Consider the following 288358-nt stretch of genomic DNA (forward strand, 5'->3'; position numbering starts at 1 on the left):
TCCTTTTACCTGCCCTGGCCCACAAGTCCCCATCAGGTGTGCCAGTAATCAACTTGCTTTTCCATCTGTTCATCCCCTACAGCCAGCTCCTCAGAATGTCACTGTCACCTGACACTAGTGGGAGAAACTGATTCAATCTAAGCCAGAGCTTTTCAACTTAACACTACCAACATTTGAGGCTGGATAGTTCCATGCTGGGTAGGGTTAGCCTGTGCATCCCAGGATATTTGGCAGCATCCTTGTCGTTTACCCATAAGATGCCAGTAGCAGCACTTCCCAGTGGTGACAAACAAAAAAGTGTTCAAATATTCCCTGCGAGGCAAACTTGGCCTTGATTGAGAATCAATGACTAAACTATTAGAACTGAACTCTGAAATGTATATAGAGATGTCTCATGCTTCCTACAAAAGAGGCAGTCAATTATATTTTGAGACAAGAAGGATTTCAGTATGAATCAATTATTTAATTTAGTAGCCTGTTTCTTCAATTGTCATTTGAGCTTTCATCCACTAGATGATTTCTAGGTAAGCAGAGGGTTGTGATCTATTTTCTCAAAAGCACAAATATTTGAAAGAACCAGAACAAGATGGAAAAGGAAATAAAGGCAACTAGAATGAGAATAAAGGTAATAGAAAAAGTAAACTTTTCATATTAAAATTATCTTGGAATATCTAGTCAATGTTGTTTTTTTTTAAGTTAATGCCATATTGATTGATAACCACACACTAGTCAGTTCTCTAAACATTTTCTCAAAATATTACCTCATTTAATTTTTGTGACAACCTTGTGCAGTAAATATTATTACACTCAGTTTGACACATGAAGGAGCTGGGACAGTGATTTATTGCTAATAGTTATTTGTGCTTCTTTCTTCTGCTCTATATTCCCTTGGGATTTTGTTTTTGTTTCACTAGTGCTTCTCGTTGTCTCCTAGAGTGTTTTGTGCTATGTATTGAAACTTTAGAATAATCACAAAATTTCTCAGGTCCATCTAGGTCACCACTATCTGGAGAAAAACAACAGAACCCAGAATCAGGCAGGAAATAACAGTGACCCAGTAGAGATGTCAGTCCTCAAGTGATTAGGAAAGTGGTCCTGCTTTCAAGAGGTTTGTGAGGAATCAGGTTGAGGGAGGCTAACTGAAGGTCAAAGTTGGAGGAGATCACAGGGACAGACAGTGTAAAAAGAGGTATTTTTACAAAGATGAGAACAGACATTTTTAAAACACAACTTGGATTCCACAGAAAGTTGGCCCATGACATTGAATGGAAATAGGGACTTACCTAATGACACTACTATCAGCATTAAAATGTACCTAAAATAATGTAACACATTCCCTACTCCATGAAGAATTGTTGAATGTCTACTTTTTGTGTCTACAGCCATCCTCTGTGCCACCCTCCTCATTCCTTCTTTCTCAAATATCTTCAGCAGCTCTCTACTGCTTTCTAAGCCAATAATAGAGGTCTTCTATCATCTGACCTCACTCTACCTTCTTAGTCCAATCTTTGCCCTTAACACACAAAATTGAGTTACTTGCATTTTCTCTGAAATGCTTTTCCCAACTTGCAACTCACAGTTCCTCTTGCTTAAAATAACCTTTTCTCAGTTTCTGATCTATTAAAATTTTACCATTCTTCAAGGCAAAGATTGAAGTCTGTCTCTGTGACTCAAACTCTAATGTCGACATCCCACAGTACCCAGTTTGTACCTTTTTGAGAAACTTTTGGAGTTTACCCTGAATTATATTGAGCCATGAATCTATCCAGTTACTAAACAGTAGACTCCTTAAAGAGAAGGAACATATTTTATTCTTCTTTGTATCAAAACTTTGAAAATCTGATGTGCTCAATAGACATGTGCTAAGTTGGAATTTGAGTAGTTGATACCTCCTTTTAAAAAATTAAGCAAACCCAAAGGCAGCATAAAAATGTCCACTTTATGATATATGCTTCCAAATATCTTAATAACTTTGGCATTTGTAGAACTTTTTTTCCTGTATGAAGTGCTTTATAAATGTGCATATCCTGTAATTAACCCTTCAATGGCCCCGGACTTGCTGTATCAGAAAATAAAGTGATGATTTTGTATCTTTAGGTATGACACTACAGAGGTTTGCCATGAAAGAGTGAAGCTGGGTGCTTTCCAGAGCGCAGGGAAAAGCAGGAAGCCAGCAGGAGCCAAATGAAATGGACTGCCAGTCACCACAGAGGGGCTGAGGCAGAAGAAATAAACATGGAATGCAAAGACTTTCCTTTCTGTTTTACTATTTCCTTGTGATTATTAATTACATTATATGCCTACTTATAAGTGCTAACTTTCACAAATCCTAGAAAAGAATTCAAGTACTCTGTAGTCTAATAATCTATTTCTGTATGAATTAAATGTCCTGAATTCAATAATATAAATTAATGTATATCATTGTGTTACAGAGGTAAAAATCAATTTTTAAAATGCATTGAAGACCATAATATTACAGATTTAGCCAAATTAAAACATCTGGATTTGGGGGACAAACATATTTAAAACCTAATTCTTCGTTTTAACCTAAGGAATCTTGAAACTTGCTTTCTCTATGTTATCTATAGTATTTAATTCACACACAAAAAAACCCACAAGGCTCCACATGGTGTTTGTCAGGAATATATTTGCTAAGTAATTAGGACACATCTGTGAGTAGGTTCTAAGAAACAGTGCACCTGCCTGAACAGGAACCTTCAAGTGTTCACTCTATGCTTCAAGGCTTGTACTTGTGCATAGTATACAACTGCAGCAGATCCTTTGCCTTGGGAGCAATCAGGATGACTCATTTGCTTCTCTGGAATATTATAGAATTGTGTTGAATATAATTTATTTAGAAATATTACTTGAGTATGTGCAACGTGTTAACCACCATAATCCATTAAATATCATTAGCACTCCATCTTATATTGTAGATAAAAATGGGCAATAGCAGTCCTAAGAAATTGTAAGTATCTTGAGCAGATATAATATTGTCAACTCTTTTTTTAAGATTTATTTATTTATTTGAGAAGTAGAGTTACAGACAGTGAGAGGGAGAGACAGAGAGAAAGGTCTTCCTTCCATTGGCTCACTCTCCAGATGGCTGCAATGACCAGAGCTATGCCAATCTGAAGCCAGGAGCCAGGAGCCAGGAGCTTCTCTGATGTGGGTGCAGGGGCCCAAGCACTTGGGCCATCTTCCACTGCTTTCCCAGGCCATAGCAGAGAGCTGGATTGGAAGAGGGGCAGCCAGGACTAGAACCAGCGCCCATATAGGATGCCGGTGCCACAGGAGGAGGATTAACCTACTGCGCCAAGGAGCCAACCCCATCAACTCTATCCTGAGGAATTTCATGTATACTAAAACATATTATTCATTGAGATAATACTCAAACACATTTTTCCAATTAAGCAATGTTAAGCCCAGTTGATATCTGCCCAGGTCAGAACATAAAAGTTTACAAGAGAAGGCAGGCATTGTGGAGCAGTGAGTTAAGCTAACACTTGGGACACCTCTATTACATATTGGGGTGCTAGTTTGAGTTCCAGATCTACTGCTTCCCATCCAGCTACCTGCTAATGCACTTGGGAAACATCTGGGTCCCTTGCCACCCATCTGTGAGACTCAGATGAAGTTCTGGGCTCCTGGATTCAGCTTGGCTATTGTGAGCATTTGCAAAGTGAACCAGTAGGTGAAAGATTCTCTCTCTCTCTCTCTCTCTCATTCTCTCTCTCTCTCTTTCTCTCTCTCTGCCTTCGAAATAAATAAAACTTTAAAAATGTGTACAATGGATCCCTCTTAATCTAAAAGGAATATGCTTCAAATCCACAGTATAATCCTTTATACAAGTACCTACTTAGAAAATGAATGATTTTACTATTTTTTTCCTGCACATACAAACAGTGCAGCATGGATTTGTTGTATGATAGGATAATGCATGTCCCAGGGAGGATGCAGTGCTACAGAGTGACATTTCATCCTAATAGAGTGATGTAATGTAATAGTCAGTTATTTGTTACTCTAACTAAATACCTGAAATAAGCTACTTATGAAGAAAGGTAGTCTATTTTAGCTCACACTTTTGGAGCTTCACAGTCAAAGATCAGGCAGCCCCATTGGTTTGGCATCTGAGGATGGCCTTCTTAATGCACTAGGGAACATCACATGGTAAGAAGGGTACATGTGTCTGTGTGTCTCTCCCTCTGAAACCACCATGGCTGGATCATGGAGGATTCACCCCAACAGCCCAATCCAATTTCAACACTTCCCAAACACCTCCACCTCTGAACACCATAATTGGATTAAAATTCTGCCCTTCTGGTACTATAAACATAAAGACTTTAGGGACAAAGTTTTTAATATATGACCTTTGGGTGACACTCAAGCTAATTTCTAAATCATTGCTCACACAATTTAACACTTCAGATTATTTCTTGAATTTCCACTTAATATTTTCAGACCACAGCTGCCTGTGAGTAATAGATATCAAGGAAACTAAAACCATGGATAAGTGAATAAAACTCTCCATTCAAAATTTCTGAGTATTTCTAAAATAATTTTAAAAAATTGGGGCTGGCACTGTGGCATAGTGGGTAAAGCCTCCGCCTGCCTTGCTGGCATCCTTTATGGGTGTTAGTTCGAGTCCCGGTTGCACCACTTCCAATCCAGCTCTCTGTTATGGCCTGGGAAAGCAGTGGAAGATGGCCCAAGTCCTTGGGCCCCTGCACCCATGTGGGAGACCTGGAAGATGATCCTGGCTCCTGGTTTTGGATAGGCACAGCTCCAAGCTGTTGCGGCTATCTGGGGAGTGAACCAGCAGATGGAAGACCTCTCTCTCTGTCTCTCCCTTTCTCTGTCTGTAACTCTGCCTCTCAAATAAATAAAATAGATCTTTTAAAAACAAAAAGATCAGCTCAGGGTACATGTTAGATTATGTGTTTGTGTTTGTGTGTGTGAGTATAGAGTGGTAAAAATATCAGTGCTTGGTCTAAGAATTCATTCACTGTGGTCCTGATAATATACAAAATTTTCTTTGTAAACTTAAGAAGAAACTAAACAATGAAAAAGGAAATCATAGAGACAGACAGAAAGACCCACCAGTTAAAGGAAGAACTTGAAAAAGAAAAAGAAAAAACCCTGAAATACACAAAATGTAAAAAAAAAAAAAAAAAAAAAAACAAGGAATTTTAATCTAAAAGTAGGTTTTGAGAAAACTAACAAAATTGATAAACCCCTGGTGAAATTGATCAAAACTGAAAGGAGAGAAAGTATAAATTACCAATTTAGGGATTGAAAAGACTTCACTACAGATCCTCCAGATATTGAAAGAGAATGCTGTTAAATGAATAAATTACTTTAAAATTCATTTTGCCAAAACAGACACAGTAAAAAATAGAATATCTAAATACTCTGATATCTGTTAAAGGACTGTAGCCTGTAATTGAAAGTGTTTTCACAAAGAACACTCCATGAACAGAAGACTTGATAGTTTAGACTTCATTCACAAGCACATCAATACAACAAACAACATCATTAAGAATGTAAAAGGATCATAGAAAGTGGAGCCAGCCCCTCCCCTTGTTGGAGTAGGAGGCTACTGATAAGCAAGTATAAATGATCAGCATGATCAATGTGGTAAGGGATTAGTGTCTGAACAAGAATTCATTTATCTAAGTAGGAACTCAAAAGTAGGAACTCTCCCATGCAAATGTTCACACATAGAACTATTTACAGATATTGTGTACATCCATATCTATAAGTACATGATCCTTGCCTAACCAACTGAGAAAGCCTAGAAGAATGTCATCCCAGTAGCAACAAGCACATGTGTGCCCTTATATTGGTCTCTAATACTGTTCTTTGACAAAAGAAATTTGAGATCCCTGGAGAAAGGATTGATTCTAGAACTTGAACAGAAAATACTTAAGATGAGGCTAGAGATCTTTGTAATGGCAGAAAGTAAGGAATGGCAAAACAAACAAACAGAACAAAATGCCCAGTAATTTGCATACAACATAGGGGTATAGGAGATAGTTGAAAGAGTTCCTAATGGCCAAAACTAGAACAGTTTGAGTGATAAAATAAAAGTACTATTGAATTATACCCTGAAGTATAAAATATTTTTGATTCTATGTTGATATAAATTGTTTGAAAAAATTAATAAATTGAGAAGAGATAATTCTTCAGGGTAGAAGAATCTTAAGTAGCATATATAGATCATTTGCCTTCAAAGGTGGGGAACGTAAGTCTCCATTCCTTAAGAGTGGGTTGTGTCAGGTCATCAAAGAAAGAGGTACCTTTCTCTGAAGGGAGGAGAGAACTTCCACTTTGACTATGACCTTGTCTAAATATGATCAGAGTCGGTGAACTCAAAAGGCTTCCATAGCCTAGGCAACTCATGACAAGAGCCTATGGTGATTACTGACGCCATAAACAAGAGTGTCAATTTGTTAAGTCAACAACAGGAGTCACTGTGCACTTACTCCTCATGTAGGATCTCCGTCCTTAATGTGCTGTACATTGTGATTTAGTGCTACAACTAGTACTCAAACAGTATTTTTCACTTTGTGTTTCTATGTGGGTGCAAACTGTTGAAATCTTTACTTAATATATACTAAACTGATCTTCTGTATATAAAGAGAATTGCAAATGAATCTTGATGTGAATGGAAGGGGAGAGGGAGCAGGAGAAGGGAGGGTTGCAGGTGGGAGGGAAGTTATGGGGGGGAAAGCCATTGTAAATCATAAGCTGTACTTTGAAAATTTATATTCATTAAATAAAATTTTAAAAAATAAAAGAAAAAAAAGTGTGGGTTGTGTATAGTGACTCCCTTCCAAAGGGCGCAGTAGGAGGGAAGAACCTGGTGTTATCAAACAATACCTCAACCAGGTGATCAAGGTTAGTATCAATAGCAATAAGTCATGTGTTCTTGATATGATGTGATGAAAATATAACCGTGCCTTAGACTTGTGGTCTTCCTCCTGAAAACACGTTACTCTGGTCTAATTATGAGAAAAGCACTAAACAATTGCAGTAGAGGGACATTCTACAACACACTTGACTAGTGCGCTTCAAAATCCCCAAGGTCATCAAAAGCAGTTCTGTCACAAGGAAGAGGAGCCCAGGGAGACTTGACATTTAAATGTTATGTGCTAACTTTGATGGAATTCTGGAACAGGACAAGAACATTAGGTAAAAACTAGAGAAACATGAATAAAATATGGTCTTTAGTTAATATTAATAGATCAATATTGGTTCATTAATAAGAACAAATGTACCATACTAATGTAGGAAGTTAATAATAGAGGGAGCTGGGTATGAGATATATGGGGACTCTCTGCACTATCTTTGCAATTTTTCTGGAAACTTAAACTCATTTTAAAATAGAAATTCATTTCTAAAACAATTTACAACACAGAATAGGGGAAATATTTATAATACCTATATCTAGGAAAGGACTTACACATAGACTATGTAAAAAACAGATCTGTATGAGAATGTATGAAGAAAAAGACTACCTGCTAAGGAAAAATGATTTAATTGAGTAGGCATTTCGCAAAAAAATATACAAATGATAATGAGCAGGTAAAAGGTGTCTAACATCATTATTTATCAAGATAAAGAAACTTAAGACTATAATAACAAACCATCTCACATTCCCCCAAATGGTTACTATTTGTAAAACTAACAGTGTTAATGTTGGTGGGGATGTGTATCAATTCCAAGTCCTAATCACTGCTGTTTTTGAAGGTATATTGATACAACTGCTTTGGAAAACCAATTGCTATCTATCAAAGCTAAATATAATTATAACCTATGATCAGCATTCTTCATAATAATCCCAAAATAGAAATAACCTAAACCCCATCAACAAATAAAATGTATAAATAATGGTTTGTAATTTTACATAATGGAATGCTATTATATAACAAGAGAAATTCTCCTGTTATATGAGCAATATAAGTGATTTTTACAGAAATGGATAAAATGAGCCAGACACAGAAGAGTGCCTACCATATGATGTTATTTATATGAAATTCACAAAATTGGTAAAAAAAGAACCTATAGTGATAGAGGTCACACAGATGAGTGTCAACTTAAAGGGGAAGTAAATGAGAGCGGTCATAACAGGTATTTCTGAGATAACGGCAATAGTCTATATAGTTCTGGGAGGTCAGTACCGGTATCTATGCTCACTTTGGAAACATTCCTGAAGATGTGACCATTTGTATAATTTTCTGCAAGTTATACCTCAGTAAAAGTACAGAAACAACTACACTGTAGCCAGGGATCATTTCTCACGTACCAGCTTGTCCAATATGCAAAAGTTTGACAGCATGCTCTATTGGTGAAGCTGTGGAGAAAGGGGAATACAGTAGGTTACAACTCCTATGCAGAATGTGATGCCACTGTTTAATGTGCAAATCTCCAACCTGAGTACCTCACACTGTGACTTGATTTGCAGATAGGGCCCTTAAAGGAAAGATTAAGTTAAAATGAGGTCATTAGAGTTGCCTTAATCTAATCTGACTGGTGGCCTCTTAAGGGGACACTTGTATCCAGAGAGACATTGGGGGTACATTCTCACAATGGAAAGACCGTGAGAGAAGAGAGAAGGCAGCCATCTGTAAGCCAAGGAGAGAGACCCCAGAAGATGCCAAACTTGCCAATCTCTTGACTTGTAGCCTCCAGAACTATGAGAAAACAAATTATCAAATACACACAGTTTTAGTATTTTATTAGGCTAGCCTTAGCAAACTAATTCACTAACAAAGTCTAACAGTGAATCAGAAGTCTAGAACAGTTATAAGCATTACTGATTTCAGAATTACACATGCAACCAGCTTACAAAAATAATTTACATGTTTATATTTTATGTTTCTATTACGTTTTCTATTGTGAAATTTAAATAATTTTATTTACTTTTTAGGCCTTCTGACTAAATAAAGCAAATACCAAGTTTTTTAAAGATTTGTTTATTTATTTGAAAATCCAAGTTACAGAGAGAGAGAGAGAGAGAGAGAGCAATCTTCTACCTGCTGGTTCACTTGCCACATGACCACAACTGGGGCTGGGACAGGCCAAAGAAGCCAAGAAGCTTCTTCTGAGTCTCTTTTGTGGTGCAGGAGCCCAAGCACTTGGGCCATTCTCTACTGCTTTTCCAGGTCCATTATCAGGGGGCTGGATCGGAAGTGGAGCAGCTGGGACTCTAGCTGGCTCCCCTATAGCATGCTGGTATTGCATACCTGCTATACCCCAGCACTGGCCCAACAAACAGTGATATTAACATTAAGATTTAAAAATAACTTTTACAAACCCAGCCTAGCCAAAGTGAGAGAATATAGTATTTTTCTGCTTTCCTCTCTGTAGTATTCTTCAACATAAACAAGTGGTTAATAATGGAAAGTTTCTCTTTACAGAACTCTTCCAGCTGTTAAATAAATTTTTATATCACAACTTTTCAGAATTATTTTCAGCTAATATGATACAAACATAAACAATAAGACTTAGGTACCTCCTGATATACATACACAACACCATCTATAAAGTAATATTGAAAAACTAATTAAAACTAACTTTGATGAAGTCTCCATTATTGGAAATAGAGGAGAGAAGAACATGGCAAATGATACCCAGTGTGTACTCAGTAAATTTTACTGGATAAATATTTTGTTTGTGTATAATAAACAGCCAAAAATAGTAAGTTGAAAAAAAGAAAGTAAAGGATGGGACACCTATAGATTAAGTAAGACCTTGTCTTGATACCAATTTGAGCAAACTACAAAAGCAAAATTGATATTTATAAAATAGAGGAAATATGACTAGATATTTGATATTAAATAATTATTATTTACTGAATAGAAGATGTGATGATACTATAAAAGCTATGTTTTAAAATGGAACTTCTTGTTATTCAAATACATCTAAAATATATAGAGAAGAAAATGATGTCTTGGAGTTTTCTACATAATCCCACATTGAGAAAGGAAGTAAAAGCAGCAAATATTGTGATAAGGATGTGTTTATTATAAGATTCCCTACTTTTGTGGTTATTTTTAAACATGGGAATATATCCTTAAAGAGTTTTTAGACATAGCAGTAACTTATTTTAATGAAAGTAATGATGGTTGAAATAACCAGCAGAAACTAAATCCTAAAGGAAAATACAAACTGAAGTACGGATTTAGCAATTGAGTGTTCAATTCTGCCATCCTACCAAAGAAAAACCTTTCCTGTTTTAGGTAATGCAGAATATGGCACACTGAAGTGAATTAGTCTCTTTAATAGTTTGCTTGCAGCATTTAATTTATCAGAAAAAAAATAAAACCTGCTGATGCGAAACATTACTCCGGCATAATTCACTTTACAATTACCCAGGAGCACTTCTTAGCCCAAGATAGTCTAAATTCATACGAATAAGTTACCCAAGGAATTAATTACCATCCAATTTATTACTTATATCTTCTAAGCTGTTGAAGAAACTGGTTACCTGGAAAATTATGTATTTTTGGAATACTTGTCAATTTAATTTGGTTGAGTTTTATGGCAGAATTAATCAGCCTTTTCCTATTTCTTATGCCCAAGAAGCCACAGATGTGTCTTCTACAGGACTGTTGGTTGTAATATGAGGGAGTAATCCTGCTCTCTGCAGCTGTGCAGTCAAGGCTACTAGAATTTACTATCTCAAAGGACATAGCTGCAGAAATCGTTCCTGAATTTAGCAGCTGTCAACAGCTAATTGCCTGGTGCATACCTGGTTGTCTAACATCACAGCAATTGATTTGAGATTTGGACTGATGCTTGATGTACTACATCAAGGGTATATGCATTCTGAAAAGTAAAACCCATACTAATGCAATATCAAAGTCTTTTTTATTTGCTTTCTTCACCAATTTAGTAAGAATAAATTTGGCTCTCTCAACACCTAAAAAATTATCTCAGGAATCTCAAAAGAAGCCTTTATGTTTTATGTCAAAATCTAAATATAAAGATTAATAGTCAAATGTTGTTTTATGATTTCCCATTAATTTACCTCATTTAATATTTTATTGAATAATATTTTTAAGAATATTAAATAATACTTTTAAGTATGCTCCATGGATCTCTAGTATGTCTCACATAATATTAAAGAGACACACACATTGAAAACATTTTATGTATTCAAATTTAATGTGGTGTTTTGTAATTTGTCTGGCAACCACAGCCCTGCCAAATGTCAACATTACAAGCAAAGCTCCTGTGGCTTACCAAGGGGTGAACCTTTTAACATCATTTCCGTTATTTCTATTCTTGCTGAATAGGAAAGTACAAAATTCTAGTGCAATGTCTCAAGAGGGCTATTGCTAAGCAATGGCCAGCTATATACATTCTTCCAAAGTCAATCCCAAGAACCAGTTTTTACCTGGAAAGCAAAATCATTAGAACAACTCAGTTGATTTTTCAGTTGGAACTAGAGTTAAATTCATTGTTGGGAAACTTGGCGTTATGTACAAAGAATGTCACTGACTTTGCTCTGTGACTTGGGGCAACTACAGTCTTGCTGAGGAAATCAAAGTAAACTTAACTACAGAATTGTTTCTCAAACTTTAAAAGTATGCAAATCACCCTCAGATCTTGTTAAAATGCAGATTCTGATTCAGTAAGGAATGAAGTCTATGTTTCAAACAAGCTCCCAGGTGATTCCAAAGCTACTGGTCCATACACCACTCTGAGAAGCAAGGAACCAGGGTAAAGCAATTTACATAAGCAATTCTGTGCAAGGCTTGATACCATGAAAGCTGCTGAATGTCAAGGAGTTAAGTCTCAGAAGAGAATCAGGATAAGTGAATTATGCTTAACAATGGGAATATAGCCAAATTTTGATTAAATAGTGATTGAGAACAAACTGAAGCCAGTTCTAATAGTGTACAACCTTTGCCTGAGATAAGTAACAAATAATATACACATGAGTCAAAAAATTGAGGTTTATGGAAAAATGGCTTGAAACAAAAGGAGTCCACATCTACTTCAGCCTCTAAATGAGGGGCTTGTATCTTAAAGCTCATGGTGCTGAGTATTCCAGGAACAGATTTGGAGGAGCTCAAGAACATCCCGATTATACAAAGTTAAGTGCTAACAATGCAGGGCTGATTAAAAAGAGTTAACTAGTATGGCTCAGGCACTATCCAATCAGAGTGTTTATCTGACCAGTCCCAACAGTTGTTAACACGAATCATTGTGGGTCCCAACTGAATATCAGGAACCCGTTTTCCTCAGGATTTCTTTAGTGTTCATGAGAGTCACAAAGTCTGTGATCCAGAAAAGCTACCAAACCAGTTTTCAGTGGATCATATCAGACAGTGGAAAGCAATACGATTCAACTGGCCATCTTATATAATTATGAATTTTAATATTTCATATATTAGTATTTTTTTCAAAATTGCTTCACATCAGGACCAGAGTTGTGGCATGGTGGGGAAAAGCTGCCACCTGTGATGCCAGCATCCAGTATGGTTGCAGGTTTGAGTATTGACTCCTCTACTTCCAATCCAGCTCCCTGCTAATTAGCCTGGGAAAGTAATGGAAGATGGACCAAGTACTTGGGCCCCTGCACTCACATGGGAGATCCAGAAGAAGCTCCTAGTTCCTGACTTTGACCTCACCCAGCCCTAGCCATTGCAGCCATTTGGGGAGTGAACCAGTAGATAGAAGATCTCTCCCTGTCTTTTCCTCTCTCTGTGTAACTCTACCTTTCAAATAAATAATTTTTTTTTGTTAAAAATTTCTTCCACTGAGTTAAATTTAAGAGTTAAATTACCAAGTTTTACTGAGGATTAATAAGAAATCAAGAAATCAGTTTTCGTATTTTCCTAAAGACTGTACCTACTACATTTCATGGTTTATACTACGTGAAACAGTTGCAGATTAATTCACTGGATATCAATTCAAGAAATATCTAGTTTGCAAGTGTGTTTGGTATTTTTTAATTCTTTAGTTTCAATTTACTAGTTTTCATTTTTTAATAAAGTTATTATAAGTAATGTTTTGTCTCCAACTTAGTTTCCACTGTCATAAAGGTTTAAAAGGTTAGAATGGGAACACTTATCAGAGAGTAAGACTGAGGGACAAGGGGAAGGGAGAGTTCAGGGCATAACAATACTGTAAAATAAAGTTAGAAATATAACTAAAATATAGTTAGAAAACACAATTAAAAATTGGGTGAAGCACTTAAGTAGACATTTGTCCAAAGAAGACATACAAATGTCCAACAGGTGTTTTTAAAAATGCTAAAACATCACAACACTACAAAACTGCAAATTAAAACCACAATGAAATATCACTTCATACTTTTAAAAGGCTGTCATAAAAAAGATGGACAATATAAAGTGCTGAATGTGGAGAAAAGGGAAGCCTTGCATGCCATTGCTAGGAATGTAAATTAGTATATCCATTATGGAAAATAGTATGAAGGTTTCTTTAAAAAATTCTATCACATGACTCAGCAATCCCACCACTGGGTATATGGTTAAAGGAAGTACAATTATTATGTTAAAGAGCTATCTCTGTTATTCACAAAAGCCTTGAGACAGAATCAATCTAAGTGTTCATCAACAAACAAGTACAGAAAAATTGATACACATACGTAGTGAAATAATATTTAGCCTTAAAAGAGAAGGAAATCCTGTCTTATGTAACAACATGAATGAACCTGGAGGACATTATACTAAGTGAAATAAGCCAGGCACAGGCCGGCGCCGTGGCTCAACAGGCTAATACTCCGCCTTGCGGCGCCGGCACACCGGGTTCTAGTCCCAGTCGGGGCACCGATCCTGTCCCGGTTGCCCCTCTTCCAGGCCAGCTCTCTGCTGTGGCCAGGGAGTGCAGTGGAGGATGGCCCAAGTGTTTGGGCTCTGCACCCCATGGGAGACCAGGAGAAGCACCTGGCTCCTGCCATCGGATCAGCGTGGTGCGCCGGCCGCAGCGCGCTACCGCGGCGGCCATTAGAGGGTGAACCAACGGCAAAGGAAGACCTTTCTCTCTGTCTCTCTCTCTCTCACTGTCCACTCTGCCTGTCAAAAAGAAAAAAAAAAAATTAAATAAAAAAAAAATAAAAATAAAAAAAATAAAAATAAAAAAAAAAAGAAATAAGCCAGGCACAGAAAAAAAAACTACCACATGATTTCACCTAATGTAGAATCTAAAAGAGTTGAATTCAATAGAAGCAAAAAACAGGAGGGTTGTCACCAGGGATTAGCATATTGGGGAGAGACTGGGGAGATATTGGTCAAAAGATATGAAATTTCAGTTATACAGAAAGAATGAGTCCAAAGAGATCTTTTGTACATTTGGTAATTATAGTTAAGCATAATATATTTTATTCTTGAAAATTGCCAAGGGAGTAGATTTTAAGTGTTTTCACCATAAATAAACAGGTGAGTTAATACATATGTTAATTAGCATCATTTATCCATTTCAAAACTTCATCTTGTTCACCATAATTATATATAATTCTTATCAATTCATATTATTTTTACAGTCTTGTATGTACTGAATATCTATAAGTATACTATGTATTTATTCATAAGACTGCCTCATAGTAAAAACACATTCAATACTATACTCAATATATTGGCCAACTGGCAAATCTACTTTCAATAAACTAGCTTCCTATCTATGAAAGCCTGTAAGAGATTTCTCTCACGGTTAAACTATAGTAACATTATAGTAACATGTATATTAGCTTCTAATGGGAAGCAAAATCCTCTATAAAGATTATATTTATCTCTGGTAGAGAGAAGGCAAACTGGCTAGGGGCTTTGATTTGAGAAATGACATGATGGTGATTTGATTCCCAGTATTTTCTTTTTGCCTTGTAAGCCCCAGACTTGGTCCTGAGGAGACCGGAAGCCCAGAAATGCAGAAAGTCAGAGACCAAAACAAACAAACAGAAACACGCTGAAACAAAAGTCCACTCTATAGGAAAAGGACCTGGAAAGGGACAGCCTAGGAAGACAGAAACCTTTAAGACAATAACTTCCTTATTCCAGATAAACAGTAGAGGAAAAAATATGGCCCTACCTCTACCCACCAGCAATAAATAAATGAGAGCCTGAATTTCTACATCACAAGGCTATAATAAAGCATCTCAACGTCCTTACTAGAATTCTGTTAGAGAAGGCCAAGAAGGGAGTCAGCATTTTCATTCCCATTTTCTGGATCCCCACCCCTGGTATCATTTGTATATTCCGTAGCAGCTGGGTCTCCCACACAACATAATGGAATGCCCTTCCCCCTCCCTACTGGCATGATATCAGGGGAGGTTATTGAAGAGTTAGGACTTTCAACATTGCTCGCTGACATCATAACCAACCCCAAAATGGTGTTAGGAACCACATAGGAATCTGGATCTCTCACTCTTGTAAGAGTAATAAGGAACTCCCACTTGATAAGTCAACAGAGAATGAGCAGGACACTTGAACTTATCATTCTATCACTACCCACTTCCGCCACAGCAGTCACAGAGAAAGTCAGTTACAATAAGATTGAGTCTCAACAATATTATAACATACAAGTTTTAATAAAAAATCACTTATAATGACAACCAGAAAAATCTCAAACAGAATAACAACAACAACAAAAAAAAATACAATGAGATGTGAACACCAAGATGACAAAATGTTAGCATTTTTAGACAAGGATTTTGAACAGCCAGGATAAAAATGGTTCAGTAACCATCATAAACATATTGAAACAATGAAAAAAATAAAATGTTTTTGTAAGAAATAAAAGATGTAAATAATAACCAAAAGGAGACTTTAGAACTAAAAAATACAGCGCTCAGCCCTCTGCATCTGCTGAGCCGCCTGCCTGGTCTGGCCAGGTGTACTCTCTCCACTCAACCATGTAACCTCGCTCCTCCCCCTCCGCCAGTCCGAGTGACTGGGCACTCTCTCAGTCTCAGGCTCTGTCTGGAGAGGTGTCCATCCGTCCTTACGGATGTCCCTTCCCTAATAAACCTTGCTATTTTACCTCCCACTACTTTCTGTCTCACGCCTGAATTCTTTCTTGTGCGAAGACAAGAACCCTACAATTTATCCGGTAACATTTTGGCGACCATGGAGGGACTTTGAGAAGACATCGGAGGTCAGTATTCCTTCCCTCAAGTGGGACCGGATCTGTGGAAGTGACCATTGAGTGTCCAGCACTACACAGCTCTCCGAGAACGCAGAGTCCCCCTGGCCACGGCTTAGCTACAGCTGAAACTCCAGAGGGATTGTAAGGAACGGGAGGGAAATTAGGAAGGGCAGTTGGCTGAGAGCCTGGAGACCCCCTGAGCTCGCTTTGGCTTCCCAGCAGCCAGACTGCTACCCAAGGACCAGGTCTCTCTCTTGGAGGGACGCCTGGTCACGCTGCCTACTGCTATGAGAGCAGGGCTTAGCTTCGGTTGAGGCTAATATTGGCCCTCCAGGTAAACTTGGACAACTAGGTAGTGGGCAATCTTGAGCGATAGGAGATGTCAAACCCCACTCAGCCCCCAGGCATCAGGGCCTTTCCCTATGCTCTCCTCCAGCTGAGATTCGTAGGGGAAGGTGAGCGCACATCTTGTCCTCTGTTGCTTTCTGCCTTCCTCCTCCTCCAGGGGCTCCCTTCCCCCACTCTTTTGCTCTCCTCATCTCCATTCCTATACCACTGGCCTGGAGAAAGGGAGAGGGAAATTCCACAGATCTCTCCACCTAGGGAAAAGCTGTTACCAGTTAACCCTTTCCAACCTGGTAGAAAGTTTTCTGTCTTTGCAAATATGGTAGCTCTGGTGCGTCTTAAAGTTTTTGTGTGCTGTTACTGTTGCTAAGCTTTGATTGTCTGAGGATTGAATATGAAAAGGAGCTAAAGTTAACTATCTGTTTTAATTGACTGAGTGATTGTAGTAGCCCCAATTGGATCTGGTTTTGGTTGAAGTATTAAGATCTCACCTTGATGGCTATTTTGATTAGACTAGACAGTAAAAAGAGTGCTCTAGTATAGTCCAAGCAGTTTTGCAGGCCCAGATTCTGTTGATTCAGAAGAAGGGCTGACTGGCTTAGCCAAATTAACATTAAAATAGCCAGAGGCCATCAGGCCAAGTCTGACTAAGGGATAGTACTGAGAACAGGATCCCAAAAGGGAGAGATTTAGAGACATTTTGAGGCGGTTATGCGGCAGATACCAGATTACTGGGTTCCAGGAACCCCAAGAGTGTTTGCAGGTTTCATGGTAATACTAGTTAAGCCCGGCAACCCAGGCCCATAACCCACTGGCTACATAGCGAGCCAAGGAGTGATTTGGAGGTTTGCGGGGACGCCCGCTCCCTCCCTAGCGAGGCAGAAACCTCTGCCACGATTTCTCCTCTATTCTCTTTCAGATGGGAAACCAGCTCTCCTTACCACCATTAGGATGCATTCTCAGAAATTGCTCTGGGTTAGACCCAAAGGTCTTAAAGAAGAAGAAATTGCTAGTTTCTCTCTGTAACAACGTCTGGCCACAATACAAACTAAATGATCAGAGAGTGTGGCCAGGAAACAGGACTTTAGATTCTAATACCATTTCTTGTTTATACCTATACTGCCATGAGCATGGTAAATGGACAGAAATCCCTTATGTACAGGTCTCTATGGCACTCAGGAAAGATCATGAGCTCTGTCAAAGTTGCAGACTGGACTCAGCAATGCTAACTTCATTTGCGTTATTATCAGGAGTCCACTGTAAAGCTAAGCCAAAGGAGCCGCCATCTAGCGCTCCCCTAGATGCCCCAGAGCCATCATGTCCTCAGCCTCCTATGGAGCCAACAGCCCCACCTTGCCCAGGGGTTCCGTGGAGTCCCAGCCCCAGCCCAAGGCCAAGGCCGAGCCAGAGCCCTAGCACAGCTGTGAGCTCGGGCGCTAGGGCAGAGGGTGCAGGAATGTTTCCCTTACAGGAAGTGATAGGACTCAATGGCCCCACCAAAATACGGTCCCCTTTAAAATGCAGGATTTAAATGAGAGGAAAGCAGAAATGGGAAGCTTCACTGAGGACCCCAACAGGTGGCTAGAGGGATGGTATAAGATTACCGGCATGTTTGAGCTTACTTGGAAGGAGGTACTATTCCTTCTAAACACTACCCTAACTCATGGGGAAAAGCAAAAGGTGTTGCAGCATGCCAATGATTATGCAAACGCCTTGCATAGGCAGGATGAGGGACACGCAATCGCGGAGGCAGCGATCCCAATTAAGGAATCTTCATGGAACTATAATACCCCTGAGGGAAGAAAATGTAGGGACCACATGCTGGCTTGTCTTTTAGCAGGTCTAAGGGCAGCCAGTAAGGCAAGACCAAAGAACTTTAATAAGCTATCAATGATAGAACAGGGACCACAGGAAAATCCAGCTGCCTTTCTAGAAAGGCTCAAAGAGGGTCTTGATAAGTATACTGATTTAGATCCTGACTCTGCTGTAGGAAATGCCATATTAGGGGATAGGTTCCTAACTCAAGCCACCCCTGATATTAGAAGAAAGCTTCAGAAATCAGGGTTGGGTTGAGCACCCCCTTGACTGACATCATAGAGGCTGCCTCCTTGGTCTACTTTATTAGAGACCAGGAGAACGAGGAGCAAGCTAGCAGCAGAGGATAGGCAACAGGCCAATCAATGGCTGCTTTACACGGTGATCTGCCGTCAAGGAGACCCAGCAAGGCCAGTGCACCCCAACCTTGCTGATATAAGCAGCCAGGGCATTGGGCAAGCAGCTGTCGTGACAGCAACTGCCTTCTGTCAGCTCTGCCAAGAGCAAGGCCACTGGACACGGAACTGCCCTGGGTGTCGAAGGACTCCTGGTTCAGAACCACAGACCGTGTGGCCCTGAGCTAAAAGGTCTTTGGCTCTGCCCAGACTCTGCCCGGCTTCCAGCTCCAGCCACTGCTATTGAGGGGATGGCCTAGGGTCAGTGAAACGCAAGTTGCCTATTTCTATCAGCCTCCTATTCAGCTCTCCTCCTAGTCCAGCCATATAATGCAAGTCAACAGGGTGCCTCCCTTAAAGGAGATTTGCATCTCTTTCAATTCTCTTCCAGCACCCCATGGATAGATCTGGGCCTCACACACGCAGCCAGCCCTTAAAAGTCTATCCAATAGTATTAAGCTTAGAAAGCCTTCCCTGCCAGTTCCTAAAAACAGGGCTTTCAGTAACAGCTGACTCAGATAGTCCTGCACTTATTTGGACAGGCCCTCACTGAGGACTTAAAGGGCCTATCTCTTGAGGGGGGTGCACAATAATCCATAATGTAGATGGTTAAATGTGAATGATTTATTAGTCTGTCTCCTTTCCCAGCCTGAGACTCTAGTCTTGTACATTGGCTTAACTTCCTAGCAAAACTAGCTACTAGGTTTCCAGAGGAAAACAAAGCATAGCTAGTCCATCAGAGTGTTAATTATTTAACCCTTATCCTCACCCCTGGGGAGAGAAAACCAGCCCCAGAGAGTATATGGGCCATGCAGCAAATTCCTACTTCTATAAACTTCAAGCAGTCCCAGCTTTTCTCTATCAGGTTACAGGTTCCTAGATACAGGGAAATAGCACAGTTCCTAAACCAGGCTCTCAACAGGCAGCCAAAGCAGAGCCCCCTCCTTTGGGAGAAAGAGCAAACCACAGCCTTTGCTCAGCTAAAGGATGTTATGACTAAAGCCCCTGTGCTAGGACTGCCAAGCCCAGAGAAACCCTCCCAGCTGTATATCACTGGGAGGCAGGGAGTCGCCCTAGGAATGTCAACTCAGGATCTGGGACCTGTTAAGCAACCAGTGGGCAACCTTTCTAAGACCTTAGACATGGTTGCACAAGGATGGCCTCACTGCCTAAGGATGATAGCAGCAGCTGCCTTGCTGACAGAGGAGGTATCTAGAATTATACTGGGGCAAAATATCACCCTTTATACTTCACATCAAATAAATACTCTATTAGAGCAAAAGGGCTCTCACTGGCTCACAGATAGCAGGATACTAATGTATCAGGTCCTCCTTCTAGAAAACCTTCAGGTAAAAATAAGGCACTGCTCTACTCTAAACCCAGCTACTTTAATGCCAGTTCCAGGGGAAAGTGGTCCCCTCCACTCCTGTACTGAGACTATAGACTTGACCTATGCCAGCAGAAGGGACCTAAAAGACAGCCCCCTGACTAACGCAGATGAGGTTTGGTTCACAGACAGAAACAGTTTTGTCAGACAGGACCTGCTTCTCAGGGTATGCAACAGTTACAGCATGGCACGTTATTGAAGTGTGCTCTGCCCCCAGGAACTTTTGCTCAGTTAGCAGAACTGATTGCCTTAACCAGAGCTCTAGATCACACAAGGGATTTGTAAGACATCTTCACTCTGCATGGAGACCTCAGTCTTCTGTTAAGGTAGAAAGAGCAAACCAGGCTCTATGGAAAACATCACAAGTATAGAAATGTGTGCTTGGTAAGAAAGGTTTAGAAGGAAAGAGTGTTGTTGGTAAGAAGGGTTAAAAAGAAAAGAGCTTTTTAAATAAGGAAAGGACATGGTTTGTAAGAATCCTGATGGATAGCTTACTCTAGACTGGAATGGAAATGATGGAATATTTCAAGTAAGTTGAAGAAGGTATGCGGAAGTCACAAAAGGTTATGAAAGAAAGAAATATTGGACATGCTCACTGCTGCTCCAGGAGGTATCTGTGCCATGTTCAAGGAAGAATGTTGTCTCTGGGTCAATCAGACTAGACAGGTACAAATCCAAATTCATACTTTTCCTGGACAAAGCCAAACAGCTCCAGGACCAGGCTAAGCAGGGCTGGGATTTCTGGCCTAACATCTGGTCATGGAAATCCTGGCTATTTCCTCTCCTTGACCCAATAACTTCTGTAATCTTGATGCTTCTCTTTGCATTGAGTGTTTTTAATGCCCTTGTTCATTTTATCTCTAACAGACTAAAAGCTGTTGAACTCCAAATGGTAGTCAGACAAGGCTTCCAGCCCATTCCATTGGATGACCTGAGCAGCCCTCTGGACTGAGCAGCACAGTCTTTCCAAGGCCACTGTTGCACACCATAAGACAGATAGCAAGAGGAAATACCAAAATCCACCTCAACGCCCATATGCCAGCTTTGAAGAAGTTACAGAAAACGGAACTCCATCCATAATCCCAAAGAAGAATTTTGGGTATTGCCTCTTGAGGGGGGAATGTTAGGTAGGAAGTCAGTTATGAGCTTATGTGTGTGTGACATAAAGGCCTAAAGAGAAGACATCTATGTCCAGCATATGCTGCATCTCAAGGTCACCCCGATGGTGTTTCAGGGCAGCCTGGTATTCACATCCTGCCCTGCCCTGCCCCCTTCTACCTGATAACCTGCCAGGTGGAGGTCCCCACCCCTTCTGCCTGACAATCTTCCACAATCTCCCAAGTGCAGCCCAGTATCTGCATCTCAAACACCCTGCTCCCTTCTTCCTGTCTGATAACATTTGCATCCATAAAGTCCTTTGTTTCAGACCTTCAAGAGAGAAGTTTTTCTATTTACATCCAAAAAGCCCTTTGTTCCAAGAGGAGCAGAGGTGGGGAAGCAAGACCTAACTCCTTAAAAAACCCCAGCCTCAACCAGACTGCACACTCAGCCCTCTGCCTCTGCTGAGCCGCCCGCCTGGTCTGGCCAGGTGTACTCTCTCCACTCAACCATGTAACCTCGCTCCTCTCCTCCTGCCAGTCCGAGTGACTGGGCACTCTCTCAGTCTCAGGCTCTGTCTGGAGAGGTGCCCATCCGTCCTTACAGATGTTCCTTCCCTAATAAACCTTGCTATTTTACCTCCCACTTAAAAAAAAAAAAAACTAAACTAAAAAATACAATAGCCAAGATAAAAAGTCCAGAGGATGGGCTCAGCAACAGAATGGAGTGAACAGAGAAAAGAATTAACTGACTAGGGGAGAAAGCAATTGAAATTACTGAATCTGGGCCAGTCCCGTGGCGCAGTAGGTTAATTCTCTGCCTGCAGCGCCGGCATCCCATATGAGTGCCAGTTCTAGACTCGGCTGTTCCTCTTCCCATCCAGCTCTCTGATATGGCCTGGGAAAGCAGTGGAAGATGGCCCAAGTGCTTGGGTCCCTGCACCGGCATGGGAGACCCGGAAGAAGCTCCTGGCTCCTGGCTTCAGATAGGCGCAGCTCCTGCTATTGTGGCCATTTGGGGAGTGAACCAATGGAAGGAAGACCTTTCTCTCTGTCTCTCCCTCTCACTGTCTGTAACTCTACCTCTCAAATGAATAAATAAAAAATTAAAAAAAAAGAAATTATCCAATCTGAACAACAAAGAGAAGACAAACTGAAAAAAAAATTCTGTTCTCAAGGGGTCTGTGGACTATAACAAAAGATTAACTATTTGTGTCATCAGAGTTCTGGATATAGTAGAAAACTGTTGAGACTGAAAAACTATTCAAAGAAATAATGGTGAAAATCTTAACCAGAATAAGCCCAAAGAAATCAACACTAAGATACATCAAAATTAAACTTCTAAAAAGAGGAAGACAAAGTCTTCAAAGCAACCAGAGAAAAATTATAGCTTACATATAGGGGGAGAACAACTTGACTGTATGTCAACGATTTCTCATCAGAAACCATGGAGACAACCCAGAATTCTATACAATGAAAATGTCTATTTAGAAACAGACTCCTGTTTACTGCCCTAGAAAAAGTAATGATGACATATACACATCTGTATTAACATAGCTCCTAGCACATAAGAGGATACATCTTGAAATCTGTTAATAAACTATCTTCCCTAGGGCATCACAAATTTCTGCCATTTTATCTTAAAGATGACGTTAGTAAGATCTATAAATCATCAGTCTATTGTTAACCTATGTATATCTTGCTAGAGGCAGAGGTCATACAGGGCGAGTGTTGTGGTGCAACAAGTTAAGCCACCACCGGCAACATCAGCATCCCAATTGGATGCCAGTTCAAGTCCCAACTGCTTCACTTCCAATGCAGTTCCCTGCTAATGTGTACGGAAAAATAGCAGAAGCTGACCCAAATTCTGGGGCTATATTCACATGGGAGACCTGGCTGTAGTTCCAAGCTCCTGGATTTCGCCTGGCCCAGCCCTGACTGTTGCAGCCATTTGAAGGGTGAACCACCAGATGGAAGACAGATCATTCTTTCTCTCTCTGTAACTCTGCCTTTCAAATAAATAAATAAATGTTTTTAACAAAAACAACAAAAATTTCATCAAAGAGGTTTATGTGGTAGGGTTCACCTTAAAAGGGAACTATTCTAAAAAGCCACTGTTACTCACAATTAAACAGAGTGATTGGCCCTATTCATAAAGAACATAGGCAAGTATCAATATAATAAACTCAGGTCCTTGTTTCTACATCATTCTGATGGCCACAGTTGGAGCTAGTACACCTTGCAGAAGTCATTCAGGTGATGAAAAGACAGTGATAGCGACACATACAATCCCATGTTTCTTCGTATTTTATTCAATTTTTCAATAGTTCTTTAATTCCAGTAGTATGACAACCCTAAACAATATATTTGTATTTTGTAACTATATCCAGGGTTTGTTTCCCTTGCGCAAAATTGAATTGGTAAAGTTAAACTAACTAGTTGCTCATCTTTTCATCTTCTTGGACGTTCAGCTAAACTACATTTTCCAGCTTCCCAAATCATTGGTCAGGCCACATGACTGAGTTACAACCAACAGAGAGTAAAATAAATAACTAACATGTGACATTTCCAGGCCCAAATCATAAAAGCCCTCACACTTGATCTACCAGGTTCTTATTTCTCCCTCTGGTTTGATGTGAAGCTTAGAAGCCACATGTGAAGAAATGCAGATCTGGGGCCTTTGTCGTGATGTAGTGAGTTAAGACACCACCCGCAACAACAGCATCCTCTGTAGGCACTTGTTCAAGTCCTGGCTGCTCCACTGCCAATCCAGCTCCCTGCTAATGTGCCTGGGAAAGTACTGGGGGATGACCTAAGGGGTTGGGCTCCTGCACCCATGTGGGAGACCCAGAAGAAACTCCTGGCTCCTTGCTTAGGTCTGGCCTAATGCCAGCCATTGCAGCCTTTTGGGCAGTGACGAAATGCATGGAAGATCTCCCTGTCACTTCCTCTCTCTCTAACTCTGCCTTTCAAATAAATAAAATTATTCTTGTAAAAACAATGGAAGGAATCTGTGTTCTTGAATCATAGCTGGGAAAACAGCTGCTTGCCAATCAGAAACACTGGTTTTGAACTTCATGTGAGCAAGAAATAAATTTGTCTTGGATTAAGCAACTTAAATTTGTGGATTTCTCTGTTATAGCAACTAGTAGTATGATAATTAATGCAGTAGGTTTGTGTTCCACCCCATTCACCACTTTTTAATTACTTCCCCTCTCCAGTGCCCTTTCTCTTCCCTTTTCTCTCCTAATGTTAGAGTTTCCTACGTTAGAGTCTCTTGCACCTCAGGCAGGCTTGAGGGCAGTGACCGTTCAGGCCCTACAAAAGGCTCTCCTTTTCCAATTCTGCACATGAGGCACCATTTAGGAGGGAAGGATGAGTCCTTACAAGGGAGAATATAAGCCCAGCCCAAGCTTCTGGGAAGCAGAAAGCAGAAAATGGAAAGGGTGGCAACCGATGTTCTCATATGCTCCAGAGAGCTGAAGCTGATCTGCAGATATTTGCGGCTGCCATACAAGCGCTGCAGGGAGAAGTTGGCCAAATCATCCAAGAAAGAGAAAATCCAACTCCTGTGGCTTAAGTTCAGTCTGTTCTCAAGGCAAAGTTTTGTTATTATCTGTATCCAGGGCTTTAAGTACTGCAATTTCCTATTCTTTTCTTTCCAGAAACCACCTGGCCCGTCTCCTTTTTGTGAGTCTTTGAAAAGAAAAACCAGAAAACAAACACACACACACACACCTCACAACTCTCTGCTGCAGGGTAACCTAGTCAACCTTTAAATTAAAAAGTCACACACTTCCAAAAGTCTGCTTCGGACTATTTTGCATGCAACCTGACTCCCTGCTGATAGGAGTGATTCTGGAACTTGATCTTATGAAAGAAGGGTGTGGAAGAAAAAGCAGCAAGGATACTGACAAACCACGGTAGACCATGAAAAGAAGAAGGGATGAAAAAAGAAGAGCAATGCAAGCTCACTTGTGTCACCTGAGGCAGCACAGGAAGAGAAACCAGCTTTGAAGTGACAGGACTATTTTCACTTGTTTGTCAGGAAGTAACAGACATCAGCTTGAATACAGTTTTTCAGTAACAGTTCTGAGGACAACGATGACGGATATTTCTTTAAAGAGCAGCATAGTAGGTGTTCAATAAATTATAAATGAAAGGATATAAAAGAGAAACCAGGGCAATTTTTTTTAGTAAACAAAAAAAGTGGAAGATGGCTACTGATCTTATGACATCAAGACATTATTTAAATTCTTGTTAAGTGTGAGACCAATAATATCTTTTTATATAAGGGAATCTCATTAAGCCATGTTTGATACAGGCAAATTTATTTTAGTCCCATTTAGTTCATAAATCAGAGTTGGGCTGGCATAGAAGGTGATTCAACATTCATAATTAAAGCAGAACTTGCCAGTTACCAGGCACATGGAATTTTGTTCATTTTCCCATACAGCTAAAATAAAACTCATTAGTTCCAGTTTCTCTAGTTTCTCTGCGATACACTGCCTGGAACCTAGTATTGTTTATTCTGTCCCATAATAGTTTCTTAGCTGCCCTCAACTCCTTGGAGTATAAAACAATTACAATCTAAAAGGAAAAAAAAAAAGGAATACATTTTTTTCCTAAAGGACAAAAAATTTACCTTTAAAGAAACATTACATGAGGCTGGCGCCGTGGCTCGCTAAGCTAATCCTCTGCCTTGCGGCACCGGCACACCGGGTTCTAGTCCCGGTCAGGGCACCGATCCTGTCCCGGTTGCCCCTCTTCCAGGCCAGCTCTCTGCTGTGGTCAGGGAGTGCAGTGGAGGATGGCCCACGTCCTTGGGCCCTGCACCCCATGGGAGACCAGGAGAAGCACCTGGTTCCTGCCATCGGATCAGCACGGTGCGCCGGCTGCAGCACGCTACCACGGCGGCCATTGGAGGGTGAACCAATGGCAAAAGGAAGACCTTTCTCTCTATCTCTCTCTCACTGTCCACTCTGCCTGTCAAAAATAAAAAAATAAAAATAAAAATAAAAAAAAGAAAGAAACATTACATGATCCAGCACACGTTGAATAGTATATCTCTGCTGGTGCACCAGTATCAGAATGGGTACCAAAAACAAAAGACAGGCCTGCACCAATCCAACACTGAAAGTTTCTGCCACACTCATGCATGGAGAAGGGCCACTGAAATATGAATGATCAGTGCTGCGTACTAGTCTTAAATATTGTGATAATTATACAGCTACTGGTCCCACACTTAGGTCTCTGGGCTTCAATTACTCTTCTGAGAAATGAGGAGGTTTCCGGCTATAAATTCCCCTCCAGCAAAGAGAGCTGACTCAACTCAATTTAGAGCTTTGGAATCTTGGCCTCAAACAGAAATATTGATTTAAGGATGGACATAGGCAGCATTTTTTAATTTCTTGCTCAAGATACTTACAACAAGACTTGTAGTTTCCAAAATATAAGGAATCATTAAAAATAAGTCTGTGAAAAAGAATATAATGGAAGAAGGAAGGATGCACATTTTCGTTGCATTGTGACTCTCTAAACTGACAATATTGAAAGTTATGTTAGGGTTGGGTGTTGTGACTCAGTGGTAAAGTTGGCATATGAGAGTGCCAGTTTGAACACTGGCTACTGTGCCTCTGACCCAGCTCCCTGCTAATATGCTTGAGGAAAGCAACTGAGGTGGATTCGTTCTGAGAGGAGGAGTGTGGTGGGGGCAAGAGGCGTGGAGTCACCACACAGACCCTGGGATCCGGATGAAAGCAGGCCAGAGACGAGCAGCCTGCAGACTCATTTATTTCAGTCAGTACAGCAGCTTAAATAGCCAAGGCAGCCAATCCAGTCAAGGGGCAGTCTATGCCCTAACCAATCACAGCCTGTTGCCAGGCAGTTTCCAAAGCCATCCAATCACAACTTGTTGCCAGGCAGGCTCTGTTGCCATGTGGTTTCTGAAGCCATCAATCACAGCCTATTGCCCGTCAGGCTCTGTTTTCATGTGGTTTCCGAAGCCATCTAATCACAGCCCGTTGCCAGGCAGTTTCTGTTGCCAGTGGCCATCTTGGCATGGCCTTCTCATTCCACCACACTTACCCTTTTCATTTATTTTTGAGCAACGGGAGGCATGATTCTTGGCCATACCATTGTTGACCCCATTTCCATGTGCTCGCCATACGTAGCTGTGCCTGTCTTAGGTTGTCCCCCAGAGGATTATACCCATCGTTGACTAGCCCTCAAAATGGGAGACCACAGGAGTGCTTGCTCAGATGGGGGTAGGAATAAGGAACAATTGTAATCAGGAATGGCATGACTGCACACAGGCTGTGAGGCATTCGAGTGGCTGACCAGAGCTAGTGGGGTATAAAACACTAATGGATGTGGCTATGGGCAGTTTCTCAGGGTAGGATGATAGGGCAGGTGTGTCTGCTAACAAGGCGGACTCTCAGTCTTGATCAGCTGGTTCTGGTTGACTGTCAGTTGCAGGCTTGATGTTTCTGGCTGGTACCCAAATGGGCTGTCCCGCATTCTCTGGAAAGACACAAGCATATCCTCGGCTCTTGGTTAGCAGAAGCCTTTCTATGGGCGTTGGAATCCAAGGCCTGAATTCTGTGTCCACTTTGAGGTTAACGACAAACATGTGGGTGGGGTGAGGTCTAGTGATTGCCCTGAGATCCTGGGGTGCCAGGATCCTCACTGGGTGCGGATGGGATGACCTCACATGTGTTATTGCCTCGAGGTTATCTAAGTTCATCTCAAGGATATTTGCGGGGTGGCTGACTAGGCATTGCTACCTTGTCTGCTGTCATGTCATTTTCACTGTCGGAGCTCTCTCTCCCTCAGTCATCAGCTGTTGCCTGTGAGGCAGTAACCTGGAGTGATAGGCTCTTATCACTCACAGATTCATTATGTTTGATAATCTGTGTGGGCTTCTGAGAGGGGGGTATTTTTTTTTAAATTTATTTTATTTATTTGAAAGACAGAATCACAGAGAGAGGAAGAGACACAGAGAGAGGTCTTCCATCTGATGGTTCACTCTCCAGATGGCTGCAACAGCCGGAACTGCGCCGATCCGAAGCCAGGAGCTTCTTCCAGGTCTCCCACATGGGTGCAGGAGCCCAAGGACTTGGGCCATCTTCCACTGCTATCCCAGACCATAGCAGAGGCTGGATCAGAAGAGGAGCAGCCGGGATTAGAACCAGTGCCCATATGGGATGCCAGTGCTTCAGGCAAGGGCTTTAACCCGCTGCACCACAGCGCCAGCCCCGAGGGGGTGGGGTATCTTTCCCATGTTTGAGAGCTTAAGAGCGGCACATACCAACTCTAGCCAAAGGAAAGACACACATAGCTGCTGCCATAACAAAGCAAATTCCTAGCACCTCAGCAGCTGATGGCATTATGCAGGGGGTTCCCTACCTACATTAGATGAACAGACAGTGGTGTATCAGATCGTAAGTATGTCCTGTGCATAGTGGGGACTTTCCTGATTCATTAGGTCAAGGCCATATGCCCACATGGTGTCTCCAGAGTGTCACCTCTCTCGAGTCAGGGAAGATGACTTGGTTCCGAATTCTGAGATGATCAGTCCCTTATGTGAATTCGCTGGGCGAACCAAAAGTAAATGGAGGAGCCAAGAAACGACATATGCTTTTGGGCGGTGTGTGCCTAACCTGGGGTCACTTCAACCGAGGACAAGGACAAGGAAAGGGGCGTAGGAGGGGGTTCTGTGCTCACCCTCACAGAACCGAACAGCACACAAAACACCAAGGGGCCTACTTGCTGAAATCAAGGGGGGACCTGGCCGAGTCTGACACACTGTCTGTCAGTCACGCTGGGCGCCAAATGTCGAGGTGGATTCATTCTGAGAGGAGGAGCGTGGTGGGGGCAAGAGGCGTGGAATCACCACACAGACCTGGGAGCCAGGTGAAAGCAGGCCAGAGGTGAGCAGCCTGCAGACTTGTTTATTTCAGTCGGTACAGCAGCTTAAATAGCCGAGGCAGCCAATCTGGTCAAGGGGCAGACTATGCCCTAACCAATAACAGCCTGTTGCCAGGCAGTTTCTGTTGCCAGTGGCCATCTTGGCATGGCCTTCTCATTCCACCACAGATGATGGCTCAAATATTTGAGTTCCTGCCACCCATGTAGGAGACGCAGAGGAGTTCCTGGTTCCTGCCTTCAGCTTGGCCCAGCCCTTGCTGTTGCAACCATTTGAGGAAGGATCCAGCAGATGGAAGATCTCTTTTTCTCTCTCTCTGCCTTTCCAATAAATAAATAAATAAATAAATCCTTTAAAAAGTAAAAGTTACATTCATATTTCATGTTCACTTCTTTAATCAGCAGATAGGATACTCTATTTTGTTCAACCCTTATACAATTACTTGTAATCACATTCTCTATTACACACTGTGGAGGAGAATGGTTCAAAGGGTCACCCTTAAGGTGCTTATAATTGAGCAAATTTATCTATAAACACATGTGTGAATAAGTACAAATATATCCTCATAGATACTATATGTGTGTATATATTAAATTTGTACACACACATACACATATATGTGCATGTATTTGTTTAACTGATAAACATATTTATATATTTATCTAGTTCATTCTGGATATAGGCGTATATAAATACATATAAATATATGTGATACATATGTACATACACATGCATTTTATATATGTAACTTTACATATTTATATACCTGGTATGTATGTGTGTATATCTATGTATTATAAGTATGCAAACAAATCTCTAGGCAAAGATTAAGTGCTTATGGCAGAAGAAAAGGAATTAGAGTACTTTCATGGAAGAAATGGCTTTTATTGGGATTTTGGGTGTGAATGTCTTCCAATGTGTGGAGACATGTGAGAGTGATAATTTATGATGAACTAACATTGATTTCATACAGGTCTTATTTAATGGTTAGAAGGGGGCTGTAGATATTTTTAAGAAGGGCACTTGGCCAGCGCCGTGGCTCAACAGGCTAATCCTCCGCCTAGCGGTGCCGGCACACCGGGTTCTAGTCCCGGTCAGGGTGCCGGATTCTGTCCAGGTTGCCCCTCTTTCAGGCCAGCTCTCTGCTATGGCCAGGGAGTGCAGTGGAGGATGGCCCAAGTGCTTGGGCCCTGCACCCACATGGGAGACCAGGAGAAGCACCTGGCTCCTGGCTTCAGATCAGCGCGGTGCGCCAGCTGCAGCGCACCGGCCGCGGCGGCCATTGGAGGGTGAACCAACAGCAAAGGAAGACCTTTCTCTCTGTCTCTCTGTCTCTCACTGTCCACTCTGCCTGTCCAAAAAAAAAAAAAAAAAAAAAAAGGGCACTTAACCAGGTCAAGGTCATGTTTCCAATCTTATTCTGGAAACACTATTAATAGTAAAAATAGGAAGAGATTAGAGATAAGAAAAGCAAGTAGGAAGCTATTGCCAGGGAAGGGTTGTAAAAAAGATTTTGAATTAGCTTGGTGACTGGAGCAATGGAGATTGAAGGGCAGGTACAAGGGCAGACTCCACAGCACGTGGACACTGATGTACTCCTGGGGAATAAAGTAAATAGAGCTAGCTGGTGCCGCGGCTCACTAGGCTAATCCTCCGCCTTGTGGTGCCGGCACACCGGGTTCTAGTCCCAGTCGGGGCACCCATCCTGTCCCAGTTGCCCCTCTTCCAGGCCAGCTCTCTGCTGTGGCCAGGGAGTGCAGTGGAGGATGGCCCAGGTGCTTGGGCCCTGCACCCCATGGGAGACCAGGATAAGCACCTGGCTCCTGCCATTGGATCAGCGCGGTGCGCCGGCCGCAGCACGCTACCGCGGCGGCCATTGGAGGGTGAACCAATGGCAAAAGGAAGACCTTTCTCTCTGTCTCTCTCTCTCACTGTCCACTCTGCCTTAAAAAAAACAAAACAAAACAAAACAAAACAAAAAAAAAAAACCACACACACAAAAAAACGAGCTATTTGAGCTCCCAGCACGCTACAGGATGATGAAGTTCCCATTAACCCTGAGGAGGCGGAAACATGTTGAGGTCAAGGTGTACATAACATACTTCAGGGGCCTGCATAATCTAGGGTGTAGAGTAATTAAGTATACAGCCACTCACAGGTAGAGACCTAACCACCTCCACTCTTCCTTCCCCATCTTCTTCTATATTGGAAAGTGGAAAAATATTAAAATAGAACACATTCAAAAAGTGTTAAGTGACAAAAAATGCATTTAATAATATAAAATCATAGTGACTATATGATCTTGAAGATAACATTAAAAAAAAAAGCCTAGATTGGGAGTAAGTTTAAGAGAAGTGACATTTCTATCAGAATTTTTATTACTTGTTTATAAGTTGATTTATGTTTTTATTTTATTTATGTGAGATTTCTTTTATAATACATATTTATAATGCTGTATATAGAATATTATCCCTTAGAAGTGTTTTCTAAAGATTGTTTCCACAAAATGATAATCCCATGGATACATGATTTAAAGATATAAAGGCTATTGTATGATGTAATAGATAAATACTTCAAATTATATATCACCCTATTGAAACTGCACAGTACACAAGGGAAAACAAAGGATCCTGAGAATTCTACCTTCTATCCAGCTTACACTGTGCGAGGCCCCTGCTAATCCTCTTATCTTATCTCACCTGATCCCCAGAATAATCCAGTGCCACACAGGATATGCTTATCATCATTTTTTTGGATCAGGAAAATGAGGCTAACAGAAGCCAAGCCAATCACCCAAGTCTCACTGTCATTAAGCTGACATGAAATCATATATTTTTTTTTTTTAACGCCAATGAACTCAAGAAGCAACTACAATTTGGGAAATACTGCATGGGGCAGGTTGGCTTTTCAACCCAAGCCACCCACTGCTACTTCTCCATGCAGATTCCTCAACCCAAATAGGAAGTGGTGGTTTTTTCCCTTTGTTTGTTTTTCTCCCTCTGGCAGGCATTAGGAAGGTCATCATGCAAGAAAGATACTACCATCTCAAATCTCAAACGTCCAAATCCCTAAACCCCCAGAAGCTGATCTAAATGTCAAATAGAATTTCTCCTTCTCTAGTAACACATTCTGGGCTTACCCTATTTCTAATTTTATAGAGGCCTACCACTTTGTATGCACCCCAGTTTAGCAATTTAGAATAATAAGATACGTTAAATGGGCCCATGCTTGCATTTTTCTAGCAAACTGAACACATAAAAATAATTGTCCCTGCTGGAAATGACCAGACCCTATATTCAAAGAGGAAAACTAATGAATTCTGTCTTTATAGGCAAAGTATGGGAAGTCCAACCCAAACTACCCAAATCTACACTTTAATTTGCAGCCAAGTAATTAGATAACAATAAAATATGTCCTAAGTCACTACTTCAGAGCCCAGCTGAAACCACTAGGTACCAAATGACTCTAATTATGCCAGAGGAAAGAGTGGATGTTTTGTATATGTGTTAATAGCACAGTACAAAATAAACCCCTTATCAAAAATTTTTTCTAACAACTCAGAAAACAGGATAGATTCCTATGATGAAAAGATATAAGAAAAATATAGTTTTCTCAAAACTATTGTCAGCATCTTTGAGCAGCTGCTCAGCAAACAGTAAAACCTGGGGATAGAGAATATTCAGCTTTTAATCTCTGTCTTCTTTTTTCAAAAATCTATCAAAATAATACTTTGCTTTTCATCGTGGAGGAGTAGCTTCTTGAAGCTTTTAGAATATTAAACCTTGGTTGTCAAACATCTCATTAAACTGGAAACTTTTACTTGCTTCCAGAAAACAGAATAACGTTTAAAATTGGAACCTGATATTGTTGTTAAGAAACTGTGGTCTACATTTTAAATCCAAAGTAATAAATATGTCCCATATAATAAAAATGAATTTTATATTTTTTCTGAAAGTATTTTTGCACTGTAATTATATAGAATTAAATGTACTTACTGTTTGCATTATTGTGAATTTTAAAAAGAAAATTGAGTAAAATTGTAGGCTGACATTTTAAAATATGTATTATACACAAACTGCAAGTAGAGTAACATGTACTTTCATATTTACTGAGCTATGGTCTTTTGTATTTGGGGCAGGAAATGTATTCACATGTCCTTAGAAAAATACCATGCACACTGTCAGTTCTGTAGATATAATAAATACTGAGCACATTTATATCAAAGTTTCATTTGTATTGCAAATTTTTAGGTTTCTTAAGATTTTCTGTGCTATTTGCTTTAATTTATGTTTAATACCTTGACTAGATCAACATTTAATATTTTTTGGAACTCCATGGGTTTTAAATTTTGATAATTCCATTTTAGGATCATTAATTATATTGGGCTTTCCACTTACTCTGACATCAAAACATGTTTAATTATCTTTCCCTCTATCCTACCTCCCACTATCATCTCATGTGATACTAAATCTTAAAGAATATATGATTCTTGGCATTTGTGGATATTGTCTATAGCTATCGGTTACTAAGGGTGGCTTCTATTTTTAAAGTTATGTAGGGGCCTGTGCTGTGGTACAGTGGGTGAAAGCCCCAGCCTGCAGTGCCAGCATCCCATATGGGCACCAGTTCGAGTCCCGGCTGCTCCTCTTCTGATCCAGTTCTCTGCTGTAGCCTGGGAAGGCAGTAGAAGGTGGCCTAAGTCCTTGGGCCCCTGCATTCATGTGGGAGACCTAGAAGAAGCTTCTGACTCCTGGCTTCAGATCAGCTCAGCTCTGGCTGTTTCGGTCATTTGGGGAGTGAACCAGCAGAATGGAAGACCTTTCTCTCTCTCTCTGGCTCTTCCTCTCTCTGTAACTGTTTCAAATAAATAAAATGAATCTTAAGAAAAGTTTTATGTATTTACTTATTTGAAAGGCAGAGTTACAGAGAGAAGGAGAAACAGAGAGAAAGAGAAAAAAGAGAAAGAGATCTTTCAACCAGAATCAGTCCTCAAATGGCAGCATCAGCTGGAATTGGGCCAAGCAAAAGCCAGGAGCCAGGAGCTTCGTCTGGGTCTCCCACATGTGTGTAGGGAGCCATCTTCTGCTGCTTTCCCAGGTGCATTAGCAGGGAGCTGCTTTGGAAGTCAAGCATTTGGGACTTGAATCTGCATCAATATGGGATGCCTGTGCTGCAGGCAGCAGTGTAACTCACTAAACCACAGAGCCAGCCCCTGGTCTTTTGTGTTTTTCCAATGAGGAAATGAATAAATTCCTGCAGACCTAGAAATTAGAAGATAGAGAAGTCTGAGGTGTCAGAGTTAAGGAGATGGATGTTGAAAATGAAATCAAGAAAGCCTATAAATATTTACATTTACTAAAAAGGCAAACTGTGCCCTTTATAAAAATTAATAATAATTCTGTATAACTGATATCCAACTTGTCATTTATTGTTGGACTTACATCTTTTTTCAATGAGTTATAAAAGTGGTTCTGTTGATTGCTTCAATGTAGACATACACATTTCTTTCTTTTTTTTTTTTTATTTGACAGGTAGAGTTAAGGACAGTGAGTGAGACAGACAGAGAGAAAGGTTTTCCTTCCATTGGTTCACTCCTCAAATGGCCACTATGGCCAGCGCAGCACCGATCTGAAGCCAGGAGCCAGGTGTTTATTCCTGGTCTCTCACACAGGTGTAGGGGCCCAAGCACATGGGCCATCCTCCACTGCCCTCCTGGGCCACAGCAGAGAGCTGGACTGTAAGAGGAGCAGCCAGGACTAGAACCTGGCGCCGCAGCCGGAGGATTAACCAAGTGAGCCACAGTGCCGGCCCCCTAACAGCTACACATTTCAAAATCTGTTGTCCTTTTTAAAATAGACATATACAGACAGAGGCTTTTATAATTAAGAAAGAATTTGTATAAAAATCCAGGTATGTGTGCATCAATGAGCTTTGGAATGGCATCCTACAATGTTCCCTAGAACACTAGAAAATTTGTGGATTTAGTGCTAGATTTGATTAGTGGATATTAGAAAATGCTAGAGCAGAAAAAATAAAGAACAGATTTCACATCCCTGTGAGGAATATGAAGAACACTCCAATGAGTCTTTGATGACCTTGACACCTTCCAGCTGTTGATGGACAAGAGACCTTAGATATAAGTTCTGGGATAATTAATTTATATGACATCATTGTCCTTATGAGGACCCTGAAAGAGCCAGACCATCCTCTCTCCAGGGCATTGTGCTTTCTGGGATTTGTCCTTTGACAAATGTCCACTCTGTTGGGACTCAAGCAAAATATCTACAGGGCTCTAGGAAGTTACAATAAGAAATGAGCTTCAACTCTGAACAGATGAAACCCAACCCTTTCATTATGAATAAAGGTGGCATTGGAGCAAATGCTTCAGAGGAGGCTTGAAAACATTCCAAGAGAGTCAGTTACTCCTGTGATTTAGCCTGGGGTTAAATCTGTGCAGGACAGGGACATTAGTGAGAAAGAGGAAGCCAAAAACCAAGACCGAATCTCAAGGATTTGACAACTGTTCTGGTTAAGGTCCTGTAACTAAGCTGCTGACTCAAACAATTTATCATACACGTTGATGCCAGTTTTAAGAATTTAGGAACTAGAGCATAATCAAGACATGGAAGCCAGGAAGAAGCTAACGCTTTCTGAGGACCTACTATTGCCAGGCATTCTTTTTAAGCATTTGGTGCATATCAGCTTAAATCGTTTAATGCACACAACACATCTCTCTGGTCCTATTTTATCTGTGGAGCAGTTGATACTATTCAGTTGCACAACTGGTATGTGAAGGAACTGGTGTTCAACAGTTGTTCAGCTCCATTGCCCATGCTTTTATTCAATAGCCCGTGCTTCTTTAGACTTTGCCAGCAACATCATAGTTCCTGGCTTTTGCTGACAATTTGAATGAAGGTGCTGTGCTGGGTCTTCCATTAGCTCCTTGATTCAAAAATATTTTCTGAGCACTGATGATATGTCAGGCATAGTGCCACATACTGGGAATACAGTCATAAGCAGGATAAATTAAAGCTTTGATTCCATGAAACTTACAGTTTAGCACTAGAGACAAAAAGTAATCAAAACACCCAATACTTTTGACAAATGCTATGAAGAAAATAAGCCAGGGTAGTAAAAGTAACTGATGGCTGAGAGGATGCTAGTATTGAAAAAGTAGTCCTAGAAGCCTTCTTTTTTCTTTAAATTCAGCATGATCAGAAGGGTCAGTCATGTCAAGAGCTGCAGTCAGCATTCCAAGCAAAAGGGATAGCCAGGACAAAGACTGTGAAGAAATGCATTATCTTTGAGGGAAGCAAAGAAGGCTAAGAGAGAGGCTAGACAAAATCATGGCAGGATTTCCAGTTCTCTGTTGAATATTAAGTCTTTGGCTGTAGGAAAAATTTGAGGTCCTCCACCATCAACTTTAGACAGGAGGCATGTGAAAAAATCCTGCTGGAAGAAACCTAGTGAAGAGAAGTGATAACCCAAAAGAAAGAAGAATCAATCTTTTTTTTCCCCAGACACAAGAAAGATTTTTGCTTCTTCCTTGTTGTAGACCAGAATGAATGATGGGGATCTAGGAAGACCAGAGCAAGTATTTTCTCCAAGAGAATCAGCCCATGGTCTGGAGAATTTTATATTTGCCTCTGGCCATCTAGGTGTTAGAGAGAACCATACAACATATGTGTTTCCCCTCTAATTTTTCATTTACATGTTGGATTTTGGGTGGGATCCAAATTTAAGATAAAATGCACTCTAAGGGATATTTTTTTCTTTGCTGGTCCTATACAGAAATTTTCAATTCCTTTCTGATTTGATGTGTTAACTATGAACTCCTATTTCCTAGCATCAAAGTTGCAGAAATAGAGTAACCTACATATGAAGAATCTTGAAAAAGATCATGGAAAATGTGCATTATGAAAAAACTATGGGGGCTGGCACTGTGGTGTAGTAGGTTAAGCCTCCACCTGTGGAGCCAGCAGCCCATATGGTCGCTGACTCAAGTCCCAGCTGCTCTACTTCCAATCCATCTCCCTGCTGATGGCCTGGGAAAGCAATGGACAATGGCCCAAGTGCTTGGACCCCTGCATCCATGTAGGAGGTCCAGAGGAGGCTCCTGACTCCTGGCTTCAGGTCAGCCCAGTTCCAGCCATTGTGGCCATTTGCAGAATAAACCAGTGGATGGTTTACTCTGTCTCTCTCTCTCTCTCTTTGTTATTCTGCCTCTCAGAAAAATAAATAAATCTTTTTTTAAAAGCCTATACATTAACATTAGTTTATGTTGTAATAAAATAAACTTATACTTTGATTCCATTTTCCATGAACTTTTTGAAATTTCCTTGTACTGACTAGAAAGAGGGAGGATTTCTGGCTGAAGTTCTACTGGAAAGAAATAATGATGTTGCCCAAACTGAACATGGATAACCAAATCCTTAATGAACTAGAAAGGGAAATTAGAAAGCAAAAGTGGGCAAAAGCTAAAGGGGCCTGTAGGAATTGCATACCCACATCTATAATTTTTCGATTTTACTTGCTTATTTGAGATGCAGAAAAGGAAGAGAAAGAAACAGAGATAGAGGGAGCTCCTATCTGTTGGTTCACTTCTCCAATGCCCACAACCGCCAAGTATGCCGGGGAAAAGCTGGCAGCTGTGAATGCATCCAGGTCTCTCTCATGAGTGGCAAGAAACCATTTTTTAAGCCATCTTTGCCACCTCCCTTGGTGTGCACCAGTCAGAAGTTAGAGTCAGGAGCCAAACCTGAGAACCAAGCTCAGGTATTTCAATAGGGAGGTAGGTATCTTAACTGCTAGACTAAATGCTTGCTCCCTGAACCTACTTTTGTTCATTTGCTGAATCTTTACAGAAGAAGAGGCTTATTCCAGTGTTCAAATGTAGATAACTCTAAGGATTGGACAGACAATTAGGGTAAAATTTAAATATTTTGGATATTTTAAGAGTCTTTCTCAAGGCTCCTTTCCAAGTCTCATGGATATGTAGTTTATCTGTCTTCCTACAAATGTCCTAACAGTATAGCTAAATCTCAATACAGTTCCAAGTCTTCAGTCTCCTTTAGCTTGCTAAGACTGTATTACAAAAATAGCTTTTCCTCTTTGCCATTTTCTTTATAATCATTTCCTACTCACAAATTTTAATTCCTCTTTTTGTTTTATTTATACCCAAAGAGTGATGAGCAATAGCCCATACTGCTGAAGAAAGGGCATAATTTAGTGAAGCTGTACTACTGGAATTTTTCATGGAAACTAACAGGTGTGTGAAAGGTGGTTTTTAACTCCTTATAAGTAATAAACTCAAACTTCCTGAAACAAATCTTCCTAATTAATTCTATGTTTAAAAATTCCTCAGTTCCCAATAGTCTTCCCATTCCACCTATGCCTCCTTCCCCAAAATATGTGAAGATGAGAAGTCTCCTAACAAGTTATTAATACTTCATGTCTTTGATGCCGTATACCCATTTGCTTGGGTTTGGTGCAAGCTCAGATGTTGAAATCATTATGAATGAGCACATTATCAGTCATTTCCTTCCCATTCTGAGATCTGTCACTCTGTCTTGACTCTTCATACTTTTTGTCTATTTTGCCTTTACTTCTCATCACTTCTTTAAATAGATCAAGATCCCTGTCATGCCTACCCAACCAGTTGATATTTTTCGGTGACCTGCTTCATGGATTTAGCAGGTAATATAGCTCAGTAGATTTGGTAAGCCTGTATCTCACTGCATATATCCTTGGAAGGGAAGGCAGAGGAATCTAGGTACCAAAATTGAATCGTAGTTAAAAGCTTACTTAAATGAACAGTTGGGATAGTGTTTGAAGGCAAAAAAATAATCAGAAAGGGCTTGATAAGCTTTGATTTATAAAATTGACACCCCATTGGCCCAACTAACTAAAAAAAAAGAAAAGACCTAAATCAATAAAATCAGAGATGAAAAAGGAAACATAACAACAGACACCACAGAAATAAAAAGAATCATCAGAAATTACTATAAGGACTTGTATGCCAGCAAACAGGGAAATCTATCAGAAATGGATAGATTCCTGGACACATGCAACCTACCTAAATTGAACCAGGAAGACATAGAAAACCTAAACAGACCCATAACTGAGACAGAAATTGAAACAGTAATAAAGCCCCTCCCAACAAAGAAAAGCCCACGACCAGATGGATTCACTGATGAATTCTACAAGACATTTAAAGAAGAACTAACTCCAATTCTTCTCAAACTACTCAGAGCAATTGAAAAAGAGGGAATCTTCCCAAATTCTTTCTATGAAGCTAGCATCATCCTAATTCCTAAGCCGGAAAAAGATGCAGCATTGAAAGAGAATTACAGACCAATATCCCTGATGAACATAGATGCAAAAATCCTCAATAAAATTCTGGCGAATAGAATGCAACAACACATCAGAAAGATCATCCACCCAGGCCAAGTGGGATTTATTCCTGGTATGCAGGGATGGTTCAACGTTCGCAAAACAATCATTGTGATACACCACATTAACAGACCGCAGAAGAAAAACCATATGATTCTCTCAATAGATGCAGAGAAAGCATTCGATAAAATACAACACCCTTTCATGATGAAAACTCTAAGCAAACTGGGTATGGAAGGAACATTCCTCAATACAATCAAAGCAATTTATGAAAAGGAAAGAAAGAAAAGAAGAACAAGGGGTAGAATGTGGTCTCAACCTCAGGTATCGTGAAAAAACAGGAGACTAAGAAGTTGGCCAATCTACTATTTGAAAGAATGCCAGAGTATCTTGGCCTGTATATTACATCTGGCCCCTAAGGAACATGAATCATGTTGTCAAATGGCCCCACTGCTTCTGGTTGCAGTGGCAAAGGGCTATCCCTTAGAAGTGGTGAAAAGTGCTTCCAATGATTAATCAGTTCACTCACACCTTGGACTCCCCAACAACTACTCAACTGGTTAAGTTCACCTGAAAGTGCAGACCAGAGGGCAAAGCAGGAGAAGGAGCAGAGCCTGTTGGCCTGCCTGGGAAAGGAAGCAAGTTGCTGACAAAAGGAATGTTCCCAATAGTAGATCACCTATCCTTTAGGTAGGGGACAATAATGTCACTATCTTGGTAGCCAGCATGAAGACTCAGCTGGTGGTGATTAAACGTGGCATGGAACCCAGTGAGCTGGCTGCTTTCCTGCCTGCACTGTGTACTAAAGTAGAGGTTCCCTAGGGGTCATGGAGGTGAAGGCCAGACTGGAACATCTCGACCACAGAAGCCTTACAACACCATTACCTTCAGACAGGTGAACTCTGAAGACAAAGGTGCTGTGGCTAGGCAGATAGAAGCTATCAGAACCATATTCAGTGATAGACACAATGAGATTTGCCATCCCTGGGGAGGCAAAACCCTGGGGACAAAGTCTGTGGCTTACACTGCCAATCTGAAAAAGGCAAGGGATGGAGAACTCACTAATAAACTAGAACAAATGTACACTGCTGAGATTTTTGTACATAAAAAATAAAAATTCTCTACCACCAAGGAAAGGAAATAATTCAACCTGAAGCTTTAATCCCTTTAATCATCGGTAAAGGACATCTAATAGATTTTAAATGGATACAATACAGATGTCATTTGGAATTATTCTAATGATTTTTAGCCAGAATAGTTTGATAGCAGAAATAAGGTAGAAGAAAAGACACCATAATACCCAAACTGGGTTTGGGAACGATAGATACATGTTTTCCTTTCCTTACATATTTGGTTGAAGTGGATTTTTTTATGCAGAGCTTATTTCAATAGCAAGGACCACCTGACTAACATAAGTAAAGGCCATCAGTTGCCTTTTATATAAGTCATTGGACATGAACATGCAACCCTGGTTAATTCAGTTTCTTTTGTGCTGCAGGCTAAATGCTTCCAAACAAAGTGGTTTGAATAAAAAAATGGAATATTCCTCTGGTATTATCAGACAGGCAGGAAACTTAATAAAATAAGCTCATATCCATTTTGAATAGATGTCAGGTAACTGAATATTTTGCAGGTACTGAGCAATTTTTATTCATAGTAACTTCAGAACATCTACTGAGAATATAGTTTCAAAAATAAGTCAACTCCCATTATTTAAAAAGGATTTTTAGCATGCAGAATTCAAAAATAATAATAGAAATAATTTTTTAGAAGTCATGGGATGCTAGTAGTCATGACGGAAAGTAGCCCTATGTCATATATGGAGTTGGGCAATTTGAGGGATAGGTAACAAAAGGAATTTTATTTCTCAAAAGGGCAATGATCCTTTTCAAAAACATTGGAAGATTAACATAATCTAGGCAAATTTTTATATTACCCAGATGTAGATCTCTTAAAACTCAAGTAAACAACAAACACATTTCATTTTTGTCTTAAACAATTTAAAGGACGATCTAATAGTTGACATAATAACCTTCTCAGAAGAAAAGCAGAGTTCCATAGGTTACATTCAAGGTAGTATGAATCAATAGAAAAAAAAGTCATCTGGATCATTGAAAAACTTTTGTTTTCCACTAATGTTTTGTCTACACTAAAATAGAACAAAATTGTGGGATCTCAGAGATAATCATAACCCCGAAATAGATTTGCTGCAAGAAGATTTTAGAAAAGGGACAAAATCTATTTCAAAGATACAAAAATGGACAGGACATCTATTAAACAAGAGAAGTCCAGGATAAAATAAAAACAAAATGAAATCTACAACAGATCCAATAAAATTGCTGTTGGAAGCAGCGAAGAACTTGGTATTATGGGAAGCTGCTGTATGATGGATTACAGAGAGGGTAAAAGTTGGAGTCTGAAGTACTTGGATTAAAACTGGTTTGGTTTTTTATTCGCTATGTGGTCATTCAACGTCTTTGAGTATAAGTTTCTTCATATATAAAAACAGGGTAATGGCATGTTCTAGTTTGATCAGAAGCATAAATAAAATATAAATATAAAGTTGATGAGAACCTTAAGTTGAGTAATGCAATAGGCTAAAACTCTACCATGAAAAATGTTATTGAACATATTCCCAGCACATAGTAGATCCTTTAAACATGGTTAATTTCACCTGACCATAAAATGCAGGACTGATGACAACATTTTGAATCAGCTGAATAGACAAGTGATCACCATATCCTGGCACTGAAGATATAATTACAAATATTAGAAATTTGCAAAAAACTGACAGCTGTACAGAGTTAAGTCCAAAAATCTAATCTAGAAATGGCAACATTTTCCAAGGAACGCAGAGTGAATGCATGTTAGTGTTAGGGATAAAAACGTAAATTAAAAAAAGTTCCAAACATAAGTAAAATCACAACTAAGATTAGAAATAGGCATTGCCATATACCAGCTTGTTTTAAAAATAGGTGACAAGTAAACATGGGTTTGTTAATTTACAATTTGAAAAGAACATTATGTTGAAAGGGATAGAAAATGAAAAATCAGAGACATTTTTCTCCTCTGAGCTAATCAAGGCCAGAACAAAGGAGTTATAGATGGAGCAATCTCCCATATAAACAGTCAAAAGAATGATTCCAGGTGTTGCTTGTGTGGAAAGTTACCAAAATGAAACTCCCAGATTTCTAAAATATCTGAATGTATTAGCCTTCTCTTGAGGGCCCAGTGAAGAAATGGAATACTAGATCTGAAGATGATTTTTGAATAAAGATGACATCACTGAGAATACACTGTTTATAAGTTAAACTTAATAGGAAAAAGTGGTACAAAATAAAAACAAAATTAAAAGATCAAAAAAAGACCCTTGGGACAAGCATTTGGCTTAGCGACTGGAACAATGGTTGAGACGCTTACATCCTGTATCAGAGTGCCTGAGTTCAATAACTGATTCTGGCTCCTGATTCCAGCTTCCTGCTGGTTTAGACTCTTGGGGGCAGAGGTGATGGCTCAAGAGGTTGAGTTCTTACCATCCATGTGGGAGACCTGGATTAAATTCCTGAGTTCTAGCTTCAAGGCTTTTAGCTCGCTGCCCATTGCAGGCATTTGGAGAGTGAACCAGAGACTGGGGTTCCCTCTGTCTCTCAAGGAAACAGAATTGAAAGACAGGCTTATAATAAGTATATCCTGAACTCTGAGGTTCTAGCACTAATGACAGGAATCTAAGACCCTTCTTCTCTACCACTAATTCTAATCATTCTGCCCCACTTGATTCAAATGGCTGCCAAATCTAATAGGCAACCAAATCCACGTGAAGTCTGGTGTTCAGTGGACATCCATGTGAAAGTGCTATGAGGCTAACCCAGAGACTGGATTCGCACCTGGAGACTAGCATAAAAAGCCTCAGGAGGGGGTGGAGGATAGGAATCCAGGTGGAAAGGTTGAGAGTACCCTTGAGTGAGTTTGTAAGGATCTTTTCTAGCCTGAAGGAGACCAAGGAGGTGCTGAAACGGTGGGTGGGGTCATCCTTGCCTGGGATCCTAGAGAGTATAAAGTGACCATACAGCAAGGGAGCTTCCTAACTGCTTCTACACAGGTGACAACGGCCAGGTTCTCCCCCACAATAAGTGGACTGCCCAGTGGGCTAATAAAGAAAAAGTGGCACCACATCTCCTGGCGTCCAGGTACAAAGAAAAGTATCAGCAGGACAGAGTACCCAACAAAGGAGGCAGACGGAAACATGAATGAAACAATTAGAAGTACACTTAAGGAGACGGAAACATACGCAGAAGAGTTTCAGAGTTCTGAAAATTGGTTTCCACTAATTGTTTTAGTAGAAGTGAATGAGGCTGGCCCCGTGGTTCAACAGGCTAATCCTCCGCCTAGCGGCGCCAGCACACCAGGTTCTAGTCCCGGTCGGGGCGCCAGATTCTGTCCCGGTTGCCCCTCTTCCAGGCCAGCTCTCTGCTGTGGCCCGGGAGTGCAGTGGAGGATGGCCCAAGTGCTTGGGCCCTGCACCCCATGGGAGACCAGGAGAAGCACCTGGCTCCTGGCTTCGGATCAGCGCGGTGCACCAGCCACAGTGGCCATTGAAGGGTGAACCAACGGCAAAGGAAGACCTTTCTCTCTGTCTCTCTCTCACTGTCCACTCTGCCTGTCTCCAAAAAAAAAAAAAAGAAGTGAAGGAAAGGTGAACGCTTTGACACTTGAGTTAGAGGCAAGGGAAACCACTACAAGGAATATCTCAAACTGCAGCTTAAAAATATAAAAAGATGGTTTATTGATTTCCTATCGCTGCTGTAACAAATGCCCACAAGCAGAGTGTCCTAAAACCAAACAAATTTATTACCTTATGGTTCTGGCAGTCCAGAGCCCAACATGATCTACAAGGCTGCATTCTTCTAGAGGCTCTCGGAGGGAATGTGCTTCCTTGCCATTTCCAGCTTCTAGAGGTGCCACACGCCTTAGTTCACAGTCCCTGCTGTCCTCTTCAAAGCTAGCAGCTGAGGATCACCGCCTCTCTCTGCCATGCTGCTTCTCCCATACAAGAGAAAGGGCACCTGTGTTACCTCCGCCCACCTAGATCACACAGAGTAATCTCCCACATAGTTACACCTGCAAGGTAATGTATTCACAGGTGGCAGGGATTGGAAACACACATTTTTTGGCAAGACAGCATCATTTAGACAGCCATGGTTAGAACGAAGGAAAGATAAGCAAAGGTGGATGACAGAGTTGAGAGATACAACAGAAGTTTCCAGTAGGAGAAAAAAAAGAACACAAGGAGGATAAGAAATTGATTCAACACGTACTAGGAAAATAAAATGATCTAAACTGAAAAAAGCTTGAACCTGAATATTCAAAGGACTTAATGAGTTCAGGCAGGATGATAGGAGTAGGCATATTCTGATATAATTTTTAAGTTGTTAAGACTAAGAAAAAATTAAACTTTTAACAAAATAATAAGGTACATAGAAGAAAAAAGGATTCATGTTAGCATCAGACTTCTCATATTCATCATTGTTGAGAAAATGCAATAAAATAAATCTAGACCCTGGTACTCACATCTTTCCTGTCACCAGTTTTGCTTATGAAAACCTAGAGGTAAACTGAGTTCTAATAGCTTTTGGGAGAAAGTTTTGCAACCCAAAGTCCCATGCCAGCCCCCCAACAGAGCCTGAAAAGTATCCGTATATATGCAAGAATTTGGAAAGCAGGGGCTTTCTTGGCTCACTTGGCTAATCCTCCGCCTGTGGTGTCGGCATCCCATATAGGCGCTGGGTTCTAGTCCCGGCTGCTGCTCTTCCAGTCCAGCTGTGGCTTGGGAGTGCAGTGGAGGGTGGCCCAAGTGCTTGGGCGCCTGCACCCGCGTGGGAGACAAGGAGGAAGCACCCGGCTCCTGGCTTCGAATGGCGCAGCACCGGCAGTAGCGGCCATTTGTGGGGTGAACCAATGGAAGGAAGACCTTTCTCTCTGTCTCTCTCTCTCACTGTCTAACTCTGCCTGTCAAGTAAATAAATAAATAAAAAATAATTTGGAAAGCAGATCACACACTCCAACTGAAAAGAATAGTTTAGAAAGGACTTTACTCAAGCAAAAATGCAGCAGAGACCTCAAAGAGGGCATCTGTGAGAGAGAAAAAAATAAAGAGAAAGGAAGGGAGGTGTGGGGCATGAGTGCGGCCAGGCCAGGCCAGGCCAGGCCAGGCCCGGGCGCTCCGCATGCGCAGCTGCTCCCGGGTGCCCCCGCCGAGCTGCGCGGAGCCAAATAAGATGGCGCCCAGAGGAAGTAAGATGGGCGGAATCCAAAGTTGTTTACCACTAAAACTAATTGGCTGCGCAACATCAGGGGAGGTAACAAAACTAGTAACAAGTGTATAGACATAGGGCTAGTCCTACAGAAATCCCCCCATAAGGTGATTTTTTAAGTGGCTGGTTGGCCCTTAGCCCTGCCCCAATGACTCTGCAGTTTTGTGTTATAAAAGGTACAATTATGCAAAAGGTAAATGAGTCCTTGCTAGACTTGGCTCCCCGCTGAGTCTGATTGTCTCCAGGACCAGGAGGCTGGGGAACGGGGCGAGCGGCGCACTTACCTTTCCTCGGACCCAGTCCATCCTGTACGGGTGGACTAAGACCCTGCAGGGAGGAAGGAAGGAAAAAAGAAAGAAAGCTCAGTCTGAATGGGTTTAGTTCTTAGACTTGCTGAGAAAGTGTTATTTAAATATATGTAATAATATTATACTGTCCATATTTTATTAAATGACATTATTATTAATGTTGATGGTACTTAAATGTAAATATAAAATGTAAGTTATTTAAATGTTGATGTTATTTAAATGCCTGAAGTAATTTCTGCAAGGAAATTCAATGGAAATTCTAATAATTATTACAAATAAAAATATTAATTAACAAATTCAAAGAATTGACACAGTGAAATGGGGACAAGGAAAGTAAAATTTTTCCAAATGTCGGGAAAAGTTGGGAGTGAGGTAGACACTCTGTAGAATGAGGTAGACAGAAATTAGCTTTCTTAATTTAGAAATTAAGATATTCTAAAGGTCTCATCTAGTAAGTGTTAGGAACAGGGGAAAATAGAACACCTGGGAGAAATATGCATAGAACATCTTAATACACAAAACAGTGGCAATGTATTTTTAAATAATAGCAGAGCAATGGGTGACAGATTGAGTACAGAGACAAGTAAGATGACCATTAATAGTATACAGAAGTATAGTTGATATTTCAAATTAACAAGGTAAAAAAATAAATAGCAAATTAGTCCAAAGTGCAAATGTATAGAAGGGAATAATGAGGGGAAAGCAATATAAAGCAAATCATCAAATAAAATATATAATTGCTCAGAGAAAAAAGGAATCAAAGTTTACCTTTAAAAACAATGATTTTTGGTGGGCCAGGATTGTGACACAAGCTGCTGCCTATGACACCATTTTCCCATTCCCATCTCAGAGTGCTGGTTCAGGTCCCAGCTGCTCCACTTCCCATCCAGCTCCCTGCTAATGTGCCAGGGAAAGCAGCAGAAGATGGCCCAAATCCTTAAGTCCTGCCCCCTATGTGGGAGACCAGGATGCAGTTCTGAGCTCCTGGCTTCAGCCCTGGTTGCAGTCACTTGAGCAGTGGTCCAGTGGATGAAATACCTCTTTCTCTACGTCACTTCCTCTCACTCTCTCTCTGTAACTCTGCCTTTCAAATAAATAAATCTTAAAAAGACACAACAAAACAGTAATTGTCAGATTCATTTGAAAAACTAACCCATGATGATATTAATAAAAAACATAGCTAAAAGTGAAATTATAGGATATTTTATAAATCAAGAGATAACTGAGTTAAATGCAGCAAAAATTAAAAAGTTAAACACTAATTTCTGATTAAGTAGAACTAATTATGTACTGTATTGAGAGTTATACTCTTTTTTTTTTAAAAGGTTTATTTTATTTATTTGAAAGGCAGAGTCAAGAGAGAGGTAGAGGCCAGCGCTCCAGCTCACTTGGCTAATCCTCTGCCTGCGGCGTCGGCACCCCAGGTTCTAGTCCCGGTTGGAGCGCCGGATTCCATCCCGGTTGCCCCTCTTCCAGTCCAGCTCTCTGCTGTGGCTCGGGAGGGCAGTGGAGGATGGCCCAGGTCCTTGGGCCCTGCACCTATGTGGGAGACCAGGAGGAAGCACCTGGCTCCTGGCTCCGGATCGGCGCAGCACACACCGGCCGTAGCGGCCATTTGGGGGGTGAACCAATGGAAGGAAGACCTTTCTCTCTGTCTCTCTCTCTCACTGTCTAACTCTGCCTGTCAAAAAAGTTTTTAAAGAGAGAGAGAGAGAGAGAAAGAGAAAGGTCTTCCATTTGCTGGTTCACTCCCCAGATGACCACAATGGATGGAACTGAGCTGATCTGAAGCCAGGAGCCAGGAGCTTGTTCCAGGTTTCCTACACGGGTGCAGGAGCACAAGGACTTGGGTTGTCTTCCACTGCTTTCCCAGGTATGTTAGCAGGGAGCTGGATCAGAAGTGGAACAGCTGGGGCTAGAACCAGCACCCATATGGGATTTCGGCACTGCAGGTCTAGGCTTTAACCCGCCGCACCACGGCGTCAGCCCCAAGAGTTATATTCTTGATTCTTATTATTTTACTTCATACTCTTGTCAATTTACAATCTAGATTTATACTTCCCTTAAACCAGAAATTGGGAAACTTGTTCTATAAAGATACGGACAGTAAATATTTTACTTTTCAGGCCATAAACAAGTAAATAAATACATGTAGCAGTGTTCCAATAAAACATTGAGCCTAGAAAATAGTTCTTTCACCATTGCTGAGGGCCTGAAGGGTGAAACACAGAACCATTGACTCTCATGAATAGAACTATGAGCTACAAAGGAGGTATTGGAGTCCTGAGTTCCAGACAATCCTAAGTTCCTCCTGGTGAATGTAACTTGATTTGGAAATAGGGGCTTTGCAAATATAATTAAGTTAAGATGAGGCAACTGTGCACTGGGGAGGGCCCTAAGTCTAATGACCAGTGTCTTTATTAAAAAGGCCATATAGAGACACAGACAGGCACTCAGGGAGACGATGGTCACGTGAGGATGGAGGCAGAAACTGGAGTAATGCAGCTGTATGGTAAGTAACAGCAGAACCAGTGGCAACCACTGGGGATCCAAGCGTAAGAAAGGATTACTTCCTAGAAACTAGAGGGAGCCTCTGACCCTACATGAAGCCATGTGCAATGGAGAAAAGTAGTTTACAGAATCTCAGCTCTAGCACAGAGTGACTGAGGACTTTGGAGCCTAAAAAAAAATTAATAACCACCACAGAGAGAATCTAATCGATTACATAAAATTTTAACATGCCTTTACAGCAAAATAGATGTCACACATAATAAACAAACAGAATTAGAACAAGGACAAAATCATTATAGTCCTGAATCTCTAAGTAATTAGACCAGAACGCATGAGGACAGAAAGGTTTTTTGAAACTGTATATTTATTGCTGTATTGTTTGTAGTGGCAGAGCGACAGAGAGAGAAAAAGCAATTAGAAACTCAACAGTATGGAATGATTGAATAAACTATATTTGCACATCATGGGATAGCATATGTTGTTCATAATAATAAAACTGTTTCCATTCTAGCAATCACAATAGTGGAGTAACAGACACAGGACCAGCACTCTGCCAAGGGCTGTGGAGGATCTGAGCTTACCATTCTTGTGAGGGAGCAAGTTTGCCTGCTGTAGTTTCAAAGGTGCTGGCAGGAGAAACAAAACTCTGAGATCAAAAATAAAGGATTTTATTATTCATAAAACAATGGAGTCTCTGTACTTTCCGAGATATTTTCTATTCTAACGTCCTTGTAAAGATTTTTTGGACAAAAGCTGTCATAAGATGTCCAGGAGTATCATGGGAGACTTGCCCTCCAACTCCCTCCTTCATTAGAACATTTACCAATCCCAAACAAAATAAAAAATTCAAAATACTTGAATGAGTGAAGAATGCCCAAAAGTTACCAAAAATGGGGAGGAATTCAAGATCTGAAAGAGTGCATGGGGTAATGCCCATTTTTAGGTAGCTTATTCTATGAGGCTCCTCTTCAACCCACAAGGAGCAGAACTACTAGAACACAGGCAGAAAACAGCTTATTGCTTGAGGTGTCAGAGACAGAACTTATGGATGTCAAAAAGGCTGGAAACTGCCAGAGAAAATTCTGAAATGAGGAAGATATTCATTAAGTGAGGCCTCAAATTTATGAGGAATAAAAAAAGAGAACTCTTTTCCAATAATTGGCAGACCTCTAAATTGTACTTCAAAGGGATGACTCTAAAAGTAATAAAAGCAAATTAAAGGCATCCAGACTGGAAGAGAAAAATAAAATAAAACTGTCTTTGCAGAGGGATTCATTTTAAAAATTTCTTGGAACAATTCATCAGGTAAAATAAGACTGAACAATTCAAGGTCAATATAATACACTAGTTTATTTCTATGTACTAGAAACAAACATCAGAAATTCAATACTACCACTCAAAAAAGCATTAACATATTAACTATCGTGGGATATGTGTGACAAATATGTAGAAGAATCAATGAGAAAACTACAAAACGCTGCAGAGAAAAATAAAAGACCCAAATAAGTGGAAAGATAGCATTATATTAGGTGAGAAGGCTCAATATGTCAACTGAAGCACTCAATTCAGTGACTCCATGTGCACTGTCCTCAAAAGAATCTATAGAGGTAATGTGATCTCCTCAAAAGCCCAGTACATGTTTTTAGAGACATTGATAAGATGATTCTAAAATATTTATGGGGATAAAAAGGGCCTAAAGCTTTTGGATAAAAGCTGTAGAACCTATAACAGCTTACTTCAAGATGTTATAAAGGAATCAATAATTGTGTAATATTGGTGTAAACACAGAGTGATAGCTAAATAGAAGAGATACATACATCCAACCACATATGACCTGCTAAATCTTTATAAAGGAGCAAAAGTAATTCAGTGACTAAAGAATAGTCAATTCAACAAGTGATGCTGGTAAAACTAAATATACATATGAAAAATAATGGAACTCAATCCATACTGTGGATCATACACACACATGCAAAAAATTAACTTGAAATAGATCATGGATTTGATTGTAAAATCTAAATTTATAAAACTTTAAGAAGAAAACTTACAGAAAATATTTTTTAAAATTATTTAGGCAAAGTTTTCTTAGCTAAGACACTTCACAAAAGAACAGATTTATCAGATTTCATAACAATTAAGAAGTATTGATATTTAAAATATATAGATAAGAAAACGAAAGGTCAGGTCACAGACTGAGGGAAAATATTTGCCAACCACATAAAGGACTTGTATGCAGAGTGTGCATATTTAACTTAAAGACCTCACAAAGGGCAGATAAACATATGAAAGGTTGCTCACCATCAGTCCTCTCCCAGCAGATCAGCAGAAGTGAGTGACTGGCCAGTTCCTTCATGGTTGATGCATGAGAACAGACACTCATTGCAGATGGAGATGGAGGATGCAAAGCAATCTGATTGTTAAAGGACCTATTTTCTTGGACAAGCAAAGCAAAACCAGAACACACCCAGAGAAACTGCATAATTCAAAAAAAAGGTAATACCATACAGAAAAAGGAATTCCCTTAGAGGAGGAAGACACAAAGAAATTAAAAATAAATCTTTAATAAATTAGAGCATAAAATAACTATGAAAAAAGTGTATGTAATTTAAATAAGTGATGTTAATATACTTGCCATATAGCCATTTAATTAAAAATGCTATGAGTATAATCATTTGATAAAAAATTAATTAAATATACAATTACATAATGCGGGTATCATAAGTAATTTAAAATTTCAACAGACAAACAAAGAGAAGATGGTAATAGTAGGAAACAGTATTATTAGTTAGCAAAATTAAAAAGTAGCCCAGGGGTGGGCATCTGGCCTAGCAGGTAAGATGTCCACATTCCACATCAGAGTGCCTGGTCTGGATTCCCAGCTCTGGATTCCAACTTCCTGCTAATGTGGACCCTAGGAGGCAGCAGTGATGACTCAGATAACTGGGTTCCTGACACATCCAACTCACACTGGGAGACCTGGATTGTTTTCCCAGTTCCTGGCTTTGGTCTTGGCCCAACCTCGGGCAGTGAACCAATGATGGGAGTTCTCTTCCCCCTGCCCCCACCCCTATCTCCTCACTTTATGTTCCACACTTTGTCTCTTAAACAAATGATGAAAAAAAAAAACATTTTTTAAAAGCCCAAAACAAAAAGTAAGAAAATACTGAAAATGGTAAAAAGGACAAAGTCAAAGCTACTCTGAAAACCTGTCAAGTATGGAAGCTTTCTTTTCAGGGAGCTATCTGGATCAATCATCTCCATGAATTTAATTTCTTCCTTTCATCACTTTTCTTATGTTTCTGGTCCAGAGTCCAACTTTGAACATTATGATGCCACAGAAGTCATAGTATCAAAAAAGTTAGCTACAAAAACTTCACTCTTTGCCTGGTAAATGTCACTTTGTTTTCAATAACAGAAACTTCACCCAAAAATCTCCCGTATGAAAAGTAAAAACATTTGAACGGATTTAGTGAGAACGAGCATAGAAATATTAAATTTTACTGTATCAATCAATTTTTACTTCCTTTCCAAAAATAAGGACATAGTACAAGAAGTTTGACATGAAAGTATCCCAGTTTGTAAGACTTTTTTAAAAGTCAAAAAAGCATAAACCAGATTCTAATATATGACCCGGCTGCTAATACATTCCTCAGAGGCCAATATAGACCCCAGATACATCTTGCTGATCAGTTTAAAATACATTTCCAAAAAGTGGTTTCCATAGCAAATTTCTGAAAACTAAGTCACATTTTCCCCTTTTAACTGACCCTTTTAACAGGAGATGATGATTTTCTGTTTAAAATGTTGATTCCAAATCTCACTAAAAATGGAGATGTTAAGATTGAATATTTAGATAAATAGTATTTTTTTGAAAGGTGAGTTTGGTTAAGTGTTTTAGCATTGCATATAATAAAGTGCAAATTACATAGTACCCAAACTGCAGAGTCCTAGGACATGAGGAGCAGGGGTCGGGAGCCAGAAGTCAAAGAGCTATTGGTGGAGCAGCACTGTGGTGCAGCCAGTTAAGCCTCCAGCTGCGACACCAGCATGCAATATTAATGCTGGCTTGAGTCCTAGCTCCTCCACTACTGATCTAGCCCCCTGCTAATGCTCCTGGGAAATCAGTGGAAGTTGGTCCTAGTGTCTGGCTCTCTGCCACCCATGTGGGAGACCTGGATGGAGTTCTAGGCTCCTGAATTTGACCTGTCCCAGCCTGACCTTTGCAGCCATTTGAGCAGTGAACCAGTGGATGGAATCTCTCTCTCTCTCTCTCTCTCTCTCTCTCTGTGTGTGTGTGTGTGTGTGTCTCCCTCTCTGTCTTTGTCATTCTACCTTTCAAATAAATAATTCTGGTTTTTTTATGTGTTGCTTATGCCCTGTACAGGCAAGCCAATGGAGCACCACCCTTTTTTCTGGTGTGAAATAATTCATTTATTGTCTATAAAACACTTATTTCTAAAATGTTAGCATCCTAAGTCAAAGCCCAATGTTAATATTTCCTAATCTTTTAATTTTTAGCAGTTTACCTTTTATTTAAAAGTTTGCTTGCTTTTAATTTATATGCAAAAATCCTGACTTCTTTTATGCTTGATTATCAGTGAGATGAAATAAACAGACCTAGTTGGCATTCTGGTCAGAAAAAAGTTACTAGAGAGGCAGGCATTTAGCTTAGCAGTTAAACTGCCAGTTGGGGAACCATCACACCATTTTGGAGCCTGGGCTCAAGTCCCAACTCCACTCCCCATTCCAGCTTCTTGCTAATGGAGTCCTTGGGAGGACAGCAGGTGATGGCTCAAGTAGTTGGGTCCCTGCCACTCACATGGAACACCTGGATTGCATTCCCAGTTCCCAGATTTGGCCTGGTTCAGCCCCAGATGTGTGGCCATTTTGGAGAATGAATCACCGAATTGGAATTCTCCCTCTCTTTCACTCTCTTTTTCCCTTGGTCTTTCTGCTCTCAAGTAAATAAATAGATAATTATTTTTAAGGGTGGGCATTTTGGCTTAGCAGGCTAAGCCACCTGTGTCCTGTCCTGTATTGGAATGCCAGTTCGAGTCCCAGCTTAGACCCCTGCCACCCTACTGAAAGACCCAGATGGATGTCCAAGCTTCCAGCTACAGCTTGGCCCCACTCTGACTTTTGTAGACATTTAGGGAGTGAACCAACATGTGTAAGAACTCTCTCTCCTTTTTTCTCTGACTCTGACTCTCTGAGTGTCCTCTCTCTCTTGCGCTCACTTTGTTTTTTAAGTAGAAAAAATAAACTTTTTTTTTTTTAAAGTAAGTGATCAGGAACACTGATTACCAGCTTGTTGGGTACAGCTATGAGTTTGAAGAGAGGGATACACATGCTTCACAAAGTGGGTCCCAGGATACCTGCTGATCGCTTAGAAACATCATCACACACCAAGTGGCTCTCGGGCACATGAAGAGCTTCTTTGGACAAAGCTTAGGAACAATTTGCAGTGAAAGTGCTGAGGGTTTCCGGAAGTGACGCCTTTGAAGCCAAAAGTGGACAGGAGACTTGGCAATGAAGACTGCTGACATTAAGGGCCTCATACTCTGCCAACAGAGTCATCATACCTGCATTCTTTGAGAACAAAAGAGGGACCCTGTTTATGAAATACGCTTTTTAAAAAAATGTATTTGAAATCTAGAGAGAGAGAAAGAGATGCTTCCATCCACTAGTTCACTCTCCAAATCCCAGCGCAGCCAGGATTGGGCCAGGCCAAAATCAGGAGCCAGGAACTCCATCCAGGTTTCCCACATGGGTGGCAGGGAACCAAGTATTCAGTCCAGGGTGTGCACAATAGGATGCGTCAATGGAGAGCAGTGCTGGGACTCAACCCAAGCACTCCAATATGGGATGTGGGCATCCCAAGCAGTGTTTAAAACACTGTACCAAATGCTTGCTCTGAAATGTGACTTTGTTGAGGGAAGATACTTCCTTGAAGGTATATAGGGATTCTGTCTTACACTTTTTATGTCTTGGTAATCTCAGCATCACCCAGACTCTGGCGCACAGTAAAATTCACCACATGTTTCTGAGTGGAGACTTTGCTTTTGGTAAGTAACTATAATTTCCTAGAATTATACTGCTCTCACTCAATAATATCACAGCAACACTGCTGAAAATATAGATTTATCCTGAAATGTTCATATAGCCATAACTAGTTTACCCCCTCAGTATATGTTAGTTGAAGACTGAACAAGGCTACCTAAGTAAGGATTCTACACTCCCTAAAATTAAACGACTCTTGAAACAGTTGCAAATGTTTCTTTTCACAGCAGTCTGCTGTGTCTAAATATTCCCAACAGAGATCATTTTTATCCAAGGATGGTGGTGGTGGTGATGGATGTAATCAATTAGCAAGCCACTCTTCCACCTACTAAGACAAAGAGATGGTGGGGTAGAATCAGTTGTGTTTGCAGAAATGCCCAAGTGTAAAATAATGGCAACTAGCTTTTATTGAAACCCTACTAAAAACCAAGGCATCACACTAGGTATTTTCCATGCATTTTGCCACTTCTTATAGCAAGCTGCCCCAGATCACACAGTCAATCAGCTAACTGATCCGAATAACTGGCTAGGGTCTGCCTCATGGGTTGGTGGGCTTACCTAGGGGCTCTTAAGGTAAAGCCAAAATTGAGGAGGATCAAGCAAGGCTGCTGAGCACCAGCAAACCAAAGAGAAGTGTAATAAGGTGCTGAGCAGGGAAAGACGATGAGAAAGATGGAAACTCAGGTGGAAGGCTAAGCAAAATCTGGAGCTGAGAAGGACAAGGGCAAGGGTCTTCATGCTACTTGTTAAACATCAGCTGAACTCCTGGGAGAGCTGTGTGAATGGCCACTGCAGAACTGGAAAGTTCTCTAGTGAGGCTCTTGAGGCCACAGCCACGACATACAGAAATTTTATAAAAGCTTCTGGAAATTTTTAGGGATTCTAATTATTTTTCTTTTCTTTGATGATCCTAAAAGTGGTTAATGTTATAAATATATAATATTTGTGTGTTTTTTTAAAGAAGGACAAAGAAGAGTGTTATTGTGAAGTTGCTGTGATTTTTACCTAGTGAAGGCACACTGTGTTTTCTGTTTGTTTAGTTTTTTATTATTTTACTTAAAACTTTATGGCAAGGAACCAAATTCGTGTATAGGTTTATATGTATCGAGTTGGGATCGGCACTGTGGGGAAGCGGGTAAAGCCCCAGCCTGCAGAGCCAGCATGCCATATGGGCACTGGTTCATGTCCTGGCTCCTCCACTTCCGATCCAGCTCTCTGCCATGGCCTGTAATCAGTTAGATTCTATCTGTGGTGGTTATTAAGTGGATTTTTTTTTTGGATCCAAAGTCCTCAGTCACTCTCTGTGATAGAGCTGAAACCTGTAAACTGCTTTTCTCCATTGCACATGGCTTCAAGTAGGGTCTGAGGTTCCCTCTGTAGTTTCTAGGAAGTAATCCTTCCTTACGCTTGTGTGTGTGTATGTGTGTGTGTTTGGTTTGTATTATGAAATTTCACAGTATGGCTTTAGCCTAACTACTAGTTTGGGAAACTCATCCATTTGAACTCTAGGGACAGAATCCAGGGCCTGAGATCCAGTTAAAAATCCTTCTTGGAACATGTATTTTCAAATGTATGATGCCATTAGGTGGAGTAATATATCCACCACATGGAAGGATTCAAATTCATTTTAGGTTTAAAACCATGTGTGTTCCCAAGGCTGTATATATGCAGAGTGTTTCTTGGTAATACTGGCTGGGTATGTACTATATTGAGTCTTGAGAATTCTTTTCACAATGAAATGAGGTAAAAAGTGTTAGTTCACTTTGAGGCAAAGAAATAGTCATATACAAGTAAAAAAGTTGCCTATAATTCTCACTTAGCAACCCCCAGGTTGGATTTTGATCGAGGCACATCCTCTCTTTCTGCTTTCACCACACTATAGATGGCAGCAAGCTTGTTGCAGGTGTACAGAGAAACAGAAACTTATGTACTGAATTACAAATTCTAACCTCTAAAGTGACAGACAGTGTTTCATTGAATTTTACTTTGTTTTTGTACTTTGCAATGGTGGTGTGTATTCACCTTTTACTCATTCTTAAAGGGGGAAAAAGCTTTACAAATGTAATTTTTTGAATTTACAATGTTCCCATGAGGAACTGAAGAGAAATTCTTCAGGCTGTACATTAAAGTAAGCAGAAAAACAAAAACTGGAGACAAAGACTATACTATAGTCTTTTCAAAATGATCAAGCAAGAGAGCACCGTGAAGAACGTAGAACACAATGGCTTCTTAATTAAGGGCTCTGACTGCTTCTGTGCTTGAAATAATTGGGAGGTTTTAGTCTTACATTTCACTAGAGTTTTGAGAAAGAGTTTGAAGGAATTAAGATCTTTCAACAGAAAAAAACTGGCTATGTTGATAGCAATAATTTACGTTACAATTTTTTTTTAGTCTAAAAACATTTACTCTTTAGGTTTTCTTACACTTGATACTCTCCTTATAGAACTGAATACTTGTTTTTTCACTAAATCCTTAATCTAGAGGTTAAAGTACAAAGCTATTTCTTAAATGCAATGAGGTGTCCGGAGCCCTAATGATTAAAGAGCATTCTGAGAGCCAGGTTTTGGCACATCAGGTTAAGCCGTCACTTGTGATGCCAGCATTCCATATCAGAGTGGCTGCTCCACTTCCAATTCAGCTTCCTGCTAATGTATCTGAGAAGGCAGCAGAAAATGGCCCCAGTACTTCGGCCCCTCCCACCCATGTGAGAGACCAGGATGGAGTTCCTTGCTCCTGGCTTTGGCTTGGCCCTACCCTGGCTGCTGCTGTCATTGGGCAATGAACCAGTGGAAAGAATCTCTCTCTCTCCCTCCCTCCCCTCCTGATGCTTTGCCTTTCAAATAAACAAATAACAGTAAATAAAAAAGCAGCATCATGAAATAAAGCATCTTAGGGATGATAATAATAGCTAATAAATATTAATGAGCTTAGCACCTGACAGCTGCTATACTAACCACTTTATACTAAACCAGTGCTCCCAGTAGTCCCATCAAGAGGAGAGTAGGAGTATCCTAATTTTACAAATGAGCAAACTGTGGCAGAGAGGAAAATTGACTAGACTCATAATTTTGAATCCTGAAGAGTCACTAATAATTCTTTGTAGCCACAAGAGAAATAGGACACAAATATTAGAGGTGGAAGGTAACAAATAATTTTGTTCTTCACTTCTTGATAGGAAAAGATGTGGGAGAAATGGATCCCTGGTCAAATAATTGTGGAGACCCCCCCTGCAAATTCTATATTCACTATCTTATTTAGTCACAATTTCTGAATTGATTTCTTTTACAAATTCCTATTGCTTTAAACTCAATAAAAGTTTTGTTATTAAAAACTAAGAAACACACTAAAAAGCATTTGAAACTACTTCTTCCATTAACAGTCCTCTTCCAATTTTATATTTGTCTTTAGCCAACTTGTCCTGGTTTTGTCAAACTAGCCTAAGCAAAATAATTAAGGAACAATTCAAGGATAGGCATACTATAAAGCGTAGACCAAACCCAAACTTCATATGCTTTTAAAAATTTTAAGGGTTGTAAAAGGCTGGTGGGGGGAGGTGGAGGGAGAACGGAGACTATGTGACAAGAGCCCTTACATGGCTCTATAAAGCCTGAAGTATTTATTATCTTGTCCTCTATAGAAAATTTTCTCTGAAGATTTATTTATTTGAAAAGCAGACTGAAACACACAGAAAGAGAGGGAGGAAAAGAGGAAGGGAGGGAGGGAGGGAGGGAGGGAGGAGAGAGAGAGAGAGAGAGAGAGAGAGAGAGAAATTTCCTCCACACACATTGGATCAGGGCAAAGCCAGGAGCTCAGAACTCCATCTGGGTTGCACACATGGGTAGCAAGTGGCCTAAACACTTGAGCCACCATATGCTACTTTACTACACACACCAGCAGGGAGCTGGAGGGGAAATGGAGCAGCCAAGACTCCAACTAGCACTCCAACATGCGATACCAGCATAGCAAGCGACGGTTCATCCTGGATGTACCACAATGCTAGCCCCCCCCCCCCCCACCCCTTCCCTTACAGAAAGTTTGAAACACCTGGAATAATCAAACAGTCTGAAATAATGCATTTAATATAATTAAGTACGTTTTACTTTCACAATAGAAATATGAAATTGTCTCCTTTTCACTCTCAGAGTAACTAATTTACAGAACCAAGTGACAAGTTGAATCAGAATGTTTTCTGGTATTGTAACTAACCATACTCAAATTTGGCATGTACAACTACTTATTTGCCAACTTAAGCATGTAAGAAATCATATTTCTATAATGACAATTTCTGTTTTTCATTCCAAGTTAATGTCAGTCAACTTAGGGTTCCCATTTTCCCAAAGGTGAGTCCAACATTGAAGGGGACAACCGGGTACCCAGTACCAGGACTTTGTGCTGCTGATCCAGGCACTACTGTCACTCCTGGGGTTCCTGAGTCTGCCTGACCTCTGACACAGCAGCCCTGCTTCCTATTGGCACAGCCTTTTCAAGACTGTCTCCACTGTCCAAGGCCATTATAAAAGCACTAAAGAGAAGTCAGTTTCTATTTGGACAATTTATTGCCTGTAACTGGTTTAGCATTTGCTTATTTCAAGAATCTTAGGGCTTCCCTAAGTTCAAGAAGATACCACTCTCAGCCTTATTGCATTCTTTAATATCTCTTTTATAGCATTTGTTACTTTATAATTTTCTATTTTTTGAACCTATTTGTGCTCTGGAGTCTGAACAGCTGTTGAAAATGGACACTGGAGCCTGTGTTGTGGCATAGCAGGTTAAGCCACAACCAGCTGGTTCAAGTTCCAGCTGCTTCACTTCCGATCCAGCTCCCTGGTAATGTGCCTGGAAATGATGTGGAAGATGGCCCAAGTGCTTGGGCCCCTGCACCCATGTGGGAATCCTGGAAGAAGCTCCTGGCTCTGCAGAATTTCAGAGCGATGAGGAAAGAGACACAGAGAGAGAGAGAGATCTTTCATCTGCTGGTTCACTCCTCAAAGGGCCACAGTGGCTGGGAGCAGGGCCAGGCTGAAGCCAGGAGCAAGGAGCTTCTTCTGGGTCACTCACTTCAGTGGCAGGTGCACAAATAGTTGGACCATCTTTCCTTTGCTTTTCCAGGCACATTAGCAGAGAGCTGGACTGGAAGTGGAGCAGCTGGGATACGAACCAGCACCCACATGGGACACCAGTGTCGCATCCAGTAGCTTTATCTGCTACGCCACAAGTCTTCTTCCTCCCATAAATATATCTTTCTTAAAAAAGAAAATGAATACCATTTTATTATTTTTTTGATTTGTGGGTCTCCAGATTATAGCAGTTTCTGATATGTACTAGGCATTCAAATATTGGTTCAAAAAAATGAACACAAAATAACAGAAGGCCTTCAAACTTGATTAATTTGGTTAGCATTTGAGTTATTGTATACATCAGGAAAAATATTACATTTTCATTAAGTTCTCTTTTCCTGGAAAAAATGAGATTTTTGTGTGCACATATTTATAAATGTGCACATATGTTTATGTATGCATATATATTATATGTATAAATGTGTCTTAAGTCACACACATACTTGAAGATTTCAAAAAGCTTCAGGTAAATATAGAAAGTATTATTTTAAAAATAAAATAGAAGCTCGAGCAGGTGAGGACAGTACCTGTTATCAAGTTTGATCATGCTTTTCATAAATCCTAAGATAAGTTCCAGAACAGAGTCTGGTACACAATAGACACAAGTTGGGTAATCACTTAATTACCTCAGTGCAAAAAAAAAAATCATTTCTTTTGGGTACAAATTTTATCTTGGTCTACAGACCTCTCTCCTCTTGATGTGGAAACAAGGTGGCTCTGAGTGTCTCCTATCTCATCTAAACTTTGTTGCTTCAAAAGTAATGAGCGCACTTTAAAAAGGTTGTATATAAATGAAATGAAAAAATATATTTGGTACAGAAATTTTTGAAATTCACATTTTCAATTAACTTTTTGAAGTTGCTTTGTATATATTCTCTACAAACACCTGAAGATTGGTTTACACACCCACTTATCAGAGAACTCAACCTTGAGAACTGTCCACGGCTTCAGTGTGAAGCTCAGATAAGTATGAGTCCATGGGAGAATCACATAAAAACAAAGCTGTACACCTGACCATACTAGCTTAGTTTTTAACACAAAGTCCATCCCAAAATTATTATTATTTTGATCTAAGAGAAAAGTCTTCACATTCTTTGTGAAATTACAGTGGAAGATTATGGTAGTTATAGAATAACTACCTAATAACTAGCAATAACTTGCTAATGAAGGGAATAAGGTAGTCCTCTATAAAATTTACTAATATTCTGAAATGGTGATACAGAATTTTGTAGAAACAGGGTGTAGCTAATCTTTATGTACAACTCTAATAAAAAGTGTTAGTTGGGATTTCAACAGCTGGTTGTGTCTAGAAGGCTGGGGCAGCGCAGCTCAATCGAGGTAACTTGGAAATGTTGGTTGTCTTGGAGGTGGTCTCTGCTGAAGAAGCATCATGACGAAATGCCTGAAATGCTCCTCACAACTTCCTGTGGCACATCACTTCAACCAACGTCATACTTAACAACATTCAGGTCATGATACTAGTAGAGATGTGCTGTGGTTTGCAGAGGTAAGCATTCCAGTTACCAGAATCTTTTCTATTGTAACTCAAACTTGATAAAGTGATTTCTGATGTATATTTATTCATGCCTTCAGACACAGTCTTAGAAGATATTAATAAAATTTAATTACTGCCAGGGGCCATTGGGCCACAAATTTCTAGACCAAGTTTAGAAACAATGGGCACTAGAAACTCAGTAGTCTGGAGTATGTAGGAGCTTGGATATATGCTGAGTGGAATAAATGATGTACATACAAAAGTAATTCATATTGAGACTTTTGAGAGTCCATCAGATTTTCCCTGGAGATCCCAAATTCGGTCTCCTTGCATATGCCTTCCTATTTAAACTTTAGCGAAGACATTTGCTCATTAACATTCTTCACATAAGAATTCACAATGTAACTTTCTTTTAAATCTTACTGCCAGAAAAATTATCTACAGGCAATTTGAATGCTTCCTATTATCAAATGTAAAACTTCATCATTCATCATCTTTTTTTGTCTTAGCTGCCAGGAAATTCAATGACATATTTATGTATAACTGCAAGAACTATTTTATCTTCTGATAAAATTTCTCCTTTAAATAATCTGGTTTTTAAAATCTTTAATATATTTTATAGATTTCCATATACTGTTATTTCTCAATTTATCTATTTTAAATATTATCTACTGACTTCCTATGTTAAACAAATTTTTGCTTACTTGAGACATTTTCCCATTGCTTCCTCTTTTTTTGCCCATCTCCTAATATCATTATATTACCATTTTAGATGATCGATTTAACCAATTTAAGTTCTTTTCACAACTTTAGTAAACTGTTGGAGAGCAAGGAATGCTTTTCTCTATCCATTTTAGGATTTTGGCTGGGATTCTGTAACAAAAGACAGATTAACAGGAGAAAAGCATATAAATTTATTTAAAGTAAGTTTTACACGACATGGGAGCCCTCATAAAGAAATGAAGATTCAATGAAGCAGTTCAAGTTGAAAGGTTATCTACTGAACTAGACAAAGTATATAAACTATGAAAACGTGACGAGGTAAAGAAGCTTGGGCAAAGGTAGTTAATGGTGGAAAGGAAGTGGGGGATTAGTTTAGCAAAGTTTGTACAGATTGGGCTCTGCTGGTAAGAATATTGCTTTCCAGTAGAAAATGGCCCAAGTGCTTGGGCCCCTGCACCCATGTGGGAGACCAGGAGGAAGCTCCTGGCTCCTGGCTTCGGACTGGCGCAGCTCCAGCCGTTGCAGCCACTTGGGGAGTGAACCAATGGAAGGAAGACCTTTCTGTCTCTCTGTCTGTAACTCTGCCTGTCAAATAAAGAAATAAAATATTAAAAAAAAGAATATTGCTTTCCTTCTGGCATAGGGAGGGCATCTTTCAAATGGGAGATTTCCTGCTTTTAGAATAAAAAGGGGATGTCACAGTACTTTTCTCGCACCTGTTGCTTCTTATTACATGTTTTTACACAAAAATAACCCTTATGCTAAAAGGCATGTTTTGGAGTGGCGTGCCACCTTTCAATAGCCAAACTCCCTCTTCCAGAGATAGCATCTTTGGATTCCCTCCATGTCCCTCCCTCCCTCATAGACCTTTTCCTCTTCAGTCTCCCTCCAGCCCTCACCTTCAATCTTCCAATTTTTATCAACCATCTTTTAATTTGGTCAAAGTTAATACTTAAATTTGCTGCTAATTATCAGTGTCTACTCTTTGCCTATGGATTGATTCTAAGGCAACACATAACTAAAACTGAGTATACAGCATTCTTTGATGAGCTCATCAAGAAAACATTTTCTTGTATTGCTTTTTGTTATGTTGGAGCTCCTAACTGTGTTTATTTTCCTTTCTTTCCTTATGCTTTTTTTTTTCCTTTGATACTGTCACCTGAGCTAGAATTTGGTTCCAGGGTCCTCATTATTGCTGCATGGTTGAATAAATTAATCAGTTGTTTGAAGTTTGCATGGAACATGAGGGCTCTAGTCTTCTGGAAAGTTATTACTCTACATGATCTCTTATTTAGTCATATTCAAAGGAAATATGCTCACCATTAGTAGAAGTCATAACACATCAGCTTCATGAAAATATAAAATTAAAGGCATTCCATATGATCAGGAAGGAAAAAGAAAACCTTCCATGTTAGAATAAAAGTAAACATCTAAATATGTAGGAAGTAAATTTTTAAAATCTAAGAAGAAAAAAATAAAATCAAAATAAAAAGCTAATAAATCGATCTGACAAAAACAAAATATTCATTACAAATAATAAAAAGTATATGCAGTATTCAAGTAAAGATGACCGTGCTTTTAAATTTTTAAAAAATTATTATTTACTTGAGAAGCAGAGAAAGAGAAAAAGAGCTCCCACCTGCTGGCTCATTCACTAAATACCTTCAAGGGCAGGGAGCAAAACCAGGAGCCCAGAACTCAATCCAGGTCTCCCACAGGGTTGTTAGGAATCCAGCTACATCAGCCACTGCCATTGCCTCCCAGAGTCTGCAACAGCAGGAAGCTGGGATCAGAAACCAGTGCCCAGGATGAAACCCAGGCACTCTCATATGAGATGCAAGCATCCTAAGCAGTCAGCATCTATCTAATCTGTTAGGTCAAGTACCCACCCTTGATGAGACTTCTAAAACTCTAGGTAGCAAAATCAATCTCAAAACAGGCTATATATTAAAATACAGCTCATTAAGTCCTAAACCATGTAGACAGGCTTAAAAGCTTCTGGTGAACAAATTCATCTATCATTGGAGTGTCTTCCATGGAAAAGGCGCTACTCTAGGTTTAACTAGAAGTTCTGTTCAAGAACTTGCTGTCCAAAGAAGGCAGAAATGAAGGTGATCCATCATACACACTGTAGAATGTGCCAAGTGAGTAGAGATCAGGAACTTCAGGGAGGAAGAATCTAATGAGATAATACTAAGGCTGAGATTTGATGAGTAAGGATTTTCATAGGAGATAAAAGGAAGGAAAGAAAATCAGAAGCAGGACCAATAGTTCAACAGATTGGGTATGTGGTACCATAGTCATGCAGACAACAGTGAGACATGTATTCATTTGGCTCATATAAATACAGTAGGAATGGCAGACAAAACTAGAGAGAGTTAAGAGATACACCAAAAAAGCCTTATACATCACAAAAGGTTTAGGGTTTTTGTCCCAAAATAAAAGGTTTTCACACATAGAAAAGAAATGAAATAAACAGATTTATACTTTAAATGTTGAGAAAAAGCTGAAAGAAGTCAGGACTTGGCTGTAAGTCCAGTGAGGAAGTTCAAGAACCAGTGTGTCTTGGTCTCCTTGGGCTGCCATAATTTAGAACCCACACATACACACACACAGACACAACCCACAGACCAGATGACTTAGCCAACAGCAATTTATTTTCTCACAAATCTGGAGGATGGGAGTCCAAGATTGAAGTGTTGTCAGGGTCAGACCCTCAAGGCCTCTTTTGTTGACTTGTAGACCACCAGGTCCTCCAGTGGTCTCGTCTCTGAGCATGCACATTCCAGATGTCCCTTTCTCTTCTTATAAGGACAGCAGTCATACGGATTAGGCTCTACCCAACAGCTTTGTTTTACCTTAATTCCTTTTTTAAAGGCTGAATCTGCAAATATACCCATATTCTAAAGTACTGAGGGTCTGGACTTCAACATATGAATCATGAGGAACACAACTGAGTCCCTAGCACAGCAAGCGGCAATAGGAATGGAGAAGAGGGGATAAATGGAAGTATGGTTAGAATGTAGAAGTCAGGGGTTGGTGTGGTGGTGTAGTGGGTAAAGCCACCACCTGCAATGCCCATATCGCATGGGTTGTGGTTCACATCCCAGATGCTCTGCTTCAGACTCAGATCCCTCCTAATGGCCTGGGAAAAGCAGCTGGAAAATGGCTAAGTGTTTGGGCCCCGCCACCCACAAGAGACCTGGAAGAAGCTCCTGGTTTGCGGCCATCTGGTGAGTGAACCAGCAGGTGTAAGAGCTCTCTCTCTCTCTCTTTCAAATGAATAAATACCTTTTTTTTTTTTTTTAAATGTAGAAATCAACATGACTTGACTGGTTGATGAGTCAGGAAGGGATAAGGAGGTCTGTCTCATGTTTGGTTTGGCAATCGTTTGGGCCATATTTTGGTAAATTGCACCATTTGTCAAAAAAATACAAAATGGGACTTAGTATGCTCAAAAACAATGAGGAGTCTTATTTTTCAATATGCTGTGACTGAAGCAATAATTTCCAGTTAACAGATATGAACAAGTTTGGAACTAACAGATGGAAACGGAGAGTATATGAGATGGTTCAGAAAGTAAGAACAGGGAGGAATGAAATTCTGATGGAAAACATTAAAGGATAGATGAAGAGGTAGAAGCCAAAAATGAGAGCTGTGAAGGCGTATCAAGAGAGTGTCAGGGAACGGCCGGCGCCGTGGCTTAACAGGCTAATCCTCCGCCTTGTGGCCCTGGCACACCGGGTTCTAGTCCCGGTCGGGGCACTGGATTCTGTCCCAGTTGCCCCTCTTCCAGGCCAGCTCTCTGCTATGGCCCGGGAAGGCAGTGGAGGATGGCCCAAGTGCTTGGGCCCTGCACCCGCATGGGAGACCAGGAAAAAGCACCTGGCTCCTGGCTTCAGATCAGCGAGATGCGCCGGCTGCAGTGGCCATTGGAGGGTGAACCAGTGGCAAAAAGGAAGACCTTTCTCTCTGTCTCTCTCTCTCACTATCCACTCTGCCTGTCAAAAAATAAATAAATAAATAAATAAAAATAAATTAAAAAAAAAGAGAGAGTGTCAGGGAATGAGAACAAGAAAATAACACAAAAAATTAAGGGAGAGAACAATTCAGTTCAAGACAGCTGTTAATTCCTACATGTTTTTTTTTTAGAAACTTAATGATATTTTACTTTGGGGTCATGATATTTACTTTCTTATGAGTTCTAATTTGCTTAATGTTTCTGATTATTTCTCATACCTAGAATGTGTTCAAAATACTCTACTGACGTCTATAGCTTGCATTGCACCTTTTGCAAATTTCAAATTTTTAGAAAGAGAAAGTGTCTCTAAAGTCAAAATATTATGTCATTGTTTTAAACTGATCAGTAAACTGATTTTTTTTCAGGATTATTTTTGAAAATATCCTCATTTTTGCTGGGATACAAATTTTGAGGTCAGTCATAAAACAAAACTATCAAAATATACATGTTTTGAATACTGAATAAGTTTTTTTAATATTTGGGGTAATAAGATATCTAATGGATTACTATTTGAAAAATATAAGGATACTTCAAGTTTATGGAAAAGTGGAATTAACAGGTAAACTTGGGAGAATCAGTATGGTAGAGCAAGTCAAGTTGCCACTTGGGGTGCCTGCATTCTACATTGGAGTGCTTGGAATTGAGTGTAAACTCTGCTTTTGATCTAGTTGCAAGCTAATGTGCCCAGGAAGTAGCAGACGATGGTCCAAGTACTTAGGCTCCTGCCAATCATGTGGAAGACTCAGATGGGATTTCAGGCTGCTGGCTACAGTCTAGGCCAGAGTTGCACGCATTTGGGGGAGTGTACCAGCAGACATAAGATCTTTCTCTCTTTTCTCCTCTGTTCTTCACCCCTGCATTTCAAATAAATAAATACATCTTCAAAAAGAGAGATGAGTTTATTTTGTTATAAAAACATTTTGACATCCATGCACAGTTTTCTAATAATGTGCATTTTTCATGAACTATTTGAAGACCTATAATACATCTTAGAATGTGAGCTTTATTCATCAGCTATACTGCAAATATTATTTTTAGATAATCAAGTACAGATGCTTTAAAACTCCACTTTACTCTGGAGACCCTAAGGCACACATACAAGAGACTTGTTATGTTTTTAAAAAGTGACAAAAGGGAATATTGATTCTGGAAGATTTTTAATCAATTTACCACTATTATACATTAAAGAAAAAATTTTTCCACAAGCATTCCCTCACAAAGCTGGCAGTTTTATATTTACATAGTATTATTATAGCAATTTAAAATGTTCATCTATGATATAATGTTATTTCAGAAAACATAAAAATATAGTTTTTTAATGGCCATGCTTCCATTTTTGATGAAAGCTACTTAGTTCATCCTAATGTTAGTTTAACACTTTAAAAATGCATAACAGATATTCAGTCAGCTTTATAAAATCTTTAAGACAGAAGGCTGTCAAACAGAATAGACGGAGGGCTCATCATCACTTAGGTCTGAATCTTCATCTACTCCTTCAATGACTGATTTCTTCCCTTTGCAACAGGATACAATTAGTCCAATCAAGAACACCTGTAAATTTAAATAAGCTATGTGTTATATCTTAAATTTATAATCATTCAGACAGAAAAACAATTAAAATTCAAAGGCAGTAGTGTGACACAAATGGACACTTTATAAGAAGGTTGCATCATGCCTGGGATGTCTGTACTTACCCCAAGAAAGGCCCAGTTACCAAAATAGTATGCAGCACTGAAGAACCAGAACTTGTGAAGGAACAGGTACGTCCGGGTAACAGTACACTGATCTGTAAAAGCAAATAAAGGACATCGTAAGGGAGTTTCTTATTTAAAATTGGTCATTAATATTGTATCTAGAAGGTTCTCAGCCAAAGCTAATGATCAAGATCATTCAGAAGCAAATGTTATAAATGGGTCTGAAATCTAGGTATCTCTCCAAAGATCCCTCTTTGGACCATCTTAATATATTGTTAAATTGCCACAAATTTTTAAATGAATGCCACTCTTAGACAGATCTTAAGTATAAAAAGATTATACTGGATGGAATAGGATAATCATTTTAACCTGGAGTGCCAGAAATGTTCTAAAACAAGAACAAAGATAAAGTCTTCTCAAGAAGTATAAAAAAATTAATGATGTGATGAGATGTGGTTAAGAATAATTGTACTTTTCGGAGAAGCCAATTCTCAGTACAGCTTAAACGAAGTTTTTTGAGCTTTTTTTTTTTTTTTTTTTTTTAAAGAATGCTACTGAGAAGACAGCTGTTTCTTCTAAAGAAATACAGAAGTCATTATTTACTGATATGCCTCCTGTTTTAGCTTCTGGATAGCATGAAAGCTGGAGTTTAAAATTAAATCATGTGGTCTCTGTTTCAAAGAAAATGTAACTCTTAAAAGACAAAGTCGCCGGCGCCCCGGCTCACTAGGCTAATCCTCCGCCTTGTGGCGCCGGCACACTGGGTTCTAGTCCCGGTTGGGGCACCGATCCTGTCCCGGTTGCCCCTCTTCCAGGCCAGCTCTCTTGCTGTGGCCCGGGAGTGCAGTGGAGGATGGCCCAAGTGCTTGGACCCTGCACCCCATGGGAGACCAGGAGAAGCACCTGGCTCCTGCCTTCAGATCAGCGCGGTGCGCCGGCCGCAGCGCACCTACGCGGCGGCCATTGGAGGGTGAACCAACGGCAAAAGGAAGACCTTTCTCTCTGTCTCTCTCTCTCACTGTCCACTCTGCCTGTCAAAAAAAAAAAAAAAAAAAAAAAAAAAAGACAAAGTCACATACTAGTTATCTGCCGTTTTCTTCAGCCTCCCAAACTATTTTTACCCAAATCCATTATTTCATAATGTTACAAAGTCATCTAAATGTACTGACAGGTATCTGGTAGAAGATGTCTAAAGAAATATTTCTTTATTTGAGTCATCCAGGAGGACCTAGGCAGCACAATACATTGTAACTGAGCAAAAAAAATGCATTTGCAGCAGCTGATAAAGGATAACATCACAAATTTCAGTCATCTACTCTTTCTAGAAAAAAATCCTGATCTTGCAAGGCAACTTCTACTTCCTCTATTTTTTTTTTGACAGGCAGAGTTAGACAGTGAGAGAGAGAGACAGCGAAAGGTCTTCTTTCCGTTGGTTCACCCCCAAAATGGCCACTACGGCTGGCGCACTTGCGCCAATCTGAAGCCAGGAGCCAGGACCCTCCTCCTGGTCTCCCATGGGGGTGCAGGGCCCAAGGACCTGGGCCATCCTCCACTGCACTCCCGGGCCACAGCAGAGAGCTGGCCTGGAAGGGGAGCAACCAGGACAGAATCTGGCGCCCCAACCGAGACTAGAACCCGGGGTGCTGGCGCCACAGGCGGAGGATTAGCCTAGTGAGCTGAGGCGCCAGCCCTTCCTCTATTAATTACAAAAGAGATTATGATTTCAGAATACTTTTATTCAAAAAGGATAATGGAAAACTCCTTCATACAATCAGGAGACCAATACTGCATCCTATTGCTGGTTAAGAATATACCTTTTATTTCTATTTTTATGAACTTTGTTCTCAGTTTCTCTTTTTTTTTTTTTTTTTTTTTTTTACAGAAGATCAATTTAGTATATATTAGGTAAAGGTTTCAACATTTTGCCCATATAGCAACATCGAGTGAAAAAACTACCATTGGATTACTAATTATAGCATTAAATAGCAATGTACAGCACATTAAAGACAGAGATCCTACATAATTTTTTTTTTTCAAAATAATTAATTTTCTATGCCATTTCCATTTTAACACCAGGTTGTTTTTTTTTTTTTTTTTTTTTTTTCATTTCCAATTCTCTTTATATACAGAAGATCACTTCAGGAGAGAACCTCCACTTTGACTATGACCCTATCGGAATAAGACCAAAGTCAGCGAACTCTAAAGGCTTCCATAGCCCTGGCAACTCATGACTAGAGCCTAGGGAGATTACTGACGCCATGAACAGGAGTGTCAAATTGTTAAATCAGCAACAGGAGTCACTGTGTACTTACACCCCATGCGGGATCTGTCCCTAATGTGTCGTCTAAAGCCAAGTGATGCTATCACTGGTACTGAAACAGTATTTTTATACTTTGCGTTTCTGTGTGGGCGCAGACTGATGAGGTCTTTGCTAATTATATACTGAAGTGATCTCAGTTTCTCTTAAAACATAATATTGAGCTGGGAGCTTTGTAGTCCAAATTATTACATAAGGATTTTTTTGTGAGTTGTCACATGGTTTCTCTGAAAAGTTGAGTTTAGGTTTACATTTTACCAAAATGTAAGACTTCTTATAAAAAGCTTTAGATAAGTTATGTAAAGATTTAGAAAATCTAAATCTCATCTACTAATCTCTTCCACTGTACTTCAATATTTACTTCCGAATTTCTCAGTACCAAAATGGACAGACACCTCCTCTTCTGGCATGAAAACATGTGGTTGAACAAAAATGCAACCACTCTAATTTCTGTCTACTGAGCCCCCACTCTAATTTCTGTCTACTGAGCCCCCACTCTAATTTCTGTCTACTGAGCCCCCACGGGCCTCTTTCATACTCCTGCTCTCTGTGTCAACTAGATCAGCAGTATTCTTTAGGAAAACCAAACACCTTCGACAGCAGTGGCTGAACACAGGCTTCTCTCCCCTCCTGGAGTTAGCATCCAAGATTATGGCTTGGAACTAGCTGCCAGAGAGAAAATTCCTTCATCACTGACTGTGCTTTCAGCACATGTTAGTTTCACTTCTATGACAGAACTTATTTTGTGGTAATATCATTATTCAATTTGCCATATTTTTCCAATTAGATAAACCTGAGTATTCTAGAGTACCCACCAGAGTATTCATAGGCATTCATATTCAATATAACTCTGTGGAGGTAAAATAGATTTTAAAGGAGAGGCTATCTTATTTAAATTTTATATTGCTATGTAGTGCATTTTCCAGTTTTTTAAAATTAAAATTTGGCAAGACTAAGGATAGCAAAACAAGACACTTGAATACATCGTGAGAATCAAAGTAAGCCTAAAACATCCAGGATTGTAAAGGCTTTGGATTTTCACTTGGAGGTGAGTATCATTTGGCTCGTTCTTTGCCAGGTGAACGATAATTTGAACAGGGGAGTCTGCACTTATAAAGGTGTCATTAGGATCCAGCACTGTGGCACAGTGGTTTAAGCCACCACTTGTGATACCACTATCCCATGCCGGAATGCCAGTTTGAGTCCCAGCCACTGTGCTTCTGATTCAGCTCCTAGCTAATGTGCCTGGGAAGCCAGCACATCATGGCTCAAGCATTTGAGCTCCTGCCACCCACATGAGACCCGGATCAAGTTCCTGGCTCCTGGCATTTATCTGGCCCTCACTGGACTGTAGTGAACATTTGAGAAATAAGCTAGTGGGTGGAAGGTCTCTCTTTCTCTCCCTCCTTTCCTCTCTCTCTCTCTCTTGCTCCTTGCTTCCTCTCTTCTACCTCTCTCTCTCTTCTACTGCTCCTACAAATAAATAAATAAATCTTTCTTAAAAAGGGGGGGAGATATCACCATCTTTTCTCATAGGATCATAGAAAGACCAAATTAGGTATATCAAAGATCCCATGCAAAATTTCCTTCGTTTATCCTCTTATTTTTTTATTTTTTTAACTTTTATTTAATAAATATAAATTTCCAAAGTACAACTTTTGGATTCCAGCAGCTTTTTCCCCCTCATAACTTCCCTCCCACCTGCAACTCTCCTATCTCCTGCTTCCTTTCCCATTCCATTCACATCAAGATTCATTTTAAATTATCTTTATATACAGAAGATCAATTTAGTATATACTAAGTAAAGAGTTCAACAGTTTGCACCCACACAGAAACACAAAGTGTAAAGTACCATTTGAGTACTAGTTATAGCATTAATTCACATAGTACAACACATTAAGGACAGAGATCCGACATGGGGAGTAAGTGCACAGTGGCTACTGTTGTTGATTTAATAATTGACACTCTTTGTTTATGGTGTCAATAATCACCCAAGCTCTTGTCATGAGTTGCCAAGGCTATGGAAGCCTTTTGAGTTCGCGGACATCAATTTTATTTAGACAAGGCCATAGTCAAAGTGGAAGTTCTCTCCTCCCTTCAGAGAAAGGTACCTCCTTCTTTAATGACCTGTTCTTTCCACTGGGATCTCACTCGCAGAGATCTTTCATTTAGGCTTTTTTTTTTTTCCCCCCCAGAGTGTCTTGGCATTCCATGCCTAAAATACTCTCATGGGCTCTTCAGCCAGATCCGAATGCCTTAAGGGCTGATTCTGAGGCCAGAGTGCTGTTTAGGACATCTGCCATTCTATGAGTCTAATGTGTATACCACTTCCCATGTTGGATCGTTCTCTCCTTTTTAATTCTTTCAGTTAGTATTAGCAGACATTAGTCTTGTTTATGTGATCCCTTTGACTCTTAATCCTTTCTTTTTTTTTTTTTTTTGACAGGCAGAGTGGATAGTGAGAGAGAGACAGAGAGAAAGGTCTTCCTTTTTGCCTTTAGTTCACCCTCCAATGGCTGCTGCGGCCGGCGCATCTTGCTGATCCGAAGCCAGGAGCCAGGTGCTTCCTCCTGTTCTCCTATGCAGGTGCAGAGCCCAAGCACTTAGGTCATCCTCCACTGCACTCCCGGGCCACAGCAGAGAGCTGAACTGGAAGAGGAGCAACCGGGACAGAATCCAGCGCCCCAACAGGGACTAGAACCCGGGCTGCCGGTGCCACAGGCAGAGGATTAGCCAAGTGAGCTGCGGCGCCGACCCAGACAGCTTTCTTGTTTGCCAATTTAATTTCCTCTGGGTAAATTCCAAGGAGTAGGATGGCTGGGTTGTATGGTAGGGTTATATTCAGGTTTCCGAGGAAACTTCAAACTGACTTTCATAGTGGCTTTACCAGTTTGCATTCCAACAGTGGGTTAGTGTCCCTTTTTCCCCACATCCTAGCCAGCATCTGTTGTTGGTAGATTTCTGTATGTGAGCCATTTTAACCGGTGTGAGCTGAAACATTGTGGTTTTGAATTGCATTTTCCTGATTGCTAGTGATCCTGAACATATTTTCATGTGTCTGTTGGCCATTTGGATTTCCCATTAACAAACTCCAGAAGAAAAACTATATGATTATCTCAATAGATGCAGAGAAAGCATTTGATAAAATACAACATCCTTTCATGATGAAAACACTAAGCAAATTGGGTATAGAAGGAACATTCCTCAATATAATCAAAGCAGTTTATGAAAAACCCACGCCCAGCATCCTATTGAATGGGAAAAAGTTGGAAGCATTTCCACTGAGATCTGGTACCAGACAGGGATGCCCACTCTCACCACTGCTATTCAACATAGTTCTGGAAGTTTTAGCCAGAACCATTAGGCAAGAAAAAGAAATTAAAGGGATACAAATTGGGAAGGAAGAACTCAAACTATCCCTCTTTGCAGATATGATTCTTTATTTAGGAGATCCAAAGAACTCTACTAAGAGACTATTGGAACTCATAGAAGAGTTTGGCAAAGTAGCAGGATATAAAATCAATGCACAAAAATCAACAGCCTTTGTATACACAGGCAATGCCATGGCTGAGGAAGAAAATCTAAGATCAATCCCATTCACAATAGCTAAAATACCTTGGAATAAACTTAACCAAGGACGTTAAAGATCTCTATGATGAGAATTACAAAACCTTAAAGAAAGAAATAGAAGAGGATACCAAGAAATGGAAAAATCTTCCATGCTCATGGATTGGAAGAATCAATATCATCAAAATGTCCATTCTCCCAAAAGCAATTTATAGATTCAATGCAATACCAATCAAAATACCAAAGACATTCTTCGCAGATCTGGAAAAAATGATGATGAAATTCATATGGAGGCACAGGAGACCTCGAATAGCTAAAGCAATCTTGTACAGCAAAAACAAAGCCGGAGGCATCACAATACCAGATTTCAGGATATACTATAGGGCAGTTGTAATGAAAACAGCATGGTACTCATATAGAGACAGATGGATAGACCAATGGAACAGAATAGAAACACCAGAAATCAACCCAAACATCTACAATTCCTGGAGCAAGGACAGTCTATTCAATAAATGGTGCTGGGAAAACTGGATTTCCATGTGCAGAAGCATGAAGCAAGACCCCTACCTTACACCTTACACAAAAATACACTCAACATGGATTAAAGATCTAAATCTATGACATGACACCATCACATTATTAGAGAACACTGGAGAAACCCTGCAAGATTAGGCACAGGCAAAGACTTCTTGGAAAAGACGCCGGAGGCACAGGCAGGCAAAGCCAAAATTAACAATTGGGATTGCATCAAATTGAGAAGTTTCTGTACTGCAAAAGAAACAGTCAGGAAAGTGAAGAGGCAACCGACAGAATGGGAAAAAATATTTGCAAACTATGCAACAGATAAAGGATTAATAACCGGAATCTACAAAGAGATCAAGAAACTCCACAACAACAAAACAAACAACCCACTTAAGAGATGGGCCAAGGTCCTCAATAGACATTTTTCAAAAGAGTAAATCCAAATGGCCAACGTTTTTGCTCTTAAATGTATATCTAAACCCATGATAAAGAATGCAGTTCTGAAGAGTTGCTCAAATAGTTGCAAGAAACGCTAATGTTTAGGTTTCAGAAAGTTATGTCTGATAGCAGTAGGAAAAAATAATTGCTGACATTGGTATCATGACTACTGTGTGTATTTCATTACATTTTTGTATTTATGGCTAAAACAGATACAAATGGATATGGCAAAATTCAAAGCACGTAGGAAATACTGCTAAATAATAACACACTTTCGAATAAAAATAACCAATTTGAATGTTTCAAAACACGGACAGAGGGATAGCTTGGGACCAATGCCAGCAATGTTTGTCACTATTAAAAAAATACGAGCAGCACTGTCCGTGGCACAAGTATTATATGAGCTTCATTTTATAAGGTATTTGATAAAAGCCACTCACTCAATCTTCTCAGTATCATCATGCTCTAAACTTAAGAAATAGAAGTTTTACTACTCATTTCCATATTTAAAGATATTTTTAGAGTAAGAACTTCACTGAATTAGAAATTTCAGGGCCAGAGTAGAGATTACAGAAGAGACAGAGCTGGAGAAGCAAGGAAAATCAAATCATTCTCTCCCAGAGATTTAATAATCCACTCAGTGACATTTTTAATGGGCTTATGTTCTACTTTAATTGCCTACAACCAAAACAATATCTTAAATGCTTTTTATCATAGTACTCTATGTTTATTATTTTTAAAGATTGTAGACTTTGATATAAGCCTTCCAAAATAACAAAGAAATACAAAATCACTCTTAGCATTATGCTTTGTGGAAAAGTAACACAACTAAAATTTCATGCACATTAGTATAGAACTCTTTATAGTTATTTTTATAAGTATATTATAAATTTATATTCCTATAAAAGTGGCACATAACCACAAATTTTTGTTAAGAAGGTCCATGTATTTATTTCATATTCAAGTGATAATTCCACACTGAATAAGTGGAGGGGAGCTTCTTTCTTCACCATCTGCCCTCATTCAGCTGCTAACCTGAATCACAGATATCTAGGGTATCTACAGAGTTCTTTTAAAAAATCCCCAAGAGAATTACAATAAATGCTTTAATTTGACTTCAAACTAAATATAAATTATTGCTTTCTTCATTAAGGGACTGTGTTCTAAAATCAAATGTTCAAGAGATTTCTTCCTGCTGTTCTTCACAAGGACATTAAAAATTTTCAATTAAACTAAAGATTAAAGTTAACAATGAAAAGTAAAAATAGGGGACTCACATAATTTTTTTATTCTCTGCTGATAGAGTGACTATAGCAAAGATCAAAATTAAAGGGGCCAAGGAGGGGCATCTTGGGTACCTGAATTCAATCCTGGTCTCACTACCTTTCCTCTGTCTCTCCTTGTATATCATCAAGCAGAGAAATAATAACATAAAACAATATCAAATCATTGTTTTTCATACAACAGCAACTTTTATCAATTTACCTTATAACTTTTATATTATATTATTTCTTTTTTCCTTTTTGGCTACTCATGCTATTTTTAATGTATTTAGATTGCCACTAAGATAACTGAAGTTATTAACTAACAAAATAGCACTCTCTCTTTAAATATATTTTTAAAAAAAGTGTTTATTTAAGCTACGAGTCATCATGTTAGACCTTTACATGAAATCAATTTATGATTTATTATACCCTTTATATTTATTTATTAACTAAATCCTTATGTTACATATATATAGCTAGAGAGAGCATATGTGAAAACTCTATTTAGAATAAAGCAAGCATTTTGTTTGACCAATGACAAAAAAATTGTCAGAAGACTGCACTGTTTAGAATGCTACTTCGTTTCCCATGGTTGCCTGATTATGCTAACTTTGGTTTGATTAGGATCTTGCTATCATTGAATATAAATTTTAACTGCGTATACTCTGAGAGGCTTAGATTTTACTGTGATATGATTGGCAGTTACTTCTCCTGTGGCTTTGAGACCATAACATGAATAGAGTACAGGCTGGAAGGTACTGACAGTAGAAGGAGGTTCACCAAGTCAGGAGACTATTCAAGTGGAAAAAAAAAAAAATGAGTCCTACGGTTAGAAAGGAAAGTTAAATATGAGAGACTTTCAGGAAGTAACATCCCTATTTTATAGTCAAATGCACTTGAAGCCTATGAAACATATTTGCATGGAAAGATCTGAGAAATTAGCAAAATACATCCATATAAACAGGAGGGCAGAAACAAATAAAAACATGTAACAAAAACTGAAGTTATATATCTTAAATTTAACAGATGGTAAATAGCTAATGCTTTGTTAAATCTTACTGGGAAAATTGGGTAATGGGGTAAGAGAACTGATACATAACAAAAACCATAGAAATTCTAAAGGAAACAGTATTATTATATCTTGAGAAAATTCAAATGATTATCAGCCTTTTAAAGTTAGCACTGTCCAGCTTTTTAAAGAAAGAATGCTCCTAACTTCATTTGCATTACCAACTGGCTATATAAAACATATTAAAAGGGATGAAAAGCTAAGCACTAATATATTACTTGTAGAAACGGCATAATCATAAACTATACTAATTAATTTTAAATTATTGAGATTTACTACTTGATAGTATTATTTGTCCAACAGTCAAATATAAAGCAATTTGCTTCCACTACTTTTTCTTAAACAAAAATAGCTTAAGGAGCATATTAGAAAACATCAAAGTCAGAAACAGAAGATCAAGATTTACTTGTTGAATTTGCCACTAATATTCGAGTACTGTGAGACTCCATGGTGAGTTATTTAACCTCTAACCATCAATTTCTTTGTGAATGACAAGCAGAAAATATATGCCTACTGTGGGTGTAATGGGATAGGAACAATCTTCTGATTCAAGTTTAGAGAAAAAGTTACATTTGGTTTGTTTAAAAATGGAAAATATGGATGTTTTAGGAGTCAGCAACCTTAATCAACAATGTGTTAATGAGCAGGTGAGAAATTTCACAGATACTTAAGTTGGCTTTGATATAGAGAACTTGGAAAGTTCATATCTAATTGACTTCATTATACCGTCTTGGCTGAACTTTTGTAGGCACAACAAAAATATCACCTAGAAAGAGAACTTCAACATCAGGAAACTTTATAGCTCACTAGCAAAATAAAAAAAAAAAATGATGTTCTAATCAACACTCAACTTTCTGGTTCACATGGTCATAATAATGCAGGCTATAACAGCTATATGATACCTGCCAGTAAGATCAATAGAGCTCTCTTACTTTATGTTTACTTAAGACACTGTGTGACTACAGAGTTGGTTTTCCATGCAGATTATTTATCTCTGGTGAGAATTCATTAACCCTGAGCCTCTGGTTTCCTTAATATTTATGCTTCTTATGGAAAACTAAAAGCAACTATCTGGCTGATATATTAGTTTCTTCTCTAGTTATATGAAACTAAATATAGATGCTATATACCAAGGTATGGCAGTTCTTAGATACTACTTTTATCTCATTACCGTAACTTCAATACTGCACAAAATATGAATTTGCTGTAATCAAATAAAACGAAGTTATCAAATTAAATTTTCATTTGTCAAATAAAATACTATATATGTATGAACCATGAAGAACCATTTAAACTGCTGAAAACTAAGCTTTCTAGTTCAAGATGACACACAAAGCATAGTCATTTGTTTCTTGTCCTTCCAAAGACCTCACGGATATTAGAGTACAGAATTAAAGCCAGAAGCAATCTTTTAACAGCAAAGAGAATGGAAGTAGGGCCATCAGCTGATGAGAAGTTCCAACAATAATCTTGAAGATGGAAAGCCACATTTAAATGGACTCCAGTAAAGTAGCTGATTTCTCTCCCATATATTTTAAAAATATAATCTGAGGATCAAGAAGCCCCTGGCTACATGCACAGAGTTCCCAGCAATGAGACTTCTAGTTTCTGATACTTAAATATGAACTGATATAAATCAGAAGGGATCATGAGATATATTCAGAAAACTAACCAGCTAGAAGAAGAAAGAAGAGAAACAGAACTGTTCTAAGATAACCAGAAGAGTAATTTTACTTAAAGAAAATCATTAGGAAAATTTTTTAGTATCTTCAAATATTGAGGCTATTACCATAAAACAAGGATGCTTTAAAAAAAAATCAGAATAACAGGGCTGACATTGTGGCACAGTGGATTAAGCTGCTGCCTACAACAGCATTCCCTACAAGCACTGGTTGGATTCCCAGCTGCTCCATTTCCAATATAGTTCCCTACTAATGCACCAGGGAAAGAAATGAAAATGTCCAAAATGCTGAGCCTCTGCCACCCATGTGAGAGACTCCGATGGAATTCCAGGCCCCTGGCTTCAGCCTGACCTCGCCCTGACTGATGTGGCCATTTGGGGAGTAAACCAGCATATGAAATCTCTCTCTCTGTAACTCTACCTTTCAAATAAATCTTTAAAAAAGCAAAAGTAAAATAAAGTAATCAGAATAATAAAAGTTTTATGGAAAATAAAGTATTCTACAAAATAAAAATTCAGAATTGATAAAGTAGACTATATACTTCAGAATCTAGAACAAAACAGTAGGTAGAAAATATGAACTATGCGGTGACACAATTGATCAACTGGAGATATTTAGTAGCTAATGAACAATAGCACCCAAAAGGGAAAACAGAAAACATAAAGTTAGCACCAAAAGAAGAAATGGACCGGCATTAGACTTCTCATCAGTTAAAATCAAAGTAAAAAATCATGCAATGTGCCTTTAAAGTTCTAAAAGAGAACAGTATTTCATGTATGTATAGAATTCTAAGCACAACTGAAATATCAATTAATTTTGAGGACAAAATGTTTTATAGACACACATGTAGTTTTTACACATGTAGGAGAGTACTTCAAAAAGTTTGTGGAAAATAGAATTAAAAGGTAAGTTTATTTGAGAGCAAAAAAGTTGAAATCAATGCAAAAGGAATCTTCAAAAAGTTCATGGAAAGGGTATTATCAAAAAATTATGTGTGGATTTCAAGAATTCTGTGCACCAAAATAAATTTACCTTATAATTCCATTTGGCATGCACATTTTGAAGTACTGTCACATTTCATACATACACTTAAAAAACAAAAAGATTTACTTGTTAATTTGTTTGAAAGAGTGCCAGAAAAGAGAAATCTGTCTCCTGTTTCATTCATTAAATGGTTGCAACAGCCAAGTTCTGGGCCAGGCTGAAGCCAGGAGCTAGGAGCCAGGAACTCCACCCTGGTCTCTGAAGGGGTGATAGGGGTCCAAGCTCTTGGGCCATCTCCCACTGCCTTCCCAGGTGCATTAGCAGGGAGCTAGGTCAGAAGTGGAGCAGAAGGGACAGGAACCAGTGCCCACATGGGATGTGGGTGTCACAGGTGGTGGCTTAACCCGCTACACCACAACACCAGCCACTTCTATTACTTTAATAACATTATTCAAAGAGAAAAAATGAACAAATGGAAAAAAATGTGGCTCAATTTTATGTTATTGGAGAGAGACAAATAACATAGATGTTTATTCTCAAGGAGCTTATGTTCCTATAAAAGAGCAAGCTAGAGAAAAGATATATAAATGACTACAAATTAAGAGAGAATAAGGTAATGTTTTAAGAAGTGTAAGTGCTATAGGAATTCAAAGGAATAAAGGGAATTCACAGCTGTTTGAGAGATTCAAAAAAGAAATGTCAGGTTTGAAATAAGCCCTGAAAGATGAGATCTGGATTGAGAAAAATGGGATGGGTGAGGTGAATAATCGTTGTTAAGTTCCAAAATCAAATAGGTGAAAAGTAAAAGTGAAAAATGGCTATATTTAGAAAGTTTTTTGGGGAAAAAAAAGTGGAAATATGTAGCATGGGTTAAATAGTAATATGTCTTCAATCCTGAGTATCAGCTGATGACTGGGGAGCTCTTAATGATTTCTGCTGGAGAAACAGTATTATCAGAGTACTTTGGGACAGTGGTTTCCACAGTGTGGTTCTCAAACCAGAAAATTCTAGGGCCCTTCCTCAGAACCACTAAATTCAAGAACTCTACAATCTGGTTTAAGAAACCTTCAAGTAATTCTGATGCATGTAAAAAGTTGGTAACTGTTTAGAACAGTTAAGCTAACATCACTGTGTTGTGTGGATCAGAACAGAGGGATAATCAGAATGAATAGTAATTTAAATGTGATGTAATGAAGGAGAGATTTGAAGGTTATTATGGCAACAGTCTCTGTAGCCTTAGTAACAACTGACTAGGCTCGGATAAAGAGTGAAGGAAGATAGCTGTGTTTTTTTTTTTAGTGGCTGTATGACAGTAAAGTCCAAAGTCCTTATCTAAGAATTATTCATTTTAAATATCCTAATGAATATATTAGTCAATTAAGGCAAGGATTGGTATATCAATTTCATATTTTCTAAGTCTCATTTAGAACTGCTTATAAATAGGTAAAAGGTTAATATCTTATTTTACTTCCTTCCTTGACCATAAACTAACATCCTAACCTATATATCAAATTACAACTATACACAAGCTTTCTTTCAGTCAAAAGAGAAATCTAATGAGATAATGTGCAATGCTGAACTATGGCACTGGGAAGTTATTAGGTTATCCTATTAGTTCTCTATTTATGAAGTAATATCCAGAACAAAACAAAATCAAGCAGGCTCAAAGGAAAAGAGAAATGTATCACTTTAATAGGTACAAACAGGCTTAAAGACAATTATTCCAGGTTTTATCAAAACAAGAACGTGAAACACTAAGCAAATCAACAAGCAAAAACATGGGCATCACCCCTGACTCCTTTCTCTGTCTCTTTTTAAGTCCCTCTAGTATACTCATCAGTAGGTCATGTTGACTCTACCTTTAAACCATGTCCAAGGGGCAGGTATTGTGGCACAGTGGGTTAAACTGCTGCTTGTGACAATGGGATTTCATATCAGGTTTAAGTCCTGGTTACTCTGTTTCCCACCCAGATTCCTGCCGATGCACCTGGGAAGGCACTAGAACCTAGCCCAAGTACTTGGACCCCAGCCACACATGAAGGAGAGCAGGATGAAGTTCCTGGCCCAAAACTCTGAGGGTCATTGGGCGAATGAGCTAGCAGATGGAAGACCTCTCTCCATCTCTCTCTCTCTCTCTCTCTGTCACCCTGCCTTTCAAATAAGTAAATAAATACATAAATCTTAGAAACATTTATCTGACTATGATGTAGATTAAAAATGTTATCTCAGCCGGCGCCGCGACCCACTAGGCTTATCCTCCGCCTGCAGTGCCGGCATCCCAGGTTCTAGTCCCGGTTGGAGCGCCGGATTCTGTCCTGATTGCTCCTCTTCCAGTCCAGCTCTCTGCTGTGGCCCGGGAGGGCAGTGGAGGATGGCCCAAGTGCTTGGGCCCTGCACCTGCACGGGAGATCAGGAGGAAGCACCTGGCTCCTGGCTTCGGATCGGCGCAGCATGCTGGCCGTAGCATGGCCATTTAGGGGGTGAACCAATGGAAGGAAGACCTTTCTCTCTGTCTCTTTCTCTGTCTAACTCTGCCTGTCAAAAAAAAAGTTATCTCAAAAATAATAAACATAATATTAAGTTAAAAAATTCCTTAAAATACAACACATACTTAGATTCTGACCATTTGTTGCCAATACCAGCACCACCATAAACTCTCCTTTGGATTACTGCAACCCTTCTGTGAAACTGGTTTTGCCTTTTGTACTTTATGGTCTACTTCAGGCAAAATGTAACAAATATGGCATGGCCCACAGGGCAAATCAGACTCGCCATGTGTTTTTATGTTTTCTGGAAACAAAGCCACAGCCATCATTGTGTCTTATCTATGGTAGCATTCATGCAGCAATGGCAGAGCTGAATGGTTGTGACAGACTACTTTATGTTCTACAAAGCCTAAAATATTTATTATCTGGTCCTTTAGAGAGAAAGCTTGCTATGCTCCACTCTATATGCAACACAGTAGTCAGAATGATCCCTCAAGACCTAAGTCACATCATGTCATTGCTCCATCACAATCTTCCAGGCACTTTCCACTTGAAAATAGGAACTGAAGTCCTCAAACTTATCTACCTGCTGTTCCTCTACCTCTCAAACATACACTTACACTACAATTGCTGTTGTCCAAATCTGGAATGCACTTCCCCAGACACATGTGTTTGTTTCTCATTTAAGGTCTCTATGTAAAAATGTCATCTTCTCAGTAAGAATTTCCTTCCTACTGTACTTTAAATTTCAAACCAGCCCTACTTTGGGTCTATCATCCTTTGACACTTAATTTTTCTTCATAATAACTATCACCTAATATACTTAACTTGTCTGTCTCCTACTACAGGGAGAATGTTTGCTTTGTTTTCTGTTGCATCCCTAGCACCTAGAATGGTAGCTGGCATACAGCAGACATCAACAAATATTTGCTACATGAATAAGTCGAGGAATATTAGGTAAGGATAAACTAGGAGATGGAATACTCAAACTTAACACATTTATAAATTATCATAAGGTTCAAGATTATTCAGATTGTGGTTCTAAGTATTCATGAAGATTTGTCACTATCTTGCATCACAACACAAACATTATTTCATGTCATATTTTTCAAATAGAGTAACTTTGTAAATAAGGCTATTAAAATTATAATCCTGGTAGAGTTGACATATCCTCACATTATTAGCAAAATCTAACTACCTTAACTTTCCATCCCACCCTCAAATTTAGACTATAATGGGCCTGGTTCTGTGGCTCAGTGGGTTAAAGACCCAGCCTGCAGCACCAGCACCCAATATGGTTTGAGTCCTGGCTGCTCCACTTCTGATCCAGCTCCCTGCTAATGTGCCTGAGAAAGTGGAAGACCAGGAAGAAGCTCCTGGTCCCTGGTTTCCTCCTGGTTCAGTCCTGGCTGTGGGGGCCATTTGGCAAGTGAACCAGTAGATGTAAGATCTCTCTGTCTCTCCTTTTCTCGCTTTGTAATTCTGCCTTTCAAATAAATAAATAAATCTTTGAAAACGAAGTTTAAAGACTATAGAACAAAAAGGCCATCTAGCTTTCTAAGGCAATTGTCCCATGGTCTTGTATCTGAGGGTCCAGATGACTTCTGTTCTCTTGAAGGGGGTTATCTTATTAGTTACAAAATTTAGGGAAGATGAGTAAATTAGCTTCACTCAATAAGGAGTAAACTGTAAGTCCGTATTCGAAGTTGCCTTTTGAATCTAGATATAACAACCTGGCACCGTTTTCATTGCAAATTGTAACCATGGCCCACCACTAAGCACACAGCGCCACAGAAGACATTAATAAGTACTATCATCACAAAGCATCCATGTCACTTTTTTTTACCCCAGCCCTTAAGGCTATTCTCAGAATATCCCTTTACCAGCTTCTTTTCAGCCTATTAATACTGGCTTTCCTTAAAATGAACATTTTATCTCTAACTTTATAAATCAATGCCAAGCAATCAGCTAGTGCAGTAATTCTTTTAATAACATTGATTTTAAGTGGAATTAAAACTCTCTGGCAGAACACATTTTTTTTTTTTTCTTACCAAATTAGGGGGTAGAAGATTAAAAAAAAAATCACCTAAATCCAGTGTTAGTGTTTACATAAGTACTTAAACAGTACTGCTTAGGCATCTAGACTCTGAAACAGAATTCCAGGAACTTCAGAAGTTCAAGGAAAAATAAATATTCTATATTCTGAGAAAAGATGGTACTGAGAACTTAAAAACCAAATTTAATAAAGAGTCTCAGTAACTATGCTCCCCACCTAATTTTTCAAAAGAGAGGAAAGAAAAGCAGCCTTCTCTAAAATTAATATCTACTTGGCAGATGCATGTCACTATCTTGTCTCATTTCCCTTCACTGTTAAAAGTGTTTCACAGAGTTTTTAATCATAGAAGAAATAGGTTATTTATTTTGAAAAGCACAGAATGGATATCTACTTCTCAGCTGAGGTACAGTCAGAATTTTGGACTTTGTTTATAAACAAAATTATTAAAAATGAGATAATACACATTTTCCATGAAATTTTTCAATATCCCTCCCATTTATTCTCTTCCATCTACCACCATATGTTTAATTTTCTATGTTAAAACATACAAAGCTATACACCACATTGGATGCATTATTATTTAAAATTCTCATTAAAGAATAAATATCCAGTCATTTCTTTTTGGTTTGTTATTTATCTTAATTTATTATTATTTTTTAAAGATATGAGTATAGAAAGACATTGCTAACAACCCACTTATTTGAAATTCAGTGTTCACCTAGAATTTTCTCTCAGGATTCTTTTGTCTTTTTTTTTTTTTTTAAAGATTTATTTATTTATTTGAAAGGCAGGGGACAAAGAGAGAGAGAGAGAGAGAGAGAGAGAGAGAGAGAGATCTTCCATCTGCTGGTTCAATGCCTGGGTCTGGGTCAGGCTGAAGCCCGGAGCTCAAGGGGCTCTGTTGCTTTCCCAGGCGCATTAGCAGGGAGCTGGATCAGAAGTGGAGCAACTGGGACTCAAAACAGCACTGATATAGGCTGTCAGCACTGCAGGCAGAGGCTTAACCTTCTATGTGACAGCGCCAGCCCTATTTGTTACTTCTTATCCAGCCTTAGAAACTGGTTGGTTATTGGTTGTGAGGAAAACAATATGAATATAATTCCAAAACATTTTTTTTATTAGAATTAACAGTAGGGAACAGAAAAGGAATGGCACAATTCTCCCCAGTCCACAATTAGAACAGGAGTAAGAAAGGTAAGAAAATGAGAGAAGAGAAGAGTTCTATCTTGTATTTGAGTTTTCAGGGTTTGCCAGGACATGCGTGTCCATTCAAATAAACCAGCAGTCTGTTAGAAAACAGAACAGAAATCTAACATTCTGGATTCTTGATTCCTTGCCTTTAAAATCCTCAGCATGGCTAGCTAATATATTGTCAACCCTCAACTCTCCAGACACCTAGAAAACCTCATTGATCCAGTAAAATTAAGTTTATTAGATTTAACTGCAGTGAGGGAGAACAGTAGACAAAAGACATAGAAGAATATTTACAAGGTTTTATGGGATCAGGCAAATTGGACCAATTTAATCAAGGTCTTGTAAAAATGGGGAACTGCTTAGCATTGGGCTAAGTTATGATAAAACAGCTTTGGATTGGTAGGCACAATGAAATGAAGTCCCGAAGCAAGAATCATTGAGCCATGAATCTTGATAAATAAGACGTTTTAGTTGTTTCACAGCCAGTAGTATTTCGCAGAGCAAGTAAACTATGTGTGTTTTTAATATTCTTTCTCACAGTGGCAGGGAAATAGGTCTGAACTCAGAATTGTTTAACACAGAAACATTCTGTGGGTGTCAGGCACCCAAACTTCATAAGGTTAAAAGGCTTTTCATATTTATTTATTAGCATTTTAGGAATGGTTTAAATTTTTTATGAATTATTAAAATCAAATGTGGTATTCTGAAATGGGCAATATGCTGCAGTTGTAAAAGTAAATTTGGAAAATAACCAGAAACAAGGTTAGTTTGCTGGTGCTATCATATGAAACAACATTTATTGTAAAATCCACCTTTCAAAGCAAAAGATTCATGTAAGAAAATATAGAAATTGCCCTATCATAAAATATAGGTGAGAAATTTATAGAAAAATCTTAAATTGCTTAAGAATTTTAGATTATATGGCCAAACACAAAATATCATTGTTTTACTTAAATTGTTGAGTTATTAAAAAAAATGATTTTTTCCAGTAGGTTTTAAAGAACTATGTGTATTTAGAGAAGAGGTTCAATTTTTGAAGAGTTTTTAATATGTTCTGTGTGGATTAAACTGTTCTGCATAATGTCTCAGAAGGAATGTGCCCTGTAAACCTGGTCAAAGAAAGACTAATTTACATGAAATGATCTAATTATATACCTATGATTAAATAAAAGACTATTTGATGCTAGAGACTTATAACTGAAATGACAGGAAAACAGATGAATTATTTTTGTAGCTGGTTCAAAATTAAAAGTAAACAAGAACAATTAATTCACTTTCATAAAGTTTTATCTTTTAATCTAAATTGCCTTGAGAATTATCAGGTAGCACTGTACTAACCAATTTTTATATTAAATATAAATTCTGTAATTTTGTAGAATAAAATAGATCACATTGACCCACTGGGTATATAAAAAATTTATGGGGCTGGCACTGTGATGTAGTGGTTAAAGCTGCTGTCTGCAGTGCCGGCAGTCCATATGGGTGCCAGTTCGAGTTCCAGCTGCTCCACTTCCGATCCAGCTCTCTGCTATGGCCTGGGAAAGCAGTAGAGGATGGCCCAACTCCTTGGGCCCCAGAACCTGCGTGGGAGACCTGGAGGAAGCTCCAGGCTCCTAGCTTCAGATTGGCACAGCTCTGGACGTTGCGGCCATTCTGGGGAGTGAACCAGTGGATGGAAGACCTCTTTTTATCTCTCTGTAACTCTGCCTTTCAAACAAACAAATAAATAAATCTTTAAAACAAACATTAAATTTATAGAATCAAAGCAAAATAATGTATTTAAATGTAAATATTTTAAATAATGTGTAAATATGTACATATAGTGTATAATACCCCAAAGATGGCATTTAGAGATGGTTATCTTTGGTAGTTCCCTATCTTGCTATTCATAATGCTATTCTAAATTTTTTAAAATAGCAGCTTCTTTGGTGGTTCCCACTGTGTTTTTTCTGCCTTTTTGTCATTATTTTTATTTATTTACTTATTTTTAATTTGTGTGTATCTCATAAATACATTATATACATAGTAATTCTTCCCACTATACCCGCTCTCACACCTATTCGTCTCTGCTTCCTGCTCTCTCTCCTGTTTTATCAAGAAAGAGAAATAAAGAAAAAGAAAAAAGTACAAATGGAGTAAAAAAAAACTGAGAGCTTTTCCTCAACAGTCTATACAAGGGCTGATGTATGTTATTGCTTCTCAAAGGTGATTTCACTTTTATTTTTCTTTCGCCCTCTGCCTTCCTCTTTTCCCTTCCTTCCTCCCCCTTCTTTCCATTTAGAAACTTAATTGTCTTTAAAGTAGAACCCCAAGGATGCTACATCTTTTGTGGGCTCTTAGATGTAACTATAACTTATGAGACATACTAATATCCTCCTTTTAATATAATAACAGGAATTGAGTCTTGAGAACAAGTTTTACTATTAAGTTTCACAGTACAACTCTTTGGGAACAGGGGTCCTGAGTGGTTAGTTAGTGCACAGTGGCTCTTGTTTACTTAACAAATAACACTTTAAAAAAAAAAAACTTTATTTAGTAAATATAAATTTCCAAAGTACAGCTTATGGATTACAGTGGCTCCCCCCCCCCATAACTTCCCTCCCACCCGCAACCCTCCCAACTCCTGCTACCTCTCCCATTCCATTCACATCAAGATTCATTTTCAATTATCTTTATATACAGAAGATCAATTTAGTATATACTAAGTAAAGATTTCAACTGTTTGCACCCACACAGAAACATAAAGTGTAAAATACTGTTTGAATCTTGTTATAGCATTAATTCACATTGAACAACACATTAAGGACACAGATCCTACATAGAGAATAAGTGCACAGTGACTCCTGTTGTTGACTTAACAATTTGACACTCTTGTTTATGGAGTCAGTAATCACCCGAGGCTCTTGTCATGAGTTGCCAAGGCTATGGAAGCCTTTTGAGTTCGCGGACATCAATTTTATTTAGACAAGGCCATAGTCAAAGTGGAAGTTCTCTCCTCCCTTCAGAGAAAGGTACCTCCTTCTTTGATGGCCCGTTCTTTCTACTGGAATCTCACTCGCAGAGATCTTTCATTTAGGTTTTTCTTTTAATTTTTTTTTTTTTTTTCCAGAGTGTCTTGGCTTTTCCATGCCTAAAATACTCATGGGCTCTTCAGCCAAATCCGAATGCCTTAAGGGCTGATTCTGAGGTCAGAGTACTGTTTAGGACATCTGCCATTCTATGAGTCTGCTGTGTATCCTGCTTCTCGTGTTGGATCGTTCTCTCCCTTTTACTCTATCAGTTAGTATTAGCAGACACCAGTCTTGTTTATGTGATCTCTTTGACTCTCAGACCTAACAGTATGATCAATTGTGAACTGCAATTGATCATTTTGACTATTGAGATGGCATTGGAACATGCCACCTTGATGGGATTGAACTGGAATCCCCTGGCACATTTCTAACTCTTGTTTACTTAACAAATAACACTTATGACATCAGTAATCACCCAAGCCCCTTGGCATGATCTGCTTCAGCTATGGAAGCCATTTGGGTCCCCTAGCTTGACAAGGCCATATGCAAAGTGGAAGTTCTCTACTCCCTTCAGAGAAAATTTCATCCTTAATCTACCCAAGGGAAATGAAATCAGCATATGAAAGAGCTGTAGGTACTTCCATGTTTACTGCAACTCAATTTACAATAAGGAAGGCATGGAATCAACCCAAATGCCCATCAACTGAAGACTGGATAAAGAAATGTATACCATGGAATACTTCACAGCAGTAAAAAAACAAACAAAAACAAAAACAAACAAAAAACAATGTCGGTGCATTTGCAACCAAATGGACAAAACTGGAAAACGTCATACTTAGTGAAACAAGCTATTCTCAATATGTTCTCCCTGATATCTGATAACTAATAGACCACCTAAAAGGCAACATACAGAAATGGAATTTACACTATGAGAAGCAATGATTTTGAAGAGCCTTTCTCTTGACTGTTGAGGAACAGCTTTTTATTCTATATTTTTGGTTATCTTTCCCCTTCTTTTCCTTGATAATAGTCTCCTTATCTTTTTTTTCCATTAAAATTATTGAACTCTATACTTAACATAGAGTTAATCATATATGTATAAAGTTAATTGAAAATAGATCGTAGCAAAGAATAAGAGTGACAATAAGAAAGGGAAGAGAAAGCAGGGATGTGGGCATGGTGGGAAGAATTACCAAGATCCTAAAACTGTAATTTTGAAATGCATGAAGGGTGTAACTGCAAAGCAGTATCATCATACATACTCCCCTACAAACTCACTTCTAAGGGTACAGCTAAACAAATCGCCATAGGACCCCAAAACCCCTTAAGCTGGCTGATAAAAATAGCAGCTTAAGTGTTATCATTATTTTAACATATACATACTCCCTTTTTATGAATTGTATATAATGAGGCTTGATCTCTTAACCTTTCAGTACTTTTGAGGCAGAAGAATATTCTCTTAAATAGCCATAGTACAGCTATTAAATGTAGGAAAGCTAACATTGATACTATATTTTTATTTACTATATAGTACATTTTCTTACTATTTCATTTCTCAGTGATCCTTCTTATAATATTTTCATTCTCCAGTAAAGGATACAACCCAGGATCAAGTACTAAATTTGATCAACATGCCTCTTTTTTATTTTTAAAGATTTGTTTATTTGAAAGGGATATTTTACAGAAAGGCAGAGGAAGAGAGAGAGCAAGAGGTCTTTCATCCATTGGTTCACTCCTCAAATGGCTGCAAAGTCCAAAGCTGTGCCAATCTGAAGCCAGGAGCCAGGAGCTTCTTTCAGGTTTTCCACACAGGTGCAGGCGATAGCAGAGAGCTGGATTGGAAGTGGAGCAGCTGGGACTCCAACAAATACCATATGAGATACTGGCACTGCAGGCAGTGGCTTTACCCGCTATAGCACAGTGCCATCCCCTCAACATATATTTTTAATATTTAATCAGTAACAGTTCCTCAGTTCCTTTATCTCATATAACATTGACATTTTTTAACTATACAAGCTAATTACTTTATATCATGTTTCCCAGTTTATTTTTATCTGATATTTTCTCATTATTTGATTCATGTCATCCATTCTTTTCAACTTAGTATATCATGAGAAACATAATGTATATCCAGTCCCCAATGATAATAATTTTGATCAACTGGTGGAGATGTTATCCAGTTTCTTTGAGGTATAGTTACTATTTTTTCCTCTTACAATTAATAAAATAAAACCTATGGAGAAACTCCATTGTGGTTTTAATCTGTAGCAGCTTATAATAAGTTTAATTTCAATTACTATAGCATTTTCGCTTCTAAATATTTTATATGGTTATTTACAAATATGCTAGGATTTCATTTGTTCTTTCATCCCTTCACTATTCATACACACAGACACATTTCTTTGTTTCTTGCCAAAATTTAGCTCAGTCTAACTCCAATGCCAGGTCTTTCCAAGTCTCCATTTATATGCATTCTGTTGATGATTTCTCAACCAGTCTCTCAGCAATAGTTCCAATTATCCCTGGCTAATGTGGCATAAGCTTCTTTTCCAGAAGTGCAGATACAACCCAACTGGCAACTAAAGATCTCTACTTGGGGCTAGTGTTGCAGCACAGGATTTAAGCTGCTGCTTTACAATATCAGTGCACCAGTTTGAGTCCCAGCTACTTTACTTCTGACCTAGCTTCCTACTAAGGTGTCTGGGAAAGCAGTGGATGGTTGTCCAAGTACTTGGGTCCCTGCTACCCATGTGGGAGACCAGGATGGAGTTCCTAATCTCTGGGTTTCTACCTAGCCCAAACCTCATTGTTGGGGCCATTTGGGGAGTGAACCAATAGATGGTTCTCCCTCTATTTCACTCTGCTTGTCAAAGAAAAAGACAAGAAAGACACCTTTATAAATTTTCACTTTGAAAAAAGTTTGAAGAGAAATTATATAAATAATAATAATAAAATAATAATAATAAAATAATAACCTCCTGAATGCCTTTTGGTATCATTTCATATTAAAAAAATATGGTTAAAATCGACAAAGTGAAGAGGCAGATGACATAACAGGAGAAAATATAAAGGATTAATATCCAGAATCTATGAAGAACTCAAGAAACTCAACAAAACAAACAATCCAGCAAGAAATGGGCAAAGGAATTGAATAGGCATTTTTCAAGAGAAAATCCAAGTGGCCAACAGACACATGAAAAAATGCTGAGGATCACTAGCCACTAGGGAAATGCAAATCAAAACCACAATGATGTATCACTTCACCCCAGTTGTAAAGGCTTTCATTCAGAAATCAACAAATAACAAATGCTGGCAAAGATGTGGTGAAAAAGGTACCTTAAACTACTGTTGGTAAGAATGTAAACTGGTATAGCCACTGTGGAAGATAGTATGGAGATACCTCAGAAATCTGAATATAGACCTACCATATGATGCAGCCATCCCACTTTTGGGAATTTACCCAATGGAAATGCAATCAGCAAGGTGAAAGAGTAATCTGTACTCCCACGTTTACTGCAACTCAGTTCATAATAGCTAAGATATGAAATCAACACTGATGCCCATCAAATGAAGACTGGATAAAGAAATTATGGTATATGTACACCATTGAATAATACAAAGTGGTATCAACAAAAGAAATCCTGTCATTTGCAACAAAATGGATGCAACTGGAAAACATTATACTTAGTGAAATAAGCCAGTCCCAAAAAAACAAATACCATACGTTATCCGTGATCTGTGGCAACTAATAGAGCACCTAAAAGGTAATCTACAGAAGTGAAATTGACACTTTGCAATGCAATGACTTTGAACAGCCCTTCTCTCCAGTTGAGGCACAAGGTTTTTTTTTCTTGTTATTTGTTGAACTCTTAGTGTAGGATTACTCTTATGTGTATAAAGTTAATTGACAATAGATCTTAGTGAAAAATAAGAATGTGGGGGTGGTGTTGTGGCAGAGTAGGTTAATCCTCTGCCTGCAGCCACAGCATCCCATATGGGCACCGGTTCAAGTCTGGCTACTCCTCTTCTGATCCAGCTCTTTGCTATAGCCTCAGCAAGCAATACAAGATGGCTCAAGTGCTTGGGCCCCTGCACCCGAATGGGAGACCTGGAAGAAGCTCCTATCTCCTGGCTTCAGACTGGCACAGCTTCAGTTGTTGCAGCCATTTGGGAAGTGAACCAGCAGATGGAAGACCTTTCTCTCTGTCTCTCCCTCTCACTGTCTGTAATTCTACCTCTCAAATAAATAAAACATTAAAAAAAATAAGAGTGGATATAGGAAAGGGTAGAGGAGGAAGGGCAGGGATTTGGGTGGGAGGATGGGAATGGTGGGAAGAATAACTATGTTCCTAAATTTGTATGTATGAAATACATAAAGTTTGTATACCTTAAATAAAAGGTTTCTAGGTTAAAAAATAAGGTTTATGTATTTAGTTCATATAGCATTCAGTATGGGGGATTTTTTCAAAAGCTTTTATGACAAACCCACAGCCAAAAAACTGAAGGAATGAAAACTGAAAGCATTTCCCCTCACATCTGGACCAACAAGGATTCCATTTTCACCATTTTTATGTAATAATATTGAAAGTATTAGCAAGAGCAATCAGGGAAGAGAAAGAAATAAAGGGCATCAAAATTGGAAAGGAGGAAGTAAAAATATCCACGTTTCCAGATGACATGATTTTGTACAGGAAAAACCTATATATTCCATCAAAAAAAAAAAAAAAAACCACATTAGAACTGATAATTTAAATCAGTGAGATTACTGATATAAAATTAACATACAATAAATGGTGGCAGTTTTATACTCAATAATGATCTTGCCAAAGGAGAAATCAAGAAAGCAATTCCATTCACAATAACATCAAAAATTTAAATATTTGGCCGGCGCCGCGGCTCACTAGGCTAATCCTCCGCCTTGCGGCGCCAGCACACCAGGTTCTAGTCCCAGTCGGGGCACCGATCCTGTCCCGGTTGCCCCTCTTCCAGGCCAGCTCTCTGCTGTGGCCAGGGAGTGCAGTGGAGGATGGCCCAAGTGCTTGGGCCCTGCACCCCATGGGAGACCAGGAGAAGCACCTGGCTCCTGCCATCGGATCAGCGTGGTGCGCCGGCCGCAGCGCGCCTACCGTGGCGGCCATTGGAGGGTGAACCAATGGCAAAAGGAAGACCTTTCTCTCTGTCTCTCTCTCACTGTCCACTCTGCCTGTCAAAAAAAAAAAAAAAAATTAAACATTTAGGAAGAAATTAGACCAAAGAAGTAAATGATCCCTCCACTGAAAATATGAATCACTGATGAGAGAAATTACCAAGGATACAAAAGAACAGAGAAGATGTTCCTTGTTTATGAATTAGAAGAATTAATACCATTAAAATATTCATAATGGGGCTGGTGCCGTGGCATAGCCGGTAAAGCCTCCGCCTGCAGTGCCGGCATCCCATGTGGGTGCTGGTTCGAGTCCTGGTTGCTCCACTTCCTATCTGGCTCTCTGCTATGGCCTGGGAGAGCAGTGGACGATGGCCCGAGTCCTTAGGCTCCTGCATCCATGTTTCGGCGCAACTCCAGCCATTGCAGCCATCTGGGGGGTGAACCAAATCTCTCTCCCTCTCTGCCTCTGCCTCTGCCTCTCTGTAACTCGCCTTTCAAATAAATAAATACATAAATCTTTTTTTTTAAAAAGTCCATAATATCTAAATTAATCTGCAGATTTAATGCAATCTCTATCATAATACCAAGGAGATTTTCTATAAAATTAGAAGAAATAATCCTAAATTTCAAATGGAGCCACCAAAGACCCAGAATAGCCAAAGCAATCCTGAGGAGGCCACAAGATACCTGATTTCAAAGCTATAATAATTAAAACAGCATGGTATTGGCCAGAAAACTAACACACAGATCAATGGAACAGAATAGAAAGCCCAGAAATTAATCTATATACATATAGCCAACTGAATTTCTGACAAAGAATACACACTGGGGAAAGGACAATAGTCTTTTCAATAAATGGTGCTGGCAAAATGGATATGTATAAGTAGAATGACACCAGATCCCTACCTCTCACCATATAAAAAAATCAACTCAAGATGGATCAAAGGCCTAAAAGTTAAGACCTGAAAGTATGAAATTCCTAGAAGAAAACATAAGGGAAAATCTTCAAGATGTTGATGTAGGCAGTGATTTTTTTACATAAGACCCCCAAACCATAAGCAACAAAAATACCACTAGACAAATAGGACCATATTGCACTCTTCACAGCGAAGGAAACAATCCACAGAATAACATGACATCTGACAGAGTAGGAGAAAATATTTGCAAGCTTCTTACCCAAAAGAGGACTGATGTCCAGAATATATCAGGAACTCAAAAAACTCAACAAACAAAAAACCAATCAATCCAGTCAAGACATGAACAAAGGACCGCAATAGACAGTTCTCAAAAGATGAAACACAAAAGGCCAACAAATACATGCAAAAATGTTCAGTATCACTACCATTAGGAAAATGCAATCAGAACCACAAAGTGATATCACCTCATACCTATCAGAATGGTTATTACAAAAAACAAAGTAACAAATGCTAGCAAGGATATGGAGAAAGGGGAACTCTTTTTAATTAATTATTTTAAAAAAAGATTTATTTTTATTATTTATTTGAAAGTCAGAACTAGAGAAAGAGAGAGAAGCAGAGAGAGATCTTCCATCTGCTGCTTCACTCCCCAAATGGCCACAAAGGCCAGGGCTGGGCCAGACTGAAGCCAGGAGCCAGGAGCTTCTCCAGGTCTCCCTAATGGATGCACAAGCCCAATCACTTGAGTCATCTTCTGCTGCTTTCCCAAGAGCACGAGAGCAGGGAGTTGGATTGGAAGTGGAGCAGCCAGGAATCCAATTTGTGCCCTCATGGGATGCCCATGTTGTGGAGGGCAGCTTTATCCGCTACCCTAAAATGCTGGCCCCAAAACAGCAACTCTTAAATGCTGCTGGTGGGGATGCAAATTAATACAGCCTCTATGGAAAAAAGTATGGAGATCCCTATAAAACAAAACAAAAACAAAAACAAAAACAAACCTCTGGAAACAACTACCATATGATCCGGAATTTCCATCCCTGGGTGTATATTCAAAAAACAAGAAAACATTGTACTAAAGTAGTACCTGCTCCACCTTGTTTATCTCTCTTTTTTGTTGTTAGACTTGTTTATTTATTTGAAAGTTAGTTATGAGGGATACAGACAGGGAAGGGAGAGAGAGGTATGTTCCATCTGCAAGTTCATTCCCCAAATGGTTGCAACAGCTAGGGCTGGACCAAGCTGAAGTGAGAAGTTAGGAACACCATCCTGGTCTCCTACATGAGTGACAGGGGCCCAAGCACTTGGTCCATCATCTGTTGCCTTCCCAGGTGCATTAGGAGGAATCTGGACTGGAAGCAGAGTAGCCAGGACCCAAATCTCACTCTGATATGGGATGTTGGAATTGTAAGCAGTGGCTTAATTCACTATGACATAATGCCAGTCTCATCCATCATATTTATCACAGCATTGTTTGCAATAGCCAACATATAGAATCAACTAACATGTCCATCACCAGATGAATGAATAAAGAAAATGTGATGATATACACACATGCACACATATACACAATGGAATAATATCCAGCCATAACAAAGAATAAAATCCTGCAAATTGCAGCAAAGTAGATGGAACTATAGGATATCATGTTAAGTGAGATAGGCTAAACAGAGAAAGACAAATACCATATGCAGGCATTTAAGAAAATAAAATCCATATGAACACAGAATGTTGATTACTAGAGGCTGAGAGGGGCAGAAGTGATACAGGGAGTTTAGCTTTTTTAAAAAATAACAGAAACCAGGTGAAGTTAATCAATTGTCACAAATATATCATAATGATATGTTAATAACAGGGTATATAGGAACTCTGTAATACTTCACACTTTTTGTTTTGTGAATTTAAAACTATTTTGAAATAAAAGGTTTATGCAAAAAATATTTTTTAAAAAAATAAAGTATTATAAAAATTCCAAACCACACTTAAAATAAAACCACATAAAAAGCATAAAAATCACATTTAGAGAAGGGATTTTCATCATTTCAAAGTTTATTCACTTAATTCTCTTTATTACCTCAGCCCCTACTATCCTAACACTGCATCCTCAAAAGTTTAAGATCTGTTAGTTGATAAATCTTTCTCTCCAAAGCACCAACACTACTGACTACTGGAAATGATGTTTTTGGATATTGTAATGCTTCATTATTCTGGCTATCTCTTGTTTTCTATACTCTTATGTCTCCTCTAATAACCCACGGTTAGCATTTTGATTTGCACCCTTTTAAAAATTCTGTTAGTTTACTTTCCTCAGGGCTTCAAACAACTGCTCCATACATTAAAAAGCAGCAACAACATTTCATTTTTAAAATCAAAGGAATGATTATGCAATAATGCTAATTTTTCTCTCTCTCTATAAAACAAACATGTTAAATGCGGGGTTTGGGGGATGGAGGGGTGGGAAGAGTGTTGGAATCTGGAGATTTGCAAGAGAGTCCCAAGTCCTGTCTGCAACTCAAACTCTCACCTCTTAGGTACCTAGTTTCTGTGTCTCCAGGAAAGAGAAGATTAAAAGAGTTACACACTGTAGCCACAGTTCCCCCCCCCCCCCCCAACATTCTAGTTCATATTTTTAAAATTTTTATAACTTAATTTGGTTCTTTTTGGCCTTTATCACCATTGCTGTGACTCATGTAAAAATTTGGGCTAGTATGGGAGTGGGAAAGATAGAGGAAGATTTTCCAACACTAACCAACATAATATTTCAGATAATGCTTTCAGAAAGATAGTTCTTTGAGGTTCTGTGAAAATATGTCAACTTACTTACCTGTTAACAAAAGCAAAATAACTGAGTAAACAAGTTTTATTTATGGAGACTTGTTTGAATCACCTCTTGATAATGCGTGTATCTGGTCCAAAACTTATTATTTAAATATTTTCTAAAGTAAGACATCAATCCATATTTTCTTTAACATTACTGGTAGTTATTCAAAATGATTCTCATTCCCCCCCTTTGTATTTCTTATATAAAAGCTGTAGCTTTAATTTTTTTCTATTCAGTTTTTTATATTTTATGTACTTTGGTTTAATATAGCAGTTTCTATTTCAACATCTTCTAACTTGAGTAATCCTAACCATTTGTCCTAGTAATATCATATCCGCAAGATAAAACCTAAAGATTACATGATTATTTTTAAGGCCTTCATTTCTATATATTAATAATAATATATTTAATCAGAATAAACTACAAAAAATAAAGTTTGGCTTATAGAGATCATTCCATTTCCAGTTACTTTAATGTCTGAATAAAAAAATACAAGTTTACTTCAAGAAAAAAACATAATTAAGTAGGACCACAGAAAGAACATTTTTGGCTCAAGAATTTTTTTAAAGTGATCATTTGGGAACATACTAGCTTGCTCATTTCTTGCTGTATTGTCTAAATATTCAAGGCTTCTACCACACTTCATAGTTACTATAACACGCCAAATATAATTTTGTTTTTATGCCTCATTAACGCAGGCCTTTTCTCTACTTAGAATATACTTGTTTTGTTTTACTTGTTCATTTAAATTTAACTTACTCTTTCAGACCCAACTGAAATAATACTGCCCCTGAGCAGAATAAATCAATATCCCCTCTGCCTTCCCACAGAATTTTGTTTATAATTTCATTATGGCTTGCTATTTATTTTTATTCTTATTACAATGATTTATTTTCATACCCAGCTCCATTAGCTTGTATGATTTTGAAGGTAGGACTATATATGTGTTTCCTCCGAAAATTTCTCTTGCCAATTATAATCTAGTACTCACAATGCCTAATGCGTTTGGCCATTTAAAAGCTTTAGAAGTTATCAGCTGATATATAAAACTGCACATATTTAAGGCGTATATATGATATTTTGATATATGTACACATGATATAATATTCAAATCAGTATAAAAGTATCAATGTTCTCAAATATTTATCATTCATTTATAGTGAAAACATTTAAAATACTTTCTCTGATTTTAAAACAATACACACATATATGCAGTCCGTTATCATTGCTGGTCATCATTCTGTGCACAGAACACCAGATTTTCCTTCTCCTATCAAACTTAGTGCCCATTAATTACCTTCAGCCATTGCTTCCTCCCCCCAACTTTCCTCAGCCTCTGGTAACTACCTTCTACTCTCAATTTCTATGACAGCATTTTTTTTTTTTTTACTCTACACATGAGTGAAATTATTAGTGCTATTCTTTTCATACCTGGCTCATTTCACTTTTAGTATACTGACCCACAGTTCCATCCACACTGCTACAAATGACAACTTCGTCCTTTTTTATGGCTGAATAGTATGTCACTGTGAATACGTGCCACATATTCTTTACCCATTCATGAACGGATAAACACTCAGGTTATTCTATTTTGGGGTATTGTGAAAAGTGCTGCAATAAACACTGGAGTGCAGAAGTTTCTTCCTCAGACTGATTTCACCAAGGCACACTGACCTTTCATCTTCTATTTTGACAAAAATATTTAGTTCCCAAATACAGATGTTTAATTCTTTAACTATTTTATTCACAATTATACATGAATTGTCTATGTGTTAATGGTTATTAGATTTAGTAGCAATTAAATAATATTAAAATAGGAATGGAAAGGTCTTTTTGTATATAAAACTTAAAACCTGACTTCTGATTAGTTGACTAACTTTAAATACATAAAGTATGCATTGACTTTCAGGATAAATCAGTTGCTACTGGCATTTAAAGAGAACTTTATAAACATAGTAAGACAGGCATTGTGTAACTGTTAGATCATTCTATACTTTAACAGATTATTTTAAGGGAAAAATATCTGAACTAAATTATTTTTAGATAAAGATTCTCTTTTGAACCCTACTTATTGTAAATACTTTAAAACTAAGGTTTCAGTAACTCTTTTCTATAAGTTTAATACATGTCAGACCACTCCATATATGAGCAAAACCTTATTTTGAGAAGTCTCTAAAGCGTGCTTACTATTGCAATGAAATAATTTTATATACTTTTACTATGTTCTAGGCAAATAATCTTTTCTTGAAAATAAATTATAACACTATAATTCTAATGTTTGTTTCTATATCTAAAAATCATTCTCTAAAACTCTAATGTTTGTAAAATATACATAGCAAAGGTGCCATAAACTGCCTGGTGGCTTCCTTAGGCTATAGCATCATTTATTACAAGACAAATGTTCCTACCAAAATGTCACAATGTATAGTGTGGACTTTTTTCCTCCCGTGTTAAAATTCCTTAGTTTCCATTTAAATGAATATTGCCATGCCATATAATATCATCCCAACTCTACCTTTAGTCTCTAATGTTATGTTCCAATCTGCTCCTTCATCTTTCTCTATCATTACTGAAAGTATGTTCTTGAAAAATCATATTCTGCTACCCCAATTCAATTGTCCTATTTCTAATATCCTCTGCCAAGTATGCACAGGCAAATTTAATGTTTAGAGACATGCTACAGAACAACAAAAACAACAAGAAAGGTTGGAAAAATAAATCAAATCTATAAACCCAAAGGGCATGTTTTTGTGTTGCAAAGTAACATTTCAAAGGATGAGTCAACTGAAATATTTTTTAAAAAATTTAGTAGTTCAAAGGGAGTCATTCTAACCACTGTAAATTAGATTAGATGGAAAAACAAAAATACTGAACATGATTCATATAAAAGTTATAGTCAAGTGTGTCATCTGACTAAAGCTTATTGATCTCCAAGACACAAATTCACTCACTCCAGCAATGCAGGGGCATTTTAAAGTCCCCTTTACCAGTACAACATAATTTTGAAACCTCAAATTGTTTTTATTTGTTTTCCTACGAAAGCCTCAGTAATGCTATAGGAATTTGAGGATCAGAATCTGTTTTAGATCTTCAAGGTCTTAGTTTAAAAAACTCCAAAGTAATTCAATATTAACTTCTCATTCCATTTTCATCTAGTTAAAAATGACAACTCAAAGCACTTCGACTACCAATCCTACTTGTGATGTGCATACACACACACACACAGAATTGAATACTATAATATTCAAAGAAAAAACATTATTTTAACAAGTCACAGAAAAAACAATTCCCTAAAAATACACATAGAATCGGATTTTGCCAGTATACATAAAATGTTTCACACAATGCCTGAAGCCCAATTGTATGTTCATAAAAGTTAACTTCTATTATTAATGCTATTATTATTAACTAATGTGAACATACTTAGATTAAAAGTTATTCTATGACACAAGTATTTTGTTGTGTCAGACTAAGAACTGTAGATTCTATCAAAACTTCTTTAAGTTTTTAAATTATTTAACAGTGTTTTTTAATGCTAGTAAGCATGATGGATAATAACTACTGGTTGTTACTACTTATTTAACTAATTTGTGGTAGTTATTTATCTAATGGAAGTCATTCTATCACCAATAAATTTTGTTTAGAGACTTACCAACTTCTATTTGCTAAAATTTCCTTTGTTACCACACAGTCAAATACATCAAATGAGTAACACAACAAAATGAGGGATGATTCTGCTCTTACAATTATGAACCTATGACAAATGATAACAACTGCTTTACCTTCAGGGGCATCTGCATCACATCTCTTTGGCACAGAGAAGGTTGAGTTGCCTTTATGGTCATCAAAAGTTATATTGCTCTGAAAGAATAAAATATAATTAAAAGACAAATATTACAATAATAAATATATTCGGAGTGAAAATGTAATCACATTGTGAATTTTATGCCATTTTCTATTAACTACATCTATCTAATATTCTAAAGAGTAAATTTTAAACAAAACTGCAATTAAAAGAAAAAGTGTAAATTTAACACTAGGCTTTTTGAAACAATCCTTTAGGTCCTCTCTTGAACCATAAGGCTTCTTCACAGAATAAAAAAGTTCTATTTCTGGTCCAACCATGGCATCCCGACTGCAGCAGGGAGACTGTCTTTTGTCTATGCAGACGGCATAATCTTCTTTCATTTATTCAGTATGTAATAAGCATGACCCAGTGAACTAGGTGCAAGGGATGAGGCAAGAAGAGAATGAAATGTCAAACAAGTGAGAAATATTGTGCAGGTGATCTAGTATGGTGTTTCCCAAACTCAGTCAGACATGGACTTCCATCATGACCTGTGTGTTATCTGTTCCACCTACACTTTACCAAATATTTCTCAATGAATTAGCCTCTTAAATACTTAGTAATATTATAGAAGACACTGATTGGGGGTTCAATGTTTAGGTTTTTTTTTTTTTTTTTTTTTTTTTTGCTTGTTTCTGATTAAATGTTCAAATAAAGAAGGAATGGGGGAAGTAAAGGAGTGATCTTGGACTGGATTAATAGTTCATTAAAGTAATACTTGAACTAGAATTTGAAGTACAGATATGGTTTACATTTTTATGAAGTAGAGCAGGAAGAATTTTAGGAAAGGGAAACAAATTAAACAAAGGTTAAGGGGTTGGTGTTGTGGCACAGCTAGTTAAGCCACAGCTTGGGATTCCCACATCTCATATTAGAGTGCCAGTTCCAGTCCTGGCTGCTCCACATTAGCTTCCTGCTCATGTGCCTGATAGGCAGTAGATGATGTCTCAAGTACGTGACTTGCTGCCTCCCACATGAGAGACCCGGAAGGAATCCCTGGCTCCTGCCTTCCACTTGACCAAGCCTGAGTTGTTGTGGACATTTGGGGAGAGAATTAGCAAATGGAAGATATCTCTATTTCTGTCACTTTGCCCTTCAAATAAATAAATCCTTTTAAAAACACACAAAGGTTGAATTATTTTTGGCTAAAATATTTTAAATTGTCAGAAAAATCCAAAGTTGCTGTTTGATTAAGACTAAGAGGTCAATATCATTAGGAAATCACTGGAACATATATGAGGATATGCATCATGTTGAAAGAAAGCCCAGTTATCTGCAGATAAAACACTTATAAAGCTTCTCCTATAGAACTCATAGTAGCAATGAACAGACATGGTATTCACCAAAAATGTTTTTGGTTGTCGTATTATTAAAATTATTTCAAACATTATTTTAAAAGAAATATTATGAATTTTAATGAAGTACTAACATAAATCTCAGTAGTTTAGCATCATGGGATCCATTTAAGGAATGATTATAATGAAAATCTGGGTTATTTTTAAAAACTACAGTATAAAACAAATATAAATATTCTCAAAAGAGGGATGAAAAACACTTCTAGCAAATTAAATTTAATCTGGTGAATTAGTAGGCCAGATATTATAATTAAAATTTGATTTTCAATACTCTTATCTTTATATTATCTAAATAATTGAGTTATAAATATTGCACTTACCTCTATTAAGTAATTTTGGCTTCCATACATGACATATTGTGGAGCAAGACTATAAATCATATAGCTGGTGTGAAGGACAATAAGCAGAAGTATCATGCAGAGAAATAAAAGTGCTTGGGGCCTGGTTCTACCCCTTCTGATTTTATATAACTGGAAGAAAAGACAGGGACAAAATCTTAGCAATACATTTTACTTGCTCTTGTGTTATGAGGAATAATTTACACAGCTCAACCATCTTTTTTCTAAAATAAATACCAAGTATTCTTAGTTATTCCAAATAATTAAAAGAATAAAAAATACAATTCCTTTTCTGAAAAGCTTTTAGATTTAGCCTTATGTTTATTTTAAAATAATGGCAATGCATCTATATAAAAAGGATCCTATAAATGCTCCATGAAAAACCCAGGACATAGAGACTATATTAGTATTCACATAGTCTGCTTCCAGACAAACCTAAAATTACTGTGTAAGAGCATCTGCTAGAAAATTATAGAGCTATAAAGAATTCTGAAATATCTCTAGTTCTATCCAAAGATTAAATATCTGAGTTTAAATTAGAACTATTAGTGATATATTTTATGTATTTACAACTTATTTAATATTACAAAATAAGAACAGATGTCTCAATTATAAACACTCAATTCTATGAAATATCTATGACATCCTCATATTTCAGTCTTATAAATTTTGTTATAAAATTTAGTTTATGATAATTTACAATAATCTGACTACAGATATTTTCATGTAAGTCTATACTAAAGGGGAATGAAAATACACAGTAACTGGGTTGAGTGTTTGTTGTAGCGACCAGGATGCCATTTGTGATGTCCATATTCCGTATCATAGCACCTAGGTTCAAGTCCCGGCTCCACTTCTGATTCCTAATGTAGACTTTTGGGTCCTTGCCACCCACGTTAGAGACCTAGATTGAGTTCCTAATTCCCTGCTTCAGGCTGGCTGTCTTGGCTATTGTGGACATTTGGGGAGTGAACTAACTGAGGGGAGATCTTTGTCTTCTTTTTGCTCCCTTTTAAATAAATAAATAAAACTATTTCCCCTCCCAAAGATTTATTTTATTTATTTCAAAGGCAGAGTTGCAGAGAGAAAGAGGGAGAGGGGAAGAGAGAGAGAGGAGAGGAGGAGAGAAGGAGAGAAAGAAAGAGAGAGAGAGAGAGAGAGAGAGAGAGAGAGAGAGAATTTTCTATTTGCTGTTCACTCCCCACATGTGCACAATAGCCAGGGCTGGGCCAAGCTACATTGGAAACTAGGAGCTTCTTCTAGGACTCCCGTATGGGTGCAGGGGTCCAAGCACTTGGGCTGTCTTCTGCTGCTTTCCCAGGTGCATTAACAGGAGCTGGATTGGAAGTGGAGGAGGCAGGACTGGCATTAGTGCTCATATGGGATGCTCATAGAACAGGTGGTGGCTTAACTCACTACACTACAATGCAGGCCCCCAAAATAAAACTTTTAAATACATAATACAGGGTTTTTGCTTCTTTTCCAGCCCCCCTCCATGCCACTCTGGCTGGAGGTCTTTGACTCTAATAAATTTTGCTTTCAAATCTCTGCTTGTCTGCTTGGAGATTCTTCCACGTGAGACAAAGAATCGAGGTAATAATATTTTCTCTGCCACCATTTCACCTGTAACATGTTGGTGCCGTGACTTGGACAGCAACTCCAATGTGATGTGGATCCTGCTTGAGTTTGACTCCAGCCAGCATAGGATCATCCCACCGGACTGGTGAGCATGCAGGTGGCTCTTGCTTTTTTTTGGAGAATTTCACTCTCATTCATAGCAATTCTCATTTTCTCAAAAACAAAACAAAAAACAAACAAACAAAAAAAACAACGGTCCCTGTCAGCCAGTTAAAAGCTATTAGTGTGGCTGCTGGACTTCAGATTCAGAGGCCAGGCTTGCTGGACTTCAGATTCAGAGGCCAGAGCAAACTCCTGGGGCCGAGACTCTTCTAACCCCTCTCTTCCCTGGTGTGGTTTATCCCTTTGCATGGGACTGGGAGAAAGCCTCGAGACAACTGACGGGTCGTGCCTGGGGCTACACTCCAGTGCTTCCAGGTCTCTTGGCCGGGCACCAGATCCCGATCCCGACAGCGGAAATGGTGTTGGGCTGTGAACCACTTTCCCTCCCTCATGCATGGATTGGCCCTTTGCGCGGGACTGGGAGAAAGCCTTGAGACAATTGACGGATCCTGACTGAGGCACCACTCCAGCGCTTCCACATCTCATGCACCAGACTCCCAACAGCAGAAATGATGTTGGACCAGGACATGCACTTGCCTGCAGGGAGCAAGTCCCCTGCCGTTTTGGAATCCTCAGGAGCTGTAAAGCAAGAAGCGCCACACTTCATACTTCTCGTCTCTGCTCTGGGAACGTTGGCCTGGTCCAACTCAGCTTCCTTTCACAGGGATCAGCCCGACACACGGGTCTCGGGGAAGGACTTGGAGTAATCTTGAAATTCAGGCCAGGGCGACTCCCGTTTTTCAAGGACTTCCTGACCAGACACCAGACTCTGACAGCCCATTAGGGTATTGGCTGAAAACCGATTTTTGTTCTTCCTTCCTTGGAGATTAACTTGTCAGCGAGACTGGGCACAGCTTAGAGCAAGGCTATGGGCTCCAGGCTCCATTCCTCAATGAATTTTTCTTTTATCCCAGATCCTAACAAGATCGCTGTCTCTGCTCCTTTAAGTGCTTTTCTTTCTTTCTTTTTTTTTTTTTTTTTTTTCTTGACAGGCAGAGTTAGAAAGTGAGAGAGAGAGACAGAGAAAGGTCTTCCTTCCGCTGGTTCACCCCCCAAATGGTCGCTACTGCTGGCGTGCTGCGCTGATCCGAAGCCAGAAGCCAGGTGCTCCCTTCTGGTCTCCCAAGAGGGTGCAGGGTCCAAGCACTTGGGCCATCCTCCACTGCCTTCCCGGGCCACAGCAGAGAGCTGGACTGGAAGAGGAACAACTGGGACAGAACTGGTGCCCCAACTGGGACTAGAACCCAGGGTGCCGGTACCGCAGGCAGAAGATTAGCCTAGTGAGCCGCGGCACCGACCCCTCTAAATGCTTTTCATACCTCACCAGGTCTTCTCAACTCATACAAACTCAATTTCCTAGTCTCATTAGCAGGTACTTCCTAGATATTCCATTCGTTAGCTCTGGGTTAAAATTAATTATTACATTTGTAGACAGGTAGCTTTTCGATCTAGACTCCCATTAGATGCAGTTCCATGTGGCCTGAACTTGTATAGACAAGTCTCAGCATGTCTCTGGTATCCCCTGTCTTCCTCCTCAAGTTCCTTCTTTTGGCTCAGTTCTGTCTGGGCTTCCTATGAGGTCTCCTTAGGAATCTCCGGAGGGGTGCCCATCTGCTCTGATGGTTGCCCTCTCCCATTAAACCTAACATAATGGTGAACAATATCCAGTGCTCATCTTGTCCCTGGCACATCAGCCCAGGCCCACAGTCATCCTTGGGACCCATCTGGCAGCTGCTGAACCTTCTGTTTCAGAGACAGTCCCAAGTAGCTGACTGCTGACTAGGCATCACTAGCCTTTTTTTTTTTTTTGGGGGGGGGGGGGAGGGGGCGGGAGTGTCAAAGGAAAACTAGACTCAAATTCAATTAGAATCTACAGATGTCTTTGGTAAAGAACAATCTCATGCATGATAATTGGGTTCAACTATAACTGGACATTGGGTTTAAAGGAATTTCTCTCTTTTGAATCTAAGTACATCACTGCCTTTAAAAAATACTGCTTTGTAACTTGCTGAACTTGTTTTGCAACTTGGTTTAACAGGTTTCTGATGAAACAGCAATGGGTAATCAATACTTGTTATAGCCCCCTAAGGTGGATTTTGCAATCTGGTTAATGCCACTGACTTAAGAGTTTTCTAAAAAGAAGAAGAACTCCATATAAATGTAATTTTGACCTTAATTCAGATAGAGGTATAATATAATATCAGTCATCAAGGTGTAATTGATAAATATAAACTGGGTAAATGCAAATAAGATCAATGTATCTAAATGTAAACTTTGGTACTCTTAGCACCTTATAGTCTATGGAAAAACTATCTGGGTTTGCTAACATCTGTTTACATAAATTGCCCATAAGAAAATAGTTTAACACTGCTTGAAAGTAACAAAGGTTGAAATTCGATGTGTTATCTTATTTAGAAAGTGTTGTCTTAATTTGGAGATTTCTAAGGGGTTATTTAAAAATGTAAATCAAGGAAATCAGCACATAGAAAAAGGTCACAAGTAAAATGTGTTCTTGGTAAGGGAGATTAAGAAGGAAAGAGACTATTTTGAATAAAGAAAGGGCATGGTTTGTAAGAATTTATCCTAACAAAAAAAAAAAAAAAAGAATTTATCCTAATGGCTAGTTTACTCTGGACTGGAATGGAAAAGATGGAGAGGCTTACGTAAGTTAAAGAAGGTATTAGGATGTCACAGAACGTTATGAAAGAAATTTTTGAATAAAAAAGCAATCTATTTTTCTTTGAAATAGGATCTGATTAAAGCAATGAGGTTTGTGCAATGCATATACATTAATAAATATTTTGAAATCACCTTAGAAATCTGTTTAAAAACTACAGCATCTCCTTTTAATAGTTTTTATTTAATTGGTGACTCTCTGTCAGTTTTGCAGGCAGCTCAGGTAAGCTATTTCTCTTCCCTAGTTCTGACTCTATTAAAATTGTGCCAAGCTATGGGACAATTCCATGCACTCATACATTTAAGGTTTTATTTCTGAATTTCGGGATGACCAAAGAGACAGAGATTTTGTTTTCTGGTGAAGTGACCTATTTTGTTCTTAATGTCTCCATTAAGTTCTGATTGTTTAAAAACAGCTGAAAAGTTTTTTTTTTTTTAATTAAGAGAGTTATAGTTTGGTTAAATATATATCCATTCTAAAGCATCTGAGTAATAACTTTGCAACAATGATCAAATCTGGTCTGTATTATGTCCTAATGTTTCTACCAAATATTTTAAGCCTTCTTGGCAACTTTGACAGGCATTCAAAAAAATCAAAAATTCTAAATTCTTTGGACTTTGATATTTCCAGTTGGGCCCCTGGAAATATCAAAGAATATATCTTTCATCTTGCAGCGATACCAAATTAATAAGACTATTTGGATTATATTAAAGGTACTGTCAAGATGTGAAGTGTTAAATTTTAACTTATGATAATGTAAAATGCTACTGATACAAATATCCAAAAATTTCAAAAATCTAATGATCTTATTGTGTTGTTATCAGACATGATGGGTACCTTAATGAGAAAGGCCCTGAGGCCTAAAAGAGATAAATGTTTTTATAAAATCTTACAAATGCTTTCTTTTTTTTTTTTAAAGAATTATTTTATTTATTTGAAAGTCAGAGTTACACAGAGAGAGAAGGAGAGGCAGAGAGATAGAGAGGTCTTCCATTCTGCTGGTTCACTCCCCAAATGACCACAATGGCCAATGCTGAGCTGATCCAAAGCCAGGAGTCAGGAGCCTACTCCAAGTCTCCCACGTGGGTACAGGGGCCCAAGCACTTGGGCCATCTTTTACTGCTTTTCCAGGCCATAGCAGAGAGCTGGATTGAAAGAGGAGCAGCCAGGACTGAAACCAGTGCCCATATGGGATGCCGGCACTGCAGGCTGCGGCTTTAACCTGCTGTGCCACGGCACCAGCCCAAGTGCTTTCAAAATACTGTGTGGAGTAAGCAAGTGCTACTTCTTGTTGGTTAAACAGTTTCTAATTTTAAACTTGGCTATTTAAAGTCTTTCGTTATCTATAGTTTTGTGTTCTCCAAACACTAAAAATCAGATTTACAGCTCATGAAGTTAAAACATTGTTGGGTCTGTGTTTAAATGTTCTTTTAGGTTCTCTGACCTCTATTGTATGCAACAGTTTGGGACAGTTTTGTAGCAATAAAGTACTACAGGTTGCAACTTAGCAAAAGTACAGCTAATTCAGATTACTAACAGCAGATAGTAATTCTAATTGATTAATTTTTTTTAAGAAAAAACAGCTAAAGATTTTAAGAAGCTATTACTGAAATTGCTTTATTGTTTTACTTTGTATGTTATGTTATATGTGTATACATGTTGTATGACTACATGGGGAAATTTATTAAGAGCTCTGTGTTAATTGGCTTATAAAAATGGCTCATAAATAAACTGCTAAATTAATCAAAGATACCATTTTTGTTGGTTTCACATGGCATAAATAAATCTCTGTATCAGATGTTTTAAATGTGTTGGTAGAAAGAAATTAAAAATGTTTAAGTCATTGACATGTTTGTGCTTGGGTTTGCTGGTCAAACAACTTATACTTGTGTTAGATATTTAAGTGATGTTTCCAAACACATGTACTCTTGTCTTGAAATTTATAGAAGGCACTGGACCTTCTGGTAAATATTTTCCTAAGTTGTTATTTAAGTTAAACTTGCGTGCTAAGTTTTCATTTGATATAAGTTATTGACAGCAAGCAATCTGGGAAGGCTGACTTGTTTCTTCATTTCTCTATTCTCTTCAGGATGGGAAACTGACTCTATACCGAAGGACTCCCCATGACCTACAGTTTGATCTTTAGACCTTACAAAAGGGCTGGCTAACAATTTTTCTGTAATTATAGCATAGCCAAAATGAAAGCTTAAATTATGATTTCACAGCTAGATTTACTTTGCCATGGGCACAGTAAACAGGCAAAAACCTCCTTTTCAGATCAAATGAAGAGAGAGAAAGTTTTACCAGTGACTTTAAATTTTATAGATAAGGTGGTTCTCATGTTTGATGTTAAAGTGAGACTATAGCTTTCCTCATGGCCATTGTTGACCTCGCAGAAAAAACACTACCAGAACATGCCTGTGACTATCATTTCCAGCTTAGGCCACCAAAGATTAGAGATGGGACTGAGCACCCCCTAAACCTGCATCCTCTTAAAGGTTTCCTCTGGTCTGCTTTAACAGAAACCAGGAGAAAGAGGAAGCTAGGCAGCAGAAGCAACATTAAGACAGGTGGCAGACAATTAATAGCTGCTTTACCACAGTGATCTGCCATTATCAAGGAGAACCAACAGGCCAGACTACTGCAAATAACATCGGTTTTCAATGTGGACAGCCAGGGCTTCAGCAGAAGTCAGCTTATGAAGAGCCCTGGCAGCTCTGCCAGCCAAGAGCTGGCTCACAGAAAATGGAACTGCCCTAGGACTTGGAGGACTCGTTGGTTAGAACCACAGACCCTGTTGGCACTAAGCTGAAAAAGCCCTTCACTTGTCCCAGCTTCCAAAGTAACCACCACTGCCGAGAGGATGGCCAAGTAGGGTCAGTAACACTGTAGACAGAATTGTAAATTTCCTTTTAGACATGGCACCTGCATTCTTTTGAGGCCAGCTCTCCTCCCAGGCCAGCTATGTAATGGACGTTAACAGAGTGCCTTCCTAGGGAGGTTCACACCTCCTTTCTGCTGGCTCTCTAGGACCCCATGTGAAGATACATGTCTGGACCTCAATATACACCTGCCAAGGCCTTAGCCCACCTGACTGCAATCAGTTTCTTCCTGTCAGTTTCTATTTGTCTCTCAATGGAAAAACTTCCACATGGTTTAGACATCTCTTTTCTTTGGTCCTCTAATAATGACTCTGCCCTTTGTTTTAGACCCTGGTAGTTTAATCTGCTTGTTAGATTAATTTTCTCCAGACTTGAAACAATGAAATTCTAGATGGCCATGCACATGAAACCTCAGATGGAAGCAGTTTCTGCAAGGAGGGACATAGTTAGTGGGCAGTCAGGATGGTCCCGGTGGAGTTTAGGGTGCAAAATGCTTGCTTTCGCTGGAGGTTGTGTCTAGCAAGGTCAAAAGTGCCTGCCTTCCCACTCCTTGGAAGCTTCCAATCTTTTCATGAGAATAACAAGGAAGTGGCAATTACTTCTGAGCTCCCAGTTTACTGTAGAGTGAATTAGGCAACCCACCCTTCTGATGGCTCTTTCTGATTTATCATGAGCAAGCCAGTCAGGGTAGAAGATTGCAAATCAGGTCTTTTGATGGGTTTTCTCCCTGCCTTGTAACTGAATGTCAAATTTTTTTCTTCCCCAAAACTGTGCTTAAAAACCCCAGTATCACAGACCCCTTTGGGTTATGCCTCTTTTGGTGCCCTCCTCCGTGTTACTCTGGCTTTGACTCTAATAAATCTTGCTTTTAAATCTCAAAAAAATAAATATATAATCCATATGGTAAATGACATACAAGGAACCACAACTCTTGCTTCTTTTCATTATCAGAACATACATTTTAGACACTGAAGGATCATTTTCCTATTTTATTATAGTGCAATACAGACTACAACTTCAATTCTGGGTGGAATGACAATAAGATTACTTAAAATTTGACATTTTTCAGCTTCCCTTATAGCTAGTACTGGCCATGTGATAAAATATTATACACCAGAAGGAAAGTAGTCTGCTAGGGATTTCTGGGAAAGTCTTGCTTGATTGAATAGATGCATACTCCTGCTTTTCAAGTAAAAATCTTTTTTAAAAGTCTCTACATTATGAAATATCTTCAGGGAGGCAATACTGTCTCTGTTTAACAACCACACGGTTCTAAGGGCAAGTGTTTGAGTTAGCAGTTAGGATGCTAGTGCAGGATGCCCACGTCCCATGGGAGACTGCCTACGCCTCTTTGCCTAGCTCCAGCTCCTCATTCCGGTGTCCTGCGAATGCAGACCCTGGGAGGCATTGGTGATGGTTCAAATGACAGAGTTCCTGCCGCCCACAGGGAAAACTTGGATTAAGTTCCAAGCTCCTATATCTGGTGCCCTTTCCAGGGCCACTTCAGACACTTAGGGAGCAAACCAGTAGGTAGGGGCATGCTCTATCCATCTCTGTCTCTCAAATAAATTAAAAACAAATATACAAACAAATCACTGCTCTTGGATAACACGTAATTTTATGTCAACATGAAGTGAAGAAGCCACTTCAACAGGTTTAATTTCAAGATACTCATAATTTTATATTCTAAATCCAAGAAACTTTGGAATAATATAGGTTTTACACAAATGATAAGAAAAAATCAAAATAATAATGTAAATATACTTACCCTAATCCAAAAGAACCATATGCCAATATTTCGAATTCCTGCCATTGAAGTAAAAATAAAGTACATAATAATAATTGTTATAAGAATATAGTCAAGAGGAAAAACCTGAAAAAAGAAAAAAATTAAATTTAATAACAAACTATAAGGGAATTCATATAAAATTATCTGAAAACTTCATTAGTCATAGTTGTAAATTATTTTTTAAAGCTTATTTATTTATTTGACAGGAAGAATTACAGAGAAGCAGAGGCAGAAAGAGAGAAGTCTTCCATGTGCTGGTTCACTCTCCAAATGAACACAACTAGAACCGGGCTATCTGAATCTAGGAGCCAGAAGCTTCTTCCAGGTTTCCCACTCGGATGCAGAGGCCCATGGAAGGACTTGGGCTATCTTCTACTGCTTTCCCAAGTCATAGCACAGAACTAGATTGGAAGTGGAGCAGCTGGGACTCAAACCAGTGACCATATGGGATACTGGCACTGCAGGTGGTTGGTTTTACCTGCAGCATCACAGCGCTGGCCCCGCAAATGTTTAAAATATCAACTTGATTTAGGTTTTAAAAAATATCAACAAAAAGACATCTTCCAAAAGAAAAAAAGCTAGTATCAAACTACTACCAAATTAGTACCACTGTTCTAAGACAAATCCTAAAACTAAAATTCATATTTATATATTAACAGTAATAATTCATGAAAAATTATAAACAAAAAATTGGATGGAAATGTTCACTTTATGTTACATTTTCCAAATCAACTTAGGTATAAAGTTCAGCAGTATGTCCCTATAATGTCTAAAGCAACATGTCAATGTAGAAATTATATGAAGATAAAAATCAAATGAGTAAAAGGTACAGTGTATGTCAAAGTATTAACATGTTTATAGCATGATAATCTTATACAAAAGTATGTGAGAATATTTGCTGGAATATAAAATGACTAATATTTTACTTACTGTTTGTAGTAAAGGCAAAAGCATATTCAGTGGATTACTCAGATTAGTTCCAAAAATTATAAAACCAGAATCTATTCCAGCTGAATGAAGAGCTTTATCTAAACTAAAACAAAAAAGAATTATAAAGAATGAATTTATGTTATACTTTCACATTTTCAGTAAGTTTAAAAAGAATATCATTATATCCTAAGCATGCAAATTCAGCTGAGTCAAAGAAACCCATGGATAACAAATTTCTCTTAAATGTCTTATGGATATTGTTCAATTGATATGAATAAATACTGCTAATGACTGGATAATTCATTGAGTTAATGTTGTAAAGAACACATCCAGTAAAATAGTATTTAAGATGAACAGGCTACACTAATAGAATTCAGCACCAAAAATGTGTAATATCAATGGATTTGTTTAAGTGCTTTAGAAAATGTCTCTACTGTACTTACTTGGACAGGAAGAGAGAAATTACGAACAACAATGCAACTAAGATGAAAAATATTCCCCAAATGATCTAAAAGTAAAAAGAGATTCATTAGAATGTAGTTCTAGACACTGATATTCAAAGTTCAAAAACCATTATGCTTAAGCTGAGTTGCTAACATATGACAACAATCTAAAACAAAGATACATTTTAACTTCGTGTATAATTCCAGGTATTTGTAACCCAAATTTCCACTATGAGACTATTTAGTTGAGAACACGGACACAATAAAGTTAAAATGAAAAATCCTCACTAATAAGTAAACAAATCAAACTTTGTTAGATCAAATATAAACTTTTTATTCTATTATTCTCAAATATATATTCAACAACTGAAAAAACATATTAGGACACACACACACACACAAAACCAGGAAACTCATCAAGTTATAGTCCCCTGTTTATTAAAATATGGAATTTGAAACATTTTCCCATAGAAGTAATAATATATAGTACTTAAATTATATCACAACCAGAAAAGTCTATCTGAGTATAAGTGAAACTATTCCTGAAATAGATTCCAAGAGCACTGAAGACACTGTCATATCAAACATGTTTCTATGGGGAAAATGTGATGAGCATTTTAACTGGTAAAACACAATTCTGGCCGGCGCCACAGCTCACTAGGCTAATCCTCCACCTGCAGCGCTGGCACCCTGGGTTCTAGTCCCAGTTGGGGCGCTGGATTCTGTCCTGGTTGCTGCTCTTCCAGTTCAGCTCTCTGCTGTGGCCTGGGAAGGCAGTGGAGGATGACCCAAGTGCTTGGGCCCTGCACCCTCATGGGTGACCAGGAGGAAGCATTTGGCTCCTGGCTTCGGATCGGCACAGTTTGCCGGCCATGGCGGCCATTTGACGGGGTGAACCAACGGAAGGAAGACCTTTCTCTGTGTCTCTCTCACTAACTGCCTGTCAAAACAAAAACAAAACAAAAAAAAAAAACAAAAAAAAAAAACACAAAACACACACACACAATTCTTTCTACTGTATGAACTTCTTATTAGGGATGGTAGAAAAAATAGGAAAAAATATTGAAACAGAATCTCTAAGGAATAGCTTCGGAATTAAGAAAAAAAAAAAAAGTGAAATCTATGTTAGCAATAACACATACTTCCTCCACCCCGACCCAACCATTATCTTCCACAAGATCCAGGGACAACTGGGCTAGCGTTAAAAAGGTAACAGCATAAACTGAGAGTTCACCTAACCATAGTTAAGTGTTTTTGGCTTCTCCTTTGACCGGGATTCATAGAATTAGGTGAATAAAATCATGAATGTCAGGGAGATTTTGCCCTCTCATTTTACATGATTGCTGAGTTATACGTTAGAATGAAGAAGGGATAAAAGAAGTAAAATAACATACCGACCTACCCACCATGTTATGATGATTTTTGAAAGCAATTTTAGGCCTTTGTTCTAAGAATTCTTCAATTCTAGTATAGCCCTTTTGGGGTTTGTTGGAAAGCAAACCATTGGGAATAAGAGAGGACGAAGAACACTATGGTCATCTCTTAAAATGGAGTAATTCCACATAAATCTCTTACATATTAGAATTCCACATGAGAATTATTCAAGAAGAGTTTCACTACTACAGAACCTTGCTGTGACTCTTTTATAGTTATAAATGTTCAGTTGTAGAGGGTACAAAGGAGCTACACATTCTTTTTCTGTATCTGATGCCTGGGTGGGCTGGAAGGCAACAGCTTTATGCTGAGGATCCACAAGTGAAACATACCTTCTCAATAGCCTGTTAACATGAAATACCTCGTAGCGTGAGGTAGTATTACTGCCATATGCCAATTAGCAGTAGAGAAACATGACATAGAAATAACACTTGAAGATTCCAGTCCCTTGGTGTCCGTTTTGCAGAAAAAAACTGTAAAAATAATTTTTTAAAATGCTTAACTATCTTCCCAGTCTGTTGGGATGAATGACCCAGAGTTGGACTTTTGAATCAGTTACTTACAGAATACAGGATAAGTGTAAAAAAGATAAATGCTTTATAAAGAACAAGAAAAACCATACACATTTTAAAATATGAGGATTTAAACCAATATTGATATGGTCATATTAGTGATGATCATGTTGGGCTGACCAAAATATCACATATTCTATTGTAGTTATGATGTCAATTTTAAAACAAAAGTTAAGTTATGGAAATGACACCAGTAACAAAGTAGAGTAAAAACCTCTGAAAATATTATCCTCCAAAAAAGTTGTAAGAAAACTGGCATAAGTTGTCTGAATCAACTCATTCAACACTCTGGAAATTAATCAAAGGTATGCAGTAATCAAAAAGCATTTATTTAAGGAAGATGACTAAATCCCAGTAAGAACAAAGCACACTGTAACATTTAATTTGCTCTAGTCCTGATGCTACTTCTCTAGTGCTTTGTAGCCTTGAAAAATAGATTATAAAAGCCCAGAGCCTTGCAGTCACCTAAGGAAGCAGAAAGAGGAAGAACCTCTTTTATTTTTTATTTATTTATTTTTCAATAACAAAAATCTTTATTGAATTGCAAATTTTAAAATGGATCACTTAATTTAAAAGTGGTACTATATTTTATTATTCTTAAATTCACTCTGTCAAAAACTTGGTTTTGTTTTTAAAATGATAAAAACAGAAGATTCACCTGTGAATTGACAAAGCATGGGTGTCTTGGCTGGCCCTTTCAATATTTTCTGTAATATATCAAAATGACTTATAAGAGGCAATGGGAAAAGGAGGGCAAAGGAGAGTGCAAAGCACACACCATGGTCTTTCTACACATGTCTGACAGAATGCATCCAGCACAGTGGAACACAGGCTTTGCCATAGTGGCCTTAAGAAATGCTACAACAAGTGTACTCTAGGGTACACTTATTTTTCCTTATTTTGACCAGAACAAATGGTGTTTACCTAAATAGAAAGTAACACTTAATTTTATCGTAAAACTACTTGTGATAGTCCATATTTTCAGTTTGTTCAACAACCTTATTCATCATCATGCAACAAAAAGTTAGCAAATAAGACTTAGGACAAAAATATTTTCTAGCAACTTTTATAGCTAAAGACTACAGCTTTATTCATTTATATAATCCTTATGTTTAATCCTTGGTCAGTACAAATGTCCAAATCAAAATTGAGTCATGAGCTGTTTGCAATAACTACCCTATACTAATATACTAATTTTTTTTTCTCAGTATGTCTTCCCAGAGAGGGGAAAATTGTCCAAAGCTTTTATTCCTTGCCTGTGAGGGCATTTATGAAAATCCTACAACTACAAAGGCGGTTTCTGCAAAACTAAAATACACTACAAAGTCAAACAGGTAAATAAACAACAAAACCAAACTAATTTCAACAAAGTCAGTCATAGTTCCAAAAGTAAACGCTATTAAGAACAAGTAATATACATGTACAAGAAATTACAAGAAATGATGATCATGGTTAGTTACAGATGCAAAATAATATCTAATTATCCCAGACTTGTGAATAATTAAAATCAAATTCATATGCTAGTTCAAATATTATACACAATTTAGATAAGCTGGTCAAGTATCATTTGAATACACACCATATTTTAAAATTATATTACCTTTTATATTCCTGTAACATCTTGTCTAAGTACATGCCAATATAGAAAACAACGTAATTTTCATTTATGGGTTAATAGAGTGACAGAAAATGTCTATTGTGTATGTTTCAGAATGTAAAAGTTCAATAACTTTTTTTAAGGAGAAAAAAACTTAAATTACTGAAAGTCTAACTGATGAAAGTTCAATGTCAATTTACTTAGAAAACAGATGCCATACAATTATTATATGGTGGCCCTACTGATCTGACTACAAAAGGCATTTAAGGAAGGGATGTTCAGTTGAAAACAGATTAACTCAAAAGATATATGTTGCTTTAAACATTTGTTTTGAAGGAAAACCAGTTGCTTGGCCTAGTTTGAAAGCTATTACAAAATTCGCTTTTTCAATGTTCCAGATATTTAGCCAATTCTTCCAACTCAATAGAACTTCCATCAATTTCCACATTCATTGCAAACAAATGTGGTCATTGGTTCATCAGCACTATGGGTTTCCACCTGAGTATAGGTGTAATTCTTCTTTGGTTCTCCAACAGCTTCTTTGGTCAAAATTTTCCACATCTCTTTGAGCTTATCACTAGCCATTTCCTCTGCCATCATTCTAGCAAATAAATCAGGAGGAATATCCCCACACAATACATTTTCCTTAAATTTAGATTTCTTGCATCTTTAAGATTTGATATCCTACTTTGTACTCTATTTTTTTATTTCATGTCTGTATTCCTTATTTCTTGGTATAAAGCTTCCTTAATTGGAGATCCCAAGCTCTATCTGACTGAATTCAAACTTAAAGAGTACAAAAAGCCTTTCTCTAAAAGTATTAAAAAAAAAAATCACAGGCAGTCTATGAACTTCATGACCACAGCATCAGTGGACAACAGATAAAAATAAACTAACCAAAAAGCTTAAGATAAAATTTTTAAAATGAGGAAATGAGGTATCAATAGGGCACTGAAAAGCACTGACATGTTTGTGGGCATCTTCCTGGAAGGTGCTGTGCATGCAGAGGGCTGTGTGTATGATCAGGCAAGATCTCAGCAGGCCTAAATTCCCACTTCTGGTTGATACTGAGACTCTACACAGAAGCAAGTGAAGACTAAGGCTGATTTGTAAAATGCCTGCCTCAGTATTGAAGAATTATACATAGACACACAGATTCCTAGGCAAAAACTAGGAGACTCATTGGTTGCAGACATTTTAAAAAAAATGTGTATCTGCAGGTGTCGTTGCTTAACAGGCTAATCCTCCGCCTTGTGGCACCGGCACACCGGGTTCTAGTCCCGGTTGGGGCGCCGGATTCTATCCCAGTTGCCCCTCTTCCAGGCCAGCTCTCTGCTATGGCCCGGCAAGGCAGTGGAGGATGACCCAAGTGCTTGGGCCCTGCACCCGCATGGGAGACGAGGAGAAGCACCTGGCTCCTGGCTTTGGATCAGCGCGATGAGCCGGCTGCAGCGGCCATTGGAGGGTGAACCAACGGCAAAAAGGAAGACCTTTCTCTCTGTCTCTCTCACTATCCACTCTGCCTGTCCAAAAAAAAAAAAGTGTATCCAATCATAGACAAACCAACTGAGTAGAGACTACAATGAGTATATACTACGAAGAATATGGACTTTATAGAAGTAGTGCACAAGCACAACATGAAAAATAACAAAGATTAATAGCAGAAAACTGGGGGCTGGTGCTGTGGTGTAGAGGGTTAAGCTGCTACCTACAGCACCACTATCCTGTGTGGGTGCTGGCTTGAGTCCTGGGTGCTCCACTTCAGATCCAGCTCCCTGCTGGTGTGCCTGGGAAAGCAGTGGAGGATCACCCAGCGCTTGGGCCCCTGCACCCATGTGGGAAACCTGGAAGAGCCTCCTGGCTCCTGGCTTTAGATCAATTCAGCACTGGCCATTGGAGTGAACCAGCATATGGAAGATCTCTCTCTAACTTCCTCTTTCTCTCTGTAACTCTGCCTTTCAAATAGATAAATAAATCCTAAAAAAAAAAAAAAAAAAAAAAAAAAAAAAGCAGAAAACTCTGAGGATAGAAGAGAATCTGATTTCCAGAGTTAAGACATTATATTATTTAAAACTGTCCAGGTAGAAACAACAAAATATGATATATGTAGGAAAACAAGAAAGTATGACTAATATGCAGGGAGAAAAAAATCAACAGACTTATTAGACAACACTTTAAATCTGTTGTTTTAAGTACATTCAAATAACTTAACAAGTCATGTCTTAGAATGATTTCACCAAACACAGAATATCAATAGATAAAAGTTATCAAAGAGTAATTCAAAATTTTAGAGATAAAAAAAAACAGTAACTGAAGTTAAAAGTTCATTGGAAGGACTGAACGACAACATAATAGGCAGAAAAGACAAGTTAGCAAGGTTGAATAGAAATTGAGATGATCTAAATGCTCACAACAGCCAAGACTGGGGACAGGCTAAAGTTGAGAGTCAAGAACTCAATCCAAGTTTCCCCCATGAGCGGCAGGAACCCAATCAGTTGAGTCATCATCACCATCTTCAAGGATATGCATACATAGGATGCTAGAGTCAGGAGCGAGAGCTGGGTATTGAATCCAGGTATCTGATATGGCACACAGGCATCTTAACTGCTGACCCAAGTGCCCACCCAACATTACCATGAAAATTTAGAATCAGCTTGTCAAATTCTGCAAAGAGGCCAACTGGGATTTTGATAGAAATTTCATTGAATCTTTAGATCAATGTAGGGAGTGCTGCCACCTTGAAATTAAGTCTACAAGTATTTGTTTATTCAAGCTATTTTTTTCAGCGATGCTTTACAGATTTTAGTGTACAGGTCTTAGACTTCCTTGGTTAAATTTACTGCTAAGCATTTTACTATTTTTGATTGTACTTTAAATGGAATTGTCTCCTTAATTTCATTATGTACTGTTCATGGCTAGCAGATAGAATATCACTGCCTTTGTATATTGATCTTGTATCCTGAAAACTTGCTGCATTTATGTATTTACTTTATTCTAGTGTTCTTAGCAGTTTCTATATATAAAGTACAAGATGAAATCATGTAGAAATAGATAATAAATAATCTTATATTTAAATGGAAAAACTAGTTATGAAGGTCCACAACAATTATCCACAATTCTGAAATCCAAAATGTTTTAGAAATCAAAACTTTGTTTCTAACTCATTTGTTGATTAAATCTGGCTTGAATTAACATGGGACTTTTTAAAGTATTTAACTCACTTATTGTGAATATTCATTTATTCATTACAGAATTACTAATGAATTTGAAGGAAGATCAGTGGGATGCTGCCCTGGACCCTGTTAGGGTTTTATTTAATATGTACTGTACATTGCTATTCTAAAAAGGGAAAAAAAATCTGAATTCACCTAAGGATCTTGGTGAAGTATTTTAGGATGTATAATGTTATTATGGACTGAATGAATTCTCAGCAAATTCATATGTTGAAGCCTAACACCCGATATCATGGCTTTGGAGGTGGAGCTTTGGGGAAGTAATTAGATTATATGAGGTTACAACGATGCAATCCCCATGATGGAATTAGTATTATTAGAAGAAAAGTAATCAGATAGCCCTGTCTCTTCACTATGTTAGGGCAGAGCAAAAAAGTAACTACCTGCAAATCAGGAAGACAGAGCTCAGCAGGAACCAAATCAGCTAGCACTTGATTCCTAACTTGCCAGCCTCCAGAACTGAAAGGAATGTCTGTTTTATAAAAAAGATTATTTCATTTATTTGAAAGAACAGACAGGAAGAGACAGAGAGACAGAACAATCTTGCATGGCTAGTTCACTCCAGGAGCCAGGAACTCCATCCTGGTCTCCCACATGGTACTTGGGTCATTTTCTGCTGCCTTCCCAGGCACATTAGCAGGAAGCTGAATTGGAAATGGAGCAGCCACAACTCAAACTGGCACTCTGATAAGGGATGCAGTGTCAGGTGCTGCAGTTTAACTTGCTGCACCACAACACTGGCCCCAAGAAATATCTGTTTGTAGGTGGAAGGAAGGGAAGGGTGGGAAGAATGACTATGTTCCTGAATCTGAATTTATAAATGCAAGAAGTCTGTATTTATTTTTAATAGCAGCACAAGCTAAGACAAATCTGTTGATCACACTTTAAATGCATGTGGATACAGAACAAGGGAGAATGGAACCATTTTGGTTGCTTCTTAATAATTTGAATAAGAGGGGCTGGTGCTGTGGCTTAGCAGGTAAGCCGCCACCTGCGGTGCTGGTATTCCTTATGGGCACCGGTTCGAATTCCGGCTGCTCCACTTCCAATCCAGCTCTCTGGTATGGCCTGGGAAAGCAGCAGAATATGATCCAAGTCCTTGGGCCCCTACACCTTCATGGGAGACCCAGAGGAGGCTCCTGGCTCCTGGCTTTGGATCTGTGCAGCTCCGGCCATTGCAGCCAACTGGGGAGTGAACCAGCAGATGGAAGACCTCTCTCTCTGTCTCTCCTTCTCTCTCTGTGAACTCTGACTTTCAAATAAATAAATAAATCTTTAAAAAATACTTTGAGTAAGAAAGTAGAGAAAACCAAATATATGGGATGATAAAGCTACTAGGAATAGAACAAGGGAGATTAAGGGGAGACAGGAAATATGAAAGATTGGAGTATAGACCTCCAACGGAGTATAGGAGAAGGTCTATCATCAAATGGGTGTAGAAGCACTTAAAAAACCTCACATTTAAAATTAAGAAAAAAGCTTACCTAAAAAATTAAAGCATAAGTCTCTCTTCTACCCCTTTGTGTTTACCTTCATTCATCAGTGGTAACTCTCATTAATAGCTTCCTATGAATCTTTCCAGTAAGGCCATATCCTAGTGCATATGCACATGTGTTCACATACAAAATATCAACAAATGGTGTACTATTTCTACCACATATGACATTTGTAATCTGGACATTAATTTCACTTAAAATACAACACAGTCTGAATAACATTTTAACACTTGCTCAAGATAGGGTTTTCTTTTTTATAAATAGAATTTGCATTCATTTTAATGGCTGTATAGTGTACTACTCCCTAATATTGATGTAACAAATCAGCAGCTAGTCTCCTACTGATGGGACTGTTTTCACTATGTGGTTATTATAAGCATTAATATGACTGATATAACAAACAATTATTTGAAAAATTTTAATATGCTTTGCTATTCAAAATATTTTTAGGTTTATGGCTATATAATTTCCTCTATTGTTGGCATCCTGCATTAGTGTGGTACATCTGTACCAACTGATGAAACAATGTTTATGCATTCTTTGTTTTTTCATCAAAGCAGACTTTATTGGGGCGCATGGAGCAGCCCCCAGCTCGGCCTGCTTCCCCCACCCCCACTGCACCCCGAGTCTTCAGCTCCCATGGCACTGGCTCCCCAGGCTGTGGTGATAGCGACAACCCGCTCTCGAGGGTGGCCCGGGCCCTGGGGAGTGGGTTCTGGCGCTTGTGCACCGCGCAGGCGGGGAGCCCTATGCATTCTTATTAACTAAAGTCCACAGTTTCAGGTTCATTGTTTGTGTTCTACAGTTCTATGGGTCTTGAAAAATAATAATACATATCCACCATTAAGGCAAGGTACACACGTTTCACTGGCCTAAAATCCCTTGGGTTTTAACTATTCATCCTACCCAATCTCACTCTAAACACCAGGCAGCCATTGATCTTTTTATTTCCCCTATAGTTTTGAGTTCTCCAAGAATGTCATAAAGTTAGAATCACAAAGAATATAAGTCTTTTCAGACCAGATACTTTTTGCTTAGTATTATATTTAAGATTCTTCCATTTCTCTTTATCATTGAATAATATTCCACTGCATGGATGTGCCACAGTTTATCCACTTACTTATATTAAAGGACAAGGAATGACTTCTGCTGCTCAGCAACCTTGTTAGCATGTGGTATTATCACACTTTCTGTTCAATAGGTGAAAAGTGTTATCTCATGTTTTTAAATTTGAAAAGCAGAGGAGAGGAGGGGGGCGGATATTTCCTCCATTGGTCCTTCCCCAGATACCTGCAGCAGCTGGGACTGCATCAGGCTGAAGCTGGATTTGGATTCCCACATGGATGACAGTAACCCAAGCACTTGAGCCATCATCTTGCTGCCTCCCAGGATGCACACCAGCCAAGAAGCGGGAATTGGACACAAAGCTGGGATGTGTAATCATCTAATGACATAGTGTTACATATCTTCTCATTTCCTTATTTGCCAATTGTACATCTTCTGTGTGATATCTATTCAGAACGTATGTGCATGTGTTGTGTTGAACGTTTCCTTATTAATGAGTTTTAAGAATGCTTTACATAATTTGAATATAAATCCTTACCAAATATGTATTCTGTGAATAAATTTTCTCCCAATTTGTGGCTTGTCTTATCATTCTCTCTCTCTGTTTTGAAAGATTTATTTACTTATTTATTTGAAAGGCAAAATTACAGAGAGGCAGATACAGAGAGAGAGATTAATCTCCCATCTGCTGGTTCACTCCCCAAATGGCCACAATGGCCAGAGATGGCCAGTCCAAAGCCAGGAGCTTCTTCCAACTCTCCCACATGGGTGCAAGAGCCCAAGCACTTGGGCCATTTTCCACTGCTTTCCCAGGCCATTAGCAGAGAGCTGGATTGGAAGTGGAGCAGCTAAGATTCAAACCAGGCCCATATGGGATGCCGGCACAGCAGACTTTTACTCACTATGCCACAGCGCCAGCCCCCTTAACGTTATCTTAACAATGTCTTTGATAAAGCAGAAGTTGTTAATAAAGTCCAATTTATATATTTTTTTCATTTCAATACTTTTGGTATTATATTTAAAAACTCCATGCCAAACTTAAGTCACCTGTTTTCTATGTAATCTTTTGGGGTTTTTATAGTTTTATCTTTTACAGTTCATTTTTGTGAAAGGTACAGGTACTGTCTAGATTCACTTTGTTTTATACAGATACACAATTGTTCTTGCCACCATCTATTAAAATCCTATGTCAAAAATCAGCTGGTTGTACTGGTATGGTTCTATATCTGGACTCAGTATTCAGTTCCATTGATTTATATGACCATTGATCCACTAATACCATGCTATCTTGATTACTGTAACTTCATAGTAAATCCTGAAATTAGATAGTGTTAGTCATCTAACTTTGTTCTTCTTCAATATATATGAGATAATATATTTTCCCTTTCGATGTAAATTTTTATAATCAGCTTGTCAATATCCACAATATAACTTGATAGGATTTAACTGGAATTATGTTGAATCTTTAGATCAATTTAGAAAGAACTGACATTTTAAGAACTAAATGTTCTGTTTTAGAAACATGAATAAGTATGACAGAAAGTAATTTTTCCTATGATTTAACCAAATATAAATTATGGAACTTTTATTAAACTATAATAAAATGTGACATGTGATATTCTATGAAGAATACTAAATAAGACAGAGTGAAACTACTATTAGTGCTACTAGCTACTAACTTTATGTGATGTTACATAAACCAATGAAGAAGCAACTCTCTAGAAAAGTCTCTCCTGCAACGCATTCAAAATATTGAAGTACCTCTACCTAAAAGAACACTATTCTTCAAAAATCTCTTACCTCTCCCTTTAACATAATTTTGAAACCCTGCATTGTTTTCACTTAAACCAGTGGTTCTTAACAGGGGTATGACTTACGCACCAAACAATATTTAGCAATGTCTGAAGACATTTTATCATGGTTTTGAGGGAAGGGGAAAGTTCTACTGGCATTAAGAGAGGAGAGACCAGGGATGCCGATAATCATCCTACAGGGTACAGGACAGCAGCCATCTTGCCAAAGAATTATTGGGCTCCAAACATAAATTGTGCCAAGATTTTTTCCCCCATTTAGCTTTTATTTTATTTGTTTAAGTGAATTTATCAATACATCAGATTCTCAGAGTCACAGGAAATACATGATAATTATTACAACATAATTCTCATCAACTCTCATGTTGATGTGATATTGATACAAAGGGAACAGATTCAATGTAGTTCATAGATTCAATTCTAATATAATGATATCTACCTTTTCTCCCTCCCTCTTTCTTTCTTTCTTTCCTTTCTTCCTTCTTAATTTTTAAGATAACATATTTTAAATTTACATTGTAGTCAAAGGCTTAATGCTCCAATAAACAAACAGTTCAAAAGTAAAAATATAGTTCAACAGAAATATAGGCAAGGGCTATAAACAAGAATCAACAATTTCTCCAAGCAGTTCACATCCCTTTTGATGAAGTTAGCTAGTGGTTGGTTTGTCTATTAAAACATATATGGCATAGCGGGTAGGCTGCTGCCTGTGGTGCCAGCATCCCATTACGGGGCTGGTTCAAGTTCTGGCTGCTCCACTTCTGATTCAGCTCTCTGCTGTGGCCTGGGAAAGCAGTACAAGATGGCCCTAGTCTTTGGGCCCCTGCACCCATGTAGGAGACCCAGAGGAAGCTCCTGGCTCCTGGCTTTGGATCAGCACAGCTCCAGCTGTGGCTACCTGTTTGGGAGTGAACCAGCAGATGGAATCTCTGTCTCTCTCTCTGCCTTTCCTACTCTTTCTGTGTAACTCTGACTTTCAAATAAATAAATAAATATTAAAAAATATATATAGTATATATGTAAATATAAATATGCATATAAATATATATTAAGTATATATTTAAATATATTTAAAGTATATATTACTTTCAAATAAATAAATCTTAAAAATATATATGTGTGTGCGTATATATATATATATATATATATGGGCTGGAGCTGTGGCATAGTAGGCTAAACTTCTGCAGCAGGCTAAGATGCTTGCAGCGCTGGCAACCTGTATGTGTGCTGGTTCGTGTCCCAGCTGCTCCTCTTCTGATTCAGCTCTGTTTATGGACTGGGAAAGCAGTAGAAGATGGCCCAACTACTTGGACCCCTGCGCCTGCATGGGAGACCCAGAAGAAGCTCCTGGCTCCTTGCTCCTGGCTTCGGTTTGATTCAGCTCCAGCTATTGTGGTCATTTGGGGAGTGAAGCAGCAGGTGGAAGACCTTTCTCTCTGTCTCTCCCTCTCTCTGTCTGTAACTCTCTCAAAAAAATAAATAAAAATTTTAAAAAGTATATACATAGAATTGTAATTTACCCAAAGGAAATTAAATTGGCAAACAAAAAAGCCATCTGCACCTTAATGTATATTGCTGCTCGATTCACAATAGCTAAGACCTGGAATCAACCTAAATGCCCATCAACAGTAGACTGGATAAAGAAATTATGGGATATGTACGCTATAGAATACTATACAGCAGTAAAAAAACAATGAAATCGGTCATTTGCAACAAAATGGAGGAATCTAGAAAACATCATGCTGAGTGAAATAAGCCAGTACCAAAGGGACAAATATATGTTCTCCCTGATTCGTGACAACTAACAGAGCACCAAAAACGAAACCTGTTAAAGTGAAATGGACACTGTGAGAAACGGTGACTTGACCAGCCCTTGCCCTGACTGTTGATGAACAACTTGATACGTTATCCCTCATACCATTTATTGAACTCTTTACTTAGTGTAGAGTTAATTGAATGATTATCAAGTAAACTGAAAATAGATCTTTGTAAAAATTAAGAGTAGGAATAGGAGAGGGAGGAGGAAGAAGGGTGGGTGGGAGGTTAGGGTGGAAAATATCACTATGTTCCTGAAATTGTATATATGAAATACATGAATTTTTTTTACCTGAAATAAAATTTTAAAAAAATTTAAACAGTCATGGAAAATAAAATTTTTAAAAAATGTGTCTTCTTTTTCTGGTGCATTTAAAGTTTTTTTTTTTTTTTTTGCATGAATTCTATTTTTTCTATTATCAAGATCACTATTCACTTTCATTTGTTTCTACTTGGTTAGTACATCGTTAAACAGTTCTTTATTTTCAGTCTTTTCAAATTACTGTTTTAAGTGTGTCTCTTCTAAACAGGATGTAGTTAGATCTTTCTTTGTGAAGAAAATTAAAATTTTTTTCTTTAGTGGTGGATTAGTTCTATTCACATAGATATGACTGACACTTTTAGAATCAATAAGGTCTCATTGTTCGATAATTTTGTGCTTACTACATTCCCTGTGTTCTTTGTTCTAGATACCCTGAATAGGCAGGAGACAGAAAGTAGAATAGAGGTCTCCAGGGAAAGGGGAATTTTTATTTAACAGGTACAGTATTTCTGTTGGGGATTACAGAAAAGATAGGACAGTGATGATGGTTACATAACACTGTGAATTTACTTAATAATTGAATGTACACCTAAAATAGTTGAAACAGTAAATTTTATAGTGTATACACACACACACACACACACATATATATAGCCACAATGAAAATTTCTGAAAAAATACATGTGATATAATTACAAACACGAATTTACAACTTTCTACATAAATACAATAAGGGTAGACACATTAAAATTTCAAGTAGTATTTAAAACCTACAGATCTATAAGTTAACTGGGGCCATTGTTATACAAGCTCAAAATCACACCTTCCCATCAGGAAAAGTTTATTCAGGTACTTACTGAACACTAGATTGTATGCTTAGAAATGTTTTCGTAGTATATATGAACTGCTTTAAGGCACCACATACTTATTCTAATTAGATGCTTGTGTTTATAAATGTCTTCAGTAACAAAACTCATCTCCTTTAAGTTCCATGGTAGCATTTAAGTTGAAAAAAATCTCTATATAAAATGATGTGCTTACACAGCAGCTACAATTTTTTTCAGCTATTTACATAAAAGGCATTATACTACACACATTATTTATTTAGCTCTCATAACAAAAATATGATGAGCATATAAGTCCATTTTAAGGAACCGAAAGCTGAGGTGCAGAAAGTTGAAGTAACAAGACGTTAGGAAGCTGTGAGAAGCAGAGCAGGGACTCAAACTTGGAGGTATGTAATAGCAGAGGTCATGCTCTGGACCACTGTGTTTCTGAAACAAGGTCTGTGTGTTCTACAGGAAGTAGAGCAATGTGAAATCACAAGATCAACTTGACATCTTCATTAGAAAAGACATTCTTACTCTTAGGGAAAAAATGTAGAAAATAACTCTGAACTTTCATATTCGTAAATATTTAAATCGAGTACATTTTATAATAAAACAAATATGGATTAAAGTACAGAGGAAATGGACATACAAATGGAAAATAAACAAATTGTAACCTTTAAGACACACCACCACAAAATTAACTTAAAATGGATCATAAACCTAAACATAAAAATTAAAACCATTAAATTTCTAGAAAAAAGTGTAAGAGAAAATGCTTGTTGTCTTAGGATACACAAACATGTCTAAGGATACAAAAGTACAAGGCAGATAGAAATATATTGAATTTCATAAAATTTTTTAGAAGTCTGTTTGGATGTCAGTGACAAAAGACATAAATAAAATATGCCATAAACTAGGAATCGATATCTGTAGTACATGTCTTTAATAAAGTAAAACTTCTTGAAACTCAGTAATAATAGAAAAACATTTAGAATATGGTTGAAAGATTTTTTGACAGGCAGAGTTAGACAGTGAGAGAGAGACAGAGAGAAAGGTCTTCCTTCCATTGGTTCACTCCCCAAATGGCCGCTACGGCCGGCACACTGCGCCGATCCGAAGCCAGGAGCCAGGTGCTTCCTCCTGGTCTCCCATGCGGGTGCAGGGCCCAGGCACTTGGGCCATTGCCTTCCCGGGCCACAGCAGAGAGCTGGACTGGAAGAGGAGCAACTGGGACAGAACCAGCGTCCCAACCAGAACTAGAGCCCGGGATGCTGGTGCTGTAGGCAGAGGATTAGCCTAGTGAGCTGTGGCGCCGGTCGGTTGAAAGATTTACACGTATATTTTACAGAAGACACACAAATAGCCAGTTAAGAACAGAAAAAGACATCTAATACCCTTAGTCACTAGGGAAATGTAAACCAAAATCATTGCACAGCCATTAAAATAACTTATAAAATACTTAGTAGAGCTGATAAGGATGTGAAGCAATTCTACAACTCATATTGCTTTGTGAATGCGCAAAATGATACAACCATTTTGGCAACACTGACAATTTCTTATTAAGTTAAACAAATAAACACTGGGCCTAGAAATTCTATCCCCTAAGTATTTACCCAGGAGAAAGTAATGAAAACACACAGCTACACGAAGATTTCTACAAAACATTCAAATCAGAATTACTCATCATAGATTTAAACTGAAAAAACCCAAATGTCCACTAACAAGAGAGTTCATAAACAAATTGTGGTACAGACACACATCACAACAGCACTCAGCAATAAAATGCAACGCAACAATGGGGGTGGGGAGCGGGGGGGTGGGGAGAGTTATTGCAGCAGTACGGATGAATCCCAGAGACAGTATCTGTGCTTAAGAAGCCAGAAAAAAACTGCATTCTCTATGAGTCCATGAAATTCTGGAACACGTAAAGTTCTACTCTAATGAGAGAAAGGACATCAGTGACTACCTGGGGTCTGAGCTTGAGGGAGCAGAGGTGAGCACAAGGTACATTTTGAGGAATGGTTTAGATGTTGTACATATATATATATATATACATATATATATATATATATATATATATTTGACAGGCAGAGTGGGACAGAGAGAGTGAGAGAGACAGAGAGAAAGGTCTTCCTTTGCCGTTGGTTCACCCTCCAATGGCCGCCGCGGCCGGCGCACCGCGCTGATCCGATGGCAGGAGCCAGGTGCTTCTCCTGGTCTCCCATGGGGTGCAGGGCCCAAGCACTTGGGCCATCTCCACTGCACTCCCTGGACCGTAGCAGAGAGCTGGCCTGGAAGAGGGGCAACCGGGACAGAATCCGGCGCACCGACCGGGACCAGAACCCGGTGTGCTGGCACCGCTAGGCGGAGGATTAGCCTGTTGAGCCACGGCGCCGGCCTACATATTTATATTTGGCAAAATTAATCTGTATACTTAATAGATTTTAAAATCCTTCTAAACATATGTTCAGTGAAATGGGACAGTGTGTTTAAAACAAGGCAGCTGATGTTAGAAACAAGGTTATGAATATTTATAAGAATTTATATGCAATTTAGGATTAAAATAAGCATTGGAGGTTTCGTCAGACTTTTGGTGCTAGGGAGACAAATCACCATGGGAAAAAAAGGCTGGGATGAGTCTCTTTAAAAAAAAAAAAATTATCCTAATTGTAAAAAAAAAAGTGATCACATACAAAGATAAACTAATTATGACATAATTTTGAAAACAACACTTTTTTTTTTTTTTTTTTTTTGACAGGCAGAGTGGACAGTGAGAGAGAGACAGAGAGAAAGGTCTTCCTTTTGCCGTTGGTTCACCCTCCAATGGCCGCCGCGGTAGCGCGCTGCGGCCGGCGCACCGCACTGATCCGGTGGCAGGAGCCAGGTGCTTCTCCTGGTCTCCCCTGGGGTGCAGGGCCCAAGCACTTGGGCCATCCTCCACTGCACTCCCTGGCCACAGCAGAGAGCTGGCCTGGAAGAGGGGCAACCGGGACAGGATCGGTGCCCCGACCGGGACTAGAACCCGGTGTGCCGGCGCCGCAAGGCGGAGGATTAGCCTACTGAGCCGTGGCGCCGGCCGAAAACAACACTTTTGTAGGAGAAGCCTTTTATGGTGAGTATTTAGAGTATTTCTTCTCTAAAAATAAAAAGTAGACAAAATACTAGAAACTCAACCTGTCTGACTCATCTTTGATGGCGTTCTCTGAAACGGTTCTTTTACAATTTAGCCAAAATCTACTTTCTAGCCTCATCTTGCCTAACAACATCAAATAAATCTATTTACTGCACTTTCTGAATTGCAACTTGCACACTATTATATACAAAATGCCAGTATTTTTTGAAATGTCCCCAATACAGAATGGGCATATTTGGAAGTCTGTGGCCAGCAGTTTTAGTTACTTTTCAGTCCGGGTCATATTATAACCGCCTTAGCTCAGTCTATAGTTAAGAGTTTAGGTACTACAGTCTCAAGAATTCAAGGCTGGAAGACAACAATTTCCAAAACAAGAAAATGGTTTCCCATCTCAAATAATGCCTTTTTGCATACTTTCAAAACATAATTCCACAATGAGGCAAATTCTATTACTCTGATAGGTACCCAAGTGCTAATATGAGTCACAGGTCTCTATAGGAAAGTACAAACTTGCAAAATATGCTAGCAGCCTGTTATACATCTATGCTTTTCAGTTCTAGGTAACTACCCCATAATGCTTATATCACAAATGAGTAAACGAAGCTCAGAAGGGTTATACACCTTGCCTGAATGACCAAACAAGAGAGCTGTGACTGAAAGCAAGATTACCAAAATCCAAAATCCATGCTGTAAGTACTATGATGTGGTGCCACAATAGGAGAACGCAATCTCCTTTCGAGTTGCTACATAAACTTGGAAGGAGAGGATCAGCATAATTTTTAAGACCATATTTACCTTCAGGGGACGCAGAGCACCGCAAAATTTCGTCCACCAGCTATTTTCAATGAATTCTAAGTGCCTCTCTCTTTTCTTGAGTGTTCGCAACCTTTCTTCAAATTGTTTTAAAGCACGCTTATCCCTTGCTGGCAAAGGTCGACCATCTTTACTCTGCAAATAATGGTACAAAATTCAGGTTTTTTATGATGAAAGTATTACTAAAGTTCCCACCAGATTTAGTGACCATGCAACAAAATGTTTTTAGGGGTGGGCACTCCAGGCAAAATTTATAAACTGAAAAACACTGACAACAGTTATGTGACAGTAAGTATAGCTGAACAAAGGTCTCCCTCACAATGTAGATGTACGCACATTTAATACTGACCCTTCTCCTGGTACCTATTTTCCGAATACTCACAAATGTGGAGAGAACTACTTGTGAAAACAACCCCATTAGAAGGTATTAGTTTAACTACTATATACGCTGTTCAGTTACTCTCTCTTCCCTCCAACCTTCTCCTATTCCTTATTTTAATTTACATGGCACTGCCCCTTCTCTCTCTTGTTCAAATACCTGGGTTACCCAAACTGATACTTCTCAGCCTAATTCACACAGAGTAATTCACACAGAGCCTAATTCACACAGCAGAGTAATGCAATGCAAGACTGTGTGGCTGGGGCCAGTGCTGTGGTGTGGTAGATTAAGCCTCCGCCTGCAGTGCCAGCATCCTATATGGGTGCCAATTCGAGTCCTGGCTGCTCCACTTCCAATTCAGCTTCCTGCTAATGACCTGGGAAAGCAACGGAAGATGGCCCAGGCATTTGGGCCCCTGCAACCATGTGGGAGACCCAAATCAAGTTGCTGGCTCCTGGCTCTGGATTAGCTCAGCTCTAGCCATTGTGGAGGTCATCTGTGGAGTGAACTAGCAGATGGAAGACCTGTCTCTGTGTCTCCCTCTCTCTGTTTATAACTCTATATCTCAAATAAATAAATAAATCTTAAAAAAAAAAAAAGAATATGTGGCTTGTAGCAGGTTTTCTAGCAACTGCTAAGAATTGACACTTCTTTGCTCTCCAAATGCATTTGGAACTAAATCATGCTTTCTTTGATCAATATCTGAAAGGTAATTTCCATCTATTTTTTATTTTGTTTTTAAGACTTACTTTATTTATTTGAAAGACAGAGTTACAGGGGGCGGGGGGGGGGGGATCTCCATCCATTGGTTCACTCCCCAAATGACTGCAATGGCCTGAGCTGATACAATCCTGAGCTGAGGTGATCTAAAGCCAGGAGACAGGAGCTTTCCATCTACTTTTATGTGATGCTTCCTGTAACTATAAACAGCACCTTTTCCATGATGTCCAGACAGACATTCCAAGTTGAACTCCCTACACCCTAAGTGTCTTCAACTGGGCACAATTATAAACCACAATAATAAGACCATTGATACATGCATGAAAAAAAATGAGATGTAAATTTGCCTTAATGGAACAAGAAAAACATGTAAACAGGACTACATTTTACTACAAAGAGGAAATAGGTGTTTGGCCTCATGGCTATGATGCCTATGTCCCACATCAGAGTGCTAGGGTTAGATTCCTGGCTCTGGCTCTGGCTCTGGTTCTGGCTCCTGGCTCTAATTTCCTGCTAATGAGGATCCTGGGAGGAGGCAGTGATGGCTCAACTAATTCAGCTCCTGCTACCTACATGGATTATGTTCCCAGCTTCCAGTTTGGGCCCTGACCTGATCTCAGCCATTATAGGCATATGGAGACTAAATATGTAAATGGGAGCTCACTCTCTCTGTCTCTGAAATGACTATGTAAAGATATTATATAAGAGAACTTCTTTAAGATTGCTATTGATGTTTTAAATAGGTTCTAAACTGATACACAACATTTTTCTCTTCAGTATATCCAAGAGAGGCCTCAATTTGAAATCACAGATAATAACCAAATATTTTTTCATAAAGATACGTCCACAGTTATATATCTGTAGATATTTGTACCACTATGCTCTCCTGGAATCAACCTTTCTGTATATTATCACAACTTTTTCAAACTTTATCATGCCTCAGAGTTTTCTGGAAAGTTTGTTAAACAGATTTCTAGGCCCTACCCACAAAAGAATGCAACTTAGTGGGTCCTAAGAGGGGCTTAGAATTTGCATTTCTACCAAATTCCCAGGAAATACTACCATTACTCATCTAGAGACCCCATTTTACGAACACTAGATTGTATTTAATTATCTTCACTTCTTTAACTCAAGTACATTAAGTCAACTATCTTGGGTATTATCCTACTGAATCCCAGAAAACAGAACTTACAGAACTTTCTGAAGACCAGAGAAACAAAACGCACAGTCCCTTCTGGAAGAGAGATCCAGCCAATAACATTTCAAATGTGTGGTACAAGAAGGATCCAGCAGCTTTTAACCATAAAATTGTTCTCAAAACTTCCATTATAATATCAAAAGGATGCCAACAATGAGGTAGCTTTGTTTCACTGCTGATCACTATGTGAGAAAAAAGGGTCCACTAAGAATATTCTTAGGGGTGTAAAATAATAGAGGGAAAAAAATAAACCCATGTTATCTACCTATTTGGTGAACACTTCAGTGGACTGAAGGAAGGATTCACTCTGTATTGCCAATTGATTAAACCACTATATCAACACTGGTCACAGAAACAAATGCCAGAATTGAAATTCATCATCTTGAAGGTAATAAAACAAGAAAAACTTTAATTGTCTTTTTAGAAATCCATTTAACTGGCAAGTGATGAAATGTAATGTTTACTTTATTCAACTAGTGCATAAAACCTGAACATAAGGGATATACTAAAATACGCCATACGTGGTATTACAATTCCTGAGTAGCAAGATCTTGATCATAAGCATAATTTTAGAACACTGATAGAAATTATACAAGAAGCAAGTTTTTAAAAGCATGGACATGGTTCTTGAAGGACAGGTTATAAAAATTCAAACAATAAAAAAATTATGAGGTTGCCAATCCCTAAGTCACATCAGAAAACAGTTCAAAGACAAAGTAATTGTGTGGTTCCCAATTATAACAGAATATGAACTCACTTTTGATTTAATTGTTTGAATGTGTTGCTCCACTTCTTCAATGTCTTCAGTGTTTTCTAAACGTTCATAAGCAGCACTTCTAGTACCTTTTATCAGATTTAAAGGTAGCGCAGACATTCCATAGGCCTAAGAGAAACAAATTTTAAGTATGTTTTGGTAAACATATTTTAAACATATTATATACAATTTTCAGGATTTAAAAAATTTATTTCCAGCAGTAACTTAAAAGTGAGTGGTGGTAAAGAAGTACAATCACAAACATGGTATACATGGGACTGAAATATGACTCTACTGTCTCATAATTCTATTTATTTACATTTATACACATACAGGATTATGTTTATAACACTACTCCTCAACTGGGAAGTTACAAATTTACTGTAAATATAGTACATTATCAAATAATAATTTACAACTTCAGGCTAATCAAGAGTTAAGTCAATGTGAATTAGTAAAAACAATTAGTAGGGGCCGGGGATATGGAACAACCAGTTAGGCCACACCTGTGCTGCCTATAACCCAACTGAGAGCCAGTTCAAGTCCCAGCTGCTCTGACTTTTTATTTCAAGATTTATTTATTTATTTGAAAGGCAGAGTTAGAGAGAGGCAGAGGCAGAGGCAGAGAGAGTCTTCCATCTGTTGGTTCACTTCCCAAACAGCTGCAATGGCTGGAGTGGGGCCGATCCAAAGCCAGGAGCTAGGAGCTCCTTCCAGGTTCCCCAGGTAGGTGCAGGGGCCCAAGGACTTGGGCCATCTTCTACTGCTTTTCCAGGCCATAGCAGAGAGCTGAATCGGAAGTGGAAAAGCAAGGACTTGAACTGGCACCTAAATAGAATGCTGACACTGCAAGTGGTGACTTGACCCGCTACGCCATGGCGCTGGCCCCTTCTCCACTTTTGATCCAGCTCCCTGCTAATGTGCCTGGAAGGCAGCAAAAGATGGCATAAGTGCTTGGGCCCCCACCACCCACATAAGAGACCTGGATAGAGTTCCAAGATCCAGGCTTCAGACTGGCCCAGCTCCAGTCTATGCAGCCATTTGCAGAGTAAACCAGTAGATGGAAGACATTTCTTTTTTTGTTTTGTTTTGTTTTTAAGATTTTATTTATTTATTTATTTGAGAGCTATAAAGATAGGGAGAGGGAGAAACTGAAAGAGAAGTCTTCCATTTGCTGGTTCACTCCCAAATGGCCACAATAGCCAGATCCAAAGCCAAGAGCCAGGAGCTTCTGCCAGGTCTTCCACACAGGCTAGGGGGCAAAGCACTTGGGTCATCTCTACTGCTTTCCCAGGCCCTAGTAGAGAGCTGGATCAGAAGAGGAGCAGCTGGGACACGAACCAGCACCCATATGGGATGCCAGTGCTGCAGGCAGAGGCTTAGCATATTACACCACAGTGCCACCCTGGATGGAAGATTCTCTCTCCCTCTCTCTGTAACCCTGTATTACAAATAAAATAATAACTAAATCTTTAAAAAAACTGTAAAATTTACAAGTTCACAAAGCAATTTATAAAACTATTTTCAGCAGAACAAAACTGAATTTTCTTCAAGTATATATAGCATGACTTTAGGAGTTTTAATATATTCATACATATTTGATGAATATACCAATTTTTATATATAATTTATTTAAAAGTTCTAGATATTTATAACTAACCTTCTGATATTTGAAATATTTTACTACAAGTATCTTTTTTTTTTTTTTTGACAGGCAGAGTGGACAGTGAGAGAGAGAGACAGAGAGAAAGGTCTTCCTTTTGCCTTTGGTTCACCCTCCAGTGGCCACCGCGGCCGGCGTGCTGTGTCCGGCGCACCGCACTAATCCGAAGGCAGGAGCCAGGTGCTTATCCTAGTCTCCCATGGGGTACAGGGCCCAAGCACTTGGCCATCCTCCACTGCCCTCCCTGGCCATAGCAGAGAGCTGGCCTGGAAGAGGGGCAACCGGGACAGAATCTGGTGCCCCGACCGGGACTAGAACCCGGTGTGCTGGCGCCGCAAGGCGGAGGATTAGCCTATTGAGCCACGGCACCGGCCTACTACAAGTATTTTTAAACTATTAATTAGTATATTAGTCTATGCACTACTCAGCCCCATAAATTCCATTTCCCACTCCCCAAAAGATACTTTTTATTATAATCATTAGTAATACTTAATGGCATTTGGTTTGTAACCGTTATTCAATATTGCTATTGAACTGAAATCCTTAAAAGGAACACTGGTAACTATCACCTCCTGGGTACACAAGTATTAAATCTTTTTTCACTTTTCTGCTAAGCACATAACCAACCTGCTTTATTCAGCCTCCCATGTCATTAGGTAGTGCCCTGAGATTGAATTCAGGACAATGGATATGGCTCAAAACAACACACGCCCTTCTGAGGCTTAATAATCCCAACCACCAACTATCTTGGGCTATCCTACATGCTTCCTCTCATGATCTCTACTATCTGGTTGTCAATTTCCAAGGTGACTTCAGGTATCTTTAGTGTTAATTTAAATTCCTTTAGTATTCTTGAGTCTCCTTTAGACATTGATAAAACATTGATTAACCTACAATTCAAATAACAAAGCACAAATTGACTGATCAGGTGTGTCTTCTTAATAAAAGGAGAATAAGAACAAAGAACATGAATAAAACAAAATCTCAGAAATCAACTAGTTCTATCAGGCAATACCAACTCCATGGCATGATACATTTGGATAATTAACTAGCTCTTACCAAACAGGCTAATCTCTGTATTTGCAACAAGAGAAATACTTAAAAAATTGCATTTTATATATTATTAACACACAAGATAGTACTCTCATGATTTTCCAATCATTCAAAAAAATGTGGGGGCAATACTGTGGCACAGCAGGTAATCCCATATGGGTCCCAGTTCAAGTCCCAGCTGCTCCACTTCCAATCATCTCCCTGCTAATGGTCTGGGGAAGCAGCAGAAGATGATCCAAGTGCTTGGGCCCCTGCCACTCATGTGAGAGACCTGGAAGAAGCTCCAGGCTCCTAGCTTTGGATCAGCCCAGCTCCAGCCATTGCAACCATTTGGGGAGTGAACGAACAGATAGAAGATGTTGCATTTTCTCCTCTCTCTCTTTCTCTCCCTCTCCCTCTCTCTTGCGCGCTCTCTCTCTTTCTCTAAATCTGCCTTTCAAAATAAATACATATATATATATATATATATATATATATTTAAAAAGAAATGGAGGAGTGGAGATAGATAATGTTTGAATTAGAAGAAAATGAAATTTGGGAGGTTCCAGTGTGACAGATAGTGACAGGATGGTTTGTCTTAAATGGGGGTAAATTAATATTTAAAAGTAAGTAAAGAGTTCTGTCTCTCTCTCTCACTGTCCACTCTGCCTGTCAAAAAAAAAAAAAAAAAAGAAGAAGAAGAAAGTAAAGAGTACATTCATAGGATAAAACTGAGGGACAGCCACAATGTGAGACCCCCCCCACCCCCCACAGAGTAGTGGAGGTAATCCAGGCCTGTGCTGAGAGAGAAACAAACAAACAAAAAACAGAAGATCAGCCAATCTAGATTGGGGAGGAGGATGCCCACCCTGGGCACCCTGGCCCACGGCGTTGCTGATCCATTGGGAGGCAAAGCTTAGTGAACTGATATTGGAGTTCTATGAGGATTTTCCACAAGCAAGGAAAAAAAAACAGAGGTGGGGGGGGGAGCCATACATCTCCCTCCCACCCCCCACCACAGCTACAGCAGAGACCTGCTGCCAGCAGAGGGAGAGCTGACACCACTGTTGGACACAGGCAGGGAGGAGCAGCCCCAGCTCTGCTGTCAATTGCACCTCACCACTTGCCTGGCAATGGGAGGGGACAGGAAAAGCCACATGAGGGAGCCTGCTACTCCAAAACTACAATCAAAAAGCGAGCAGGGCTGAAGCAAGTAAGTAACTGCAAACCACAAATATAACCAGAGAGAAAAGAAGTCTACAAATGCAAAGGAACAAAAGCAAAAACACAAAAATCAGTAAGACACGATGAGTCCCCCAAAGGAACACTACAACATTTCAATATTAGAATATGAAAATGAAGAGATTGAGGAAATGCCAGAAATGGAATTCAAAAAATTAATCATCAGATTACTCAGAAGCAATCAGAAGCAAATACATGAACTAAAGAAAACTATATATGACATGAATGAAAATTTTTCACATGAGGGGCTAGTGCCTTGGGGCATTAGGTTAATCCTCCACCTGCAGCACCAGCATCCCATATGGGCACCAGGTTTTAGTCTCGGTTGCTCCTCTTCCAGTCCAGCTCTCTGCTGTGGCCTGGGAAGGCAGTAGAGGATGGCCCAAGTGCTTGGGCCTCTGCACCCACATGGGAGACCAGGAAGAAGCACCTGGCTCTTGGATTCGGATCGGTGCAGCGTGCTGGCCATGGCGGCCATCTGGGGAGTGAACCAACGGAAGACCTTTCTCTCTGTCTCTCTCTCTCTCACTGTCTATAACTCTACCTGTCAAATAAAACAATAAATAAATAAATAAAAATAAAAATTTTTCACATGAAATTAAGATTTTTTAAAAAAGATCAAAATAAAATACTAGAAACGAAGAATTCAATAGATCAAATAAAAAATGCAGTGGAAAGTCTTAACAACAGAGCAGGCAAGGCAGAAGAAAGAATATCCAAGATAGAAGACAAATCCCTGGAACTTTTACAGTTAGGCCAAAAACAAAAAGAAAAAATGAGAAAACTAAAGAATATTGTTGGAGATCCACAGTATATCACCAAACAACTCAACATACAGGTTTTAGGAGTTCCTGAAGGTGTGAAAAGGCAGAACAGATTAGAAGGCCTTTTTAGTGAAATAATAACAGAAAACTTCCCTAATTTGGAAAAGAAAGGGACATCTAAATAAAGGAAACACATAGAATTCCCAATAGACATGACCAGAAAAGTAGGAAACACATAGAACTGCCAATAGACATGACTAGAAAAGATCTACACTAAGACATATTGTAGTCAAACTCTCCACAATGAAACGCAAAGAAAAGATTCTAAAATGTGCATGAGAGAAATGCCAGATTACCCTCAGAAGATCTCCAATGAGACTCACAGCAAACTTCACAATGGAAACCCTACAGGCTAGGAGAGAATGGTGAGATATATTTCAAGTCTTAAGAGAAAAAAACTGTCAACTCAGAATATTGTACCCTGCAAAGCTGTCATTTATGAATGAAGGTGAAATAAAAACTTTCCATAACAAACAGAAATTGAAAGAATTTGTCGGGCCAGCGCCATGGCTCACCAGGTTAATCCTCCGCCTGCAGCGACGGCATCCCATATGGATGCCAGATTCTAGTCCCAGTTGCTTCTCTTCCAGTTCAGCTCTCTGCTGTGGCCCAGGAGGGCAGTGGAGGATGGCCCAAGTGCTTGGGCCCTGCACCCGCATGGGAGACCAGGAGGAAGCACCTGGCTCCTGGCTTCGGATTGGCACAGCACTGGCCGTGGCGGCCATCTGGGGAGTGAACCAACGGAAGGAAGACCTTTCTCTCTGTCTCTCTCTCACTGTTTAACTATCTTTCAAAAAGAAAAAAGAAAAAAAAAAAAGAACTTGTCACCACCCATCCAGTCACCTTGAATACAAATGTTCTCAATGATCCAGTGAAAAGACACAGACCAGCTGAATAGATTAAAAAACAAAATCCATTTATTTGCTGCCTACAAAAAACACATCTCACCAACAAATATACTTGCAGATTGAAAGGGAAGGGATGGAAAAAGATATTCTATGCTAACAGAAACCAAAGAAGAGCTGCTGTAGACATCCTAATATTGGACAAAATAGAGCTTAACATAAAAACAGTTAAAAGAGTCAAATAAGGGCACTATGTAATGATCAAGGGATCAATTCTACAGGAAGAAATGAGTTATTAATGTTTATATATGTAATTACAGGGCATCTGGCTAATTAAAGAAATGTTAATGGATCTGAAGGGAGACATAGACTCAAATACAATAGTAATGGAGGACTTCAATACCTCACTTTCAGTAATGGACAGATCAACCAGAAAGAAAATCAACAAGGAAACAAAGTTAATTGACATTATATGCCAAATGGATTTAACAGATACATACAGAACATTCTATCCTAAAGCCATAGAACACATTCTTCTCACGAGTACATGGAACTTTCTCTAGGACTGACTGCATGCTAGGCTATGAAGCGAGTCTCAGCAAATTCAAAAAATCAAAATCATACCATGCATCTTCTCTGACCACAATACAATCAAGTTGGAAATCAACAACGTAGGAGTCTCAAGAATATATACAAACACATGGAGATTGAACAACATGCTCCTGAATGAAGAGTGGGTCACAGAAGAAGTCAAAAGAGATATCAAAAAATTTCTGGAAACAAATGAAGATGACAACACAACATATCTAAACCTATGGGATACAGCAAAAGCAGTGTTAAGAGGAAAGTTTATAGCAATTGGTGCCTACATCAAAAATTTAGAAAGGCACCAAAAAAATGAGGTATCAATACATCTCAAGGATCTAGAAAAACAACAGCAAACCAAACAAAACTAGTAGGAGAAAAGAAAAAAATTAAAAGTAGAGAAGAAATAAATAAAAATAGAACAACAACAACAAAAAAGATAAACAAAATGAAGAGCTGGTTCTTTGAATAAATAAACAAAATAGACATACCAACGGCAAACTAACCAAAAAAAAAAAAAAAAAAAAAAAAAAAAAGGAAAGGAGAAGACCCAAGTTAATAAATTTAGAGACGAAAAAGGAAATGTAACAACAGACACCACAAAAATAAGAAGAATCATCAGAAATTACTACAAAGAGCTGTATGGCAACAAACCAGGAAACCCGGAAGAAATGGATAGATTTGTAGACTATACAACCTAGCTAAACAGAGCCATGAAGACACAGAAAACCTAAATTGACCTATAACCAAGAAGACATTGAATCAGTAATAAAGATGGTCCAAACAAAGAAAAGTCCAGCACCAGACAGCTTCACTGCTGAATTCTACCAGTCATTTAAAGATGAATTAATTCCAATTCTTCTCAAGCTATTCAACACAACTGAAAGGGGGGAAATACTCCCAAATTCTTTTTATGAAGCCAGCATCACCTTAATTCCTAAACCTGAAAAAGATACATCAGAGAAAAAGAACTACAACCAATTTTCCTGATGAATATAGATGTAAAAATCCTCCACAAAATTCTAGCCAATCAAATCCAAAAAACACATCAGAAAGATCATTCACCCAGCCTAAGTGAGATTTATCCCTGGTATACAGGATGGTTCAACCTTTGCAGTATTATGTCACATTAACAAATTGCAGAACAAAAATCATATGATTATCTCAATAGATGTAAAGAAAATATTTGATAAAATGCAGCATTCTTTCATGATGAAAAATTGAAGCAAATTGGATATAGAAGGAACATACCTCAACACAATCAAAGCAATTTATGACAAACCCACAGCCAGCATCCTATTAATGGGGAAAAACTGGAGGCATTCCCACTGAGATTCAGAACCAGACAAGGATACCCACTCTCACTATTGCTATTCAATATAGTCCTGAAAGTTTTAGCCAGAGCCATTAGACAGGAAAAAGAAATCAAAGGAATACAAATTGGGAAGAAGGAAGTCAAACTATTCCTATTCACAGATGACATGATTCTATATATAGGGGATCCAAAAGACTCTACCAAGACTTCTGGAACTCATAGAAAAGTATGGTAAAGAAGCAGGGTATAAAATCAACACACAAAAATCAACAACCTTTGTACATACAGACAATACCAAGGCTGAGAAAGAACTCCTAAGATAAATCCAATTTACAATAGCTACCCAAAAAATCAAATACCTAGGAATAAATTTAACCAAAGATGTCAAAGATCTCTAAAATGAGAACTACAAAACATTAAAGAAAGAAATAGAAGAAGATACATTGGGCCGGCATTGTGGCATAGGAAATGGAGCCACCGCCTACAGTGCTGGCATCCCATATTGGCACCAGCTCGAGTCCTGGCTGCTCCCCTTCCAATACAGCCCTCTGCTGTGGCCTTGGAAAGCAGAGAAGGATGGCCCAAATCCCTGGGCCCCTTCACCCACTTGGGAGACCGGTGGAGGTTCCTGGCATCTGATTTTGGATTGGCGCAGTTCTGGCCGTTACAGCAAATCTGGGGAGTGAACCAGCAGATGGAAGTCTTCTCTATCTCTCTGTCTCTCTGTAATTCTGCCTTTAAAGTAAATAAATACATCTTTTTAATTTTTTTTTTTAATTTTTGACAGGCAGAGTGGACAGTGAGAGAGAAAGAGAGAAAGGTCTTCCTTTACCGTTGGTTCACCCTCCAATGGCTGCTGCGGCTGGTGCATCACGCTGATCCAAAGCCAGGAGCCAGGTGCTTCTCCTGGTCTCCTATGCGGGTGCAGGGCCCAAGGACTTGGCCCATCCTCCTCTGCACTCCCAGGCCACAGCAGAGAGCTGGACTGGAAGAGGAGCAGCCGGGACAGAATTCGGTGCCCCGACCGGGACTAGAACCCGGGGTGCTGGTGCCTCAGGCGGAGGATTAGCCTATTGAGCCACGGCGCCAGCCAATAAATACATCTTAAAAAAAAAAAAAAAAAGATACAAAAAATGAAAAAATCTTCCATGCTCATGGATTGGAAGAATCAATGTCATCAAAATGTCCATACTTCTGAAAGCAATTTACAGATTAAATTTGATACCAATCAAAATACCAAGAACATTCTTCTCAGATATAGAAAAAATGATGACTGACATTCATATGGAAACACAGGAGACCCCGAATAGCTAAAGCAATCTTATACAACAAAAACAAAGTCAGAGGCAACATAATACCTGACTTCGAGACATATTACACATTGGTCATAAACAAAATAGCCTCATACTGGTATAAAAACAGATGAATAGACCAATGGAACAGAATAAAAACTCCAGAAATGAACCCAAGAATCTACAACCAACTCATCTTTGACAAAGGAGCCAAAATAAATCCCTGGGGCAATGACAGCCTCTTCAACAAATGGTACTGGGAAAACTGGATCTTCACATGCAGAAGAAAGAAGCAAGACTCCTGCCTTATACCTTACACAAAAATCCACTGAAAATGGATTAAAGACCTAAATCTACAACCCAATACCATCAAATTATTAGAGGACATTGGGTAAACTCTGTAAGGCATCGGCATAAGCAAAGAGTTCTTGGAAAAGACCCCAGAGGCACAATCAAAGCCAAAACTGACAAATGGGATTATATCAAATTGAGAAGCTTCTGTACTACAAAAGAAACACTAGATAAAGTGAAGAGGCAATTGACAGAATGGGGGAAACATCTGCAAACTCTACAACTGATAAAGTATTGATAACCAGAATATATAAAGAGTTCAAGAAAATGAACAACAATCTTGTTGGTGTTCTACTGCACAATAGGGAAATAACAGTTAACAATAACATACTGTACTTCTCTAAATAGCTGGAAGAAAGACTTCTGAATGTTCACACTACAAAGAAACTTTGAATATATGAAGCAATGGATGCTAATTATCCTAATATGACCATTAAAATGTATGCATGTATTGAAATGTTATATCGTGCCCCATAAATATGACAATTACTGTTTGTCAAGAAATATAAGAAGAATGAAACAGATTTACAAAAAATTTTTTTTAAAAAAGAACAAAATGAAATTTGGACAGAGGAGAACGATTTTCTTCTAATTAGATCAATTTTACCAAATACTTGTTTTGTTTGTTTGTTTTTTGACAGGCAGAGTGGACAGTGAGAGAGAGAGACAGAAAGGTCTTCCTTTTCCGTTGGTTCACCTCCAAGTGGCTGCTGCAGCCGGTGCACCGCAGCCAGTGCACCACGCTGATCTGAAGCCAGGAGCCAGGTGCTTCTCCTGGTCTCCCATGCGGGTGCATGGTCCAAGCACTTGGGCCACCTCCATTGCCTTCCTGGGTACAGCAGAGAGCTGGACTGGAAAAGGAGCAACCAGGACAGAATCCAGTACCCTGACCAGGACTAGAACCCGGTGTGCCTGCGCCGCAGGCAGAGGATTAGCCTAGTGAGCCATGGCGCCAGCTTTTACCAAATACTTGTAAAACATATATCTTGGTAAAATATAGAAAGAAAAAATATTGGATTTAAAATTTAATGTTAAATTTTATATTCTTAAACATTAAAATAAGAAGAATAAATCTCATAAGAATTAAAATAGTCCATGATTCCTTTGTCTTCTCCTTATAGGGTTTCTCCTTTCCCTATCTTCATTTTGCTCTATTTGTCCCACTATTTCCACATTAATTAATCCAAGGCTGAGGAACATCTGGCTTGCAGGTCCTTTATTGCCCCTGAAATCATTTGGTCCAGCCCTACCAAGGCAGGGTAGAACTTAAAATTCACTAAATTACACAGTCATATTTTATTTTAATAATCCAATAACATGTTATTGTCTACAAACAAATGCCAAGAACCTGGGCCATCATTCACTCCCTCCTAGGCAGACAGCTGAGTTAGAAGTGTGTAGTAGTAGCTGGGACTCGAAACAGGAACTCCATTATGGAATACGGGAATTCAAAGAAGCAGCTCAAGCAGCTGTGCCACAACACCCACCTTTACCTTACATTTTAAATACTGTTAAAACATAAGTTACTACTCTCATGATTTCCTAGGTATGCCTCCCTGTCTTCCAAACCACCTTGAAAGTAGCCTTTTTTCAACATTTATTTTCTTTTTAGTTTTTAAGAGATTCAATATAGATCATAGATACAATTCTAAAAATATGATTTTTCCTTCCCCCCTCTCTCCTTCCCCTTGTTTCTTTCCTTCCCTTATTCCTTTTTTAGCTTTTGAGATAAGGTATTTTTTTTAAAGATTTATTTATTTACTTGAAAGGTAGAGTTACAGAGAGGGTGATGCAGAGAGAGATCTTCTATACATTGGTACACTTCTCAAATGGCTGCAATGGCCAGGGACAGGCCAGACCTAAGCCAGGAGCAGGAGCTTCATCCAGATCTCCTACATGGGTGCAGGGGCCCAAGCACCTGGGCCATCCTCCACTGCCTCCCCAGAGAAAGTGGAGGAGCAGGGACTCCAACCAGAACCCACAAGATGCCAGTGCCACAGGTGGCGGATCCACCCCACTAAACCACAGCGCCAGCATACGATAATGTATTTTTAATTTACATTATAGCCAAGGGCTTCATTCTCCACCAAATACAGAATTTAGCAGGTAAAACAGCAAAAAGACCCTACTTTAGCAGGAATATAAACAGGACTATAAACAGTAGTCAAATGGGAAGATGACTAGCTCTCCCATATACAGTAAACTTTAAAGTAATCCCAGATCATTAAAACTATGGTAAAACATTCTTTACTACTGGTTTGACAAGGTATGAAACAAAGTTGGCAAAACTATATTTGCAGAAATACTGATTTTTAATTTCAATGCTCGTTATTCTGTGTTGAGTGATTTTTGGATTCCTCAATGATATTAACTTCAGTACTCAATTCTGTTCAAGTAAAATTCTGGTTTAGTCAGAAATAACAACATGACTGTTTAATTTAGAGTCTACCATCAAATAAAAGGTCATCCAAATTCTAACTGGTCTGCTGGTTTCACAATCTACAAATCCATCATCCACACTGTTTCCAAAGTGATCTCACTCTAACCCCAAAGGCAGATTATATTGTTCTCATTAATATCCTTTAAGATACTCAGGAATAATAAGGGTGTTTTTCAAAGTTTCCTGGTAGGAGTTCCTAGGATTCTGGAAAGGTGCTTCTAGGAGCACCTAGAGAGCAGCTCTCATCATGTCAACAACCTGCCACTACAAAATTTCACATAGATTGTTTCTTATTGGTCTTGTGAATAGATTCCAGTTAATGTAACCCTGCATACAAAGCCAATGACCTGATCATGAACTTGTAAACTTTATTTCATGTCTTAGAATTGTTCACAATTCTCAAAACTCTCCGTTTTTATGCTACTTCAGGCTCTGTCCAGCATACACACTTTAATACAGGCAGTTTCCTCATCTACAATGTCCACCTCCCTCCCACACTTCATTAGCAAATTTCAGTGGCCTTCAGGTCTCAGCTTAATTATAGCATGTCTGAGAAACCTTCCATGACTTTTAAATATGCCTTGCTTATAACTCAATTATAACACATAACAATGTACATTAACATTATTGCTCTGCACATTTGTTTTATCCCTGTGTCTGCCAAAGTTGGGTAATCACATTTCTGAGCCAGGCTAGCAACAACTGCATTACACTTATTTGGTATGTAAGGACTAGGTTCCAATTCTTTTCCCTCCCACTGTTAACTAATAAAATAATTTCTCTGAGAATATTTGACCAAAAGTCTTTTACAAGAGGACTCTTAATTCACATGCAGTTATTTCCTACATAGAACTGATATATTTATTAGAAGAGCTGAACTGAATTTTTACTCGTAGCTTAATGTAAAAGATTTTAGAAAATAAAAAATATGGCCTTGGTAAAAATTTGAGGTAACAAGGGACCAGAACAAAAGATCTTTTTCTTACAATTTTTAGTTGTCTAAAGACACAAATATAACAGACATATTTTGTTTACCAAGCTTTCATATTTACTTGAACTTTCAATGATGATCAGAAAATTTAACTATAACATTTAGATGATTACAAGCTTAATATAAACATTGTATAAAACATTACAACTTTTGAAATCTTAATAATTTTTTTTAATTTAATCTCAAATTTCTCTGAAAAAAATGTTTTACAAGACTATCCTTTTCATAAACTAAAAATTCTATTGCTTACTACTGCCCTCTAGTGAATTTCAGGAAAATCAACAAAGGTAAAGAGATTTTACACTATTTCAAATTGCTTCTAGGTAAGCCAGAATTGCCTTCAATTTTATTTGTTTGAACTTCCAAGAATAAATCACCAGTTCTGTTTTACAACTAAAATGTTTTATAACAACAAAAACTAATAAAAACATGTCTAATATCTATTTGCACTGCTCAGTTTAGAATGGTACCTTTTCTCTACCATTTCTCTTTTATCTAGAATGATAGCTTCCATTTATAAAACTTGGATTACTACCAAGTGCCAACACCAAGCACTATCTGTACACTGAAAAACACTTCTGCATAGTTGTGGAATCTATTATTCAAGGATATGTACAATGAAACAACTCATTTAACAAGTACTCAATATTTTTCTTTTAAATACTCAGTGGTTTTAAGACACATATGCATGTATTTTTCTTACACTGGAATCAGTGAAATTTGGATGCATTCTGAAATTGAAGGCATCTTATAAACAGTGGCTGGGCAGAAGTATGATATAGTTAGCATTACCTGCATATTCAAAAATTTGGTCAAAGTAGATTACATGATGATTACAATCACTTCAGTTGAGCTGGTAAAACTATCGAGCTTATGCCATTTATAAGATAATATTATGATCTAACATTGAAACAAAAAGTTAACATATAAGGAAGAAGAGAAGAAAGCAGCAGAAACAATAAAGCAAATATTCACTGGAACAATGAGTCAAGTGATTTATGATCTTAAGAAAAGGGATATACCCCATGTTGAAATTATCTTGGATTTTTTCTACATATAACACACACACACACACACACACACAAGGACTGCCTTTCACATGGCAAAGTAAAAAACAACACCAAACTATTTATATCTGCAGAATGCATATGTTAGCTACTTCAAAGAAAATCTCAAAGACAAGGGTAGAGCACTTAAGAAAAGCTGTGTCATCAAAATCTTGAGAGCATAAAATATAATATTATGTGTTAAGAAAACATGAACATCAATAACCAATAGAAAAAGTGACTCAGTACCAAGTGTAAATTTTTAAAGGTATTTTTCTGAATTATTTCACACATATTTTCCTTGTTGGTTATACACAAGAATGATAGGACATTTAAATTTTTATATATACTCTTTAAGTATCAAAAAAATATAGATAATAAAAACTTTCAAGGATTTAAAAATAGTACATAAAATCATGGTGCATGTTACAATCAGTGAGCTTAATTAAATACAGTATCACATGAAAAACTGGAAACATTGATTCTTAAAGGGGATTTCTGTCTCCAAATATTACTACAATCACTACTCTAACCCACAGGGTGCTATATAATGAGGGTCAGTATCCCCCAAAATACATATGCTGAGGCTTAATCTTTCATATAATGGAATCTGGAGGTAGAACTTTTTGGAAGAAACTAAACCATGAGAGTAGATCCCTTTGGAATGGAGTTAGTGACTTTAGAGAGACACAAGAGAACTTGCTTCCTTTCTACTCTCTACCATGTGAGGATCCACTGAGAAGCCAGTCAACTAACAGAAAGCGGCCCTCATCAGACACCCAACCTGCTGGTATCATGATCATGGACTTCTCAACATCCAGAATGGTCAGAAATAAATAGTTGTTGCTTATTCCACTGAGCCTAGGGCATGTCTGTTATAATAGCTTGAATTAAGACATGAGAGTGAGATAACTTTTGATGGGTACAAGAAGAAAACATTAAACATATCTATATTTGGATTGTTTTCAGATAACTACATTTGTTAATTTATATTGTATAGTAAATATACAGCTATTAACATAATATTATGTATTTATAATTCAGAACCATCCTGGAGGGCATGTTTAAAACTTTACTGATATTGGTATATAATAAGTTTAGCAGTCAATGCTTCTACAGGTACTTCACTAGCCCATATATCATATTTTGCTTGAGGACATCATTATTCAATATTTCCCCACTTGGTGGCACCAAAAAATTGAAATATCTACTTAGATATTTGTGCCTAGAGATCTCATTTTAAAAAAAATTAAGTATTATAAGATTTCTTTTCAATTTAAACTTAAAACAACAAGCAAATTAAGATGCTGTGTGCGGGCTAGCACTATGGCTCAGAGGGTTAAAGCCCTGGCCTGAATTGCTGGCATCCCATAAGGGCTAGTCCCGGCTGCTCCTCTTCCGATCCAGCTCTCTGCTATGGCCTGGGAAAGCAGTAGAAGATGGCCCAAGGCCTTGGCCCCTGCACCCATGTGGGAGACCCAGAAGAAGCTCCTGGCTCGGAGCTCCAGCCGTTGCAGCCAACTGGGAAGTGAACCAGTGGATGGAAGACCTTTCTCTCTCTCTCTGCCTCTCCTCTCTCTGTGTAACTCTGACTTTCAAATAAATAAATAAATCTTTAAAAATAGAAAAGGATACTGTGTGACATTATTTAATTTTCTCCTAAAACTGCATGCTCGGTTATTTGGCTATTCCTTGAGCCATTATACAGTGGTCACAATCTTAGTACACTGTGGCAAAAAAGGTCCTACATGAAGGATCTCTGTGACTGAGAACCCAGTGGAAAGAAGTGGCCATCAAAAAGGGATGTACTTTTCCTCAAAGGGAGGAGAGAACTTCCACTTTGCTTATGGCCTTGTCTAAATACTGATGGAGTTTGTGGACTCAAAAGGCTTCCATAGCCTAGGCAGCTCATATCAAGAGCCTCAGGTGGTCACTGACATCATACCTAAGAGTGTTAATTGTTAACAACAAGAGTCACTGTGCACTAACTTCTTGTGCTGGGCCTCTGTTCTCAATGAGTTGTATAATGAGAATTAACTGTAAAACTAATTCTCAGGGGTTTTTTTTGTGTGTGTCTGTGTGTGTGTTTTGTGTGTGCAAATTGTTGAAATCTTTACTTAGTATAGAGTTGGTCGTCTGTGTACAAAGTGAATTGAAAATGAATCTTAATGGGGAATGGGACTGGGAAGGGGAGAGGAGGAGGAGGATGAGTGGGAGTGTAGGGAGGAGGGTGGGTATGGAGGGAAGAATAACTATATTCCTAAACCTGTACATATGAAATTTGTATGCCTTAAAAAATAAATTAAAATAAAATAAATTTCTAAAAAAGACAATACTTTGTTTAACTTGTAAAAAAATTATAAGCCTGCGCCACGGCTCAATAGGCTAATCCTCAGCCTGTGGCGCCGGCACCCCGGGTTCTAGTCCCGGTCGGGGCGCTGGATTCTGTCCTGGTTGTCCCTCTCCCAGTCCAGCTCTCTGCTGTGGCCCAGGAGTGTAGTGGAGGATGGCCCAAGTGCTTGGGCCCTGCACCCCATGGGAGACCAGGAGAAGCACCTGGCTCCTGCCTTCGTATCAGTGCAGTGCGCCGGCTGCATTGTGCCAGCCACAGCGGCCATTGGAGGGTGAACCAACGGTAAAGGAAGACCTTTCTCTCTGTCTCTCTCTCTCACTGTCCACTCTGCCTGTCAAAAAAAAAAAATTATAGCCTGGGGGCTGAGCATGTGGCAAAGGAGGTAAAGCTGCAGCCTACAATCCTGGCATTCCATATAGACGCCAGTTCTAGTCCTGGCTTCTCCACTTCTGATCCAGCTCTCTGCTATAGCCTGTGAGAGCAGTGGAGGAAGGCCCAAATCCTTAGGCCCCTGCAGCCATGTGGGAAGGGGCTCGAGGCTCCTGGCTTCAGATGGGCACAGGTCTGGCCATCACAGCCATTTAAGGAGTGAAACAGCAGATGGAAGATCTCTTTCTCTCTTTCTGCCTCTGCCTGTCTGTAATTCTGCCTTTCAAATAAATAAAAAAAAATCTTTTTTTAAAGAAAAAAGTAGTCTGTGTACAAGTTTGTCAGTCATTTGTAATTCATGCCTTACTATTTCTAGAAATATTGAAAAAATTTTGAAGCATCTGAGAGCATAACATTTTATCCCATATACTAAAAAATATCAAGTTATATAAAATATTTGGGTTCAAAAGCCATATATCTCAAATAAGTCTACTATATCAGTAACATACTAATCTATGGCTCAGAGTTCTAGTATGCTTATAAATCATTAAATCTATTATTTCATAGTATAAAACTACCTTCAAGATTGTAAATTATAAAATTTGTTTCTTTTTCTTTTTTTTTTTTTTTTTTTTTTGGCAGGCAGAGTGGATAGTGAGAGAGAGAGACAGATAGAAAGGTCTTCCTTTGCCGTTGGTTCACCCTCCAATGGCCGCCGCCGTGGCCGGCGCGGTGCGGCTGGCACATCTCGCTGATCTGAAGCCAGGAGCCAGGTGCTTCTCCTGGTCTCCCATGGGGTGCAGGGCCCAAGCACTTGGGCCATCCTCCACTGCCTTCCCAGGCCACAGCAGAGAGCTGGCCTGGAAGAGGGGCAACTGGGACAGAATCCGGTGCCCCGACCGGGACCAGAACCCGGTGTGCCAGCGCCGCAAGGCGGAGGATTAGCCTGTTGAGCTACAGCGCCGGCCATAAAATTTGTTTCTGAATATTAAACTTCACAGACAACATGATTATGACTTGGTAATTAAAACCTTACCCTTCTCAAGTGAAGACTGAATAAAGAACTAAAATAGTAAATACAAAAATATAATGAAGCTGAATAGATTACTAAGGTTAAAAAAAACACATTACTTTCCAAGGTGATTTTAATGTTAAGTCAATTATCACTACTGCACTTACTGTATAAGTTATAGCTGCCAACATTCCAAGCAAGGTCAGAGAACTAATGGAAAATGACAATGCAGCTAAACCATCTGCGAAGAAAAAAAAACTCTGTTAAAAATACACATCTATAGTACTCAAAGTATATATTCAGCTAATTAACATAAAATACAAAATTCTGTTCTCTTAATACATCCTGAAAGAATAAAACAAATAAATGTTACCATGTCCCTGAAGTGTTAACTACAAGTTTCTTCTTCTATTTGTTGAATTCTTTTCTTAGTGGATGGTTAAGCTTATGATTATAAAAAAAACTGAGGGGCCAGTGCTGTGGCATACTAGGCTAAGCCTCCACCTGCGGTGCCAGCATCCCATATGAATGCTGGTTCTTTTCCCAGCAGCTCCACTTCTGATCCAGCTTTCTGCTATGGCCTGGGAAAGCAGTGGAAGATGGCTGAACAGTTTGAGCCCCTGTACCCACATGGGAGACTTGGAAGAAACTCCTGGCTCCTGGCTTGGGATTGGCTCAGCTCCGGCTGTTGCAGCCATTTTGGGAGTGAACTCTACCTCTCAAATAAATAAACAAAGATCTTAAAAATATGTAAATAATTGACACTCTTATTTATGCTGTCAGTGATCAGCAGAGGCTCCTGTCATGAGCTGCCAAGGCTATGGAGGCCTCTTGAGTTCGCCAACTCCATCAGTATTTAGACAAGGCCATAGTCAAAGTGGAAGTTCTCTCCTTCCTTCAGAGAAAGGTACCTCCTTCTTTGATGGTCCGTTCTTTTTACTGGGATCTCACTCACAGAGATCTTTCATTTAGGTGTGTTTTTTTTGCTGCCATTGTTGTTGTTGTTGTTTTGTTTTGTTTTTTTGTTTTGGTTTTGTTTTTTGCCACAGTGTCTTGGCTTTCCATGCCTGAAATACTCTCGTTTTATAGCCAGATCCGAACAACAGGAGTCACTGTGCACTTACTCCCCATGTGGGATCTCTGTCCTTAATGAGTTGTACTATGTGAATTAACAGTATAACCAGTACTCAAACAGTACTTTATACTTTGTGTTTCTGTGTGGGTGCAAACTGTTGAAATCTTTACTTAGTATATATACTAAATTGATCTTCTGTATATAAAAATAACTGAAAATGAATCTTGATGAATGGGATGGGAGAGGGAGTGGGAGATGGGATGGTTGTGGGTGGGAGGGAGGTTATGGGGGGAAAAAGCTGCTATAATCCAAAAGTTGTACTTTGGACACTTATATTTATTAAATAAAAGTTTAAAAATAGGTAAATAAATAAACTGAAAGTATGTCATTATTAAAACTAAAAGAATAAGAAAGGAGGAGAGAAGGTGGGAACATGGGAGGGAGTGTAGGGTGGCAAGTATCACTATGCTCCTAAATCTATATATACGAAATACTTGAAATTTGTTCAACTTACATAAATAAAAAATAATGGAAGCAGAGTTGCACAGTGGAAGCATGCTGGGCCCATAAATAAAAAATATAAAAAAGGGCTCTTGACAAATTGATTTATAAAAGATCTTGCAAACTAGCTAAGATTTTCTTTCCTTTATACCTTAAGAAGAAAATTATTAGCCAATTATCAGTTATTAAAAGAAGCAACAAAATATCACATGCTCAAAACATAATAAAAAGATTGGCCTTTCTCAAGGATGGATTCTGATCAGTAACATTACATGGGAAAGCCATGAGCCTTGACTCTTTGTTGCTTTTCCCTTCGATCTTAATACATCCAGTTTCTTTGTTCTTAATTTCCAGGTAAGTTTTTAATATATATAGCCTAAGATTAAAATTCTAAGTTTTCTCACTTTTTAGTTTAAAAGGGCTAGCCTGTCCACCTACTAAGAAAAATAAAAATAGATTCAAATGTAACACCAAAAAAGAAATACTATGTAAACAAGTTGAATTTAGGACATATTTAAAGAAAGTCAGTAAGTGAGGACAGGATCAGTATTTTCAAATGAATATATCAGATTATATAATGAAATACTTCCTAATCTGAGTATCTTCAAATGATAGTAGTAATTTTTCTAGTTTTCATACAAGTCCTATCAGGCTTATATTGATCTAGTTTAAATGCAGGTTCTGTGAGATGAACTATAATTTTTGATTATTTTCCTGAATTAATGTTAATCCTTTCAAGGATTTTAATACAATTATAATGACCTGTTTTGAAACTCATACCCCAATTTTACATAACATGTAAGGAGTATATGAGCAAAAAATTCACAAATTATACAAGGTAGCTTTCTAAGCCTTAACTTAAAAAAACTATTATTTTAACAAATCAAAGACATTTTGATGCTATTACTTTCTTGATCTTACCAGAAGTATGAAGAGAAGGTGTTCATACAACTAGGACATAATGAAATCAGAGACATATAAATGTGAAAAAAAGTCTTAGATTTAAAAAAATGAAATTTATGGTACATTTGACAAATCAAAAAGTTAATATTACTAATGTTCAAAATAATCTAAACCACAGAACCCAAAGTTAATTATTATGAATTATGCGTATTTGGGTAAAGGATGAGTAAATGAGTACTAAAGACATCCATAAATGTTCTCGATATGGTAGGGCCTATGATCTGAACACATATATAAAATAGATACTGATGATAAACAAGTGTGTACTATTTATAAAATGTATTATTCTGGGGCTGATACTGTGGCACACGGATTAAGCCACTTCCTGTGATGCTGGGATTCCATATGAGCTCAGCCTAGAGTGTTGGTTGCTCCACTATCAATCCAGATCCCTGCTAAAGCACCTGGAAAAGCAGCAGAAGATGGTCAAGGTTTGGGCCCCTGTCACCCACATGGGAAACCTGAATGGAGTTCCAGGCTCCAGGCTTCAGCCTGGTGTAGCTCTGGCCTTTGGGGCCATTTGAGCAGCTAATGTAAAATCTCTCTCTCTCATTCTAACTCTGCCTTCACATTAATAAATAAATCTTTCAAACCAATGTAATGCATTGCTTCATCAAAAATAAATCAACCACTTATATGAATGAATTTTAAAATGTTAAAATTTAATTTTAACATTAGCCTAGACATATAGAAAAAAGAATCATAATATATGATGTAATTAATGATACTCAAAAAAACAAAAATGGCACACCGTGGCAGAAACTGCAATTGGAGTAGCTGTCAAGGGAGGTGATACTAACTGAACAGACACACTGAGAAAACTTCTGGAGTGATGGTTATATTCTATTCTTTGACTGCAATCACTTACACTAATTGCATGCATACATGTAATAACTATGCATTTTATTGCCTAAAATATGCAGAGTGGTAAGGTGATGTACAGTAAGATTAGATATAAAGAACAGCTGGATAGCTGTTTTGGACATAAAACAACAGCAGATCCACTGGAATGAGTGAAATGTACTCTAGAATATGGTGCTTAAGGATTGAGATAAAAATTAAAATGAATACTAATGAGAAGGACATGTGTTTGGTCCAGCAATTACGATATCTGTGTCCCATATCAGAGTGCCTGGGTTTCCTGACTTCAGCTTCTAGCCAAAGCAAACAGTGACAGCTCAAGTACTTGGGTTCCTGTCACCCACATGAGACACCTGCACTGAGTAACCAGCTTTCACTTCTGGGTCAGCCCTGGCCACTTGGGCACTAGAAAAGTGACCAATGAATAGGACTTCTTTCTATCCATCTGTCTGTCTCAAGACAATGAAATTATAGAAATGGAATAATCCTAACCACCTATGTTTAGGGCAGAAGAACAGATACTCAAAAGACCTGAAGGAGTTAACTACAAGAAAAGAATCAATTTATTTCTCAGCAATAGGATCAACATGTATAAATCTTGGTAATTCAGTATTAGTAGATGCCAGACCTGCTATCCTTATTCTTGCTAGTATCAGCAAGATATTAATGGACCACAATTTACAAGATGAAATCTTAAGTGGAAAGCAAGAAAATTAAGAAGTCACACAGCAGCTCCCAAGTCTTAATTTAATCATCGTTCAATATTACATCTGGGTAAAAAGAAAGAAGAGCTGAACAAAGAATATACAGTAAATATTAGAGAGACATTCACAAAAGCAATAACATTTGTCAGTGTAATGTCTATAAAAAGTATTCTAGGCTTCTTTGGAAATAAATCCACTGTGTTCAAAGCACATGATATTTGGAGTGCATATTTTTGATATCAGTTTTTAATGTCAAATGCATTTTTCAACAATTAAGCAGCTTTCTTAACCCTCTAAAGTTGTGTCTTCTTCTAAAAACCTAGGTAATTGATTAAGGAGAACTTCTGGACAAGCAATATCAAAATGTTTTGGATAAGTTCATTTTTAAACAAAATATTGTTTAATTCATGTGAAACCTTTTTAATTTCAATCTTGTATAAAAGACTTAATCTCAAATAATAGTACAGGATTCTCTGTTATTAAAGTTAAAAATGAAGTCAATATACCCAGTACATTTGTAATTCTTTATTATACTAAGTGAATTAAAAATCACATAGAAATTATAAGACTTATACCACTAAAATTTTTTGAAGAGTAAATCTTTCCCCCACAGTAATTTTATTAAGAAGTCAAGAAATTAGCTACATAATAGCTCGATAGTTAAAGTAAGCCTTTATACAAAGCTCATAATTTGTCTATTATACATTTAACAACAAGTTCGGACTGTGTGTTTAATTATTAAACAAAAATAAAAACAAGCAACTTCTCTAAAAATCCCATAACATCAGAAAATATAAATCAACATAGATTATTCTAAAGATTTATTTATTTATTTGAGAGGCATCTTACAGAGAGAGGGAGAGACACAGAGAGAGGTTCTCCATCCGCTAGTTCACTCTTCAAATGGTGCAACAGCCAGAGATGGGCTGATCTGAAGGCAGGAGCCAGGAGCTTCCTCCGGGTCTCCCATGTGGGTGCAGGGCTCCATTGCCTTCCCAGGCCATAAGCTGAGAGCCATATCAGAAGAGGAGCAGCCAGGACACGAACCTGTGACCACATGGGATGCCTGCACCACAGGCGGAGGCTTAACCTACTATGCCACAGTACTGGCCCCAACACAGATATTTTTAGAGTAAAGAATACTTACGACTACTTCCAAGTTCTTCAAACAGGAACTTCACTTTTTCCCACTCTGTAGAATTTTTGTTATCTGGAACATTTAATGGAACAAAAGCACTACAAAGGAGAAAATAAATCTTTTTAATGGTTTTTATAGATGTTGAATAAAAGAAAATAGTCAATTCAATTTTTACTCATTTTCTTAAATATGTATCACTACGTATTTTATTTATTGCACTTAAAATATTTGTCAATTATACCTTAATTAAATTGAGAAAAACAATAAATAAATGTTTTTGAAAGCCAGAGTGAGAGATACAGAGACAGACAGAAACGGAGACTGATTTTCCATCCCTTAGTTCATTCCTCAGATGTCCCCAATAGCTGAGGCCAAAGCCAGGAGCTATGAATTTCATCTGGGTTGCCTATGTGGTGGCAGGGTCATCAACCACTGCCTTCCCAAATGCATTAGCAGGAAGCTGTATTGGAAGCAGAGAAACTGGGATTTGAATGGCACTCCAGTGTATGATGCAGGTGTGCGTCTCAGGCCACTGCTTAACCTGCTGTGTCATTAACACCTGCCCAACAGATATTAAGATTGTCAAAAATGTCCAAAGCATACATTAAAAAGTTATGAATAGCTGTGCTAAAGCAGCAGAACAGAAAATATATATATGCAATTATTTAAATATATTTACATACATAAGAATAGAAAGGAAATATATAACAATAAATAGCAAATATCTTACTGTGGAGTTAGGGGTGATTTTAATTTTCTTCTTAATATATATATATTTTTTTTTGACAGACAGAGTGGATAGTGAGAGAGACAGAGGGAAAGGTCTTCCTTTTTGCCGTTGGTTCACCCTCCAATGGCCGCCGCGGCCGGTGCATCGCGCTGATCCGAAGCTTGGAGCCAGGTGCTTCTCCTGGTCTCCCATGGGGTGCAGGGCCCAAGCACTTGGGCCATCCTCCACTGCACTCCCGGGCCATAGCAGAGAGCTGGCCTGGAAGAGGGGCAACCGGGATAGAATCCGGCGCCCCAACCGGGACTAGAACCCGGTGTGCCGGCGCCACAAGGCGGAGGATTAGCCTGTTAAGCCACGGCGCCGGCCCTTCTTAATATTTTTCAAGATTCTATTCAATGCACATAATGAAAGTAGCTTGTATTTGCTTTTCATTCTACAGCTAAACAGAGACCATCAAAATAACAGAGCTATTGCTAGCTTCCTAGGCTTGTTCTACAAGATTAGACTGGGAGAAAATGGAAAATAGAATATATAAATGGTCACTTTATTATCTAGCCCAGATCAATAAACAGGAAGATCAAGAGATTATAAAGTATTGCGTCAAATATTCCTTAGACTGTATATATGGAGAATCAAACAGGAATGTAAGAAGTAACTCTAATGCTACCCTCTCCACAATATAATTTTAGTTATATGCCAAGACCTATCCTCTTTTGTAAAGAGGAAATACTCAACGAGCTAAACAATGTATGAAGGCTATCTGCTCTTATAATGATTTCAAGTAAAACTAATAACTCTAAAATTTTGTTTTGTCCATTTTAAAAGCTTTTACTGAGGCACTAGTGACAATTCTTATAATAAGATGAGTGGGGAGAGCATGTCAGGAGTTATTTAAATTTCTAACGATTTCAAATGATTTCCGTTTATTATATTCTTCTCAATCTTGAAGACTTATTTCTCCAGGTCAGAAAGAAAAGTGATTACTCACAGGCATACAGCAATAAGGGTAGAAACTAAATTATTTGTTGCCCTAGTCATAAAAGCTAACATCTAAAATAACTTTTATATATTACTTTTATCTATTATATATTTACTATATTAAATAATTTAATTTACTAGTTAATTAAAACACATATAAACAAAAATCCCTATATAATATTTCTCTATTTTATCTAAACAGGAATTTTTTTCTGGATATCCTTAAAAGCATATTTCAAATTTGTTACTTGTAAACCTGTGAGTGTGAGGGAAAAATTATGTTGTATAAAATATCATTTATAGACTTATTAAAATAGAAACATAAATATCCAAAAATAGCAGTTCTACTCAGGAAAGTCAGTCTTAATATGTCAGCTTTGGGTAATCAAAAGTATTGTATACCACAGGAAGAAAATTAACTCCTGTTCTTTATGATACTTTTATGTTCAAATTCCTGAACAACGTTATTTAGCAGTTCAAATATGTAATGAAGAATACCAGAAAAAACTACATATGATCAAAATATTTTTTTTAAACCCACAAAAACTAAAGCTTCAGGAAAACACTTATTCTGAAGAAATCCACTAGAGTTAACAACTGAGTACTTGCTATTATTTCAGTCAGAAACTAGAGAATAAACTAAAAGCAGGTTCCTTGGTACCATTACTTACCAGGATTTTATAATCTAAGAAACAGACCTCAAATATTTTTATATAAACAAAGGGAAATAGCCACACAACACAAAAACAATTACACCTACCTATGTCTATAGATTCTGAGCAATAATATTCAAAGTATTTTACAACCAATATGGCAAAGGCAGTAATCAATCAGCACACCAGGGCCATAATTCTGAAGAATTTTCCTGAGCTCAGCTTGATCCTTTAAATGATGCTGGGGTGGGATAGGAAGACTCGGGAAGGCAGAAAAACAGTCCACTAATATGGAAGCATTTCAACGTTTTAACTACCTAAAGGAACAAACCACCGTTCACTGGCCTCCATCAGCCCTGTAGACAAAGACTTATAAAGACGAAAGAATGCCTCCTAACACAGAGTTAAAGTACAATGGGATTTGTGTAGTAGAAAGATATTTTCTTAATCTGAGTTCTTCTCAAAAAAATATATATATACACACATATGTGTGTGTGTGTGTGTATATATATATATATATATATATATACACACACACTTCCAGCAGCCAAAGACACAAAGAACTAGATCAAAATAGGAATTGGAGTCTCATAAGATTATAATTTGTTTACATGTCCTTGAAGATTAAAAAAAATTGAAACTGCTTAGTAAAAATATTGCATACCAAACATAACTCACTGAATAAGCTTGATACAGATTAACTCTTCAGGAAGAGACAAAGACTAATGAATTTCAGTAGATATAAAATGGAGATTATAAATTCATCAGAATTGAAATTAAGATATCTTTCAAATGTGTTATCTGTTTCTTCCTCTGGACTTTTTATAACTGCTCTAGTTCAGACCCTCATCACTCACCTAAATTCTTTCAATGGTTACTTAGCTGGTCTTCCTACCTACCATTTATAAGGGAACTTCAAAAAGTTTAAGGTAAACTGGAATTAAAAGTTTACTTTGGTACAGAAAAGTTAGAAAGCCATGGCCAGCTGGTTAAGCTGCCACCTGTGATGCTTGCATCCCACAGAAGCTCAGGTTAGAGTCACAGCTGCAACACTCCCACTCCAACTCCCTGCTAATGAGCCTGGGAAAGCAGAGAAACAAGGCCCAACTGGTTGGGCCCCTGTACCCACATGTGACACCAGAATGCAGCTAGATTCCTGGCTTTGGGCTGGCCTAGCTGTGGTTATTGTGACCACTGGGGAGTGAATGAGTGGATGGAAGACATCTCTTTCCCCCTCTCTCTTTCTCTTTTCTCTCCATCCCTCCTCTAGATGTTAGGTTTACAAACAAAAAATCTCTACATTAACAACGCAAATCAACATAAGTAGGTTTGATTTCTGTAAAAAGAAAAAAGAGGCACAGGGAGGTGTTTGGTCTAGCAGTTAAGATGCTGGATGGGGAGGTGCACATCTGTATCCAAGTGTCACGGTTTGAGTCCTGCTCTGCTGCCAATTCCAGCTTCTAGCTAATGTACACCCTATGAGGCAGCAAGTGATGCCTCAAAAACTTGGGTCTTGACTTCCAAATGGGAGACTGGAATAGAGGTCCTGGCTCCTATGTGGCCTGGCCCAGCCCCAGCTGTTGTAGGCATTTGGGGAGTGAACCAGCAGATGGGAGCTCTTTCTATCTGCCTCTCCTCTGTGTCTCTGCATTTCAAGTAAATTAAATAAAAATGTCTAAAATGAAAAAAAAATACATTCAGTAGCTAAAATAAACAGCAAAACCACTAAAAATGTCAATAAATACTCTTTTTCATCATATATCAAGGTAAAAAAAAAAGGAACTGGAAACATGGTTTGACTATAAATATTTGCAGTCTTAAGAACTCCTGGAACTACAAAAAATTACTGACCAATTTTATTCCCATCACAAATTACATTTAATAGGTAAATTTTTTTATTAATTGAAAATTGTGGACTGAAATTGGAAAAAATCAAATTATAAATAAAAACTTTAAATGACTTACTATACCTAATGCATTTCCTAACAAAAATTTGAAAGAATCAAGACCTATTTTTAACAAGGATAAATGTGTCTTGTTAACAAGGACAAAATTTAGGTAAAGAATCAAATGTACAAATCTGTATTGATATTAGTATAAAAATTTAACCTGAATCTGAAAAGATGCACAGACAAGGATTTTTACCAAAGTTCTGTTTATAATAATGAAAAAACTACAAACAACATAAATATCCCAGTGATTATCACTGGACCAGTCAAATAAGTTGAACTCTTCTAATAAATTAAGAGTGGGGATGAGAGGGAGGAGGAAGTTTGTAACTGTAAAGCTGTATAATTCTGCATACATTCCTATGGACTTACTTCTAAGGGTACAGTTTAAAAACTTGTCATTGGACCCCAAATCCCAATAAGCCGGGTGATAAAAATGCCATCTTAAGTGTTAAAAGTTATCATATTAAATGTTATAGTGAACATATAGATAGGATTAACTGTTAAAGTGATCATATAAATACGAATAAGTGTCTGGTAATAATAATAGATAGAATTAACAAGGAAGAAATGTTCCAAAATGGGAAGCAGTCCACACAGCAGACTCATAGAATGACAATCGCTTTAAGTAATACTCTGACCTCAGAATCAGTCCTTTAATGCCTCCTGGCCTGGCTGAAAAGCCCATGAGAGCATTTCAGGCATGGAAAGTCAAGACACTGTGGCAAAAAATGTCCTACATGAAGGAGCTCTGTGACTGAGAACCCAGTGGAAAGAAGTGGCCATCAAAGAAGGATATACTTTTCTTTAAAGGGAGAAAAGAACTTCCACTTTGCTTATGGCCTTGTCTAAATACTGACAGAGTTCACGGATTCAAAAGGCTTCCTTAGCCTAGGCAGCTCATGTCAAGAGCCTCAGGTGGTCACTGATGTCATACATAAGAGTGCCAATTGTTAAATTAGCAACAGGAGTCACTGTGCACTAACTCCCCATGCAGGACCTCCGTCCTCAATGAGTTGTATTATGAGAGTTAACTGTAAAACTAATTCTCAAACAGTTTTTTTTGTGTGTGCATGTTTGCAAATTGTTGAAATCTTTACTTAGTATAAAGTTTGTCTTCTGTGTACAAAGTGAATTGAAAATGAATCTTAATGGAGAATGGGACTGGGAAGGGGAGAGAAAGGAGGAGGATGGATGGGAGGGCGGGTATGGTGGGAAGAAAAACTATATTCCTAAAGTTGTACTTAAGAAATTTGTATTCCTTAAAAAAATAATTAACAAAAAAGTACAGACAAAACTGAGATATCCATATTTACTATCCTAAACATACATGCACAGTATGTTAACAAGTAGATATAAGAATTACATAAAATAAAATCACATTTGCAGATAACAAACATGGTGAGTGCATGCATGGGGGCAGGGGCATTTTGCACGATTTCAAGCACATAAAAAGTGTCCACATAGAACACCAGAGGAAGATTGCTAATTATAGCTATTGCTCAGGGATAACACTAAAGAAGTATGTTCTGGTTTCATATTTGGCTTTTCCCTTTCCTAGACTTTTTTGAATGAATCTATTATCATTATTGCTATTATTAAATTAATTCCATTTCCATTGTCAGTATGAAAAAAATCAAGACTTACCCAACCACAAGAAGAAGTGCACAAATCACAGCAAATCCCAAAGTGTACTTCAAAGCAGTTTTAATTTGCTAGATACCAAAGGAAAAAAGTATATCATTTAGCAAACCATTATATAAAATATTCTTGTGACAGTATAACAGTATTTTTGTATCAAACATACATTTATTGTCAACAATGTAGTTTTGTTTGCTGAAAAAAATCTCAAATTTTCAGGAAAAATATGTATATGCTACATTTTAAATATCTTTGCAAGATGCACAAAAGAGATCTTAAAATATTTTTAATCATTAGTCCCTTGTGAAAGGCAATAAACCTAAGGTATAATTAATACTCCAGTCAGCATCTTTAATAAAATATCAGAATATTTAATGAAATACTCGTCATACAGGAAACAGCAAAAGCCTACAATATTGGGGCTGGCATTGTGGCGTAATGGATAGTTATCGCCTGCAACACTGGCATCCCATATGGGCACCTGCTCATGTCCCACCTGCTCTACTTCCAATCAAGCTCCCCTGCTAATGCCCTGAAAAAAGCAGTGAGAGATGGTCCAGGTGCCTGAGTCCCTGCCACCTATGTGGCAGACCCAGATAGAGGTTCTGGCTCCTGCCTTTGGCTTGGCCCAGCTCTGGCCACTACAGCCACCTGGGGAATGAACCAGTGAGTGGAAGATATATGTTTCTCCCTCTCTATATATAACTCTGACTTTCAAATAAATAAATAATTTTTTAAAAAAAGAATCTTTAATGACCTAACCCAATTCATCAAAATGGGTTATAATATACCTGTATATATACATGTGTGTATATATGCTTACATACTTTAATATGTATTTTATATATTTATATGAGGAGTCCTCAAGAAGCTCATGGAAAATGTGTATTCTGGAAAAATATGCATAGATTTCAAAAATTTTTTGCACCAAAATAAACTTATTTTTTAATTATATTTTCTACAAACTTTCTGAAGTACCCTCATATAACCTATTTCCAGGCACTGTTCTCAGAACTTTATATATTTTTGTTTTGTTGTTAAAGATTTATTTATTTTATTTGAATGAGTACAAAAAACGAGAGAGAGACAGAGAGAGACAGAAAGCCATCTTCCACCCACTGGTTCACTCCCAAAACGGCCGCAATGGCTGAGGCTGGGCCAGGCTGAAGACAAGAGCCAAGAACTCCATCCAGGCCTCCCACGTGGGTCCAGGGACCCAATCCCTTGGGTCATCTGCTACTGCTTTCCAGGGCACATTAGCAGTGAACTGGATTGGAAGTAGAGCACGCAGGACTTGAACCAGTGCTCATATGGAATGCTGGTGTCCCATACTGCTCCAGAACACCACCCCCTACATGTTAACACACTTATCTTTCACAACCCTCATTCCCAGTTTAGTGGTAAGGAAGCTGAGGCCCAAGAGGTTTAAAAATGCCCTAAGTTACATTGTGTCAGAAGTGATGAAACAAGAATTTGAAATTATGAGCTCAGGAATTTAAAGGCTATGTTTGATGCTCAAAATATAATCTAAAGGGGAAAAAAACAAAAACACCAAGCTGGACACTTGAAAAATATATAGCAATCTCAAAGAAAGCTTTAATCAAAAAAAGCATTATTTGTCCTATCGCAATAATTCAGTCTCTAAAAATCACCATTTAAAATTTAAACTCATGTTTCAAATGTCATTTTGTTCAAAAAAAAGGTAAAATATTCTTTGGGGAAAAAGTCGTTAAGTAAAGGTGAGATCTGTTTTTGTCTCGCTCGTTCTCTTTGTCTCTGTTGCTCTGCCTTTCAAAGACATTTTTTTAAAAAGGGAAGAAGCCAAAGGTAGGAGGAAGCTGTGGTTTAGACGCAATGAACTGACTCAACATATCACTGAGATTTTGCTAACTTTGTAACCAGTCACCTTACCTTATATATCTATTTCCAAATACAGAATTACACAGTATCTGCAAATAATTTTGGCTCTCTTTATAAAAAAAAAAAATCCTTACTTTTCCTCTAACAAATGTACTAATTATCACCCCAGGAGTCATTTAAAATACCATTTACTTGCTCTGAGTCTTAATACAAATGCTGTTAAGATTTCAGTCATAATTAAGCATGATGCTGACTTCTGAATGAATATATTTGTTTTTGCATTTAAGTACACAGCATAAACAATGCATAAAAAATTCCAGTAACTCAACAGAAATATAACACATCCATGCTTGCACTTCTTTTCCCCCTTAAGTCCAAGGAAAGTAACGATTTTGACAAATATCTCAACATCTCATTTTTCTTTGACCCATTAACTGCTATATATTAATAGATTTCCTGTTTCTAAGCTATTCATGCAAGTTAGAAATATGCAAATTTGGCTATACACTACACATACACTTTTTAAAAAAGGTTTGCTTGTTTATTTATTTATTTATATCAGAGTAAGAAAGAAGGAAGGTGGGAGAGAAGGATCTTCCATCCCCAAATGGCTGCAATGGCTGCAGGTGGTCCAGGAGCCAGGTACTTTATCTGAGTCTCCCAAGTATATGAGCCATCCTCCTCTGCTGCCTTCCCAGATGCATTAGCAGGGAGCTGGGTGGGAAGATGAGAAGCTGGGACAGGAATGGGTGATCCGACATAGGATGCCAGTGTTACAAGCAGATACTTAGCTCACTGAACCACAACACTGGCCTCCAATACCAATATATTTTTAAAGAGCATCCTAAATTATTAATTTTTTAAAGATTATTTTTATTTATATGAAAGGCAGAGTTACAGAGAGAAAAATGGAGAGACAGAGAGAGATCTTCCATCCACTAGTTCACTCCCCAGATGGCCACAGCAGCTGGGGCTGGGCCAGGCTGAAGCCAGGAATCAGGGGTACAGGGGTCCAAACACATAGGTCATCCTCAACCGCCTTCCCGGGTACATTAGCAGGGAGCTGGATGGTGAGTGGAGCACGTGGGACCCATATAGGCATTGCAGATGGTGGCTTAACCCCTTATGCCACAACGCTGGCCCTTTTAATATTTTAATTAAGAATTTCATACTAACACTTAAGTGATACCATTCTGTAATTCTGAACTTGTGTGTGTGCTGTGTTTGTCAGCTTTCTGTAGTTGTATTATCCTGAATTAGAAAGAATTACTGGCAAGTGTTTCTTCTTTATGTCCTTAGGGAGGAGTTAGCAAACTGTGTCCTATGTGCCATGTCTTACCCACTTCCTGTTCTATTAGGTCACAAAATGTTCTTTAGGTATTGCCTTGAGATATTCTCCTTTTTTTTTTTTTTTTAATTTGAGAGAGAGAGAGAGAGAGAGAGCAAGCGAGCACAACAGTGAGCAAGCTACAGAGATACAGAGGCTCTCATTCATTGGTCCGCACCCCAAAAAACCACAACAGTCAGGACTGGCCAAGCCAAAGCCTGGAGCTGAGAACCCAACTTCTTGAGACATCACGTGCTGTCTTACAGAGTGTGCCCTGGAAGGAAGGCAAATAGAAAGCCAGAGCCGGGAATTAAACCCAAGTACTCCCATGTGGAGCCCAGGCATCTTAACTTTGTCTTACTACTAGGTCAAATGCCTGCTTTTATCTCAGGATACTATAACACTGCAATCACAGAGTTGACTAGCAAAAACCATTTAGCCTACAAAGCCTAAAACATTTACTAGTTGGCTTTCTACAGAAAACAGTTTGCTGATCCCCACTCTAGAATTGCTTTGACTAGTCATAAGTCTTATGTGGCTACTGACTACCTGAAATACTCTTAAGTCAAATTCCTGCAAGTGTAAAAACATAACCTAAATTTTAAGATCTTATTAATGTTATCACTACATATAAAATGTTAATATTTGAAACCTATGATATTAAATATAGTCTAATTAAAATTAACGTCAACTTTTTTACTCATTTTAATGTGGTGACTAGAAAATTTAGAATATCACATTTAATATTATATTTCTATTAGACAACACTGCTCTAGAATAAATTCAAACAGTTTTATTATTCTTTAAAAAAGGGAGGAAATGCCATCTTTTAAAAACTAAATGGAGAACTCTAAAATAAAGATACTTACAGTACATTTACTTGTGTCATCATCATCCTTTTCTTCATAGTAGAAGTAGACAAAAGGGATCCAGAGAAACACACAGAACAATATAACAGAATATAAAGCTGTGGAAATAAATAACAGAGTTCTACTAAATATGTATATACTTAATCATTGCCATCTATATGTGGTACTTCAAAAAATTTTTAAAGCCATTCACCCATACACTCATTTAATAAATTCACTTTCTTACTGGATTTCCTATACTCATAACTCTATATGTAATATCCCAACAGCGTTTGCTGTCCCTTGTTCCATGAAATCAACAGCACTATTAGAATAGCAAAGCATAATTCAAATCAAATATGGGGCAATTTCCAACAATCATGATAATAATTGTGCCACCAACAACTGTGGCAGCTAACATCTGAGCTCTTGTCATGTATTAACTATGAAGTTAAGAACTTCCTATGAAGCACCTAATATAAATGTTAACTTTTGTATTCATTCCAATTCAAGTGGAGCACAATTCACCCAACACTTGCTAGTCACTCTGGCAAGTTAAAGAACTAAAAATGATGCTGTCCTTTTCATAAAATTTCCCCATCTAAGTTTAAAATATGCGGTATTATGAAATTGATCTTTTACAAATCAAGATAGAGAAACTAAAAAGAGCAATATGACAACAAAATGTTTACACTTAAAGTTAACTGATAGGTATTAATATTTATCTGCTTTAAAATGATGTTAGGGAAGGGCCAATGTGTGGCACCGAGGGTAAAGCAGCCACCTGCAAACTGGTGTCCCATATGAGCTCCTATTCAAGTTCCGTTGCTGCATTTCAATTCTGGGTCCCTGATAATGCACCTGGGAAGGCACTAAAAAATGGCCCAAGTGCTGAGGACTCTGGCACCCATGTGGCAGACTGGGATGTAATTCCTGGCTCCTGGCTTTGGCCTGGCCCAGGCCCATCTGTTATATCCAATTGGAAAGTAAACCACTGGATAGAAGGTCTCTCTTTCCTTCCCTCTCTCTCTCTCTGTCTCTCTGTCTCTCTCTCTCTCTCTCTCTCTGTGTGTGTTTGTACATGTGTGTATCACTCTTCCTTTTAAATAAAGCTTTAAAAATTAAAAAAATGATTTAGATTTGAAATGCTTTTAACCAGTATTCAGTCAAAAAATTTAATGAAACAAATTAAATTAAAACTTGAGCAAAGACATAGTATACTTCACAATAAAACAACATAAGCAACTTTCTGGGACTTAGGCCTGAGAAACTTAATTTTTAAATCTGTGTATTCACTTCCATTTATATATACCATAAGCTCATGAAAAATATTGGTACTATTATAAATACATAAAACAATTACAGAATGTTAATTATTGTGTTCCTTTGTAAAATAAAGTATTTGTTATCACCTCATATCCATTAGGATGGTTAATATTAAAAATAAAGAAATAAATAAAAATAACAAATATTTCAAGGATGTAGACAAAGTGAAACCCTGTCCACTGTTGATGGGAATATAAAATGGTACAGCTGCTATGGAAAACAGTAACATGCTTCTTCAAAAAATTAAAAAAGGGAGAGAAAGATCCAACATGGGAAGTGGGATACACAGCAGACTCATAGAAAGGCAGACGTTCTAAACAACACTCTGGCCTCAGAATCAGCCCTTAAGGCATTTGGATCTGGCTGAAGAGCCCATGAGAGTATTTTAGGCATGGAAAGCCAAGAAACCATGGAAAAGAAAAAAAGAAGAAGACCTAAATGAAAGATCTCTGGGAGTGAGATCCCAGTGGAAAGAACAGGGCCATCAAAGAAGGAGGTACCTTTCTCCGAAGGGAGGAGAGAACTTCCACTTTGACTATGACCCTATCGGAATAAGATCAAAGTCAGCGAACTCTAAAGGCTTCCATAGCCCTGGCAACTCATGACTAGAGCCTAGGGAGATTACTGACGCCATGAACAGGAGTGTCAAATTGTTAAGTCAGCAACAGGAGTCACTGTGTACTTACATCCCATGTGGGATCTGTCCTTAACGTGTTGTCTAATGTGCAGTGATGCTATAACTAGTACCGAAACAGTATTTTTACACTTTGTGTTTCTGCGTGGGTACAAACTGATGAGATCTTTACTAATTATATACTGAATCGATCTTCTGTATATCAAGATAATTGGAAATGAAAAAAGGAAAAACCTGGTGTTAAATTGGGAATGGCATAGAAAATTAATTAATTTAAAAATATATATATATTATGTAAGATCTCTGTCTTTAATGTACTGTACACTCTTATTTAATGCTATAACTAGTACTCCAACAGTATTTTTTTTCGCTTTGTGTTACTATATGGGGGCAAACTGTTGAAATCGTTACCTAATATATACTAAACTGATCTTCTGTATATAAAGAGAATTGAAAATGAATCATGATGTGATTGGAAGGGGAGAGGGAGCGGGAAAGGGGAGGGTTGTGGGTGGGAGGGAAATTTTGGAAGGGGGAAGCCACTGTAACCCATAAGCTGTACTTTGGAAATTTATATTCATTAAATAAAAGTTTAATTAAAAAAAATTAACAATAGGGGCCAGCACTGTGGTGTAGTACGTTAAGCCTCCAACTGTGGTACCAGCATTCCATATGGGCAGATTCATGTTCTGGCTGCTCCACTTCCAATCCAGCTCTCTGCTTATCATCTGGGAAAGCAGTAGAAGATGGCCCAAGTGTATGGCCCCTGTACCAGTGTGGGAGACCCAGAAGAAGCTCCTGACTCCTCACTTCAGATTGGCCCAGCTCTGGCCATTGCAGTCATTTGCGGAGTGAACCAGAGGATGGAAGACCTCTCTCTCTGTCTCTCCCTCTCTCTGTCTATAACTCTTTTAAATAAATAAAATCTTTAAAATTTGAATAACCATGTGATTCAGCAATTCCACTTAAAATAGAGTTCCAAAGAGTTATTAGTAGACTCATGTTAATAGCTGTATTATGTACAATAGCTAAAAGATGGAAGAAACCCAAGTGCCCATCAATGGATAAAGAGAATAGCAACATGGAATAATATCCAGCCTTAAAAAGGAAGGAAATTCTGACATAAGCTACAGCATGGATAAACTTCAAGAACATTATGCTGTGGGCCGACACTGTGACATAGCCAGTGAAAATGCCACATGTGACACCACCATCCGATATGAGCACCAGCTCAAGTCCCAGCTGCTCCACTTCCTATCCAGTTCCCTGTTAATGTGTCTGGAAAATCAGTGGAGGATGGTCCAAGTACCTAGGCCCCTGCATCCACATGGAACACCTGGAAGAAGCTCCTGGCTCCTGGTTTCAGCCTAGCTCAGCCCAGCCTCAGCCCAGCCCCAGCCATTGTGGCCATTTAAGAAATGAACCAGCAGATGGACTCTCTCTCTCTTTCCCTTGTATCTCTATCTCTCCTTTTCCCTTCTCTCTCTCTCCTCTCTCTCTCCTCTGTAATTCTGCCTTTCAAATAAATAAATAAATAAATCATAAAAAGAAATTTTATTCTACATTAAATGTCAGCACCAAAAAGACAAATATTATGTGGTTCCAATTACATGAATTACTTATAGTCAAAATTATAGAGAAAGTAGAATGTGGTTGTCAGAAGCCGGGGTGGGGAAGGGGAAAGAAATGGGGAGTTACTGTTTAATGGGTAGAGTGTTTCAGTTTTACGAGATAAAAAGAATTATAGAGATGGATGCTGGTGAAGATTACCCATGATGAATGCACTTAATACCACTGAAGTATAGACTTCAAATGGTTCCATATAAAGTTTTATGTTATGTACATTGTTATAAGAAAAAATGGAGAGAAAGAAAGCAGTTGTTAGTAATGTATAATAAAAACTCAATTACTTATTCTGCTGGAAGGAAGGAATAAAAATTATAGAAAGGTTAACCATGATGTTAACACTTGCTAGCACTGCCTCCTTTATTTAGAGGGCACTTATGAAACATATGATCTTTTACATGTATAAGTTACCATCAGAGTCGATTAGCATGACAAAAAATTCTTCAAACTCAATAAAAATAAAACCAATTTATCATATTGTATCTCTTGTCCTGAAATCTGCTTCTTTGACCTAACGCTATATTGTGAAGTACCTGTGTGACAATAAATAATGCATCTTCATAAAACAAAAGACAACTTTTTTTCAAAACTGACAAAAGACTTACACAGACACTTCACAATAGATGATACAGAATGTTCAGCCTCATTGTTTGCAGTGATGATAAACTGGAGATGATCCAAATCTCCATCAACAAATGAATGGAAAAGCAAACTCATACAAAAAGACTATTACAAAGTAATAAAAAAGATACATGACACACAGATGACTCTCACAAACCTTATGCTGAACAAAACATAAAAGATCAGCAATAAAAACCCAGCAACAAAAGCACACTTTTAAAATTTATTTATTTATTTATTTAAAAACAGAGAGGAGAGAAGAGAGAGAGAGAGACAGACAGAAAACCAATCTTCCACCTGCTGGTTCACTCCCTAACTTTCAAAATCTAGACTGGGCCATGAAGAAGCCAGGAGCCACGAATTCAATTTGGATCTCCCCAGTGGGCAGCAAGGATGAAGTAGGGGAGCCGTCACCTGCTGCCTCCCAGGGTGCACATTAGCGGGAAGCCTAAATCAGGAGCAGAGCCAGGACTCCGGCATACGGCTATTCCAAGTAGCATCCAGACCGTGATACCAACAAGAATACATTTTCTGTCTGAACTTATGGAAATTCTATAACTAGCAAAACTAATCCATTATTGCAAGGCAAAAAGTGCTTGGGCTATAGAGATATTGCAGGTAGCAGTGGCCAGAAACACAGTTTCTAGCAATTAGCAGGCACATGGAGGAAGTAAGCAGCAGATACAATTCTGAAGAGACTCTGATATTTCTCTAGTAGTCTATGACTCCACAGAGTTTTCAAATGATTATCCTTCATTTTCCTGAGCCCACATTTCATGCTATTTTCTGGTAATCTGAAAGTTCTTTTTCAATTCCCTTCATAAAAATCTTTTCCTTTCACTTAAATTAAAACAAGAATTAAATTAACATTTATATGTTTTGTATTAGTTCTAATTTTGGAAAAAATGTATATAAATATACCTATGTATAGCTGCTATCATCAACAGAAGAGAAATTGCTTCTTTTATAGTTATGCATCAAATTTATTGCCATTTTCAAGGAAAATTATTCTTAACTCCAACAGTTATGACATTTTCATATTCTGACATCTTTATAAAGTATGCTTTTACTTGTAAATGTTTTTCATAAAATAACACTACTAGCAAATAAAATAGAAGCAGTCTGTGGCTTATACGATCATTAACATTAAAGAACACATTAAGAAAAACTTTTAAAACCTCATGTCCACAGAAATTAATAAAAGTTAAACTCATAAATCAAGTTCCTTTTTAAAAAGAACTTATCAAGAACTTGGAAAATCCAGTGAACAGAGAGCCAGCAATTCTTAAAAGGTTATGGGCAAAAACTGTGGCAAAGAATATACAACTTCCATGATTTTAAAATAAATACAAAGCAAGCAATGTACCTGTTAAAGGTTGTATATTGTATATTATATAATTATATAAATTATAACTCATGTGAAAATGTGCTGGGACACATTAGAATTTTTTAAAAGATTTTTTAAAAATACTACCAATGAAAATAGCTAAATGAAAACACTATGATAACAAATAACTTACTCAATCTTGTGATAGAATAGTCATTACAAAACTTTCTGTTTAAGGTCAAAGTATAAAGATATTCTTAGAACTCTAAAAGCCTTCTAAAATTAACCATTTACCCAGCTGAACAAATCTGGGGTCAAGACTGGTTTTCTTTCAGCTGGCATTCCTTTTTCTTTCTCTTTTCCCCTTTCCTCCTGTTTCCTGCTTGAGACTGGCAGATAATGGATTAAACCTCAGCAGCCAGGAGTCTGTGGTAACCTAATGAGGAAATCTTGTGCTAAGGGCGGAGAGCTGACAAGAAAGAAATGGCACTCTCGGTTATGTCATGATGCTGCCAAAACAGCCCTAGCTAGCCTATCTCCAGGGTTATTTTAACAGAGATGGAAAAACAATATTTAAGCTATGCATTTATTTCCAGTCTTCTAATAAGTGCCACACATAACTATGAAGCAGAATCTGGTGTCAAGGCCGGTGTAGCGGTGCAGTGGGTTAAGCTGCCACTTGTGATAGACTTGCAGGGCCATAAAGTTTAACTTTTTAAGAAAGTTAAAAGTATTCCAAAATAGCTGAACGATTTTACATTCCCAACAGCAGCATTTGAAGAAACTAGTTTCTCTATATTCATGCTAACACCTGGATATTATCTGTATATGTTATTATAGCCTCTAATGAACTGCATGTTGGTGTCCCCCCAAAATTCACCCATTTGATAAGCAGATTAGTGCAAGTATGAATCACAGACAAGTAAGTCACCCCAGCAGAAACAACTGCCTCTTTTAACTGAAGGGAATACAGATGGGATGAAAAAAGGGGAGGCTGATGGATCGGAGGATGAGACTACAGAGCAGTTTGGCTAAGAGTATATTACTCCACAAGATAAAGAAAGAATGATCCTAAAGGCTATTCAGAGATCATCAAGGATTACCTCCAAAGAGGTTTCAAAGAAGGGGAAGAGGATACTGTCTAAGTTTCATCAGGCCAAATAACGGCTACCTGAAGCCTTGTGAGTGGGCTGTTGAGCCAGTGGGTCCAGAAGACAAAGCATCAAATCAAAACCTGGCGCTTATCTTGCCAGATTGTACAACTATTTGAGATCCTTTATTTCTTCTAAGTTTTCCCTTGAGGAATGTGGATGTCTAACCTAGGCTTGTACCACCACTCCACGGCTTTTAGAAGTAGCTACCTTTTCTGTTTTCACAGGATCAGAGAAACAGAATTTTAGCCTCAGGATGAAATGTACTTCAAGTCTCACAGGATCTGATTTAGGTGATATCTAAGTAGGAAGTTTGACGTTAGAAGTGATGCTGGAACAAATTACAACTCTTGTGGACGCGCAGGCATTGTGGTACCACAGGTTAAACTACCATTTACATCCCCCATCAGAAAGCCAGTTCCAGGCCTGGCTGCTGTGCTCCTTTACCCAGCTTCCAGCTGATGCACCTGGGAAGTCAGTGGATGATAACCTAAATACTTGGGTCTCTGCTACCCATGTTGGAGACTTCAAGTTCCTGAATTCTGCCTGGTTGGGGCTGTTGTAGGAATTTGGGGAGTGAACCAGCAGATACAAAATAACTTTCTCTCTCTCTCTCTCTCTCTCTCTAAATATACATATATATATATATATATGTCTTTCAAATACATAATGTAAAATAAACACCTTTGTGGCTACTGGGATGGAATAAATGGGAGAAAAAAATGGGAGAAAAACAGGAATTTTTCATGGGGATCAGGGAATGGTATATAATAGAGTGAATTTATTCCCCAAAATTCATATGTGAAGCACTAACTCCAATGTGGTGATATCTAAAGATGGGTATCTTCAGGAAATAACCAGGTAGGAAGTAATTAGGAGGACATGTGGATTGGAGTGCCTATGATGAGCTGCTCTTATAAAACAAGAAAGATTAGAGTATGTGTTCTTATTCTGCCCCTGTGCCCCCACCCCCACAGTCACGTGAGGACACAGCAACAAAATGGCTCTCTGAAAGCCAGGAAAGATGCCCTCTCCTGTAACCAAATTTATTGGCACCTTAATCTTGGACTTCCCAGCCTTCAGAACTGAGACAAAGCACTGAAGCTGTTTTCTGTTCCATTTTGTCCAGCTTTACACTTGTTTTGGAGGGAGGGAAATCTGCCGAACTTCTTACCAGGCAGAAATCCCACCCCAAGCTCATTCAATTTTAACAACACAGAAGTATACATTATCGTTTCTCAATAACAGAAGGGGAAACTTAAATGAGTTTCCTGGAAAGTTACATAATAAATAAAAGTCTCTTCATTTTACATATATTTGAGCACCTGCTTATGAGCCAAGTGTTCTAAGTGCTTGAGATCCATTAAGGACCAAAAGAGAAAACAACTCCTGCACTAGTGGAGTGCAGATTCCAGCAGAAGGATACAAATAATGAATAGAACTAAATTATACAACACATTAGAAGGTGACTGTGGACAGCAAGAACATAAAGTAGACCAAGAAACGGTCCATGAGTTGAAGAACAGGTCTCATTCACAAGGCTGCATTTATGAAAAGACTTGAAAGTTAAGTGAGTTAAAGAAACTAGTCAGCAGATAATTTGGGAGGGGGGGTGGAACATATTCCAGGCAAAGAGAACATACACAAAGGCATGACAATAAGAGTGAACCTGCAAATATTCAAGGATTTTAATAGCAACATTGATATACTCAGTGAAGGGAAAATGTGCTAGTTATCAATCGCCGTGTAACAGATGACCCCAAACTTAAAAGACTATTATGACAGATGCTGTGGCTCAGTAATAACATAATTCAGCTAAGTTTTCTATCTCAGGATTTCTCCCAAGGCAGCAATCAAGCAGTTACCCTAAGCCTTGGGAAGAACCTGCTTCCAAGTTCACTCACATAGCTGTTGGCAAGATCAGTTCCTTACTGGCTGTTGGCTTGAGGCTGCTTTCTACTCTCTGCTATGGGAGCCTCCTGTATCAGACATGAAACAACATGGCAGCTTGCTTAGGCAGAGCAAGCAATAAAAAAGAATCAGAAAGTCTGAGCAATACAAAGTAACTCTGCTTTAAAACTTAATCTCAGAAAAGACAGCCCATCTTTTTTTACCACTTGTCTCTGTTACAGACAAATTACCAGGTCCAGAACACACCAAACAAGAGGGTATTACATAAATGCACAAGTACTAGCTGGTGGGGAGCATTATAAGGCATCTTAGGAGTTGGAGTAGTAGGAGGACATGAGCTCAGGACAGTTTGTAGGATGAGGAAGAATGCCAGATCATAAAGGCCTACAAGCTTCAACAGTGACTACACCTTTTTCATGAGAGTAAAATGGGAAGCAGGGTTTTGAGAAGATGAACAGGATCTGTCATGTTTCTAAGGGATCATTCAAACTGCTGTACCATGGGTAAAACAAAGGTATAAAAGAAATATGTTGGGAAGCTTCTGCAAAACAACCCAAAAAGAGACCACAGCAGCTTGCATAGGAAAGTAGCCAGAAGACTACTTCTGGGAAGTGATCAGATTCTGGATAAATCCTAAAAATCAAGCATAAGAGAATCTTCTAGCAAACTTGATATAAAACGTGACAAAATAAAGATAGGAAGATGACTGCATGGCTTTTAGCTTGTGCAACTCTCTTACTGCTATGCACTATAAGGAAAATTATAGAGTATAACTAGAAGAGCATCAGTTGTTTTAGAAATGCTAACTGAGAAGTTTCGGATTTCTTGATAGAAACTCCTCTAACAGCTGGACACAGAAATATGAAGTTCAAGAGAGGTTTGTACATAGATTTGAATCTGGGAGATGATATTTAGAGCCAAGCAACAGTACAAAATCACCAAGGAATTTAGTGAGATAGAGACTAGGTCTACAGAACAACCACAAACGGAAGAAGAAAAATCAAAAGTACCTGTCTCTTTCTCCAAAATCTTCAGTATACCAGGTTTATGACACTAATGTGACAAATTAGCAGGTTGCTTAGAGATAGAAAATACAAGTCACACTAGTAATTAAGTCTAAGAGGTCATTTCTTTTCCTGATGCTTCTACTTGGAAACAAATTCTTTGGCTACTTAGTCTTAAGGAATCTTTATCAAGATAATATCTTGAGCAAACAACCAGCAACCACTTAGAAAACACACCCAGTATTTTAAAAAGGAAGAGAAGGGGTTAAGAGACAGGACACAACTGTATCTTATCAAAAAGGAAAAAGAGAAAGATGAAATTTCCAAAATTAGTGCTAGTCTTTCCATCTTGCCTTAAAAAGCACTGTACGGGAATATATCATTAGAGATGTTTTCAAAACAATAAAAATAAAATAAAATAAAATGAAAATGATGGAAGTTTGATGAGATGCTAAGTCAAGTCTCACAAACCCAAAATTATTTCACTAACAGCAAAGGTCTCTTGTTCTTTTATCTGACTTGAACAAATAACACATATGTAGCACTAATCACATGTACGACACTCTCAACACTACAATATAGGTACTACTTTGTCACCATTTCACAAACCACAAAGCAATTAAATGACTTCAAGGTCCCATGTGCTCCTTTCTTTTTTTTTTTTTTTTTTTAAGATTTATTTATTAATTTGAGAGTCGGAGTTACACAGAGAGAGAAGGGGAGGCAGAGGCAGAGAGACAGAGAGAGCAGTCTTCATCTGCTGGTTCACGCCCCCACTGGCCACGACAGCCAGAACTGCGCTGATTCAAGCTTCTTATGGGTTTCCCACGGGGGTGCACGGCCCCAAGGGATTGGGCCATCTTCTTCTGCTTTCCCAGGCCACAGCAGAGAGCTGGATTGGAAGTAGAGCAGTCAGGATTTGAACCAGTGCCCATATAGGTTGCCGGCACTGCAGGCGGCAGCTTTATCCGCTAGGCCACAGCACGGCCCTCCCATGTGCTCCTTTCAAATTAGATTCTAGGAATTGTAAAGCTTATTCTAGTTTGAAAGCACTCCTGCCCACCACCTTCATGTGCTGGAAACTTCATCAGCAATGCAGCAGTGTTGGGAGGTAGATGCTAAGTCAGGCAGGTGCCACATTCACAAATGGATGCGATGCCATTATTACTGGAGAGGGTTCAATATAAAAGGACAAGTTCTATTCTCTCCCTCCACCAAGCCTCTCTTTGTCCTAGAAGGCCATTAGCAGATGGCAGCCTTTTGACCTTGGATTTACCAGCCTCCATAAGCACACACCAGTAAACTTCAGTCCATTATCAATTACGCAGTCTCAGTATTCCGTCACAGCAGCACAAAATGTACTCAGATAAACCCCGAGCTCAAACACATAGGAATGACACCGGTACAAATGATCACCAATTATAAAATAGCAGTGAGGAGAAAGTTCCTAAAAACTCTTTTAAATGCCATTAAAGGTCTGGTAGAGAAACTGTCTGAAAGCTTCCTGGCCCACCTTATTGTCTCCTAGTTCCATAGCTTAACTTATTTAAATATGTGCATGCTTTGACACACTATGATTTTTACTACAGGATTGCTTAGTAACCAAAAAATAGGAACTTTCTAAACACCTAATACTTTGGGATTGTTTGACTAAGCTGTAAGAATAGCCATGTAATGGAAAGCAGTGTAGTAAAAATGTTTAACTATACACACATACATAAAATTTCTATGGTTTGGATATGGTTCAAGTATGTATCCCAGAAGTCCACGTGCTGCAAGCTTGCTCCCCAGTATGGTGGGTTGAGGTGGTAGAACTTTAAGAAGTGAAGAAGGGTATTAGTTCAGGAGGGTGCTGCCTGGGAAGGGACTGTTGATGTCTCACAGAGTGAGTAAGCTCTCACAAGGGGAGACTATTACAAAACAAAGCAGGGCTACTCCATGTGTTTGGCCCTTTCTGCAACTTGGCTGGTTCCATTTCCATTTCTCTGCCATGTTGTTTCTTGTTGTTGAGATATTTATTATTTGAAAGGCAGAGTTAGAGAGAGGCAGAGGCAGAGAGAGAGAGAGAGAGAGAGAGAGAGAGAGAGAGAAAATGGTCTTCCATCCGCTGGTTCACTCCCCAGATGGCTGCAATGGCCGGACCTGGGCCAATCTGAAGCCAGGAGCTTCTTCCCAGTCTCCCATGTGGGTGCAGAAGCCCAAGCACTTGGACCATTCTCTACTGCTTTCCCAGGCCATAGAAAAGGGCTAGATCAGAAGTGGAGCAGACGGGACTTGAACCAGCACCCATATGGGATTGCCAGCATTGCATGCGACAGCTTAGCCTACTATGCCACGGCACTGGCCTTTCTCTGCCATGTTTTTGATGCAGCCAGAGAAGTCCTCACCAGAAGATGAACAGATGGGACCACCCAGTCTTGGACTTCCAGCCTCCACAAATATGAGCTAAATAAAGCTCTTTTCTTTATAAAGAAACCAGCCTTGAGGGGATGCCATAAGAATTCTTGGGGCAAGGTGAGAAGAACCTGTGGCAGCATGAGTCACTGGTGATACGCCTGAGAGAGAATCTTGAGGATCCTACTGGCTTTGAGTCTGTCCTGGAGGGCCCACCTAATCCCGAAGCACATTGCTTTCCTCCCATCCCCCGACAAGGGTGCTGGCAGGTAGCAGGAAAGAAGTACCATCTTAATAAGGCAGTACAAGCTATCACAGCCTGCACACAACTGGGAGACTCTATCAGAGGGATAAATCCATGGTCCCCACTGACTTTCAGTATGGACTGGAGGGTTGGTGGGGGAGGGGCACCCACTTAAGACTGCAAAGCACTCCCCTCCCCTCACTCTATCAAGGCACCTAGACTGGACATGCCAAGGCAGAACACCAGTCAGCTTCTATCAGGCAGGCAGCTGGCTTCAGAAATGCCACAATTTGCACCGTGGATAGGGAGGCTCATGGGGCTAAGAGTGGATCCCCTGCTCCCTGTGACTGTTAGGAAACTGGTGCAGTTTTATCTATGGTGTGATCTACACCCTGATTTACATCCTAGACTCTAGTCCCTGCAGCCAAGGCTGGAAGCCAGGTGGCCATGTGGCCCAACTGCTGTTGTCAAGCTCCACCCCCATCCTAATGGGATTCCCTGCTCCTACTTCCCTGCCCGCCCTCGGGCAAAGTTTTAAAAGGGCCAGTTCCTGAACACTCTCTTGGCTCTTTCCTGCTCTCTTGGGTCCTCTCCAATCCTCTCCTCTCCTATCCCCCTCTCATCTCTCTTCTCTCCTCGCTAGCTCCTCTCCTCTCTGTTTCTCTCTTACACTCTCCTTCTCTCTTTTCTTTCTTCACCCCTTCCCTCCAGCCTACTGGTTTTCCCAATAAACCCCTTCCCTTTCTCCAGATTTGATGTGTTTTGTGACGGCCTAACAGAAATATATAACAGTGACTGTAGGAGTTCTGTGACTATGGGATAGGGTGTGGGGTGTGGCTGGGTCTTTGGGCAATCACTGTGTCAGGCTTCACAGCCTCAGAGCTCCCTGAGAGCTGAGAAGAGTCATAGCAGAGGGCTCAGCCATCACACTGAGCAAGAGATCCTTTGTGTGGTTTGTGCACTTGTCTGGGTGAGGATGTAGCTGCTGTGACCCACCCTGAGTAGCTGGTTCACCTTCCCAGAGGGTGGCTGAGGCTCTGATAACCACAGCCTATGCAATCACTCTCCCCACTTCTAAAGAACAGGAGATCTGCCACACCCAACCTGTTGAACACTCTGGACTCTTGCCCCACTCTGGAGCACTGGCCCCACCCAGCACATGGCTCTGAATATCTGTTGATGCAGCAGACACTCCACTAAGCCATAGAAGCATATGACAAAGATAAAAGTCGTCAGAGAAGAAAACCAACATGTGTTTCCACAAATGCCTAAAAATAAATGTAGGAATGAAAGAAACATGAACAAGAAGACAGTATAACTCCCCAAAAGGAACACAACACTTCAATATTAGGACGTGAAGATGAAATGCCTGAAAGGAATTCAAAGGAATGATCATAACATCACTCAAAAACACAGAGAAACAAATACATGATTTTAAAAAAAAATCAATAAAGGGGCAGGTGCTGCGGCTTAATAGGCTAATCCTCCGCCTGCGGCGCCGGCACACCGGGTTCTAGTCCCGGTCGGGGCGCCAGATTCTGTCCCAGCTGCCCCTCTTCCAGGCCAGTTCTCTGCTATGGCCCAGGAGTGCAGTGGAGGATGGCCCAAGTGCTTGGGCCCTGCACCTGCATAGGAGACCAGGAGAAGCACCTGGCTCCTGGCTTTGGATCAGAGCAATGTGCCGGCCGCAGCGGCCATTGGAGAGTAAACCAATGGTAAAGGAAGACCTTTCTTTCTGTCTCTCTCACTGTCTACTCTGCCTGTCAAAAAAAAAAAAAAAAAAAAAAAATCAATAAAGGGCCAGAGCTGTGGTGTAACAGGTAAGGCCAGCACCTTCAGTGCTGGCATCCCATATGGGCGCCGGTTCGAGAACCAACTGCTCCACTTCCAATCCATCTCCCTGCTATGGCCTGGGAAAGAAGTAGAAGATGGCCCAAGTCCTTGGGCTCCTGCACCCACCTGGGAGACCCAGAAGAAGCTCCTGGCTCCTGGCTTTAGATCAGCACAGCTCCGCCTGTTGCAGCCAACTGGGGAGTGAACCAACAGATGGAAGACATCTCTCTCTCTCTCTCTCTCTCTCTCTCTCTGCCTCTCCTTCTCTTTCTGTGTAACTCTTTCAAGTAAAATAAATAAATCTTAAAAAAAAGAAAGAAATCCATAAATAACATGGATGACAAATTCTGCCAGGAGACACATACACTGAAGAGAAATCAACCTGAAATACTAGAAATGGAGAATTCAGTATGTCCATACAAAAAAAGTAAAATAAATAAGCAGGCAGGCTTGGTTACTCAGAGAAGGAATATCCAAGAAGACAAATCCTTGGAAATACAAAAAAAGAAGAAAAGTTTAGAAAAACCAGAAATAGTGTTCAAGATTTATGAGATACTATCAAACGGCCAAATATACACATTTTAGGAGTTCCTGAAGGTGTAGGAAGAGAGAATTGATTAGATGACCATCAGAAAACTTCCCTAATTTGGAGAAAGATAGGGACATCCAAGTACAGGAAGCACATATAACTCCTGATTGACATGGTCAGAAAAGATCTTCAGCACAACACAGTATAGTCAAACTTTTAAAAATAAAACATAAACACAAGATCATAAGATGAATGAGAGAAATGCCAGATTACCTTCAAAAGATCTCCAATTAGATTGACAGCTGAAGAATATGGCCTATGTTCTTGGGCCCCTGCTACCCACATGAGAGATGTGGAGGAAGCTCTTGGTTCCTGGCTTGGGCTGGCCCAGCCCTGGCCATTGCAGGAATTGTGGGGAACTGTGGCCATCTGGGGAATAAACCAGTGGATGGAGGATCTCTTTCTCTGTCTTCTCTCTGTAACTCTGATTTTCAAATAAATAAATAAACCTTAAAAAAAAATTGAAAACTGATTTCTCATCAGAAACCCTACAGGCTAAGTAAGAATTGAGATATGGTCTAAGTCCTAAAGGAAAAAATATCACTCCAGAATACTGTACCCAGAAAAGCTCTCATTTATAATTGAATGTAAAATAAAGACTTCCAAAACAAACAGAAGTTGAAAGAATTTGTCACCACTTGACCAACCTGACAAATATACTTAAGGATGTGCTAAACACAGAAAACAAAGACAGAATCATGAAACAATGAGAAGCCAGAAAATGTCTTAATAAAAGAACAAAGGAAATCCAAAATAAACAATAGGAATACTTATGGAAAAATGACAGGACCAAGTTGTTACTTACCAATAATAACCTTGAAAAGAAATGGCCTAAATTATTCTATTAAAAGATAGACTGGCTGAATGGATTAAAAACCAAGATCCATCTATTTACTGCCTACAAGAAACATACCTCACCAACAAAGATACATACAAACTGCAAGTGAAAGTATAGAAAAATTTATTCCATGTTAATAGAAAGCAAAAATGAGCATGAGTAGCCATCCTAATATCACACAAAATAGACTTTAACACAAAAACTGTTAAATGAGACAAAGAAGGGCACTATGTAATAATTAAGTGTTCAATTCAACAGTAAGATATGACTAGAGTAAATGCACAATGCACCCAATGCGAGGGCACCTGGATATTTAAAAAAATGTTAATAGATCTGCAGGGAGACACAGGTTTCAATACAGTAATAATGGGGGACTTTGGCATCTCACTTTCATCAATGGACAAGTCAACTACACAGAAAATCAACAAAGAAACAACAGAGCTAATCCACTCTATTGATTAAATAGAACTGATTTGTATCTATATAACATTTCATCCCACAGCTGCAGAATATACATTCTTTTCATCAAGCATTGAACTTTCTCTAGGATAGACCATAGGCTAGGCCATAAAGATCCCAGCACAAGTATTTGAAACAATCAAAAACTATAGACAATATCACTAATCAACAGTTTTAGCATGTATACATAAATTACAGTAATGTGTTTTGTTCAAAGCTTTTCCAACAGCCCCTCAGTCTCAGTTTGCCTTCACCTTGAAAGGACTCTTCTTTTAAGGTATACATGGGCACCTCATTGACTTTGCCATCACACACATTATTTTGCAAAGAATTTAACTGTGTCTGGCATTTATTAGGAACACAAGCACACACAAATTGATGACATCCTCCCTGAATGCAACTATTTGACATACTTATGAAGAACCTACAAGGTTAAGACCTTATTGTCCTAGTTGAGTTTTGGTGCAATGCATGCCTCATTTAAAAAATTGTCACTGATACTACAAATCACACTAGCTTATATGGGCCACTCTCCAATGAAAGGGGCTAGAAATCGGTCAAAATAAATTCTATAGGCACTCTCCTTAGTGCTCTCAGTGACTTCTTCACTGTAGGGGTTCACAAGCCTTCTGAAGTCTCTGGATCATCTGTGATATCCATTAGTTCTCAAGGGTTATGATGCAAGAAATTACCTTTCTTGGAACCTTGCTATGTCCCCGTAAAATTAAATTAGATGACTACTGACTGTGATATACTAGAAATATAGTCTCCTATACAACTTGAGCATGTGATTCTCCAAACCATGTTGTCTACTAGGACTTTGTCCGTGGATAGAAGACAGTCAAACCTGAGCATGGCTACTGAGGCCTCCTTAATATAGGCTGGACCCAAACTTGGCATACTCCATTTGGCAGAGGGGATGTCCTCCAATGTCTACTGTTTATGCCCAGATGTCAGGCAGGAGGTCACCCCTCTAGCAAATAAGAAAAGCCATTTAATTTCAGCTGGACACCATTCTGCTGACTGTAGATCTCATTACTCTTGGTCTGGATGCATTCACTGGTTGCAATCCAGAAACCCAAAGTTACCACAGACATTATCATTGGCAAACATGGAACTCCACTAACAAAAGCTTAAACCAAGAGTTATGGCTTAATATCTATTTTAACACAATTTCTCAGAAACCACCTAGCCCAAACCTTGGACAGCTGAAAGCTGTAATACTTGGCCCACCCATAAATGAAACTTTGTGCCAGATGGGTTCTATATCCTTGAACTACAAGCAGAGTATCATAGACATTAATACTGCAAGTTGATCCAGCTCCCTGCTAATGTGTCTGGGAAAGCAGCACAGAATTCCCCAAATGCTTGGGCCCCTGCATCATATGAAAGACCTGGAAGAAGCTCCTGACATCAGTCTGGCCTGGCCACAGTCATTGCAGCCATTTAGGGAATGAACAAATCAGAAGGAAGATCAATCTCTCTCTCTCTGTCAGGATGGCCAAGCAGTCTAAAGTGCCAGACTCCCTCACTCCATAACACTTTCAAATTTATAAATAAATCTTTTAAAAGTATCTCACTTCAGTAGATGCTCCTTCTGTGTCGCAGCCCGGACACCCGCCCTCACTGTGGCTGGATGACTTTTAATACCTTAAGGTCTTTTTTTTTTTTTTTTAAACAAACCTTTTATTTAATGAGTACAAATTTTGTTTAGTACAACTTTAAGCATACAGTGATTCTTCACAACATACCCGCCCTCCCACCCACATTCCCACCCCACTTCCTCCTCCCTCTCCCATTCCCAGTTCCATTCTCCATTAAGATTCATTTTCAATTCACTTTATACACAGAAGACCAACTCTATCCTAAGTAAAGATTTCAACAATTTGCACACACACACACACAAAATATAAAAAAAAAAACTGTTTGAGAACAAGTTTTACAGTTAATTCTCATAGTGCAACTCACTGAGGACAGAGGTCCTGTATGGGTAGCAAGTGCACAGTGACTCCTGTTGTTAATTTAACAATTAACACTATTATGTAGGATGTCAGTGACCACCCGAGGCTCTTGATATGAACTGTCAAGACTATGGAAGCGAGTATATATCTTTTTAATATTCTAATTGTAGAGATGTATGCATAAAAAATACTGTATCTCACAATATCTCAACATTTGTGCTATTTTAGCAATTATGAGGTACACTTGCCTTTTATTTCAGAAAATTTTTTTTTTTTGCTTGGAGGACCCACTGAGAGATGAGCAATGGTTAACCAGACTTGCATATTAAGCAATGAATGACGAGACTGTCACTTTAAAAATGATAAGTGATAGCATTTGTTATTGATGATAAAACTCAAGCACTCAAGACAAAATCAGGAAAATCTGAATTCACCACTTTGAGTTTTATAACTTTCTAGTACATAAGAACTTGTTTTGAGAAAAAATAGTGGTGACATTAATGAATGTGATTTTTCGATGAATAATGATATGTGTCAATATTTGGAAGACCTATATTATTAAGTGAGCCAATATCTTCCAAAAGAATAAAGCATGATGTCAAAAATCATGCATAGATGCAAGATACATTCCAAGTGCAAATAGACCAAGGGATCTTAGTGTAATGGTATGTGAAAAGGCAGTGAGAGTACAAATTTCAATCAGTAATATAAAGAAGGTTAACACTTCTACACATTTTCACGAGGAAGATGGCTGAAATCACTTTATCAGAGTTTTTAAGAACTTGAACTTCTTCAACCAAAATCTCTTCTATAGAAAACTAGCATCTAAACTGGCACTAAAATAATTTGACAAATATAGAGAAAACCCTGCAACAGTGGCTCTTTGGAAGAAAATGTGCATACAATCTACAATAGCACTAATTAAGTAACTGAATATTAATTCCAACACTCTAAAAAAGTGCCTAATGATTTGTTTGTAGGAAGCTTTCCATTTGAAAATACACATGGAATTCCAACATAGACTACAATTAAAAGCATATTTTGTCTCGCCGGCGCTGGGGCTCAATAGGCCAATCCTCCGCCTAGTGGCGCCGGCACCCCAGGTTCTAGTCCCCATAGGGGCGCCAGATTCTGTACCAGTTGCTCCTCTTCCTGTCCAGCTCTCTGCTGCGGCCCAGGAGTGCAGTGGAGGATGGCCCAAGTGCTTGGGCCCTGCACCCACATGGGAGTCCAGGAGAAGCACCTGGTTCCTGGCTTTGGATCAGTGCAAGAGAGACAGAGAGACAGCGGCCACTGGGGGGTGAACCAACGGAAAAAGGAAGACCTTTCTTTCTGTCTCTCTCTCTCTCACTGTCCACTCTGCCTGTAAAAAAAAAAAAAAAAAAAAAAAAAAAAAAAACATATTTTGTCTCACAGATTCCATGTTCAGCCTCCCTATTCACCCAAAAGTCTCTCTCACTACAAACGTATGAGTCTCCTTATAAAAAATCCACTGTCCCCAGCCACAAGTTCCTAAACCTGGCTGTTCTAAAAGCAGAATTGGTGTTATTAACTTTCTAGTAATAGATTACAGACTGTCTATCACACCAAAGTAAATTAGAATCTCCCTGGACACAACTGAGTATTCAGTATTATTTAAAAGATCCCCAGATGATTTCAGATTGCTCTGGGGATTCAAAGTTGCTAACCATTGCCACAGTTAATATTCCCACACCACTTACTAAAAGGCAGTTCCAGTTGTTGATGTTAAGATCTACTTTAGGAACTCATTAACAAAATGATCTCTGGGGCCAGTGTTCTGGTGCAGTGGGTTACACTGCTGCCTGCAATGCCAGTATTCCATATGGGCACTGGTTCATGTGCAGGCTGCTCCACTTCTGATCCAGCTCCCTGCTAACGCGTCTGGGAAAGCAGTGATAGATGTGCTTGGGCCTCTGCAACCCTGTGGGAGACCCAGCTGGAGTTTCTACCTCTGGTTGCAACTTGGCCCTGCCCTGGCTGTTGCAGCCATTTGGGAAGTGAACCAGCAGATGGAAGATCTCTCTCTCTCTCTGTCTCTGTAATTCTGCCTATCAAAAAAAAAAGTGATCTTTAACACCAATTTCTTCATCACTAGAAAGTAGAAAATTTTTAAAAAGAGGTGACCATTAAGGAAAATTTAGAAAGACGTTGAACATGAATTCTCACATACTACCTGAAAAGGTGAGAAAATGAGAAAGTGCTGATCAATTTGGAAACAGTAGATTAACTGTAGAATCAGACACAAGTGACGTATAGAAACAGTGTTTTGGACTACCTGAATTTGTATAGTTCTCAGGAACAAGAAAAAGTTATCTAATAGGTAGCATCTAGCATTTCAGGAAAACAGCTGGGCTTGAGGATATAAGCTATCTTAGAAGCTGTGCAATCTTTTCATGGTCCCAGCTGTAGGTCACCACCAAGCCAAAGTTAAAGGCCCATGAGAATACTTCAAAAAGTTTGTGAAAACAGTATTAAAAGTTTATTTTGATGAAAAAATGAAAGTCATGCATTTGAAGGGTCTTCAAAAAGTCTATGAGATACGGGTTCTAGTCCCGGTTGGGGCACCGGTTCTGTCCCGGTTGCTCCTCTTCCAGTCCAGCTCTCTGCTGTGGCCCGGGAAGGCAGTGGAGGATGGCCCAGGTGCTTGGGCCCTGCACCCACATGGGAGACCAGGAAGAAGTACCTGGCTCCTGGCTATGGATCAGCACAGCGCACCAGCCATAGTGGCCATTTGGGGAGTGAACCAACAGGAGGAAGACCTTTCTCTCTGTCTTTCTCTCACTGTCTAACTCTGTCAAAAAAAAAAAAAAAAAAAGTCCATGAGAAATATGTATTATATGTATTATAAAAAAAAATTCTGAAGTTTTATGCATTCAAATAAACTTTTAATTTCATTTTTCTATTAACTTTTTAAAATACTCTTAGTATCTATAGCTGAGATGGATATGACTAACATGAAAATAACATTAACATCATCCAATGAGATGCTGTTTTAATTCCATAGTCATCATAGAATTTTCAATTTGGAATCTGGCTTTTCATGCAAATTTTTAACCTAAACCAATGTCTCAACTATCCTATCTCAATGAATTTCTCACTATAACCTAAATGCTGCAGAGAATCCCAAAAGTCCTTAAAGTGTCTGTCTGTAATGATTAACTTATCTTCAACACATTTGAAATTGTACTAAGTAAACATAATACTTGGAAGGATTGAGAACAATACTCAATAAAATCCATTCTATAGACTTAATTTTATCCATGAACCCAAACAACTGAAAAGCTGCATCAACTGACATTTTGGTTTACAAGTCTCGTGATTACAATGGATTACTCCAGTTTCCTCCAGGTTCAAGGGTAAAGTATTGCTCATGACCCTAGTTCACTGACATGTAAGTTGGCTTATCTTGTCATATGTTCTATACTATAGGATGACTATACTTTAGTATCTCACAGGTGACAAATTTTGCACTTTAAAATGTTTTTAAAAGTGTTTTAGATCCTTCCAATAAATCGATATTAAAAAGGAAACATGATACCTAAAATAGAACCATTTTGAAAGTCTTAACTTACTGGGCTCAAAATTAAGTTTTATTATATCTAATGTTTTCATCATAAATATTACACTCTATACTAAAATACCACAAAAAATTTTCTAAACTCTATATCAGAGCAATAGAATGTCATGAGTCTTTAAGATTTTAAATCAGGGGAAAAGGCAAAGGTCAAAATCACAGCAGCTAAATTAAAATCCAATGAAACCTTGAAAAGAAGTCCCATCAACAGACATTTCTGTAGATTGTCTCAGTTTAACATTCTGAATCTTATTCAACATCTTGATTCATCGTTGGAAAAAAAAAACAGCATCACTTCCCTAACTCAGTAATTATGCATTGTAAAAACGTGACTGTCATGATTTTGCAAAGAGAAAATGTTAGAAACATTTAGGTGGTTATCATATAGCTTTCTTAATCTAATAACAAGAAAAGAGGGGGACATAGCAGGAAGGAAGGAGACTCAATCAACCATAATTCCTGGATTAGAATGGCTCTACAAAGTACAATATGGTGGATGCTACTAATTCCCCAGAAAGCACTCTTCTGCTATCAATACTTGGGAACTGAGAACTGAGACTTTAAAAGTAGAACTCAAGCAAAGGAAATTAGTAATGATAAGAAAACTAGATTTGCAAGATTTAAAGTAACTTGACTGAAACAACCACAAACAAGTGTTAAAGGCGAACCTAATTAAAGCAAAGCAGGAGCCGGCGCCACGGCTTAACAGGCTAATCCTTCGCCTAGCAGTGCCAGCACCCTGGGTTCTAGTCCCGGTCAGGGCGCCGGATTCTGTCCTAGTTGCCCCTCTTCCAGGCCAGCTCTCTGCTATGGCCCAGGAGTGCAGTGGAGGATGGCCCAAGTGCTTGGGCCCTGCCCCCCATGGAAGACCAGGAGAAGCACCTGGCTCCTGCCTTTGAATCAGCGCGGTGCACCGGTCGCAGCGTGCCGGCCATGGCGGCCATTGGAGTACCCTCCAATGGAGTACCAACGGAAAAAAGGAAGACCTTTCTGTCTCTCTCTCTCTCTCTCACTGTCCACTCTGACAGTCAAAAAAAAAAAAAAAAAAGCAAAGCAGGTTAAAGCTTCTGGATGTTGAAATGAAGGCATATTATTTACTCCTGGTATACGAAATATTCTGGTATATGAAATATTAACTTTATATGTAACACCAAAATGTAAAAGTCTATACACAGCTTTATTCTACATTTTGGTGAGCTTCCCAAGCAGGAAATAAAACTGATACTTACTATAGTAACCATATAATACAGTGTCTTCAATCTGTCTGCTGACATTAGCATTAGCCCATTCCTAGAACAGAAACAATAAAAATATTAATGAAACATCCATTCATCTAACAAATATAGTTAACTTTTCATAGGACTAAACATCACTTCTAAAATATATCATTTCTTCAAGAAGTGACAAATACACATAATTTTCAATCAGTGAACTCTGAGATGACAACATAATTCTGAGGAAATAACACACACATACATAAAGGCACCTAACTTGGACTGACGATCAGAGGACGGCTTATCAAAACCTACTCTAAACTGAGGCCTGAAGGAAAGAGGATATTCTCAGAGAAAAGGAGAAAATAGCAGGAAGGAAAGAAAGAAACATAAAAGAGGGTTTTGAAAAAACTGCAAGAGCCTAATACATTCACTAGAGAGTTTGGAAAAGTAAACAAAAGCAGATATAGAGAGGGAGGAAAAGGGGGTATGACTGAGGTACTTGGGAGTCATGCTAAGTATTTTGGACTTTATCCTAAAGGCAGTGGAAAAATCATGATAAATTTTATGTAGAGTAACAAACTTGATTTGTATTTCAAAAATAATTTATTTGTGTATGTTACACAATTTTAAATAAATACCTAAAAAAAGTTAGTCTAGACTCCTTTGCATTCATTCCACACAAGTGCTCTTTAAACTATTAAACTTAAAAAAAGTGATTCAAATTTGTCTTATTAAGACTGAAATTAGAATCCAGGTAAACAAGTTTTTATAAATACTTTGAGTTCAAGTCAGTGGTAACACCCCAGTGTAACTGTTCTTAAGAAGGGTATCAATATTAAATTTCCCTTAAAATAATTTTAGATTTATTTCTCTTTGTTTTCCTTTTTTGCTTAGTGATACCTCTATCAAAGAACATTTATGCATTTCTTGTTGATAAATGCTGAAAAGAAAATATGAAAAACACAAATTTACTTATACAAATGCAAAGCCTTTACACACAATGTAAAAGAAATACAATATTTGTCCAATGACAGTAAAGACTACTAAGCGCAAGTAAAAACATATTAGCTACACAATGACAACTATTAATTATAGCATCTAAAAGATTTAAATAAATGAAAGGTCAACTGTTCCCAAATGAAAAGATTTTAAATACCAATTCCCTCCAAAATAATCTCTAAAACAGTATATATTATCAATCAAAATCCCAATTTGTTAGGAAGTAGAATATATTGATTCGAAAAGACATCTGAAAACACAGCTAGGCAAGGACCAGGAAAATTTTTTTAGAAGACTAACAATACTACGCTTAATTAATTCTGCACTTCACTAACAACTACATTTTTTTTTTTTTTTTTTTTTGACAGGCAGAGTGGATAGTGAGAGAGAGAGACAGAGAGAAAGGTCTTCCTTTTTGCTGTTGGTTCACCCTCCAATGGTCGCTGCGGCCGGCGCATCTCGCTGATCCGAAGCCAGGAGCCAGGTGCTTCTCCTGGTCTCCCATGTGGGTGCAGGGCCCAAGGACTTGGGCCATAGCAGAGAGCTAGCCTGGAAGAGGGGCAACCTGGATAGAATCCAGCGCCCCAACCGGGACTAGAACCCGGTGTGCCGATGCCGTAACAACTACATTTTACTAGTGAAACATGAAAAGTTATTTTTACAGTAATCTTTCACCTACATAATTGGTAAAATTTAAGTTGATAATGTCCAACTGAGGCAAAACATGTAGGAAAAGCTATCTCCTACTCAATGATGGTAAGAAGAATCATCTATGACCTAGGCATCCTTTCTCCAATCTATCCTAAAAATAACCATCCTACTTTATTTGAACAATATTTCTTAACTTATTTATTTATTTGAAAGGCAGAGAGACAGAGACGGGCAGATAGAAAGAGTTCCTCTGATCCACTGCTGCATCCCCAAATGACCACAATAGCCAGGCTTGGACTGGGCTGAACCCAGGAGCCAGAACTCAATTCAAGTCTCCCACATGGGTGGGAAGAACCCAACTGCTTAAGCCATCACCTGTTCCCTCCCAGGGTACACATTAGCAGAAGCTGCAACTGGAGGCAGAGCAGGTACTAAAACCCAGACACTCTAAAATGAGACATGGGCATCCCAGCAGGATTTTAACCACTAGGCCAACAGTGGGGAATGTATGGCCCATGGGTACATAAGGCCCATGAAATCAGTGGGTCTGGCCCTGTCAAGGCAATCGCCTCTGGGACTCGAAATTCAAAAAATCTATAGCAGGCTAATTTTTAAGCTGGTAACTTTGTATACCCCACGAATACTGTTTTAAATATCCAAGTGGTCCTTTGCAGAAAAAAAGATTTCCCATACCCTGCTCCAAGCCAAGTGCCTGCCCCCAAAGATACATTTTTTTTTTTTAAAGCCAAGCAATATTGTCCAACAAATGACCTCGGGATTCTTCCTGGGCTGCTCCCGCTAAGAGAGTTCAAATGTGGTCTCCCTTTCCCACATTAGAAAAAATACACCCAATTTCAATTACTCATGAGACTAACAAAGCCAAAGTAGCCCCAGGTGTTCAGCAACCAGACTATTCTAGCACTCCATGAACAGCCTGTATCTCCTCAGCTGCAACTACTTGACATCCAAGTCCACAGTATTTGTCTACCTGCAAGACCACTCTTCTGCTGACCCTATAAGAAAGAAGATGAAGTTGAGGTACCCGTGCTGAGGTCGCTGCACTTTGAGAGAGCTTATCTCTGTTCATAATGTTGAATTATAAAAGAACCTACACATTTGCTGACCTTGATCTCAGTAAATTCAAACCTGAATCAAGTAATATTTATTTGGTTTTCTGAAGAGACTTTTGCCGAACAGTATTCATGGGAGTGTTGTTTAGAACATCTTTAAAAAGAAAAAACAAACAAGGAATCGGTGATAATCTCAATTTCCAGAGCAGAAATGCTAAAGTGTATTACTATACACTCAACATAGAATACATTGTAGACATTAAAAATGAGACCACGGACAACACTGTGGCACAGCTGGTTAAGTTGCGGTTTGTGACACCAGCATCCCATATTGGAGTGTTGGTTAGAGTCCCGGCAACTGTACTCCTGGTCCAGATTATGCTAATGTGAATGGGAAGGCTTCAGAAAATGTTCTAAGTACTTAGGTCTCTGTCACTCATGTTGGGGACCAGGATGGAGTTCCTGGCTCCTGGCTTCAGCCTTGCCCAGCCCTGGCTCTGGCTGCAGCCATTTTTTGAGTGAACCAGCAGATGGGAGATCTCTGTCTCCCCTCTCTCTATTGCTCTGCCTTGCAAATTAACCAATTCATCTTTTAGAAAACTTAAACCTGCCTGGGCTCAAGTCCTGGCTCAGTTCCTGATTCCAGTTTCCTGTTAAATGCACACCCTGGGAGGCAACAGATGATGGCTCAAGTAGTTGGGTCCCTGCCACTCATGTGGGAGACTAGGATTGAGTTCTGGGTTCCTAGCTTCACTTTCGTCCAGCTCCAACTCTTGTAGACATTTGGGGAGTGAACCAGAAGATGGAAGCTATCTCTCTGTGAGTGTGTGTGTGTGTGTGTCTACCTCTATTTTTGCGTCTCAATTTTTTTTTCAAGTGTTAAACTTTAAAATTAGATAAGAGCCAAATCTTGGTAAACAAAATTAAAGACAGAAATCTGGGGCCAGCATTGTGGCATGACTGGTTAAGCCGCCGCCTGCAATGCTGGCATCACATATGGGAGCTGATTCAAGTCCAGACTGCTCCACTTCCAATCTAACTCCCTGCTAATGTGTCTGGGAAAACAGAGAGGATGGCCCAGGTGCTTGGGCCCCTGCACCCTCATGGGAGACCCAGAAGAAGCTCCTGGCTCCTGGCTTTAGCCTGGCTCAGTCCTGGCTCTTGCAAGCATTTGGGGAGTGAACCAGAGTTTGGAAGAGCTCTCTCCCTCTCTCTCTCTGTAACTCTGACTTTCAAATAAGTAAATAAACCTTAAAAAAAGAAAAATCTAGATCACAGTAAAATCTTTTTTTTCTTAATCTGAGATCATCTAAGCCTCAAGAATCACTGAAATGTAACATCTTTTATTCAACAAGATTTTTTTTTGTCTAACCAGTTCTTATGGTAATAAGAAAATATAACTGCTACAATTTTTAAGCTACAAATATGTGCAAAATATACATCACTCAAGTACTATTAGTATTTTGGACTTCTATACATTCTATTCCCTCCAAAATATCTGATGTTCTGTCAGAGAGCTTATTTTATGAAAATTCTCTTATTCTACATTTTGAGAAGTACTATGTATGCCCCTGGTATGCTTTATAAACTATCATCTTCCGCCCCAGAAACTAAAAGGAACTTCAGTCATTCAAAACACAAAGGAATATGAGAAAAAAATTTTTAAAAAGGTATTACATAAAGCATATTTTACAAGAAAGGGAAAAGATATGCATTCCACTGAACAAAGATATAGTGGGTCACACGTGCAATTTCCCTTTCTCATTCTTCAAGATTGATGAGTTTTTAAGACCCTCTGTGGAACATAAGCTCCAACATGACTCTTCTCACTTCTACCTGATAATCTCACCTTAGATCAATGACTGTTATTCAGTAGCCAATTTGTTCCCCATGGGATATCTGGCAATGTCTAGAGACATTGGTCAAGGAGTGGGGAGTAGGCAGCATGCTGCAAGATTCTAGCAAATAGAGGCCAAAGATGTTGTTGAACACCTACAATGCATAGGACAGTCCCCTCTAACCAAGAATTATTCAGTGTAAGATGTCAATGATTGAGAAACACTGGCTTAGAGCCAACTCCCTACTAAATTTGAAACCCAGCTCAATCTGTATCCTAAGTCTTCCTTCCTCTAAAGTGCCCATACTCCTATTTATGTTCCAGTTCTTTCACTTTTAGAAATCAAACTCCTTTGCCTTCTCAAGGACATTACACCTGCAATGATATTTTTCTCCTCGCTCAAAAATTTCTCTTCTCTATTGAATCTTAAAATATGCAAACTCTAGTAACCTCACACACAACCACACATAAAAAATATCCCCATAAACCCCACTTCTTAATCCCCTAGAGGACAAAACTTCCCGAAAAGTTGTCAGCATTCTCTACCACTACTCTCTCACCTCTCTTTAATATTTAACCCACTCCAATCTGACTACTCTTCTGCCCCAATGAAATTACTCTTCATACCCACCAATGGCCAAAGCCAAGGCTCTCTTTTCTCGTCCTCTAACTTCACCTCTTAACATCAATCAAAAAGAGCTATCATTCTCTCTTCTTGAAACATATTCTTCTTCTGAATTTCTCTTCAGTTTTCCTTCCTATCTCTCAGTTTACAGCTTCTCCCCTTCAGTTGGCCTCTACATAATGGAGCACTTCAATCCATAATCCAATGTCAAATTTTTCCTAAATGCTCAGTCGCTCCAGCTACTGATCAGTCTATTACTCCAAATATCACCCATTTTGACTTTCAAGTATTCTCTCCAGTACTAAGCTCTCCTTGGAGACTTCAGCTCCATCTCGACTTCTCCACTTGCCTACGTGCATACATGTTATTAGTCCTCTGCACTTCCCTATTTTTCTAAGGTGTAAACAACTCTATGCATCAGTGCTCTAAGTTTCATTTTCACTCACCACCCCTCAGTACATCTAAACAATTCTACCTCCAAAAATATGCCATTCTTAATCATTCCTCTCAATCAACTCTACTTTAGTCCAAATTATCATTATTTTTATTTGTATTAACTTCGCATTGCAGAAGGAGAAACTCATTTACATAACCCAAAAGTGATACACCATCTGACCCCTGTCTTTCTCTGGATCTAGCTTTTACCAAAGCAAAACCCTCATTATCACACTTCAGCCAAGTAAAGCAACTTTATCCCTGTCTGAGAGTCTGCATTTTCTGCTTGCTTCTCTCCAGATGGTCTCCCTGTGGCTCCTCACCTGATAGGCTCCTCATCCAGGTCTCAACAACCTCAAAATTTCTACCTTGTTATATTTATTGACTGACTATTGGTCTGGCCTTCACCAACTGAAAGCTGTAAAGCAACCTCTTCTGTTCTACTTGTTACTCTCCAGCACCTACAATTGTCAGGTATGTACTATGGGCGTAATGAGTGAGTAAATACAGTTAAGGCTCAATGAAGAATACAAAATTCTAAGATGAACATAATTAGAAAATAGGAATGAGGCAAAAGTGGAGTTCAACTTAGACACTCAAACAACATAAAGAGATTAATCATTAGAGAATGGGGAAAAGTTATGAAATACACTCAAACACTAAATGTTGTGATGCCTGTTTACTACCAATTTTAAAAAAAGTTTATATGTTGTATAAAATAAAGAATAATTGTTCACACTAGTGTCAGTTTGTATTTTTTTTTTTTTGATTGGCAGACTTTCTGTATAATACTCTCTACTGGCCAACTACATAAAATTTTTGTTAGAGAGCCTCTAGCTATGTTTTAAGGTCCTTGTTTAGCTAAAAAATTATTTCACAAAACAAAAAGAAGAAAATCTTCTAGCTAAAATTATTATTAATGCCGTATGTTGAAGAAAAGTTAAGAGAAACATCTCAAGCATTATAATATACACCAGCCATAATTAGACAGAGAGAATATAATAAAGGTAATAATAAGCTAAGATGGTAACTAAGACAAAAATAGAGAAAGCAGCATTGATTAGCTGCTCACAGAATAGCCTGGCTACCTTCTGTTCTTCAGTAAAATATTGGCAATCACTGATACACACAGTTTCCACATAATCATACGTTGCAACCAAGTTCATAATGAGTACAGCAGCTTTAAAATATTTGAGGAGGAAATGAAGAAACTTATAGACAATGCACAGATACTCATTTAAGGATAAAATGCAGGGCCAGCGCTGTGGCGTAGTGTGTAAAAGCCTCCGCCTGCAGTGCCGGCAACCTATATGGGCGGCCAATTCATGTCGCAGATGCTCCACTCCGGATCCAGCTCCCTGACCTGGGATAGCAGTAGAAGATGGCCCAAGACCTTGGGCCCCTGCACCCACTTGGGAGACCCGGAAGAAGTTCCTGGCTCCTGGCTTTGAATCTGCACAGCTCTGGCCGTCACAGCCAATTGGAGACTGAACCAGCAGATGAAAGACCTCTCTCTCTCTCTCTCTCTCTCTCTCTCTCTCTCTCTTTCTGCCTCTCCTTCTGTCTCTGTGTAACTCTTTTAAGTAAATAAATAAAATCTGTAAAAAAAAAAAAAAAGGAATAAAATGCACACTATAAAAGCTAGGATACAGTATAATTCATCATAGAAAACAATGTTAATTCACACACTTACTCTGTCTAATAAAAGCAGAACAGATTAGAGCCAAGTGGCATATCTTTAACATGACTAGATCTACAATTGTGGCATCAAGTCATAACTGTTAAATATTGGCACTAATCTTTAAGTACCTAAAGAAAAGTTCATGAGGCCGACGCTGTGGCTCAATAGGTTAAAGCGCTGGCATCCCATATGGGCACCAGTTCTAGTCCCGGCTGCTCCTCTCCTGATCCAGCTCTCTGCTATGGCCTGGGAAAGCAGCAGAAGATGGCCCAAGTCCTTGGGCTCCTGCACCCACATGGGATACCTGGAAGAAGCTCCTGGCACCTAGCTTCAGATTGGCGCAGCTCTGGTTATTGCAACCACCTGGGAAGTGAACCAGTGGATGCAAGACCTCTCTGTCTCTGCCTCTCTCTGTAACTCTGTCTTTGAAATAAATCTTAGAAAAAAAAAAAAAGTTCATTGGGGAAAAGTTGCTTTAAAAAATGGTGTGCAATAGTAAAGAAACCACTTACAATGCCCACTTTACACATCAGAGTGCCTAGCTTCTAAACTTTGCTTTATATTCCAGCATCCTGCTAATGTGCACCAAGGGAGGTGATAGATGATAGATCAAGTATTTGTGTCACTGCCCCCATGTGGGAGACTCCTTTTGAGATGTGGGCTCCTGGCTTCTTCCTTACCCAACCCCAGGCAATGAAGGCATTTGAGGAATGAACCAGCATGTGAAAGATCACTGCTTCTCCCTCTCTCCCTTTAAAATATTTTAAAAATTTAATTTTTCACTTCTTTTGAGAGTTGGAAAATAGGAGACCATCAAATGTAAAGCATGAATTTCACTAATCAAAAAAGGAGAGAAAGAGAAGATAGGAATGAGAAAAACACATACTAAGAATGAGTCAAAATATCAAGAAAAAAGTATCAAAATATCAAGAAAAAACATGATACATTAGCTAAGCTATCTGGTTATTCTTTGAAAACAAAGAAAGCACTAGTAACTCTGAAGAACAGAAAAACAAAATAGAACTTGCAATTGCTGGATAAATAATTTCATAATAATAAAAGTTTTTATAAAGTGGATAAAAAACATTAACAAAGATGTTTCCCCTCCCTAATTACTGATGCTACATTTGTATTTAACAGATATAAGGTAAGGGCACTAACTACAGCTTTGTATTTTCTTTGGCTGGTTCACTCCCTAAATGGCCGCAATGGTCGAAGTTGGGCTGATCCAAAGCCAGGAGCCAAGGAGCTTCCTCCAGGTCTCCCAAGAGGGTGCAGGGGTCCAAGGACATGGGTCATCTTCTGCTTTCCCAGGGCACAGCAGAGAGCTGGATTGGAAGAGGAGCAGCCAAGACTAAAACTGCCCATATGGGATCCCAGTGCAGGTGGAAGATTAACCTACCATACGACAGCACCAGCCTCAAGAGGTCATTTTTGTCAAAGAAACCAAGTGAATGAAGAGCTCTGAGGCCAGACTGCAGAGCTGCAAATCCTACCCATTATATTACTTCATCTCTCTGAACCTTGGTTTCTGGCTCACAGAAACATAGAGAATAGTGTCTACCTATAGGGTTGACTGGGAGATCAAAGGCAGTTATTAGACATAAACTCCTTAAAATATAAAATGATATTAGTACATATTCAATAGTTGTCTGTTACTATCTTCATAATACTACAGTGTTCTGCATCTACTAAGTGCTCAATTAATGCTTGCTCAATGAATGACTGACCTTTAAAAAACAGATTTTGAAATTTTACAGCAATCAGAATGAATTTAAAACTAACTACAATATAATTATCAAATAATTTAAGCCATTTGGAAGCTATTCTGCAAAAATGAGCCAATTACTGAGATAACTGAAATGATACTATTCCATTTAAATATTTATATATCATGTGCTAAATACTCTGAAAAACAGAAATAGTTACTGCCTCATAGAGGATTAAGCTAACAAGAAACTTAAAAATAATTTGCATAATTCAAAGGAAATTTGAAAGTGTTCCAGTCCATGCCCTTCATTTTGAAAATGAGGAACTTCAAGTCCAGAAAAGTGAGGTACACATCAGTCATAATCCCAGGCTACCCTATTATCCCACTCAAAGTACTTACCATGAAACCTAGATTAAGATTCTGATCTAGTGATGGGTGTTCAGCATAATGCACCCACAGCTAAGCACTAGCAGCTAAGGCACTCACACCCCATGTTGGAGTGCCGGGTTCCAGTCCTGGCTTTGCTCCAATGCCAGCTTCCTGTTAATGTGCACTCTGATTGCTAGCAGGTGATGTCTCAAGTAGTTGGGTCCCTGCCATACATTTAGGAGACCTGCATCAGGTTCCTGGCTTCTGGTTTTGGTTCGGTCCTGCCACTGTGGGCTTTGTGGGGACTGAACCACAAAGCTCTCTGAGCTTGCTCTGTCTTTCCTGTCTCCTAAATTATAACCCCCCAAAAATTTTGATCTACTACTAACAAAACCCCCTCTAAATCATTTATTTATTGCATTAATGCAAATCAAAATCAAATAAGGCTCAAGGGAAGCATATTTACAACAGAATCAAAAATAAAACCTATTGTGATTATTGAGAACATTATATGATTAGCAAGTCATTATCTCACACTTGCAATTGTCAAATTAAGAGCTCTTTTATCAATTAATTGTCTGTTTCTAGTCTGCCATGTTAGTTCCTGCATTCTCAGTGTCTAAGCTACATTTCTGGTCTCATTTAATCCCAGATACAAAATTAGAACACAATACAGACTGGACTGGTAAATGCTAACATTTGATTGCCAAGAATTTTAAAGGGAAAAAAAAAAACATAGAAACACAGTGCAATAATATTTACCTTAAATGTGCCATTTTGATTTTTCATGTAAGAAACCAAAAATATATCCACTGGTAGAAGTGCTGATGTGATTAGTGCAATTGCTAGAGAAAAAATTGCTGTTATGGTGGAGACAACTTCACTTTCCCGTTGACTTTGGTATTTACGAACATATATCCAGCAGAATGCCAAAATAGCCTAAAACGGAACAGAAAGAAATGTTTGTTACCACCCTAAGTATTCTCATTAAGTCTGAGGTAGGACTTGAAAATGTGAATTTGTAATAGATCCCCAGATGAGTCTGCTGCTGGTCAAGGGATCATATTTTGAGATCCTCTGCTGTACTTAATCATAGCGACAACACAGACAGATAATAAATCAGTGGTTCTCAGCCTTGCCTCTAAGAATCACCTGGGCAGTTTTAAAATACCATTAGGTTAGGTTAGACACTCCTCCACCTGCTCCCCATTAATTCAATCAGTTAGAGTGAGGTTCCTCCAGGCATCTAAATGCTTCAGGATTTACAATTAGAGCCAAACTTGAGAACCACTGTTTTCAATAAGCTCAGAAAGAGCTCTGGGACAAAAGCTCTGTTATGTCCTTTCATCTGTTGAAAAGATCCACCTGCATTTCCTTTCTGATGTCCTAATTCAGGAGCCTGAAACCAACTAACCACTTTCACAACTTTCAACTTTTCCTACCACAATCTAGATACAAGAATAGTTCCAATACACTAGAGACTTCCCTTTGTCCCATTGTAGTTAACCTGACAAGCACTATACATGTTATCTGTCCCTACAGTTTCTGCCTTTTCTAAAATGTCATAAATGTGTTCATACAGTATATCATCTTTTGAGTCTGGCTTCCTTCACTTGGCACAATGCACTCAAAATCCATACTCCAAGTTCTTTTGTCATTTCTTCATTCTGCTAGCATTTCAAATGACAGAACAGCAGGAAAAAAAAATAAGTGACAAGGGAATTAAAACTTGGGAATCTCAGCTCAAATTCTGGTCTAAGTATTTGTTAACGTTTCAATTGTTTTGGAAAAGAGCTATTTTTCATAGGATGCATTTACATTAACATTTTAAAGGGTCTGTTTAAAAATGAATTAATAAATATCGCAAGCATTCATCAAATTTGTTTTGCAGTCACTGGAAGCTCAGCTTTTTGTCGCTATCCTTGACAGAAGTTGACACAGCACGTTCAATACATTTTTTGTTGGATGTCAGGAATAAAAGGAAATCTGAACGTTTACAAAGGTCGAAGTGCTAGGCATTACTGCAAAGGAAAGAGTAACTAAGACAAGCTGAAAAAGGGCAACCAAGTAGCATACAGGGTTCTGGAACTTTGGGGTCTCAGAATCCCTTGAATCCCTTGGTAGTTTTAGAAAATTCCAAAGAGTTTTTTGCTCTGTAGTTTACAATGTATCTATTAACAGGTACTGTACTATAAAATCAATCAAATGTCCTCATCTATAAAATGGGAATCAGAATACGTCTTTCTCAGTAGGATGAAAGGACTAAATGAAATGTAAAGTTTAGCACAGTGCTTGATCATAATAACTCCTAACCAACAGCAGTAATTATTTCTAAATGTTTCTTAATATTATTTATATATATCTAATATTAATTGTTATTAATTAATTAACACCCTAGAGCAGTTTTTAAAAGAAACTAACAAATAACTGTTGATAGTTAAGGAAAGAGTTGGAATAGTTCTCCCAATCCCTCCCAAGAGATTCAGAGCTAACTGGTCTGGTCACTGGGATTTTAAAATCTCTCTAGTTTGAGTGAGCACCTAAGGCTGAGAACCATTGGGGTAGAGGAAAGAATAAAAATGAATGAGTGTTTATTAAACTAATAAGCAAACATACTGCCTGGGATCTTGTTAAGCTGCAGATTTTGATTCAGTAGGTCTACAATCATATATTTTGTATTTCTAACAAGTTCCCAAGTGATGCGCACACTGTAAAGTACAAGAGTAAATATGCTTCACAGAAATGAAGACTGTCTCATACAGTAATGGACAATGCAATGTACAGATGGTGTGAGCCTTGTGAACATGTTAGAACCGTTTACGTCTGATACAGTAAACGCAGACAAATCTAACAATTCCTTATGTCGTAAAAGAAACTGAAGCCTATTCTGTTTGCCCAAAATCATAAAGTAGAAACATCCATGTCCCGATTCTTCAGATTACTGGAAGCAGTTTGCAAAGTGTTAAATTCTCAGACCCAAGGATTCTAGAGTTAAAATGTTTATTTTATTCTCACCATACTAAGATGTCAACTACCTTCTTCACTGCGCTAACATTTGCACTCCTGATTCATAAGCCACGATGGTCAAAACTGCTAGTGCATTAGGACAAACCAAGAAAATGGCACCACGCTGTGCAAGTACTCATTACATTCTTCACCACACACACACACACACACACACACAATTTAACTTACGACTGTGCTTGAAAAGCAGTAAAAATTGACTTTATTAAGCTTTAACACTGCATTGCTTTTGCTTTTTTTTTTTTTTTTTAAATACATTTTGGGGTAAAATTAAGTCCTTCTATTGCACATGGAGGTGGGATAGCCGTCTCCAGGAAAAGCACCAAAGTACTTAAGAGTTGAAAGCCAGACTGGCCACTCTTTTCAAACAACATCATTTTCTCTTTCTTTCTTTCTTTTTAAATATTTATTTATCTGAAAGGCAGAATTACAGAGAGAGAGGGGGAGAGATCTTCCATCTGTTGATTCTCTCTTTCAAATGGCCGCAACAGAAGGACTTGCTCAGGCCAAAGCCAGGAGCCAGGAGCCAGGAGCCCCATCTGGGTCTCCCAATTGGGTACAAGGGCCCAGGCACTTGGGTCATTCTCTGCTGCTTTCCCAGGCCTCTAGCAGGGAGCAGGATCAGAAGTGGAATAGGCGGGACTTGAACAGGTGCCCATGAGGGATGCAGGTTTGAAGGCAGCAGCTTTACCTGCTATGCCATAAATGCTGGCCCCTCTTGAGCACCATTTTCATTTGAAAGAACAACTGAAACTATGGTTATTCAGTCTCGGATATTTGAGAGATTTATGTCAAATGAACAAAATCAATTCAAGAAAAATTGACAATATTTGTTACTAGTGATAAACTTGAAGCTTTCAAATGAGAATCAGAATTTTGGAAAACTTGTATTGACTATTATGAGCTTGACAAGGCCTCAACACTTAAGAATTTGGGGGAAATTTCCTAAAAAGATCAGTGACGACTTAATGAATGTGATATTTTTATATCATGTAATGAAACATACCAATTTGGAAGATGCATATAATTCAGTGAATCAGTACTTTTTGAACAAACAATAGATTATGGTATTAAACCATGCATGAATACAAGATCCATTCAAAGTGCAAGTTGGACTAAAAGATTTTAATATTGTTGAGTTTTGGCATAGTATCAAAGAATATCCACAAGTATCTGAAAAATAATCTATGACCCTTTTTTTTAAAGATTTATGTATTTATTTGAAGGGCAGCATGATAGAGGAAAGGAGAGACAGTGACTGAAAGAGATCTTCTATCTGGTTCACTCCCCAAATGGCTACAACAGCAGAGGCTAGGCCAGGCCAAAGCCAGGAGCCCAGAATTTCTTCAGGGTCTCCAACATAGGTGGCAGGGGCCGAAGCACTCGGGCTGTATTCTGCTGCTTTCCCAGGTGCATAAGCAGGGAGCTGGGTTTGGCAGTGGAGCAGCTAGACTTGAACTGGCATCAGATATAGTATGGCAGAGTCTCAAAGTGGTTTAACCCACTGCGCCATCACACCCACCCTGTCACTCTACTTCAGATTATGTATCACTGAAACTGAACTTTTTTCATCTACTTCAACCAAAATAACTTATCTCAGAAGACTGAATATAGGAGTGGGCATTCAGCATAATGGTTATGATGCCAGTTAAGATACTGCATCCTTGGCTGGCGCCATGGCTCAACAGGCTAATCCTCCACCTGCAGCGCTAGCACCCCGGGTTCTAGTCCCAGTCGGGGCGCCGGATTCTGTCCCGGTTGCTCCTCTTCCAGGCCAGCTCTCTGCTGTGGCCCGGGAGTGCAGTGGAGGATGGCCCAGGTCCTTGGGCCCTGCACCCGCATGGGAGACCAGGAGAAGCACCTGGCTCCCAGCTTCGGATCAGCATGGTGCACCGGCCGCAGCAGCCACTGGGGGGTGAACCAACGGAAAAAAGGAAGACCTTTCTCTCTGTCTCTCTGTCCACTCTGCCTGTCAAAAAAAAAAAAAAAAAGATACTGCATCTTAGGTCAGGGATACCTGGGTTTGTTGCCCAACTCCTGATTCCAGTTTCCTGCCAGTACAGACCTTCAGAGACAGCAGTGAGGGCTCAAGTAATTGGGTTCCTGCCATCCACATAGGAGTTCAGGATGACTTCATAGGATGACCAGGCCTGACCTACCCTGGCAGTTGCAGACCTTTGGGGACTAAGCTCTCAATCATTCTCTGCCTCATAAATAAGCAAACACACAAAATGAACAAAAAGATTGAACGTAGAAGCAGACATGAGTCCAGCTGTTTACATAAACCAGCAATTAGGGAACTGCAGAGACTTAAACTAGCCCATATTACTAATTCCCCCCACTCCAACACTTGAGTACAAACTCCTTATTTCCCTCCCATTTTATTTGTTCCTATTGGAATTTCATCAACTAAAATGGCTTCCCTTCTTCATCTCTCTTTAGTCTACCAGCAGTAGGCCTCTGGCATAGAGCTTGGGATGCTAGCATCCTCCTCAGAGTGCCTAGGTTGGAGTTCCAACTCGACTCTCCATTCTAGCTCTCTGCTAATGTGCCCCCTGGGAGGCAGCAGGCAGTAGGGTCCCTGCCACCCATGTGGGAGCCCTAGATTGAGTTATGGGCTCCTGGCTTCAGCCAGGGCTAAGTCTGGTTGTTGCAAGTATTTGGAGACTGAGTCAGCAGAAGGACAATCTCTGTCATCTGTCTCTCTCTGCCTTTCAAACAAAAAACCAAAATGTAAAGTCTACTACAGTTCTCATCACTTTTCAGTATCGATCTCTATTCTCTGAAGTCGTATTTCACTTACAAAATCATACTTTGACTTTCAGTGCTCAAAATGCATGTTTCAAGAATGTTAGTTTCCCCAGCTAACTTCAGAACTTTTTAAAGGCCATGTATTCGTCTCCTCCTGCAATTCACAGCACAACCGCTATACATTCAATGGTTATTTATAACTGCCACGTCAGTCCCACTAGATTGGAATACTGGTAACATCCTTGTTGGTTTTCTTCTAAACACACTGAATCTGATGGGACTGGAAAACCCAGGGGCCTCTCCAAGTACAAGACTGGATAGCTCTGGAGACCACCAGCAACCATCAGGGTTTCGTTTTCTCCATGAGAAGATAAAGCAAGCTCCAGTGCAAAGGTGATATTATTAGCTGTGAACATGAAGGTAGCAAGAGAAGCATCAAGAATGCTCTTTCTGAAATTTTCACACAATCATCCTTTTAAAATTTTGTGTTGTCTTCCCTGCAAAAATTTACTAGAACATCCCTCACAAAGGTGTCAAACACCCTAGAGAACCTGCGCATTAAAGGAAAATAAACATATCTCATTTCCGGAGCTGGAGGTTGTTGTTGTTGTTGTGTGTGTGTGTGGGTGTGATGCAAATGGTCAAAAGACCTTGGAACAAGAATTAACGAGAAGAAGATAAAGACGAGGAGGAAAAGGGTCTTGAAGAACACGAAGAGATAGAAGCAAACTGAACTCCCAAACAGAATACAACCAAGAGTGTTTACACGGGGTACGGAAGTAATAACCATGCTACTTTGGAACCATCACAGTCCACGTTTTGCTCACTGAATAAGCAAAAACGAAACGGCTGGGAAAGAAGGCACCTGAAGTCAGACAGGCAGTCAACACATCCTGACACTGGGAGGGCTCCAGCTCTACCCTACCCAGACCGAAAAGGAACGTGACACCTGGAAGTCAGAACGAGCGGCTCACGTCATCAAGGCAGAATCGCACAATGGGCACAGAAGGCTGGAGACTCACTCACCCCAAGGCGAGGAGGAAACCAGGAAAACAACCTTTACAAAGCAGACAAGTAAACAACGCCAGCGCCTACGGAACTGGCAAACATCGACGCTGCGTCTCGACCCACACGGAGTGCCCCCGTCCCTACAGGGGACCAAAGTCACCACACCCTTCTCAGCTCATCTCCTGCGTCCCCAAACCCACCGGCCCCGGCGCCCAAGTACGGGAAGAAGGCCAGTTTCCCAAAAGGAAACGTGCAACATTAGACGTCATCAGGGACAAGAAGCCAAGAAGAAATCAAGGCTCCTCCCCGGTCCCCAGCACCGCCCCCGGCCCGGGCAGAGGAGCTCCGCACCGTGCAGGCTGAAAAGTGGGGCGGGGCGAGGAGGGTCTCCGGACTGGCGAGGCCAGCTGCCCGACCCGCCCCCCTCCTCCCGCCAGCCCTGACACTGGGACCACGCCAGGCGCCTCCCCTACCAGTAGTAAGAGGCCGAATATGCACCAGCCGATCACCAGCTCCGCCGAAGCAGCGCCAGCAGCCGCCGCCGCCGCCATCTTCGCTTCCGGTCCGACAGGCCTGAGCGCAGGGGGTAGGGAAAGGGGAGGGGGAGAGGGGAGAGAGTGCTCGGGACGCGGCACCCGCGCGCCCTAAAGGTTAAAGGGGCGGAGGGGGCGGAGCAAGTGGTTGCCAAGGAGATCCGACCCACCAGCGTCCCCTGGCGACGAGGCGGGTAGAGGCGTGGCGGGAAGGACTGCCTATGGGCGGGGCGCGCCCGGGACGCCATGACGTCACCGCGCTGACAGCTCAGGCCGCAGCGTGCTGGCGCTGGCACCTATGGTGTGGTCTCCCTGAGGCGCTGGCTGTCGGGGGTTTTAAGCTAAACTGAGGGACCGCAGCATCCAGGGAAATCCGCAAAGGATGAGCCAGGTGGTTCTGAAGATCCAAGCCAATCCAAGTGCTTCCACTTCATCCCGAAAACGAAGTTTGTGTATTGCGTCCAAGGCAGAATGGGCCATGTGATTAGCAGGTCACAGGAATGGCTGACTGAAAGTTTTCCTGCTGCCCAAATGACGTTCTAATTTGCTGGCGCTGGCGCCCGGCCGGGGGGAATTGCTTGGCTGGGTATCCTTATCACGTGATGTGATGGCTTCTCTATTTAGGTCTGTGCGTGCCTGTGACTTTCCATGATGACTGTACACTAAAAATATCTGGTTTTGCGATCGTATTCATAATGAAATTGCACACTGTTATTTGACTCATAAGTGAACAGAACACACTACCATAAGCCAGCGATGAAGCAGGGTGAGGCTGGGGGGAGAATTCCTGGAATGGCTTGCCTGGATTCACGGGGTGTGGTAAGGCTTGCGATGTAATCAACACAATTTTGTGAAGGAATACCACCATCTCTTTATTATGTGGTCATAAATGATCCCCTCCTTAGGGCCTGCTTGAGCCTAGAACCCTACAGTAGAGAAGGGATAGCGTGATCTGCCATGCCAGGACAGAATAAAAAGAAAGAATAGAGGAGAATGCAGTTTTAACTACGCTGGTGCCATCGTAAGATGGCTTTAAGATCTCTAGACCGACCGGCAAGTGTTTAAACTTGACTTTCTCCTGTAGTACATTTCTCCTCTCTGGAGACCTCTGCCTCTGTTGTTCTTAAACTATGTAAAGACATTTCTGGCACCTGCCCCAGGGCATGCTTGGGTACATTTATATTCAGCTCTTGAGGCTAAGATCTTTTTAGTCCTCTGCTACAAGCCTGCTTGACTTGGAGGAGAGATCTAAGACAATCCCAGGCCGGTTCCCTGTACTCCCCCATGACTTCAACCTCCTCTATAGGAAATGACCATACATATTTCGCACTATCAGCTTTGAGAGTACAGGCTAGTCTCAGTGTGGCTGCAGTTCTCTTAGTTGTACCATCAAAGAAATCAGCCCTTCTTGGCTATCCCAGGGGACTTAGCCACTGCATCTTGATACCTAGGTGAGAGTCAGCAGTCTTCTGCACATCTCATTTTCAGCAGCCGTATTTCAAGTTCTGCAGATAGTCCCCGTGAGTCCTTCTTACTGGGCTGGCGATTAGAGGGTAGCACGCCCCCAAGGCTCTCCTCCCCACACACACCACTCTTTGAGGTCAAAGGTGGGTTCCAAGATTGGCAATAGTTCACATTAAATTTATCTCTTCAGTGCTGTCTCTTCTCTCCTAATACATTTATTAACATTTTATTTGGCCAAGGGGTCTGAGGGCTATGGAATATGTCCCCTGATTCTCTTTTTCAGCACTGCATATAAAGAGGAGGATGTGGTTAGGATGGAGAGAAAGAATTAAAGACTAGGGCCTGCGCTATAGCACAGTAGGTTAATCCTCCGCTTGAGGTGCTGGCATGCCGTATGGGTGCTGGGTTCTATCCCGGCTGCCCCTCTTCCAGTCCAGTTCTCTGCTGTGGCCTATGAAAGTAGTGGAGGATAGCCCAGGTGCTTGGGCCCCTGCACCCGCATGAGAGACTCGGAAGAAGCTGTTAGCTCCCAGCATTGGATCAGCTTAGCTCCAGCTGTTATGGCCATTTGAGGAGTGAACTAACAGAAGGAAGACTTTTCTCTCTGTCTCTCCCTCTCACTGTCTGTAACTCTACCCCTCAAATAAATAAATAAAATCTAAAAAAAAAAAAATAAGAATTAAGGGCCATAATCTTCCCTCACTGCTTTAAATTGTATGTGAAATAACAACTTTTACTGACTGTTTTAGTATCTGATGTTCTTTCTGTTCATCAAATTAAGCCCATTTCATAAGCAGGTTTGGCCCTTTTGCTGCTGATGATCCTGTGAATATTGGGGTAGTGTTAGACAATTACTTGGTTTTTGGGGTTGCAAAAGCCTAAAAATCTTGTTGCTGGCCACAGTGATTAGTTAGTTTCTTGGAGAGTAGCAGTTTGAATCATGAAAACTGGGAGACAGAAGAGAAAGTGAGACACATGGACAGATAGTGACAAATACATCCACATCAATCGTCTCTCCATTCTGCAGTCTAATCAGGAATTGTGTGTATATATATATATATATATATCCCCCAAATGGTTGCTACAGCCAGCGTGCTGCACCGGTCCAAAGCCAGGAGCCAGGAGCCCCCTCCTGGTCTCCCACATGGGCTCAGGGCCCAAGGACCCGGGCCATCCTCCACTGCCCTCCCGGGCCACAGTAGAGAGCTGGACTGGAAGAGGAGCAACCGGGACAGAACCGGCGCCCCAACTGGGACCAGAACCCAAAGTGCCGGAGCCGCAGGCGGAGAATTAGCCTAGTGAGCCACGGCACTGGCCGTGTTATTCATTTAACATATAGACCTGACAAGCAAGGACTGGACAGGTTTCCTGAGTTATGTATTTAAATCTAAAATCCTCAATCAGACCAGAGTTCCTTAAAAATATTATCTTTATTGATTGTTTATAATTACAAAGGGAATGTATGATGATGTATGCCATTTCCAAACATGAATAATTTAGAAACTGAAAAAATACTTATTAATTCAACCAATCCTTCTTACTCTATGATACTTCCTTTTAGGAACTTTGTAAGCTTTTGTGTGTGCTTTCAAATAAGTTTGATGAAGATGTTGAAAATCAATAAATCATCTTTTCCTGCTTCTCCAGAGTTACTGTAGAATGCATTTACTTTATTCCAAAACCAACAACTCAAGACAAGGTACCTAGATTCCTGTGAATTCTGTTCATTTTAAGTTCAAAGAGATATCCATAAAATCCAGTCAATTCTAGGGGTTTAATAAGAGGATGCATTCCAGAAAACCTAACAAGACCTAGACTCCTTTGTTAAGAAAACTAAGGTCTTAGAGAAAAGCAAAGTTTGTAAAAGAACAACTCTTCTGGCCGGCGCCGCGGCTCAACAGGCTAATCCTCTGCCTTGTGGCGCCAGCACACCGGGTTCTAGTCCCGGTCGGGGCACCGAATTCTGTCCCGGTTGCCCCTCTTCCAGGCCAGCTCTCTGCTGTGGCCAGGGAGTGCAGTGGAGGATGGCCCAAGTGCTTGGGCCTTGCACCCCATGGGAGACCAAGAGAAGCACCTGGCTCCTGCCATCGGATCAGCGCGGTGCGCTGGCCGCAGTGCGCCAACTGCAGCGGCCATTGGAGGGTGAACCAACGGCAAAAAGGAAGACCTTTCTCTCTGACTCTCTGTCCACTCTGCCTGTCAAAAAATAAAAAAATTTAAAAAAAAAAAGAACAACTCTTCTTCCCTTCATTTCTCCCTCCCTCAGCTTTTGAATAGTTTCCCTCAACTAAATTTGTATATATGAAGTGCATGAAGTTTGTATACTTAAATAAAAGGTTTCTATGTTTAAAAAAATGTGAAAGAAGGAAGAAAAGAAAAAAATAAAAACTAAAGTGAAAATAGATCTTTGTAAGGATTAGAAGTGGGAGTGGGAGAGGGAGGTGGAAGAAGGGTTGGAGTGTGGGCAGGAGGAAGGCTTAGGAGGGGAGGTATCACTGTGTTCCTGAATCTGTATATGTGTAATACATGAAATATGTATAACTTAAATAATTTTTAAATTATCCATGGAACACAAAGGAGGTAAAGAGATCAAAGAAAGTGGTTCATATAAAAAATCAAGATGTAGAACAAAGATGCTTAACTAGATCTAGAACTGGGGAGTAGAAGTGTGGGCAATTCAAGTCTCCTGGAGGAGTCTAAAAGATTCCCAAACAGGTACTTCAGAATGTAGCCTCACTAATGTAACCCTAGTGGAAACTGAACCAGTGATATGGTTTGGACTATGAAATTCTATTTAGCTGCAGCTTACTTAGACATCCAAATTAATTGTGTATATTACACCACTGTGTGTTAACACATTCATTTTTTAAAAATGCATACTATATCTCAAAATTTTAAAATGTATTCCTTTCACTAAAACTGAAAACATTGGGCTATCCAAGTTCACATAAAATACTTAGCCTCAAAATTTGTCTTTCCCACTGTCATGTTGTCTATTGCTAACAAATAACCCACCTTACAATTGACAAATCTTTTCTTTAGCTATTTTGATTTCTTCATTCAGGTTACAGATAAGCCTTTCTGCCTCAGGTCCTGGTGACTTTGCACATGTCTTTTCAAATCCACAGTTTTCAGTTTTTAACTCTGTAGTACTCCATGTACCACCTCTACTTAATCATCCATCAAAAGAATTAAACAATGATCTGGGTGAACATTAATGTAGCAGTGAGGACATTTAAGTATGTCTGCCTGCTTTTCTCAGTACTAATTTATCACCTTCCCTCTCTTACCCAGTCTTTCTGCTGTCATCCAATCATTATAGTCCCAAGAAGTTTCTTACCTTCTTAGAAAAAGGGTTTAAACAATGTTTATAAGGTAATTAGTGCATATGTTGAGAAGCATATTTGGTTCTGATAGAACATTTTCCCATTTATATATAACCCAGTAGGGAACCAGAGGCTTTTTGCACAAGAGCCAATCCATTAAAAATTAAAATTAAATATTTAGATATTAATGGTCTACAATTTTTCTTAGCACAAATATACAAGGTATATTCAGAAAACCTAGTACATGTGTTTCATTGAATCAGAAAAAAATTTCAAGAAAAGAAGACCACTTAAATGTTAAAATTTCGGTGTTTTTGATTTATGGACACAGAGACAACTTTCCAATTTGTCATCCTAAAATTAGTTTGCACACAGTGTGATAATGTGAATTGTGAAATTCTCATTTCCATATTTCCATAATTATAAACTGTTGATGGATATTGTTTATAAAATTTCTTACTCCTAATGGGAAAAGCATTCTCACATGAACTGGTAAAATGTGCTAGTTTTCTTCTCAAGATTTCCTCTGGCTATGAGGAAAATGACTTATTGGTTGCTTAGAGTTGTTAAAATGTCATTTAATACCTCCTAGTGTTTTCCATTGTGTCAATTCTTATACCTGATGTTTATGTACTTTAAGATGTAAAAAACAAACATGCATATACAACTCAAACATAAGATAATGTGAAAGTCAGTTTTTAATATGAGTAGAAATTATAATAAAAATTGCTTTTAAATTTATGACATTTAAAAATGATCTATAGCACACTCAGTAGTTTCAACAAAGTATGCTTTTCTCTTTGCTTTGTAGTGCCTGTTGCTCTTTTTCCCGACAATGGGGTTCCTCTCTACTCATGCATCCACTCTTTGTTACAGTGTAGTTCTGTTTGTTCCATTTCTGGATAGTTTCTAAACTGACATTATAGTTCCAAGCATAACATATAGTATCCAATTCCCAAATCTTAATGATTTATGGGTCAGAAAATTTTAATAAAAATCATTGATCTTGTTAGAATTTATAGAGACAAAGTAGTGATGTTTAGATAACCATATCTGTAGCACAATGTCAAATAAAGTTGATCTTTAAGTTTTTAAACAGTTTGTAGACAAAAGACTTTTATTCTTACATTTTCTTTACCTGCTACACCATAATGTCAGCCCACATTCTTACATTTTCACTTGTCCAATTCTGTAATTTTTAAAGAAATAAATATATAAACTAGAGCATTTCAATCCTTATATCTGAATCCTGTTTTAAAACTACTCTTAATTAAAACTGTGAAATACTTTCACTGGGATTAGGAAACTTTTAGGAGGAGGTAACATTGACTAGGTGTTAAAAGATAGGAAGGAGTTAACCAGACTATGAGAGTGAACAAACTGTTGGAATAGCATGTACAAAGGCAGAAAAGCCTAAGAAACCATATTCAGTATTGTTTCTCAGCAATCAGTGGGAGAGTGGCAGAATTAGCTGCATAGAGACTAGAAAATAACTGGAAGCAAATGCCCTGCTAAGAAATTTGGGCATCCTGTAGGTGATAAGGACCAGTGAAGTGTTTTAAACAGGGGAGAGATACAATCGCAATTGCATTTTAGAAAGACCTCATTGGCTTTTTTTTTTTTTTTTTTTTTTTTTGCCAGGCAGAGTTAGACAGTGAGAGAGAGAGAGAGACAGAGAGAGAGTTATAGACAGTGAGAGAGAGACAAAGATCTTCCTTCCGTTGGTTCACTCCCCTAATGGCTGCCACAGCCAGCGCTGTGCCAATCTGAAGCCAGGAGCCAGGTGCTTCCTCCTGGTCTCCCATGAGGGTGCAGGGGCCCAAGCACTTGGGCCATCCTCCACTGCCCTCCCGGGGCCATAGCAGAGAGCTGAACTGGAAGAGGAGCAAATGGGACTAGTACCCAGCGCCCCAACTGGGACTAGAGCCCGGGGTGCCGGCACCGCAGGCGGAGGATTAGCCTATTGAGCCACAGCGCTGGCCAATTTGGCTATTCTGAATACTTGGTTGGCAGTAGGAAGATATTAAAGCAGGGGGTTATTTTAATTAAGATGCTGTTGTTATACTCAAGAGATGATGAAAGCTAAACTGAGGCTGTCATATGAAAGAAGACAAATGTACAAAATAGTACTAAATACTAACTTGTTAGACCTTCTCTCCAAGTATGGAATGTGGAAGGAAGGAATGGTAGGAGGTAGAATGTAGTATTAGGATTCTACCAGTTGTGGGTGAGAGATTGATCTAGTGCAAGAAGTTGGCTTATGCAATTGGTGGGGGACAGGCTGAACAAGTCTGAAATCCCTTGAGCAGGCAGGCAGGCAAGCCATCAAGAAGAGCAGGCTAGAAATTCTCAGGCAGGAACTGACACTGAATGTCCATGGATAGAATCTCTTCTTTCTGAGAGAAGAAGCCTTGTTTCTGCTCAAAGGCCTTTCTACTAATCAGACACTTCCAGCTCATTGACAATAATTTCCTTTACTTAGTCAAATGGTTGTACATATTATAGTATCTACAAAATACCTTCACATCCACACCTAGAGGTTAAATAATCAAATTATAGCACAGCCAAGGTGGCACATAAAAGTGACCATTAGAGATGCCTCAGTAGATTCTGAGTGAAAGGAGCAGAAAGACAGGGCCACTAATAAGATAAAGAATATGCAAAGAAGAATGTACAAAGATTGAAAGTGAGGAATGAATGAGAAATGCATATACTATACTTTATAGATGCTAAGATATACTTTGTTCTTCCACATTTTAACATTTTTGATATTAAGATGTATCTTAAAGTTGATGGGACTTTATCACTATAATGGGCATCATTTTTTCTTAGTTTATGAAATGATGCATTTTACAACCAGTGACTCCTCAGATAAAAGGAAATGGTAAGCTAGTGGGTTTAGTATCTTGAATTTAAAGTTAATTGTTGATAGATTTTATAGCCTAGAAAGTCAGTCAAGAGCCCTGCTTCAGAGACAAAAGACTTTTGCATTAATCTATATTCAAACAAAAGTCGAAACAATTAAAATGGATGAAATTCCCAAATTCCCAAGGAAAACAACTAAAAATGAGAGTGACAGTCAGATAGAGAGTCTTTTCAGAAAGGTCATGGAAAATACATATTAAGGAAAAATTATGCATGGGCTTTAAACATTTTTGTATCAGAATATTCTTATGTTTTAATAACATTTCCATGAACTTTTTGAAGCACCTTGGATACAGCAGACTTTAAGCAGGGAACAGAAAGGACTAATTAGAAAAAAAAATTCAGAATATGACATAGAAGCAAAGGGAAAAGATAATTTTAAAGACTAGTGAGTAATTGCCAGTGTCAAATGCAGTAAAATTGCCACCAAATGTAGGATATAGGTGTGTGGGGGGATACCAAAGGATCATTGATGACTGTCAGAATGACTTCAGTGGAGTGATTAGGAAGGATTGGATTGAGGAGTGAAAAGACAGCAGAAGTCATGAGTGTAAACCGTACTTTCAGGAAGCTTGACCAATGACATGGGACAACGAAAACAACAAAGAAGGGACACGGTAATTTTGTTAGAAGTGACTCAGACTTGAGCCAGTGTCTAAGATAAATAGAAATGTGTAACCCTTGGCCCATTGACCTATTGGATTAGTCTTTTTGACAACTTGAATGCTGAAGAAATAAATTAGGTCATAGCGATATGAGTCAGTCAGGCAGGATTCTAGCAAAGAAAAGAAGAGTACATCCAAAGCAGGGATCCAAACGCATTTAATGACTGGTCTATTTACAAAGATGGGAGCAGGATGAAAGGAAGCTAACAGTAGGGTTGTCAACAGCAGGAAATCACTATTATCCCTGAATGGTCCCTTGTTTTTCCAGGAGTTAAAGCTACTGGAATCTGGCAAGAATATAAGCTTTGAAAAGAGCTAGCAGTCATTGTTAACCTGCAGTATCCCAAAGAGAGCACCAGGGAATAAACATTGGGACCTGTCTCTCCTTTCATCCTGTTTGAAGCAAAGCATATTGATGGATCCCCCTAGACACAGAGTGGATTGGAGAGGGTGGGGAATGCATCTGGAGGAGCAAATGGAACATACTCAGCAGAAGAGGAAAGACTTGTCAAAACAGCAGTAACACCCAGATAAAAAAGACTTCTGGTAAAGACAAAGAAGACACAGATTCTAGAACTGTTCTGACAGTAGCAAAAAGTGCTATTTTAATTTTGTGTCACTCATGAGAAACTGATATTTCTAAATAAGAGAAGCCCAATATCCCTCTTTTAATTGAAGTCCGTTGTCCATTTTGTACTGCTCATAATGAAGACAGCCAATGACATTTATGGTTTAGAAAAAATTCTAATTCTCTACAGAATAATTAAACTGCTCATGTAAAGTTTCATCTTTATATTAAAAAAACCTCCCTTTCAGACCAAAGGGAAAGAAAGTTTTAAAGTGAGAATATAATTTTCCTCATGGGCATTGTCTACCTTAGAAAAACTACTACAGAACATGCCTGTGACTATAGACTTGTAGTTCAGGCCACCGAAGATTAGAGATGGGAAACGGGCACTCCCTTGACTTGCATCCTCTGGTCTGCTTTAACACAAACCAGGAGGAAAAGAAAGCTCGGCATCAGAAGCAATGGGTGGCAGGCCTATTAATGGCTGATCTGTACAGTGATCTGCCCTCAAGGAGACCCAACAGGCCAGTCCAGTGCAGTGGCTTTCAATGTGGTAAGCCTGGGCTTCAGCAGAAGTCAGCTTGTGAAGAGCCCTGGCAGCTCTGCCAAGAGTTGGATCACTGGAAATGGACCTGCCCTGGAGTCGAAGGATGCCCAGGTCAGAGCCACAGATCTTATTGGCTCTAAGCTGAAAAGCCCTTCACTCAGCCCAACTTCCAAAGTGACCACCGCAGCTGAGGGGATGGTCAAGTAGGGTCAGCAACATTGCAGGCAGAACTGTAAATTTCTTGTTAGAGATGCCCCCTGCCTTGACCTGGCCAGCTCTCCTCCCAGGCCAGCCAAGTAATGAAAGTCAACAGAGTGCCTTCCCCTAGGAGGTTCACACCTCCCTTAGGATATACCCCATGTGAAGAGATAGATAGGTCTGGGCCTCTGAATTTACAAGGCCTAAAGCCCACCAGATTATTATCAAGCCCCTTCTATCAGGTTCTATTTGCCTCTCAATCAGAAAACTTAATTGTAGCTTAGACAGCACCTTTCTTAGCTCCTCTAATAATGACTCTGTCCTTTGTTCTAGGCCCTGTCTAGTGCACTTGGGCCTCATTCCTTTGTAATCATAACCTCTACTCTACCACCAATGGCTCTACTCCCAACATGTGTGTACTGATGGTCCTCTTCCCCACTTAATGCTGTATAATTGTTCAAACCTGGTAAATGCCACTCTTAGGATCATTGGTTACTATCCTCACTCTGTCTTTTATGACCTTGTCTAAATATGATCAGAGTCGGCAAACTTGGAAGGCTTCCATAGCCTTGGCAACTCATGACGACAGCCTAGGATGGTTACTGGTGCCATAAACTAGAGTGTCAATTTGTTGGGTCAACAACAGGAGCCACTGTGCACTTGCTCCTCATGTGGGATCTCTGTCCTTAATGTGCTGTACATTGTGATTTAATGCTATAACTAGTACTCAAACAGTATGTTTCACTTTGTGTTTCTATGTGGGTGCAAACTGTTGAAATCTTTATACTAAATTGATCTTCTGTATATAAAGAGAATTGAAAATGAATCTTGATGCAAATGGAAGGGGAAAGGGAGCGGGAGGGGGGAGGGTTGCGGGTGGGAGGGAAGTTATTGGGGGGGGGGAAGCCATTGTAATCCATAAGCTGTACACTGGAAATTTATATTCATTAAATAAAAGTTAAAAAAAAAAAAAAGAAAATAAAGATAATGCAATCAAAAAAAAATACAGATACAGATTTCATATTAAAAGGATGGTTCACATTTCAAAAATATGAATGAATTGGTGTTTAAAAAAATAACTTGGGGCCGGCGCTGTGGCACAGTGGGTTAAAGCCCTGGCCTGAAGCGCCCACATCCCATATGGACACCGGTTCAAGACCCGGCTGCTCCAATTCCAATCCAGCTTTCTGCTATGGCCTGGGAAAGCAGTGGAAGATGGTCTAAGTCCTTGGGCCCCTGCACCCGTGTGGGAGACCCAGAAGAAGTTCCTGGCTCCTGGCTTCGGATTAGCACAGCTACAGCCATTGAGGCCAATTGAGGAGTGAACCATCAGGTGAAAGACCTTTCTCTTTCTGCCTCTCCTCTCTCTGTGTAACTCTTTCAAATAAATAAATAAATATTAAAAAAAAATAACTACCACTAGTTAGGTTTAGCCCTGATTAAAAAAAAAAAAAAGTGTTAAAACTTTCTGTAGATCTTTTTTTTTCTTAACTTTTATTTAGTAAATATAAATTTCCAAAGTACAGTTTATGGATTACAATGGCATTTCCCCCCCTATAACTTCCTTCCCACCCGAAACCCTCCCATCTCCTGCTCCCTCTCCCATTCCATTCACATCAAGATTCATTTTCAATTCTCTTTATATACAGAAGATCAATTTAGTATATATTAAGTAAAAATTTCGTCAGTTTGCACCCACACAGAACATAAAGTGTAAAATGCTGTTTCAGTACTAGTTATAGCATTAATTCACATTGAACAACACATTAAGGACAAAGATCCTACGTGAGGAGTAAGTGCACAGTGACTCCTGTTGTTGACTTAACACTCTTGCTTATGGCATCAGTAATCTCCCTAGGCTCTAGTCATGAGTTGCCAAGGCTATGGAAGCCTTTAGAGTTCGCGGACTGCAATCTTATTTAGACAAGATCATAGTCAAAGTGGAAGTTCTCTCCTCCCTTCAGAGAAAGGTACCTCCTTCTTTGATGGCCTGTTCTTTCTACTGGGATCTCACTCACAGAGATCTTTCATTTAGGTCCTCTTTTTTTTTTTTTTTTTTTTTCCCAGAGTGTCTTGGCTTTCCATGCCTAAAATACTCTCATGGGCTCTTCAGCCAGATCCGAATGCCTTAAGTGCTGATTCTTAGGCCAGAGTGTTGTCTAGGACATCTGCCATTCTAGGAGTCTGCTGTGTATCCTGCTTCCCATGTAAGATCTTTAATACTTCCATTTAAATTTGAAATGAAATGTTTATTCATTTAAATTTAGTCCTTTTTTGTTTCTTTTGGTATATAATCAAATCTTGCTAGAAAAAGTGACTTAGCAATATTGACTCTATAACTATTTCATGTTTAGCACCAATTATTCATAGCCTTTAGCTAGCAGACAGTTTAAGCATTGTACAAAAAAAAGCAAAGGCTATTTCTACAAATAAGACCTTAGGAAAAAAGGGTATAGGACAAATAGTATATCAACTTTAGATTTTAAAAATTACTTTCATCAATACACAAAAATATGTCAACATGCATACTTTCTATACTGATGGTTGTTGTAGAGAAACCCTTTCTTATATTGACGTGGAAGTAGCTTTGGTGGTTAAAAATGATAGAAGTCCCACAGTAAATTTTCTTTTCGTATCTTTTAAACAAACTTACAAAAAACACTACTTTTGGGGCCGGCGCTATGGCGTAGCTGGTAAAGCCGCCACTTGCAGTACTGGCATCCCATATGGATGCTGGTTTGAGTCCCAGCTGATCCACTTCCAATCCAGCTCTCTGCTATGACCTGGGAAAGCAGTAGAAGATGGCCCAAGTCCTTGAGCCCCTGCACTCATGTGGAGACCCCGTAGAAGCTCCTGGCTCCTGGCTTCGATTGGCCCAGCCCCAGCCACTGCGGCCAATTGAGGAGTGAGGCACCGGATGGAAAACTTCTCTCTCTCTGCTTCTCCTTCTCTCTGTGTGGAACTCTGATTTTCAAATAAATAAATAAATACATCTTAAAAAAAAACTGCTTTTTCTTTGCTAATCCTTTATACAAATTAATGTCTGACCAACACTAGAATATGCCAAATAGATATCAAAGAAAAGTTAGAGTCCATTTCTGATGATTACAGTTCATTTTCCTTAGGCCAGATTGGTTTTCTAATAACCATATGCAAATACAGGGTTTCACAACTTTTTTGAAAACCTTTCATTTGTACCTTTACCATCTACCGAAGTCAACCAAGTTAAGCTATCATCTAATTGCCTCATAACCTGTGTGATTCTGGGACTACTCATAATCCAGTCTTATGAACTCACATTTGAAGAAACACAAGTTGGACATAAAAATATAATTAGAAAAAAGTGAAATCTTTATTCAATCCCTTGAGAAATTACCAAAGGGTAGGGTAATTAAGCTTCTTTAAATCCTCTTTAGACCTTACTCTTATTTACTCTCACATGGAGAGATTTACCATGATGCTAATGAAGCTGAAAACTTAAATGACCCACTTGCCTAGGAGCTTCCCATGGCTCGGAAAGGGGTTCTAGCAATGTGTTCGCATGATCCCTTGTTTATTTGTACATGATATATTTTCACTCCAATCTGTTGAGACAACTCTTTCTATTTGTCCCTCCATCACACTTCCCCCTCATTTGAGTGTCATTTGAGTGGTCACAAGCATTCTGAAGATCCAGCTCAGGTTAAGTTGGGCTAGGAATCCATTTAGTTCAGGTTTAGTGGAGTATAGTTATGTGGTTCACAGTTACTCTTACGTAACCTGAGTTTTGAAAGTGTGGCGCCAGAATCAAGTCCAGGCTTTTTTCCTGAATTGTGTGATATCTGTAGTATTTGTTAGTTGTTAAAGTTTTTTGACTGCTTTTTCTTCATTCTAATAAAAATTTATTTTTGAGTCTTTGTATTCAAAGTTTTCTATCCTTTTTCTTAAGGAAGATACCCTTGATTAAAGTTAAAAGTCAGTTTCATTTATTTTTCTTGCAGGAGAAAAAAAGTAATCTCACCTTCCTGTCCCTGGCTCCTTTCAAGAAAACTTTTCTGATATTCAAACAGCATGTCTTTTCACTCTGAACCTCACTGTCTGCTCAACTCTTCAGTCTCTCTATTGAATTTTCATGTATACTGCTCCTACTTTCAAACATCCTGCTACCTATCCTGGTTTTCTTTTCCTTTATTATCATTATTATTCTGCTTCTTCTTTTCTTCTCCTCTTCTTCTTTTTGATAAATAGCTCTCTGTTTTGGAATTAAAATAAATAAATTAATTAAAACCAAATCTTCCACAATGTAAGTGATTAGCCAACATTTCTCGAACTTGAGTACATATGAATGGATCCCTTCTAAAGGGTGAAGTATCTTGGGGAAATCCAGTGCCAACTTGGTTTTATGATGCTATTTAAATAATTAAAAGCAAAAATTGTATGTAAGTACCATGGGTTTGTAGCTCTTATACAACTTTAAAATAAATTCAAGAAAAACTTTGAAAATGTAAAATCCATGTTAATAATAATATTTCATTTTTAAATGTGATTCATGATGCTATTTTGCTGAAATAAAAAATCATTCAGTCCTTCTTAAAAGTAAAAAGATGCAGACTCATGTCTGGTTTTATAATTAATCTGTTTTGGGATTTTGATTTCAATAATGCAAATCTAGAAAATGTCTATTCCCATAAATATGTGGTACAAATGGTATTAATAACTTAGTCTTTGTTTGCTAATTAGGTATAATCAGACTTTATGCTTAACTAAATCTCTGCTAGTGAGCAACCCTTGTGTGCCAGTTTTAAAGTGGAGTCACTTGATAATTGCATGAATTTTCTTCTTCACTTGCAGATAATGTGAGTATTGGCACTACTGAAATACGCATTAAATGGATATGTAATCCCATTATTGCTTGGAATTGGAAATAAAACTATTTATCATTGTATTTTTCTGCTAATGAAGTGTTACAAAATGGGATATACCCAAGAAGATTCTTAAAACCATTTGTTCACAATGTGAATATAACACTGATTAACCAAAGAGGTTCTTGTGAGTTTGTTAAGCTTGAATTTCATGTTTCACAGGGTCTGTCAATTATACCATCACATTTTTTCTGTTTCAACCAAGGAACCACTTTCATACATTCAGTTTGTCAACTAACCTTTACTCTGTACAAATAGGACAGGAAATATGCTTATAGATAAGACTGCACTATTTTACTAACATTACCCCTTTCTTTTTTTTATAAAGCAGGAGTTGTATGGGATTACATTAGCCCAAAATGTCCAGGAGAGATAGAGGGACAACGATCTGTCTTTAGAGCTACTTCCTGCTGGCATGGGGCGATGTCTCAAGCTGCTGTCTCCTGGGTGGGGAGCCGAGTATATCCCTGTAGCAGCATTTGGTTGACTGCCTGGCTGGTGAAGGCCTTGGTTCATTCCATTATCACCTCCTGTAAACACTTAAACAGACACTGTAGTATACAAGTCAGGGTGAGAATAGCAACTAATGATCCTAAGAGTGGCATTAACCAGGTAATGAAAGGATTTCAAAGAGGAGAGGAAATGGTGGGGGGAGGGTCTCTGGACCCTTGTGAAGACTGATGGATGTGGTTTAAAGCTTATTCCAACCAAGACTGAGAGAAGAGCCACTCATCTTTTGTGGGTAGAGGAGTTTGTCTGTAGAGAAATTCTGAACAATCATACAACATTAAGTAGGGGAGAGGACCATCAATACACACAAGTCAGGAGTAGAGCCATTGATGTTTGAGTAGAGGCTATGATTGCAAAGGAATGAGACTCAGGTGGGCTAGACAGGGTCTAGAACAAAGGAAAGAGTCATTATTAGAGGACCTAAGAAAGGTGCTGTCTAAGCCACAAATAAGTTCTCCAATTGAGAGGCAAAAAGAAGCTTACAAGAAGGGGCCTGATAATAATCAGGTGGGCTTTAAGGCCTTGTCAGTTAGAAGGCCCAGACCTATCTATCTCTTCACATGGGGTACATTCTAAGGGAGGTGTGGACCTCCTTGGGGAAGGCACTCTGTTGACTTCTATTTCCTAGCTGGCCTGGGAAGAGAGCTGGCCAGGTAAAGGCAAGTAGAATTTTCTACCTGCAATGTTACTGACCCTACTTGGCCATACCCTTAGCAGTGGTGCTTACTTTGGGAGCTGGGCCGAGTGAAGGGCTTCCAGCTTAGTGCCAACAAGATCTGTGGCTCTGACCTGGGTGTCCCTCGACTCCAGGGCAGCTTCATTTCTGGTGACCCAACTCCTGGCTAGCAGAACTGCCAGGGCTCTTCAAAAGCTGACTTCTGCTGAAGCCTTGCCTGCCTTAACTCTTTTAGACATCACCTTATAAAAATATCTTGACTTTCTACTAGTACTATATTTCCAACAAATTTTGTAATTGGTAATTTGAATGTTGCATAATTACTATTATTGAAATTTATATTTATTTTGGACAGACCCAGTGTCCAGGTGCTTCTCATGTCCACAAACCCCTTCCAATCTGCCCATAACCTTTTGTTTCGGGCAATAGTAAAACAAAGTAGAGGATGTGTTGAGCCCTGTTTGAATCTGATACCTTGGTCAGAGTATGATGGAGCCCAGGAAGAGGACAGGAGCTGAGCCGTAGGTAGGACAGGAACTGAGCGCACAGGTAGGAAATGAAGGGGGCACACCCAAGAGATTTGCCCCAAAATGACATGAAGTTAAACTGAATGTAAACTCAGAAATCTTTGAATTCAGGAGAAAGAGGGAGAGGAGAAAAGAGAGAAAGTAAATGAATGAATGGTCAACTTAGCTAACAGGGGAGAAGAAAGATATACAGAAAGAAGACAATGACAGCCATCTGCAAATGAAGAAACAAAGGAAAAGTACTAAGTTGCCAGAAATCAGGAGAAAAGGAGCAGCAACACAAGATATGAAGCAGAAGGGAGGCAGTACTTGAATCTTTAAATAGGAGTAGGGGATAAGAAAATTACAGAGTATAATTCATTAAATCTTTAATGACACTCTCTTCGTGAAGTTCATGAAACCCAGCCCTACTGAAGAAAATGCCAGTTCTTCTTGTGGGGTCTCACTTGGAGCCATTTCCAGGAGGTCAAGGATGATCATGATTTCTGTTTTACTTATTTCCACATGGAGCCTCTTAATAAATACCACATGACGTAAGACAGTCTCAGGGAACCTCTGTCAACAACAAAAAAAGGCCTAATTAATGCAACCCGTTTATAATTGCACAACACTATACTCATTTGCTAGCATATACAATTACTATATAACATATGTTAACATGCAAATTGCCTATTTACTTATCAATAAGCTCCACTTGAGCCTCTTGGCCTGGGGCTAGGTCTGTTAGCTACATGTTCAGAGTTGGCACATAGGAAGTTATCTGTAAGTTCTTGTCAGATAAATGAATGAAAGCTACTCAAAACACACACACACACACACAAGTCTTTAATCATTTCTATCTGTAGTGCATTTGTACAGAATTGAATGCCTGATACAGCAGATACATTAGATGCACTCTGTTATGGTTTGTATATAGTTTGCCCTTCTGAAGCACACATAGAAATTTAATCCCCAGTGTGAGATTTTAAGAGAGTGGAAACAGGCTAACGGTGGGTTAGGCTGCTGCTTGGAATGCCTGCATCCCACACCGAAGAGTCTGGGAATTAGTCCTGCCTCCTCTTCCAGCTTAGCTTCCTGCTAATGTATACCTTGGGAGACAGCAGATGATGACTCAAGTATTTGACTCACCACCACCTACATGGAGACCTGAGTGGAGTTCTTGGCTCATGGCTTCAGCTTGGCTCAACCCCAGATGTTTGGGGCTTCTCTCTCTCTCTCTCTCAAATAAGTAAAATTTTTGAAAGGAAGTTAATATAAAAATGGTGATTAGAAGTGGAGCCTTTGGGAGGTGGTGGAACTGGAGAAGGTCACCAGGTGGAGCCTGCATGATTAAATATTGTAGCTTTGTGAGATAAGAAAGAGAGTAGAAGGCTCCCTTGTCTCTTGACACGTGATGCTCTGTGCTGCCTTGGGACGCTGCCAGCGAAAGGACATCACCTGATTCAGCCCCTCAGTCTTCAACTCCCAGGACCACAAGACAAAATGCCAGGAGAATATAAATTTTTTGTTTGAAAGCACTGGAAATGTGTCAAACAAACAGCTAAGACTCAAGGGGATAGATCCTGTAGAAGAGAAGTCTGTTGAGGTGAACCCAACTCTCTGCACACTGCTTTCACCTGTGGGCATTTGTTTGTTAGTATAGAGCAAAAAGCTAAAATGTGGGGCAGATGGAGCTGTTAAGAGGCAGAAATTCAGAAAATGAGCTTAAAAACAAGCTCATGAGATAGATACAAGCGGAAATACCTCCAAGGCTGCTAAAACTTAAGGTTAAGATCCCAAGAAGAAGTGAGCCTAACATTCAGAATTGATATTTGAGGTCTGCTGTAGTTTGAATGCTTGTCCCCTCCAAGACTCATGCTGAATCTTCATTGCCATTGTAATAGTGTTACAGGATTGGGCCTTTAAGAGGTGCTCAGGACTCCAGGGCTCCACCATTATGGGTGGGATTGTTGCCATGGCAGCAAGGCAAGTTCAGTGCCCCCTTGCCCTCTTTGCCATTCTGCCTACTGCAGTGGAATGAAGAAGCATGAAGGTTCTTGCCAGATGCCAGCCCCTCAGTGTTAAACTTCCCAGCTTCCTGAACTGTGAGCAATGTGTGTTCATTACATAAAAAAAAAACAGTTTTCTTTATGAAGTTACTCAGTATCAGGTATTTGGCTATAGTAATTGAAAATGGACTAATACAACACTTTCAGATTGAGTATGCCCTTGGAGTTAGAGGATTGATGTATCAGGTGGCTGGGAAATGCCTGAAGGGTGATATTAATCTTCCTGATAATAGACACATTGGAGATTTAGTCATTTAACAACAACAACGAAAGACATGATTATAACTTACCTTAGTTTTATGGAGTAGGTTAGACATACTTCTTCATATAATTTATTCCCTTTATGAAAATATTTGTCTACTGCTTTTCTGAACCTGTTTCTAAAAGAGAATGTTATCTGTCTTGTTTGTGTTGTGCTATCCAGCTTGTTACTCCCACACATCCTGGGCATGGGCCAGCCTGCAGTCTTTCCCAATGCACCCTCCTCCCACTATCACAAGCCCCATCTGCTCTATTTGCCTTTGCTGTGAGGTTCTACAGATGCCAGGTTTTAAAATTCCCTATGCCATATGTGGGCTTCTAGTCATGCTTTTCTGACCTTCCTGCTCTAGCCAGTGGCCATAAAGGACAGGTTGGAAGTCTCCAAATTCTAAATTTCTCAGCATTTCAATCATTCGCTTCTCTTGGGAGCTATGAGTCCATCTCCCCCCGTTATTCTGTCTCAGATCATGGCACAAATGATGTGCCCTGATTATGCTCTCTGAAGTTTAGTGCTTCGTCTCAGAGATACTGGTTTTCTTTATTAACACATCACAGGTATACATTGTTTGCAATGTATTATTCTGTACTCCAATACTGTCCACAAACCCATTTTTGGTTAAATTTATGACACTACTTCATGATATCATGGTCTTTTTACTATTGACTCCTATCTATTGCTCTAAGTTTTAACACAGGCTTCAAGCATCTATTCCATTTATCATTTTTTGTTTCTATGATAAATTACATGGGGGAAAGCTACTTACAAAGAACTCAATTTTGATTAGTTCAGTTCTGGTGAGGCCTTCTCAGTGAATGGCAATGGTGTGAGTACACATGATAACGAAACATCACATCTCAAATGGGAAACCAGAGAGAGAGAGAGAGAGAGAGAGAGAGAGAGAGGAACAGAGGCCAGTCTCTGGTTTTTATAATTCTCTCAGAAGAATTAGCCAAGGGTAACACCTTAACAACTTTTGAAGCATGCCCATACTTGGGCATTAGGACTTCCTGCTGGGCCATCCCTCCCAGAAGTCCACATCACCTCCCAGAGCTGCCACCCCAGAAATCAAGCATCCAACACATGAACCACTGGAAGACACAAAGATCATATCCAAATCATAGCAGTGCCAATCTCCTCTGGAGTTTCTGTGGCCTTTAAGACACATACCACGGATATTCTATTTGGAGTACCTTGGGGGTTACATCTTTAGATATCAACTCACCATCTGCTCTCACAAAATGCTTCTTATTCTCCAGGAGTTAATGGCATTACTATTCATTTACTGACAAATTTACAACAATAAAAAAACTGCAATGAGTAACCTTGTATGTACGGTATAATACATATTGTTTCTGTGGAAATGAATCTTATGCTAAATTCCCAAAAGTGGATTTTTGGTATGAAAAATTCATATGTATTTGTCCTTAACTATTTACAAATAGCACTTCATGATTAGTAGCCAAGCCTCTGAATATCTACTGATCTGGGAGTTAAGACTGATATCTCAACATAGTTTTCTTTAGCATTTTTCTTAATATGACTAATATGACTGAGATTGAGTTTTCTTTCCATACATTAAGAACCATTTTAGTTTTTTCTTCATATGTATTTGAGTTTTGTTGAAAGTCATTATCTATTGATTTGAGTCTGTTTTCTACTGATTTTTAAAGGTCTTCATTCAGATATTCAGGAAATTAGCCCAACAGTAGTATAAGTGGAGTAATGCTGCTTTTTGTGCTCTTTTTAAACCAAGTAAAATTTGCAAGATTTTATGTAATTAATCTTTTGTGTTTTACTTTACATCCTGGTTATAAAATAATTCACCCAAAATTTCCTCCAGTGTTTGTATGATTTGGGTTTTTACATTTGACCTCAGAAACATTTGTTGTTTATTCTAGTATATGGTGTTTATATAAAAACATATATATTGCATTTAAAAATTTTATTTAAGTTATATAAGTTTCATATATTTGATATATACAGATTTAGGAACATAGTGACACCTGTCCCCTACCCTCCCTTCTGCCCACACTCCAACCCTTTTTCCTCCTCCCTCTCACATTCCCACTCTTAATTTTTACAAAGATATATTTTAGGTTTACTTAATGATAGTATAGTTCTGGTATATAGTTTGAGATATAAATCCAAGTTTATCTTTTTCCAAATAGCTATCACTTGATCCAATGTTATGTTTAAAAGAACATTGTTCCTTTTGTGATTTCAGGTGCCATCCTTATCAGACACCGAAGTTGCTTATGTACTTGGGTCTGTTTCTGTACTCACTATTGTGTTCAAAAGTACCTGTTCTGTCTTTTCATACCAGTGTTATACTGGCTTTAAGGTATATTTCAATACTTGACAATGCTATCTCTATCAAGTTACGAGTTGAATTATGTTCCCTCAATATTCATATCTTGAAGTCCTAACCCCCAGTATCTCAGAGTGTGATCTTACTTGGAGATAGTGTCTTTTTTTAAATAAAGATTTTTTAAAATTTATTTGAAAGACAAAGTTACAGAGAGAGGTAGAGTCAGAGAGAAAGGTCTTCCATCCACTGGTTCACTCCCCAAATGACCGCAATGGCCAGAGCTCAGCTGATCCAAAGCCAGGAGCTAGGAGCTTCCTGCAGGTCTCCCTTGCTGATGAAGGGGCTCAAAGACTTGGGCCATCTTCCGCTGCTTTCCCAAGCCATAGCAGAGAGCTAGATCGAAAATGGAGCAGCCAGGACTTGAACCAGTTCCCATGTGGGATGCCAGTGCTGCAGACCAGGGCATTAACCTGCTGTACCACAGCACTGGCCCCTGGAGATAGTGTCTTTACAGAGGTATCACTAAAATGAAGTCATCAGCATGGACTATAATCCAGTATGATGGTGTTCTCAGAAAAGCAGGAAATTGGGGATAGGCATTTGGTCTATTGGTTAAGCCAACCACTGAGATGCCTGTGTCCCATACTGGACTACCTGGGTTTCTGTCCTGACTCCCCTCCCAATCCTAGCTTCCTGCTTATATGCACCCTTGGAGGCAGTGAGTGATGGCTCAAGTGGCTGGTTCCCTGCTGCCCAGATGAGAGACCTGCAATCCCAACTCCCAGCTTTGTCCTCACCCAGGTGCTATGGCAGACACTGGTGAGTGAATCACAGGATAAGTCTTCTTTCTCTCTTTCCTTTTCTCCCAACTCCCTTGTCTCTCTGCTTCATCAATAAAACACATAGTTAAAAGAAAAATTGGAACAGAGACATGTATAAAGGGGAGATGATGTGAAGAGATATAGGGAAAGACTGTCAAGGAGTGAGGCCTGGAACAAATCTTTCCCTCACAGCTATCAGAAATAACTAACCCTGCTCACAACTTGATTTTCATCTTACAGCCCCCAAAACTGTGAAACAATAAATTTCTGTTGTTTAAGCCACATGTTTATGATACTTTATTATGACAATTCTAGCAAACTAATATATCCCTTATTGCCCTTCCTTTTTAATCTAGATACTCTTGCTTTTATTATCCATATGCACTTTGAAATTGATTTCACTTAAAACTGACTGCAAAATAAAGTTTACTGGCCATCATTTATACATGATGTTACTGTGTGCTAAAGTTTCACGTCTACTCTTATATATGCATATTTTGACTGTTTTAAGCTTTACTCATATAGAGTACTATACTATGAATGCTTATGTGCCCGCCCTTAATTCATATGTTGAAATCCTAACCAACAAGGTGATGATATGCAAAGGTGGGAACTGTGGAGGCAGTATAGCATAGAGTGCTGAGGGCCTGCTCCGCCCTTCCACTGTCTATGGGTACATTGAGAAGTTGCTGCCTATAAGGAATTGACACTCATCAGACACAGAATCTGCTGTCACAGCATTCCAAACTGTGAGAAATACATGTACATTGTTTATAAGCTACCCACTTTGTGGCACTTGTTATAGCAGCCCAGATAGACTAAGGCATATGGTTGGCATATTTATAGTTAAAGTTTTTTTTTTTTTTTTTGGTGCAAAATTTTTTTTTAAACTTTTATTTAGTAAATATAAATTTCCAAAGTACAGTTTATGGATTACAATGGCTTCCCCCCTCCCATAACTTCCCTCCCACCCGAAACCCTCCCATCTCCTGCTCCCTCTCCCATTCCATTCACATCAAGATTCATTTTCAATTCTCTTTATATACAGAAGATCAGTTTAGTATATATTAAGTAAAGATTTCATCAGTTTGCACCCACACAGAAACATAAAGTGTAAAGTACTGTTTCAGTACTACTTATAGCATTAATTCACATTGAACAACACATTGAGGACAGAGATCCTACATGAGGAGTAAGTGCACAGTGACTCCTGTTGTTGACTTAACAATTTGACACTCTTGGTTATGGCGTCAGTAATCTCCCTAGGCTCTAGTCATGAGTTGCCAAGGCTATGGAAGCCTTTGGAGTTCGCGGACTGCAATCTTATTTAGACAAGGTCATAGTCAAAGTGGAAGTTCTCTCCTCCCTTCAGAGAAAGGTACCTCCTTCTTTGATGGCCCGTTCTTTCTACTGGGATCTCACTCACAGAGATCTTTCATTTAGGTCCTGTTTTTTTTTTTTTTTTTGCCAGAGTGTCTTGGCTTTCCATGCCTAAAATACTCTCATGGGCTCTTCAGCCAGATCCAAATGCCTTAAGGGCTGATTCTTAGGCCAGAGCGCTGTTAAGGACATCTGCCATTCTAGGAGTCTGCTGTGTATCCCGCTTCCCATGTTGGATCTTTCTCTCCCTTTTTCATTCTATCGGTTAGTATTTTCAGACACTAGTCTTGTTTATGTGATCCCTTTGACTCTTAGACCTATCAGTATGATCAGTTGTGAACTGAAATTGATCACTTGGACTAGTGAGATGGCATTGGTACATGCAACCATAATGGGATTGTATTGGAATCCCCTGGCACATTTCTAACTCCACCATTTGGGGCAAGTCCAATTGAGCATGTCCCAAATTGTACATCTCCTCCCTCTCTTATTCCCACTCTTATATTTAACAGGGATCACTTTTCAGTTAAATTTAAACACCTAAGAATAATTGTGTGTTAATTATAGAGTTCAACCATTAGTATTAAGTAGAACAAAAAAAAAATACTAAAAGGTATATAGTATTAAATTGTACATCAACAGTCAGGACAAGGGCTGATCAAGCCACTGTTTCTCATAGTGTCCATTTCACTTCAACAGGTTTCCTTTTTGGTGCTTTGTTACTTAAGTTTTTTACTAAATAATTTCATCTTTTTGTTTTGATTGTAAATAGAGTTTTCTCTTACATTATATGTTCTGATTATTTTTATGCATGTTAAGACTATGAGTTTATTTTATATGTCTTTCATATAATAATTTAGAAGCAGTCACTTTTTATTCATTTTAAGACTATGTTAATTTTATATCTGCTTCATAAAATAATTTTTGAGTTTACTCTTTTTTTCTAAGTTGTTCGCTTGGCTATTCTGGGTCTATTGGGTTTCAAAAAGGTTCATGCAAATGTATATCACGAAAAACTATACATGGATTCCAACATTTTTGCACCAAAATAAACATCATTTTTTTTCCTTTTTCTTAAAGAAAAAATGATTTATTTGAGAGGCAGTGAGGCAGGGAGAGAAGGAGACAGAAACAAAGAACTCCCACTTGCTGGTTCACTCCCCACATGCCTGCAGTAGACAGAGCTGGGTTGGGTGACACTGGGAGTCAGGAATTCAAAGCAAGTTGCCATGTGGGTGTCAGGAATGAATCACATGAGCCATCACCATGGCTGGAGTTAGGATCCAGAGGTGAGTATTTAAATAGGTACTGTGATATAAGTGTCAGTGTCTTAACCGCTGGACTAAATGCCCTTAAGCTTATCTTTTTATTCTATTTTCCATGAAATTTTTGAGGCCCCTTAATTATTGACAAAGAATAGAAATATTTATTAACATTAGACTTAAAGAGGTGATGCATACTATAATATCTAGAATGATCTCAAAAGAAAAACACAATAATTTCCAAACTAGAACTGGAAAAAAATGAAATGCTAAAAATAATCAATTCAAAGAGATGAAAAAAAATAAAGAATAGGCTACAAGTAAAAAACAGAAAATAATAATTACATTATATGTTCATGGATCAAATACCTCTATAATGGACAAATGTCAGGGTGGATTTTAAAAATACCAATTCCATGCTCTTTATAACATATATATGTAAACTGTATATAAACTAAGAACACACACACACACACACACACACATATATATATATATATATATATAAACTATATATAAACTAAATAAGCAACTTTAAAGTAGAAAATGAAGGAACAAAACTTACAATGGACAGATTCTTGATGAAAGAGAGCTACTTATATATTTAATACATATAATATATATTAGAAACTTATGTATAACCATGAACCACAAAATGTTTTGGTCAGTGAAGTATCATTTATATGACAGTGTTTCCAGAAGATTGCATCACTTAGTGATACTATTGCTATTTTCGTTTGTAGAGCTACATTCTATCATGTTCCTACATCAAAATTGTTAAAATGGTTCATTCTTCAAGTGTATCCCCATCATTAAACTGTACATGACTATATGTAAGTATTTAACATAATTGATATTACATATTAATATGAAAGATAAACTTTAACTCCAAATTATTAGGGGACATCAAAAAGTTCTTGGAAAAAAAGTTCTTGGAGGAAGTTCTGAAAAATACAAACTTTATTCCTCAGTATAAACTCCACAAAGTTCAAGATACTTTTGTAAGTCATGACACTGGCTGTTTAATCCACCCCAAAAGAATTAAGAATCTAATCATGTCAATGCTAGTCTTTCTATATGATTAACTGAAGAAAAATGGATGCCCTTTAAAAAGGTTTTAATATTAGAATATAAAAAGAAGTTGGAAGGAGTCAAATAAGGACTATAAAGGGGAAACTCAATGATTTCCCACTGAGACACTCACAAAACTACCCTTGTTTGATGAAAAGAATTAGCAGGAGTATTGTCTTAGTGGAGATCTCACTTATGAAGTTTTGAGGGATTTTTCTAAAAGCTAAAGCTTTGACTAAGTTTCTTAAAATACTCTCCTAATTAGCAAAAAAATCAGCAAGCAAAATGCTTTCAGCATCCCCCAAAACTGTTTCCATGCCTGGTTCGCTTTTGCTTTGACTAGACCTCTTCCATCTCTTGGTAGTCATTATTTTGATTGTGTTGTGTTTTCAGGATCATACTGGTAAAGCCATATATCATTTCCTGTTACAATTCCTTGAAGAAATCCATCACAATCCTGATCTTTTTAAAATTTCTATTGAAAGTTTCTGCTCTGTCTGTACCTGATCTGGGCACAACAGTTCTGATACACATTTGTGAAAAGTTCACTTAATTTAATTTGTCAGAATTGTATAATTCGCAAGCTGGACTTCTGGTATACCAGTTGGGATGGCACTTGGGATACTTGCATCCTGTAGCATACAGCCTGAGTTTGAGCCCTGTCTCTACTCCTGATTCAGACTTCCTGCTAATGTGTGCACTAGGGAGTAGCAGCTATTGGCCCAATACTAGGGCCCCGTCACCCATGTGGGAGATGCTGACTGACTTCTAGCTTTGGCTTCAGGTTGGGTAGCTCTGCCCATTGTGGGGATTTGCAGAGTGAATTGGCAGATGGAATATCTGTCTCTTCCTATATCTGACTCTCTCTGTCTCTGTCACTCTCTCTCTGCCTTTCAAATATAAAAATAAAAAATTTTTAAAGAGCCATTTGAACAGAACCAACTGAGATGTCCATGGCACTGGCTATTATTTCTTCCTGTTAATTGTTGGTCCTCTACAACTAGGGCACAAACAAGATTTTTTTTCCCTTCCAAATTTATGTGGTTGGTCTGACACCACAAGCTTCATCTTCAACATCATCTTGTTCTTAAAATGAATTATTGATTTGTGAACTGCTAATATCTTTGTGGCATTGTCCCCATAAATTTACATAAAGCTTCAAGGATTTCACCATCTTTCTACCCAAGCTTCATCATAAATTTGATGTTTGTTCTTGCTTCAATTTAAGCAGAATCCGTGTTGCTCTGGTAAGGGCTCTTTTCAAACTGATAACCTATCATTCTTTAGGCATCAAACTAAATCCTCTTATAACAAGTTAGTATGAGTTTATTCAGCTGCAAAAGCTTTTGAAATCTATGCAAACATCTTTCATAGTATATATTTACCATGGATGATTTGAAGATATCTTGTACTTACAAAGGAAAAAAGAGTAAATTTATAATAATAATCTCAGTTTCTAAACAAGATATCAAATATGAAATTTCATGTACTTTCTAATAGAATTTGAAATTTATAAATCAAAAATTGGCAGAGCCACAAGGTTATATAAACAATAACTACAATTGCAGAATTTTTCTTAGAAAATTTTTATAAAATAAATGAAGCTAAAATAATCAGGATACAGAAGTTTTTTTTGTTTTGTTTTGTTTTGTTTTATTTGACAGATAGACAGTGAGAGAGACAGAGAGAAAGATTTTCCTTCCATTGGTTCACCCTTCAAATGGCTGCTATGGTCAGAGCTACGCTGATCCGAAGCCAGGAGCCAGGTGCTTCCTCCTGGTCTCCCATGAGGGTGCAGGAGCCCAAGCATTTGGGCCATCCTCCACTGCCTTCCTGGGCCACAGCAGAGAGCTGGACTGGAAGAGGAGCAACCGGGACTAGAACCCAGCACCCATATGAGATGCCGGCGCCACAGGCGGAGGATTAACCAAGTGAGCCACGGCGCCTGCCCAGGATACAGAAGGTTTTAAGAATGCGGTTGAAGGGACCAGTGCTGTGGTGTAGAAGGTTAAGCCACCGCCTGCAGTGCTGGCATCCATATAGGTGCTGGTTTGTGTTCTGGCTGCTTCACTTCCTGTCCAGCTCTCTGCTAATGTGCGTGAAAAGGCAGTGGAAGATGGCCCAAGGCCTTTGGCTCCTGAACCTGTGTGGGAGACCCAGAGAAAGCTGCTAGCTCCTGGCTTTGGCCTGGCCCACCCCTGGCCATTGCAGCCATTTGGGAAGTAAACCAACAGATGGAAGATCGATCTCTCTCTTTCTCTCTCTCTCTCTCCTCTCTCTGTATCTCTGCCTTTCAAATAAATAAATCTTAAAAAATGTGGTTAAGATCCTTGAGCATTGGGGCCAGCACTGTGACACAGTGAGTTAAAGCCCCGGCCTGTAATGCTGGCCTCCCATATAGGCACTGGTTCAAATCCCAGCTGCTCCTTGCTGATATGCCTGGGAAAGCAATGGAGGATAGCTCAAGTCCTTGGGTCTCTGTACCCATGTGGGAGACCTGGAAGATTTCCTTGCTTCTGGTTTTGGTTCAGCTCTACTCCAGCCGTTGCAGCCATTTGGGGAGTGAACCAATGGATGGAAGACCTTCTCTCTTTGTAACTCTAACAAATAAATAAAATAAATATTTTTTAAAAAAAGATACTTGAGCATTACAATGGGCATATACAGAACATGTCAACAAACATGGCATATACCTTCCTTCTAAATATATAGAAAATATTCATAGAATTACCTCTTCTGAGTAGGAAGCCAGCTTTGTGGCACAGCAGCCATATGAGCACTGGTTCAAGTACCGGCTGCTCCACTTCCAATCCAGCTTCCTGCTAATGTACCTGGGAAAGCAGCAGAAGATAACCTAAGTACTTGGGCCACTGCACTATGTGGAAAACCCAGATGGAGCTCCAGGCTCCCAGCTTGGGTCTGGTCCAGCCCTGGCGGTTGCAGCCATCTAGGGGAGTGAAGCAGCAGATGGAAGATCTCTCTCTTTCTCTCTCTCTCTCTCTAACTCTGTCTTCCAAATAAATAAATCTCTCTTTTTTTTTTTTTTAAAGTGTTCTGCTCTACCTCAAGGATGGTTTTAATTGTTTCTGCAAAGTTTTGTGTGATAATTCTAACATCTGAGTTTCCATTTGTTGATAGTCTTCTTCCTTGAATATTTATCTTATTTCTGTATGTTGAGTAGTTCTGCATTGTATCTGCTTTGCTGAGTCCCCCCACAAACAGGGGGAGTACTGATTTATCTTTTATATGAAATATTGGTTTAGTAGCCGAGCTTTTGCTTTGCTCTTTGTGTCTGAGCCACTCAGAAGTTAGTCTGAAAGTTCATTAGTGGTTTGTCTCACAATTTAGTTCTCAGCCTTTGTTATGCTTTTTGGCTATGTTCTGCAAATTCTGTTAGGGAGTGAGAATGAGACTCATGTCAATTTAGGCTTTTAATATTTGGATTTTATCCTACATTCTCTGACTCTGAGATACCACTGGCTCTTCTAGCCCAAAAGTTTGGATTCTCAGAATTTTTGCTCCCCATGCTGTTGTGCAATTCTGTGTGACTGGGGTAATCTCAGTACAAATTAAAAAAAAAAAAAAAAAAAAAAAAACAGGCCGGCGCCATGGCTCAATAGGCTAATCCTCTGCCTTGCGGCGCCTGCACACCAGGTTCTAGTCCCGGTTGGGGGGCTGGATTCTATCCCGGTTGCCCCTCTTCCAGGCCAGCTCTCTGCTGTGGTCCGGGAGTGCAGTGGAGGATGGCCCAAGTGCTTGGGCCCTGCACCCCATGGGAGACCAGGAGAAGCACCTGCCATTGGATCAGCGCTGTGCGCTGGCCGCGGTGGCCATTGGAGGGTGAACCAATGGCAAAAGGAAGACCTTTCTCCCTGTCTCTCTCTCTCTCACTGTCCACTCTGCCTGTCAAAAAACAAAAACAAAAACAAAACAAAACAAAAAACAAACAAGAAAACAAAGTAACACAGATCTCTACACCTTAAGGTTTGTTTGCTTGTTTTTTGCCCCTTTCAAATTCCTCTATCCAAATTCTCTGGGTTTTAGGTGCCTGTATCATCACCACAGGCATATCACTTCACTGTGTTATGAACTTCTTGGTTATAAATTTCAAAGTTATTGCAGTTCAGTTCTGCAACTAGTGCTGTTCTCAGGGGGACTGGATTAAAAAGCAAAAGAAAACAATAAGGATCACCACCACCACTATAACCACCACCACCAGGAAGCTCTCTGGCTTGCAGGGGACTATTTTTCTGGCCCTCAGATGGTGTCTTAAAGAGTTTCTTCGGCCGGCGCCGTGGCTTAACAGGCTAATCCTCCGCCTTGTGGCGCCGGCACACCGGGTTCTAGTCCCGGTCGGGGCGCCGGACTCTATCCCAGTTCCCCCTCTTCCAGGCCAGCTCTCTGCTATGGCCCGGGAAGGCAGTGGAGGATGGCCCAAGTCTTTGGGCCCTGCACCCGCATGGGAGACCAGGACAAGCATCTGGCTCCTGGCTTCGGATCAGCGCGATGCGCCGGCCGCAGCAGCCATTGGAGGGTGAACCAGTGGCAAAAAGGAAGACCTTTCTCTCTGTCTCTCTCTCTCTCACTATCCACTCTGCCTGTCAAAAAAAAAAAAAAGAGTTTCTTGTGTATACTGCCATTTAACTCAGCCCATCCCTGGATCAAAACTGGGAAGGAAGGAAGGAAGGAAGGAAGGAAGGAAGGAAGGAAGGAAGGAAGCTCACTTCCACTCTAGTTGTAGTACTGGCCATTTTGTCAAGTTTTGCTTTTCTTCTATTTGCCATTTTTCAGAATTCTCAAGTACTTTCTTTTACATTTTGTCCAAATTTCTGGTTTTGATTTGTAAGACAGCTGTGTGTAGGATGCTGGGAATCTGCCACAAGATCTGAGATGATGCCTCTCTCCCAGACGATGCTGCAGAGCTACCGCACTCCCAAGAACACTGTGAAAAATACCACAACCAGAACTCATTTGAATCTCATGAGGATATTTAGATTTAAGGAATCTCCAACAGCCAAGGGGATGAACTGTGAGAGATAAAATGGAATGCTGTCTGAGGCTCATTTCCTCATCCTTCAGTGGTTTGTACAAGAGCAGATTCCGGAGCTCAGTAAGTGTAACTGAAGAACCGGCTGATACCGGATTCTGGGTCCCAGTTACCCCTTTCTTTTTTTTTTCCTCAAAGACTTTTATTTATTTGAGAGGTAGAGTTACAGACAGTGAGAGCGAGAGACAGAGAGAAAGGTCTTCCTTCCATTGGTTCACTCCCCAAATGGCTGCAATGGCCAGAGCTACAGCCATCCGAAGCCAGGAACCAGGTGCTTCCTCCTGGTCTCCCACGCGGGTGCAGGGGCCCAAGCACTTGAGCCATCCTCCACTGCCCCCCCCCCCCCCCCCGGGCCACAGCAGAGAGCTGGACTGGAAGAGGGGCAGCCGGGACTAGAATTGGTAACCATATGGGATGCCGGCACCACAGGTGGAGGATTAACCTACTGAGCCATGGTGCCAGCTTCCCGGGTTACCCCTTTCTTAGAAGGCCACTTGCTCAACAAGACCTTCCACTGTTAGATGGTCACATAGATGCTTCTGGACCCTCTACTCTGTAACTCAGTGGAATGTTGAGGAGAGTCTCATCTGACCACCAGGTGTCCTACATGAAAACTGTCTTTGCCTGGCCTATGCAATAGGATAATGAGAGCTGAAGGGTTTGTGTGCCCTTTGCCATATCTTTCTGTAAGTTTCTCCCTAAAAAGTCTTATTTTTCATCTGTGCACATGATGTAAGAGGCATTTACCTGTGACCCGCCTCCCATAATGCAGACTGAAAAAATAACAGTATTTTCATGTTCTATGAGAATCTGCATATATCCTTTCTCTAATATTATTTAAACGAATTTATAGTGTTATCAAGTTCCTCCTGATATCTAGCCATCATTCTTATAACAGCTTACTTGTTTAATTTTTTTCTTCAATACCAAAGTGGAAGTCTTTATTCATTATCAGAAAATATACCTGGGGGGCTGGTGCTGTGGTGCAGTAGGTTAATCCTCTGCCTGCAGCACCAACGTCCTATATGAGCACAGGTGCAAGTCCTGGCTGCTCCTCTTCCAATCTAGTTCTCTGCTGTGGTCTGGGAAAGCAGTGGAGGATGGCCCAAGTGCTTGGGCCCCTATACCGGCATGGGAGACCTTGAAGAAGTCCCTGGCTCATGGCTTCTGATCGGCTCAGCTCTAACCATTGCAGCCATTTGGTGATTGAACCAGCAGATAGAAGATCTTTCTATCTCTCCCTCTCACTGTCTGTAATTCTACCTCTCAAATAAATAAATAAAAATAAAAATAAAATAAAATAAAATAAAATAAAAAAGAGAAAAGATATCTGAATATACCCAGGAAGTTTCAGATCCCTTGACAGCCTGGTAATATTGCTGGGTAAGTTTCAGACACATTTCTTAATATACTTAAATATAAAGCACAGTCTCTTCATAATTTTACATTTCAGAACTCAATGTAATTAACTTGTGTGTGTCGATTTCTTTCACATGAACCTTTTTCTTTGATGATATTGCATCACAATTGATCCTATTAGGCATAATAAGGCTTCACTAGCATCATAAACATATTAAACTATCAAAACATATCTAAAGGGAACTAAAAATATCACTTGTTCCAATGGAATTTTGGTTTCCATGTCTCGTACTTCACATTCTTTTATGCTAATATCACAGTAAATATCACAAAGACAGTAGTAGCTAATTAATAAGCACTAACATTTAATTTTTTAGTATGAACCTCAGATTCATTCTCTATATAAATTAAGTTCATGTGCCTAAATTATTATGGTTAAGACTGGGAAAGTCTAGTAAAAACCTAAATATCTATGTCCTTTAAATCAATTCAGTGAAATAGTCATTTACTGAATATCAGTTATGTGGCAGGTGAATTTCAAAATACTGCCGGGCACAGATAGGAACAGGCAGTTTGTATTCTCCAGGTTCTTGTAATATAAAGGTAAAAAGACAATATACAAATACATAATATTAGATTATGATCATCATCAACAGGGACATAAAAGTGAGAATCACGGTTTAGAAGATAAGCATTGATTTACGTACCATTTAGTACAAACTAATCTTTTTGATGTTGAAGAAATTATGAGTTAGAGAGGCTGAAGAACTTACCAAGTAAACAAGTCATTTATTTACTGGAACGATTACAGTGGGCCTGAACTATTTTTAATGAATGGATATGATTTAAATAAGAAAGACATTGGAAAGAAGAGTACAATCCAAAAAGGCAGAGATGCCTGAACAAAGAGCAAAAGGTAGGAATGCTTAGGACAAATTTGACACTATGCTTGAATTTTGGATAGTGGTTCTAAAACTTTACAGTGTATAAGAAGCTATAAAATCTAAAAACTCCAGATCTCCACTTCTATATAAATGCTGGGCCTTACAAATACAAATTTTAGAGGCCTATGCTGGGGTATTGCAGGTTAAGCTGCCTTCTGCAGTGTTTACATTCCATATGGGTGCCATTTCGAGTACTGGTTGCTCCACTTCCAATTTGGCTCCATACTAATGTGCCTGGAAAGCAGCAAAAGATGGCCCAAACCCCTGGGACCCTGAACCTATGTTGGAGACCCTCCTGGCTCCTGGCTTCAGCCTGGCCCAGCCCTGGATGTTGAAGCCATTTTGGGAGTGAATCAGTAGATGGAAGACCTCTCTCTCTCCCTCTCTCATTCTCTCTCTCTCTCTCTCTCTTTGACTCTCCTTCTCTCTCTCTGTAAACCTGCAGCTCAAATAAATATGTGAATATTTTTTAAAAAATACAAATTTTAACCTCTAACTGATACCCAACACCCAGATATTTGAGTGTAAATGATGCAAAAACCATATTCATCTCTCTATTGCCTGGTAGAGGATGAAGTCAAAGGGGAGGATAAAAAAGTGCTGTGAACATGTCAAGCAAGGATTTTGTATTGAATTTGATGAGCCACAGGGAGTTATTCAGGATTACAAGCAGGAAAATGACCTTAAAAATAAATGTTGCAACAACATATAGCATGTTTGGAAGTAGGGGATCCAGTGGAAAAGGGGCCTGACATAGATAGTGTCTTTCAAATGAACATGAAGGGCTCTCTCTATATATAAATGCCATTTAAAATAATATCCATCAAGATATATATATAATTATAAGGTTATATTGATACATAATTTATAAAAATAAAATACATTAGAGTAAGTAACAGTCTCTGACAAGGGAGTTAAAACAAAAACATGAGCTTTTATGTCTAGTGAAAAAAAATGAAATGCTGATGATAACACGTATTAAAGTTTTCTCTTAATTGAAAAACAAACACTTCTTTCTTTCTCTTTTATTTCTGAGAACCGAGGGAAAGAGAATAACAAATAAGTCATGGAAATGTTGAATGCTCTGTGAAGCCATACAGGCAATTCAAACTGTAAATTTGGAGATTAGGAAAAGAGATCAGAACTATAAATGGGAGTTGGGAGTCATTCTCAAAAAGGAGAAGTAACAGATATGAAATTAGATAAAATCATCAAACAAGGTGCTGGTCAGTAGGAATAAAAGATAATAAATGACAATTACTTACTGTGAAAGTCCACCCTTGGTAAACAAGAGTAAACAATTGAATAAACAGAGAAATAGTTATATGAGGAAAAGAGAAAAATGGAAAACCAAGAGGAGAGTTACATTTTAAAATTTCAGCACTTGTGAAATGTAAAGGCTGTGGGATGCCCATCTGCAGACAGAAGCCTAAGACATAAACCTATAAAGAAAAATCTTGAACTGTGATACAGTATCTTCTCCAGCTCCATTTCAATTCCCAGATGATGAAGTGAGTGGGATGCCATTTAATATTTGTGACTTCCACTTGTCTGCTTGAACTATATTATTAGTCTGGTAAAAGTTTCAGAATCTCCCAGTCACTGAAGATTCTGCATTCCAAGTGTTCCACTCAGGATGAATACCCACTTAACAGAGAAAAGAGGAGCAACAGGGTCACAAAAAACATTCTCAAAAATAGAGAGATTGCCTTCAAAGGTCACTCTTGTCAGAACCTGTTTAAAACGAGAGAGAGAGAGAGAGAGAGAGAGAGAGAGAGAGAGATTGAGAAAGAAGAATGTCCTCCAGGTGGTCCTGTCTGCGGAAGAGAAATTTCAGGATATTGGAAAAAATGCTATCCATTATAACACATCTAACAAAACCCCAAGGGTGCCATGAAATACAGGCTGAAGCAAGATAAAACTCCCAGTTTCACCTGATTCTCCTCCATCAAAATCTACTTAACAAGAGTGTCATGAAGATCTGAAAATTATGAAGAAATGTAAAAACATGAAATTATTCAATGATGTCAAAATTTTGTAGAAGTTAGAAATCTTAAGTTCCTTAATGATTATATAAACTACTTGTATTAACTCTATCTCAGACTGCCTGGTTAAATTGTTTCTATAAAAAATGTACTTAATATTTGAGGACATTTGTAGGCAGAAGTTTCAACTTCATACTCAGTGTATAATGTTTCCAAACAATTTACATTGTTAATATCCATGGTATTACCCAGTTAACACTTCACCTTCTTTTTCATGGGACTATCAAGAAGGATTTGAATCAAATACCTTCTTTTAAAGATACACTGCCCAAGGAGTTTTTACTTTACCTACCACTAGTTTAAGGAAATTTTTTCTTCTTTTTAAAGGGAATGTTGACATATTAGTATATCTTATCCACGTGACTCATCAGTTGATTTAGTGTTTACTATATTATTTTCTCAAGGTTCAACATTCCTCTACTGACTGATCCAAATGGAATTTTTCCAGGAAGCAAGATATATCTCCATTTCATTGTCTGTTTTTTAAAAACTTAAAGTCATTTGCGTTTCTTTTTGAAAGTAGATATTAAATTTACTCATCTCTGGTCTTCTGCAATGTTCTCATTGTCTCTGATCTCTAAAATATGGCAACCTAAATCTTTAAGCTTACCTTTGAGGTGATTTTTCAGTCCTTGCCTTGCATTGTTTTCTCAAGTCATCTTGGAGCCACATAATTTTCAAAGTCCGTGTCTATGTAGGTCCTATGCCATATAATTTTCAAAGTCCATGTCTATGTAGGTCCTGAAGACTCTACTTATACAGTTGGGGCAGGGCATTACTTTAACAGTAACCTCATTTCCTACCTCAAGTATCTGGCTGCTCTACACAGATAGCCCTGTATTCTCTATTCAGCTTCTGTACCAGAGTTAACAGGTTGAGTTCCCACTTTATCTATACATTTGTACTTAATTATTTTAGTTCTTTTGCTATTTTAACTAAATAACTCTCTTGGAGACATCAACTTGAGCCCAAGCCAGTAGTTGAGACCTCATTATTAAGTCCTTTTTCTTTAGGACGTGTCCACAATTGGGGATTCTGCTAACTTTTGAACTTGACAACCAAACAGATTCTTTTGCTACTAAACCTTACATTTTAGATTAAGTTGTTGGTGCTTTCTTGAGTCTTGTTTGAGTCTCCTTTGAGCACTGCTACTGTTAGTGGGGTGAATCTTTACAGGCAGGTTAGTTTCCTCATGTGATGTTTATTTGAAGTCAGTTCCCTACTCACTTCCTGTATCAATCTCTATGATTGCTTTTTCATGAGCTAAAGCATGTCTTATATATTAACTTTCCTAACTAATGACAGAACAATGTCATCTGTCCACTTATCTGGACCTGGAAATGTGATCACATTTAATGATAAGATATTCTGTTACTTGAACTTAATTATAATTTCATGATGTTAGACTCTTTCCAACATGGGGAAAAGTAATGAAAAATTCGAGTTGAACATTTTATGAAAGGCGTGACATTAGCCTATATTAGTGCTCTACCAAGCACCCATTCCACTGTGAGTGTTCTTGAGGAAAATAGATGGTCAGAGAAGAAAGTCAAGCAGAAGGTGCTCCATAAATGTAGAACACAGAGATTCTTGGCCTACCACTTTGACCTTGCCATTCTCTTTATGTATAAGCTGTGTGGTACTATTTGAAATCCTATCTCTTCCCAAGAATTAAATCCTTTAATTCTTCAAGCCCTTCATACAAATCCAGAGGATTGGCTACTTGATTCCCTATTGCCTTATCTTCAATAGATATTTCATCCCAGGTCATCCAGTAAATAGTTTAATGCTATGAGATCTGAAGTTCCATCAACTCATGTAAACTGGGTTTTTACTGCTCTCAATTCTAACAAGGAGAGATACTACATCCTTAGCTTTCCTCCTTTTCCATGACAGATTATGGTTTACAAGCATGCCTCTTCATTTGCTGTCTTTCTCACTCAGCAAAGGAATCTAATTCTGCCTCATTTAAGCAAAAAACAGATTTGTTAGATACTGCGTAACATATGCAACTTTTTCAATGCTATTCAGCAGAAACAATGACCAGCTAAAACCATAAAAGTGGAGATAATACTGTCATGCATATTATGCACTCAGCTGGGGAACAGAATATCTCATATTTTCAACTTTTACAGTGGAAGGCAGTTTTTGCTTTGTGTGGTTGGAATTCTCCAAATATGGAAATGGAGCATATGTGTGGGACAGCCATAAGGTCCACTATACTATCTTCAGTTAATACTGTGGCAGACAGAAGACATTGTAATTTGGCTTATATTCTTTAATAGTTTATATTAGCACATATGTCAGTTTTGAACAACTTACATACTATACAATAATTACCTCCATATGTTATATATAAATTTATAACAACAAAGTGGAAAAACATGGTCTTCAGTTTTATGATAAAGGGATGGAACAAAAGTTCCAGGGAGATGACGTAGAATTTTGATAAATCTTTTTGTCACTGATGGATAAGCCTACATTCTGGAACTCCTCAACATTCCAATAGATACAAGAAGAATACAAACCAAGGAGAAATTAAATTTCACTAGATAGATTTGACTTTCTCCATTAACCTCAGTATTTTCTTTAGTTTTCATGTTTCATTGAATTTATTTTTTAATGGCAAATGTAAATATAATGGAAAAATGTTTGTTTGGATAGAATACTATAGCTCTGGGTTGTGCTGCCTATTCTTGATGATGGGGAAAATTAGAAATCAATGGGAAATTGATTGTGTATCTATGGAACTGTCATGTTTCTTAAGAAACGTGAGATGATGTATCTCATCCTGCTAGGTAGGCTCTCTGCATTCTGTCAGCTATGATTTGCTGCTTATGTTGGCCTCTGCACATCTTAGAATTCTGCATTTTTGCTCATTCTTCTTTCCTGCTTTTCATCTTTTCCTCTTGTCACTGTCTGGTCGCCTCCCAATGCCAAATTTCTAGTAGACAAGATTCGATGTAACTCAAGATTGAGTGCTTGTATTTTTATAAAATATGCACATTTATCAGGGCACAACTTTAGTTTCAAGATATCACTGGCAATTAGCATTTAGAATTTTTAAAAATTTATTTATTAATAAAGTTGCTATCCCAGGGTAATTTTAGGGTGAGAGAGAAATTCTTTCTAGTAATAACCAGGGACAAGTCTCATCTTCAGAAATATGAAACAGGGGCCTGTCCCATGGTGCAGTATGTTAATCCTCTGCCTGTTGCGCCAGCATCCCATATGGGCACTGGATCGAGTCCCGGCTGTCTCTCTTCCAATCCAACTCTCTGCTATGGCCTAGGAAAGCAGTAGAAGATGGCCCAAGTGCTTGGGCCCCTGCACCTGCATGGGAGTCTAGGAGGAGGCACCTGCCTCCTGGCTTCGGTTTGGTGCAGCTCCAGCTGTTGTAGCCATCTGGGGAGTGAACCAACAGAGGGAAGACCTTTCTCTCTGCCTCTCCCTCTCACTGTCTATAAAGCTACAAAAACAATCAAATACCTTGGAATAAACTTAACCAAGGACGTTAAAGATCTCTATGATGAGAATTACAAAATCTTAAAGAAAGAAATAAAAGAGGATACCAAAAAAATGGAAAAATCTTCCATGCTCATGGATTGGAAGAATTAAAATCATCAAAATGTCCATTCTCCCAAAAGCAATTTATAGATTCAATGCGATACCAATCAAGATACCAAAGACATTCTTCTCAGATCTAGAAAAAATGATGCTGAAATTCATATGGAGATGCAGGAAACCTCGATATCTAAAGCAATTTTGTACAACAGAAACAAAGCTGGAGGCATCACAATACCAGATTTCAGGACATACTACAGGGCAGTTGTAATCAAAACAGCATGGTACTGGTACAGAAACAGATGGATAGACCAATGGAACAGAATAGAAACACCAGAAATCAACCCAAACATTTACAGCCAACTTATATTTGATCAAGGATCTAAAACCAATTCCTGGAGCAAGGACAGTCTATTCAATAAATGGTGCCGGGAAAACTGGATTTCCACATGCAGAAGCATGAAGCAAGACCCCTACCTTACACCTTACACAAAAATTCACTCAACATGGATTAAAGACCTAAATCTATGACCCGACACCATCAAATTATTAGAGAGCATTGGAGAAACTCTGCAAGATATTGGCACCGGCAAAGACTTCCTGGAAAAGACCCTGGAGGCACAGGCAGTCAAAGCCAAAATTAACTATTGGGATTGCATAAAATTGAGAAGTTTCTGTACTGCAAAAGAAACAGTCAGGAGAGTGAAGAGCAACCAACAGAATGGGAAAAAATATTTGCAAACTATGCTACAGATAAAGGATTAATAACCAGAATCTACAAAAAGATCAAGAAACTCCACAATAACAAAACAAACAACCCACTGAAGAGATGGGCCAAGGACCTCAATAGACATTTTTCAAAAGAGGAAATCCAAATGACCAACAAGCACATGAAAAAATGTTCAAGATCACTAGCAATCAGGGAAATGCAAATCAAAACCACAATGAGGTTTCACCTCACCCCGGTTAGAATGGCTCACATTCAGAAATCTACCAACAACAGATACTGGAGAGGATGTGGGGAAAAAGGGACACGAACCCACTGTTGGTGGGAATGCAAACTGGTTAAGCCACTATGGAAGTCAGTCTGGAGATTCCTCAGAAACCTGAATATAACCCTACCATACAACCCAGCCATCCCACTCCTTGGAATTTACCCAAAGGAAATTAAATTGGCAAACAAAAAAGCCATCTGCACCTTAATGTTTATTGCAGCTCAATTCACAATAGCTAAGACCTGGAATTAACCTAAATGCCCATCAACAGTAAACTGGATAAAGAAATTATGGGACATGTACTCCATAGAATACTATACAGCAGTCAAAAACAATGAAATCTGGTCATTTGCAACAAAATGGAGAAATCTGGAAAACATTATGCTGAGTGAAATAAGCCAGTCCCAAAGGGACAAATATTATATGTTCTCCCTGATCGGTGACAACTAACCAAGCACCAAAAAGGAAACCTGGTGAAGTGAAATGGACACTATGAGAAACAGTGACTTGATCAGCCCTTGCCCTGACTGTTGATGAACAACTTAACACTTTATCCCTCTTAGTATTTTTTTTGTTTGTTCTACTTAATACTAATGGTTGAACTCTATAATTAACACACAATTATTCTTAGGTGTTTAAATTTAACTAAAAAGTGATCCCTGTTAAATATAAGAGTGGGAATAAGAGAGGGAAGAGATGTACAATTTGGGACATGCTCAATTGGACTTGCCCCAAACGGTAGAGTTAGAAATATACCAGGGGATTCTAATTCAATCCCATCAAGGTGGCATGTACCAATGCCATCTCACTAGTCCAAGTGATCAATTTCTGTTCACAGTTGACCATAATGATAGGACTAAGAGTCAAAGGAATCACATAAACAAGACTAGTGTCTGCTAATACTAACTGATAGAATAAAAAAGGGAGAGAATGATCCAACACGGGATGCGGGATACACAGCAGATTCATAGAATGGCGGATGTCCTAAACAGCGCTCTGGCCTCAGAATCAGCCCTTGAGGCATTTGGATCCAGTTGAAAAGCCCATGAGAGTATTTTAGGCATGGAAAGCCAAGACACTCTGGAAAAAAAAAAAAAAAAAAGACCTAAATGAAAGATCTCTGTGAGTGAGATCCCAGTGGAAAGAACAGGCCATCAAAGAAGGAGGTACCTTTCTCTGAAGGGAGGAGAGAACTTCCACTTTGACTATCACTTTGTCTAAATATAATCAGGGTCGGTGAACTCAAAAGGCTTCCATAGCCTTGGCAACTCATGACAAGAGCCTAGGGTGATTACTGATGCCATAAACAAGAGTGTCAATTTGTTAAGTCAACAACAGGAGTCATTGTGTACTTACTCTCCATGTAGGATCTCTGTCCTTAATGTGCTATACATTGTGATTTAATGCTATAACTAGTCTCAAACATTATTATTCACTTTGTGTTTCTATGTGGGTGCAAACTGTTGAAATCTTTACTTAATATATACTAAACTGATCTTCTGTATATAAAGAGAATTGCAAATGAATCTTGATGTGAATGGAAGGGGAGAGGGAGTAGGAAAGGGGAGGGTTGCAGGTGGGAGGGAAGTTATGGGCGGGGGGGAAGCCATTGTAATCCATAAGGTGTACTTTGGAAATTTAAATTCATTAAATAAAAGTTAAAAAAAATAAAAAAGAAAGATTATTGTTGACATTTAGGCAATTATCCTCACTATAGCTAATGAGTATTTTAGAAGGTTATGCAGAAATACAGCATAATATTAGGGCGAGTTGCCAAGCATGGAGGGTGTCTTTTTATAAGCAAAATTCACATTAACTGAATCAATCTGTATTCTCATTCTTTGACAATCCTTCTTGTAAAAGCTTATTCCATTACTCCTAATTATTTCTAAATAGTCATATATGTATAATAGACTTAACTGGAGCTATACTGAAATTGGCCAAACAGGGCAGTGTACATGATTAGCTAAAATAAATAATATTATTTCTAAATCAAAGAAAAATGAAGACATAATGAACACTCTTTAGACTGGTTTCAGAGAAGTACAAGTTGATTTTTCATTCAAGAATAAAAGGTGCTTTTGCAATTAACACTGTTGGGCTAAATTAAACCTTGTACTTTGTATGAAATGCCAGTTTTATTAAGAACTAGATCTTTTTCTAAAATATATTTGAGTTTGTTACATCCAAGGCTACATTTATGATAAATTTATGCAATTGATTCATAAGCTCTGAGAAAATCAGCTTATGATGAAAACATTAACATCATCTTAAATGAGCCTTTGCTATTATGATCTGTTTTATATGTCATTTTACCTATGGATCATTTGTATTTCATAAGACACTCTGACATCTCAAATGAAGAACAGCTGTTGCAAAGCATGTTTATCTTTCTGAGAGAGGGAAACAGTAGCTGAAATTCAGAATTTTAATAATTAAAAGACTCAAGACACTAAAAAGTACATTTCTCCACCTCTAGAAAATTTACTTTATATACCTCTGGGAATTACTCAGTTGCAGTTCTAGAGACAAATACTAGATGGTGCTATACTGTTGTCAGTACTCCCAATATCCAGACCTCTAGAGCAGTTGATTTTAGTCTTCATTAAGAAATAGTTCAAGAGTTTCAGATTCGATCCCTCACTCCTTCTTCTTCCATAGACATTTTAGAGGATGAGACATGTTTCCCCTGTTTATTGCCTTCCTTATTTCTTGCCCCACTTCTCAATCCTGATTTACTACCTGTGAAATTCTCAGAAGAACTTGTATTAAAAAGAATATACCTCAAAATTATAAAGGCTAAATGTGACAAAAAAATAGTCAATAACACTCTGAATGGGGGAAAACTGAAAGAATTTCCCTTCAGATCTTAAACAAGACAAGAATGTCCAGTTTCACCACTCTTATTCAATATAGTATTGGAAATATTAGCAATTAGGGAAGAGAAAGAAATAAAGGACATCAAAATTGGAAAGGAGGAAATCAAACTATCCATATTTATGGATCATTTTGTACACAGAAAACCTAAACACTCGACCAAAAATCTGTTACAAAAAATAAACCAATTCAATAAAGTCAGACGATACAAAATTAACACACAAAAATGGTAGCATTTTTATAAATCAGTAATTATTTTGCTGAAAGATAAAGAAATCCCATTGACAATACTATCAAATGTAAATATTTAAGAATAAATTTAATCAAAGAATTGAAAGATCTCTACAATGAAATTTACAAAACACCAATGAAAGAAATCATCAATAATATACACACTAAAAGTTAGAAAGTAAATATATTTCCTATTTATAGATTGGGAGAATTTATATCATTAAAATGTCCATCTTACTTAAAGCAATATACAGATTCAACACAATCTCCATCAAAATGCCAATGGTATTCTTTACAGAATTAGAAAAAAAATCTGAAATTCATACGGAACTCCAAGATATCCATAAAAGCCAAAGCAATCATGAGTAAGCTGGGGCATAACAATGCCTGACTTCAGAAATTAATGCACACACATAAAGCTAACTGATTTTTGACAAAGATGGCAAGACCATACTGGTACTGGCAAAACAAACACATGTATGTAGAAGAATGACATTGGATACCAATTTCTCATCATATAAAAAATTCAGTTCAAGATGGAGCCAAGACCTAAATGTAAGACCCAAAACTATGAAAGTACTAGAAGCATAGGGGACACACTTGAAGACATTAGTGTGCTTGATGATTTCTTAGCTAAGTGCCCCAACGCATGGGCAACAAAAGCAAACCGCCTTGCGGCGCCGGCACACCGGGTTCTAGTCCCGGTCGGGGCGCCGGATTCTATCCCGGTTGCCCCTCTTCCAGGCCAGCTCTCTGCTGTGGCCCGGGAGTGCAGTGGAGGATGGCCCAAGTCCTTGGGTCCTGCACCCCATGGGAGACCAGGAGAAGCACCTGGCTCCTGCCATCGGAACAGCGCGGTGCGCCGGCCGCAGCGCGCTACCGCAGTGGCCATTGGAGGGTGAACCAACGGCAAAAGGAAGACCTTTCTCTCTGTCTCTCTTTCTCACTGTCCACTCTGCCTGTCAAAAAAAACAAACAAACAAACAAACAAACAAACAAAAAAAAAAAACAAAAGCAAACTGGACAAATGGGATTACATCAAAAACAGAAGCTTCTGAACATCAAAGGAAACAATTACTTGAGTGAAGGGACCTCCAAAATAATGGAAGAAATTATTTAAAACTATTTATCTGACAAAGGATTAATTTTAAGAATATATAAGGAGCTCAAAAAATTCAACAACAAAAATCTACCAATCCAGTTGAGAAATAGGCAAAGAACCTGAACAGACAATTCTCAGCAGAAGAAATGCAAATGATCAAAAATATGTAAAGTGTTCAATATCACTAGCAATCAGGGAAATGCAGATTAAAACCATAATGAGATATTAGTTTGTTCTTGTCAGAATGGCCATTATAAATAAGACAGAAAATAACCAATGCTGGCTAGGATGTGGAGAAATTGGGAACTCTTAGACACCCTTGGTGGCAATGTAAAGTAGTACAGAACTATGGAAAACACTATAGAAATTTCTTTAGAAGCTGGAATAGAATTTCCATATGATCCGTATGGAATAGAATTTCCATATGATCCAGCAATTCCACTATTAGGTATTTTTCCAAAATACATGAATTCATTACATCAAAGAGATACCTGCTCCACAATGTTTATCACAGCACTATTTGCAGTAGCCAAGATATGGAATCAACCAAGGGGTCCATTATCAGATGAATGGATAAAGATAATATGATGCACACACACACATACACACACAATGGAATACTACTCAGCCATAAAAAAGAATGAAATACTGTCATTTGCAACAAAATGGATGGAACTAGAGGTTAACTGAAATAAGTTAGACACAGAAAGACAAACATTGCATGTTCTCCTGGCCAGCACTGTGGCAGAGTAGGCTTAGCCTTCTCCTGCAGTGCCGGCATCCCATTTGTGTGCCAATTCAAGTCCTGGCTGCTCCACTTCCAATCCAACTACCTGCTATGGCCTGGGAAAGCAGTAGAAGATTTCCCAAACTCTTGGGCCCCCGCACCAGCATGGGAAGACCTGGAGGAAGCTCCTGGCTCCTGACTTCAGATTCATGAAGCTCCAGCTGTTGTGGCCAATTGGGGAGTGAACCTGTGGACGGAAGACCTCTTTGTCTCTCTGCCTCACCTTCTCACTCTGTGTAACTCTAACTTTCAAATAAATAAATAAATCTTTTTAAAAAAATACTGCATGTTCTCCTTCATTTATGAGAATAGAAAAAGCAAAAACTAAAACACCTCAATCTGAATGTAGAATGTTGATTACTAGAGGCTGAGAGGGGTGGGAACAATGGGGGGGAGTTTGCATAAAAAATATAAAGGAAGCTGGATATGGTTCATTAATTATAACAAATATAGTCTATTAATATGAGATGTTAATAAGAGGGGAATCTGGGCTGGGTTTATAGAATGTGACAAATATATCATACTAAAAAAAGATGTGACCAACAGGGAAATCTGAGTTGGGGTATAAGGAAACTCTTGCCATGTAAATTTAAAATTATTCTGAAATATATTTTTTAAAGAAGAACTTAAATCTTAAAGTAATAGTGTTACAGAACCAGCAAAATACTTTGCCACAATCAATGTTCAAGACTCTGACCTATTGGACATAGCTGTCATATCTAGCGAAGCAGGAAAGTACAAGCATACTTCAAAAGGGTCATGGAAAAACAAAATTAGAAGATACATTTATTTTTGTGCAAAAAAAAAAAGTGAACTCCATTCATGCATTCATGTGAGTACAGGTATAGTAAAACTAAGTTCATTGATGGGAGAGAGCTAAAAGATCCAGAAACGAAACCTATTCCTCCTATCATCTTAGAAGCTTTTGCCCACTGCCATTGCTGAATATCCTCCTGGTCTCCTGTCCACCTCTCCAAGGATCTGCTGATAGAAAGCAGAAAGAACATGAAGACAACAGGAAAGCATATTCCATGCACCAAGTGCTGATTTAAGTACTGTATATATTTCCTTAGTTTGAAGCAATCAAAGTAAGTATCAATGAATGACCTCTGTTTTACATGTAAAGACTCTGCCACTCAAGTGAATGACTCTTCAAAGTCGTTAAGTGGCTGATTAAGGATGTGGCCACAACTCTAATTGCATAACCGATGGGGTACTAGAATTGCTGCTGGGACATCCAAGTACATTAATCACGATTTCTTTTCTAGTTCCTGTCTGCGATGAGCATGCCCTAATTATAGGTTTATACCGTTCAGTGTATTGTCGTATATAGTATATAGCACTTGATCTAATTAGTCAAGTTTATTGTGTTATGAATTGAAAGTGAAATTTCAAAGTTCAAATCATCAATCAGTGCCTAGAAAATGCCTAAGTCCCTTGATATGTTGTTTTAAGGTAGAACTTCCAAATAAGAAAATGGTCAACTTGTAAATCTTTGTTGTTTTCTTTATTATGATTTATACAAACTCTCTTGATTCACAATTTTCTTAGTCAGTGATTTATTAATAATATGTGTTATGAACATAAAGCAACTTCTCAAAAATATAAACAAAAAATCTTCTAATTAAATTTTAACTTTTTCCACATTTATGTTTATTGTAATATATACACTGTGAAGAATACAAAGAAATAGAATACATGATTTCTTCCTCCAGGTTTTTGATAAGTGACTGGATTAGACATGTGTAAAAGATTTATTCATTAAACATTGATTCACTGACAGCTATATGCAAATCTTTTCTAGATACTATAAGAGATATAAAGAACACTAAGTCAGCTCTCCTGACCAAAAGGACTGAGGAACAAGGACCTGCCCAGGTTATGCCACAACCATTCATGGTGCTTTTGGTCTGGACATAATTCTGGAGAAAACATTTGCCATTTGGGACAAATGCTATTGACTTCAAGATAAGACCTTTATTTCCTTCCTGCTATGTAACAACCTCTGTCTGCATAGGGAGCCTTATAACTGCCCTCCAGCATATGTAATGCTGTGTTTCTTCCCTCCCCGATCTTTTGTTTCTGTCTAGCTTGTTATTATTGCCATACGTTTTGGACACTTGAAGAAAGCATTTGTATTTAAAATATAACTCATTGTTGATTATATGGCATGACTTAAAGCCTTTTTAGTTCCTAGACTGGTTTCAGAATAGCAACCACCTTTTGATTCATGGTAATTCAAAATTTTAACAGCTGGCCTTTAGGAGACGTTGGTTATGCTCACTGAGACATTTTCTGATGGTTAATTATTAGGATGGTCATACTCCCTACCAACTTCGCTTTTCCACTTCTTGAATTTGTTCCACTAAAATCAATTTCACAGTTGACATTTTATAGTATTTCATTAGCTTTTCTCAACATTTGATTGCACTATTGTCACATAACTGGGAATGTTGCTCATACGAAGCTGTTGTAAACATGTAACTTTGTTACAGGCACAATTTTTAGTAGTGCCATTTTCCATGGTAGGTGCAGGTTAACCTGATGGGTTAAGGGCCAATTTTACTTTCATTTTGTACTACACCAATCTGGAATATACACAGAAAGTCAGTGAATATTGGTATCTAGGTAGGTTGGCATCATATGTACATTCAATTTGTGAAATCAAAATTCTTAGCCATCATAAGCAACATTTGTTCTTTGTAGGTTATAAACAGCCATGATACATTTCATTCTATTAAATATTCATGACAAGTCATATTTCCTTTTGATTTTTTCTTTAAAACATTTCCAAAGTTACTCAATAGGTAAAGGAGGATAAAATAAGGGAGTTTCCAAAGGCAGACAGTTGGGAAGTTCCATGGAACTAGGATACAAAACTAAGTTTAACTCTAAGTCAAGAATGAATAGGTCTTATTTTTTTAGCAACTACTAAGTGCTATGCATAACTCTAGGACTTGATGAACATTAACTAATTCAAACTTTGCAGCAACTCTTTGTGGGAGGTGCTATTTTTGTCCCTACTTTACAGATAAATAAACTGAGGTGCCAAAATTTATGTGACATCTCAAAAACCCAAGTGGCAGAACCTTTGTTCAAACTCAAGCTAAACTTTTTCTGCTAATTGTCTGTGTAGTTCATGAAAGTTTTGATGGCTACCTTAACATCTTATAGAGGTGTCATGAGAATTTAATGGCATAAAATGTATCACGCTTCTTTGTAATCTCCAAGGAATTGAAGCTTACCAGGATATCTGGTGTGATACCTGAGGTCAGAGATAAAATGCACATATATTTTTTGGTGAAGCACATCCCAGCCAGGTAAAGAATCAAACAGAAGACTGTCATCAGGGGCTGGGACTGTGGTGTAGTAGGTAAAGCCACTGCCTGCAGTAATGGCATCCCATTTGGGCACCAGTCTGAGTCCTGGCTATTGCATTTTCGATCCAGTGCTCTGCTAAGGCATTGGAAAGCAGTAGAAGATGACCCAACTCATTGGGCCTCTGCATCCATGTGAGAGACCTGGAAAAAGCTCTTGGCTCAGCTTTGGCCATTGTAGCCATTTGGGGAGTGAACCAGTGGATGGAAGACTTCTCTCTCTCTCCCTCTCCCTCTGCCTCTCTGTAACTCTGCCTTTCAATTAAAATAAATCAATCTTTTTTTAAAAAAAAAAAGACTGACATCAGATTGCTTTAGCTATTCTGGGTCTCCTGTATTTCCATATGAATTTCTTTTTTTTTTTTTGTTTAAAGATTTACTTAATTATTTTAAAGTCAGAGTTACACAGAGAGAGGAGAGGCAGAGAGAGACAGAAAGGTCTTCCATCTGATGGTTCACTATCCAACTGGCTGCAACAGCTGGAGTTGTGCCAATCTGAAGCAGGAGCCAGGAGCTTCTTCCAGGTCTCCCACGCTGGTGCAGGGGCCCAAAGACTTGGGCCATATTCTACTGCTTTCCCAGGCCACAGCAAAAAGCTGAATCGTAAGTGGAGCAGGCAGGTCTTGAACCGTGCCCATATGGGATGCTGGCACTTCAGGCCAGGGTGTTAACCTGCTGTACCACAGCGCTGGCCCCACATAAGAATTTCAGCATTGTTTTTTCCATATCTGAGGAGAATTCCATTGGTATTTTGGTTGGTATTACACTGAATTTAAATTTCTTTCAGTAGTATGTACATTTTGATGATATTTCTTCCAATCCATGAACATGGAAGACTTTTCCATTTTTAAATTTCTCTATTTCTTTTTTGTAATTTTAATCATAGAGATCGTTGACATCCTTGGTTAAATTTATTCCAAGATACTTAATTTTTTGTGGAGCTATTTTTTTTTCTTTTTGACAGGCAGAGTGGATAGTGAGAGAGAGAGAGATAGAGAGAAAGGTCTTCCTTTTTGCCGTTGGTTCATCCTCCAATGGCCGCCGCGGTAGGCGCGCTGCTGCCGGCGCACCACGCTGTTCCGATGGCAGGAGCCAGGTGCTTCTCCTGGTCTCCCATGAGGTGCAGGGCCCAAGCACTTGGGCCATCCTCCACTGCACTCCCGGGCCACAGCAGAGAGCTGGCCTGGAAGAGGGGCAACCGGGACAGGATCGGTGCCCCGACTGGGACTAGAACCCGGTGTGCTGGCACCGCAAGGCGGAGGATTAGCCTGTTGAGCCGCGGCGCCAGCCTTGTGGAGCTATTTTTAATAGGACTGTTCTTAAAAGTCCTTTCTCAGCCCTGGCATTGTCTGTGAACAAAGCTGGAGGCATCATAATACCAGATTTCAAGACATATTATGGGGCAGTTATAATCAGAACAACCTGGTACTGGTAAAAGAACAGATGGAAAGATCAATGGAACAGAATAGAATTGTTAGAAAGCAACCCACCCATCTACAACCAATTTATCTTTGACAAAGGAGCTAAAATCAATCCCTGGAACAAGGACAGTCTCTTTAACAAATGGTGCTGGGAAAAGTGGATCACACATGCATAAGTATGAAGCAAGACCCCTACCTTACACCTTACACCTTACACAAAAATCTACTCAAAATGGATCAAAGACTTAATCTATGACCTGATACCATCAAATTGTTAGAGAACACTGGGGAAACTCTGCAAGACATTGGCATAGGCAAAGAGTTATTCGAAAAGACCCTTGAGATATAGGCAATCAAAGTCAAAATTGATAAATGGGATTCTTTCAAATTGAGACACTCCTGCACTGCAAAAGAAACACTCGGGAAAGTGAAGAGGCAACAAACAGAATGGGAGAAGTTATTTTTAAACTATGCAACTGATAAAGGGTTCATATCCAGAATCTATAAAGAGCCTAAGAAACTCAATAACAAAACAAACAACCCAGTTAAGAAATGGGCAAAGGGCTTAAACTAGCGTTTTTCAAAAGAGGAAATCCAAATGACCAACAGACACATGAAAAAAAGGATCACTAGCCATTAGGGAAATGCAAATCAAAACCACAAGGAGGTTTCTCCTCACCCCTATTAGAATGGCTTTCATACAGAAATCTACAAACAACAAATGCTGATGAGGATGTGAGAGAAAGTTACCTTAATCCACTGTTGGTGGGAATGTAAACTAGTACAGCCACTGTGGAAGGTAGTATGGAGATATTTCAGAAATCTGAATATAGATAGACCTACCATATGACCCAGCCAATCCACTCCTGGGAATTTACCCAAGGGAAATGAAATCAGCATAAGAGTTATCTGTACCTCCATTTTTATTACACCTCAATTCACAATAGCTAAGACATAGAATCAACCCAAATGTCAGTCAACTGAAAACTGGATAAAGAAATTATGGATATGTACACCATGGATTTCTACCCAGTGGTCAAAAAAATGAAATCCTGTCTTTTGCAAAAAAAAAAAAAAAAAGAATGAAACTGGCAAACATAATACTTAGTGAAATAAGCCAGTCCCAAAAGGAGAAAAACCGTATGTTCTGCCTGATACGTGGTAACTAATAGAGCACCTAAAAGATAATCTATAGAAGTGAAATTGACACTTTGAGATGCGATGACTTTGAACAGCCCTTGTCTCAACTGTTGAGGAGGAGGTGTTTTTTTTTTTTTATACTATTTGTTGACCTCCTTACTTAGTATAGAGTTAATCTTATGTGTATAAAGTTACTTGAAAATAGATTTTAGTAAAAAATAAGAATGGGAATAGGAAAGGGAGGAGGAAGAAGGATGGGAATGCAGGTGGGAGGGTGGGTACGGTGAGAAGAATAACTATGTTCCTAAAGTTGTATTTATGAAGTTTGTAAACCTTAAATAGAAAGTTTCTGGGAAAAAAACCTGTCATCAACAGACAGAATCAGAGCACATGTGCTGAGAGCAGCTTTCCCCTCAGTTACCATCTCCTCTTCAGAACTTACTCTAGGTGATTAAGGAATAAAGATCAGAAAATTAGGTCAGGAAAGGCAAATAGCTGCAGGTTATGGATCTATTCCATATTACTGTTAATATATTCCACTGCTCCTGGTTTTGCTTTTTAAATTATCACCTTCTCATCAAGACTGGGTTAATGAGTTCCTGCTTGGAAATTCAAGAGACTTATAATGAAATGTTTAAAAAGTACCTTTTGCATTCAGATTCTAGAATTCTTAAAATTTCAATACGAGATTCAGTTTTCTTTCTATTTTAGAAGTATTTTATATTATTTTCACTTGTGTGTCACTGCAATTTTGACCAAATTTTTACATCAAGCCTTTTTTGATACTTAGTTCTTGTCAACTCCTGTTCTGAATCACTAGATTTATCTTCCAGTGGAAAACTCATTTGTTTTCACCTGGATAAACAGCTTATGTCCATTTATTAATCAAAGCTGCCTGGGGAATTGGGTGATTATTCAGTGAATCTGGTCAATATAAACAACTAAAATAGATGATAAAGGCTGAAATAATTTTTAAAAATTAAGCATTTATTACCCAGTCTAACCAAATCATTGTCTCTCTTTAGTACTCTATTTTCTGTGTAGATAGAGCTTAAGGGCCCACCAATGACCTTGAAGAAACAACTCCTTTCTCTCTTGTAATCTTGCTGCACTGTCCTTTGTCTGTATATAACCTACCTACATAGATGTTCGTTGGCTACTGTGTTCTATGAGCATGGTGACTCTCATCTGGCTGCACCTCAATTCACATTTACAGCTAACTGCATTTTCTTCCACTTCCTGCTGCTGTATATTCTGAAATACTTAAGATTTGGACTCAATTTTTTTTCACAAGAAGCTTTATTTTGATAATATGTATTAATAGAGTGTCTGTCACTGAGACACTGAGCATAGGTGATACTCCTATGGTATATTTCTACTATAGAATGAATCCTCCAGGTGCCATAGTAAGGTTGGAATGAAAAAGAAAAAAAAAAAAACCTTAGACATCCCATAACTACTAAAAGCATAAATCATAAGTAGATTCTTTTTCCTAATCCCAGCAGTATACCCTAAAGGATAAAGATTTATTGTCCTTGTAATTTTATCTTAGGTACTGTATTCTATTCTTAGCAATATAAACGTATTACCATTTTTTCACTCTTACAAAACTAGTTGCTTCAGTATCTTCTAGCCAGTGAATTCCATTGTGTTTTAAGATTTAAGAGACAAAACAGAATCTTAATGTTGGTTGCTCTTGCTGGATTATAGGTGCTTTTAAAAGCATCACCATTTAACACTTATTTTTATTGTTTCTTTTAAAAATTTTATTGTGTCTATTTGTTGTGTACAACATGGTGCTTTGATAAATTAGACACAGTGAAATGATTACTACAGTCAAATAAATTCACATATACATCACCTTCTACAGTTACGTGTGTTTGTGTGTGTATGTGTGTGTGTGAAGAGCCCCTAAAATATATATCCTCTTAGCAAATTACAGTATACAATATGTTAACTGTAGTCATGTTGTACATTAGATCGCCAGACTAATTCATCCTAATTGCAAATTTGTTCCTTTATACCTAATTCTCCCTATTTATCCTCACTCCCTGCTTCTGGTAACCACTGTTGTTTCTATTTTCAGCTTTTTTTTAAGATTCCTCACATAACTGAAATCATATGTTACATTTCTTTCTGCATTTGGCTTATTTTATTTACAATAATTTCCTCTAGGTTCACCCATATTGTTACAGTATTTCTGTTTTAAAGACTATTTCATTACAGATACAAAACAATTTTTATTCATTCATCTGTCATTGGATATTTAGGCAGTTTCCATATCTTAGGTACTGAAAATAAGATTGCAATGAATATAGGAGTTCAAATATTTTCATGAGGTGCTAAGTTCATCCCTTTTTGGTGTACACCCAACAGAGGGATTTCCGGCTCATATGGTAGCCCTATTTTTTTAATTTTTGAGGAACCTACATATATATTTTCCATGATGGCTGCATCAATCTACATTATCACCAAGGGTGTAAAATTGTTCCCTTTCTCCACACCTTTGTCAATTCTTACTAACTCTTGACATGTTGATGTTTGTCATCCTCACAGGTGTGAGTTGATATCTCATTGTAGTTTTGTTTGCACTTTCCCATGATTAGGAATCTGGAGCAACTTTTAATATACATGTTGGTCACTTGTATGATCAGTTCCTTGGCCCCTTGTTACGTTAGATTTGTTGTGTTATTTTTAAGTTGAGGAAATCTATTTTTTGGACTCAATAAATTTTGAAATCAATAATATTTTGGATATTAACCTCTTACCAGATACACAGTTTACAAACATTTTTTCCCAATCTATAGGTTATCATTTCATTTTATTGATCACTTCTTTTGTTATACAAAACTTTTTAGTTTGATGAAGCTTACTTGCTTATTTATGTATGTGTTTCTCAAAGTTTTGGTGTAATACCAAAAAGAAATCATTGTTAATACCAATATCAAGGGACTTTGCCCCTCTTTTTTCTTTTAGTAAGGGTGTAGATTGATTCTTATTATTTATTCTTGTTAAAATTTTTCTTATTCACAGCACAGATATCAAGTTGTATTTGGCACTATAATGAAATTACCTAAGAAAGAACTTAACAAAGAATGTAGATAATTATAAATACATTCACATAAAAATGTGTCTCTTGGGAAGGTGATATGTAGATATATTTGACATAACTGGCATGGGGTATTCTCATTGGAACACAAGCTGTATTATCAAATTAAAATATCCTATATACTCCATACACATTAGATTATATAACCTTTCATAATAAAGGGAAAGAAATTACTCACCCTGAGTATCTACAGATAGAGTCCTCATAAGTTGAGGTAAAGCTTTAATTCTAATACATTTATTTTCAGAAATTAGGATCAGAATCACCTCAGGAGCTTTTTGAATGACCTAGTGTTGGAATCACTCCCAGGTTTTCTGAAACAGCATGTGGATCCAGTAAGTGGGACAAGAGAATTTTCATTTTGAGGAAGGCCCAGGTAACATTATTGCTACTGCTCTGGGGACTACACTTTAAATTACTACTATTATTCATGAAAATAAAGCTATTTATTTATTATTATTTTTCTTGCTCTTGATAAAAATGCATATGAGGGTACTTCAAAATGTTCATGGTAAAGTGAAATTAAAAAATAAGCTTATTTTGGTGCAAAAAAATGAAATCCAGACAGTTTTTAGTAATATATGTATTTCATGAACCTTTCTTTGAAGACTCCTTATATGGATGGGTTCATTTTTTGCACCAAAATAAGTATATTTTAATTTCATTTTCCATAAACGTTTCTAGAGACAAAAGACATAGATCGGGGCCGGCACCGTGGCTCACTTGGTTAATCCTCTGCCTGCGGCGCCAGCATCCCATGTGGGTGCCAGGTTCTAGTCAAGGTTGCTCCTCTTCCAATCCAGCTCTGCTATGGCCTGGGAAAGCAGTATAAGATGGCCCAAGTGCTTGGACACCTGCACCCGCGTGGGAGACCAGGAAGAAGCACCTGGCTCCTGGCTTCGGATCTGCATAGCTCCGACTGTGGCAGCCATTAGGGGGTGAACCAACGGAAGGAAGACCTTTCTCTCTGTCTCTCTCCCTCACTGTCTAACTCTGTCAAATAAATAAATAATAATAAAAAAAGAGATAGATCTTGTTTATTTACAACACGTGCAACTTCTTTTGTAATAATATATTCTTATTCTCACAGTTTTGTACTCTTTCATAGACATGTGTATCTATGATAAAGATGTATTTTACACAAACTTTTGAGGCATCCTTGTGTCTATAACTGACTATTGTATATTTATGTTCCACATGTTATTTTTTATCTTGACAGAAAAATGAAATTTTATAAATCAAGATGTTATAAATAATGAAAAGCAATTAACACATTTTTAACTTTCTTCTTTCTCTCTCATGTGATCATTGCAATGGTCATCATCTTTTCTTTCAAAGAGCCTACCCTTATGGAACTACTGCCATATGTCATGCATGTATTTTACATGCATATTTACAGATGAAGATACTGAGGAACGAAGAGGTTAAATAGCATATCCAAGTTGTGTAAGCAGTAAGTGGCAGACATAGGATTTGAACCAAGTTAACCTAACTCTAGCCTTTGTCCTTAAACAATATAATTTAATACCTTTCCATTTCACAATGTCATGGCAATTATTCGAATGGCATTTGGAATAGGTAAGAATGCACTTTCAGCTGTTGAAGTAGTCAAATATGAAAATACTTTTGAGATTCATGGTTATATCAGATTACATGCATTGCAGAATATGTTGTCACTGCAACATATTCTGCTTGGCATTTCTTTTATGGCCAAGCCCTTAATAACTTTCCATACTTATCTGCACCCTCCCCAAATCTTGGTTAACATCAGTCTACCAGGTAGCCTCCGAAATGATGATATACTTTGTTACTTCTGAGCCTTTGCTTTTGCTGTATTTTTAACTGTTTTAAACCTTTCTCTTCTTACCTAAGAAAGAATATATTATTTCTGTATGCTAGATCCAGTGTGCTATTTATTATTCATATCTTCCTACTCTAAACCAGAAAGCCCTTGTCACATGTCTGTCTACTCCATTGGAATCTTAGCTCTGGGAGGCCAATGTCAGATCACACTCATTTCTATGAAGCTTTCTCTTCCCTCCCAATTCTGCTGGTGCTGCCTCAGAGCTGGGTACATGCAACTGGATGTGTATGTTACTGAATGCCTTTAGACAGTAAATAACTTGTCTGTGGTCACTCAGACACTTGTTTTGGGATGAGCCTCTCACAACCAGGTCCTCTACATTCCCATCAGATGTAAGGTCATTCTACAAGATCATTTTGGTAACACTTACGCTCTACAATTCTTTATTATACTAGAATGAACTCTATCCCATTTCCTTTGTTGGTATCTATTTCTATATAATCAGGCACCCACATTCAATCTGGGTGCAATTCTCTCTCTCTCTCTCTCTCTCTGTATTACCCTCTCCCTCTCTTCTTCCTAGCACTATCGAGGTTCTAAATTGCTTACATTTCAACCTGCTATTCACAGAACTGCCTCCTATCTCATTTTTGAATATGTCCAAATCGTTATCATTCTTCCACACCCTTGACTTTGATGAGGTAATGTGTCTTAAATTCCTCCAAATACACTGCACGTTTAACTTTCTCAGTCTTCTAGCTCCCTTATTCTCAGGTGGTTCCATAGTGGGGCATCTTAATATGTTTTCTTCATTCCAGCTAAGTCATAATGTTTAAGAACATTGCAAAATCACAGTTTTACTAATAATTCAAAAAATTCACTTTCTTTTATTGCATGACATTGATATATGAAAATAAACATGGCAAGAAGAGTTAGGTCTAAGATGTTCACAGCTAAGATAGGTTTGGATTTGTAGATATTTTCATATTGTTTTCCAGATAGTTGATTTTTTCCTATTGTATCTGTTACTTTTAACAATACACAAGTCTTTTTTGTTTTTTAAAGATTGTTTTTTATTTGAGAGGTAGAGTTATAGACAGAGGGAGAGATGAAGAGGGAGATTTTCCACCTGCTGGTTCACTCCCCAGATGGCCACAACAGCTGGAGCTGGGCCAATCCGAAGCCAGGAGCCAGGAGCTTCTGGATTTTTCATGTGTGTGTGCAGGGGCCCAAGCACTTGGGCCATCTTCTACTGCTTTCTCAGGCCAAAGCAGAGAGTTGGATTGGAAGAGGAGCAGTTGGGACACAAACCAGAGCCCATTTGGAATGCTGGTGCCCCAGGCAGAGGCTTAGCCTCTTATGCCACAGCGTTGGCCCCAGTACACAAGAATTTAAATGATTTCAATCTTAAAAGAAAGTTATTGACATCTTAATTCTCATGTTTGAATTTATTCTTAGAGTGGCTTTTCTTTATTTTCTTACTCTTATTTTTAATCATTTTCTCTATTTTAATCAGTGAGTAGCAGATGTGTGTAGGCTCAGTGTGCCAAAGCAAAAATTAGGCAGTGAAATATAATTATTCACCCCATGTTGTTATACTTGCTTTAGGAAAACACATAGATGATTGTTTGCAAGACTCATGGGTCAGTATTTATGTGCATTTTAAAGTTTTAAATTTATGCCAGAGAGAGAGACAGAGAGAGAGAGAGAGAGAGAGAGAGAGAGATTTAGCATGTAGAACTCTCGTATAGTTAAAATTGGCAATTTTGATTGAAAAATAGAGGGAATATAAAGCGTTATAATATAGTTAAGAAAAAAGCCTAAAGATCAACAGATGTGCAATCAGAAGCATCTGCAATCACTAAAGGAGCTATTAAGGAAATAGAATTCTGAATAGTATCTGTCTTCCCAGAGCTTACTATCATTTTAAATTTATTTTTACTGTTGGTATCACATAGATGTGGAAAAAAGACATTATGGAAGATTTTTAAGTACATAAAAGATAGTAAAGAGATATCAAATCAGGGAATTTTATTTTCATAAAGTTATGAAACATTATGTGAGAATGTAGGATTTAGGCAGGAGCGGGACACAAAGACAGGACTAGAGACTCTGAAATCATTTACTCCGGAGCTTGTTTTGAGAGGGTGTTCCAAGAAAGCTTATAATTATGACTCTGTACTTAGGCCAGACCACCACAAACAAGGACAACTCCAAAAAACCAGTCAGAATTTTCAAACAGGATGTATGAAGATGTGAGATGGTTGAATGGCAAAGTTCCTCCTGCTCCTCCCTTCTTGTATCTCTGACACAGTCCTAACCCTGCTATAAAAACATTGGCAGACTGCTTATCAGGGAGACAGTTTGCTTCTGGAACTATACCTTTCCCCCGTCTCATTTACTTTGTCACAAGTAAAGAAAGCTTTCCTTTGAGTAGTGCCTGCTAGTGGCGAAACCTCAGGCAGGTGGATCCCTTGTGTTCACCAACAGTTAGGCGAGGACACATATTTTAAGGGTGTTTTCCTCAGGCCAGCGCCTTGGCTTAACAGGCTAATCACCACCTTGCGGCGCCGGCACACCAGGTTCTAGTCCCGGTTGGGGCGCCGGATTCTATCCCGGTTGCCCCTCTTCCAGGCCAGCTCTCTGCTATGGCCCGGGAAGGCAGTGGAGGATGGCCCAAGTGCTTGGGCCCTGCACCCGCATGGGAGACCAGGAGAAGCACCTGGCTCCTGGCTTCGGATCGGCGCGATGTGCCGGCCGCAGTGGCCATTGGAGGGTGAACCAACGGCAAAAAGGAAGACCTTTCTCTCTGTCTCTCTTTCTCACTATCCACTCTGCCTGTCAAAAAAAAAAAAAAGGGTGTTTTCCTCAAAGGTATCTGATTGTAGCCATCTCAGGAATCCACAGAACTTTAGGACAGGAAAATCTTAGAGTCATCCAACTCTGTCTCTTAGAACTTAGAATGCTGAAACCCAGAGGGGTTAGATGATTTACCAAGTGTTGCGTCGTCTAAGTGACAGAGCAAGAATGCAAACTTTGGTGCTTCAGTTTTTTTGCTCACTTTTCCATCTACTTATTCATTCCCTTAACAGGTCTTTGAGTAGGACTGGGTATACAAAACATTAAGAATGCAAAATAAATTACCATTTGTTTTCAAAATAGTTTTTGTACAACAAACTAAAATTGACAGGATAACGAAATAAAGACATTAAGATACAGGAAGAAGAGAAATTATATTTGTGGGATGGGGGGAGGGATTCCAAGATCCACATTGTTGTGCATTGTCTGCCTCCTGTGTTGTGAATAAGAGGTTTGGATCATATCACAATAATTCTAACAGTTTATATTTAAAGCTGCCAACAACATTTTAGATAGAACATAGAGATTTTTATTTCATGTTTTTGTTACTAAAAATGTGGAAGAAGAAAAAAAGTTTTACTGGAAACGTTTTGTTTCATTTATCATTTTGGCATGAATACAAGGGTGGATTATTTTTTAATTTTCAAAAAACATTAATCTACATATAAAAATTATACATTGTATGTGAAATTGTGATGTTTTGATACATACATACATTGTGTAATGTCTAATCAGGGTAAATATACTTATCTCTTCAAACATTTAACATTTCTTTATGGTAAAAAATATTCAAAATCCTATCATCTATTTTTTTAAAGATTTTTTTATTTATTTGAAAGAGTTACAGAGAGAGAGAGGGAGACAAGAGAAAGAGATCTTCCATCCACTGATTCACTCCCAGATGGTCATAATTGCCAGTGCTGGACCAGACCAAAGCCAGGATCCAGGAACTTCTGAATCTCCTACATGAGTAGTAGGGGCCCAAGTTCTTGGGCCATCTTCTATTGCTTTCCCCAGGCACATTAGCAGGGAGCTGGATCAGAAGTGGAGCAGCTGGGACATGAACATGTGCCTGTATGGGATGTTAGTGTTGTAGTCAGCATCTTTACCCACTATGCCACAACAACAGTCACTGTCATCTAATTCTATAAAAACAATTTATGGTATACTATATAATTGATTTGTTTTTATTAAAACTTCAGGAAAATGGTTCATAAAAGCAGTTCATTTTAGTACATAATACATAATACTATTTTTCCTTTATGGAACACTTAGAATTTGAGGTGGTACTATTTTTGCTGCTTTAATTGAGCATAATTTGTAAATTATGAAAGCCTATGTTTTACTTATACCAAATATTCATGAAAAAAGTTCCAACTCTGATAGTCAATTTCTACTAAAGAAGGTATAAGGTTACTGTTTATCATACATTTCTAACTTAATTACATGGAATAAAAAGAAAGCAGTATAAAGGTTTATTAGTGAGTTCAGATACAGTGTTGAGTCCAAGTCAGTTTACAATTACAGTGAATATATGACCTTTTCTCTCCCCCACACACACGTGTGAGGGTACTTCAAAAAATTCACAGAAAAATGAAATTAAAATGTTTATTTTGGTGCAAAAATTTTGAAATCCATACTTTGTGTTTTCATATGTATTTTCATGAATGTTTTGAAAACTTCTCATAGGCATGAATTTCAATATTCTTTGCACCAAAATAAGATTATCTTTTAATTACATTTTGCATGAGTTTTTTGAAGTACTATCATATACTTCTTGAAATAAAAAAAGACCATGTTTCAAAATTGGCTTAATTTTATAATGTTAGTTTGTAAAACAAATGTGTGTTTATGATGCTTTCTCATACCAGAATTTTGATGATAGTTTACACAATCTCTTTTTTATTAAAACATTGATTTTTTATCTTTCAAAAATATAAATAGCAATAAAAAATCATGAAAAATGTATACTTTCACTCTTAATGAGACTACACAGAGTTGTTATGCATTAAGCTGACTTTGAAACAGGTCTAGAATATCTAGTTTTCATAACAGAGTATATACATGGCTCTATACATAATGTGAATGCTAAAATTCTCAGCAAATGTGTTTAGTCTGTCAATAAAATCTGGATAATGATAATGATACAAGTGGACTCTCTTTTCCCATCCTCCAGCACCCTGAAGGTAGAATGAATGGTCTACCTATAAGTATTATGAGTTATTCCATACCCTAAAATTTTGCTGGTATCTAAGTCTATGATCAGGATGCCACACGCATTATTATAGCTGAATTATTAAAATGGAAATCTTTAGTTTTGCAGAATTTATAGAAACTATAATCTAGAGAAAATTTTATAACAGTCAAAAGCTGTTGCTGCTACTAAAAATTAGTTAATTGGCACATATTGTAGGAATGTAAAATTGCTCTAGAATAAAAATTTGGGGTTTGGCATTTAGCCTAGTGATTAAGATGCTAGCTGGGATATCTGTGTCCCATATTACAGTGGTGGGTTCTACACCCAGTTATGGTTCTGGACTCTAGCTTCCTGCTAATGCAGATTCTTGCAGGCAGTAGTGATGGCTTAAGTGATCAGACTCTTGCCATTTTCTTCTGATTTTGGAATTAAGGACCTCGTCGTAGGAATTTGGGAGGATTCCCTCCCTTTCAATTGTTTTGAACTGTTTGAGAAATATTGGCATTAGTTCTTCTTTAAACGTCTGGTAGAATTCAGTAGTGAAGCCATCCAGTCCTGAGTGTCTTTTTTGGGAGGGTCTTTGTTACTGGTTCAATCTCCAACTGGGTTATTTGTCTGCTTACGTTTTCTGTGTCTTCATGACAATTTTAGTGGATTGGATGTGTCCAAGAATCTATCCATTTCCTCTAGATTTTCCAGTTTGTTGGCATATAGATGTTTGTAATAATTCCTGATGATTCTTTTATTTCTGTGGTAACCATTATTACATTCCCTTTTTCATGTCTAATTTTATTGATTTGGGTCTTCTCTCTTTTTTTTTTTTTTTGGTTGGTTGTGTCAATGTTGTATCAACTTTATTTTATAAAAAATAGCTCATTTCACTTTGCTTTTGTAATTTTTGTTTCAATTTTGTTTATTTCTTCTCTAATTTTAACTATTTTCTTTTCTCCTACTAATTTTTGTTTGTTTTATTGTTGTTTTTCTAGGTCCTTGAGATGGATTGACAGCTCATTTATTTATGCCTTTCTAATTTCTTGATGTAGACACTATCTATAAACTTCTGTCTTAACATTGCTTTTGCTGTATCCCAAAAATTTTGATATGCTGTGTTGTCATCTTCATTTGTTTCCAGGAATTTTTTATTTGTTGATTTGTTTAGCTGTCATTGTTTTAGGGTCTTTTGAGTTCCACATATGTTCTAGATATTAGTCATTTGTCAGATTGTTTAAAAATATTTTCTCCCATTCTGTTAGAGTGATTATAACCAAAACAACATAACATATGCATAAGAAGACACATAGACCAATGGAACAGAGTGAAGAGCTCAGAAATCAATCCATGGGGCCAGTGCTGTACTGTAGCAGGTGAAGCCACTGACTGTAGTGCTGACACCCCATATGGTCACCACTTCAAGTTCCAGCTGCTCTGGTTCCAATCTGGCTCCCTGCTATTGTGTCTTCAAAGCAGCAGAAGATGGCCCAAGTCTTTGGACCCCTGCACTCACTTAAGGGACCCAGAGGAAGCTCCAGGCTCCTGGCTTCAAATCCACTAAGCTCCAGCCATTGTGGCCTTTGGGGAGTGAACCAGAGGATGGAAGACCTCTCTTTCTGGTTCTGCCTCTGCCTCTACGTCTCTGTAACTCTGCCTTTCAAATAAATAAATAAATCTTATTTTAAAAAATAAATGAATCCATGAATCTACAGACAAAACACATACTGGGGAAAGAAAAGTGTGTTGCATATTTAAAAATACTTCATTATCACTAGGTAAAAGTGAATATATTTTTGTTATATCATTTTCTCAAAGCTTTCTTTTGTTTCATGTTTAGATCCATAGTACAGTTGGATTTGATATTTTTTAAAATGTGGTATCATGTGGGAGTCACCACTTCATTGTTTACAGAAAACTTGTTTTGATAGCCTCTCCTTCTTCTACTGCTCTGTCTGCCATTTTTTGACGTAAATCACGCGTATATGGGTTTGTTTCTAGATCCTAATGTTTTAAGCAAACAACGATGCCAGGCACATAGTTGTACTCAGTAAATATTTGGCCAATAAATGGATGTTGAATGCAAAATAATGATGTATTTTCAGGAGTTTTAATTCTTCTAAACCATTAGGACAATTATTCACAAGTATAAATTAAATCTTCAAATTAGAAGAGAGCATTGGCATGTGAAACTACTGCCATGCACTCATTTCAGATAGGAAGTTATTATTACTCATAACTAATTAAACCAAAGATTTGGAACTATTTTCATTTCAAAGAACTTTTCCATCACAATTCATGTTAGGAATATGAAAGCTTGTCTGAACTGCTGATGGCTGCTTCCAAAAGAGTGAAAACAGTGTAAAGACCTATATTTGTTGATTTAGAATACATATATGTTTACATACATATGGTAGGAATATATCCCATTTTTACAAAACTGTACATTAGAACCTTACTTATTATCTGACAAATAAAGATTCTATTTTCTCTTGTGCCTCCAATTCAAACACAAAGCCCAATGCTCCAACCTTGTAAACTACCAAGGTATTAACCAAAGCCAGCTGCAACTTATAAATGCTCCCCCTTTTATAAGAAGTCAACTTGGGCATTTGTTCTCCATGGTATTACCTAGCATTTGATCTCTCTTGTTCATGCCTTCCAATTTATTTTTATAGTACACAATCTGTGTTTATGAGGATTCCTTAAGCCCAACAATGTATTCAATATTGTCTGAAGAAAATATGCACACATTCATTTTTAAACTCCCTTAGTTTTACAAAGCATATGGCAACATAACATAGGGCTGAAATTTTTACTTTCTATACAAAAAAGTACCAGTGATACTAATTAAGTCATTTCTATAGGTTCCAATATAAAACCATGAAGAAATTAAGCAACAGTATTGAGAACTATAATATTGCCTTAAATATGCAACAAACAGATGTCAGAGCAGGAGTCTTTAGTTTTGCTTAGAGCACAAGTTACATTTTGGTAGAAGTTGCTTAGAGAAGCACTTAACTCTTGCAGTCATCCTGGGAGTTATTTTAAAACAGTTAAGATACAGTACAGTAACACAGGCACTAAGGGAGTGTTAGTCACCGGAGATGGGGTTGCAGAATAACAACACTTGTAAAAAAACCTTGCACTTAAGATACCAGAACAGTGATTAGGGACTTTTGTTGACACATAGCACTCCAGTTTCAAATCTGATTCTTGGAGATAAATTCTAAGTACACAGGTATCAATAGCAGATCATTCTATTTTTTGACATTTTGTTGGTCCAATGTATGCTTTAAGTACTTGGCCACCATAAAGGCATTTATATCTAATATTTGGTTATCATATTTGTAAAACATCCTTTTATTCTTAAAGTGTTCCTTTTGAAAATAAACTATCTGGCCACTCTACTGAAACTCCTCTCTATACAATTAAGTGAAAAGCTTCTTTGTCAGGAGTCATTCCAGATCTTTCTCTTTGCAGGCCAGACCCTTGGAGACACTCATTAAAGAAGAAAGACACACAAAAAAATTAAGAATTGATTTACTTTTGATAATTTCAAGAATAATCTTGTTCTTTGTAAACAATTTTAAAATTATGTTTTACTTTGTGTATATAACTGATTTGAAGATATGAACAATTTAAAAATTTTAAACTCAGTCTTATTCATATGAGCACCACAGGGATGTTGATATTTAAAAACATATTGTACCGGTTATGTTTCTCATGAGTGGGTTATTATTCCATTCTCTTTTAACAAGAATAAACCCACTGAAAACATGGAAGGATTATTAAATAAAGGAAGTAATGCTAGGAGATAAAATCTTTTTCTCCTACTGACTGCAAACTAACACCATAGTAGACCTGGTTCCTTAGAGAGCATCAGAACTCTCCAAGAGGACTAAAAGCGCTCAGTTGAGAAGCAGCTCCTCCTCAGCCGCTCACTTGGTTCACTTCTTGCTGTATCAGGGAATTATATAAGTATAAATTGTGATTTGCACAACTCAAAAAACTGATTCAAGATTCAAATTGCTGGATTATTAAACTAGCACGTTGCCAAGTCTTACGCAAGCAGTTTTACTGGTAAAAAAATCTAAACACTGTATGGGAGTCATGCAAAGCATAGCAACTCTAGTTCAAGTTCAGGGACCAAGAAGAGTTATTGATGTCCTACCTTTCATGGGGAAAAATATGGCTTTATTCATGGAACTTTCTGCTTCAGTCTGTTTAATGATGGAGAAACACATGTGCTTCTTGGTCATTCCTTTTATCTCTGGTACCCCTTTCCTTCCACAATGAGATAGGGAATCATTTGGAAGGGCTTGTATCTCTCTTTGGCACTCAAACACAAACTGTAACACATGGGTTTGTCTATCATTTGTATAGGAAGTGATTCCTCTTTCCCTTCTTCCCTACATGATGAACATTTGAGAACAACATGTGATTTAATTTTTGTCTATTAAAATTAGTATAGACCTTTTAATTACAGTAATTCTTTCAATTTATGAGCAAGGAATATCTTTCCATTTTTTTGTCCTTGATGATTTCTTTGATTAATGTTTTATAGTTGCATTGTAAAGATCTTCCACTTTGGTTAAATTTATTCCTAAATATTTTATTGTGTGGCTCTTGTGAATGGTATTTCTTTCTTGATTTCTCTTTTGTTGAGTTCATCATTATATAAAATATGTATACAAGCTACTGTTTCTCTTATCTTTAGTTTGTAAAGTTTGCAACTTTAGTAAATTGGTTTATCAGTTCTAACAGATTTTCAGTGGTGTGTTTAGGTTTTCCTATGTACAACATCATATCATCTATAAACAAGGATGTTTTGACTTCCTCCTTTCCAATTTTGATGACCTTTATTTCTTTCTTCTCCTTAATTGCTCTTGCTAACACTTCAGATTTAATAAGAACAAAATTGATCCACACGATTTTTTAAAAAAAGATTTATTTATTTATTTGAAAGGCAGAGGGACAGCGAACAAGAGACAGAAATCTTCCATTCACTGGTTCACTCCACAAATGGCCACATTTGCCGGGGCTGGGCCAGGCTGAAACCAGGAGCCAGGAACTTCATCTCGGTCTCCCCTGTGGGTGCAGGGGCCCAAGTGCTTGAACCATCTTCTGCTGCTTTCTCAGGCCATTAGCAGGGAGCTGGATTGGAAATGGAGCAGCAAGGACTGGAACCAGAGCCCAAATGGGATGCTGGCGTTGCAGGCAGCAGTTTAACCTGCTGCACTACAGCAGTGGTCCCAAATCCAAACAATTTTTAAGGTTTGTTGCATTCCTTGAGCCATGGGTTTTTTCTGTGCTTCTCTGTTTCCCTCGGCCCTTAAATCTGGCCTTTCAGAGAGTCAGTGTACCTCTAAAACGTCCTGAATTTCTTCGCTTCTCTTCAACTACCATCCTCATTGTAGCACCCATCATCTCTCTCTTAAAAGTTTTCAGAAATGGTTTCCTTATATATTCTTGCCTTGTTACCATTCATTTTGCACAGAGAAGTCAGAGCTCTTTTAATAATGAAAATGAATCCACATCATTCTACTTCTCAAACCCTCCAACACATCCCTACTTTTGTAGTGTGCAATATAAATTTACTGGGACCTAACGGGCCCTGTAGGATCTGGACCCAGACCACAAATCTCTTAGTACGCCCTCTTACCATATTCCATTCCGGGCATGAAGGCCTTTCTTTGTTCATTGAACAGGCCCAGCTCTTTCCACTCAGAGCCTCTGCAGCAGCTGCTGCCTTCCTCGGATCCTTGCAGAGCTGGCCCTTCTTGGTGTTGAGAGCTCAGATCTGTATTACCACCTTAGACATGCCTCCCATGGCTATCTCCTAAATTTGCCTCTTGCACCCTTCCCTAGAAACTTTTCTTAAAAAAAATGTTTTCATTATGTTTGAAAGGTGGAGAGACAGATACATTTCTTCTATACGCCAGTTTACCATTTTCTATATGCCAGCCCAAATGCCCACAAGAGCTACAGCTGGGCCAAACTGAAGCCAGGAACCTGGAACTCAATTTGCATCACCCATGTGGATAGTAGGAACCAAAATATTTGAGGCATCATCTGTAACCTTTCAGGGTGTATATTAGCTGGAATCTGGACTCAGAAGTAGAGCCAGAACTTGAACCAGGACTCTGAAGTAGGTTGCATGCATCCCAAACAGTGGATTAACTGCTGGGATCCCTTAGAAACGTTTATTACCTCCACCTTATTATAGACAGGGAAATTAGTTTTTTAAAAGGATACTTATCTTCAAAGGCTAAGTGCAAAAGTTTCTGGTGCCTTACTCTCCCATGCCCCTCATGATCTGAACAAAGCTGAAACTGTCTTGATAGTCTGTCATCAATAAAGCAAGGGGGGCTGGAAAAAAATAGCTGACTTTTGGGAGAAAAATGATTGAAGATATGCTGGGGAGTCTCTCATCGCTGTATTGGAGTGCTTGATCTATCTCCCCTGACGTCTGCTTGTGGTGCCCTCAAATGGTGGAAGGGGTGAGGGGGTCTCCCGGGCCTCTTTTGTTCAGGCACTAATCCCATTCATGAGGGTACTGTCTTCATCACCTATTCACGTTCCTAAGTCCCCACCTGCTACTACCATTACCTTGGGATGGAATTGCACCATTGCACTTTGGAAGGACACATACATTCAGACGATGGCACTCTGCTTCCATGGCAGGTGGTTCCTGATGTAGTCAGCATTTCGAGGGCTGGACAATGATGCTGTAGCAGAACCAGTTGAGCAGTGACCACAGTTAGTGACGGGATCAGGATTGGAGCATCGGTGCAGGGCAAGCAAGTCCATCCATAAAAAGGAGTGCACATAAGGGATTTTAATGTGGCCACCTGAAACACAAAGTTATAATGAGTTTTATGCTAAAAATAGTATAAACCTATATGGAAAAAGAAGTTCTGTAGTTCATCTAACATTTTAAGTAATTTAAAATAAGTATAGATTTATGAGCTACCATTATTTCTTTCACTAGCTATGTTTTATGACTTCTCATAATTACTGGAAAGGGGTTTTATAAACATAGAAGTTTATATTTCAGATAGGCAAAAATGGGCTTATGGTAAAATAATTTGACAGCGAGAATGTCCTTGACTTTCAGAAACACAGGTGAATCTGTCACCTTTGATAGAGAACAGAGTCTGGTCAAATTTGTCTTAGCTGAGTACTCAACCAAGCAAAGCTCTTTGCCTAGTTTGCTATCTTGCAACTTTTCTTAAGCCGGCACAGACTGTTGCTGTTGCAATATTACATGTGACTAAATAAAATGATTTGAGGTCCAATTAATTCATTTCATGGCTTTCTCTTCACTAAAATTGTTTCCTGTCTTAAACAGAAATACAGTTTTATATTTTCTTTTCTCATAATATCTGACAAAGGAAACGATGTAGCTTTGACAGGTATCTTTGAGGACTTTGCTTTGCCTGAGCATCTGCGGAGCCATTTTGGCAGTTGTAGTACTGGGTTGCAAACAGCTGCTTGAGGTATGCTTATTGAAAAAGTGATTGAATGTAAGGTACTAAAGCCCAGTGAATAACGCCCGGATTTTGGAATCAGATAGACCTGGATGCAAATCACAGCTCTGTCAGGAATTTGTTCACAGCCTGTAACCCTACAGTGTAAAAACAGGACAATAAGGCTGTTGAAGGATGTAAAAGAAAAATCTGTAAAGCACTTAGCACTGTGCCTGACACACAGTGATTTTAAAAGATAAATCTATGAGAATAATGGAATAATCTAAGTTCTAAATTAAAATGTCAGAGGTTGCAGTGAAAAGATTCACAATTTTATAAACATAAACTTGACATAGCCTATTATCTAACTAATCATTTATGATGTACCAACATCGAATTCTTTTAAGATTCTTTTTTTGTTGATAATTTGTTGTTCAAAACTACTCAGGAATTAGAACAGAGTTTTTAACTACAGTTTAACTTTTATGTGCTGAGAATAATGAAAGATTAAACAGGGATAATGTAACTTTACCTTGAGTTTGGAAATGACGTGATGAGGACATATGATGAGGACATTTTCAGCTAATGACAGTTTTGCCTTGCCATGTTGCTGTCCCCACAGCCCTGGCTCTGGGAGTCTTTTATAATTGAGAATCATTTTTCCCGTTATTATTTTAACTTAACCCCCTTAAATATAACGTAAAAATGAAGCTATCATTTTTTCCACGCAAGTTCTGAGACTCAGGCTGTACCTTGTCATTTAAAAATCGGACATCCTTGGTTACTTAACCTCTACAGATCTAATTTCAACAAATATTTGAAGCCTACACTTAAAAAATAATTTATTAAACTAGGTCCTCTGGGCATTATCAAACATGAGAGGACACTAGCCCAGCCCTCAAGGAGCTTAGAATCAAGTCAGAAGGCCAAGTACAGGAATGTTTGTCAAATGTGGCAGAGGAATGTGGATTGCGATTAAAGCAACACAAATCCTGTTCTGAGCTGTGTGGAGGAAGGGGAGGGTTTGTGTGGTGGCTGGAGGGCAGGAAAGGAAGCATGTTACAGAGAATACCTGAACTAAACCTCTGAATGAGCTGCAGTATCTCAACTGCCTCTTTGCAATCCAGCTGGAGGCGGCAACGTGAGCAAGCATGAGCCATGCTCCCTCCGTGGTTAAACATCTTAAGTCTGGTTGTCATATAAGGTACACTTACAGGAACTGATAAGATTAGATTGGGTGACACTGTTGAATTCCAGAGAAAGGATTTAATTCAACATGAAATAGATCTCATGTTCCTCATGTGAAAAAGAAAACAAGTACGCTTGTTCTGTTTTGATTATTTCAACATTTGTTAAAGAAATAGTAATCCCATAATTGCATAAATAATTATGTAGTTGCAAGGTCTCTCCAGCACCATGATTCCATGACAATAAGTTTATTTAGATTGACAAAAAAATGAATGTCTTTTTCTACTGAAATTTTTTGACCCCAACACTTCTACATGCAAACACAGCTTCTCTGCATTTGGATTCTTAGGATTTTGTATAATTTTAATTGCATTTTGCATTTCCATTTCATATTATTACATAAGTATGCATGTCTTCTTTTTCTTGCCAAATGTTAAACTCCAGGAAGTGGGGCCCACATTCAACCTCTTTGTATACTCTTGGAGTTCTCCCCTTAAGAGGAATTCGAAAGTATGTGTTGAATGAACTCACTACTTAATATCTGCTTCCTAGTGAGATTACCAGACTCAGTTTACATGGTTTAAGTCAGATATTAATGTTTACCTGGAAAATTCTTGTTGGAAATGATTAAAACCACTACTTGAAGAATCAATTTCTTGACTCTTGTTTTATTAATTTTCTGGAAATAAAACAGCACTTTCTCATATTTGTTGTACTTTTATTACAACTCTAATACATGTTCCTGTAGAAACTTCATAAGTTACAGATAAGCAGAGGAAAGCAATCAAAATCCTAACACAGAAATAACCACAGTTACTGTATTAGAGGAGTTCATGATGCAGGCTTCATGAATTTTGGCTTTTTTACTTTAAATACTCATGGCTAATTTGCCCTTTAGGAAGACTACACTATTTATACTTACTCTAGAGGTGCTGAGAATGCTCTTCATTTATGCCAACACCATGCATAATCACGAAGATTAATCCTGGCAAAACAGGCAGGAGAAATTGGTTCCTTTATAAACATGCATTTTTTGCATACTAATTAAAGAGAATATTTCTCACGAATTTATTGCCCTTTTATATTTCCTTTATGAAATTGCCTCTCTATTTTTTGACACTCTCTCTCATGATTTTTAAGAACTAGATATACATTAATAAACATTTCCCCAGGCAGGCATTTGTCTTTTCCCATATTTCCTTTCAGAGTCACTGATCCCTAGGAAGAGGGACTAATAAACTAAGTGAAAGGCATATCTACGATCACTTCTCCTCTCACTTCTAAACTGAGTGAATGTCACGAGCTAGAATTTCTTCCAGGAATGGAAGCAAATATGAAAACAACCAGTGGAATGTTATTTTCTCTAGGAGAAGTATTTTCTGACACATGGTAAAAATGGCATTTAAGTTTAAAAGATGCACTTACTTTTGACAGTTCCCAAACCAACAGGACTACTTTCCTGTTACCCTTAAGAATATCATTCATAGTAGTGATCTCAAAAGGAATAGAATGGGCAGTGCATGCTAGCAATGACAAGTCAGATTTGGTATTTACAGTCAACAGTAACGTCTGTTCATCCACTACTGATGCCTTGAAGTATTTCCATGGGATATGTATGGGAGGCATATATGGCTGTGCCCCACAAATTCAATAAAGAATGAACACTTTTATGGCTTGGTAACTACGAAGTTGGCTGGGGGCAATGATGAAATTCTTTCTTCTTGGAAAATGGAAACTATGAAGGGGAAGAAATGTGGAAAAATAATTATGAAAGACAAAAAGAAAACCAACATAGCTGGGAGTACAGAAGTACAGGAGGAAAAAAGGAAACAAGAAATACACATTAAATAGCAGAGCTTGAGAAGTGAGGCTGAGAAGAAGCACATTCTTTGAATTTATTATACCCGAGTTATCAAAATATGGCACAGTGTTCATTTTAAATGACTCAGTTTCTGTAAGTGGAACATTACAAATATGGAACAGGTTTTTTTTTTTTAAACACTTTAAATGAATTTATTCCTCCTATGACATAAAAATAGTTAACTCTGCCTTCCATGGAGTATAAATGTTGAAAGCATTTTTTTTTTCAATTTCTTATATTCTTTTTCAGTACACAGAGCACACAGCTAAACTGGGAGCCAGCAGCACTGCAAGCTGTTTGTTGGAATTTAGAGTCCTGTCAGATTTCCCTATGATTTTCACGTTTGTTCACCAGCAAGTTTCAGAAGCAGGAGGAAAGCTGATCATTTATAATTGTAGTTGGCTTAGATAAATAAAAGGTGTTTGGGCAAAAGCTCTTTCTACTTGAAGTCAGCTTAACATTCAATGAAAGAATTGGCTAAAGGACCAAAATCTAGGGATACAATAGTTTGTAATCATGAAACCAGCCTAGATGAAAAGAAAAAAAAAATAAGGAAATCTCTGTTTATTTTGGAAGGTGGGTAAATCTAGGAACACAGCAAGCAACAGATAATAATAATTTTGTATCATTTATTAATTTCTTGCTCTTTTCTAAGATCTTGCTTGGCTCAATGCCATATTTAGAGAAATGAGCATTTTGAGACAGAAACAAAAATATAAGTGTTTGGCTCTTTCATAAATACCTGTATCTAAAATTATTAAAGTACTTAACAAAATAATGCTAATATGAAACTGATCGACTTTTATTAAAACACAAAAGCAACATTGTGGCTTTCCTTTTAGCTAAGTTCTAAAGCTTTATTGTAAATAGTATCAATTAAATGCTAATAAGATAAACTTAGTCTATCAGAAATCAAGCCTGGATGGTGTGAATTCAATTCTAAAGGTATTTAAAGTATAATGGCTTAGGGAAATAAATCAAATAGGGATAAAATTCTTTCAAAAAATTGAGAATGATCACCAAAAGTCTAATGAAAGTTTGTGAATCGTGTTTTTCAAATGGCCACTTCAGCAGGCTGACTCATGCATGGCATGGTCTCCCTCCCTGGCCTCTGTCCACAGTTCACCAGAAATTTGTGATGAAAACTGAAGGAAACACACCACGCGGCTTCAAATCCTGATATACCAACATGGTTTGCATCGCTATGGAGGCCAAGACTCCACCACTCCACCACTGTGATTAGGAAGAAAATAGGTTTGAAAACCACGAGTTGATACATCAGTACTTTACCCCAATGACATGGAACTGAACTATCTTGGTAAATTGTTCTCATTTTTAGTTTTGTCAGCCTGATTTCACCTACTCCTTCATCTATGAGTCTTGATTTGTGAAGCTCATTTCTATGGTCCTAGGTAACTTTTAAGTTTAATGGTTTTCAACAATACAATTTATTCTATTCCCCCAAGTGGGGCAAAAACAAATAATGAAAATATTGAACCAATTTATCTGTTTTCTAACACCTGGCATACTTTTCTGACTTCTACACTGGCTTTTTCACAAGTTATGTATATACACATGCATCTCATCCACACATAAATATGCCTACAAATACACATATACCTGCTATCTATGTATCCATATACCTGTATGTAATATTCTGTCTACACACACACATACACACACACCCTACACCTACACAGATCTGCAGAGAAAAATGTCAGCCTTACGTATCCGAAACGATCCCAAAGAGTTCAAAAGCCAAGATCTGTAGCACCAATCCACGGAAAGGTAGGATATTTAAAATTACAAAACACTTTCATGGACTCTGAGACAAACTAAGCCACTAAAAACCTGCACACACAAGCATAGCTGGAGGACACACACTGCCGACAGAAAAGTGAAAAATGAAACCTAGCTGATACCTTTTTTTAGCTCAGCTGTTGAAAAGCCAATTATCTACCTGTGAAGGGTGAATAACACGCCCCACACACGACTTTGGCAACACTTGTTTCTAATCAGGAGTGGGAAGCCCTACGCATCCGCATCTGGGCAGCATCGTCTCCGTGAAACTGCGAAGAAAACCTCCACCTGCAAGGCATTATTCCCAGCTGGAAGGCGAGCCCTTGTTGTCCATCAGAAAAACCTGTGCACGAGTTGGCGGCGTGCTGAAATGCGGAGTCTCGTCCTGGCGGAGTGGGAGGGCCACACTGGGAGAGACTAATAAGGGCAGAGATGCGTCCCCCGTCCCCACTCGGGCCACTCCTCGGCGGTGCGGCGGCCCTGCCCGGACTCCACGGCGCCTCCGAAGGACTCTCCCACCAATTCAAGGTAAGCTGCGCAGCTTGGCCACCGGCCCTTTCACTCGCTCGCCCGCACACATGCCCGGTCTGGGTCATCTGCTCGCGAGTCTGCTCACTTGGCGTGCATCTGCTTTTCAAGAACATATTTCAAAAAAGAAAAAAAAAAAAACAAAACCGTGCCACACACGTCCGTGGGTTTCGGCGGGTTGGATAACGCACACCTGCAATTTCGCATGCCCGTAGGTAGCTCAGAGATGGGGCCAGAAAACGACTGGCAGACACGGCCGCTTTTCCAGGCTACCTACACTGGACTTCGTGTTCGCAGGCTCGCATAATGCAGGCTTGCTGCGTTACACTTCCGTCCCAGGTGGGCTCTCGGGCTATGTGCACTGGTAAGGCACAACTAAGGAGCAATGCTGACGCAGGTGAAACCCGACATCAAATACCTAAGAAGAAAATACCCGTGCGGTTAAATGCACAAATCAAGTAAGCTCGAGATCAATTCACGCCGTTAGGGCTTTTGGGGGGAGGTGGAGGAAGGAGGGTGGGGAGCCTGTCCTAGAGATGTTACCCAGTTTGGGGGCCGTAAACGGGGAGCAGCGGGGTTCCTGTGCCCAGCTCCCCGGCCAGGGGCTACCTATTCCGACCTGCGAGCGTTTTCTCCCAATGGCAGCTCCAGAGGAGGCGGCGCGGGCGCGGATCCCGGGGCTCCGGCCACCCCAGCCCTGCCGAGCCCCGGAGCGTGCCACCCTGCTTGCTAATTACCCTGCAGCATGCGCAGCGCGGCCAGACAGAGCGCCGCCGCCGTCCCGGCCGTCCTCGCCGTCTCCGCGGGAACGTCCCGCGCCGGGCGCTCGCAGGACGCGGCCCCCTCCTCGGCCGCGGGAACCCGGCCGCCCCCGCCGTCAGCGCGCCGGCGCCGCCACTGCCACAGCGGCCGTGGGAAGCAGGCGGCGCGCGCAGCCGGCTCGGGCGCTGCGGGGTCCCGACGAAGTTTGTTGGCCCGGAACCAAGCTCGCCGCCGGGCACGCCCGCTCTGGTGGAGCAGGCGGGCGTGGGATCCGTGGGATCGAGACCTGCCCGGTGCAGGCTAACTGAGCGGGGCCGACGCCTGGGCGGGTGAGCTGGTGGACAGGCCAGGTTAAACACGAGCCTTCGGGCTGATGAGAGGGTGGGGAGAGGAAGAAGGACCCCGGGACGCATCGCGAGTCTCGGGGAAAGACGCACTTGGGCACAGAATGCTGAAAATGCATATAGCAGGAAATAAACTGTGCTGCCTCCCCCCACGCCACCTCCCAACAGGGCTTCCGACTGTTTTCTGCTTGGGGAAGTCTGAGGAGGAACAAGATGGAGTGATTAGGGCGCTCCAGAGGATTTTACACCTGCTTACCTTGGGACGGGAGGATTCCTACCTTCCACCCCCGGCATCATCGCCTCTCTTGCCCAAATCGAGCACTATCGTGGTTCTTAAACTAGAGAAGGAGAGACGCCCTAATCACATATGTGGTCTTTCAGGGTCTCCTTGCTGTGGGTGGGGTGAAACCAGGAGGACCCTGTCGAAGCTGAGAGATCTTTGATGGGTCCCTGCAAAGGAGTGGCTGAGATGTTTAGGCATACAAGTGGTTAAAGCGTACACAAATGTCCCCTCTGAAGGGGACATGGGGTCCTTTGGGTAGGAATAACTCTTCAGAGTGGAAAAGATGACAGTGAGTAGAAAATTCTCTCCCTAGGGATCGCAAAGGAAAGTACTTGGCCTGTATTTCCATGCTAATCTCTTAAAATGGTAAAGCAACTAAGTGGGGCTTCCTGGGAGAGAAAGGGGAAGGTGTGGCAGTAGAGCAGAGCGAGTCTGAACTTGCATAGACAGCTCAGAGAAAGAGCAAAAAGAAAGTAAATGACATATGCAAATGACCTACGATTATTACTGCAATGGGGACAGTTTGTCTGGCTCTGAATCCTTGCCACCCAAGAAAACTATCCAAAGCAGATGGGAGCCGATGATATATTCTCAGAAATGGAGAATTTCCTTTTTTTTTTTTTTTTGTCCTCCAGTTTCTCCTGATGCAATTTTAGTTCATTTTCTCCAGTGGATGGATGCATGAGGAAATGCCCAGTGGGTGCAGAGAGTGGGTTGTTCTAGAGGAAAATGATATGGAGATAGCAATCATGGTAGTGTGGCTAATTGGCATAGTTAAGTGCAAATTCAAGTGAAGAATGGAAAATAAGCAGGAAGACAAAGAAATGGGGCAATACAGATGACTATATATAACCCTGAAAGTAAGCTGGGAAAAGACGAAATGGATGGTGTCAGTTGTGATATCTGAGGCCACATTGAACACATTTATTGTAAATGGGCAGAGAATAACTGAGGTTTAACAGAAGAGAGCAGGGAGAACATTCCAGCAGGAAGGAATGGCATGGAGGAAGCCTGAGAGGTGGGAGTGAGCAGTCCTGTGCCTAGTAATAGTCCAGGCTGGAGCGAAACCTGAAGGAGGACCTTCCAGCAAGAAACTGGAAAGGAGAAGCTAAGAGGCAGCAGGCTCTCTGGGTGCTTTGTTTGTAAGCCAATAATAACAGGTGAGGACATTGCATGTTCAATTTAAAGTTGGGGAATGCAACAGTTAAGCAATAGACCTGACTTATCTATGCATGGTTGTAAAGAGCAGAGCTGCTGGCCCTTCTTTTTGAGAGAAAGAAAATTCTGATGTTGTGAAATGACTAGATGAACAGAAGCCTTCAAACAGAAAGAGTAGAAAAACTTGATGAATTAGAATAGTTTTTTGTGACACTGAATGACTAATATAGTTGTGGGAAATAGATCTAGATAACTGTAGTCAGAAACAATGCAGGCTGGATGTGGTGGTTTAAACTGAGAGTCATCAGAAAAGTTGATGGAGGTAATTATAGTTCAGAGAAGTGAGTCAATACAACAAGATTTGGAGAAGGAAGGTAATTAGTGATGCATGCTTAGAAGGAACTTGAGGTTTAGACCCTATGGGAAGTAACTACTAGTTTAACAGGAGAAGTAATATAGAACTTTGAATAAATGTGATAATCAGCTTAAGAGTAGTACAAACACTAGGAATTGGGAGTATGTTTTCTAAGGAAGCAGAGAATTAATTTAAACAGTATTGTTTTTGTCTCAGTGATGTTCAATGAGCTTTCTTTATAAATATAATTCCTTAATTCAAAATAGACTTCTATAAATGTTAGTTCCTTATATAGATATATTACTTAACAGTTCTCAAACTTTCATTTAATTTCAGTCCAAATATATTGCCTTAGACCGTAGTCAACCTATGAATTGAACACAAGCACCTACTACATGCCCTGTTTAAAGAAGATGTGTGAATAAAATAATCTATATGGAACATCTTGGAGAAAAAAGGAAGCAGATTGCAAATCAATTACAGTGCAGTACAGGTTTAGCATTTGTTTTCTGAGATGCTTGGGACCAGAAGTATTTGGGATTTGGGATGTTTTCAGATTTTATTTTATTTTTTTTCTTTAAACTTTATTTAATGAATATAAATTTCCAAAGTACAGCTTATGTGTTACAATGGCTTCCCCCCTCCCATAACTTCCCTCCCACCCGCAACCCTCCCCTTTCCCACTCCCTCTCCCCTTCCATTCACTTCAAGATTCATTTTCAATTCTCTTTATATACAGAAGATCAGTTTAGTATATATTAGGTAAATATTTCAACAGTTTGCCCCATATAGCAACACAAAGTGAAAAAACTACCATTGGAGTACTAGTTATAGCATTAAATAACAGTGTACAGCACATTAAAGACTGGGATGTTTTCAGATTTTAGAATATTTTCACATACATATTAGTTACCCTGGGGATGGGATCCAAGTCTAAACATGATATTGCAATGATATGTTGCATTTTCAGCTATTATCTTTAATGCCCCTGTGTTTTGACTACAACATATCACATGAAGTCGGGTGTCAAACTTTCCATTTGTGGTGCCATGTTGGAGCATTTTGGATTTTAGACACTTCAGTTTAGCAATATTCAACCTTTATAGGCTGACCTGAAGCAAAGTTGATACCACATTCAGGTGGATCAAAAGGCAGTGATTAATGAACACTGCCTGGCATGGTTCTATGGGACTTCACAGAGGATGTGACATTCACACCGCATGGCGAAGTTAGGATAAGTGCTCTTCAAATGGAGAAAGGATTTTGGGACCTTTCAGCCATCAAAAACGCATTCACAGAAGTCTGACACATTGTGAAAATTGTGAACACTTTGATGGAGCAGTGTTTTGGGAGGAGGTAACAAGACATGAGGCTGAGAAAGATGAGTTTGATAGACTCAGGGATTTGATAAACCTTGATAGGTATTTGATATGGGAAGCGGATGAATAAAGAATTGAAGATGATTTTGAAATGTCTAACTTGGGTTCCTAAATTAATGATGATGCATGTAATTAAAATCTGGAGGTCAAGAGGTTTCTGTTGAATACAATAAGGCAAGGAACTTTTCCTGAGTTGCCTCCCCCCCCCCAAAAAAAAAAAAAAACCAAAAAAAACCTCTGTAAACTTATTTCAATTTCACCACTCCAGTCAATGATACAATTGTGAAATTGTATTCTATATAGTTCCAAATAGGGATATTTGTTTGATTATTTACTTGGGTTTTTAACTCTAAAGGTTTAGCTTTTTCTTTTTTTTTTTTCTCCCTAATAGTTTATACACTCTACTATAGCTTCACTAAAGATAGATTCTCAAGATTGGTGAAAGAACAGATGTATAACACACCTGTTGTTTTTGCTCATTTACATGATGTGTCATTTAATAACAATATGGCCAGATTTTCCTGGTGGCGTTATGTATAGGCATATTGGAGGGTAGTCAAGAAGGTGCACATTAAAGATAGACTCCTACCGAGTCACACAGCATTTCTATTTTTGACAAATGTTTTGTAATTTAACAAATCAAACCTACTGTTTTGAAAGTAGAAGTGTTGCATTGTGCTCATTTAACAATCTTAAAATAGTATTTCATTTCTATTTTCTTACACTTGTTCTTTTATGTTTTCTGTTTTGATGTTGTCTTTACCCTTTACCTAAAACTAAGTTTCCAAGATACTTAGCATGATAAAACTGTACATAACAGTAAAATTATTTGAGCTCCAATGGCGGATTTGTTTTTACTCAAAAGCTTGCTCTGAGAAGGCCCTAGCCATTTTAGCAATCCTTCCATTCCATCATTCTCTCTAAATATTTTCCTTTCTTTTACTTCCTATAATCTCTGAAAGGTTATATGTGTGTTTACCTTTGATCTCCCTGACCAGAGTGATGCAGGGACTTCTGCTTGACTCACTGCTATTTACTCTGTCACTGGTTCATAGTAGGGACTTCATCCTACTATTGGAATGAAACATTAATGTTTTATAATATTTCTATGTATTCTGTATACAAATTTAGAGTAAGAATGCATTTAAAAATCTATGCCCTAATTAAAATATTCTTAGTTTTGATAGTTTTGCCTTATAAATTTCAAGGATGGTGTTAGGAAATTTAAAGGAAAATGACTTCTTTTTTCCTTGCTTTTCCCAACCAGTAACCAAAACTATTTTGGTTGACAAAGGATGATGAGAATAATGGATTAGGAGTAAGGGACAGGGTCAGTCCCTCATACATCAATTACCTGGTTTTTTGTTGTGGCAATGAGAAATCTGTTATAGACAGGACTATCTGGATGCTTTCAGAGGGCTCACAAGTCCCATCATTATTGTCAACTCAAGACTGGCAATGCTGGGCACACATACAATTATGAACTTAGCACTTTGTAGAATGGGGAAGGTACTACCAGGGATTTGATCAGGATCTTGATAGGGAATAGCTGAAAAGTTAAGAAGAGGTGTATAGGAATGGGATAGATGTATGCCGTATCCTGATAGCAAATGCCATGGTATAACAAAAGCTCTTTAGCCAAGTAGACCTGGACTTAATTCCCAGGCTGTCTCTCTTAGCAATAATGTTTCCTGTCTTTAATTTTAGGCCCCCATCAGAATAGGGACCACATATTGTGGTCTGGGCAAGAGGATCCGATCCCTTCTCTGAACCCCACCCTTTAGAAGACCTTGGTCTGGCCTTGCTCTGGTTGTGCATCTGTCCTCAAGTTAAGGAATCCACCTGCTCAGCTGAAGTCTAACACTCTAGACCAGGTTCTGGTTACCTAAGATCTTGAAATTTTCTGTTAAGAAAGTGAAGGACCTTGCAGAGTTTCACGGACTTTTTTTCCTTGGGTCCCTGTTCCTAGGGGCAGACTAAGAAGTGGCTGTTTCCAGGTGCTGTGGACAGAGTGTAAACTTAGTGGAAGGCTCACATTTGTGTGAGTGAGACTCTTCATTCTGCAGATGGCTCCAGGAATAGAAAAAGATGAAGGATGATGTCTGTTTCAGATCAGAAGGCAGCACATCCCAGAAAGCCTGATCCATTTAATTCTAAACTTGACCTGGGCCTTTCAGGTCTTTGGGAAGCTATGTGCTAAGGTAAAACATGTCTGTATCAGTATTATTGGCTTTATTTTTGATTTTCAAATATTTTGACGCATGGTATTTAAATCTCTATCCTCGTACTATGTTAATGCCTGTCCTTCAAGTTATGAATATTAAAATCCACATGTAAAAAATTCCTTCAGAAATGTGACCCATATTCTCCACATCCTGCTTAAAATGTATCATGCGCCATCTTTAGAAAAAATTATTTGAGGGCATTAAGAAACCTTGGAATTCATATTTTATTCTGAGGGTCTTCATTAGTTACTTTAAGTATTGAAGTTCTATCTTGAATCTTTTATCTAGAAAGAGCAACACGTAATTGTCACAACACTGACTTGGATTAATTTGTAAAATTACCTTGATAAGCAGCTAGTTAGGACCTAAGGAGACAGAATAGAAACCTACCCAGTTTTGATGAGGAAGGAGACTGTGCATAAAGCCCAGGATTGAAAAATCCAAAAAGGGCTCCAGGGGACTGTCCAGGGCAGCAAGAAGCAGCCTGAGAACAGTGAGTGTTTGGGAATGAGGAGAAAGAATGGGAAAGCAGAAGTTTAGAGAGGTACCAAGGTCAAAGGAAGTTTCTTGCCTTTGACAGTTTTGTTGGCTCCAACCCTGTAAATGCCTCCAGCAGAGGTTCAAGTTCTAAAAAACGTGTTTATACAAGGATTTATTTAGAAACTTTGATAAAAGGTTTTAAAAATGTTTTTAGCTGAATGGAGTACATATTTAATCAGTATCTAAACAACAGAAACCTCAATTAGTAAACACTTTAGGAAACACAGAGGAAGAATGCTCATAATAACCTTGGAAATATTATGAGATCTTGACATACCTTAATTATACATGTATTTCACTGTGTCCCAATCATTGTATTTCATTAACTTATTAGCATTTAAAAATTTAACAAATATTTACTGAGTCTCTGCTGTTCCAGAAACTATGCTAGGTATCTACTATCCAGTGAAGGACAAGACAGACACAGTTGCTGTACTCATAGATCTAAGAATTGTACAATAAATGTGCGTACACAGCAAAATAAAGTCCGAGATACAGAATTATGGAGCAACAATACTTCTTGGTCAGATAAGGGCTCTCCAACACAGGAACACTGATGAAAGATGAAGGATGAACAGGACCCAAAACGTTTCAGGATAAGGAAATAGTATACACAAAAACCGTGAGGTTGAAAAGACTCTGGGAACTTGAGAAGTAGGACATTGGTGAAGAGAGCATAAGATTGTTCAGCCGTGAAAGGCTCTTGGATTATATTTGAAGTACAATGGAAATCCAGTAAAGTGTTAGGATCAGAGAAGTTATATGATCTAAATTTCATTTTAAATAAGGATGTCTAGTGCTATACAAAGGATGAATTTGATGAGTCAGTAATGGAGGGGAGAAACAAGTTAGGAAGCTGTTGAGAGGTCAAGACCAGGGTGATTTGATGTAGGACAAAGACAGAGGAATAGAAAGAAGTGGATGGATTTGAGATGTGTTTAGGGTAACATGACTGGTGGATGGTTTGGATGTAGGAAAAAGGGATAAAGAAGACAGAAGAATCAGTGATATTTGAGTTTCTGGTTTGACCAAAAGTAAAACTTTTGAAAAGTTTTACTTATTTTCATTTAATTTGAAAGAGAGCAAGGCAGAGAAATGGTGACTTTCTTATTCTAAAGACAATCTATCAATGTAACTGAAACCCTGATATGAATTAATTTATAGTAGACTCGATTAAACTTTGAAAGATTATAAAGAAGTGATATAACATTTGTTTTCATATTTAGACCTCTTAGGATAGCTATTCTAATAGTATTGTGATTGTCAAATACACTGAGCTATTATATTTTTACTTGTAATTTACTTCCATGCTAGTTCACTATAAAAGTTGTTTTTCATTATGAGATTCTACTTAGCAAGTCTTACTGTAATACTCATAGACTAGAGGTATGCATTCAGAAAGACAGCTATCAGAGGCAGTACACTAATAAGATGTCAGTGGCATACTCAGATGAAGTAGGTATTACATACATCCATTTTTCTTTTTAAATAGAAGATTGCTTTTCACATGTGCCTTGATGACTCTTTATAGCATTGATGATTTAATTCTAATAACCTACTTTAATGTCAGGATATTTTCTATAAATTTACTAAGCCAAAAGATGCAGAACTAATAGAAAACTGAACTGTGGGTAGTAAAATTAAATTTTAAAAATATGAATCATTGCATGTGATATCAATAGCATAAGCAACAAAAAATAGAAGCCTGTGATGCTGGCATCCCATGTGGGCACCCATTCAGGTCCTAGCTGCTCTACTTCCAATGTTCTTACTAATGCAACTTGGAAAGCAGCAGAAGATGGCTTAACTGCTTGGGCCCCTGCCATTCTTGTGGGAGACCCAAATGG

At 38.7% G+C, this 288358-nt stretch overlaps 1 protein-coding gene across 3 annotated transcripts; it reads right to left on the reverse strand.

The window, feature by feature from the left end:
• Nucleotides 1–66900: 66900 nt before the first annotated feature.
• On the reverse strand, nucleotides 66901–206518 carry LMBRD1 (LMBR1 domain containing 1). Of its 3 annotated transcripts, none has more exons than XM_062186331.1 (16): nucleotides 206252–206518; nucleotides 199758–199934; nucleotides 189630–189690; nucleotides 166909–167006; nucleotides 162859–162926; nucleotides 156911–156999; nucleotides 151827–151900; nucleotides 134303–134428; nucleotides 131231–131383; nucleotides 113188–113252; nucleotides 112745–112847; nucleotides 111794–111898; nucleotides 102709–102858; nucleotides 100969–101047; nucleotides 67715–67806; nucleotides 66901–67571 (listed from the first exon to the last, which is right to left on the reverse strand). In XM_062186331.1, exons 1-16 carry the CDS (start codon nucleotides 206327–206329, stop codon nucleotides 67458–67460), a joined length of 1632 nt encoding a protein of 543 aa, XP_062042315.1. In that variant the 5' UTR covers nucleotides 206330–206518; the 3' UTR covers nucleotides 66901–67457. The 3 variants fall into 3 exon arrangements, with proteins under 3 accessions (XP_062042315.1, XP_062042316.1, XP_062042317.1); XM_062186332.1 differs by lacking the exon at nucleotides 206252–206518 and adding an exon at nucleotides 205979–206064; XM_062186333.1 differs by lacking the exon at nucleotides 206252–206518 and adding an exon at nucleotides 205797–205901.
• Nucleotides 206519–288358: the final 81840 nt, after the last annotated feature.

This window comes from Lepus europaeus, chromosome 3 (assembly GCF_033115175.1).
Source record: "Lepus europaeus isolate LE1 chromosome 3, mLepTim1.pri, whole genome shotgun sequence".
Taxonomy (NCBI): domain Eukaryota; kingdom Metazoa; phylum Chordata; class Mammalia; order Lagomorpha; family Leporidae; genus Lepus; species Lepus europaeus.

Bases quoted from the DNA above. Each gene is read 5' to 3' on its own strand.
- LMBRD1 (XM_062186331.1), bottom strand. From the start codon at position 206,329: ATGGCGGCGGCGGCGGCTGCTGGCGCTGCTTCGGCGGAGCTGGTGATC. The intron at 131,384-134,302 runs GTGAGTTCATAT...CATTATTTGCAG, and splicing joins TTCAAACAATTAAATCAAAA to AGTAAAGATGGTCGACCTTT. The intron at 67,807-100,968 runs GTAAAGCAGTTG...TTGCTTTTACAG, and splicing joins TGATGCAGATGCCCCTGAAG to ATCAGTGTACTGTTACCCGG.